We start from the raw sequence: 235,033 nt of genomic DNA, 5'->3' as shown, positions 1-235,033 counted from the left end.
TACTCTAGCTCATGATCACTAGTTCAGTTAGGACATACAAGCATCATAATTTGCCTTTTAATCAAACACATTCCCAAAAGCCAAATGCAAATGAACCTTACAAAGAAACTTTAAATTGGAGCAATTAACTTGCTAAGCATTTCCTGTAAGTGACAGATATAGCACCCTCAATTGACTGTACTTGTCACTTCCTAAGGTAGCCTGAGCCTCACATCCACTTTATAAATGAAAGAACTTATTGAAGTTTAATTTAACAAATACCAAGGAATTTGAAGCACAGCTTATGTCAGACAAGTATTCTGATATGCTCAATAGAGCAGAAATGTTGCTGTGACCAATAAAACATGGGTTTGATTTTTTCATTTAGCAAGTGACCCAGTTCATACTTGATTTGTATTAAGAGGCATGTAGCTGTGTCAGCCAGGATTACAAGAGACACATGCAAAAACATGCAGAGAAGCAAAACTCTATGCTGTAATTGCAGGTTACCAAAAAAACCTGCTTTCAAACATCCATCAGAGAAGTACAAGGAGACAGCATAACTAACCTGACAGAAAAATCTCTCCTTTACAGGGCCTGCTAAAATACTTACAGAATCACAGAATCATTTACATTGGAAAAGGCCTTTAAGATTGAGACCAATTGTTAACCCAGCACTGTCAAGTCCACCACTAAACAATGTGCCTAAATGCTGCATCTGCATTACCTTTCAATTACCTCCAGGGACGGTGATTCAACCTGAGTAGCCTGTTCCAATGCTTGACAACCCTTTTGGTGGAGAAATTTTTTCCCGATATCCAGTCTAACCTCCCTCTGCTCCTAGCACAACTTGAGGCCATTTCCTCTTGTGCTCTCTCTTGTTAGAACTAATGTTTCAGGTGGTCAGATCCAGCAATAGTGTCAGTCTGTACACACAGCTTACATTTTCTGGCTGTTTTCTCTTAGCAGGGGCAAAACTTGAATTTTAAAGCAAGACTGATGGACAGGATAATGACAAATTCTGCTGTTTGAATACACAAACTACATAATACATAAAAATATGATAAAAAAGAAGATGGAGATTCAACTAAAGTGAATTTATTTATACAAAAATGATACATATCCACAGGAGTATTTACAACAACTTTAAACTGTTTTAGTTTACAAAATAAAGATTCTATTTGTTCATTTAGACAGTACAATTTAGGACTGCTCCAAATAAAAGCCTATTTGGATGGTAAATACAGGGGACAGCAGTTATGGCAAACAAAGGCATCGAATATGTCTTTCCAAACATCTCTTTACATTATGATGTAATATACATAATTGAGTAATCAGTTTTTCCACACAAAAATATTTAAGTTCTATAGCTGCTCAACTATTCATTTGTTTTAAGTCCTTTGGGCACAAAAAATAGTTTTAAGTTAAAGAGAATTCAGGATCCTAGAACCTTTCATTTATCCAAGAATAAAGATGTTATAACTATTACTCCAATGTTTGTCTCATACTCTACTAGCCAATCTTAAATTAATTATTACCTATAGATTCTTATAAGAGGTAGCCAGGTGTTTAAAAACTTCTGGTCTTGTTTTAGTGTTCAGTCAAATCAAAAAGTGAATACTTTACTTTTGGTGGCAATGGATCAAAATGGGAGGCGAGCTGGAGAAATAGAGTAAGTCTGAAAAGCAATCATCTGAAAATGTTATGAAAATGCCTATGTTGTGGGCTCTTCATATGACACAAACCACTCATGCTGGAGAAAGGGGAAAAGAAATATTCAAACATGTTTACAAAGACAATTTATTTCACACAGAATTAGGCTGCAATATATATACTATTAAGGCTCCATTCAATCTATTTCTGTCACAGAAAGATTTTTTTGATTGATCAGCTGCTTCTGGAAGAAGTCCTCTGATTTTCATAGAACACTTGAAACTATTTTTTCACTCTGCACCAAATCCTTAGAGGTAGTTTAACACCACAGGAGGCAGAATTTGGGTGCCTTATTCAGTATGCATTTTGACTTTTATTGCTCTGTTCTGCAACAGGAAGATCAATATCACATGATGATTTGTAATTAAATTAGCTTGCTCCTGGCCAAATCTTATTCATTTGCTGGTTCATGGTTTTCCATCTTGGTTCTTGTGCAGACCCTATGAAAATATTAAAAAGCTCTTCCCTTGGATAATACCAACTGGAAGAGCCACATCTCATCTATGTTATATTTGGTATAGGTTTTGTTTTGGATACAGTAAAAACCATGTCAGAAATCACCCTGAAGAGACAGGCTACTAGCTTACATAGCTTCAGACAGCAGTTGGTTTTGAAAATTAAGTAAAAGCCCTTTATATACAACAAGAAAAGTATTAATTTATCATGTTTCTATCAAAATAATAAAATAATAAAGGCTTTGATCAGACTCACACTGAATTTGAAACACTATTTGGTCAAACCTCTAGCGTTCATGAGGGTCAGATCTCCACAGCCTTAAGTCCCTGACTCAGAAAGGTACTCTACTGAAATGCTTGAAGTCAATGAAATTATTTGTATACTTAACAATAAACATTGTCTTAACATTAACATAGGCTTCCAAACCCACTATTAACAACAGAAGCTCTGGAAAATCAAACTTCTTCAGACCTATGTTAGTATCTTAGACCTGATCTTGAGGTATTTGAGGGAATAGGAGAATTTTGGTTTGCATTTTCATTCTTGGCCTTCCTGTGATGACTACTAACTATCCTATTATGCATTCTCATTCCATCCCAACACACCCAGTCAGTTGCCAGCACCTATAATAAATACTCTGAGCCGCTCCAGCCACTGAGCTGGCTTCATTTGGAGCTCGGATCAGATGCCTCTATACAAATGCCTGTAGCATGGGGAATAAACAAGAGGAATTAGAGATGTGGGCACATCTATGGGGCTATGATATAATAGGCATCACCGAAACATGGTGGGATGACTCCTTTGACTGGAGTGTTGGAATGGAAGGTTACAGGCTTTTTAGAAAAGACAGGCCCGGTAGGAGGGGAGGGGGAGTTGCCCTTTATGTTAGGGATAGGCTGGAGAGTATGGAACTCTGTCTGGGGACAGGTGATCAGTTAACAGAAAGTTTGTGGGTCAGGGTTAAGGGGAAATCGGTGATGGGACACATTACTGTGGGGATATGTTACAGATCGCCTGATCAAGAGGAACCTGTGGATGAAGAACTCTACAGACAAATAGGAAAAGCCTCACACTCACAGGCCCTCGTTCTCATGGGGGACTTCAACCACCCTGACATCTGTTGGGGCGACGGTACAGACCGGCACAAGCAATCCAGGAGGTTTCTCGATTGTGTGGAAGACAACTTCCTTCTGCAAGCAATAAAGGAGCCGACGAGGAGAGGTGCCCTGCTTGACCTCGTGCTCATCAACAGGGAAGGGCTGGTTGGAAATGTGACTCTCCAGGGAAGTCTTGGATGCAGTGATCATGATATGGTTGAATTTGAGGTCCTCGAGACAGTGAGAAGAGCGTGCAGTAAGCTCACTGCCCTGGACTTCAAGAGAGCAGACTTTGGCCTCTTCAGGAACCTGCTTAGCAAGGTTCCATGGGATATAGCCCTAGAGGGTAAGGGGGCCCAAGACTCTTGGTTAACATTCAAGGATCACCTGCTACAAGCTCAGGAGTGTTGCATCCCGACCAGAAGGAAGTGCAGCAGGAGGGCCAGGAGACCTCCTTGGATGGATAAGGAGCTGCTGAGAAAAATTCACAGGAAAGAAGAGGCTTATAAAAGGTGGAAGCAAGGACAGGTGGCCTGGGATGAATACAGGGATGTTGTCCGGGTAGTTAGGGACCAAGTTAGGAAAGCTAAGGCCCAACTGGAGCTAAACTTGGCAAGGGATGTTAAAGATAATAGGAAGGGATTTTATAGGTATGTAGCGGGTAAAAAACAGACTAAGGACAATGTAGGCCTCCTCCGGAAACTTTCGGGAGAACTGGCTACACAGGACTTGGAGAAGGCTGAGGTTCTGAATGGCTTCTTTGCCTCGGTCTTCACTGACGAAGGCTCTCACCGCAGTACCCCAGTCTTGGAGGGCTGATGCAGGGACTGTGAAAACCTAGACCTTGGGCCCACTGTAGAAGAGGATCTGGTTCGAGACCACCTTAAGAACCTGAATGTACACAAGTCCATGGGACCTGATGAAATCCATCCGTGGGTCCTGAAGGAGCTGGCGAATGAAGTTGCAAAGCCACTGGCCATCATATTTGAAAAATTATGGCAGACAGGTGAAGTTCCTGATGACTGGAAAAAGGGAAATATAACCCCCATTTTCAAGAAGGGGAAAATGGATGACCTGGGGAATTACAGACCAGTCAGTCTCACCTCTCTGCCTGACAAGATCTGGGAGCAGATTCTCTTGGAAGGCATGCTAGGGCACATGAAAAAGAGCAAGGAACTTGGTGACAGCCAGCATGGCTTTACTAGGGGAAAATCCTGCCTGACCAATTTGGTGGCCTTCTATGATGGGGCTACAAAAGTGATGGACAGGGGGTGGAGCAGTTGACGTCATCTACCTGGACTTGTGCAAAGCTTTCGACACTGTCCCACATGACATCCTTGTCTCTAAATTGGAGTGTCATCAATTTGATAGATGGACCACTCGGTGGATAAGGAACTGGCTGGATGGTCGCACACAAAGAGTTGTGGTCAATGGTTCAGTGTCCAGCTGGAGACCAGTAACAAGTGGTGTCCCTCAGGGATCAGTGTTGGGAGCAGTCTTGTTTAATATCTTTGTCGCTGACATGGACAATGGAATTGAGTGTGCCCTCAGCAAGTTTGCTGATGACACCAAGCTGTGTGGTTCTGTTGATACGCTGGAGGGAAGGAATGCCATTCAGAGGGACCTTGACACACTTGTGAGGTGGGCTGATGCCAACCTCATGAAGTTTAACCATGCCAAGTGCAAGGTCCTACACCTGGGTGGGAGCAATCCCAGGCACAGCTGCAGGTTGGGCAAAAAGGAAATTCATGGTAGTCCTGCAGAGAAGGACTTGGGGGTGTTGGTCAATGAGAAAATGAACATGAGCCAGCAGTGTGCGCTTACAGCCCAGAAAGCCAACCGTATCCTGGGCTGCATCAAGAGGAGCGTGACCAGCAGGTCGAAGGAGGTGATCCTGCCCCTCTACTCTGCTCTTGTGAGACCTCACTTGGAGCACTGCGTGCAGTTCTGGTGTCCTCAACATAGAAAGGACATGGAACTGTTAGAACAAGTCCAGAGGAGGCCACGAGGATGATCAGGGGACTGGAGCACCTCCCATATGAAGACAGGCTGAGAAAGTTGGAGTTGTTCAGCCTGGAGAAGAGAAGGCTGCGTGGAGACCTCATAGCAGCCTTCCAGTATCTGAAGGGGACCTACAGGGATGCTGGGGAGGGACTATTCATTTGGGACTGTAGTGATAGGACAAGGGGTAAGGGTTGAAACTTAAACAGCAGAGGTTTAGACTGGATATAAGGAAGAAATTCTTTACTGTAAGGGTGGTGAGGCACTGGAATGGGTTGCCCAGGGAGGTAGTGAATGCTCCATTCCTGGCAGTGTTCAAGACCAGGGTGGATGAAGCCTTGGGTGATATGGTTTAGTGTGAGGTGTCCCTGCTCATGGCAGGGGGGTTGGAACTAGATGATCTTGAGGTTCTTTCCAATCCTGACTATTCTATGATTCTGTGATTCTCTTTCCTTTGTGAGGCCACAGAATAGCTATTAACAAGGATTCAACCTATTAATTAAGAGTTAATTGCTCTTGTGTTAACCACAACTAGCTTGATTCAGAGGAATATTGAGAAGTGTTTCATACAGTAAAATTAACTGGCTACATATGCATTTGACATAAAAATGGCTTCCTTTCATATATTTTTCATAGTTCTAGTTCCATTTATGCTATTACAGTGTTAAAAAACTTTCAAAAATTAAATAGAATAAATGCACCAGAATCATCAGTAACTATTTCCTAATGAGGTATACTGATGATTTTCTTAAAGAAAAAAAACTCTTAACACCTAAAACTGAATTGTATTTCAAAGTGTCAAACAGAAAAAATCATAGTGTAAACAAAAAGGTATTTCTAAGAATTGTATGCATTTTCAATGCCATCTGCACTAAAATAGCTGGGGTTTCTTGGTATGGCAATTCCAGTTTAAACATAATATTTAAATATAGTTTAAAATTTGGGGAAGGGCATGTGTGTGTGCATATATTGTTTAATATTCTTTGAACAATATACAGTGTTTCATGCTGCATACAGAACCCACTTGACACAAAGTTTTGAAGCAAATAATATATTTTGTCTTTTCCCTGTGTATCAAAAATGTATTTTTTGCTCTGCTTTAAATTACTATTGGAAACAAAAGAAAGTACATCCTGTGATTGTTTGAAGATAACTCATTTAGTCTCTTTGGCATCTGTAATACTGAAAAAGCTCTAGTGCCTTATCTCTGTAATTGCAAAATCGGTTTTACGCTTTTTTTCCCTTCTCTCTTTTTGTAGTAATTGAACTTTATTTTGCATTGTTTCTGTGTTACAGAATTCATTGTACTGTTTTAATGTACTGGTAAGCGAGATTTCAATTACCATTCAAGGAATGGAGCAGCAGTATCATACAACTTCTCATAAAGGAGAAAGCCAACAGGGATCCAGAATCTTTGCAATTCCTATTCTAATCTGTTCTTGCTAACTTGCAAAGTGAGCATCAGCAACTCAAGACCTATACACAAATCATAAGGAACTGTACAACTGCAACAGATTTGTTTTGTGGGTTTTTTTTTTTTTAAATACAAACTTTAGGAATATGACCGACCCCTCACCATTCTGAAGACATGGGCACTTTGGACCTCAACACAGACCTCACAAATAATTCTGACCATTTAAGTAAACACTGGAATTTAATAAATAACACATTTTGTATCAACACAGAAATACACACAGTTCTTTAAAAAAATATTACCTTACACTAAAAATGCAACAACTCCTAATCCTGACAAATATACAATTTTGTGGAAGCTGAGACGGCAGGATTTCGTTTCTTTGAACAGCTGCTGTACTGTTTTACCACCATTCCTGGACATTTTCCTTTTAAGCTTGCAGACACAATGCTGACACTGCTATAATATGGTGCCTTCTTGAAAAGCTTCTATCCACCTATTAGAAAATTAAACAGTGTTAGGCAGTTGATGGTAAAAGTGTAAATCACACTGCTTTGACTAGCTACAGATCTAGACAAGAAGTAACATCATACTTTCATTAGTAGTTGGTCTGTTTGTGCAAATGCCAGAAATACATTCAGTGAGTCCAAATATACAAAACTTGCTAGAGATGTATTAGCTATCGGTACAAGGTCAGATGATAGAAATATTGAAGGCAGTGCTGGATTAAGAAATTTATCAGCTCTAGCAGTAAACGTCTTGTTAAAATTTATTACTGTACTTACACAAATACATCAGAGATTTTCTTGGCCCTTATCAGAAAAAATAGTGTCCACTGATGTAAAGAGGCCAACAGCACATTCTTTGTTTTTTCTTTTAATGCTATTGAAGCAGCATTTATTCTAGAGGTTCAGCATAAGTCTCCTAAGGATATTAAATACTCAGAAAAGCTTGCATTTTAAGGTACTGAATGTTATTCCTAGCTACAGCAAAAGAGAGTATGTCCAATTTCAAGTTTTCCTACTGATGAAAAAAAACAATTGTCTGAATAGGAAAACAATGCGATTGAATGCCTTAGATCTTTTTTTAGTTGTGCTTTATACAGTACGAATAAGGACACAGTGGAAACAAGGGAAGGGTACTGTAATTAACAAGAAAACATTTGTATGCATCTCCAAGACAAAATACTCCCTGAAATCAAATAACTTACAGATTTTGTGTAAGCACGTTTGCAGCTGTTTAGAGTTTTCAGTTGTGCTGCCTGTTTTGTTTTCTTGACTATCCCTATTTGCATGAAGCTATACATGCAGCCCTTTGAATGCTTAAGTATTAATAATGGACTAGTTAGTACATGACATCTGTTGTATTAATGTAAGATTCATTTGGGAAAACTGCAGTGAAACCAGTCAGATAAGCTAAGCATACAAGCAAGTTCAATATACTGCCTTCCACGCTGATTTCTAGTGTACTCCATGATTCATATAGCAAATATTGTCTCCTGATTAATGCCCAAGCTTCTAGGTTATTTCATATAAATCACACATAATACATACATTGATAAATATGACTTCAAACTCAGACACATCAGCAGGACTTTAAATGAAACAGCTTGTGTAAGTATTCTTTGAATTCAAGCTTTGGGACTGAACATACTAAGCATGCCTAGGTGCTCACGCATATCTGCGCACACACTTCAAATGTCTGTCCCTTACTTTCTAGGGTTTGCTTTATTTTCACTGCCACATATTAATTAAAAATAATTAAAATTTACAGCTGGAAAAAAAGGAAGGGACACATCAGTTAATTCTTAAAACACATTTTCTGATTTCTCCAAAGGTAACATTCAATTTTCACTTCAGCAGACCAGGGATAGAGGAATAGGCTAAAAAAGAAAGGTTTCTTATTTTATCTAAAACTTTTTCATTCTCCTACATTTATTCTTCTGCAAAGGATAGTCTGCTTCTTCATTTAAAGCATTTCAGAAGTCCTAATGAAACCAGGACCTTATGTTTAAGTAATATAAACGTTTTATTTACACGTTATAATATGTATTTTCTGTACATATGCTTAATCTGTGAACATTAATATTCATGATTTCTGAACCATTTTCTAGAAAAAATTAACAAATCAAATAGTTTCTTACTTTTGAGCTGAATGGGGATCATCTGCTTTAAATATATAAAATAAAGTGTTTTTGTGCAGTAAATGGAACACTCTAGACTCTGAGTTTTCATCTTTTACTTCACTGACTGTGAATCCAAGTAAAGGCTGGCTCTCTAATGCTGCCACATCCTATTTTATGGGGGAAAAAAAAAGCAAACAAGACAAAATTGAGCATGTAAGACATACTAAGAAATGCATTAAGACTTACTCATGCACCATACCATTGCAACAGATCATACAACAAACAGGTTGTTACAAACAGTCACACACAAAATGCCGCTTTTTATAGTCTCCATGCACGAATCAAGCGACAGGAAATAACCTCATAGACTTCAACATTGCTGTTCCTCTTTTTATTTCCCATTTCCCTGGTAATATCTTCATATTCTTTTCTCAAGCACAGGAGTCACACTCCAAATACTTTTGATGGTTAAACTTACTTTGCTTCCTGTCGCTGAAAACTAAGAGCATAGGGAAAAAATGTTGCTAAGTGTTTTCCTAGCCAAGTGGTTGGCTAGTACAGAGTAGCAAGAGAAGCTGCACCTTTTTACCTCCTCTTCATTTAATTTCAAAACCTGGCTAATAAGGCAACCTTTTCCCTTCCTCAGTCAGCTCAATTGCTTCCTTTTTTTATTCCCAGTATTTATGGAAGGGGGGAAAGGAAAACGTATTTTCATCCTTCACATATTCCAAAACAGTGTTTTCTAACTAGGCAGGGACCTGCAATGCTTCCAAATAGCAAAACAATAAATAATGAATGCACATAAACACCAACACATCAGGTGAAGACTTTGGTAATTGCCTCTACATTGAAATAAGAGTATCCTGAGAAAGCAGCATTTCTTGATATTGGAAAACAGTCAAGTAAGGCTTAGCAATCTGGTTTAGTATCTTAGGTACCTTTTAGTATCTTAGGTAACTTTTAGTATCTCAGGTACCTTTTAGTATCTCAGGTACCTTTTAGTATCTTAAGGTTTTGTATCACTAATAAGTGGTCTTTTTAGCACTAAACTTGATACCACTTGGAACTAACAGAAGTAGTTTAACTGGAGCTTTCTGGCTAAGGCCACACTAGACTTCCCTTGAGCCTCTAAACAATGTCTCCTGCAATGGCTCATGAGGATGAAAAATAAAGACAGCTATTCCTTAGTTTAAAGAAAACAGGAAAGAGTTAATTTTATGATTTTGATATGCAAACTGAAGCTACTCTGGAAGGCTAATATCAGCAAAAGAAAAATTAAGGTGACTGTCACAGACAAATATGCCTTTCTTTACCCTTTGTTAAAGTTTCTTTTGCAACTACCGGGAAAGAGACATTGCTGGAAAATATTTGTCAAATCTTTACAAAAGTAATTGTTTTGTACATCCTAATCAAAAAGTTTTATAAATACTTGGGTTTTTACTATTGCCAATGTTGTGGAAATAACATCACAAAATAAAGATTGGCACTACAGGAGGAACAAATCTGAGCATAAACCAGGAAATAACTAGAGTGGGAGAGACATGTTGGTAAAGAAGGGTAATTCTTTACAAAATATAAGGCCCAGGATAGGCCAGGCCTTACGTTTTGGAAGAAAAGTAAGGGATGGCAATGCCTTTAAACAGATGCCTTGGATATTTTGCTCTTCAAAGCTATTAGCAAACTATAATATGTAATACAAAAAGGTGAAACCCAAGATCTTCCAGTGCTACAGTGCTTCCATATGTGTTGCAAAACATTACAAGATGCAATAAAACTACATCCTCAGCACCTGTTCAGATGTGCAAAGCTTATACATATTGATTAGATTATTCCACACTGCAATAGGACAACACATTCTAAATAAAAAAAAAGCAAATGCTATTAGATATGATGCATTTCTTTTTTCTGCTGCAATGCTGTGTATTAAATAGTAACTCCAGGCTGAGGATGACAGTTTGAGAGATTTAGTCTGCTAATTTTCCAGACATTCAAGATACCTTATGGAACTTCAGAACAAAATACTTCAAGATGCCTTTATAAGGTTGGCTTTGCCACTAGCCCAGCGTGATGCATCCAAATAGACCCCCATGTATTCAACTGACTCAGAACACACCTACAACTGTGCAATGGTGTGTAGTGCAGAAGTACTCAAAGCTAGGTCTGGAGTCAGAAACAGTGGAGCTGTATCAGTGTGTTATGGTACTAAGTCACTGGGCCTTTTCAAAATACTATACTGCAATCAGACCAGTTAGCGTTAAGGTGATCTAAGTATAGCTTGTTGCCAGATGATAAAAATAAACAGCTTTGTAACAAAGACAGTATTATCATTGGCTGTTTGATTTCTAATATATAACCTCTTACCTCACTAGCAGCATATGTATATAGCACCTTATTTTTTATAACAAACCATAGGTGTTTCCATGGTTTCTTACTGCCCTTAGATCTGTGTAGGTAGCCACTCATTGTAGAGTCTTCTGTATTTGCCGAAACCTGAAGAGACAAACAAACAAACCCCAAAAGTATGTATGCATCTGCCCAGGTTTTCACAGTACAGCTTTTTTTAAAACAGATCTCCAGTGCCCTGTCCTGTCAAAGACTCCAGTTCTTACCCGATCTCAAGTTAATGTTGCTAATTAGCTCAGATGGCTGAAAGAAAACTGATTTTGTCTGCCACCATCTATCTGGTCTGCAAGAGAGGTTTCTGCAGTCATTAGGGTAGGAACTTTAATTGGATGCAACAAGACAAAAGAGGTCTGAAACGCTGAGGACCACACACACGGATGGAGAGCACACATTTCTATGTAAGAAGAAAAATGACTTCCATTCCCAAGACCTCTAGCATAGGTAGGCAGAGTTTAGCTCTACGTTTCTTAATCATAAACTAAGAGCTGAGTTGGTGTAGGCATTGAGTGTTGGTGCAGTGGTAAATCACCATTCCTTGAAACACAGGGAAGCAGGAAAGAAATGAAAATTCCAACTATCTCCCTGAACCACAGTCTCACATGTGTTTATGCAGTTGATATTCTGCTTCAAAGTTCATCTACCAATGTAAAACTAAAGGCCAAGCCACTGTGTACAGGCAAATTTTGACTTTGTAGATTTCTAAAGAAATGCCTAAAATATGGAACTACTTTTTTCGTTGTTAATATTGATGATATAATACCAACAAGGCATGACTTTGGATCAGTAAAGCACTTACTTCTTTGAGGGCTGCAGGAATTTTTTTCTGCTTTCTTCCAGAGGGAATGCTGTGTAAAACTGTAGACAAGGCACTTGATGGAGATTTATGGTTGACTGGGGATCCGCTCTTAGGAGTGCACTGGTTATCTAAAATGCATAGGATAAATGTATGGCTTTCATGTCACAGGTGACTAAATACAGGAAGTGATTTTTGGACTTTTTTTCTGAAGAACAGCTGACATTTTTCTTCTGATTAGGTGTTTCAACAGTAACAATCACATTGAATTCAGTGTGGAATTAACTTTTCAGTATCATCATCAACAACATTAGAATCTCCCAAATCACACCCAGACTGAAAAAAAGCCCACAAGAAAATGAAAACCAAATGGATTGGTCTTGTTTGCTTACAGTCTGTGCTCTTGATGATGCAGGGTGAAAATTAAGTCTTAAAAACCACACCAAAGTTTTAGGACTGTCCTCTACAGTTCAGACTTTGCTTAACCTCTGTTCCCCAACTCTGTCCTTCAGTCCTCTACATCTGTTATCTTCTCAGCGTTTTTCAGTATGGGTGCTACACAGTTCCTCTTCCAGCATCATGCCATCATTCATGCACTTCCAGAGATTCCCATCTCCAAAGTCACATCCGTACTTCACTGCCACTGGCAGTTCCTTTATCTCTCTTGGAAGACTTCTGCAACACTTCACTCCTTTAAAACCCTCTTTTCTAGCAACACCCACCACAGTTTCACAGCCCATCCTGGAAGGAATAGCTTCATTAAGTCTACTTCTAGATTTGTCTGTGAACAGAGCCCCTGCTGAGGCTCTGAAATAGTGAGTAGAGCAGTAGAGCAATTGGATTGCGAGCCGTACCCACTTGCTGTGCAGCTCTCCTCCCAGCTAAAAGCACCTGCAATTGCCTGAAGCACAACAGCCTCTAGTGCCCAACCCACAGACCTGCAGGTGGTCCATGCAATCCACCTTCCCCATCATCGAAGGCTCCCACCAGCACTTCAAGAGTTGTCGATGCTGCTTTCCACATCCCCATGAGAAATGTCACTGCCAGCATGCTAGAAGCCACAGTCTGATTATTTCCCTGGGGAATTACAGATTTCTTGATACCCTATAGAGCTTGTGTTGAACTCTAGGCCCTGCCAGTGGGAAAGGCAGCAAACTGTTTCAGTCCCTGCTTACGGCTGCTTGCATATTTTATACTAGTCTTTGGGCAGAATTCAGAGCAATCTTGTGAGATGGGTCTGGATTCGCATTTCACTCAGAGATTCCTCCACTGACTTTGTGTTTGTTTCTGCATAAAGATATGATGAAAAGCAATGTAACACTAGTTATCCCAAAAAGAAAGAGGTATATGCTACATGTCATTACCATAGGGCAAATGCATGTTTCTGGAAGAGAGAGACAATGTACTGAAAATTCACTTCCTAGCTTACTCCACAGAAACTTGCTTGGCCTTTTATAAACTCAGATGCCTATGACTTGTCAGTGACTAGCAGAATTAGGCAGTTGAATCCAGCAGTAAAGATGAGGCACAAATACATCATGTTAATAAGGGCCACAAAACTAAGGCAGCTTGTAAAGAATTTCTTTACCTTGTTTCTGTAGCTCTCTGAAGCAATGATCACATACTCTTGCTGGCTGGTTTTTCATGTAGTCTAAACCATGTTTATTTGATGAACAAGCTTGACAAACAATCTGGAAACAGGTAAAAGCATTATTGTACATGATGTGCACTTGTAAATTACCAAATGCTCAAAGACGTTCATTTCAGCACTGTTAAGCCTGTAACAAAACCTGAAATAGGTACTATATTACATTGAAAATGTTGTAAGATTTTGTCTTTACCCTGTGTCCTTATGTTCAACATGCTGCTCCTTCCTCCTCTAAATTATAACAATTTAAATATAAAAAAATAAATCACTGAGTTACACAAATTAATAAAACAACATTAACAATCCATGAAGAGAAGAACAAGCTTACTGTGTTACTGAACTGTTTAAATAATAAGCTTTTAAAGAAATAACTAAAAACAGTAATTGCTCTCTCGACAATTTCTCTACAACACAGATGTCTCAACTGCATTGAATTCTCTATTCTCGCTTGATTAAAACAAGAAAGGTTTATTAAATATACCTGTCATAAGTGTTAAATATATATATATAGCTTGGTACCAACTTAAAAACAAAAATCATTATTTATCTTTTCAAAATTGGTGAGGAAGATATTTTTCCTCATTTCAGCTAACATTCTCTGTTTGTACTACATATTTACAGAAGCAGAAGATAATGATAAACAGTACTCCAAAACACAAAATAAGAAACGTAACAGAGATTAAAAGGTTGAACACTGCTCTATCATAACACCTTGCTCTAAAACAAAGAAGCAGGCAACTCCTACATTATGGTTTTTATCCATACAGTTGTGTGACAGTATAGCATTCCCTTAAAAGAGCTGTGGTGCAATCAGGCTCTATCTGCATTTGTCACACAAGGAACCTGAATGACTAACTGAAAAGGTGATGACAAAATTGCCCAACCTTTCCACATGCCCTGCAGTGATGCCTTCTCCAAGTCAAGGTGAATTCACTTGTACAGATCATACACATTGTGGCTCTAGTATCAGGGATCCAGATTGGAGCCTTTGATCCAAGCGGACTATCTTCTTCCTGTTTCTCTGGATCTGCCTGAGAGAACATAAGCAGAATATCATTGCATTCAGTGATGAGAAATAAGATTAATATTAATCAGTGATTATAGGGTAACTCTAATTAACATTGGAAAGCCTTCTCTGATAAATTGTCATGGTTTTAAATGTTATCTACTATTTCATCAGTGACCATTATAATGCAACCCTGAAGAGAGAGCTGTATTTAATTAGTTCAAAAAGGCTGTGTGATTTTCAAGCTTTACCAGCCTACTTATACCAATAGCTGCCATATTTTAAAATCTTTTCATGTTATCTTTTTTTTAGCAAGATCACTGAGAGAATTGAAAAAGCTGGTTCGCATTTTTTGGAAGAAAATAGATTTATGAAGCAGATAACATCATGAATGGTGTATTGTTCCGTTCACTCATCATTTACCATCCTGTTTTATTATTCATTATGTAATGCCTCTTGTTTCTCTAAACACCTACAGAGAAACTTTGTATTCAAAAAGGGAAAAACACAACAGTAATGGTGTGATATACCTCTTCAAGACTTTTGCTAGGATTAAATGTGATTTTCTTTTTTGTATATTCTTCAATTGACTTGGAGATAGCTTCTAACCACTCATCTCTTTCTGTAGCAGAACTGTTGGAGTAAAAAAAATATATAAATTTATTATTACTAACATTTAAAACTAAGAAGGAAGTGCTGATTTAGAATCCCACTAGCTTTGTTACACACTGACTTAACTCTCTTGCAATTTCAGTTTTATAGAGCATCTCCAGTTCCAACTGAAACTGGCATTACTGTTTTAGCTGCCTGCATGGTGTCAGTCATTTGTGTTGATTAATGCTAAAAAAGATTTCCATGTCTCTTGTTATAATGGATTCCCTTCCCCTCTTTCCAAAATACCTTGTGATTATTTCAGGGCTTCTTTGTCATTACCATTTATCAGTCTAAATGGTGCTCCAAGAACAAACACAGGGGCCCTCCTCTTTTGAGAGGGACCCTGAAATTTCAGCAAGCCTTTTTTTCCTCCCCCCCCCCCCCGCTTCCTTTTGCACTAAAGTGCAGTTTGTTATACTCAGCTCTATGAAACTTCGAACTTCTGTCAGGAAAAATACACTGTCTCTTCCCCAGCTTTGTGCTCCTACTGGGTCATGCTGCTTTGAAATAATGTTCTCTTTCAAATTTTTCCATTGGATTAGCTAACCTGAAGAGATAAACATATGAGCTTCCTGTACCTCTCCATCCCACAGCTGGTGGATCACTAACCAAGTGCAAGGAAAACATTAGGCTGAAGTGGCGTGGCATAGGGAGCAGGGAGAACAAGGAGTGCCTGGCACAGCCTGTAGCTACACTAAATTATGTGAAATGCCAAAGCACTTCCTCTGGCCATCGGCCCACCACCACTTTCATATAATATAAATCCATGCGGCTCCTGCTGCAAAGGCTGCCTCCTAGACTCCCTCTCAGCCACTATGTCTTATTTTCACTCTTATGCCACAACACACATGGTAACACAGAAGGCTATATAGGCGCAATGCACTGGACTGGGGGACAAATCCATATTAAAGCAACCATTTGACCTGGCTCTGGATCATTTTACTGACTGGGTTCACTATACTGAACAATTGCTTGTGTGAGCACTACAGAGGGTGCTCTGAGGAAGGAAGAAACAGTTTGGTGGGAAAGGAACAGCTTGACATGTTTAAAATGCCATGTCAGCTTAAAAAGGGCTTCTAGGATTTAATCAGTATCTACTACCAACATTATTCCTCACTTCTTAAACACGATCAAATAAATTAATTTGGAATAAATTAATTTGAACTGGATAAATATATAAAAAGGAAAGTTAGGGAAGAGGAAAGCAAATTGGATGTGCAATACCAATTACTTTTTAAAGACCTTTGTAGATGAATTTGGAAGCTTTGATCATCTTTGAACCTTTAGGGAAAATACTTTGAGCCAGGGTTTTGAACCTGATGAAACTGAGTACTATACAGAACCAGAGAGGACAAATCCGGTAAGGTTCCCCTCACAGGGGAAGCCTGTGAAGCACAAGGGAAAAAAAAATCCCAAACCATCTAGCACACACAGCAACAAAATCAAAACAAGAGGAGGGGAAATAAGATACAAGGAAGGGCAAAGCAATGTATTATTGTCTGTCCCAATACCTCACACTCTACATGGAAAATTTTGTTCAGTTTATTTACTTTTGCTGCCTCATTCGGAATGAACAACTGGCCTGCATTAGCTATGTAACATTCATAACTAATCAACTCCTTTGGCTTTTCCAAAATCTGGTTACATTTAATTAGGTTCATATAACTATATTAAATAATTAAATTTAAAGTTGGCCCAGTTTTGGGAGATCAAGCATTCCCCTCTCATGTAGGGACTGCTACACATAAGGCTGCTTGCACATGAGCTATGTAGCTTATGTCCCAGTGCTCAGCTGTGGAGCTTGCACTTGGTAGATTTGCTAGTGCTAGCCTTTAGGATTGCTTACAGTCCCTTCAGAATTTAATAGCAAAGGTAATGCCATCAGCAACTGGATTGATGTAATGGTATAGTACAGCAGAATAGGCAGTGTTCCTTCTACTGTCACTCCCAGCGCTCCTCCCAAGCTGCATGGCCCTACACAGTTTCTCTCGCTGCAGGTCCAGTATTTAGAATCATAGAATCACAGAACAGTTAGGGTTGGAAAGGACCTCAAGATCATCTAGTTCCAACCCCCCTGCCATGGGCAGGAACACCTCACACTAAACCATGTCACCCAAGGCTCTGTCCAGCCTGGCCTTGAACACTGCCAGGGATGGAGCATTCACTACCTCCCTGGGCAACCCATTCCAGTGCCTCACCACCCTCACAGTAAAGAATTTCTTCCTTATATCCAGTCTAAACCTCTGCTGTTTAAGTTTCAACCCGTTACCCCTTGTCCTATCACTACAGTCCCTAATGAATAGTCCCTCCCCAGCATCCCTGTAGGTCCCCTTCAGATACTGGAAGGCTGCTATGAGGTCTCCACGCAGCCTTCTCTTCTCCAGGCTGAACAGCTCCAACTTTCTCAGCCTGTCTTCATATGGGAGGTGCTCCAGTCCCCTGATCATCCTCGTGGCCCTCCTCTGAACTTGTTCTAACAGTACCATGTCCTTTTTATGTTGAGGACACCAGAACTGCATGCAGTATTCCAAGTGAGGTCTCACGAGAGCAGAGTAGAGGGGCAGGATCACCTCCTCCGACCTGCTGGTCACGCTCCTCTTGATGCAGCCCAGGATACGGTTGTCTTTCTGGGCTGTGAGTGCACACTGAAGCCAGCTCATGTTCATTTTCTCATTGACTAACACCCCCATGTCCTTCTCTGCAGGACTACCATGAATTTCCTTTTTGCCCAACCTGTAGCTGTGCCTGGGATTGCTCCCACCCAGGTGTAGGACCTTGCACTTGGCATGGTTAAACTTCATGAGGTTGGCATCAGTCCACCTCACAAGCGTGTCAAGGTCCCTCTGAATGGCATTCCTTCCCTCCAGCATATCAACAGAACCACACAGCTTGGTGTCATCTGCAAACTTGCTGAGGGCACACTCAATTCCATTGTCCATGTCAGCGACAAAGATATTAAACAAGACTGCTCCCAACACTGATCCCTGAGGGACACCACTTGTTACTGATCTCCAGCTGGACATTGAACCGTTGACCACAACTCTTTGAGTGCGGCCATCCAGCCAGTTCTTTATCCACCGAGTGGTCCATCTATCAAATTGATGACACTCCAATTTAGAGACAAGGATGTCATGTGGGACAGTGTCAAACGCTTTACACAAGTCCAGGTAGATGATGTCAACTGCTCCACCCCTGTCCATCACTTTTGTAGCCCCGTCCTGTCACTACAGTCCCTAATGAAGAGTCCCTCACCAGCATCCCTATAGGCCCCCTTCAGATACTTTCTTGCAGCCTCCCAAAAATAATTTTGTTTACTAAAATTGCAGGGATTCCTTCAGGTTTTTCAAAGTTATTATTATTTATTTCTTTATTTAACAGTCACCAGAAAACTCTGAATGGACTGCAGAGAGCCCCAGCAATTGTTATTACTGGGAAACATGTGCTAGGGGCACATGCCGCAGCTACCCAATGGAGCTAAGCAGCTCAGTGATCCCAGGAGGGCTCACAGAATTATACCCCTGTTGCTTTCAGGATCAGAGCCTTAGAGCACCTCTCCTAACTGAACTAGTATCCCATGAACTATCCTTATGTTAGGGGAAGCAAAGCAGGTAGGTCTGCCTGGGGTAGTTCTTCACTATCCTTATTGAGGGTATGCTAGCCTTGAGGGGGATGGGACCAGCTGGCCTCACACCACATCAGGCTGGCATGACTGTTGTTTTCAGGACTGAAGCTTTACTTCAGTACAGTGCCGCATCATGCAGATGTGCTAACTTGTTTCTCTGATTATGAGATTTCTAGTACAATACTACATTGTACCATGTAAAACAATACACATTCCTACAGCTATCCTGGGAAAACCGAAAACTCAACACAGACTAGACAAAGCAGAATAAACATATATATAAAGCAGGCAGTAAAACTAAACCTGAAATGATAAAAGACTCTTGTCTAAGTAGTAATTACACTTCTTTTGTTAACTGGCTTACTTTTTATGACTAGCAATTTTTCACCAGCTTAATTGCTACCCTCTCTGTCTCCATCCCCAGGATCATTTCAGAATCCCTTCTCTGGTGTACATTTCACATAATACTTACTATTTGAAATAACACAAAAGCAAAATTTGTTTCCAATGTCTGTAAGATTTGAACAGCTTTGCAACTGAGATTTTTACCACAAAGGAATCAAGAATCTGTTAGAATGAGGTGTCATCACAAAGAAGATGTAGGCTGTATTGACAGGCTACTGATTCTTTTCACATCCAGGATATTCATCAATAGGAAAAATACATTTAACTGTGAAAAAATACATGCAAGCACCTATTGCTGGTAGTTTTTCACTTGTTTCCCTCCTACCCCACAATGGGCCCAGGACTCACAGATGGGTAACAATCTGAAAACCACCATTTTACACCTGGGGTCCTCAGCACCTCCTTTATCCCCAGTGAATTCAACCTTCCCTGTCATTGTTGTGTAACTTAGGGCTCTGACATACACACAGCCTCCAGCAAGTATAAAAATAACAGAACTGAACGCTGCAAAGATGCAAGATCAACAACACTGAAAAAGAAAGAGCAAATCAGAGCAGCTTTAGTTGGTAATATGAGGTTAATTCCAGTAATTTCAAGGTCAAAACAACAACATGTTACAAACTCTGCCCAACTTCATGAGAATGTTATATATAAGGGGTTTTCCCATGGGACTAGCATGCATTTCACAGGAGCTGCTTTTAATCTACCACTCAATCAGCTCCTCAAAGGGACAAGTGCATCGTGTTTTGTGGAAGAAGGTAGGCTGTATTTCAAGATGACAATCTTTTTACAAGTTCCAGTGATTTCTTACAATTTTCTTAAATGACTGAATTCAAAGTGAAATGCTGTTTCAAGTCAAGCAGAGATAAATCCACATTGCCTACTGCAATCCCATAACTGTCTTCCTGGATTTGTGCAACACCCAGTCACCAAGGCACCTAAGCAGCAAGGACCTGCTTCATGTTAGACTGGAGCAGAATCACACTCTAAACTACGACATGCTTTTTTTTTTCCCCACTGTGCAAACAGACTATGAGAAACATTTCAATTTGTTGAACAAGTATTTTTGTATTTTTCAAGTCTATTGTTATAAATAACTGTTGCTCAGACAGTCGAGCTACGTCCTTTGGCTACTTTGACACAGTTAACCTTGGTCTACCCCTCAGCTAGAGATAATGCTATCTTTGTGCAGACATACTCATGCTGGTGCTTACAAGGTCACACAAAAAGAAGTGGTATGCCCTTGCTCAGCTTTGCTAAACAACAGAGAAAACATGTCTTCCTTCACTGGTATCAGCACTGTCACAAATAGCAGAACACATGAAACTTCAACTCAAATGTAGCAAAACCAACAAAACAACCAGCATTCCAATAATTGCTGCCATTTCCATAATTTCAGGTTCACTGAGATCCATTTCTTGTTTCAATTACACTGTTATTTTAGCTAGAAGACCAGGATGACTTCTCCCAATTTATATCAGTTACCAATGATGATACTGAAATTTATTGTCATGCTTCATATCCTGTCAATGCATGAACTTTATGCATAAGTAACTTTGGAAGAACAAAAAAATCCACTGAAAAGCAAAGCCTAAAATTAACTGAAACAAAAATATTTGAATTCTCCTTCCTCTCAAGGAAAGGCAGTGAAAGGATGGTGTTTCAGTTCAAGTTTCTGAAGGTGTATAAGCTGAACAGCAGAAGCCAAGCAAGAGTTTTACTCAGTCCGATTGTTAATGATTTTGAGAACAGCAGAACCCCTACCAGCTGTAGCCTTAAGCCCAAATTACTGAAGTATCAGCTACATTTACCACATCTTTTCTTCCATCATTTCACAACAGGCAGTCTTCTTTACAAGTTAGGGCGAACTGTATTAGAAACTAGAAATTCGTATGGTATCTGTGAAACTCATTACATAGGACCAGGCTTCCCTTCTGCTGGCCCATTTAAAAATAAACTTAAATTTTCAAAATTAGATTTTGAATGTGAACAGAAGTAGATTAGAAAAAAACCTACCTTATTTCCAGAAATCCATCTGGCATTCCCTCTGTTCTGTAACTACTCCAGCCAAGGGTAACTTTGCATTACATAAGTGCACAATGAGCTATAAAAAGTTTACATGGCGTATTCATTTGTAAGACTTACCTTGCTGAAAGAATGAAGGATCTCTCTACGCTTTCAATGTTCAGCTCATTCTGATATGCTTCCTGGGTTGGCTTTTTAACCTTCCATTGAGAGAGAAAACTTGACATTCAAACTGACATGGTACTTTTGCAGTCACTTTAGTTTTATTTAACGTAAAATCCCTTACACTTTAGTTTTACTTACTGTAAAATCCTTTACACTTTAGTTTTACTTACTATGAAATCCCTTACACTTTTACTGCATATGGGGTACATTGGAAAGAAAAGTCTCTGCTCATACACCTCAGAGGGCCCAGCTACAATAAAATTACATGCAACCCAAATTTTTATTTCACTGTGGCCTATACTAACATTGGTGACACACAGGGCAAGGAAGCTCCTGCTGTGCTTCAACACACACAGGACCATTGCTCTGTAATTACCTCCTGCAGCGGGGCACAAAAAGGCACTGCTGCGCTGCAGGAGAAGATGCAGTCTGCCTGTGTACCCCACAATGGGTACCTACCCTGTACCTTCAAGGCTGGACTGCCCTGCTAACCCTTCTGAGCTACCAAGTTTCAAATATAAGGAGGTTTAAAAGCCAAGAGTGGCTCTGAGCCACCATGATACATCTGCTGGCAGAAGAGATCTTGCAGCTATCCCTGAGAAAGCTCAGACCCAAGTGCCAGATCTGCATTGCAGCTGGACTTGGTGCTTTTATCTGACAGGAACAGAGACAAGTTACTTGATTCCCAAGGCAATGGTTTGTTGCTCCCACTGTCATGTCAGAGACCATGTCAATATATAGCATGTGTGTCCCTTATCACTACCCAGAGGGGCTCAGGGCTTAACTTTGGCAGTTTTCACAAAGGCTCAGAAACAAAAGCCCTGTCTGTCTCCCCTCACTATCAGATCTCTATAAACCATGGAGATTTGATCCACCAGAGATTTCACAGGCAGAGATAGCTAAGCTCTGCATGTGGGCAATAAAAAGCACTTACAAAGCAAAAGAGAGGCAATCTCAACAAGTAGGCAGACTATTTCAGAGTAAAAAAATACTGGATGAAATGCAGGTGAGATCATCCTGCAGCAATACAGGTTTTTTAGGGAAACCTAGATAGCAATCCCACAGGCCATATTATGCAAGAAACATTCAGCCTCTAGGACTCCTCTGGAACGTAAGCATCTTTAAATCTCTTTCTAACAATAAACATAGATGTGTTTTGAACATTTGAAGGCCTGAGTTTAAATAAATTTGGAGAAAGACTCTTTTTAACAAGTGACTCACCTTCATTCCAGCCAATGACAGCATGTTGTTAAGTTTATACATCCCTGACTGAACTGGAGTTGTATACAACAGGGCATCATTGAACTGTAATACAGAAGCAGTGTTTTTTAATGAGTGAAGACTGTTTAGAGACAGATAATTTCAGATGCATTTTACTGGAAGTACAGAACTCATATAGCACTGAGATCAACTGTCCAGAAGGACATCTTCTACTTCCTATTATTCCACTTAGAACTCAAGAAACATTTTCACGTATGCTTTAGATAACAATAGGTGTCTATTTATATCATCCTTGTGTAAATATACATTTGGCACATGAGTAAACAGTGCACGGATGTCAAAGAACAGACTGTCAAAAAGGACAAAGATGTTTGTCGTGCGTGTACACAGCTGTATTGTATAATAAACTACTTTAAAAGAATATTAGAATTAAGCATTCAAACAAAGCAAAACATTCCAGAAACTCAGAGACAGCAGAAGTAAGATTAGCAATTTATAAGGACAAACTTATCCCCCTGTATCATGTGAATTTTACCAGTTTAAATGTGCATCTACTGTTTATTTCCTGTTCCACCAGACTTGGCTTCATTCACTGCACTTACTGAACAGCTATTGAGATTTATTTGTTGTTCAACAAATGGATCCAAACTTCAGCTAGTGCACATAAACACAGACCAGAAAACTGAACTGCCTCATCTGTGGGGTTCTTTGCAAAATAACCATGTGTTTCACAATCCTTCACATCAGTAGAAAAATTGCTCGTTAAGTGTCTAAAGCCATAAACACTAGCCTGCACAGTGTTTATATTTATATATATTTATAGTCAAATCCCCCCCAAAATACCCCAAAATTCACCACCTCCAAAACCAAAACAAATAAAATCCAGGCTAGATCTACTCAAATTTATAAACATCTGATTTGGGGAGTCCAGCTCAACACAGCACCAGATTTTTGAGAGTAGTACCTTAAGTGATATAATTTGCAGTTATCTCAGTGCTTTATATGCTACAATCTCCAGAGCATAAGACAGTCACTTGCAAGCTTAGAATTCATACTCCATGACTGCCATGGAAAATTCTTATTTGTACTACTGTAACACAGATTTCAGCTAGGACTGTGGACCAACAATGCCACAAACTGCACACAGCAGCAGTTGCCTTACCATCTAAATAAAAGGGATAAACAAAAATTCAAGTGGAAACAGAAACTTCAGGTATGCACAGAAGTTTCAAAACAAAACAGCAGCAGAGACAGGAAAGGAACCCAGCACTTAACTTCCAGCCTAGTGCTCTACTCAGGATGCAAGCGGGCTTGTGCAGGGGAAGGAGAGGAGGAAGGAGGGAGACAGGGAGAGAAGGGTACAGTAGCAGCCACAGAGTTGTAATCTGGTACAGATAAGTGGGATGGAGTAACCGTGTTAGTTTTTGCACTACCACAATAACATCTTCCCATAAAAGCACTCAAATTTTAAGTGAGCGTTGTTCAAACAGTACATTTTAATAATCAACAGGGTTTTATTAAAATTAGGGTATATGCTAATATGTGATCTCTCCAAATTAAAACTGAGCAAGTAACACAGCAACAACTGGTCATTTTATCCATTACCTGAACTTATTAGTTACTTATGTTTGTGGTGTAATGTTTCAACCACTTAAAATTACATTAGCGTTAGGTACACAGCAACACATAGTGTCTTACCAGAAAAAACATTCGTGGCTGCATGACCTTCCGGGACAGCTTCATCAGTGTTCCTTCCTTTAGAAAGACCTAGCAAATTAAAACAAGACATTTAAAGCCTAGCTTCTCATGGCACAAGCTGTACAGATGAGCTAACTTCATCCTCATCATTGAATCATAGAACAGTTAGGGTTGGAAAGGATCTTAAGATCATATAGTTCCAACCCCCCTGCCATGGGCAGGGACACCTCACACTAAACCATGTCACCCAAGACTCTGTCCATCCTGGCCTTGAACATTGCCAGGGATGGAGCATTCACAACTTCCCTGGGCAACCCATTCCAGTGCCTCACCACCCTTACAGTAAAGAACTTCCTCCTTATATCCAATCTAAACTTCCCCTGTTTAAGTTTTAATCATTCTTATTATGATTATGGTTATTACTACTACACAAGAGGTGCTGCAAAAGTTTTGGGATTCAAGACCCCCTTTCTAAGAAAGGCTCTTCACTCTTAGGTTTCTCTAAAAGTGAGCGTGAATGGCTGCATGACAGTTTTCCACACTTGAAATCATGACTGAGGAAAAATAAACTCCCTGCAAGACCTAGCAAGGAATCACATTCTAAAAATTGTAAGTTTTCATCAGATAAATGTCTAAAAAAAACCACACATATGGAGAAGGAGTATTAATTTGACTTTTAGAACTGCGTAATTAAGTGATGGACCATTTTTCTTCTTGTTATATGCTAGCTTCAGTACTTTGCTTGCATATCATCTGTGCTGCACTTTTACTACAATCTGCTGAATGCCATCCGGAGGACCTACCCTTCCTGGCTGTACAATCTCGTGGTGTCCATTTAAACTGTACTGAATCTGCATAAGTTTCTGAAAGTTATCCTACAGGGAGAAAAAGCAAAAGGTAAGTAATTGCCCTTGCACCCGTGACTTGAATGAAAGAAGTTTTAGTCAACCAGCTTTGTAAGTCAAGATACTTACTCCCTGCTTCATGATGTCGTTGGCATGGTTTGCAACTTCTATGACAACAGCTAGAGCATCTGAAGGATGAAGAGATGGTGATTAGGTTACACAGACTAGTTAGCATTGGTATTTTTTAAAGCATGGGTACAATATTGCTCTTCCACAACATGCTGAGATTCAAAAACCAGTCACTGCATCCAGGAGCACTTTCCATAGGTCTCAGAATCTTTCGATCATGGTTTAATAAGTGCACTAGCAAGTCACTACTTCAACCATCAGTGCCAGTCATTTATTACAGCTAATCAAAACAGTATACAAGCAAAATTCTATATTATCACATAAAGAATTACTTTAATTTCACTGTCTCTGCTTACAGCAGAAAAGTTAGCATTTTAACAGACTATGCAGAGATTGAACTTTTTCCATTTTAAACAATTGTCTCCAGTGCCAGTCATAGACTACTTAGAAAAATTATCCAAATCTTCGTGATTTCTTTATTCTGCCTTTAGTTTTGTTGCACCTCAAGATAACAGTATAAAGTTCAAATTCCTAAATGTAAAACTTTTGATACCAGAAGAAAAACAAAAAAGAGAAGAATCTCTCAAAGGGAAGAATTGCCAAAGACAAGAGATTTTATTAAGTACTGATATTCAATAACAAGCAACTTGATTGTAATATGTGCTACAGTGTAACTTCAAAAAGAGGTTACATAAAATGATTATGTAAACAGTGAGTGTATATGAGACAGAACTCATACAAGGTTCTCATCCAAAACCTTGTAATTTACTTAAGTAGGAAAAGAAAAAAAGAAAAAGATTAATTTAATTGAAAGCTGGAACAACTGCTCTGATAAAATGTAGTCTCTAAAGTATTTAGCATCTGCTCAGTAATTGAAGTACTTCATCAAATAAAGGAACTACATTTGCTTAAAAGTGCACAGAGAAGTCTACGAAACTAGATAAAAGCAAGGCCTTGAGTTTTTTCCCTGATAATCATTACAGTATTAGTACTGTAGAATGTGTATACTTCCGTTATTGTTAAGTTCATATTCAGGAAGAAAGCATGTTCAAAGGTCCACCTTTCTGAACTGAAAGGTTCAGAGGGTCATGAAGCCATATAAAAAACTAAATTAAGATATGGACAAAAAGATCCTCCTCCTAAGTTACTCTAAGGAGAATTTTTGTTTCCATTAACCAAGGCAATGCAAGCACATGAGTCAAACAGTTAAAAGGCATAGCATATATCAAAAGCATTTTATCAAAATTAAAGTTTAGATATAGATGTCATGATGTCAGCTGAGCCTGCTGAAAAATGGTTGGTGGTCTCCTATTAGGAAATGTTGGAGCTGCTCCAGCCAAAACATTCCACCAGCTCCCATTCACTTGAAAGAAATGAAGGGAAATTTAGCTAAATTCACAAAGACAGGAATGAGTTCCTGATTTTTCTGTTATAATGTCCTTCATCTATCAAGCTATTATATCTATTAGAAACCTAAAATTTTACCGACTTACTTCAAGAAAGTGTGAAGAATGTTAGAGAAAAAATTCTGGTTATTGAAGGAAATGTTCCAGAATCTCAGGGCTACTTATACAGCCAAGACTAAACAAACCTACACAACAAGAGAAAATAATCTATAGGGCCAAAATCCATAAACAAAGTGGGTTTTGGCAGGGAAGTGCATTCCATTTCTTATACCACTTAGCTGGAGTAGTGTATTCAAGTGAAGGCCATCAGGAAGATGTGTTATTGGTGTTTTTTTCCAAGAATACTAACCATCCCTAAACCTACTCTTCCCCTTCCTGACCCTAACCCAATTAAGCAACTAAGCAAAGTCAGATTACATTAAGCTTAATTGTCACAGGAAAGATCTTGACGAGTAAGGATTCTTACTCAGTTTGAAAGCTAGACTATGAAACATGTCAAATGCATAGAGCTAACACTGTTATTGTTACAACTAAGCTGCTGCCTTTATCTTTGATGTAAGAAGGGAGAGAAAAATATCGAGGAAGGTACAACTACAAAAACCACAGAAGCTGGAGAAATTACAGGAAAATGTAAAATAAAATATGTTGCTCATTAATAAAGTTAATTTTTTAAATTATTATTTTATTAATGAAATTATAAAGTTGCTAATTTTTCAAGTGGTCAATTATTTAATGTGCAGTGCAAGCACTAGATTGTTAACAGCCATAAGAAGTGCAAGGCAAACTTTTCTATCTCTTAATCATTTAAAATATTTTTTATATTTTCAGTATACTAAAACAAATGTCTAAATGTCCTAAGGAAGACAGTTACTCAAAATTTATGGCACTGCGTCAGCATATAAAGCTATAAGAAAGCAAACTTCGCTCAGTGCACTGAAGACACTCCTTTATTGCAGTCCAATCAACTGCATCGGCACAACCTTCCTAAAGATAATGGGCTTGCACAAATGTCACAAAAGAGACTGAAATAAGTGACAGGAGCTCACACAAATGGAACGGAGACATTGCCTGGGGGCATTTTTTGGAACTAATGAGGCATGCATGTGGAAGAAGGAAACAGTCTGAACATGCACTGCACCACTACCCTCAAGTTAAACTAGCTTAATACCAAACTATCATGAAACACACAGTCCTGTCCTCTTCCATCACAACTGTTCCTTCCCATTTCCTCTTACATCTTTTCCCCTCACATGCAAGCAAAGTTGTGGAAGTCAATTGTGTTTGTGCAACTTGTGACAAGCCAAACTGGGGAACTCCTCAGGTTAAATATAACCCAGAGCAGCTCCTTGATCTTGTTTGCTCCCACCACACTAATGGTTGTCCTGGCACAAAGAGAGAGGCAGTCAGAAAGGCCCATAGCTGGGGGAGAGTAGCTGGTAGACCAGACAGCTTGTCGTGAAAGGTGTACCAATGCAAGGACTGCCTCTTTCAATAGAAGTGCTCAAAATACCTGCTAGAGCTGCCTGTTCAGTTTCACTTGTATCTCCTGGTTTCAACGCAAAGATGAGCTGATACGACTGTAACCTTGAAACATTTTTGAAACACAAGCAGTATTTCTGCTGAGAAACTTAGAACTAAATAGAAAACATTTCTATTACTGGCTTAGTGTCTTGCATGCATTTAAAATTTAGATACGTTATCATATATACATAAGCTATTGTTCCTTTAATCTAAAGAGACATTTACCTTGAGTATCCCTATAGTCTGCAGATTCTTCTAAAAGATTCTTTAAATAATCTGTATAAAGAAAAAAATAATATAGTTTTGTTAAAGAAATAAACAGCACCAGAAACTAGCAAAAAACACCTTTTTCCTGGAAGTCTGCTTTTCAGGCAGATCTATGCCACAGAGATTTACTGCTAAATCTTTTAAATCTGTCAAAGTAATTACAAATGGAAAATTAGCATTTCTATGATGAAAGTCTGTTGTGATATCTTGCTCAGGGCAGTGCAAGATTTCACAATTATGACCTCCCCTCACCCCCGATGTTCTAATAGGCATTTTTGATTATAAATTATGTTTAGTTCCGCAGCCACGAGATGGCACCCTCAATCTATTAAAGTGTTTGCAGTTTTAAAATCTATTTTACTTAGCTAAAATTAACTCCAAGTGTATGACTATACAAGAAAACATCCTCCTCGAGTTTCCCTTCCCTGGTATAGGGTATAGCTCACCAAAATTACAATATCTTGTTAAAGATTAACATATATATATCCTCAGTAAAAAGCCCATCTATTCTTTATATGCTACAGCTTTGAACTGCTTAATATTGACAGAAATCAAATCAGAAACTTTCAAAGAAATATACATGTCAGATTGATAATATCAACAAACACTGATTTATAATTAGCTTTTGAATGAGGTATTAAGATTTTGGCAGACTTAGAGAAAACTAATCATATGTGCCCTAGCAAGCGCTCAATTTTAGCTTTGCAGTTGTACAAGTTTCATGTAGGAGTGAAATAACTCCCATATGCTTGCCCTACCCAAATTCATTCTTTTACTCAAGAAGGATCAGGAGCCAATTGTTTCTGCCTTCATGAGATGTCTTGCTTCATGCATGCCCCTCAGAGACTGCTCAGTGTATTGTAAGCTTTCCTTATGTAAATAAAAAATTTAAAAAACAAAAGAAAAATAATTACGAGACATGTTTCTGCAGCAGAAATGCTGTGAAGAGTGTCACAGTTAATAAAACCTTGGAGAAAACCAGAACTACAGGAAGAGAAATAACCTGGCACTGAAATCTTATTTTTTGGCAAAGACCTAAGGGAGGATTCAAGAGAGAAGCATGCAGAGCAGGTTGGAGTGAGGGAAGAGGAACCAGCTGAGGTCTCCTGCAGGGAAGTGGGGAGGGAGTGCTGGGAGGTCTGGCTGGCTGGGACGTGAGAACACCCACAGCCTTCTGCTCTCCACAGAGTCTTGTCTGATCATAACTAGTCAACGTGTGATCTTTTTAAGACAAATCTGACATTGGCACCAAAACTTCTCCAGCTATACTCATAAATACTGCATCCTTCACATCCCTCAAGATCTCGTGCTGTAGGAGCTACCAGACATTGCAGTGCAATACTTAGGTGGACACACATTCCATTAAAAGCAAAGTTCATGTTACTTCACCTCAGATTATGCTGATAAAAAGCTGGTGTGAGAGAAACAAAGAAATAATAATTAAAAAAAAACAACAGGAGGTATTTTGAGAGGAACTGAGAAGTTTGCTTTTAACTTGGTTTAACATGGAGGACCCTATCACACACAAGACACGAGCTGCCTTCTTCTGCCGTGCCATTGGGTGCTCTCTCAGGCCAGAGTTGTGCCATGCTGCCCGGGCAGAGCACTCCTGGGACTCCACCATAAATCAAACAACTTAAAAATTCACAATTGCAGCTTGATCTTCATCGGGGCCAGCACAAAGGGCGCCAGTGGGAACCTTCCAGTATGAGTCCCTACAGCTTATACAGAGACACCAACTTGTTAAAGCTGCCAACCACACACCTCTTTGGACTGAGAACAAGAGGTGAGGTGGGTGTAATTTACACATCTGCAAATGTACTGCTGGCACTCTCAGAAACTGCCACTAGTACACAGAGACATCCAATTTAATATTCAAAGTAATTGCGCTAGAAACTTAAAACCAGAGACCCAACATGGGAACTGCGCCTTGGCATATTTGTGCTTTATGACATGGTCCCCAAAACAACATTTTACATCAGCAAATGGAAGAGGGAAAATCAGAGATTTTAACAAAAGAGTATTCATTTAAAACTTTCTATTTAAAAAAGGCAGCTTTTGCATTACAAGACTGAAGCAGTCAATAGAACTGTAAAATCCTTAAAGCAATAAATACATTAATTTTGATCTTGATACTCCCTGTGTATATCTGGTAAATGGACCTCGGTTCATAGCTAAAGCTCTGCTTTAGGGAAGCATCAGAACAGATATTTTTAGTCTCTTCTGCGAATACACACTGTAAATTCTGTGCTTGCAGCAGCCTTCTGGAGGTACTGGCTTAAACTATACAGACAAGTGGATTTCGCAGACAAGAATAACGTCACATTAAAAATTTAGCAAAAATATTCCTAGATAAAATAAACACAGAAGTCAAATACTGAGGTGGAATTGTATTGACTGTCTTTGCTAGAAAAAAAATCCCCTCTTAAATGTGCTTTAGTTGTTCAGACTAGGAAGACCTTAAGTATACCTTCGGAAAGGCAGACATAGAAATCAAAACTCGTAACTTTGCTAGATACCCCAAAACACAACAAAAATCAACATAAAAGCATACCACTCCTGTGACAAAATTTCCCTATGCCTCTACCTGACAGCAGCCAGCAATTCTCTTTGGTGTTGCTGAGGAGCAGTGACTATCACTTCTCCTGCTAGAAGTTCTCTTCTGCTTCATTAACTACATTTTGTTTCAGGTTGTCTAATTTAATTAAGTTAAATTCTAAGCAATCCTTCCCCAACACATTAACTGCCCTGAAGTCTGGCAGCTCTCTTTCTGACCTGTGAAGGAGCAGTGAGCTCAAAGGCTTGTTTTTCAACCCCTCAGCCTCCCCTCACTACACCCCAGTTAAGGATAATGCAAGACTCTCTGCAAACCTGATGTTGAGAAAAAGAGAGGCTTATCCTATGACAATTAAGAGCCTGTTCATACCATACAGTCTCAAGTCATCTACTCAAATCAGAGGTTTTTGGGAGGAGAGAATCACCTCTCTTTTATTTCAGTTACAAAACAGAGGCCTCTAATTAACCTTTCCCCAAACCCAGTATTTGCCAGTATGTGAAGAAGTGAAAGCTCACTTGCTGACTGGAGAAGCTGTATAATTAAGCAGAAACACAGCTGAGCTGCGCCTCTCCTTGGCTGATTTATATGAGTCCACCTGCTCCTGCTTTTGTTAGCACAAAAGTAACTCCACTTCAAAGCACACAGCGACAATCTTGTGATGTGACTATGTAGCAGCAGGTTACCAGTACAAAGCTGTCCCACTGACACAGAACATCTAAATAGGAAGAAATCCCTGCTGACTCAAGCCTAGCAGCTTCATTTCCTGGATTATTTTTGCTCCTCTGCACTCACCCACTGCCCCCTCCTCCCTTATCCACAGATCCCCCATTTTCAGCCTAGGCAGCTGCTGCATCACTGCATCTCACTCACTGCAACAATAGACCCAAGTGTTTTGTGTGCCCTCTGAATGTTTTACACCACAAGTTTATGTACAGATTGCCCAATATTACACAGAGGTGCTGCAAGGTAACAGAGCAGATGGGTCATACAGAGAGATATGTAAGAGGGAGAATCTCAAGGATGACAGAAATGCATGATAGATTGAACAGACTGAAAATGAAAGAGATCCAAAATAACACTTCCAGCCCCAGCACAATTAATTTTTTAGTGTGATCTCTTTTAATGCTCGCATTGAACAAAAGAAATTACTTAATCAGCAGCCAGCATTGCAGTCCCATTCCTGTCAATTGCATTTGCAGGTGCATTTAAATCTGGGCAGCCACAGTAAGATCTGAACACTGGGGACACTCACAGCAACCCCCACACAGTCATCTTTTTTCAGGTCTAAAACAGCTTGTTCTAGCCACAATGATAGTTAATGATCACGGGTAATTGCCCTTCAACACCTCAGTTCTGCTTCAGTGTCATTTACCCCAGACATCTCTTGCTTTGTTATGTGTATTGACAATGGTATTTACTACATCCTGATCCTCTGTTCAACCCTTTTAATATAAACTTTTGAACTTATCCAAAGCTCTGCTGATTTCGGACCTTTTAAGATAAAGCAACTCGCCAGATGCCGTTTTATGGCATCAATAAGAGTCGCTAAGTTTTTCCCCTACAAAGTAATCTATTTAATAAGGGGGTTTCACCCTTTTTTCAACACCTGTGACTTTAATGAGATGATTAAAATAAAAACAGTCAACATAAGTAACTTGGTAATGCTGTACAACACTTAAGTCTGTATCTCTCACAGCATCACTAGCCTAAGTACTTGCTGGGGAAATGCCAACAAGCTGCTACAGAGCCAAAAAAAAAGGTCACAGAGCATTTTATTTTGCAGTTACTACATAAACAGAGGCTATTTTTAAATTGTTCATCAAGAAGCAATGGCTTTCAAAAACAATGCCTTAAGTATTTCCAAATCCTTACAGGAGCCATCCCCCTCTTACAACAAACACATCTCAAAATACTTCACAAATAAGGCCTCTATCATTACCCTTCTTTTACAGAAAAGCACTGCATCGTGGAGATGACTTGCTCAAGGTCACTCAAACATGCCAGTGCCCAGATTTCCTAGTCCCAAACCAGCTCTTCAGCCTCCAGTGCCCCTGTAAGCAAGCCTTAGGCACTTTGTGGTAAATGTACACTAAAAACATGTGTTTTATCTCTAAAAGAGAATGGATTTTACAGGCAAAACAACTGGGTGGGGCAGAAATGGAGAAGCTACTTGCAGAAGTTCACAGTTCCATAGACTTCTTTCACTTCCTTCTCTGATCTCCAATTTTCCATATTATATTTCTCCTTCACCAAAAAACCCTGACCAACCTAACCAGTGCCTCCAGAATACCTGAAACCCACACAGAAAACAAAAAAACAAACCCCAAAGCAAAGCAGGAGCATTCCAACCCTCTAAGGAAATTACAGGCTTCTATTACCACAGAAACAACCAAAAACCCCCACAGGTTTCATGTTTTCCAAGTACTGCTGAACGTACCATCAGAGAACACACCACAGTGTTGAGAATATTAGCATCTATATTATTGCAACCAATATTAACAAAGAAAGCCTCTAAACCCATGCTACCTTTTTAAAAGCTCCACATACCTGAAGTCAGATAAACACACTTTACAGACAAACACATCTGCCTAAAAACAAGCTTCCTGGGACATGTGAAGACTGGCTTCTTCTTAAACCTGTTAAAGAGTTTGACAGTACCTGTCAACAAGAGCCTGTACTGTGGAATCCTCTGAACCGGCTTGAGCAGATAGTGCTTCAGAGCCAGACTGGCACAGCGGGGGCTCATCTGCAAGAAATGCCCAACATAAGTACCGATTTTGTGGCAGTCAAGAATTCCAGCACAAGAAAACATACCTACAGTCAACTACCGATTACACTGGATAAGCTTTATCTTGAGAAGGTGTGACTATCACAGAGTTAAACACTACACTACAGAGCAAGCACTTCTGTGGGGAAGACCTCATTAGCCATGTGTTGAAAGAGTACAGTAAGCACTTGTACTCTGTGGATCCAAAACAGATGCTTTTGCTTATAAGGAAGAGGTGAAGCTTCCTAGATAAAAAAAAGGGAACACCAGCGGCAAGGGCCACATGCCCCCTTAGAATTAGTCAGTGTCCATTAGGCAGAAAGGCAGAGGAGATAGTGCTCAATGCAAAGGTTTTGCTTAATTCACACCTCTAAAGACAACACAGAATTAAAAAATCCTTGCCTCCAAAATGTTAATTACCTTGAGTTTGTGTTCAAAATAATGTGCATCTGAAACATGGATTCTTTATAAAGGCCCCTTATCTTCTTCCTGGCTTTGGCTGACTCTGCCCCAAGCTCTTCCTTTGCCCACTGTAAACAGCCCTTCGCACTTGCAAGCAAACAGAGTAGGGATTACCCAAGGGGTAGGCACTGCCCGAGGGGAAGCCCATGTAACAAGAGGTAAATTCACAGTTTGTGTGGATCATGTGCTCAGGGAGCTTGCACCTCTTCTCTGCTTTGTTTTAAGGGAGTTATGTAAAAACCTGGCAAAGCTCTTAGGGAAATGAATCAGCTTTCATCCGATTCTGCATGTGCTGGGTTTGAAACCTCTAGAAATACGCTGATGAAAAATATAACTTTTTTATGTTTCCAACTAAAATGAAACACCACTCCCATGCATACAGTACTGCCCTGTGATGTGGTACAGAAATTATCCTGGTAAAACAGGACAGTTAATCGGAGTATAGTATGACTGGGAAGACAAAACTAAAATAACCCAGCTGAGTTAATGTGTCTTTGACATAATCTGTAGCAAGTGCTGCATTTTGTGAAAATCAAAGTCCTTTATCATATCTCACAGAGGTAACCAAAATCACTCTCTGCTTCACAAAACCTGAATTCACTTCTTTCCACTTCTACCCTTCTAAGTCTCAAGCCAAGACTGCTGGAAAACAAACCAGCCACAAAAATCCCACTAAAAACTCCCAAACAAATAAACAAGCAAATAAACTTCAGTATAGTCTAAAGCCTTATGGAGGATCACAATTCCTGAAAAGCCACAAAATAGGATATATCTTACAAAAGACTACAGTACCTCAAAGTCTTTGACTACTGAAGCAAAACCTGCATTCTTCTTACACTGTTCATCTAATAGTGCAACATTTTTATCAAATTCTTTGATGTAAGTTGAATACATCTTTAAGTAGGGACCCTTTTTAACAAATATATCAGCAATTCTTTGATGTTCAAGCCTAGAAACAAAAAATAGAGTAATTAGAGTGAAAAAGAACATACATCTTAAGCCTACAGCAAAACATTTTTTTTCACAGTAAGATGTGCTGGTGTATGCTCTGAACAAACAGCTCACAGTTCATCAGATAATCATCCATCCCACTACCTACTCTGAAAAGCCTTATCAGACACACTTTGACACACTGGTTTAGTGTTAGCTGAAAACCACTTAATACACAGTCTGTATAGAATGGTCTTGAACACTTTAGTACAAGCTGGATTTCTGAGGAGACAGATCTTCAAACTTCAAGAAGCAGTCTCCACCCCTTAACAGCAAGTATGGGATTACAGTCTTTATCCATCTCAGTACCTTTGTATAGCTCATTTAGATCCACCCACCAATATAACTGAGAATGACTTCAATGGGATTGGGGCTGTCAATCAGCATTGTGTCTGGTTACATCTCAACAACCTTTAAAGTGCAAACCAGTCTTCAGGAAGGCCTAATTTTTTTATAATTAAATCAGTCTACTTATTGTGCCCATGTAGGGACCAGAACTTTTGATTAAAAAAGAAATTTTAAAACAAAAAGTGTGATTGCTAAACACATGTACTGACCATTGCACCTTTCTGGATACATCTAAATGGCAAAAAGTACCTCTCAATGGAAAATTATCTCCTGTCTTCAAAGTCAATTCTGTTATTTAAGAGGCACATGAAGTACAAACAAGAGTCAAACCATGGCCACATGGAGTCACATCAGCCCCACAGATAAATTTCAACAACATCAAAGCTGTGGTATCTCTTTATTGATAGTCACCAGTGAGATAATCGCTCTTCCAGTTCCCTTAGGAGGTCCCGATTGAGCTCATACAGCTGAGGTAGGTAGTACAGGATCTGATTCAGGATTCTGTCCTCAATCACTGGCTTTCCAAGCTGCCTAGAGGCATGCGCCACAGCGTCCCGGAAATCCTGCCGGAATACAAAGAGGACAGAAACCCCCCTTCCCATGAGTGAACAGCTTTCAAAGCACCAACACAGACAACGAGTTCTCCCTGCAGACATTCCAGGCATTGCTCCCTATACCAAAGGCAAGGCAGGTACCATCCGCGACATGTTCCTCAGCAGCTTCAACTTACTCCCCTGGGACCACCTTAATCCCTTTGGTTTGAGGCTGCAGCTTTACATTTTTGTTCCTGTATGAATAATATAGAAGTTGTTCATTATTTTTACAGTATGCCCTTAAGAAAAGTGCTGGTACTATATAATGAGGAAACTAAGGGGGTAAATATCTTGTATCTGGCAAGGGTGTTAGCAGCCTTCAGTATCTTCTTGCTAATACTTGGGTCAAAAAGAAGAAATATTATATCAGCTAATACTATCATAATCTTACTTTAAAATCATACTAGTTTTCATAAGTCATCTATAAATGCTGTTTTAGAAGATGTGCCTTTTGGACAAAACTGTAGGGTCACCAAAAATTACTATATGCAGCTGCTTTTCTATATACAGAAAAAAATTACAGCTAACAAAAAGATATAGTGACAGCATATGGGAGCTGTGAGATTACAAATGTTAACAATGATCAGAAACAACATTGGTATATTCAAAACATTACAGGGAGGGGGGGAAAACCCTGCTTGCACTTGAAGGATCTTCTTATAGCATTTTTATGCTGTAAGAGCTCCCAATAGGACACAGACAAGGCTGACTGGTCCTCATCAAACTGTTTAGAATTAAAATCTTGGTCCCACACAAGTCAGTTTGGCCAGGATTGTATCACATTGAAACTCAATATCCATTACATGAGGTATTTTTCCTGATCATGTGCAAACAAAACTTCCAGAAAAGGTTAGCCATTAGCATTTCACATGAAAACCAACACTGTCTAAACTGACCAAAAAGAAAATCCAAATTAGGTGGTGTGCTGTATGATTGCATCTCACTTGAATTTGAGCAACAGTGGAAAAAAGACAATCTGTAATAGCCCTTTTTAAGTCTGTGGTCTGCTGAAACCTGATAGTGTGTGCACAATCTATAGGTACCCTGAGAAAAGTGACTAACAACATGTTCCTAAGTACAACGATATTTTAAGTGTGCATGAGGGCCACACCTGCCTTTCAAAATCTGTAGGGTCCTCAGGTTTCCCCCTCGCCAGGTCTACCACTACATGTCTTATTAGCTATCTCATCAGCCCAGCATCTGGCACTGTTTAGGGTCTCTCAAACTTAAGCTGCCTCAACTTTCCCCTGCCCTCTCTCCTCATTATGTCAGCTCCAGGCAGCATGAGGTCCAGCCACACTTTCTTGCTTTGTGACCCTCTGGGTCACAAAGGCTGTGACAGGGCAGAGTTATGACAAGAAACTGAAAGGAGATACAGGGTAATGTCTGTGATGGGGGAAGGCTGAGAACTAAATACAAGGGAGTTAAAAAACAGATGGCGTTATTCATATGGAAATGTTCTGGTTTACATCCTCTGTGCAGACTAGTGACACATAGGTTAACTACCAGCTGCATCTTATGGGTTTTCCTGACCCTAGGGCATCGCTTAACACTGAAATGATACATGGAATTACAATGGCAAAAGCTCAAATGAGGCATTCTGGAGAGCTTCATGCAAAATGCATCATCATATTATGATAATATTCTCTCTCTCCCCCTTCCCATCCTGTCCCTCCTCTTTCCCCCACCCTCAGCCCCCATTACAGGCACACACAACATACTGTATGTACTTTGCCCTGGGATAAAACAAGAATTTTGTCTGCATGTTATAAGGCTAATTACACGATGAAAAGAAAAGCAGTTTTGTCTGTAGTGTAATCAACAACCCAGGCTTTTCCCTGACCAAAAATAAAAGGAGAGCAGGGAGCCAGGTTTAAGCACCAGTAGATAAGACAGGAATGTCATTTGTAGTTAACAGCATTTATTTAACTTCTAGATACAGCATTCAAAGAGTCTGCAGGATGTTTTCCAGATCCAGATTTGATTTTTCAACTACCTTGATCCAAAGTCCATCAGCTTCATGAGGCTTTGAATCACACCATGAAAGACTTTACCATTAAAACAGCCAACCAAAACTGCTTCATTGCCCTCTCTGTCCCCCTCTACAACTGAATAAACGAAGGAAGCCCTGCAGGGAGGAAACGCAGGGAAGAAGTGAAGCTTTCAAATGATGCAAACCAGTCTACTAAACAACAAAAGAGCTAAACTTCAACACTTCTTCTAATCTATTTTTTATAATTATCAAGTCTTCACTACAGAAGCAGTACAATGTATTTGTCACTGTAACCATATTAAGCTTTATTTTTAACCTGGCAGTGGGTGTGAAGTAACTGTCATGCCAAGTTCATCTAGAGATAAGTTGGAGGCAGAGAGCACATGCCTGAGGAGTAGGGGTAGAAAAAGTCAAACAAACTGTAACTAGGCTGGAGTTAACAGTGTTTACACTTGAAGGTACACTGGCCTTCTGCAAAATCCCCTCTCCAAAAGGATAAAATACAGAATAGGTCTATTTTAATTACCAAACACAAAATATGTTACCTTAAAAGGTAAATCTTGACATTTCACTGTCAAGGGTAAAAAGCATTCAGATATGGACAACTTTTTATACAACTAGGTGAATGACTCAGAAATTAGAAATTACAGTAATAGTCATTTAATGCACCAGAACCTAAATCCATTCCCTGCTAAATAAAAAGAGAATAGCTGTTGCAAATAATATATACATTGCTTTTACCTACATATACTTGCAAGAAGTGATTTGTATTACAAATATTTAGCATATATATATGCAATATATCTGTATATGGCTATATTTAGCATATAGTACTACATAACACTGCTGAAAAGCACTACTTTCATCAGTCTGTTCAAAGACAGTCACCTAGGTTGTCCTAGAATTTATTCTGTTTGAAGCAGTGCAGTCATCCATTAAAGTGAATTGTAAAGAGAGATTTTTCTAATTTAAAATAAGCCTTTCAAACATTACAATCTTCCTCTTTTAAAAAAACTTGCCCAGCTTTGGAACTAATGTGGGTACTTCATAGCAAAACACCAGTCTTATGACTGCAGACAAAAGTTTCATATGCTGCATGACAGAAAACAAAAGATTATGCTAGGTATCCTGAATCATCCCAGCTTCTTACCAGGGCAATTTGTCCTTTCAGAAGGAGGAAGGCTATTGTACACTTTCTGAAATGCTGCTTTACAGTTTATAGTTTTACATTATATTCTGGTCCCATAATAATCCTTTATACAACTTTTTACTGCTTGGGCAAAGCCAACTGTCTTAAAGGCAACATCTTTAAGAGGACGGCACTTATTACCATCCCTGGAAAGCACATTGTTTCCAAACCAGAAACAGTCTTAGTTTATTCTAGACTAAGACAGCATGCTGCTAGGTACTTATTCATATGAAAATCTAGTCTAGGCAGTTTCAAAGGCTTCTAAGTACATACTGTTGCTGAATGACTGCCTGATAAAACATTCCCAACTGGAAAATGTTTAGGGAATTTTATTTATCCTATAAGTATACACTCCCCCCTAGAGCTGTGCAGTTTTTAAATGGCATTTGAGAAGGACACCACCTTATGTTTCCTCCTGCCCCTCCTTCACTGCAGTGTCTTTAAATAAGCAAAGGGCTGTGATATCTGAAATAATTCTGACCCTGTCATGAATCATGTGTGACCAGCCCACACACTTCCCCTCTGCAAATGCCCTGACTCAGTTCATCTCAGTTCTTTCCATTGGAGGATTCCCAGCACACAGTGAAGTGACCTGCCTGCATCGGTCTACGGGGCAAAGGAGTAAGTTTAGTTGTTAACAAAAATAGGTACCAACCAGACTAACTCCTCACTCACTGCTGAGTGGGTTAAGTACACCTTCAGGTGCTGAATGAAGATAACTTCAAATGGGTGAAATTAAAACTTCTCATAAATTTAACTGAAAGAGAGAGAACTATGTGATCTAAATGTGGTCACGTATTTTACTCCTAAGGCTTCAACCAATATTCATCTTGGATCCATTCTCCTAGAACATACCATCAGCAAAGCAAAACCAAGCCATAATCCCTTCTGCTGAGACACAACACCTGCAGATAGCTCAAATATCAGTTTAATTTAAAGGAAAAAAGTATGCCTGCGCCTGGACGCTTTTCAAGGAACACACATACACACATCCTACAGGAGGGAGGAGGGAAGGGGAGGAAGTTTCACACTCTGGAGCACAGCCAGGCTGCTATATGTGACAAACTGTAAACAAGACTGCTAGGAATATGGCTACGGAAGATTTCAGAAATAAATGATTTAAAATATAAATAGGCAGTCTTAACTGGAGTTAGACTATTAGCCATGAGCTGTTCAGCTAAACTATGGCAACAATAGTTAATGCAGACTATGAGTAACTGTGGATCACATTTTTCAAACATAGATTAGGAGATTGCTTCTGGAAAGCTGCCAAGTAGTTCCACACCTATTTTCTCAGGTAATAAGATAATTTACGAGTCTTAACAATCTAAGATGGTTAATTTCTCATAATAGTCAATGATCTGACTGTGGCATAATCTCAGAACGTTATTTCAAGGAATAGGCTTGGTAGTGGAACAGTGTTTCTTTCCAAACCAAAACTATTTCACTAATCATCTTAATGAGATTACTACAGCTGCAATTCATTGTCAAATGCTTCAATCAGCAATTCTAAAGGGCTTCATAGACTAAAATTTATCAACATATTCATGTAAAGACTGGTTAAATACTGAAGATTTGCAGGTGGAGGAAAAGGAGTTTGAGGTTGAGAGAATTTTATACAGCCAAACAGTAGGTCAGTTGTAAGCCAGGACGAGAGGTCAGGACTTCCTTTGCTCCAAAACCCATAGCTATTTTATTTCTCAAGATACACATTACATTCTTCTCCCAAAGCTACTATGAATTATTTTTCATAACATTTGGCTACAGTATATAAAAAGACTAAGTTTTTATAGATAAAACTGTATGTTTAGTGGTAGACTTGGCAGTCCTGGGGTAATGGTTGGACTCAATCTTCAAGGTATTTTCCCACCTAGTTGATTCTGTGATTCTATATATAGCTTATATTGTATACTTTTGCAATTGTCTTCTGAAAACTCAAACATATTAAACCAAAATTTCTCAGTCTTGTGTTTCCAGGACACACAACAGAAAAAAGAAAGAAGTGTGACCTCTTACCTGCTTTCTTCAATAAGAGACTGATCTTGTGGCTGCAGAAAAGTTAGAGGTACCTCCTGACAACATCCTACTTGCTCTCAGAGTCCTTGTAAGGACAGAACAGGTTTAAATTGTCTAAATCAGAAGCTCTAAAAGCTCAGGCAAAAGCCCACAGGCCTAAGCTTTTGTTTGCCCACACAGCACAAAGTTACACACTCAGCCTTGCAGTGGAAAGACCCCTATCAAAAAACCATGTTCTGCTGTTCAACCAGAAGCCATACCGCAGCAGCAGGAAGAAAAAGAAATCAAAAAGGATGGGAGAACAAAAAGAGCTGTGGGTTTTGGGAAAAAGAAAACAAGAACAAAACCCAAAAAACACCCGACAAAATTTGGGTCAAAAATAGACAAAAGAAATTAAAACAAATAAGCCAGGCAGCTTACCCCTAGAGCACCAGGATGCTGCTGAGGTCCTCTCACTTGTGCATAGCCAACCATTTCCAAAGAATCCCACAGCAAAAAAGTACAAATGGAACCAATCCTGCCTTACTCCTTTTCCAGGAACACTAGGTGTTTTTTTGGGTACCAAGCATCTCAGAAAAACTTGTTTCTCTTATGTCACTTATGTTTTACATTCAGTTCACTGTTCCTTTTTTTTCCGCAAGTGCCCTTAGGGAAGGAACAGCACTTTCACCCTTGCTTACCCACTTGTTTACCATGCATGAATTATCTCACAAAGAGGCATACTTATGAGCTGATCTGATTTAAGCCCCTTTGTTTTCAAGGAGTTTCTTAACAGCATTTTACCAGAATTTTTCCTCAAAAACAGCATTACGATAGTTACAGAAATACAGAGAATTCAAGATTACATCTGAAGTTTGATTACTCCCTCAAGCAACGCTATTCACCAAGTAATGTGAGAGAGCATTAGTGTGCAAAGCCAGTAAAGTCCCTTAACTCTGCTATGACCTACTTATTTCATATTACTGAGTGTCCCCAAGTGTTTATAATTTTCTAGAGACCTTTTCATTCTGTCTTTAACAGAAGCAGTCAGTTATACTTACAATGTGAGACAGAGTCCAAACAGGCTGGTACCCTTGTACCTTGGGAGTGGTGCTCCACCTACCTTGACTTACCAATTTAAAAGAAAAAAATGCTAAAAACAAATAATATCAGTGATACTCACAACCAGCTCACAATCACATTCCCACTTTATCAGCTGCTTCAGACTCCACTTCAACTGCTCTAAGCAGCAACAACTTAAAAACCTTTTTCCTGCATCAACAGCCCTGTCCCCTGACTGTACTAAGAGCCATGAGCTGCACCAACTGGCATTGGTAAAACAGATTGAGGAGGATACTATTCACTTCAGATCATTGCTAATGGAAATAGTAAATTTCAATAACCACTCTTTGGAAAACCACCAGTAGGTGTTTCAGAAGGTGTAACTGAGCCTCCCCTGACCAACCGAATCTCTACTATGGGTAAAACAGCCCAGCCTGGGAAGAATCTATGTTTTCATTCCACAAATCTGTCAGAGGTTGCTTGCCTGGCAGTTAGTAATCCTGACAGTGAGGCTAATAAGCCAAATGGTTCAGTGCATGTGAAATGAAAAGGATAGTTTCATCGATGTTCAAATATTAGCCACAAGAAATATATGATTAAATAGATTTAATAATGCCTGTGCTGAACATATACAAATCCTCAGGCACACCATTCTGTGGAAACTGGAAATAAAAAAAAAAAAAGTGTTTCTTCAACCTTTCTCAAGGGCAGCAATTCTTATTTAATGAAGAATGCACACACAGAGCCTCAAAACTGATGCCCACTCCGACAAGGACATCACCAAGGTTCCCGCTGCAGGTCAGAGGACAAGATGAGGACAAACTGTTTCCTTGATGCCTAGCATCCTCTGCTAGATCAGGCTGAATACATGTTGATATTGCCAGCCAACAAAAACATTTCTAATGGTTTTCATTTGGCAGCTAGAAAATAGCAGTGTCACAAAGGGAATTGAGAATTATCCATTAAGAAAAAAGCAAAGCACATTCTATAGTATTGCACATTTACACTGTGCAGACAGCCTGAAGTTTGTCCCAGAAACTTCCTAAACTCCCTATTATCTTCCCTCTCCCACATTCTTCCTCTGTTTGCCTGCATACTCAGCACCAACACTCTTTCCTTCCAGTACCATTCATGTTACCTGAAGAACTGATACAGTGAAAGCAAAGACACCTTTAAGATATAACTCATATACCTGAAAAATATGATAATTAAAATCATACAGCTTAGATTTGTCTATACTCATTAGAACAACTCTCTTCCTATACCCAGTACTTAAGCTTGAGTTCTGTACTAGAATCCACATTGAATATAAATTATATATTGGCCGCAACTGCCTGGCCCAGCTTTTAAAAACCAAGATTGATCAGAACAAGAAAATCAATTACTAAACTGGAAGGCAAAAGAGGAATCAGTAAGTGGTGAGGCAAGTTTTTGTTTCCTGAAAGATGTTTGTATAACAGGACTGTATACATCCATCCATAAAAGCCTTTGTTCCCCATTTCACAGAACATGATTCTCAAGAGACTGAGATAGACCAACGCATCTGTTTGCAATATAACCAATTCTACTGACTAAGGAAAAAAAAATAAATCACTATGCATGTGCTTCATAGAGTGACAAAATGGAACAAACTATTCCACAGATATCACAGAAGTTGGTAGAAAACACATAAAACAGAGCTAGAGAAAGCTAGATTCTTCATTAATTTACTATTATCACTTTCAAAACAACACAGCATGTTTAACAGATGACTGGTTTGCATAAACATGGATTAAATACTTAACCCTTGCTGTGGACAACACGTTGCCCATGCTACAATCGCAGCTGTTATCAGAAAGCAAGTATCTGTCAAAGAATTGTAGCCCCCAAAAATATACTGCCATGGTGATGGATGCACCATTAGAGCTAATAAATGTTTATTTTGATGTACCATTTCTAAAGGTTCCTGCCTCCCCTCACTACTTTATAAATTATTCTAATCAAAGATTTATTTTGGGTGCTATGGTACAAGCTGGCTTATAAATATGATGCTGATTAATGTAAATGGATATATATTCCATTTTCAATATTCAAGCAACATCCCTGCTTATCTGGAAGACTGAATAAATTAATTAAGGAGATGCAGAAGGAACCATCAAAATATTCATCCATTATATAAAATCTGAAACTTTAAAGTTATGCTTAATTAGATTAACTTTTATAGTTTTAGTATGTAGACACAGCAGAAAAAAAAAGTCACATTCAATGCAATAAAGCCTAAACATAGAACTTTAACAGATTCAATGAATGGAAGAGAAAACTTCATTTTTTTGGTACTTACAATGTGTAAGAGCTTTAGCACATCCACAAACCTAGCAGAAAAGCAAGAAAAAACAAATGGTTACATTTTAATTGCCCAATTAAAATAAATTGAGTAGCTGTTAAGTATAGCACTGGTACTTACACTTTCTCTGAGCTCATGATCTCCTTGGCAATATGGTAAACCTTTGTTTTCTTCCCAGATGCCTTACCCTGCAAATAAAATTTTATGTTATACTATGTACCTACTAAAACTGTAGCTAGTAATTCCTCAAACTCAATGTGTAATTATTCAATAGTTATTTCTAATAAAAACGTTTTACCCTGCTTTGATATCTCTCAGATTTGAAATCTTCTGCCCTTTCAGGATCTGTGAGAAAATCAATTTAGCTTGTAGTTAGAGACAACAATAGTAGCTAAGAGTAGTTTCTGTAACACTATCAGCCTTTCTGTTTAATTATTACAGGAAGCACTGAAGCCCATAATAACTGAACCCCTAGCAAGTGACAATTATTGTTTAGCAAAAGTAGTACAGATAGTATATTATTTGACACACCCCCCCATACCACATAGCCCCCAATTAATACAGCAACAGTAATATCTGCAGTAAACTCTAGTGGGTTTCAGTAACATCTTAAAAGAAATACACTTTATTTTTTTTTATTGGAAAAGAAGACAAAAGAAGAAAGCAGAGGAAAAAAAATGACATTGAAAAGTCAGCTTCTGATAATCTACGAAAGGAGCTGCTGGAATAACTAGCAGCCATACTGCAAAGATGTAGAAGTGTCAGCCTTGTAATCTACCTGAAACACTGTAGATGATTATGCTGGTTTTTACTGCATATGCATTTGGCTTTCAAAAATGGATGCTATTGTTCAACATCAGACAGAAGGAACAGGTATAACAAAAGGGGGTATCTGTCAGGATTCCGCTGTCTTTCCTATGCAGCCTAACTCCCATGTACCATTTCCCCCACATGAAACACCTTTCTCCATTACAGCTCTCATGGTTTGCCATATGCTTCTCTGCTCCCAGCTGTCACCACATCTATTAGACATTCAGGCTTTCATTTTAATTGGCTGCAAAGAAAGAATGCAGATAAGGAGCACCAAACAACACAGGATATGCACCATAAGTGCAGTGGAAGTCCCAGAGAGCCTGTATTGGATATGGTAGTATAATGTTGGCATTATTTTCATAGTTTATCTAGAAAATCGGGTATTGGTGGCATTATATATGTATACATATATATATATGAATTTTTGCTTCATAATCATTAATGTTGTCAGATTTGTCTGGAGTTTTAGCTCTTCTCCAAACCTATAAACAAGTCTCAAGTGCTGAAAATCAAACCATAGAACCAACTATATTCATAGATTGGTTTTAATGATATTGTTATACTCAAAATAAAAAATAAATGTAAATCACTTTCCATTTTATTCTGATGCCAAATTAATAAAATTAATTTCTAAATTTACTCATTTGGTGTTGCAACACATATATGCAAATTATATTCTTTATTTCATATATTACATAGACATGCTTACACAGAGCTGTGATTTTTCTCCTAAAATTAAATTTATTTCCAAAAACCAGGCAGATCTATGCAGTGAGGGTCAATCCGATTCAGGTGAGATTCTAATACCCATCCTCAGGCCTCCATACCTCTTTAGAAAGCACAGCTGACATGCTCCCTACAAGACTGAATTCACAAATAACTCAGTTATGCAGAGCAAGGTGTCTGCCATCACTGTAGAAGTGATGAAGTTGCAAATGAGATGAAAATTAGTATTTTCAGAACAAGATGCTACTGCTAAACAATTACAAAGTGAAATATCACAGTCTGTTTTCAACCTCTTTTGAAAGACTTTTCACATACCAGCTGGCACTGAAAAGGCCACTTTGCTCAGCCAAAGATTCTCTGGACCTTAGAGAGTCTCTAATGGCAAAACTGAAGGGATGTAAATTGGACTATCATGCATGGCACTGGGAAAGAATCTTGTAACTTCTCTTAACAGATCAAAACAGCATCAAAACAGCCAGATGCTCACAGTAACAGAAAATAAAAACAAGCCTAGCTAATGACTGATGCAGAGACTGCTTCTTTCCCCTCTGCAGCTGCTCTCCCAGTTAGGAAGTTGTTAATGCCCAGCTGCCAGCCACACATGCTGCAGGAGGCTGAAGCAAGCCTACGAGCAGATGCTTCACAGCAAACTCTGAATTACTCCATGAAACCTGCGCAAGAAGCCTCCTAATGGGGATGCTTTTCTCTAAAACTCTGTCATTAAAGGTTTAGGGCATTTCTATAGGCATTCAAGGTAAGTTAGCTTCTATTCTGATACAGTCCTGCTTAGTTTCACATGCACAAGCTTTTCCCTGGCTCTCTTTCCCTCCCCCAGTTTATTCCTCTCAGAAGATGTGGTTAAATGACAATTAGGTCTGACTTCATCATCAAATCTTCTCTTCCAGCACTAAAGCATCTCATTGCTCTTTCCTTTCCCCCCCCCCTTTTTTTTTTAACTTATTTGTTCATTTCTTAGCAAAGGAAGGAAATTTAACTACTATCAAAGGAAAGAGCTGCCAGGACTGATGCTGAGGACAGGCATTGATCTGTGAGCAGTCTGGTGCCAGGGAATCCAGGACTGAGAAATAAGAAAGTGGGTACCCCGAAGGACAGGGATAGGACCCCCAAAACTTAATTTCATTCTGAGCAGTTAGCATTGTCTTCCTGCTCCTCATTTGAGGAAGAAAGAAGATGAAAATAAAACAAAATATTAAAATGAAAATGAAGAAGAAATAAGATGAAGGTGGCCAGGTTGGATGGGGCTTTGAGCAACCTGGTCTAGTGAAAGGTGCTTCTGACCATCACAGGGGGTTTGGAACTAGATGATCCTTAAAGTCCCTTCCAACTCAAACCATTCTATGATTCTATGAAAACGGGAAATCATTCAAAGTTGGCACTCACAGAAGCTAGAAGAAGGTCAGACCTTAACCCCAACAGTCAAGGGTGACTTACATTCCTCAGAGGGCCATAGAAGTGGCTCTGCAACCCTACAACAACAGGTCTTGCATGCATACACTAACACTCTCTCCTCAGCACCTGAGCAGTGAATTAAGGAACCTGAATGCTGAAAGGCATGTTGAGCCCTTTGTTTTTCATATCACTGAAAAGGAAGAATTAAAAACTGCCCCCTGTATGTAGGACCTACAAACACAAGAAAGCTGTCTGCACAGAAATGGTTACTGGGACAGAGCCTTTGCTGCATGGCCAAAATCCCAGAAATAAGACCATCCAAGCAAAACTGCAGCTTCCAAGACATTTTTCAGAAGGACCTCCTCAGATGCTGCAACCTTCACCTAGCCCCTTTCCTTGGACTTCAGCAAAGCTGTCAAATCAAAAGTTGACACAAAATGCTCGGTGTAAGAGACACTGTGCACTTGAGGATCTGTGAGGCATAGACAGCTTCATTAATAGGTATTTGCAAGCCTCAAAACTGAAGATCTTTAAACACCCATCTGTGCATGTAGCTCTGTAAGATGGGCATGGTAGGCAGGTCTACAGCTCCACAAATCAGAAAAGATTAGGAACAAATATGCCAGGCAACACACACTTTTTAGTGGGTTATTTCTAAACCTGACCTCTTAATATCAGGCTAATGTGCACACATAAATTAAAATTTTAGAAATGTACTCCAACACTAAACAATAAAAATAAGAAAAAAAGAAATATATAAAGTTAATTCCATGCCTTTTATATTAAAATATCCCAACAGGTTACAACTTACAAAATAGAGCAAGAATGATGAATAACTTCAGAAGATAAAGATAGAGATACCTGTTTATCTTCTGGAGAATCAGGCTCCCCTTTGCTGGAATCAGAATTTGTGTCATCATCTTCATCAGAACTGTTCATGATATCGTCTTCATCTGACTGAAGATCTCCAATTACCATGTTTGGATGATCATGGTGCTCTTCCAAGGACCTAAAATTAAAATATGCTTAGTCAATAAATGTACTATATTTTATTTATGTAAAAAGCCTTCTGTTTTACCTCACAATCAATGGCTTAGTTGGTATCAAAACCATTGAAAACAGTAGCAGGTAGTCTGAAGATGACAACAGCAGTGGTGGGCTTTTCTATAGTGGATTCACAACTCTGCGGTGTTTTATCTATGTCAGTATTGACATAATGCTCACTGACAGTGAGCAAAAGCCACAGTACCATTGGAATATTTATGTTATTCTTATCCATCAGAGTCTGCCTGACAGCAAAGTTTGATAAATCTATTTCCTTAGTACTATGTGCATTTATAGTGCAACATTTGTACTGTGTGCCAAAAGGATAAAGAAGGATCATAGCTGTTTTGCTATCTTCTGTCTCATAGCATCAGGACTTGTTCCAGGCATGGTACTCAGGCTGAAACTTTCCATCTGAAATTTTAGATGCATTTATTATGCAGGGTTGGTTTCTCAATGCATACACTGAAAAACTGCATCAGGGATAGCAATACTAACCATTCTGTTCAATAATTCTTCTTTAAAACACAAAAGCAGAACCTTTTGTGATTCAAAACGACCACCCCTCTAAGACAGACACCTTCCAGGGAACTGTCAAAGCTATAAAATATAACCTTATTCTGCTGCTGTACAATAATTACAGAGGTCTCTCTTCATTAGGTTTACCCATATTTGCAATACAGAAATTGCATGAGACAAGCATACACCCTCCTTCCTCTAACTAGCCTCGACAACTTCTGTAGAGATTTAAGAAATGCAATTTTAGAAGAAAATAGAAAAAAAGGGTAAGGAAAGATAACGAAGAAAACACAGACTAGAGAAAACAGAGCCTGAAGTTTTGGTAAAGTTACATAGAAACACAGCAAATCCCTGAGCTCCTACTTTTAATCCCTAAAAATATCTGATAATTGCTAATTACACTGAAGCTGTGCCTCAATTCACATCACCTGTGTTCAAGGCCTGCAAAAATATGCTGGAATGCCACAAACTTACTGTGATAGGAGCCAGAAGTTACCCTAGAAAACAAAAAGCAAATCTCGAAACCCTTATTCCCAAACTGCCGCAGTCAGCAGAGATCTCATTGCGCTGATCAACAATTAATTTTGTGCAGCCAAAATCTGTCAGGGCTACACACTTCTTCATATAGCTGCCCTCTGCCTCCCTATGCAAGGGATGGTGATGTATGATCTTCTCTTTTTCCTAACTTTGAATCGCAAGAAAGCAGGGATGGAGGGCAGCTCTTCAGACCCACCACCTCCAGCTATGATAGTCACAGATAGGAAACCTGTCAGTGTGGATCCTATAGGAGGTGGCTGCCACTAATCTGAACAGCAGAAGTAAGGAATACCAGCTGTGCAAGGCTGCTCTGGCAGCCACAGCAAGTTGTTGATCATTCAACACTCAAGGGAGAGTTTGAAAAAAACAAAATAAAACAAAATCCACACCAAACAAAAAAAAAAACCCCACACAAATGCCATCACAAAGAAATATATTTAGAGATGGTGATATGTAGATAAGCTGGCTTGCAGACAGACCTTCGTCAGCCATGAAGACATAGAAGATTAAAATAGCTTGCTTCTATTAAGACAACACAGGAAGGACTCAGGAAACACCCAAGTAGTTACTGTCTCCCAAAACTGAAATGGGGTGGGGGGAGGAAAGAGACTGCAAAGCTCATCACTGATTTCAAACAAAATCTTGAGCCAAGACTGCAGCACCCAGGGTGCAGAGACATCCCCATTTATTGCAATTTGGAAATTATCAGCTTCACATGGGAAACTAATGGCCACCAGAGAGATGGGCACTGATGACAACAGTGCATGGAGTACACCAGGGATAGCTTCAGGAAGGCAAAAAAGTGGCTTTTCACTGGAGCTTTTCCTGGTATGGAACCACACTAGCAGGTCAATGAGACTTTTGCAGTTCCTTGTTAACTTCAGCAATTCAGAAAACTCCTTATCTATCTAATTCAAATGACCTGTTGGCCTGACAATGTTTATTTTAGCAGATGCCATTACATATCCTGTTATTTTATAGATTACTAATGTCTTTATTACATCTATAACATTACACGTGGTAGACATACACTCATGCTTCAGTCAAAAACTGCAACAGAAATAACTACTGCTACTCTTTACTATATTACTCACAGTTCTGCTATCCACATCTGCCATTGAATCTACGTCTGATCTGGGATATTTTTCCCCCATTGTAAAGTGTATTAAGCACTTTATCTCTAACCATGTTGGAATTCACTTTTTTGGTCCCTTATTTTACTTTTGTTATGGAAATTTTATTCACCTTTTTCCTACCCTTAGTATTTGTTTTTAATTGCTGCTTTATTTTCCTTTAATTAAGATTCCATCAAGAAAACATTATTTTCATAGTTGTGAAATCGCAGTTCTGTTTGCCTAAACATATTGTACAGGGCACCCAAATCCCAGATTCTGCTGTCAGTTCTTATTTAAATTTTTGAGGGCAACTGAAACATTTTAGAAAACCTGCCCTTTAGGAAGTCAGGAACAAGCATATTTCTAGATGAGGCTGTATTCTGCCGATGCAAACATAACCCCATCACCACTGAAGGATGAAGATCAAACTAAATGGACTGTGTTGGTGAAGAATTTTCTAAGTGAAAGATTAATCAGCTTATCAAATAAAAAGTTTCAATGAAAAAACCTGAACTATTAAAAATTTTTTATAATTAACAACTGATGCTATAGGATGCTTAGAAAATGTCCACAAGTGGCAGCCACTCACCATATACATTTTTTTCTTCCTGTGAATCACAACAATGTTAAAGCAGAAACCTCCTTTGCTTGCCTTTGTGGGGTGTATACACCTACTATTTGCGTAAAGGAAACTATGAGAGCTGAGAAAACCATCTACGAAATCTTGCCTATGACACCTGTCCCACCAATCAAAGCACCTCAAAGTCATCCCTGTATGTATTTATCCTATATTTGCTCAGTTTACAGCCTAACATAGCCCTCTGGTTCTTCCACTGGGTGCAGTTTGTTGATTTTTTTCTTTCTTTGCTTTTGAAAGAAAAAACACAGTGGATGATTAGATGATAAATGATCAAAAGTTTGTTCATATCCAACCATTTTCCAGAATCAAACAAGAAGCCACTTCAGGGATAGGGTGCAATGCTGTAGCCAGGGGTAGATGCACTCCTGGTGGTATCTGTGGTTGTGCCCTCTCTTTCAGAGAAGATGGTGGCAAAGTCACTTTGTTGATCTGCCTTTATCAGCCATGTGCTGGAGAACACGTGACTCTCCTTGGACTTACACCTTAACCTTTCATCATAAATACTGTGGCTTTACTGTTGAAACAGAAGGTGGTTTATTTACTGATTACTCGTTCTGTACTTTGACCCCTGAAGTCATCTAGAGCTAAGTTATCTTTAAGTTAACCCTGGATGCTTGTGGCCTTTAAATGAGTTTGGAAATAGCAGCCAATCTTTAAATAAACCTTTTCTACAACATATCAGTTCACCTTTTCCAAAATACGACATGAATGCAGTAATGGTTATTTTTAAGCAGCTCTTCTGAATGGCATTTTGGGGATACTGTGAACTCTCTATCTTGCTCCCTCTTCATCATGATTCTTTGTCCTACCCACAGCAGTACCAAGAGAAACTTCTGCATTATCTGTCATGTGAAACACCACCAGTGCCAACTCACTGTGCTGCCCACTGAGTAAGAATATCTTGCTGTATCTTGTGAGCAAGTTATCTAAATATAGATGTGGGGGGGGTTGACACATAAAATAAAGGGATCATCAGTTTGCCTCAGAATGAGCAGTTTATGAGGGATGAAGAACATACATTGTGCTCATTTTCCTAACGCAATAGTGAGATATTAATGAAACAAAACATGCCAGTCCTAGCAAGACATACTGCAAGATAAACTGTCAAAACTTAAGAAATGCCATCAAGCTATTACAGCCAGAAAAATATTTCTTAATTAGCACAAAACCCTCTTACTGTCTTCAAAAGATCATAGAATGGTTTGGGTTGGAAGGGACATTAAAGATCACCATTCCAACTCCCCTGCCATCGGCAAGGACACCTTCCACTAGGCCAGGCTGCCTCATCCAATCTGGCCTTGAACACTGCCAGGGATGGGGCAGCACAGCTTCTCTGGGCAACACTGGAGTGGCTCAGCAACCTCATAGTAAAGAGCTTCTTCCTAATATCTTCCTAATCTCCACTGTCTTTCTGTTTAAAGCCATTTCCCTTTGTCCTATCACTTCTTGCTTTTATAAAAAGATGACCAAGACTAGTTCAGACTAGCTTATTATAAAAGCTTCAAAATACACCTGAGGCTTCACTTCCAAGCAGTGTTGATTTACACACTGCATAGGACACTAGCCTCAAGTCACAATTAACATTTCAGACTCAGTTCCCTATTTAGAAGGCAAATAGTATTAAAGCTTGACTGAGATGATTCAGAGGGATTCTCTACCGTGGAATGCCCCAACATTATTTTATAATATGATGGAATTAATTCAAGTTTTAGCATCACCATATCTACTAAAAAAGCAGGTTTCCACAGCTCCAAAGTATTTGTTAAAATAGATTCAGTCATGATGCTGCTTTACACACATTTCCTTGTTCTTCATTATTTTTAGATGTTTCTCCTACTTTCATTAAGTAATCAAAATATTTAGGAATCCTGAATGAACCGAATCTTGTACAAAACACTGTTAAATTCTTTTCCCATCCTTCCGTTATTTTAAAAGGAATGTTCATTCTTCTCTGCTTTTTGTAGGAATGTCCCACCATCTTTATCCTTATTCTGTCTATTCCTGCAGTATCTCACTGCACTTCTTTATGGGTGTTTTTTGCCTGTTTATTTTTAAAGAAAGCTTTCAACATACAGTCAAAATCACACAAACTGGAGTTCCTGCTCAACTAAAAAACACGCACCAAATACCAGAGCTCCAAAAAGAACACCCTACTATAATATTTCATCTCAAATCCTTTTTGCATTGCTGCAGCATTTCACAATCCTTTCAATGCTGCTTGCATCTCACTTTCCTCCAGAGAAGCAACAATTGCTATTGCTGTTCATCATTTTCAGTTTTTAGTATCACCAGTCCCTGCAATCAATTTCAACAATTAAAGCATGCCCAGCTACCCTTTTTAAGACCTGAAAGGACACTGTCTCTCTGTGAAGGCAATAGCCATTAAGAGTATTTTTTCATAGTGCCTCATTACTTGTAATAGCTGTAGGTAAGGCAGCATGCCTCACTGACCGAGTCCCTCAATGGATCCTAGTTGTACACTTCTAGGAAACCCCAAAGATAAAAGACTTAAAGGGAGAAAAAAAAAAGAAGAAAAAAAATATGTGTTCTGTAGCTTATTTTCTCTTTTTCTATTTCCCATCTAAATTCAGAACCTCTCAAGGTAGAAAGAAGGGCTGTAAATATAGAAATAAAGTTAAGATCCTGCAACAGTTTAGGAAGCAATCACCTGATTTGAGTGCTGAAGGTAACAGAATATGCTCTTGGAAAGCCAAAGCAAAAGTGAAATTACTGCTTGATTGATAATTGCTTGATTGTATTTTGTGAACTTCCTTTTGCTTTAATTTAATACTTTTTATTTAAGACAGGTCAATGTCTTTATCTAATATTTATTTACTGCAGGCTTTTAGGAAAAAAAAAAGCCATGACAAATTCTAGAAAGCAAGCATACTTGGCAAAGGCACAAAGGTAATAATGAATACTAACCATGAGCCCTAGTGAGCTCTTATGGAAGTTTGAAGAAAACACATGACTGGATAAGTGATAAGCAACATTAATAAAAGCATCAATTAATGTATTTTTTGGATGAGTTACATTTTGCTGCAATACCACAGCTCCCGAACCATCCTTAAAGAAGCCAACATCGGCACCTGTTTCCTTTCTCAAACCAGTCTGGAAAGCAAAAAGCTGAACTCCGTATCACTCCAGATGCACCTGGACCCCAACCCATCTTATCTCATAGCTTAAAGTTCAGATTCTCTAAACAATTGTGACTGTCTGCCATTATAGCTAAAATATCCCCTCCTTCATCACAGAATAGTTTGGGTTGGAAGGGACCTTAAAGATCATCTAGTTCCAACCCCTCCACCATTGGTAGGGACACCTTCCATTATCATGTTCCCCTGCTTTTCATTTCTCCTTCAACCATACTGGACCATTAAGCAGCAAATAAGGATGAAACACAGTCTGGACCAAGTGAATTACTTATCTGAGTTATTCCCACAGCACCAGTCACCTCTGGTTTAATGACAGAAGCACAGATGGAAAGAGCTGAAGCTGAGATCACATCTCTTCTCTCTAGGTGTTCTGGACAGTGTGAGAAAAGGCGGTGGATGCTGCTACAACTCTCACAGTGCTGGCGGCCAGGCCAGAACTGGGGGACTGGTTGCCTTATTGCAGCCAAGCTGTTTGGGGGTTATTTCTCTGCCAAAAATGGTGCTTTTTCACAGTGCATGAGAGAGAGACAGCACGGTGTCCTCTCAAATAGGATTTTACATGCTAAAATTAAAGTTATGCCATTTGTTCTGCAGTGACAACTCAATGATTTTAATAAACTCTTTGTATTATTAGGACTAATAGCCACAAAAAAAGAAACAGGCTGGGAGTTATTAATGGTCTGATGCTAGGGAACATGACAGACAGTTAATTTTGATCTCCCTTTTATTTATATTTTAAAGACTGCTTAAACAGAGCCTGCCTGTGAGATTCATTAGTTCATTTTGCAAGCTATCCTTCAATAGCTGACATTGCTGAGGAATGAAAAACACCTCTATGACAGTCTTTAAACAAAAACAAGCACCACAATATGAGAGGCATACAAACTAGACCAATGAATCCATGATTATTTGCATCACTTATAACTGTTGTGCTATATTCCCTCTGGGATGGTTAGGGAACTTTAAGGATACAATTACAAACATAAACACTCCTCAAGAATCACAGCTAGAAAACAGAAACTTGCACCCAGCTGAGCAGCTACAATTGAAAATGTTCTGTGCACATCAGGTTGCTTTTTCAAATTGTAATTTAAAGATCGCAAGAACTGAAGTAGAATTATTTTAAGCAGTATCATATGTATTCTATGCATGCATCTACATTTTTTCATAGCACATCAGGACACTTGATGACAGGGATCCACTGTCAAAAGAGAAGCTTGAGACATCTTATTTGAAACAGCTTGTGGTTCAGAGCTGCTTGTGCTTCGAAAGCTGCCTGATGCCCTCAAGGCAAAGGGCTGGCCACAGCAAGAGGCCAGGTGGGAATGCTGGGAGTTTGCTCCTGCCAAGAGAAATGCCAAGAACTACCATCCTTGTCTCTGTCTTTACCTGCTCACACCTGGGTTTTCTGGGCAAGAAGGGTATCATAAACACTGCCAAGAGCTGCCACCATATTTAGCCTGTTAGATCACACCACTGGCAGCTCCTTCTATACTTGGCTAAGCATGCTGCAAACTGCAACACCTGACCTGCTGGAACCAAAGTTAGCCTAGTGTTTGCAGACAGCAGCATTTAGTTTAGCATTTGTTATCCTCAGGCCAAGTCAGCACTTATTTCTTTCCTCAACAACAAGAAAAAATTAATTTGACTTGCATTCTAAGCAAAAAATAAGCAAGACATTTGTCAGATGTGTCTCACGCTTAATAAATCTTGTTGTTTTTTTTTTAAATCATCGATTCTGTCGGTCACCCTACTTCAGGCACACTATGGTCAATACAGTCACCCACATACTCCAGTGCACAACCTAAAAAAGCACAGTGTAAGAAAGGTGCAAACAGCTCTCAGATTATCTCCATATTTAGCTGTGATTTGCAAACACGAGCTCCCGCGGCACACAAGGACCGCTCTTGCCACAGACAGCCTCCCATGCTCACAGGAGCTATCTTCAGCCAAAGCGATTGTTGACAATTCCCCAGTTCCTTGGAGAGTTCAACATAAACACACACACATGCTTCAGATGTTTCCACACTCACCACAGAAAAGCTGCATTTAAGAGAGGTCCAGTTCTAAAAGTCTTCCAAGAAAACTGGTGCCCATGGTGTGCCAGCTCAGATCCCAAGCCACATGGCACAGCTGCAGAGACAGTCATATCGCCCTGCCTCTGCCTGGGCGGCCCCAGCAAAACTGCCAAAAGGAGACTATGCCAATGGAACAGAATATAATCCAAGAGGATACAAGGGGACAATCTTGAGCACTAGTAAGTGAGAGTGAAACACTGCGGTAAAAAATGGGGATTTAAACCTCTGCCAGGAGACTTGTACAGGGGAATGAGTCACTGCATCAGTTCTTCCTGCCACCACCCAAAGCTGTCAAGGATTACCTGCCTCCCAAGGCAGGTAAAGAGGGAAGTCTGCAGAATTTACATCTTCCTGCCTTCCTTTATCATTAATTCTCATTTCACAGGGAGAGCTGCAAGGCTTATGGCCAAGACCTTTGGAAAAAACTCCTGGCATGGAAGTGATAAGAGATATAAAACAGAAGCACCAAACTATGGCACTTGTTTATAATCAGGACTTGCTATTCTAACTTCCCTCACTTCATAAAACAGACTCTAGGGGGAAAATGTTTATAGGGAAAGGACACCAGGATCCAACAAAAAATAATACTTCCCAGTCACACACACACACGCAAAAGAAAAAATACAATTTGGGCACACATTGAATAGACTTCTAGAAAACTATAACCAAAATGTGACAAAATCTCAAAACCAAATGCATCAAATAGGAAAGAAGAAACTTAGACCAAGTGAGAACAAAACCTCCTATCAATATCCATTTCAAGCAAAACTGATTTTACCTTCTCAAAGGTACCATGCCAGTCCAACATATAACTATTTCTGCTCCACTATAATCAGAGTTAATGGAAGGCCCTAAATACTTTCCATAATGACTCATCATTATTGTTACGATTTTGGGGTGACTTTATCCCTGAAATCAGGGCTGTAATATCTCTCTTCAAAGAGTTGCTAATTCAACTAGAAATAACATGCAACCATTTCACTCCATTTTTTTGCATGTTAGATACCTAGAAGATGACAAAAGAGAGATAAGTAGCAGAGTACTCAGAAGGTAGTGACTTGGATCTAAAATAAATATGGAGAGACCTAACTCTTAACTACACAACCATATGCGCAAGGGCTGATGCAGCTTCCTGAACAGTCTGCCAGAAAACATAGGATAAAATAGTTTGGTTGTGAACAACACAGCTGGCTGTAGGGAATAACTGAGCTGCTTGCAAGATTTGACTTGTACTCTCTCTTCCTCTAATCTTTTGCACAGATTAGAAAAAGAATAGGATTTAAACACTGCTTCTAAACTATTCGGCACAGAACAGCCAACCCCAGGAACAATACCACTGGGGAAAAATAAAACCAAAACCACTAAATCCTCCTGAAAAATCAGCTGAACTCTGCACAGTAGAAATCACTGAGCCATAGGCTCAGGTTGTAGCTATCAAAATGGCAGGTTTGGTAAAAACTCCTTTTAATTTATTTACATGCATCTCAAGAGATTATTTTAGTCCACTTCTGCTTGAGTAGAGCAACTTCATAAGCACAAAGATATATTAAGAAAAACTTAAAACTTGTGTAAACTTAATATTTTTATAAGAAACCTCTTGAATTCTAGCATCTAAAATAAAACCTACATTCCTTAACCTAAAATTTTTGTAGTGCATTGAAACAACACAGCTACGTAGTTTTGTCAAGCTATTCCTTAAAACATCTTTAACTGAATAAAATATAAATGTTGAGTAAATAAGGCATAAAAATATCATGGTTGGCATTTCAATTAAATCTGAAGTTAATATTTTTATTGCTTTCTTTCAACATTTATTCTATGCCACCCAAAATCTTATTGTTTTGCATATACAATTATATCAGACCTTGCTGCAGTTAAAATATCACCATACAAACCAGAGCACCATGCAGCTTCACAAGCACATTTCTTGATCCAAAACTGAAAATAACTCACAGGAAAAGGCGGTTGTTGAGCATATAAATGGATCTTTCATCAATTTTCATGTCACATTTGACTTCCCATTCTATATTTGAGATACTCTCTGGAGCTACACTTCATTAACCTGCAATTTATACCATAGTTGCCAACCAGAGACAGAGCATGCGTGTTGGAGGCCAGGGAGAAAGACCAAAATACAGTGACGCTACGTTAACTTGGCTTCCCCCCATCTTAAGGAAAAGGAAATGCATACAAAGAATGCCAAAATTAGTTAAAAAAAAAACAACAAAAAACCCAACAAAACCAAACTAACACACACACAAAAACCACACAAACCCACAGCATAAAAGAGGAAAGAGTGTTGAAGATTAATCCATAAAAGTACGCAACACCTGCATTCCTGTTACCCATACACAGCGGGGCGAGGAAGAAGGCTAAAGGACACAGGGGTTTATGTGTGACTTTGCTTACACCAGGCTCCTCCACATTGTTCTAAGTCACCCTTTGGCTGAAGGCAAGAGCCAACATGCTGAGCTAGGACGACGTCACTGGGAGGAAGGACAAGGACATCCTTGTATTGTACCAGGGGGATCAATGGGAACAGCAGAGTTAGGACATTTTTGCCATCTGTGGTGACCACTTCTTAGGTGGGAAACAAAGGATAGTGCAGTTTACCCTCAAAATGGCTCTTCTAATCATATGGACTGTACATGCGCCAAGGCTAATGTGATGTCATTTTCTAGATTGCACCAGACTGTGACAGAAGTAACCACCAAACCTTTTGGAGAACAGCAGAGGGATCTGCCTAGCAGCCAGGCAGCACACCCCTGCAGTGATGTACCTCATTGCCAGCACCACTGTCAGCTTGTTCCTTCCCATACTCACAAGCACACCCAGCCCCAACCACACTTGGTAAAAAGATAAAGTAAAAAACTCAAACCACATCTATTTTTATGCAGCACTTGTAATACATCCAATAAATCAGAAGTCTTTTATTACTGCACCTCCAACTCTACCAAAAGTTTCCATGTGCTGTGCCCTTGTCAATCTGCATCACCCACCTCTTTCCTTTACAAAAATCAACAGGGAGCCCTTGAAAAGAGGGATGAAAGAAATAGCAAAGACAAAAATTCTCTTTCGTAGCAATCTTGGAGATCTTCACAATTGGTTTTATTTCATATGACCTTTCAAACCTTTCCAGGACTGGATTGTATACTAGAATAATGGACTAGGCATTGGAAAAATGCAGTCCTTCAACTCCTTTCTCTCCCTCATTGGAGGGGGAGAGCATCAGAGCTCAGAATCTTTCCCAATGTCAAAACAGATTAAATCAGCACATCTCAAATGCATTTGGATGAGAATGTGTCAAGATTTTTTTAAAGCAAGAAAATTCCTATTTATTCTGATTTTTTTTAAGGGCAGGGGGCTAGCATACTTCTCCCAGATTACTTCAAAACATTGAAGTATTTTCTCAGAGTTCATATCTTCTTCTTCTAATATATGCATTTTATTTCAGGTTGTATAACAGAATAAACAGTAAAGCTGTATAACTGAAAGCCACCTCAATCCTAAAGAAAACTCATTTTACTGGAGAAGCAGACCATGGAAACACTGATTTGCATGAAGTTTCCTGCAAGGAAAAAAAGGAAGACCCAAAACACCCCATAGGCTTTCCTGAGCAAAAAAGTTCGCTGCGAGTCTTTCATGTAGTTTCACATGCCACCCCAGACGTATAAAATAACTAGCCTGACACTACAAAATAGAATCATTCCAAACCTATTGTCAGTGATTCAACTAACCTTTGACAAAAAAGGTCCTCTGAGAGCAGCTTACAGCCACAGGATTAGGGTCCCACCATCTGCATGCACCCAGCTCTGTCCCAAAGTCCTTGTGTCAGAACATCACTATTCCCAAGCAACAGTACTACCACTTCTCACCAATATTTCAATTTCACACTGATTTGGACTCTGATTAGACACCCTTAACTTCATACAGAATTTGGCTCTTCATAGTCTGTAAAAGCAAAATGTAAGAAGTCAGTAAAACAGCATGTCTGGTATCCAAGAATTGCTTTGTTCATTCCCTGCTCCAGAGCACCACATGTCTGGTATCCAAGAATTGCTTTGTTCATTCCCTACTCCAGAACACCACAGCTGGGACAGCCACTTAGGCTTTGCATTCAGCCTGGCAGGGGACAGGAAGCGGAGATCTGAGCCATCTGACTCACTCTTTACTGACAAGCCCTCAGATTTGGCACAAGCCCACCAGCTGTATAACATGTACAAGAGAAAGCAAGGTGGGGAGGGGAAGGAAAAAAGGCAGGCTGAAGGAGGCAGAATACAAAAAGGCCAGTGATAACACATTACAGAAAATAACGAGGACTGATAGCAAACCTGAAGAGCCTATTATCAAAGCTATTCTATTAAAACCTGAAGTACAATTGCAGAGAAAGAATTCAATGTGCAACTAAGGGTGGCAGAAACCAGCTAGAAACACGGAGAGATTGGAAGATAGGATGAGCCTTTAGAGGTGATGGAGGAAAAGAAACCTGCCTTCTTCAGATCAAAACCTAATCATTATCATTTTAAGAAGTAGACGAAATAATAATAATAAAAAATATACATACCTGGCCTCTACTTATTAGGAAATTAGATCCTCTAATAAAATTCAGTAAACAAAAAAAAAGTGGTTTTTAATGCATAAATGACACTTTCAACACCTAAAATGTATTTTGTGCATTCAAATCCCAGCATAAGTGTTTGAAAACTGTTTTTAAACGCTTTTTAGACCCTGCAGTATTTTATTAATTTGGTGTTTCTGAATGGGAATTTTGCAATTGCAAAAAAAAAAAAAACCCAAACCCTTCCCTGAACACCACATTTATTTGGTGCAATATTGCTCATCAGAAGCATGTCTCAACCCCAACAAAGTTCAGTACATCAAAGAGAAGCATGTATCAAAGCAAACCGCTTAACCACACAGATTTCAATACTAAATTCAATATTCCAGGAAGGCTTTCATGCACACTTAATTGGCCTCTGGGGACTCAGCCACCACAGCAGAATTTAGTCTAGAAAACTAAACTTATGTTTTGCATTGAGATGCTCGTTTCTGGAAAACCAATAGATTATTGTAAATCAGCAGGGGTGGGACAAATAGGGAGCAGTATTTAATTAAACCAACATTAAGATTTCAAGGGATTATTGTCACAATGACACAACACCCCTCCATCCCCAAGCCCTTTCCAAAGAAAGATCCTAGCTGGAAACACAACACAGCTACAGATTTTGTCATAATCAATTAGCAGTCATGTATGTTTACAACATCTGGAAGGAACACTGTCAAAAGTACCTAGTAAACTACAGTATGCTGTTCCCTGATGGGTGAAGAAGCAGACTTACTCCACCTGAAGTACAGTTGTCTTGCCTAGAACAACATTATAAATACCAAAGGGAAGCCCACAAGATCCAGAAAAGTTTAACTTTCCGTTTTCTGCAGCATGACAGAAGTTCCAAGGTACATTCACTGTTCCTTTGCATCTTTAGATTACCAGACAAATATACACTCAACTGTACTTTCAGTTTTACAGCTGACATGAAGTAACTCAAAAATCAAGCGGTGAGTGACAACTGATACCCACCATTAACTATCCAGGCCCATCTTTTGCATTTAAATCCCTGTGGGGAGGCCTAAGCAAATGAAACGTACCTGAATTTAATAAGACATATGAAGTTCAGGTAAGACTGTCAGAAACTATTACCATTCTCCACTAAAGCATACTGGTTTCACCAGAGGGGATCAGGAGGAAATTTCTCAGTAACCACTAAAGCAGTGTGTGTATTATGAAAACTTTATCTCTTTCTCCAGAAAGAGATATAATATGGGGTGGTAAAGACACCATCAAACTCTTCTGGTAATGGCAAGCCTAGCATTCAAACTTAATATACTGCCTATGTGCTATTATGATGAGAAGCATAGGCAATCCATCTACAAATTTCTCAGAAGGACAATCTCATTTGTACATTGGCTTTAATCATAAGATAATTTGCTTTGAGATCCCCATTAGCAGTGCATTACAGGAGTTCTATGTGCCAAGACCTACGGAAAAGTTAAGTGCGTGTTCTGACAGGCTGGGGAAAACAGGGGCAGTGATTATTTCAATTACATCAGCATTGTTTCTCTAACTGGTTTTATAATACCACCTGGTCCAGGAAATGATAAAAGCCTCTCAAAGAGCTATGCAGAAAAGGTAAGATGACATTGATAAAAAGGTTCAAAGGATTTGAGATAACAATGCATGGGAAAACTGGAGGAGCTGCCTGGCTGGCTCTGTCTGGGCAAGGACCCTTACACCTCCCAGGCCAGAACCAAAAGGAATACCTGGTACCTGCTCTTCCTGGTAGCATTTGATCCAGGTCAGGAGACCTCTGCTGTATTGTGTCCCCTTTTTTTCCTGGGGATTTCTTTGTACCCCGAGATCTACTGAAGTAACTGCAAACATTAATTTGGTTTCTAAGGGAATTTCTGACTATGTAATATAGGTTAAAACAACCACTTGTATAAGGGGCTTTGGTTATGGTTTTCTATGTGTGCTTTTTAAAGAAAAACACAACACAAACCCAGTTATGCCAAGAACAGTGAGCTTAGGGAGCAGCTACCGGTAGAGATGTGCCAGGACCCAAAAGATCACTAAAATCCCTTTAATCACCAGTGGTACTAAGGAAGGTTTGCATGAAAAGGGAAGAAGTATGTATCTCCCACACTCAGCCAGTTAAGAAAACTGTGAAATCTAACTCAAGGAGCAGCTGCAGTCTCATGTCTAACATGCTTCACACAGCAAAACTGTCCTTTACTTTTCCTAAAGTAGACACATTCACCTGGATCCTGAACCACAACACAAACCAAAACAGACTGCATAAACAAATAAAATATATCCTTGTTTAAATCTGGTCTCTTAGGTAATCCAAATTAAGGGAATACCAACAAGACCATAGTCAAAATGCCTGAAAGATACCCAAAGATTGGATTTAAACAAAAAGTATACACATAGTCAGGAACTTAGAGTATACCAAAGACAAAACCATGAAACACCCAACTGTAAACAAGAAGTACACTCAACAGCCACATGAATACACCAAGCCCATAAGCAGAAAACCTACTTCCCATGATAAGGCTTCATGCTTTCAATCAAACACTCCAATGCTGAGATTACCAACTCTCTAACAATCATTAACATGGGATACCACTTAAAATATTTGTCTCCACCTATATAAGATGACATGGTCCCCTAAAGAATTGTCAGCTCTCAGATTCTTTGGAACATATGTATACTACACACACATTCAAAATGAAATGAATCTCAGTAACTCTCACTGAAAAATTAAGTTAAATGTGACTATAAGCTATCTTGTTTATTATTTTCATTATCAATATATTATCAACAGTGTAAAGAAGTTTGCTGCGAACTATAACATATACGGGCTGCATATTTCATTCAAAACCTTATTGCTGGTTTCAGATACATCTTTAAGACCTGTAAAACCAACTGAATACCTGAAAAAGTTAAATGATACCATACTGGGTGAAAACAATGCTTTATCTACTAACACACTCTATCAGTCACAATAAGTGATGCTATTTAGGGAGAACATATGAGTTTGGCCATTCTCTAAGGCCTATTCCTCTTCCCAGCATACATAGTCACAGTATTATAGATATTAAAATATCTGTTCCTGCCTTTTCCATTTAGCATCTGTTTTGGACATATCTCTGAATTGGTCCAATCCCTTTTTGAATCTGCTGATGTTATCTGTGTCCACCACCTCCTGAGACAATGAAACACAGCAGCAACCTGCAGTCTCACCAGACTCCATCTTTCAGTAATACTCTGTGAGAGTCATGCAAAACTTGTGCACCACTATCACTTTTGCTGGGAGCACAGGGAGATACAGAAGACTCACTGTATTCAGGGAGAGGCAGTATCTTTCGTTGTATCTGAAAAGCTCTCAAGACCTGACAATGAATATGAATACCCAAAACCTTGTCTGTTTTCCCCAGCTCTATCAGCTGACCTAAAAACATATTAATCCCCCCTACAAACCTAGCAACCATGCACTCCATGGGCACTTATTCTAGTTTGTCCTCAGACAGTGGTAAGGTTCATTCTTCCCCATTTAAGTATTCTTAGATACAAGTACATGATCATTCCTGATCTGCTTTAATTAAATCTGGAAAAGAACATAATTAGTTTCCCAAATTCCAATCATACATGAGGGAGAACTAGCCTACTTTTCCTCTTGACTCTACTGAATGCAGTTTTCAAACCAGCAAAAGCATATAGAAAAATATACAGCAGTGGCTGTCCTGCTGACATTGCATCAACTCATGACCTAAACGCATTTATAACAGACAGAATTACAATGGAGCTCTTGAACTTCTCTTTTCTCTTTACCTGCCAAGTCTCAAGCTTGTAGCTTCACAAGGCTCCTCAACTTCACATAAGCCAGGATTCTGGTCTTCCACACTGCTTGAGTTCTGCCATTCAAAACAGAGATCTCTCCTAGCACGCATAGCAAAAGGCAAATTCTCATACTCAGGTATTTCCTCATAGTGACGCACGTTCTCATACTCTGGAGCACAAGTGCTGGTTACAGAATTCAAATCTATTTGTGACAAATTCTCTCCTGAAAGTACATGCCCATCTAAAGACTCCAGCCTTTGGTTATCTCGCATCTCAGGTTGACTTCTGTTTCTCTGCCTCTTCTTCTGTAACGCTGGACTACTTATTTCTATGGAAGGCAGCTTGGTAGATTTAGCTTTCCTTTCATGGCCTATAGATGCTATATTCCGGTTGTTACCACCTCCATACCCACCTCCAGTGGAAAGGTTGGCAATAGCACTATCCATTGACTGGCTGCCTTTAGACAGAAACTTTTGGAAGTCGCTTTTCATTAAGCAAACTGACAGCTTCATGTTGAGAAACTTTTTCAAGCTGTTCTTCTTCTGATGGTCTTTGCAAGGCTTGTCTGTCCTTTCCATGTCCACAGAAGAGAGAGATTTGGCCCTAGGCTTTGTCACAACAGTCAAGTGGTTGAAGCTGGTAGCAACATTAGCAGTTTTTAATGATTCAGAATTTCCTGAAAATGGAAGAATAGGATGAGGTAACTTCCAGACAGGTTTCTCAGAAAGACGCTTGGGTATGTCACAGGATGACAGTGCACTTTTCTCCTTGGCTGGTGGATGCATGAAATGAGATCCTTCCAGAACACCATTCGATTTGTCCTCACTGGAGCTGTAAGAACTTTTCTCCACAAGCTCTGCTGATGCAGCTTTTTTCAGCACACCAGCAGTTGGAAGGCTGTGCCTCTGTGGTTTCTTAGGAATGATTTTTGGAGAACTTTCATCCTTTAGTTTAACTTCTTTATCTTCCAATTTTTGTGGGGAAACATGGAGGCTATTGGAAGCAGACAAGTGCTGACTGCTAGTTAATTTGAGCTGCTTTGGCAAACTCATGGACAAAATATCACACCTGACAAAGTTAGTCCTTTTGTCCACAGTATCTAGCATACTGGCATCATCTGGCATCTCATTCATGGAGTTAGCTAAGTTATGGTCCGCATTTAAAGAACATTCAACACTTTCCACCAAATCAGAAGTTTTGTGTGATAACTGAGGCAAAAGATTCTGTGAAGTTGATTCTTCTGTAACAAGTGCCTTCACCTGATGCATTTTGTCTGCATTGTGCTGAGTTATCTCAGATTTTTCAGGATGAAGCACTTCTATGTTATTGTTATAACAAACACTCTGACCAAGGATATTAATTTTTGCTGGCTTTTTACAGCTTTGGTCCACAAGCCCAAAGGAATCTTTCTCTGAATTAGATGGTTCCTTTGTTCCTTCTCCTGTGGTGTCTATGCCATCCTGACGGACTAGACATGCAGCTCGTGGCTTTCTTGGCTTAGGGATAGGAAGCACTTTTGAGCTCAGGACTGAAGATGTTTCAGAGGAGGCTTTGCCAGCATCTGCTTTCCTACCTACTTCACCTGAAAGCATTCCATTGCTACTTATATTTTCATTTTCCAGGATTTCCTGGTCCAATGGGAAAGAGCAATTGTGGTTATTTACAGTCAAACTAGGACAAATTTCAGACATCTGAAACTCATCACCAGTGAGCTTACCATCAGTATTTTGTTGCTCCCCTTTAGCTACCTCAGAAGACAATGAAGACTGTACAAATTCCATAAACTCAATTTTAACATCATTCTTGGAACTGCTGCTATTGCCTTTGTCAAGTTTATCTGCATACCTGCGCCTCACAGGACTGCTGTTAGGAAACATACTGTGAGTTAGAACATCCTTAAGTTTCTCTTCCAAAATGCTGGCTTTCAAAACAACCTGATTTCTGTTTGCCAGTTTTTCATTGTGACTGTCCTCCAGAGCTAATGCGTTTTTTTCACCATCTTTGACATTCTCCAAGTTTCCAAAGTGCTCAAAAATGATCTGAGTTTTACAGGTGTTCTCCCTGTTTCCAAGCTTATGAAGGCATTCAAATTTGCAAGATGACATTGGCAGAATATATGCTGTGTTACCAGTACTCCCTTCTGAGGCTTCATTTTTACAGTTCAAGTGGTCTAGTGTTTGAGAAGAATCTCCCCTGTGCTCCTCAAAGCTTTTTGTGCTTTTTCTTGTAGATGATGGAGGTTTAACTTCTGGAACAGAAGAGCTCTTAAGAACCTTTGGTTTTGGTGCAATTGCTGGCTTGGTTTTCCTTGCTGCTTGTATAACACTAGAAAGTACAACATCGGGCTTCGGTGCAACAGGTGGAGGCACTGCCTTGTGTCCTACCACAAATTTGGGTTTGGGGGCCACTGGTGGCTTCTTAACCTCTAGAAAGGATGGAAAACAAAGATTTTAGTCACCATCAGCCCACAGAAAAACTTCACTTGCAGCACAGTATTATTAGTTATTTGTAATATTTAAATAATATGATCTGCAAATCTCAGCATGTGTGTGTATATATATATATATATTTCTCTTTAAAAACATGCCTCTCTTCCCTGCCACTGCTTTTTTAGTTGTTGACTTTGTTTTAACAGGCACAATCAAGGAGCAGTAGCAAAAGTCTTCAAGGATAACTTGTTTGCTAAAACCCACTTTAATTTTAGGAAAGTGCATTTCCTTGCTTAGATGCTAAAAATTATCTAACAAAACCAGCAGATTAGCCTGGTTTTGCAGTTTCAACTATTATAACACCATTTTCAAATGGCACAAATATGTTAAGTGCCTCTTGTATAATAAGCTATGAAGGTAAAAGAAATGCTAGAGCAGCAATCAGGACAGTTCAGTGCCTTCCCCTACCACCTTTCAAAATGCGTAACCTAAAGTTCCCCTTTCCCTTCCTTTTCTTTTCAAACAATATTGAGATGGATTACAAGAGCAGCTGTAAAACTGGTACATCACTACCCACAGTTCAGTGAAATGAGTCTGTGGTGTGAAGTTAATGTGCTAATTTGTAGCAAGTCAGCACTTTCCTACTGTAAAACAGTATTTCTGTGCATCCTATAAAATTACTCTTCCCAACATGCTACTGTCTGACTTAGAAACAGTCACCACTGCTATGACTTATGACCCACTTGACAGCACAAGATGACAAACCCTGGGAAGAGTGGACAGCCGGAAAAGGAGCACATGAGGAACTAGGAGATTACGGCGTTTTGATTGTGTTGTTGGTTTGGGGTTTTTGTTTGGTGAGGGATTTTTTTCTGTATGCCTTCAACATTTTTATATTGCAGGAGATCATTTATGACCAATTTATTTCCATATGCTGGAATAATTTCAGATTTCTAAGTGCTCTGAATGATTTTTGACATATGAAAATTGACGTATAAAGTAAACAAGTTCCTCGTTCTGGGGTTTGTTTTTTTGGGGAGGGAGGTTGGTTTGTTTTGTTGCTCTTTTTTACATACTACCTCTGGTTTTACCTTTGTTTTGAATAACATTTTGGCATACTTTCAGGAAGTCATATACATGTTAAGTAAACCTCTCAAGCGAACATGCTAATTGATGTTTCACATGCAAGGAGACTGCGTAAGCCATTGATTTATTATCCCCTTTGAACTGTGGGTTTGGTGTTTGGCTGTTTTATCATTATTATTGTTATAGATGTGCAACTGTATCCTAATCTCTAGCCTACAAGCCATACAAGAATGAAGTTTCAGGCTTGATTTTTCTCTGGTTTGGATTTTTTCTTGTTAGTTTATTTGAAAGAAACCTAGCTGGTATTAAAAAGAAAAAAAAAAGCCAGATGCCCTCAATCACAAGCATTTCCCAAACACTGAGCCACTGCTCTAAGCAGACAGCTAGAAACAATGTCCCTACTATAGAAACAGGAAAATCATGTTTTTCTAGGACATGAATCATTACAGGGTATCCAGACTGACCCCACTTACACTTAGAATAGCTGTCTTTGCTGAAGTTACAGTAGCAAAGAGATAAACCCAACCGCAGGGACAAATTCTGAGACATTTTGCAAGGGGAGAAGCAGAATTCCTTTCCAAAGCTCCCTATAGCCACCAACACAGCCCTACCAACTAGTGCGAAGGGTGTAGTACCACCTTCTGCTTCCTGTCCAAAGACAGGTTTCCCACAGAGTGAAGAGTGAATAGTCTGCTACGAAAAAATAAATAAATTAACCCTTTGAATGGGCAGCTATGAATTCTGAACAGCAGGAGTGTGTACACTCACTTCCAGACAAGGCAACTGCCCATTCAGTTGCAGAATGAAGAGATGGCAATAAAGGAGCCAGTTTTCTATAGTAAAAAAACCCCAAGTAATGGATGCCCAGTCTGTCACAGAACACAACACAGTAGTAGACCTGGGCCATGTTCAGTAACATCTATTAAGCGATTAAAGCTCCCTGAAAACAGCAGAAAGACAGTCTGTTTGGGAATCCTTCCTGATGCCCAAATGAATAAAACAGATTGCAGGAGACACAAGAGATTAAATACTGGCTAGGCAAGCGATATCCTGTGGATTATTTATCCCACTCCGCAAACTAAAACTCATAAACCTTGGAAGTTTCTCTCTCTATAGTGGGACTGTCTAACGTTTTGCACAGCAGTCAAACTAGGTTACACTGCAGGGCTTTCAACTAGTATTTATTAAGGAGGACACTAAGAACTTATTATATGATACCATTACCTGAATAGCCAATTCAAAACTAAAACATGAGAATGTAAGGGAATGCAAGGAAAACAAACCAGTCATTTATGTGCCAGTAGTGGAAACCTGGATAATGAACAGAGTGAGAAAAATTAGCTTCTGTTAGCGAGTGCTATTCAATATGATTTCTGAAGCTTACTAGAATTTTTCAAATTACTTCAATGTTAAAAAGCATTGGGACGGACAGAAGAGACCAGCAAGTTGTATGGTACAAGAAAGACACCACTGTCTGCTTTAATTTAATTGCTCATTTCATCTAGAGTTGATATGGGTCAATGTATTAACAGGCACATTACAGTCTTGGTATCAATACAGATATGCAGTCAACCGCTCAATCAGAAAGGAATGTGATGAAGAGCCCTTTCAAACATAAATATGACGTGAGAGGAAAGACTACAGGAAAGGAATGCATACCAGCAGTTTTCCTCAACAAAATATCCTTAAGTATCTGAAAAATACATGTGATGAACTTGTTAGAAAAAAGTCACAGCAGCTAGGCAAGGGTAAAAGTATATTAGTTTTCAATTAGAAATCAAGAATTAAAGTTCAGTTGATTATAAAATAATTTCATTCACCATGTGTGGTTAAAAAAACAGTTCTACATACACAGTGCTTTAAAAGGGATAATTTCCCATCCTGCACAGAAAGAAAACTAAGGAGGAGACAACTGTTATATATAAAGTTGTAAGGAATGACTGGAAGTCATATGAGAATGACTTTTTGTTAAATGACAAGGATAAGCAAGCCTCTTTGGTGAAAAACAATAAATATAATCAAAGAAATGTTATACAACCAATGCAAGGAGTTCTGAGTTGTTTGAACAATGGGCTCTTTCCTGGTGCCACACAGAACTGTTTACCTATGAATAGAGATGGTTTGCTATGCTTAGGAAAAGTAAAAACCTAAGAGAATTTGGAAATCATTGCAGATAGTTATTCTATGAGAGCTCCTTGCAAGTCTGCAGGTAAGTTGTAAATAATCATCTGAATTACAAGGAGATAAATATCAAAAGATGAAGGGAGCCAAAAATATTTCTGTACACAGCACCTGCCAGACTGTTAGTGACACGCTATGTCACCTTCTGCCATTCTTAGGTGAAAATTTGGGATGAATGAAAGGAATACAAAGTATTCAAGGTCTAAAAAAATCATGCCTTGAATCCCAAAGAAAGCTCATCCTGCCTAGTTTAGCCAAGAGGTTGAGAAGTGAGATGATAATAGTATGTACACTTATGCACATGTGAAAGATTTTTGGTAACAGATGGCTCTTTAACGAAAAAAAAAAAAAAAAGACAGGATAGGATCCCACAGCTGACCACTGAAGTCTGACAACTTCCAACTTGTAACAAAGCTTTAAAACTCTTATTAAATTCAAAGGATAATTAACTACAGGAACATCTCATCTAGGGTTGCGGTAGAGTCACCAGCACTTAGGGTCAACCTAAACTCACTTTTTGAGATGTGTAGAAGTTTCAGAGGACATTGTGCTCTGGATATTGAATTCTCTATCTTGTCATACTCAGGAGATTAGAACAGAGAATGATGACAATTTCCCCTGCTCCCCCCTCTAATCTTACCCCATTTCTCCAAAAGGATTTCTGCATCATGGGTTACTCGTAATGAACCCAAATACAAAAGGAGAAAGTCAAATTTTTATTTGCATAAACAGACTAAATGATTAGGAGACAGAGCAGCCAAGATATTCTCTGATTTGCTTGAGTAGACAAAGGAAGAAACCCATAAATAAAGTGACTAACAAAGCTGCCATCACCAACAGGAAATCTACTGCTCATCTGGAACAGCCAACACTGCGTTCAATGCTGAAGAAAAAAGAAAAGCTAAAAAATACCAACAAACCCGATAAATACCCTTTAGAAAAGTGGATTAAAAAAGGCATTATTTTTCTAACAATAAATAGCCATTACTACCACCTCTGCAGATGAATGCATATGCTGCTCTTTCCTGCTTCAGGTCACACCACAGACAATACATATTTGTCCCTCCGGTGAATTATCTCCTCCAGTGTGCTGAGGAAAAAGCAACACCCATTCTCATCCTGCTGAGCTCCTTTGCAGCAAACACTCATTATTGCTTGACTAGCACATGCTCCTGTCCTACCTTCAAGCTGGTTTAGAGGAGGATGAGAATACCCTGGGGCAATTTCTGCTCTCACTATTTTGGCCTCTAAGAACCCATTTCTTCAGATGGTAGGATTTGGCAGCTGAGGACCTCATTTAAGATTGCTTTTGTGTCTTTTCCTATGCAATATCATGAATGAGCAGGAGAGCCAATAAGACAGCACAGACTTAAACACTACTATTACACAGCTTTAAATCTTCTCAAATTTTTACCTTGTTATGTTGCTTGCCCAGCACAGGAACAGGGAGAAAAAAAAAGATATATTAAGTTGAACTGAGGTAAAAAAGAATCAAATAGCACTACCCTTTCTGCAAAAAAAAAAACCCAAAAAACAAACAAACAAACAAAAAAACTACTGTTGCTAAAGGAACATTTTCCCAGGTTATCTTTATGGGCACACTTTTGAAATTATGTTAACCTCTGTGCTTGGGAACTGCAAAAGAATAGGTTATGTTTACCTGCATCTATTCAAGAAATAGGGAGAAATGGTTCTGAATGCTGCAGTGCAAATATAACTTGATATTCATGTCCTTGCAATACTCTGCATGAACAGAGGTCTCTCTCCAAGTATTCAGGGTCCCCTATGGGACTGTGTCTAGCCATCCAAGAGGTATCCCCATGGCAGGATCCTGCAATCCAACCTAAAGCAATATCCTTTTTTAACCACAAAACAGAAGGAAGATAGGAAGCAATTAATTAGTGTGACATAAGACGTTGACAGCAGCTAGACCTAAACTTAAGGTATGGGTACACAATCAAGTTACTATGGAGTAAGCCAAGGTGTGAATTTAACAGATCAGCTACTTAGTAGAAGCTGGCCATATGTATACTCTTTCTTACTATACAGTATACAAGGTTTATTCCTTTTCACCTATGAGTGGAATTTACTTCACATGTACTAGGAAAGGAAAAGAGCTTGAAATAGTTACCACTTAATAACTGGCCTACTGCAAATGTACATACTGGCTTTCTCATGGCACCTTATTTACATATGCATACTGTATTCTCAGAGTCAGGAAATCACATCTGTAGGCTATATATAAAAATAACATGATGCCCAGAAGGTATCTACCAAGGGATTCATGTGCTGTTCCTTCTTAAGTGAAGGAAGAACTCACTCCAATAGCTAATTTACTGTTCCTGTAAATTTTCGGCTTAAAATACTACAACTCACCTGACACAAAACAAGAAAGCCAATTTGGCTTTTAAAGAGCATGTAGGAAGAGAAATACTTATTGCTACATGCTTGGGATAGGCTCAGTGATTATTATCACAGCAGTTAATATTCATACACTTCACAGAGAAACAGCTGAAGTATTTTAAAACCCCCATTCTCCAGCAACTTAAGTTTTAATGACTCACAAAAAGGCTTTTCAGTTACAGAAAGTAAGCTTCATTAGGTATAAACACCTCAAAAAAGTATTCTGACATCATTAATTTATTTCCTGACAATGTGTATTTATTTTCTCATGATGCAGAGGCTCTGATTTTCTCAGGTGCCACAATGCTCAAAAGAAAACAAAAAAAGGAATGAGTCATGACATCCTGGAACACATGTAGTTTTTAAACTGTAAGGGAAAACGATGGTTTCCAAGCCACAAAAGTTTTAGAAAACATCCTAAATAAACTGCAAAAGGAAAACATTAATTTCAAAATCTAGGGTTGGTCAATGAGTTGTTGAAATAAAACAAGAAAGTTGGGGATAACTTTAGAGTAAGGAAAGGAGATGAATAAACAACCTTGTAAGATCACACTCAGAGACAGAGCCAAGTAACTCTAACACGAGTTGACATGTTAGAGGGTTAAAGGGACATTAAATCCTGTAGGTCTCATTTTTTTGAATCCTTGAAAGCAATGAAGTTTGATTGGAAAAGTCATGTTGATTTTGTTTATTCTATTCCTGCTATGTTTCCCCCCCCCCTTTGAATTACACTTTTGACATTAAAATACACTACATGTTTCTCATTGCTGTCAAATCAGATTTCAAGCCTAAGCTATACATTCTGTCCACATTAAATAAGCTGTATAGATTCACATATAAGGACTGTTTCTTCAGCAAGAAATAGTAAATGTCAAACTCATAACTCTGAGCTTTTATTTTTCCCTTTTAAAGGCAAAACACATACTTGAAGACAGCACAATAGTTCCAGGCAGAAAATGAGTAAATGCACATTTATCAGCATTGTATATAAAGAATATGCATGAGAAAGCAGTGAGAGAAGAACAGCCATAAATGAAGGTTAAAACCATCACACAGGTTTATCACTACAATAAGAAATTTTTTTAAATTATTTAGAAGTACATAAAATAAGTGCTACGGTTCTTCAGTTGTAACAAAGCCAGATATACATACACATCTTCAAATCTGCAAGCAACAGTTATGGCAGAACTCTTTCACTTATCACTGAATTACATCCAACTCTGGACTGAGATGTAACTGAAACGATTTTGTAGAGGAACTAGAGAAAAGAATATGAGCTGTATTACTTAGAAAGGCAGAAGGCAAGCTGGAACAGAGTCACGGCCAAGTCATCAATGTTGGACCTTTCACATCAGCCCATGAACAGGATCCATGTTTTGTATTTCTCTCCATATCATAGTCCCTTCAAGCAGTACAGTATCTCTTACAGAGTCCCGCGTATCAAGCTGAAGTCACTCCTACTTCCTAATCCTACTTAAAAATATTAAATCAATTCAGATGATGCTGTACAAGGTTGGTTTGTTGGTTTGTTTTTTTTTTCAAAGGTACAGGAAATGTTTTAAAGGTACATTAAAAGAAGACACAAGAGACACTCAAGCCCTTCAAGTTAACCTGAAGGAATAGCAGAAGGATTTCTAGGCATTTCAAGTTCCATCTGAAGCCCTTACACATGATGATACAATTTTTACTGAAATGCTGTGTTGCAATCAGTTGTCAGAAAGCTAGCTTATGCAGCACAAACAAGAAGTAACTGAACTCACAATGAAATAATTTCAGTGTAGGAAATAGATCCTACATATCACAGGGCCAAAATTAAAATTTAGGAATTGGTAAGTTTCTGTGTGAGCAATAGCTTTATAAAGAATGTCTGTATATTTCATGAGCTAAATTCTGCAGCAATACAAAGAGATGGATATTAAACTTTCAGAACTGCCTTCTGGCAGTCCTCAATCATTCCATACCCTGCCTAGGAGCTCTTTAACCAGAATGTCAAAAACTGTCATGACACTGTCAGTGGGATCGTGAATCACTGAATCACAAAATGGTTCAGTTTAGAAGAGACTTTAAAGATCATCTAGTTCCAACCCCCCTTGCCACAGGCACACCTCCCACTAGACCAGGTTGCTCAGCCCCCATCCAACCTGGCCTTGAACACTGCCAGGGAAGGGGCAGCCACAGCTTCTCTGGGCAACCTGTGCCAGTGCCTCACCACTCTCCCAGTGAAGAACTTCTTCCTTGTATCTAATCTAAATCTACCTCTTTCAGTTTAAAACCATATGCCCTTAGTCTTGTCAATAAAATAAATGCTAAAATGAAAAACAAAATTAAAGAGATGCTAAAATACTGAAATAGCTTGGTGTTTTCTTGCAATTTGACTGTACTTGCGGTCACTTAGTCCTAAAACCTTCCCTGCTTTCACTGGGATTGAGTACCAGGGAGCAGACCCAGCAGGTGTTCTGCTTGTTTCACCTGTTCCACATACATTTTTTTTTATCTTCATATAATCCATCAGCCACAAAACACTCTTCATCCCTTCTTCAACAGCCTTGACATGTCCCTCAGCTTCCCTCTTCCTGCCCACCAGGACTCTGTCTTCCACATCAAACCCCTGACTAAATTTCACATTTTCCATGAAACTATCCCACTTCTTATTGATACCTCTCTGCATCCCTTTCTCTTTTGCTCCCTAAGTGACTTTGTTCACCAGAACCACTTTCCTCCTTACCATCATAAGATAAACTAAACAAAGAGACTCAGTCACGCAACCTTATCTCTGGAAGTGCCAAAATCACTGTTTAGTCCTAAAAATCTACCCAACTTTCTGCAACTTCGTACTGTAACAGATTTTAACAGCCCAGCTCTAAGCTCTCGAGCACCCCCTAACATTTATCTTTTATTTGCACAGCTGTTTAACTCTTAAAAGATCAGGGGTGGATTGCAGTATCAGCACATGATGCAAACATACACGGCAGCTATTAAGCGGAGATGATATCCCACTTTATTGCATGCTTTTCGAGATCTGAACAAAATCAGTTCCGTCATATATAAAAAAAATGGGAACATATTAAATTAAGCAGAAAGATGCATTAAATAGCTTTTTATTGTCCAGTGAATTCTTATTAGCTAAGAAAGATCAGATAACTTAATCACAATACAGTTTGGGTTGGAAGTGACCTTAAAGGTAATTTAGTGCCAATCCCCCCGCCATAGGCAGGGACACCTTCAGTGCTGGACTCAAATAACTATTTGACATATTTGAGAGTAAAACACTGAGAATAAGGTTGATGGTTTTGCTTGAGGTCAGTGTACTGCCTTTTTCTTTAGAACACCCCTCACCCCAATCCTTACAGGAAGCACTTCGCTGCTTCAGGTTTACACTGTAATTTGTTGTTTCCACATAATACATCATAACTTACACATGACACCTTTTCAACGTGGAAACGACTATTCCTATTTTTAAAAAGGCTGAGAAAGGTATCTACTCGTCTAACAGATGGGTGAACAAATGTACTAACAGCACACCACCCTGCTGCCAAATAAACAAAAACTATTATCAACTCCCTCAAACACGGGGAGCTCTTGTTTTAAACGAAGAATTTGCCTTGCAGCTCTTTTAGACGTAAAATCTGGCGGCGGACAGCAGATGGGGGAGGAAAGGTAAGGAAAGCACTGAAGTAGGTCACTTCAAACCAACAGCTGGCAAGCCCAAGAGGGAACGCTCTTCAGTACCCCTAGTCCCTGCGGGTGGGCTCCAGCCGGTACCACCCGACCGCGGCAGGTATAACTGGAAGCAAAGCCGGAGCTTTGACGCTGACAAGCTTTGGCAGAGCCGCGAAGTCAGACGGAGTGATAACCCCGAACCCCAGCGCCAGCCGGCGGACGCTCCGTCGCTGCCTCAGCCTCACGCGAAGCAACCCGTTCGCTCCGCCGCCAGACAGGCAAGACCGAAGGGAGCCGTCAGTGTGCACGGGGAGCCCGCACAACCCCGAAGCCGAATGTCCCCGGGAGAAGAGGGGAACGGAGCGCCCACAGTGGACCCCGGGGCAGTGCTGCCCGACGGGCCGGCAGCAGGGTGCACTCGGGCCGCCTTCCCGCGTTTCCTCCGGGGCGATGGGGAACGCAGTGCCCAACCCCGCCGCGGCGGTGTTGAGGAGGGGAGCCGGGCGCAACCGGTCGGCGCTGCCGGGACAAGGAGCGCAGCGACGGCACCTCCCTCATCCCGCTCCCTACCGCCGGGGCGCCGGACCCCGCTGGCCGCCACGGGGCGAGGTGAAGGTCCCGGCCAGCCGGGCGGAAGGGAACCGCCGCTCCCCAGACTTTCCCCGGACACTCACCGGCGGAGCTCATAGTGGTCCCCAAGCGCGGCGCCGACCTCCCCCTCGTCCCTTACGCCACGGCCCCTCTGAGGGCTGAAGAGAAGGAGCCCATTGTTCCCCCTCGCCGCCACCCAGCCACAGCAGCAGCACCCCCCGCCCGCCACCGCATACCGCCCCGCGGCTGCCGGCACAGTGAGCGCCCACAGCGCCCGCCGACAAACCCGCCGCCGCCACACAGCGGCGCCCCCCTGCCGGGCCCACTCCGCGAACCGCACCGCCCCCGGTCCCCCGCCCGCCCCCTGGTCCCCCGGAAGCGGGTCTCGCGGTGCCTCCTGGGGGCTGTAGTTCCCCCCGGCGCCAGGCAGGGCCGGGTTGGGCGGGGAGGGGCCGCCAGCGGCGCGGCGGACTCTGTTTCCCAGAGTGCCCACAGGGGGTGGCATGGCGGAGAAGGATGACACCGGAGTTTGACGAAGAAGTGGTGTTTGAGGTGGGCGCGGGGGCCACCCGGGGCGGGTTGGGCCCGTGTCTCTCCGCCCCTCACCGGGGCGTTGCGCCGCGGCCCCCGGGGGCGGTGTGTGCCGGGCGGGCCGAGGTGGCCGTTGGGCGTGAGGTGGGCGTGGGGCCCGGCCGGGGCAGAGCCTGCCGCGGGTGGGGAAGCGGGACCGGTAGGTCGGGGTGGTGCTCGCTGTGACAGGCGGGACGGCGCGGAGTGTCCCGCTCTCCAGAGCATCCCCGGGGCCGGAGGCGCGCCCCTCTGCCCAGGCCGCTGGAGGGAGAGGGAGCCGGGCCGGGGAGCTCTCAGCTGCGGAAGGGGCGATCCTTTGTGCGGCTGCCGGCGGGGTTGTCTGTCCCCGCGTTTGGGGTCGCCGACCTGGCGACCTCGGCGAGAGATCTCGGGAGACCAGTGTCAGCGGGTGCCACCCCCGAGCCGCTTGCGCCGGCCTTTGGGGACCGTTCGGGGACCTTTATGGGCTGAGGAGGGGCGCACGGCCGGCTGGGGTGCCGGCGAGGCGGGGCTTCCCACTCTGCCCTGACACTGAACTGCGGGGTCAGGGGTACTGAAACCACTTAATCTTAGAATCATAAATGGTTAGGGTTGGAAAGGACCTTAAGATCATCTAGTTCCAACCCCCCTGCCATGGGCAGGAACACCTTCTGAGCGTTTGTGTTATTTACAGTGTTTGCATAAAAGTTTTACTGTTACATTGCATGCCTTGTTAGATAATGGGGCTACAGCATCATCTTGGTCTTATTTAAAACAGTTGCTGAATACTTACGGTGTTGCAGTTGGGTAACAAAAGTAGACCAGTTTGCAGCAGGTAGATGTAATTCCATCTTCATGGAGAGCACACCTGATTTCACAGGTGTACAGAGAAAATGGCTATAGAGAAATACTGTTTTTAAAATGATTAATTATTATAGCAGTAATAAGCTTTCCATTTTTACCAGGAAGGAAAAGCTCCTTACATAGGGAATGATTTTTTATTAGCTGTGGTAAGTACTGGGCTATGGTCTGTACCACAAAGTTTTGTGTTTATGCACAAGCAGCCTTAAATCCTAACAATAAAATTTGTTCTTTATATTGCTGCTATGTTAAATCACTTCCTTTAATGGCATAAATCCATGGTGAGAATTTATCTCACGGTTATAATGCCTGCCCTTTGCACTTCCTTCTTCAGTAACAATTCATGCAGCAGTTTCTCTTTTGATGGAAAACATTCTGCTATATAGGGAGCAGGATCTCCCTGCATGTGCATATGAACTTCACTTTGTGTTTTTGGAATGGATTTCCATTACCAGTAAAGGCTCTCTGATACATTACTGTATCAAGTATGTGTGTGTGTATATACACGCACTTACATTGAGTGACACAGTAATGTATATTTCATACATTAGGGTACAACTATAACATCAGATAAGTAGCAGGAGGCAAAATACATGGTTGGGTTTTTTTTTGCTGGTTGATTGGTTGAGGTGAAGAGCTGGGTGAGATACGTGCTGATAAGAGTGGGTACCGTGGAATACTTGCAAAAATTATCTTCAGAAATGTTCAGCAGGGCTCATGCTATTGTAAAATGAAGGTTCCATAGAGAATTATGAATGTAGTCTACACAAGTGAGCCAGAGATGGGAATTAGCAAGGAGATGAAAAATACTTCGACAGTTAATGCTACCACATGTTTGTTTTTTAATACTGTTTTGTTTTGTTTGGTTTTTTTTTTCTTGGGCCCCAGATTCTCCCCCTTAATTATTTGTGGTTTCTGGTAAGCAACTACATTTTTTCTGCACCTTAGCAGGTCACTTCACATGTTTTTCTTCAGCAGTCACTGTTGAAAGGAAGCCATCAACATATAGACCTAGATAACTGTGCACAGCTGTCCTCTGTGCTTTTGAAGCTCTTGTGAAGAAGATAATCAGTCAATACTATAAGCAGTATTGTTGTGCTGACAAATGCATAATCAAGAAAGAAGCGGTCCTTTATGTTTTTCATACCCAACAGAGTGGGTAGGAGAGGGAAAAGATCAAATGGGGTAGGTTTCACCTGTTCCAAAGCACAGTTATCCCCAAATATATTTTCTGCACATTTTGCAGGTCAGAGCCCTGAATACATCAGTGACACCTGCCCACATTACAGATTTTGCATCATCAAAGTGATAGTGGCCCACTGACAGATACTTATGATCTTCTAAGGACTCATAATTTTTCTCACTATCAAAGTATCTTTCACATTAATGTATCTCTGAAGGTAGGGATGCACAAACATGGCATCGCTGCCCTGGGAAGGCAGTGTTTTCCATCCAGTTCAAGAGCTGTTGCAGATCATTGTGATTGAATAATGGGCAATTTATCCAATAGGTGCTGTCATGCTCTACCCAGTTTATAACTGAATTCTTACAGCAGCCAGACATTTTCATTCACCAACTGCATAGTCCTCAGTGCTTCAGTTCCTGCATTTGTTACAACCAGTTGTTCTTGCATTTAAAATACTACAAATGTTGGGGAGGAGACAGAACCCAAGTAGCGCAGAAGTGCCCCTGATGTGCTTTGGCTTGGGCTTGTCTGTCAGCATCATGTCAAATTAAACACTGTTGTGTAGATTGTACTAAAACATAAGGAGCAATGAATGACATTCTATATTAATATCTGTCTTAATTTATTAAGGGAGATCATGAGATAGGAAATTCGATGTGAAGTTACTTTAGATTTTAGTTTTTTACAAAATGAGCTAGAAGTCAAAATGCTGCAGTTACTGTGGGGTGCACTGCAGTTACAGTGTGCCCCAGAGTCCTCCAGAAGATTGCAGAGTTTTGTGTATTATGAAGCTGGAATTGTGTGAAGTTTTTTGTTGTTGTTTGGACAATGACATCTACTTATTTTAATTTTTTTAATGTATAAATTAAAGAAGATCATTGTTGAAACTGTCTAAATTTCTGCATTGTTATTCCACTGGGGGGACTGTGTCAGAACTTCATTGCTCTGATATTTAATAACTGCCATTTGACTTCTGACTTGAAATTTATTTATGGCCACTTCATACCATGTGCACTTATGATAACACTGTCCATTAGAATATATAGTTATATTCCTCTAGAATTTACATCTTCTAACGTATTAATAGAAAACAATCATCTTGGCTAAGGATTTTGCTAAGCTGAATAATCCAATATATTTTAGCTTCCTTTCACAAAACAGATTTTCCTGTTCTTCAGTTTTGTTTGGGTTTTTTTTTTGCTTGGTTGGTTTTTGGGGAGTTTTTGCATGTACTTCAGTTTGAGTTCATCTTTCTTTACCTGAACTTGGAGCATGGTACTCTGCATTCTTGCTGAGGTCTTGTACAACTATTTTCACATGCTTCTGCTGGGAATACTTTGTTTCTTGTATCCTAGGCCTACAACCAACTTTCTCAAGTCTTCGTATTTGTTTGACTTGGTTGTAATGCGATGGGGTAACCACTCATGTTTATCCTTATTTTTATCAAAGTTTCTACATTTTTTTTAATCCTTGGGATTTTTTAATATCCTTTTTTAATAGCCTTAATATTCATTTTTTCAATATTTAATATAGGGGAATATTAAATCATTTGTTTTTATTAGTCCCTCTGTAAAGTCTTGCTGTTGTTTGCTGTTAAATTACATGCCATTATCAGTAGCTACTCAAGGTCATCCACTTCTTTTTGTATGATGTTTCAATCCTTTTCTTTGTGTTACTTGGTGTTACTGGGAAATTTCATTAGTATGCTTTTTTTGGTAAAAGGCTAATTAAGGAAAATACAAAAGCTTTGACCAGACTCATTCTTCAGGAACTCAATTAGTAGCCTTCTGATCTGATAGCTTTCCGTTCAGCATAACCCACTATTATCTCTGCCATCTACATATTTGGTTCCTTTCCCATCTTTCTCACCTTAACTGATATGGCACCATATCAAAAGACCATACCCCATATGGCACAGTACTAAAAGTCCATATAAAACTTCCTGCATTTCCTCTTGTTAAAGAAAGGCCTTTAACAAGGCCTTGTTAAAGAAAGATGTCAAGTGAGTTTGGCACACTCTATCTCTGGTGAACCTGTGTGATATCTTCCATTATGATGATCATCTGTTTTCTCTTTTGTGTTTGAATTCTGCAAGAACAAATAATTATGCTCAGTAGCATGCTGCTCTTGATCAGATTCGTAGGCCTGACATATTCCTGATTGTATTGGGTTTTTTCTCCTTGTAAATATAGGTACTATTTTTGCCTTTTTCCACTTCTGAGTTAATAGATGTATTAAAAATCCTTTCTGCTGCATCTTTAATCTCCTGCCCGTGCCCATTCTTTCAGAACAGTGGGATGAAGGTGATCCAAACACTGCTCTTTGAGTGCATTTTCAGCTCCCTATTTCTGCTTCCAGCTAAGTCATTTGTCCTACATTTTAATGAGCTTGTGGAAATTTGTTTTTTACATCTGAATGAATATTAAAGCTATGCTCACAGAATCACAGAGTGGCTGAGTTTGAAAGGGAGCTCTGGAAGTCATCTGGTCCAACCTCCCTGCTGGAGCAAGGTCACCTAGAGCAGGTTGCCCAGAACTGTGTCCAGATGGCTTCATGACTGTGTCTCCTGAATGGTTCTGGTGAAAGGATTGGGGCTGACTGTTGTTGCTTTCCATTTTAAGGCTCTGTGTGCAGGAGAAAGTTAATCCATGCAAGATTTTTCACCAGATTGCACAAAAAAAAAAAGAGATTTTGACACTCAAAATCTCTAACTGCCACCACCTTAGATTTTTAAGAACTTTTTCATACACAATGTTTGAAATACAAAGCTTTCCCTGTAGAGCTGTAAAATATAGTACTGAACTAGGTTTGTTGGTTTTGGGGGGTTTTTTAATATTAATTAGGAAAGACAGCTTTCCTCACTTGAGACATTGTTTTAATTAACTCATGAGTCCTGTGCCATTCGTATGGCCAATTCTGTCTGTATTATTTATTTCCACAGCTTTTCTAGGCAGCCTGTTCTGGTGTCTCACCACTCTCACAGTAAAGGACTTCTTCCTCATACCTAGTCTAAATACACCCTTTTCGTTTTAAAGCCATTCCACCTTGTCCTGTAACTACATTCCCTTATAAAAGTCCCTCTCCGGATTTCTTGTACACCCCCATTAGGTACTGGAAGGCTGCTATAAGGTCTCCTTTAAGCCTTCTCCAGACTGAACAAGCCCAACTCTCTCAGCCTGTCTTCATAGGAAAGGTCATTGTCCAGCCGCCTGATCATCTTTGTGGCCTTCCTCTGGACTCACTCCCACAACCAAAAAGGACTGTCATGGTTTAAATCCAGCTGGTAACTCAGAACCATACAGCTGCTTACTCACCCTCCTCCTTCCCCCACTGCAGGCAGGATGGGGCGGAGAGTCACAAAATCAAAGAATGGTTTGGGTTGGAAAGGACCTTAAGATCATCTAGTTCCATACCCCCTGCCCTGGGCAGAGACATCTTCTACTAGACTATGTCAAAAGAATGTAAAACCCATGGGTTGAGATCTGAACAATTTAATAACTAAAGTACAAGATGTTACTATTACTGCTATTAATAATAATAATGATGATGATAAGGGGAGAGAATATAAAACTGAAAGGGGAGAGGAAAAATAATAATGACAACTGATGCACAATACAATTGCTTGCCACCCACTGACTGGTACCCAGCCCAAGCCAAGATTTTACGTTGGGGCCCCAGAGCTGAATGCAGTACTGCAGGTGAGGGTCTTGGGAGAGCAGAGTAGAGGAGAATTGCCCTGTCCCTGGCAGTGTTCAAGGCCAGGTTGAATGGAGCTTTGAACAACCTGGTCTAGTGGAAGGTATCCCTGCCCATGGCAGGGGGGTTGGAACTGAATGATCTTTAAGGTCTCTTCCAACCCAAACTATTCTATGATTCTATGAATCTATAATAGGTGTGCTTATTTCACATCCAGCTCTTGCTCAAGCAGCCATCCTCATCCATCCTTGGAAAAATATGCACAGAAATGGAATTACCCTTTCCAAAGTCTGGAGAGACACTGCCTGCATTCTTTGTCTCCTTGCTGTAGAGAAAGAGGCTAATGTGAAAATAAGTCCTGAAATAGTGGAGGAGTCCTTTACAAGCAGTGTGCCATCCTGAGAGAGAAAGGAAGTTCCAGGGCTCAGCAGAGCTGGCAGCTGCATGGCACTGGGTCTGGCCTGTGTGGGGAGGAGGTAGGAATGGTGGAGTCTGTTTAGGAGGGGCATGGGACAAAATTGCTTGGGAAATATTGGGCAACATCATAATGCATTCATGCGTCAGGTTCAGAAAGACAACGCTTATTTAGGCAACAACCCAAGATGCTGCTTGGTGCTGAGGGCCATGGAGGATGCCTACATATAACGGTCTGATATGCAGTTTTTTGTAAGATTTAAGGGAGATTCCAGTAAGGGGCACCTTCATTTTCCAGTATAATACAACTGTATTCAGAACAACCTTTAGCCGATGTGTTCTCTGCATGACCACAATAGTAAAACATGTCTAAAATATGGCATTTCTTTGCTTAGAATACTGGTACATCACTAAATTGAGAAGTTCATATCCTCATCTGAACTCTTTGAAGCCAAATATAGCTTTTATCAAAATAGTCACTGATGTTTGTTTTCACAAATGCTTTTTCCACCTAAATTGAGCTGTTCTAAAATTATTTTGTTTAGAAAATGAAACAAAACCAAATGAAAACCCCGGGAAACCTAACCACAGAAACTTTTTGTTGTGATGAAGATTTTCAGTCACATTCATTCAAAAAGCTGAAAACTTTAGGATTTGCCAAGTAAAGCGTCAGGCTTATAAATGTATTCTAAAAAAAAAAAAGAAAAAACAAAACACAGTGTCTTAAACAGTCTAAATTAGGAAAAAGAAGCTGGAAAGAACATTCACACAACTTCAATGGTAGTGTCAGTGATGATCCCTCAAACAGATTTTTCTCGCTGAATACTGAGGTGGACTAAAGATGTAGTAGTCTCTTTTTATACATATGTGTAAACTACAGCTGGTTTTAAATACACAGTGCTGTCAAAACCGCAGTTATCATTCTGGTGAGCTGGATCTGAGACTGCTTTGTCTGCCTGAAGTGTGGGCTGTTGCCAGAAGAGGTGTTTGGCCTTCACTCCTCGAGCTTATTGTCATACTCTTCCTTGTCCTGGCACCTGGATTTGTGGGTGATGCTATAAGCTGGCTCAGGAGGCTGATTAGGCTATAAAGTAACCTGGCTAGAAAGAAAAAAAAAGGATGGTTTTTGGTTTGTTTTTTTATAATCAGATCGCTTCCTCATTCCATCTCACCATTTGGCTGTATAAATATTACCATTAGTGTTCTGAAATGGTGCTGCAGCTTTCATGTGCACCCACTGGTAATGACAGAGTAAATTGACCATGTAAATGCGGCCTGGGGAGATATCACTGCTGCAAATTGCAGTGTACTATAGAGGCACCTGGACTAGTGATGGATGGACTATTTCAGATATTTTGCTTCTCAGCAGTTTGGTAAGAGGAAGGGGAAGACAAGCTGTGCTCCTTTTCAACACATGACTGGGAGGCGCGTGATATCACAGAGAAAGTAAAAGAAACTGCAAGCTTAAAACTGTAAGGAGCAGTCTGGTTGTTGCAGAGGCCAAGTAAACTCATCAGGCATTTTGGGATAACACTGTCTTCTCTGCATTGAGACAGGCAAGTATTGTATGTGCTGTATGGTGTGTAAACACATATTATCTTTATTATTTTTTAATGGCAAATATAAAGACAAAAGTACATGATGATCCATAGTAAATTTTGAGGTCTGTTGCTCCAAAAGCTTTTCATCCTCTTCTATATTAATTACTCTGGTGTCATGTTTTCAGGAGGGTTAACACTGCAGTGCTGCTTTCACAGCTTCAAGTCATGAATCAACTTCCGAGACACATGAATAGAAAAAATGACCCACTACTTTTTTTTTAGTCTTTATAATGGTGACATTATCCTTGTCAGAAAGGTCCTGTTCAGCTTTTCACCTGTGTCCGTAAGTCCACTTTTGAGCAGCTGAATAATACAGACAGTTTCAGGGCTTTGTCTAGTACATCATATTTCTTTCAACAACTTTTTCACAACAGCAGTAACATGCAACCACCTGCTGAAAATGTAAGGGAAGGACCTTTCCTTTGTCACAGATTCAGTGATACAGAATAAAACTGTCCAAGCTCTTCAGGGCTCATGGGTGCATGCAGAAATAGATACATATTGTACATCAGAAAACACCTGGGAATGGTACTAGATTAATGGCTTACAAGTAGTTCTCAGAGGAGGCTTCTAAATCCGATGATACAGAAGTACTAGAGAAACCAAGGCCTATGCTCCTGTGGCGGTGAAAGCAGAATAGGAAATTGAAATGACTCTTTCACTGCCTTGAAGTCATTGTCTAATATTAGCCCTGTCAGTGCCTGGCTCTTTGTCAGTTGGAGCACAGGAGGAGGTGGTTACCAGCCAGGAGAATATGACCAAGGCTTTTAAATACTGTTGCTTGGAAAGTCTTATTAATGGCTGCATATGAGATCGATATGCAATAATTCTTCCAAGCAGTATCTTTTAAAAGCCTTTAGCAATCTGTCATACTCATCTCCCTCCCCCCAGTTAGAAAGCCACATTAGTCAGGAGAAATCAGACGGATGTGGGAAGTTTCAAACTGCATCCACTGATGCCGTCAGGAAAATGCTACTGTGCAGGGGCACAGGTGCAATTACACTGACGGCTGCTTCTCATACTCGGCTTGGGTCATCCTGGAGGGACCAGCAGAAAGGAACGGGGAGGCAGGCGAGATTCTGTCAGGTGCATGGGAACAGTACCGAAGAGAAAAATGGAATACCCTGTTCCAGGAGACAAAGATTGCACTGTCTGTGAGTGTGTTCATTCATCTTCTTCAAATCTGTGTCTTGAGAGAGGGGGGAATTTCAATACTGTTTGTTTTGGTCTAAGTTTAGTAACCTGTTCATCCTATTTTAACCTTTGCTGTAGCTGTGATAGAAATGCTTAATTTTTATTTTTTTTTAAGTGATCATTCATAAATCGTAGTTATTTTGGAGGTGGTTTACAGTTCTGTGGTGCTTTTTGGCATTTTGGAACCCTCAGCTTTGGAAAAATATATCCATATTTTAAGAAGAGATCTTTAAACCTCTTCTTTTGTGCAGTGGCATTAAATACTACTTTTAAGGTTAATCTGCTCCACTAGCTATGGTTAGAAACTAGAGCAGGGGTTTACTAAGTAGTAAATGTTATCGTAGTAAAGAATATTGGGTATGGGAAGCCCCTGTCTGTGATGGATAAATCCTGAGTCATTTACTTCATGATGCATCAGCAAAATAATTTGGGTGTGGCTTTGATTTTCAGCTGCTATTGTAACAAGGCTATGAAAGCTAACAGTGGCTTAACCTGATTTGTGATTGCAAAGGTTTTTCTCAGAATACACACAAAATGCCTCACATATTAAAGTGCAACATCTGTGCATGCAATGCTGCAATAGATGTAAGTATTTGAGTAGGTATCTATCAAAAATATGCTGTTCTAACGCTAGTAAATTCTCTACTGTAACAACCTTTCTATCACATAGCAGTAAGCAATATTATATATGTTTTATTATCTTTTAATGTTTGGCGTGGATTTGATTTTTTAGGGTATTAGTTTTTTCTGTAGGTTTATTGTTGCAAACATGACATTTAGTCCTCAGTTCAGATGATGTCGTTTTCTAATGCAGTCAGCACTGCATGGCAGGTGGCACAAAAATCAGCACTAGGAAAGGGTTAAAGAACAAAACTAATTTAGTGGATTGTTTTTTAATCCCAAATAATGTACCTTGGGTTTAGAATGAGACTCAACCACTTTCAACAATGAGAAAAGGAGAGCTGTAATTAAACATATGTATGTAAGTGAAATTATTTTTAGTATTATGGATCTACAATAAATATGCTTAGGCAGTTACAGATGAGGAGGAAAGGATTCTCTTTCTTGATTCTGGAAACAAGAGCTTAGATAAACCTTTGCTATACTATAAATGTGTAATTACAGTTGAATGCCTTTGCAGTATGTCTGACTGTAGTGAACTAGAAAACTCATAGAAGGGCAACTGGGGGATTTTGTTGTCAGTCTCTGATGGGTACCTTATTCCTAACATTTTCAAAATTATATTCCTGCTCAGTACACTGACTGTTTCTGACTACCTTGCTTTGCTTGTTAGGTTTTTTAATGTATAATCTGTATGAAGTGCTCAAAAGAATAATGGCATTTTGTCTTCTGACTGTCCTGGAACTGTTTTCCATTTCCAGCAGACATTTTGGATAAGTAACAAAATAACAAAATGTTCTAGCTGTAGGTGGAATGCTTGTCTGTTGTATCTAGGTGGTCTCAGAAAGTGACTTAGAAAAAGAAGAAACCTTAGAAGAAACTTTAGAAATAAGTACAGCATATTTCTAAAAACCTCTGTCTGAGTATCCTCTCTTGCTTTAGATTAAATTTCTTGTCAGTAACTGGTCAGATGATGGTATCATAACAATAAGCTGAATTACTAATTTTTTTCTTCTCGACTTTGTACATTATTTATTACTATGTCATCCTACCAGAGACAACTAGAAATAAACAAACATGACTGTCAGACATGAGTAATACTAACTATTGCAGTTATTATCTGAGAGTGTTTGAAAGGAAAAATTCAAAAATAATGTGGAAATAGATTCCTCTAGAATAATATGATACTGTATTAATAGGAAGATGAGATTTTGTATTTCCTTTTCATGCTGTCCACTGAAACAAACTTGCTGTCCCTTTACCTCACAGTTTAGCATAAAAACCTTCTTGAGTCTAAATTATTTTTTTTTCATTGTAAATTGCAACCTGTTAATACTTGTAAGGATAAACTTAACCTGAATTTCTTAAACTCAAAGTGTAGTGTCAAGAATGCGTACTGAAATGTAAAATCAGTAGCTTTTTCTTTTTGTGTGTTGGAGTGTTAAAAGTAAAGCAATGCAGGAATTTAGGGGAAGAAAATTGGGAAGAAAAAAGGCAGATCCCTCCTATTTTCCCCAGCCAGAAAAATATAGTTTTTTTTTTTTTTTAAATATTACTATGGCATTTGCAGGTGGAAACAGCTGATGATGCTGATGAATGACAGCATGAATTGAAACCAAGAAACTTTACTCACAGAAGTACTGGTACAAGAATACATGCATATCTGTAATTTTTATGAGAAAGAAGACATTTAGGAGAGGTTTGGGTAAGGATGTAAACTAGAAATTCAGAGCTACAATTTGTGGGACATCAGAGACATTATCGGAATTAATTGTTTCTAATTTTGTGAAGATAAAAAATGCTTCATGAGCATTACGTATTATTGAAAAAAGCAGTAGGATATTTTAATGATATATTGCCATTCTGTAGTTGCGTAATTAGTAGTTTTTTGGTAATATTGGAACTTTAGTGTGAATGTGCACATGCATAAATTCTACCCTTAAACTTTTAAATTCCTTTACTGGATTTTCTAGCCATTACTTATATATTTCATGGGAGGAGTTTGCTATATGGTGACATTTGCTATATGCTATATAGTGAAGACATCCTCAGCAAGTTATGCAGACGGCACAGCTTTACAAATGACAAGCTTGTCAATGTCATTTAAAATTAGGCAGTATCTACGACATGAAAATAAACAAATAGCATGTGTTTTTATGTTAGCACAGGCTAATTTATGTATGCCACCAGTGATATTTCTAATAGAGGAGTTTGATCTACAGATTTTCTGAGCAAAATGTAAAGCTGTGTTTGCTGCATGAGCAACCTCAATCTTTATGGAAGAAGTTTATGATAGTTTCATTAAGGTTCTTAATCTAATGTCATAACGGCCTCAACCCACTTCTTACTGATTTGGGCAGGGAGAAACTTGATGAAATTCAACAAGGGCAAGTGTAGAGTCTTGCATCTGGGGAAGAACAACCCCATGTACCAGTACAGGTTGGGGGTTGACCTGCTGGAAAGTAGTGAAGGGGAAAGGGACCTGCGGGTCCTGATGTATAGGAGGATGACCATGAGCCAGCAATGTGCCCTTGTGGCCAAGAAGGCAAATGGCATCCTAGGATGCACTAGAAAGGGTGTGGTTAGTAGGGCAAGAGAGGTTCTCCTCCCCCTCTACTCTGCCTCGGTGAGGCCGCATCTGGAATATTGCATCCAGTTCTGGGCCCCTCATTTCAAGAAGGACAGGGAATTGCTTGAAAGAGTCCAGCACAGAGCCACAAAGATGATGAAGGGAGTGGAACACCTCCCTTATGAGGAGAGGCTGAGGGAGCTGGGTCTCTTTAGCTTGGAGGAGACTGAGGGGTGACCTCATCAGTGTTTACAAATATGTAAAGGGTGGGTGTCAGGATGATGGAGCTAGGCTTTTTTCAGTGATATCCAGTGGTAGGACAAGGGGCAATGGGTGTAAACTGGAGCATAGGAGGTTCCACGTTAACATCAGGAAGAACTTCTTTACTGTAAGAGTGACAGAGCACTGGAACAGGTTGCCCAGGGGGGTTGTGGAGTCTCCTATGTTGGAGATATTCAAGGCCCGCCTGGACAAGTTCCTGTGTGATGTACTCTAGGTTACCCTGCTCTTGCAGGGGGGTTGGACTAGATGATCTTTTGAGGTCCCTTCCAACCCTTGGGATTCTGTGATTTCTTTACCCACATCTTGCATGCTCCTCATGGATTCAGAAGGGGAAATAATGGTGGTTTTACTCTTACAGCATAAGGGATTTTAGACACAGCAAAATTCTTGATCATTTAAGCTAATAAAAGTGAGATTTGCCAGTGTGAACTTATCTTTCACTACTAATCTTTTAGGGAAAGAGAAAGCATGTGAAGCAAGAAAAATGTGTTAGAAGAGGATTATTGTAGCCTGAGTACTTTCTCATACACTGAAAGAGGAGAACATTATTCTACTTGAGGACAGTGTGATAAACATCCAAATTAAATTTTAGTTAGTTATCATTTTCTAACTCAGTAGTCAGAAAACTGATCTCTAGTTCCAAGCAGTGATTAGAAATTGCAAAGCTACCCATAATTAGACCCTGTAAAAACCTTCAAAAAAGTTAATCAGAAGGGATTTATGTAAAACCAGTCGGGAACCTGTATTCTACAGTGATTACAAGAACAAATAAAATTACTCTTCCTAGGCAGGGGCTAAAGTCTCATTAGCATTTGGAAAGATGGTGTACTTTTTACAATTTCTGTAGAGTAGAAAATGTACTAATTACAATTAGATGGAAGGTTTTGATGTTGCCACATACGCAGTAAGAGGGAAGAATTGGTCAAGATGATGGCCAAGATGACGGACTACCAAGAGCCTAGATACAATTTCCTGCCTGAAGTGAGCATCAATGCTGATTTTGATTAAAACGTTCTCTGGTCACCTACTGTTTTGTTTATGTGTCTTCATCTAAATGGGGAAACTTCTGGCTGGTTCTGACTGAAATCTCCATGCTACCCAACCTAAAGCACCTCGTTTTGGGGCATTCAGGTTGTTTCATGTGTGCCAACAGTGCACAACCTCTCTCCGTATGAAAACGGTTTTAAGAAGACAGGGTTATGTGCTTCCATTCATACTCTGAGTTTTGTCCTGAAGTTGTTACGCAAATTTAACTGTCTTAAATAAAAGAAGTATTCTAGTCTATTATGTTTTCTTTTCCATTATAATTAAGTAATACTGGTAAAGTGGCATGTTCTACACCTTCTTTCCAGCCAGTCCTAATAGCACATTGCTTAATTAGAGTTAGATACATTTGAAAAAGTACTTAAGCATGGAGAAGGGTACTTGGAAAAGGGTAGGATTGAGTTGTCACACTGAAAAAAATCCCACAAGGAAATGAGTCATTAGCCTATCCTAGTGTTTTGTACCATTGTCATCATGTAAGGTGACTTTTCTGTACCTGTGAGTTGGTACAAATGTTTCGGTTTCAGGTGATGACTGGACCCTGAATCTGTTGTAACTCAAGCAGAGCATGCAATAGTATGAATTTGCATGCTTTAAATAGGTAAGAGTGCTCAAAATAGCACTTCAGTGATGGAGTTAAAAAATCCCTAGAGGTAACAAGTTAATTTGTTCAGCTTGCATGAATGATTAGTCTGAGTTTTGCTGTATGGAAAGCAGTTATTTGAGATTTCGCTATATTGGTACATGGTCATAGTGAATCAGCCACCTTCACAACTTCCATCAGCAAGTTAATGACTGTTATTATAACATTTTGTTACCATAGTGGAACACCTTCCACTAACCCGGGTTGCTCAAAGCCCCATCCAACCAGGCTTTGAACATTGTCAGGGATGGGGCAGCCACAGCTTCTTTGGGCAACCTGTTCTAGTGTCTCACCACCCTCACAGTGAAGAATTTTTTCCTAATGTCTAATCTAAATATACCCTCTTCCAGTTTAAAGCCATTCCCCCTTTCCTCTCACTACAGGTCTTGGTAAAAAGTCTGTCCCCATCTTTCTTATAACCCCATCTTTAATTATTGTAAGGCTGCAATAATGTCTTTCTGGAGCCTTCTGTCCTCTGGGTTGAACAACCCCAGCTCTGTCAGCCTTTCTTCAAAAGAGATGTGTTTCAGCCCTGTTTCTGTGGCCCTCCTCTTGATCTGCTCTAACACATTTATGTCTTGTGCTGGGGACTCCACAGCTGAACGCAGTACTTCAGGTGGGGTCTCAAAAGATCAAAGTAGAAGCGGCAAATCACTTCTGTCAAGCTGCTGGCCATGTTTTCTATGCAGCCCAAAGTATGATTTCGGTTTCTGGGCTGCAAGCATACAGTGCCAATTTACATCCAGTTTTATAGCCACTGCTATCCCAAAGTCCTTCTCTGTAGGGCTGCTCTCAGTCCATTCTTTGCTGGTTGTGTGGTTGCTGTATTCACAATTGTGTTTTATGGGAAACAGAATTATTTTAACTTTGGGTTTTTATTATTTTTTACTTTTAATTCTCTTTCAGAATTCCCCACTCTACCAGTATCTGCAGGATTTGGGACACACAGATTTTGAAGTATGTTCATCTGTGTCACAGAAAGCAGAGCAATGTGCAGCAGCGGAAAGCCAAAGAGAGCGGACTCTGCATGCTGCCCAGAAAGTGAGCACTCTCCTGTTCCTATTTATCTTCTCAAAGGAGAACTATATTATTTCACAAATAGGCAAAATCAGAGGGGATAAAGATAAACCTCTTGCTGTATTAAAAGGGAAACAAAGCAAAATAAAACAAAACCAATTGTCATATCTTATTTGCAAATGTGTTTGGAAATATATGGTTTGCCAGTGTAGTTTGAAGTACTTCTTTGCCCTTGCATAAGCTAAGGAAGCAAGAAAGGTTGATAACAAATTTTTTGAGTGTTGTAAGTTATCTATCTTATTTACTGGATATTAGTATGTTACCTTAGCATGACACTCTGGGAATAAATGTACCGGAGCTCAGTTTTCCTTTTGTTCATTCCTATTTCATACCTCTTCAGCCATTTTCAAATCAGATGTTCACAACCCCTTTCCCTTTGTTTGTAATCTCTGCTGCTTTCCTGCTCCAGTGTTATACCCTCCCAATTAGGTGGCAGTGAGCTGGAGGAGCATCCTATTTTTCCCAAACACAGGTGGTATGATGAGTGGTCAGGAAACCCCTATAAGGACCCCTGCAGTTTTTGGTTGATGAGGGGATCATATGGCAGTTGAGGAGAGTTACTGCTTTTCTTGGGATCTTTTCTCAAATAATGCCATCTTGACATATATCTGCTACTCAGTTCTCAGATGCTTCATGGAATTAGCCAAGTAATAGTCACAAGGCTTTATTTCTACAATTTTTTTCCAGTTTTGTATGTGTCCCCTTTGTTCCTCATTTGGTTTAGGTCAGAAGCATTTATATTTTGTGGGATTTTTAATCTATTGTGCTGTGTGTAGGGTCTTAAAGGGTAGGATTAGGAAATGGATGAACTGACGTGGATAACATCAGTCAGGTTTTTTTCTGATCTGGGAGAAGAATGTGTGGTTTTTTAAACATTTACTATGGTATACTTGCAGGCACTGACATGCAGTCTTTGAAGTGGAAATTTAGAAATTGCAGTGGGAAGCTTATTCATCTAGCAGGATTCAGAGGAGTGTTGATGGGTCATATTTTCATAAAGCGATATTCATTTCAACCACTTTCTGTACAGACTATATGAGCTTCGTCACACTCATTAATCCATTTGAAAAGACATGATGGTAAAACGTGAAACATTTTGCTTTGGTCTTCAGTCCTGTTGGAATTAATCTTCAGGCATACTTTGGTTATAGTTTGGTTTTACCTGTATGCAGGTAAGACCAAGCTGTGCACTTTGCTTCACAGCCTCAAACCCCGGTTTCTGAGGCTTGTAGTCCTCACAAGTGTGCCATGTCTCCCTTCTCTCATGCCCCACTTTCTGATCAAAGATGGTAATGTAGATAAGATGCAGGGTGCATATGCACTGAACTGACCAGTAAGTACTGTGTGCCCACCACATGAATTAGACACCTGTAAAAAATAATCATACTATATTAAGAATCCCTAAGTTTAGTACAGTTCAGCCTTGTCCTTGTAGAGTTTACAGCTTTTCAAAGAGTTCAGTAATCATGTAGAAAAGAATCAGGAAGCAGCTTGATTACAGAACTCCGGTCTCGTGTGCTGAGGATTTGTGAGCTCATGAAACAGATTAATTGAGGGGAGGAGGAGAAGTGATTCTTGCAGTGTCTCCATGCTTCCTCAACTGATTTCTCTACCATAAAATTATTTCAAATTTAATGAATAAATTGATTTTTCGTTACTGTGGGTAACTGATGTGGGTAGCTGTTGGATTTGTAATACAGTTGCTTTTGTCAGTGGTCACAAGGCAAAGTTGAATTTAATTCAGGGTTTAATTCATAATTTTTTATACTTTAATTTAAACTACCTTTGGAAATATTCATGGAAATATTAGGCTCACTACCCTTACTTTTCAGAATTGTCAGTTATTGTCACCATAGCCCTTAAGAAACCACCTGAAATTTTATCTTCCCTTTAAAATCTATTGGCAGTTTTGAGGTACATTTACATTGAAGATACCTATTCTGGCTTAATGCAGGAAGATTTTAATCAAACCACTGTTAACTGAAAATTAGAGTGACATACTTTTTTGGCTGATTATCTGATTGTTACTATGAAGTAATGTATGCAGTGTCACTTGCTAGCTGTATTACTTTATTTTGCATAGTTTTGTGGAAGTCAGTAAAGCAGTATGATGCCATGTTCATGTGTATGATTTCCACCAAATTTAATACAAAAGTGCTGTGGGGTGAAGAACCTCAAAAAGATTAAGTGCACTGCTTTGAAAAGTCTCAAGTATTCTGTTTTTTCCCCTTCCTTCCCCTTAAGCATTTTACACTTAATTTTATTGTGTTGGGAGCAAGTACTCCAGTATTGTGTCAGATGTAGAAGTAATTTGCCACGGTTTGCCTTGCAACTTGAAGGGAGTGGGTGTGTGAAAATGTGCTGTCCATTGCTTACAAATACTAGGATGACATTCACATTGTCTCATCTCTGTCTAGACAAGGATATGTGGTGTAAGAACCCTGTGTGTAACTTCCAGTGATATAGGTTCTTTCTGCTGCTGTTCCAGTGCCACTTTGGGTATGTGAACACTTTTCTTTTGTAGTCTGAAGTCAGAAAGTCTGGTTTTGTCATTTGATTTCTGTGTCCCATTTTGGTAGGGTGTCTCAAAAAGGAAAGAGAATGAAGGAAAGGCAGCTGGCCACACATTTAAAGAAGTAGATTAGATTTAGAAGGATCTGAGGCTTTGCTGCAACGTTTGTATGACACGCAGGCAAATTATGAACATCCCTATCCAGTCATTTCCTCAATTTTTCATGAACAAGTTATCACTTTCCTTCTCTCAGCCTTCCCTGGCTTAATCTACTGAAGTTGTAAAATGTCTGGGAAACATGGTTTCTGAGTTCTGAGTATGTCCCTACCCATAGTCCGTATACAAAATGATCTAGGTGAGGCTTAGTGTAGTGCAAAATACAATCACAGGGCATGGATGATCTTCCATGCCAAGTGATGTCTAGTACATGTGTATAAATTTTCCTTTTCTTCTGAAAAGCAAGTTTACAAATGCCGTGAACACTTTATTTAAATAAAAATAGAAAAGGTGCAGTGTTGCTGTGTCTTTCCAGTTGAGATTGTTTACTTCTCATATATCCAGTCAAGTATGAACGCTGTGCAAATACATTCTGGTGACACGTAGCAAGATTTTGGCAAGGAAAGATGTAGTCTGGAATCTTCAGGGACTGAAAAAAAATCTGGGAAAGAAAGGGATTCCTAGTGACTGATATAAACGCTGCTGTGTCTTGTTGTCTTGCCAAGCAAAGCATGTGAGCATTGAGCTGAAAAGCTCAATAAAGGTAAAGATGCTTCAAGGTTGTGGTCATCAGCTGAGGGCTGATGAAATGCCAAGCTCCAATCTGAGGGAGTATAGAGATGTGATTTATCACGGTAATTATAGGTGCAGTGTTCTTGGCTGTACTAATCTCTGAAGGAAATTACAGTAAAATTATGGTCTCATGATCACTTGATACTCCAAAGCACTGCTTGCATGAGCTCCTAGACCTGTTTTCTGGAATTAAATCCTATTTGGATAATTCTGCTTGATCTTTTACAGAACAAATTTCTTCCCATTTACATTTTTTCTTTCACAGTCATTTTCTTAGGCTGCTGTGCATATCTGTATTGATTATACTGTCACACCTTATCCCATCTTAGATGTGATAATATTTCATCACTAGAACAGGGCTGGTCCTGGAGGCAGCTACTGAGGATTGTGTTTGGGCTAGCACTCAGTAGTAGTGCAGATGACCTGATGTGGAAAGTCAGAGGGACTAGACCTTTGCCTTTGTCTAGGTCTCCCACCCACTCAATGCGAGCTCTGGATAGCTGGAAAGTATTGAATATGTAGCATTATCTTCTTTCTGAAGTGCACAGAATTGAAAGGTGCCAATGTGAATGAATGATGATATTTTAGATACCTGCTAGCTTGCCATTTCAGATTTATCATGTGCGTAAGAGAAATAGTCCTTAGGATTTTATTTTAGATTCAAATTAATGTACCTAAAATAGTTTTCTATATTTTTATGGGTTTTAATGTTAACAGTTATACATCTTTGTTAGTTTACAGGGGGGTTGACTGAGTGGTGTTCTAAAGCTGTGAGAAGAACGCTCCAGAAGCATTGGCAACATGACCTGACTTGTGTGTTGATGAAAGTTGTTTTACTTGTCAGTAACACTCCCAATGGGAATGCAAACTGTGAGACACTAGTTCAAGGATCTGAATAATTTAATGTGTTACTGTACTGTATTGGGTCACAGCCTAAGACAGTGGGTTGTCTTGTTTTGTGTTTTCAAGCACTGACATGCCTGTTGAGTGGTTGTGCAAGCTCAGATTTTTATTTTTAAACTAAAACACAGAAAAGATTATTTACATAGCACATTAGTATGGTTTTGCTTTGCTGGTCTGTTGTTTGGGTTATTTTTTTCAGTAATTCCACAGTCTAGTTTAATCAGATGGTAGCAGTTTAAAATTATCCTGATGTAGGTTTACATGTTCCTGATAAAAACCCCAAAGACTTAGGAGTTGAAAATGGGAAACTCCAGAGACATCATTTGCAACAGTAAATGGACAATTTTTCTGTACCCTGCTTTCAAAGTATGGGGTGAAGTACTTCTGAATGAAGTATCCTGTCTGCAGCTCAAATACAGAGCAAAGACCTTTGTTTATTTTCTACAAATTGTAATTGGAAAATTTTGTTTTCTACCACTTCACAAGAAACTTGGAGGATAATCCAGTGCTGCAGTTTGTGACACTCTTCTCCCCTTCCAGCTTACGTCAGTGCCCTTCAGCAACATCAAAATGCAATCCCTTAGATTTATTCCATAGTCTAAGAAGTGTGGATTGTCGGGATAGCTCCTCCTAGCAAGCCAGAATGATGCCTGTGCATCAGGAAGAGCTATCATTAAGAAATCCCTTTTGGTTTGTCTCTCCACTGACCTAAAAACACTTCCTTTTGGTATAGGTCTGCAGTTGTAACTGTACACAGAAAGATGAGACATATGTAAAGAAAAACTCAACTTAGGTACATAAATTAATGCCAAAGTAAGTTATTACAAAAAATTGTTGAAGCATAAGGGCTTCAGGGTGACAGTTTCTGATGTTCACTCAAAGCTGTTTTGCCTTGGCTTGCTTCATCAAACTTGTGTCATGCTGTCTTAAAAAGGGCTGTCAGGTTTATCACAGCGCTAAAGGCAGAGCTCCAAGCTCTTCTTGCTTGGTTTTACTCTTCTATTTCGCACCTTATAGTCTGGGGGGGAGGAAAGGAAGAAAAACCCAAAACACCAGAACGAGCAGTGGGGGTACACAAGCAGGTGCTCCACAGTTAATTTTTGGGGGCATGCATTTTGTTTGATTGCATGTCAGCAATCTGAAGATTAAGAGGTAGGGCCTCAGAAATCATTAAATACATGTAAGTATTTTGAAAAACACTTCCTATCAACTCAGTCTGAGGGAAGTAGATACACAATGCATGTCAAAAACTCTTTCTTTTTCATTGAATGGCTACAGAGTGAAGCAATATGCATCTATTTAGCTATAATCTTTCATACAGAATCACAGAATCCTAAGGGTTGAAAGGGACCTCGAAAGATCATCTAGTCCAACCCCCCTGACATCCTATTTTAGGAAGATACATGAGTAAAATGTGTGATGACCAAGAAGGAGTCCCCTAATTAGTGTTACATCTACAGCTGAGATGAAAGTGTGGATTTAGTAGGCATGGGAAGCAGCATGGGAAGCAAGTACCTGATAGCACACACCAGTTGGTACAAGGAGGTTCTGGGACAGTTCCTATTCTTACAGTCACTCTTCCCTGTCTCTGTTCAGAACTTCTCCAAAGCCTTGCCCTCAGTCTGTGGTGGTCTGCTAAGGAGAGGTTGTTCCTCTCCTGGTCTTTTCTTCATTCCACATGAGCCATTTAACCTGCTTCTTTTATCCTCAAGGAGAGAGAAGGTTTTTCATAGCGATGCAGTGTTTGCCAGCTTAAGATCAAACTGATTCTAGCTGTAGTTATTTTTAACAGTACAACATAATCCATTATGCTCCAAATAGGTGGGGTTACTGAAAGCTTTATTTCACACTCTTGTGTGTACAAGCAAACTGACGGGAAGCAGATGTTCCTTAGCATACTCTGAAGTTAGGCCAGACACAGTAAGTGAAACTTCCTTACAGGTACTTGGGTCTGAATTAACAAGAAAAGCAATGCAGAAATAAAGGAATTGCCTGTTGTTACTTATTTTTGGCTTAGTTTTGTTGGCTTTTTTCTAACTCGAGTAATTTCTATTCCCTTCAGCAAAACATCCTATCAAAACTAGTTGAGTTCTTTAGAAGTTGGTTTCCTCTTCCACATTGTAAGAAAAATGATGATATACTTCACCGACTGGTAAGTGATTCCTTTTTTTTTTTCATTTACTTTCCCAATCCATACGTCTTCCTCTCCTCTGTACCTCATCCTCTGACCACCGTCTTTGGTCTGTATTATTGGTTTTGGCTCTAAGAGTTTTACTTCAGATAATACTAGTTCTGGTTTTCAGAGTTACTGTGCCAGGCAAATTGAGCACACAAGAACAGAAACAGTGTCAGTAGCCAGGTTGAAGGTTTTCAAAATCTGGAAGAGAAATTAAAATAAAACATATAAGAGAAATTAAAGAAATTCTTGAAAGCTGAAAGGTGTTAACCTACAGATAGCTACGCTCTTTGATGGAAGCCAGTGTGGAGACACTGGCTGAGAAAGTTCAAATATTGCAGCCTAGTGCTTTGCAGATACAGCTCAAGACAGAAGGCTCTAGAGCTTCACCTGAGTATTGCTTCACCCTCTGTTTCAGTGCATTAGCTCAGGCATAGCACCACCACAGTGCAGATCATAGAATCATAGAATCATAGAATAGTTACGGTTGGAAAGGACCTTAAGATCATCTAGTTCCAACCCCCCTGCCATGGGCAGGGACACCTCACACTAAACCATATCACCCAAGGCTTTATCCAGCCTGGCCTTGAACACTGCCAGGGATGGAGCATTCACTACCTCCCTGGGCAATCCATTCCAGTACCTCACCACCCTAACAGTAAAGAATTTCTTCCTTATATCCAGTCTAAACCTCTGCTGTTTAAGTTTCAACCCATTACCCCTTGTCCTGTCACTACAGTCCCTAATGAAGAGTCCCTCTCCAGCATCCCTGTAGGCCCCCTTCAGATACTGGAAGGCTGCTATGAGGTCTCCACGCAGCCTTCTCTTCTCCAGGATGAACAGCCCCAGCTTTCTCAGCCTGTCTCCATACAGGAGCTGCTCCAGTCCCCTGATCATCCTCGTGGCCCTCCTCTGGACTTGTTCCAACAGTTCCATGTCCTTTTATGTTGAGGACACCAGAACTGGACACAGTACTCCAAGTGAGGTCTCACAAGAGCAGAGGGGCAGGATCACCTCCTTCAACCTGCTGGTCACGCTCCTTTTGATGCAGCCCAGAATACGGTTGACTTTCTGGGTTGTAAGTGCACACACTGCTGGCTCATGTTCATTTTCTCATCTACCAACACCCCCAAGTCCTTCTCCTCAGGGCTGCTCTGAATCTCTTCTCTGCCCAACCTGTAGCTGTGCCTGGGATTGCTCCGACCCAGGTGTAGGACCTTGCACTTGGCATGGTTAAACTTCATGAGGTTGGCGTCAGCCCACCTCACAAGTGTGTCAAAGTCCCGCTGGATGGCATTCCTTCCCTCCAGCGTATCAACCAAACCACACAGCTTGGTGTCATTGGCAAACTTGCTGAGAGTGCACTCAATCCCACTGTCCATGTCACTGACAAAGATGTTAAACAAGACCAATCCCAACACCGATCCCTGAGGGACACCATTCCTTACACGTCTCCAGCCGGACATTGAACCGTTGACCACAACTCTGTGTGCAGCCATCCAGCCAGTTCTTTACCCACCGAGTGGTCCACCTATCAAATTGATGACTCTTCAATTTAGAGACAAGGATGTCATGTGGGACAGTGTCGAATGCTTTGCACAAGTCCAGATAGATGACGTCAACTACACCTGAACCCATCCTGGCCCATTTGTTCCTGCACTGCTGTCAGAGTGTTTCTGCATTTGGGAAAAGCTAAACTAACTAAGGCACCTTAGTTGTAATGCTTCAAAACAGTGTTACACATTAAGAGCGGATGACATCTGTATAGCGGTCTGTCTGCAGGGAGAGGCAAGAGCAGTCCTCTGTAGTACCTGTGTGCTCTCATGTCAGCAGTTCAGAATCGGTTGGGAGTCCATCTGCCCAACAGAAGTTGTATTCTCCTACTGGAGCCTGCAGGAATTTTTAGGGCCCAAGTCAGCCTGCATGAGCTAGACTGAAGAGTCATAGTTCTACCCCACATAGTTAAAAATAGTTTTATGTTGCCATTACGCCTATTCTCTGCAGTGCCACTTTCCAGCCAGGTCAGTCTCCAGCCTGGGCTTAACTGAGATCTGCTTTAACTTGCACCCAGTTGCTTCAGTTTCCTGGTCTGTCTTGCCAATGTCACATTAGTCAGACTGTCCCAGAATCTAAAAGTTAGCATTTTGATTTATTTTTTATTGCTGTGATGTAGGGATAATGTCTTCAGATGTAGCTTCAAAACAAAACAGTTGAGTTCTAAGTCCAATTTCTATCTTTTCTCCCTTATCTCAAGATAACAAAATTTCCTCCTATTAGTGATCATGGATTGTCTTTTTTTAATTCCTCCCTCTTCCCTTATGAATCAAAAGTATTATCATAACAGCTTTTTTTAGCTTTACTTTCTTGAGATGGAGACACAACCAAAGAGTACGGAAAACATGTTTCTCCTGCTGCTTGTTACAGTAGGGTACTGAAATGACACAGGATGCATCTAAGGAGGCAGAGTTTCCTCTTGCACACAGTCCTCAAACAAATATTTGCTATTAAAAGCAGAATGCAAAATATCTCAAGTGACATCAATGTATGGAATTAAACTTTCTACTAGCTATCTTCTAGTTTTATAAAGAATCTCAGTCTGTCAGTGACAGAACTAAACAGATTTTGTACTGTGAAATGTCATGCTTCTGTTGAAAGCTTCTAGTAGAGGGTTTTCAGACATACTCTCCCTTCTGTACTCTAGCTAGATGTAAAGATGCACATGTTCAGTGGTTGTTGGGTTTTGTTATGACATTCTTAACTTGTTTTGTAATTATAGTTTGGTGCAGTATGCAAATTAAAAATTTCAGGGGGCTTCTCTAATGGATAGATTTGTCTTAAAGAGCTTTGTATCTGTCTTGAAGAGCTGTACTTGTAAGGAAAAAAAAAAAAAGCAAATGCTTATCATGGCATCAAATCCATAAGTAACTCCCTAAAGTCTGCCTGGAGTTCAGCAATTATGTAGTCTTCAGAAGCCCATGCTGTTTCATGTTTGGATTGAGTTCTTTTGGAAAGACACTGCAGGAGGGGACTTCACTGTCTTGGCTCAGGGCTTGAGTCCAGTGCATTTACCCTAATGTTTTTAGGTATCCACAGATGATTTTTTGTTGACTAATCTCTAATATCCCTCTTTTTCTTACTAATTTTTGTTTTTAATGGTGTAAATTATGTCATGACATAAAAAAAAAAGTGTTTGCTGTTCTATTAGTGACCTTCTGATAGATACAGTACCTCTCTGATTCTTACGCAAATATATTGGCATAATCTGTGGCACATTTCCAGGTATTGTCCCTATCTAGGTCTGATCACAAAGTCAGTGCAATGCATCCTGCAAGTCTGAACTGCTAGGGAGTATGTGAGTTTTTAAAGTTAAACAGCTTTAATAAAAATGAAGTAGCTACTTGTGATATATCTGAAACATTTCTGTAGGCTTTGGGAACAGATTGTTGTCATCAAAGTATAGAGCATCTGGGTTATCTTGTTCAACTAACTTAAAGAGTTGGCATATTCTCTACTAATGCCTGTTTTTTTTCTCCTGCCCATTCGTGGCTAGGATGTTGGATTTCGATTTGACACGCTCCGTACCATCCTGCAACAGGAAGTTCTGCTGCAGGAGGATGTGGAACTGATTGAGTTCCTTGACCCCAGTATCCTGTCTGCGGGGCAGTGTAAGCAACAGGAAAACAGACAGCTTCCAACGCTACGCTCCCTAGCAACTCCTAATATTTGGTATTGTACAGAGAATATGTACCACCATATTTACTGAGAAACAAGCAATAAATATATTGTGTGTTCTTTATATAAAATGCAGCAACAAAGTAGCTACTTTTTTTTTTTCTCAGGTTGTTGAGTCTTTGGTCCACTAGTCCCCAGATTTTTGTATACGCATGTTTTTTTCCTCAAGTGTTTTACTGAAAGAGTCAGTTTTAATCTGAGATAGCTACCTGAACCCTAATATGTGCTCTAGGGAAGAACTAACATGGTTAATTCTTGAGTTTCTAAAGCTTTACAACGGTGATTTTGATAAATGAGACATGATTGTAAAGACTGAATTGAAAAGTGTCTTCTTGGCTGTGGCCTTCATAAATACATCGGGGAGGTGTGTGCAGTTAATTTTCAGATGCAGAATACCAGAACAGACTAAAGCATTTTTAAAGAAGATGCATGCAAGGCAGCAGAGGCTGGTGAAATTCATCCTGGAAAACTGAAGGAGCTAGCTGCTGCAGCAGTGTCAGAACGGCTACCACCTGCACTTGAAAAACAGCAAGGACAGCGGGTGTTCTGACAGAGGGGTCTTGCTCAGAAATGGACAGGAATCAGTAAATAAAAATACCTCATGACACAGCCCAGTGCTATGTTTTCATGCTATGTTAGGAAAATAGATAAAATTATTATAAAGCCACAGCATGTTAAAACCCCAACTGTTTAACTTGTAATATGTCATTACAGATGCTGTCTGTCAAACAAGAGAACTTCTGAAATAGATTTTTCCAGTGCTTTGTCTTGATCCTAGCACTATTCATTGTTTCTTTAACTGTTCAGATGATAAAGTACACTTACAAAATTGTGAATATTGCTCAGCTTACAAACAACACCAAGTTTGTAAATGTTTTGGCAGAATGGAATTCAAAAGTAGCTTTGAGAAATATCTTGAAATCAGTAGAAAAGTCAATAGATGAAAGCCTAATGCTTTTGGGAAGGAAAAATCAAACAAACAGGTGGTTAATAATTGGGTAGGCAGTACTATTTCAGAAAAGGACCTGCACGTGGTTGAGGAGTATATATAATTCAATGCTTCAGCAAATTTTGAAAAAATGGCAAATCTCATCCTGGTGTCCTTATTAAATGCAGCATGAAGGAGGTTACGTTTTCTGTCTGTTTCCCTAAGCCTTGTGTTAGACTACAGCATTTGGTTTTGGATGCCACGCTCAGAGAAGCATACGCAATTTAGAGACAGGCCAGAGCAGAACAAGAATAATGAGTTTAGAAAATACAGTCTTTTGGAAACATTAAAAGTGTGCTAGGATAGTTTGGCCAAAATGGACAAAATTGAGGTGGGGTGAAACAGTGTTACAATGTGTAGAAGTTAGCTAATAGGAAGGTGGTGGTCAGTCGTCATTTATTCTGTTCGGAAAAGGGAAGGATGTGAGGAAAAATAATGCAATTAATTTGCCAGTGATTCCGACTGGACTTTAGGGAAGTCTTTGGAACTCTAAGGATATTTATGAGTTGCAATAGCTTCCTGGGTGGGTTGTGGAGTCTGAATTTTCTTCTTCAGTCTGTCTGTGATGATCTGGATTAACCAGAAACCAAAAATGGACAAAGTGAGCTTTTAAATCTCTTTGAGTCTTTCATTGTTGTGATTCATTTTCTATGTGTATGATTTTATTTTTGATGTACCAAGCAAGTTGTAGACTATGTGTCTGTCCTTTTTAAAGTTAATTACGTATCTGGAATATTTTAACCCTGGACCTTTAATGAAAGCTATCAGTAGCCCTGAAGAATTAACACTTGTAAACTGTGTTGAAATATGACCACAAAACTGTCCAGAAAATAGAAATCCAGAGATCATGCATTATTTTAGAAATGGAAAAATAGTCCTTGTGAATACTTCCAAAACTAAATACAGGATATGCAGGTAAAGAAAGTGAATGTCTTTCTTTCAAAAAAATATGCAAAAATAAAGTTGTGCATCTTGAAGTCCATATCCCATCCATCTCTGGACTGTCATTTAAAAAATGCAACTATAATACTGTATGTGAAACACAGTGTATTTTCTAGCAGTTACTTCTTTTTGTGTAATTTTTCTAGGTGAGAATAACAGCTTTATGAAGTTTTTTTAATGTCCTTGAGAAGTAACTGATTACTGAGATACAGTAACTGTTCTCTAAGGATTTGGAAGAGCTTCTAAATTATTTAAAAAGATTATACAAGCCATCTTTATAAAAACGTGTTAAAAACTAGCACTGTGTTGGTGTCCAAGTCAAATGAGTCAGAATCTAGAAAAAATAAAGCTGGCATTACTTGAGGATTTTGTTACCAAAAGAAACATGCCCTTCCCTACTGTACTCTTGAACCTGGAATTACAGATATTCCAGTTCCTACCCACCCTGGATTATAATGCTGAGTAGTCAGGTTTTTCTTATTCTATTTTCTTTTCTATTTTTTTTTAAGTTGTATGTGTAAGAGAAACTGACCTTTCAAAGTGGTACATTATTCTTCTCTTTGTGCCATAAAAAAGCCAGAAAAATGTTTCCTTAGAGTATGCTGACCAAGTAGTATCATGTACATATACATGTAAATCTGCCACTAGGAATATTTTTCAGTGTTTACAGCTCCCTTCAGAACCTATATAAAAACCCCATAATAGGATGTCATAATGTCAAATGCAACCAGAATCTTCATGATTTTGCCATTCATTTGACCTCAGGAATCTGTAGTTGATGATACTTTTTCTGTTTGCAGGGATGTCTCGCTGCTTCTTGCCTTTGTAAGTGCACTGCTTATGCTTCCCTCATGGTGGAAGGAATCATCGTGGCTGCTATGGGGACCAGTTCTGCTTGTCTATGCAGTCTTTCGAGTGTGGGGCACATGGAGGACAGCCAAGCTGCAAATGTCCCTGCGAAAATACTGTATCCAGCTGGAAGAAACAGTGGCAAATAGCCGAGCTTTTACTAATCTCGTGAGGAAATCTCTACGACTCATTCAAGAGACTGAAGTAATTTCCAGAGGATTTACCCTGTGAGTCTATATTTCCCTTTATTTAATACACAGATCCATTCAAGCCAGATGCCTTCTAAAACTGTCTGGTTACACCATCTCACATAACAAGTGGAATTTCTGAAAAACGTGATACTTTAAGCTTTTTGTTCACATAAAATAGTATAATTTCCATTCATACTAAATGTATAAATTCTAACAATTCAGTGTTTAAAACCTAGCATCCTGAAGGAGAATTAAGTCTCACCAAACTTTTATGTCACTGAAATCTCCTACACTGCTATCAATGAAACATATGAAGAAATAGGTTTTGAATCAATTTAGTTAAGTATTTTGGGGAGTCATTTAGAGGGTTTGTATGGGGGGGTTATATCTTTTATTACCAAGTCTATGTAAATAAACTGACTGCAAGTAATCATTCATATTTTAAAAAGCAAGATGACATCTTGATTCTATTTTTATTTAACAAGCAACAGTCTGAAGTAATGAGAGCACAGCAATCAGCAAAGACCATTAAAGGTCATTTCCCACCTCAGCTAAAGGTTACGTTGCTCCTTGAGAGATGAGGTGTTTAAATTCTGAAATTATTTACTGCTGAATTTGCATCTCACTTAAGGGATATGAAAATATTCCTGGTTATTTAGCTCTTGTAGCTATTTGCCAATTTTCACCTATTAGCTGTGTGAAAGGACATGAGAACATGTTTAGTGTATGCAATGATCCCAAAGCCAACAGACCTGCTTCTATGCATTCTCATTGCCATGTATGCTTTTCACTTATAGCAGCCCATGGTTGGATAAGTACCTGTGCCAGCTAGACTTAAAATTAAGGAGGGTGGAAGTGCCAACAACTAAAATTCAGTCAACTAATTTCTAAAACCAGTAAAAAAATTCCCTTGTGTGCACAAAGGAATTGTTTGTTCATGCCAGACCAACTATTCTGTGCTCAGGCACATGTTTTTACATGCAAGTTTGAAATTGTAGACTTAACATTTTGAATTAATTTTCTAGCTTGAGATACCTTCAGTATGCTTCACTGAAGAAATCTTTCATTTTCCCTTTCGAATGCAAAAGCGTGTCTTCAGTCTGCCTAGCTATGTGTTTTGGTTTGTTTTGTTTTTTTTTTTTTGCTGAAGAAGCATATAGTTAAGCAATAGGAAGTCTTATCTTTGCAAATGGGTTCTTAAAAGAAGTTATTGTTAGGGCTTGTCCAAGCTACAGATGAGAAAAACATTTGGATTTTTTCCTGAGTTAAAGCAAACGAACTTGTGGTCAATGTCTATATTGCTGGTGTCTTGCTCTTTTACTACATATCTTAGATAACAGATTAGCAGAAAACAGACTGGTCTTTAAGTTGTTGCTTGATCTAATAGCCTCTTTACTTAAAACTTTGGCAAGTTCTTCCAAAGACTTCAGGGTATGGATGGAGTGGGAGAAGTCTGACCGTGCCAACATCCTCATTGGAGCAGTTATCCAGTATGAGGAAGACAGTGCTGTACAGGTTTTTGTTTGGTTTAGCCTGGAGGAAGGTCTAATTTCAGAGTGTTCTTTTCTGCAACCATATAAGCAAAAGATGCCACTGCACAGGGCACCTGAAATTCTCTCTTGAGATAGCACTTCACCCATGATCTGAAAAACTAGCTACCTTTTTTCTTCCAGAATTTGCTACAATAAATCATAGCAGAACAAAGTTTTGTATGTTTGCCTGTAGCAAATTTGTCAAAGTCTTAATGCTAGTTCAGAGGCACATGGTAATAGAAATGGTTGCATTTAAAAGTTAATGAGTATCTTCTTGTGTCATTTTACATCCTTGAGGGAGTGGGATTTCAACCAGGTAGAGCAGCAGCAGGTTCAATGATACGCATGTTGCTGTTCTAGTATACTTCTAGCTCAGCATTGTTTGGCATGTGCATTAACTGTGTTGTCAGTGGAAAAATGCTGAAGCTGACATTTAAACAGTACTGAATTCAGATTTTGGCTAGCTGTACTTAGCTAAATAGTGATATGGCAAGCCCAGGTCTGCAGCTTTGCCTTGAAGCTCCTTGTATTCCACTACTGTTTCTTCTCCTTATTGCACTGTCCATTGCAATGTTCTTGTAAGCTAATTCACATATGCTTTGGAATCTCTGTGGCTTTGCTTTATTCTACCCTGTTGCCCCTTGTTAATTGATATTTGACTGTCTCTGTAAAGGTTAAATTTTTCTTCATGAGTTTTTAGTCGGTTGTCCACTGGTTCCCTGTTTTACTACTGTGACAGTGACTGCTATATGATTAACCAATTCAAGCATCATTTTGCCTTAATTCCCAAAACCCCACAGCAGCCACTTAGAAAGGGAACTAGAAGGCCTCTTATATTAGCTGCTGTCAAAGGCAACTGGATATTCCAATTTCAGAATGGCCTTCAGAAGTGTTTAACACTATTTTTGGCATTTCAGGGATGTCTACATGGTACAAGCTCTGTGTTACAGAGATGGCTGAGACCTCACCAGGGTAGTTTGGATTACAGAAATTGTGTAGCCAATGTAGGGTAGTGCTATACTCAGGCAGAATGGCACTATTTCTGTCTAATGGTTTCATTTGCAATTAGACAAATGAAGCCTGATCATGGGTTGCAGCCTGGAATCTCCGCTGGGTAATGAAACTATGTGCATTGTCTCACACATTATGAAATGGAAGCTGTAGCAATACATAATGAAAGGCTGCAGCAGTAAGCACTGTGTAGTTATTTCCTTGTTTGTCACTGAAATAATTAGCTTTTCTCCAAAATGCTTCCTTTCTACTATATTTTAAACTAGAATCAAGGTCTATGAACACATACTGATGTATATAGCATCTTTGCAGAACTGCTTTCATGGTGGAGTACAATAATAGGCTTTTATTAATGTGTCTATACAAGCTTGTTGTAAGTTGAGAGCCTATTTAAAATTTGGCTTGTGAGATCAATGGATAAGTCACTGTTCTTTACTTCTAGAATGGTTTGGAGCAGTAGGAAAGAGGAAATTTGCCCTTAACTTTTTTTCTTCTTGCAATTTGTGTCTGGTGTGCAAAGTTAATAACATTTTTTAAGTCTAATTAAAGTATATAGAAGATAAATGGAACATTAGGAGTTTAACGATATGGCATGTCTGACGTAGACATTAATAGTAAGTTATACTAATTTAAGATTACTTGAGTAAAAAAAGAATTATTTTATAAGAACCACTGAAACAAGGCCTCCCAGAAGGAGAGAAAATTGTTTTGCTTAATACTGGCAGTACATGCTGTTAGTGAGTTCTGCTATATTTGTTCGGTATGGGAGCTGGAAATGCTTATATTGTTGTAGCAGAACATAGATCTCTTTCTCTCTTTTACAGTAGAGGAATTTTGTTCTTTGAGCCTGCTTCTGACAATTCACCCAGGGCTTGAGTCTACAAACTGGTGGGAGAGTTTATACATAAACACTTCCAGCTGTTACCTTCAAAAGCTAGGGGAATGTTAAAAATTGGCATGTATTTTACATGCTGTGTTCCCTAGTGAAATGTATGGCAAGACTAGCATTTTAGATTTACATTTAGAAATTGAAATTAACGCAGTTTGGGTTTATTTTATTCAGATTTTAAAGTACTTTATGAGATGTTATATAAACCATTTCAATATCACTCACATCATTTAATATGGTACACAGACATTTTAATGTGGTATTTTGGCTTGCGTATTCAATTTACTGTAGTTTTTGGATGAATCTCCTTGTGTTAATCATATTTAACATGCTGATATGGGTTCAGCCTTGCTCACTGGGTGGGCTGCATTGCTTTTCATATTTGACAGTGAGGCGATAAGCTGTTTCCCCTCCCGGTCAATGTGCAGCATGGTCCAGCTAAGCACATGCAGTAGGACTGACATTTTTCCAGCAGGGTCAGGTTTGCTGGCTTAGTCAGCTCTTCAGTCAGATAGGTTACAGAAATAGTTCCCAGTGAAGCAGCCCACCTCAGTCTTACCAGGTACCCCATATGCTTTTCACTTTTAACTGGCCTAAGACATGAAATCACCTCCTTACCATGCTCTGGGAAATGTGAAAGCAGAAGCAGGCTTCCAGTCTCCAAACAGTTAATCACAATTAACTGTGGCCCTGTTGCCCACTCTATGTCTGTTCCTGAGCTGACTCTAGTAAAAACAGTCCCAGCAACTATTTTCAGTATCTCAGTCATAGGTTTGGCATCAGACTGTATATGAACAGATAACTGGATATGAATAATTTTTTTTTCCTTTTCTACAGCTTAATGTTACACAGACATATTTAACATTCACTCAGTTGGCAAACCAGTTTATTTCCAGATGAGGCAATTTCTTACAGTTCTAAAGCCATTCTGAAGTATATTCTAACAGGCAAATGGCACAGTTTCTTTTATATGGTATATCTGCCTGAATATGTGAACACCAAAGTATATTTTCAAATATGCTTGTATAGTTGCATACATTTCATGTGTTTACCTATCAGAATCCCACAGACACGGCTGCCATTCATTGCATGATGATAAAACCTTTGTCACCGCTCAAATAATACCTCTGTTGACCTGGAAAAGAGAGCATGGAAAAAGTTGAAAGAATACAGTGGTTTGCATGAAAAACAATATGTAGTAGCACATTTTTTCCGCAAAAAAAAAATTGAACAAATTTAGCTATAAAGAGGTATATGTTAAATATTTGTTAAAATTTCCAAAGTTTACAGTGGGCTTGTGGTATTTTTTTATTAAAGGTAACATTATGGTCTGTCCACTCTTAGTGTATAATTTAGGAAATCTTTGGAGAAAACAGATGCTTCCTGTGTTCCTGTCATGTTTCCAAGTGAATCCTGGCTACTTACCTGAAATTCTGATTAAATGTGTCATTGATATGCTGGACAATAATATATATTACTATGCATATCATTGATATGCTTGATTAGGACTTTTTCTTTCTCTCATAGTTACTGAGTGGTTTGAAAAAGTTTTCTAAGTAATGGAATAAGAAAGCTGATGTACTGTCTTTTAAAAATACTTTAGGACATCTGTACAGTTGTATCACATTTTACTTTTCAAGTTTGCTTGACAGGGTCAGTGCCGCTTGCCCATTTAATAAAGCTGGACAGCATCCTAGTCAGCATCTTATTGGTCTCCGGAAAGCTGTTTATCGCTCTGTCAGAGCCAACTTCCGAGCTTCAAGACTGGCTACTCTGTACATGCTGAAAAAATATCCTTTTTGCAAAACCTGAGCAGTTCAGATATTCCAAGTTACCTACCTGTAATTGTGCCAGTGTTTAGAGTTAGTATATCTAGAAACTTACAGTATTTAATTACATACCTAAACAAGACAAAGAAAAGGTAGCATAGTAAACTGGATTTATGCTTGTACTGTGCAATGTGAGAGAAGATTCTGTGCACTGTAAATGTTCTCCCAGTTACTCACAACCATGCCCTTGGTGTAAGCACTGTTAATGTTTTTCAGAGTCCTTCAGGATTGTGTTTTGTAATTCATTTTAGCTGTCTTTTCCCCTTGTGCCAAAATAGCCTCTTCTCTGAATGATATGGCCTTTCACTTGGCAACCTCATGTTCAAAGGTAAGTTGATTTCCTGTTTCAGACAAGCTGGGTGAAATTCTGATTACATTAGTTAGCCAAAAGGCACATTTAAGAGCGAGGAGTTTCAACTCTGAATCAGAGCAGAACACTTGGTTCAGATTCCATTTTGTGAGTGTCATCTGTATTTCTTTAGTGAATTGTATACATTCTTTTTAATGTTAGCACGTCAAGTTTTTTTCTGTGTTTATTGTACTTCCAGTACTATATACAAAATAGCAATGTCTTCACCTTGAATTATAGCAAAAAAGTAAAACAGATATGTTGGTGATTTGGAAGAACACATGCGCAGGGAAACAAAAGCTGGTGGTAGTGAGAGTGTTGAAAATCTGACATGACAAATCACTTCTTTTGTCTTCCTGGAACATAATACTAGACTAATATATCTTGCCCGGCAAATGGATGAATGTACTGAGTGATGACGTGTAAATATGCAGGGGGAGCACACAAAGCTACTGGTATGTGCAGTTACTTTGAAGGAAAGTAGTATTTCTTCACAAAACAGTAACTTGTGTAGGGACAGGCATCCTCCTTCTGGGCTCAAGACTTCACTCTTAGCTCTCAGTAATAAGGTGTATTTGCTGTGTCTTAAGAAAGAAAAATTACTCTGACTGAGGCAGGTTAATAAGAGCAACTGATACCTAGCTTGGAAATAATAAAGAATCGCATGAACATGGGACAAGAGATCTGAAAACAGGGTCAGTTAACATGGCCTTCTCAAGTATCCTCCAGCATGAAGGGTAGCAATGGTTAGGACAGGTTTGTAGATTGTTGCTGTCGCTGGGGAAGTTACAAGTCAAGGAAAATTAGTGTGTATTAGACTGTCCACTCGTTTTCTAACTACTAACCTTAAGGAATGGCTTTTAAATTAAGGAATGGGAGAGAAGAAAGTTTTGCTTACTTTGGATAATTTGACTTTTAGATTTGTCTTTGAGAAAATTTTAAGATGAAAGTACCATTATGTCACGTTAGCACACAGATACCACAGTAGTCAGGGCCAGCAGAAATAAATGGCTGAAAAATTTATGGAAGTTGCATGTATATAGGTTCTTGACACAAGGAAAGAGAATTTGTATTTGTGCAGAACATCGTAGCAAAACTAGTGGTAGCATGTGAGCTGAGATGCAGGCTGGTCCAATTCTGCAGTGCTTGAAAACTGGAAGGAAAGACCTTAAGTGTAAGGAAGGTGAGTAAAGGATTCCTCCTCCCCACCAGGATAATTAAAAGAAGCTTTAAGGTAGTTCCAAGTTGCCTTAGTTTGAATATTTCCCTGTGTATCATGAACACCTGTAAATGTTATGTGTATTGCATGGGTATATACGGCAAGGGGCATCTTTCAAATAGATTCCAGTGCCTCATGAAATTGAATAGAACTTTTACACTGCAGGGGCCAAAGATTCCTTCATGTCAAAAGCATTCACAGCTGCCACTTGTGGCAACTTTAAAGCCCTTGTCTGTCATTAGATTGTTAGCAGAAATCTGGCCTAGAGCAAGGAGAAAAAGGAACTGGAGAAATTAAACAAAGGAGCGATGTGATAAATTGAAGGGAAGGAATGTTGATAAATCAAAGGAAAGGAACTTCCATCCAAAATCTGGAAATAAGATGCCAATTCTGACTTTTACGGTTCTTTTTAGTAAGTTCTGCTTTACAAAAAAGCTGAAGATATTCTCAACTTGATATCTTTACTTGCTTCAATAAAACTAGAAGCTTACCAGTATTTGCTTGTGGCTAGTGTGCCCCTTTTTAGCTAGACAGCTGCCTTCAGGGAGTAGAATAAATTACTATTGTCATAATTAAAATTTGTTCCTATAAAACAAAAAAAGATGGAATTATAATTTAGCTTTATACCAGACATTTCTATCAAACCTTGGTGGACCAGTAATCTAATGAGATGGAAAGACATATTCCTTACATTTTATGTGAAGGGACAGTTGGGTACTTGCAGAAACAATTCATCATTTTGTAATGGTGTTCTTATTCTATTTTGTTCATATTGGAAAGAGTACATTGCTCAAAATCATAGAACGAACAGAAGGGAGAAGAGTATTTCTCTTTTAATCTGGAAGATAAGGATATAGCAGGCTTAAACTCAAATTAGGTGCTTTGGATTAAGTACAGGATGTTGTGCAGACTGGTCACTACTAGTTCAACAGATCTCTGCACTCTCCATTGAATTGTGTAATAACTCAGGCAGTACTTCAGTTGGCATGCTAGTTGCTTAATATTTTTATACTTAAGAGTCTTGTGAGTTCCATGTCATGGGAATCTATGCGTTATTCACTGGTTTAATTATATGCAAACTGAACGGAGGAAATTTTATAGCTTATTTTACTGGGTTATGTTAATAGTCTCATCTTCAGCTGGTGCAAGATGGTGTGATAGTGCATTTCCATTGAATTATATTGATAGGTAGTACCTGGGCATTGGATTGTATAAGCTAAAAAAGCTTTAATTTTGTTATGTCATTCTCTGCATGCAAAGCATAGTGTTGCAAAACCAGACATTGGATAGCAGTGTTTTAAAATGAGTTGTATCTTAACCCATTAAGGTGGAACATATATGTTTTATGTCTTTGGGGTGCACTGAGCACAGGGAAATTTGCAAATTTCCTCTAGTAAATTTAGTGAAACATTTTTCCTTCTCCTCTGTAAAAATTTAGTTCTTGCATCATGAAATGTTAGAAAAACACATACCTTTTAACTTGGGAAAGAGAATGCTCACACAAGAAAACAGGAAGCTAAACAAAAAGTAATACCCTCTTTGGGTCATGAAAGCCTAAATCAGAAATCTGATGCTGGAAAGCCTGAGTAAAGAGACTTGGGCATTTTGCAGTGCAATGCTGCTTCCTTGACCCGCCAGTGTGTTCATGCTTAGCTCATCCATTCTTGCCTGGTGAGCAGGTGAGAAGTTCATAAAAAAGCATATTGGATTTCTCAAGGATATTGTGAGGCCCTCCTGTTAGATCTTTAGATGGGAACATGCTTCTGAAGAGCAAAGTCTGAATATTAAATTGCTACATACAGGGGTACATTATTGTTCTCGCTTTTCTGTAGACAAATAAGAATGGCCTCCTGGCAGAGCTTAGACAGTCACTGTACAGATATTTCTGGATTTGACAGTTTATTATTAAGTAGTTTTGCCTTTTCTTCTCCCAAGCTAATAACAGATGCAAGTTAAACAGATGAATGAAATATTTTCACAAAGACATAGAAAAAGTTTCACTAACCTAAGGTTAGTTACTGTGTTTTGGCTTTAATAGAAAACATTAGCACTTAAAATACTTGTGTTTTAGAGCAAAGTGTGTGAAGGAAGTGTGTTTGTGTATATGTTTGTGTGTATGTGCTCAAACTTTCTAGAGGTTTACTCCTTAGGAAGCTAATGGTGATATGGAATCAGTTCTCTGCTTTCATCTGTCCCATAGTAATAGGGGTGGGAGGTCTGCAGTGGTGGAAGGCAAGGCAGACAGGTGCTGGAGTATGCTGGGAACCCCTAGTTGAGACATAGTATTGATAAGGGGCTCCTTTGGTCAAACCACTCATTTAAAATGTTGCCTGGAATTTTTTTCTTAGTATGACTTAGAAATTCACGTGTCCACACTGCTTTTAATGGTGTTCATGTTGTTGGAAATGTCTTCTTGCAGGAAAAGATTAACAAGGAATGTAACTAGTCTCTGAGATAACTGGTCCTGAAGGGTTTTGACCTAACTTTTCAATCTCTGACAGAGTTACCATCCTCATCTCATGTGCTCCATCTGCTGGGCATGCTGTCAGGTTAATTGACAATAGATAGCTGTCATGTGAGGTAGCTATTAGTGGCAACAGTAATATTCGCTCCTAATTAATTTTCCTTGCAGGTTTTTTTTCTGAACACTTTAATAGGCTTCTTTCTTCCTGGATTTCTTCTGGGGATAAATTAGAGAGAAGTGTGTTTGGTTAGAACCTGGACACTTGGCATTGTTCTTTTCTAGGACACAGAATATGATTTTTTTTAATGCAATGTGCTCTTACTCAAGTGATAAAAATTTTCTTGAGCAAACTACTTGTACAAAATCAATCTTATGAGAATTTAGCACGTCGAAAATTTTGGGGGTGAAAGCGGGTGGGACTTGTAGCTTCCTCAGAAAAAATTAGTTAGACAAGTGCTTCTCATCGGCTTTATGTGTACCGAGAGATGAAAGCATTCAGTTTTCAAATTGAAATATAAATGATACAAATATTTTAAATTAAAGCCTTATTTTCATGCATGCTTTACAAATATATATATTGCTTTTTAAATATTTTATATAAAATATATGTAAAATTATATATTTTTTGCTTTATATATATATATGTATTTCTGTGGAGCAAATGTGCTTATGACTGTTAAGTTCCTATTTTAAAGCAAATTTTACTGTTTTGAGACAGGATAACTATCCAAAAGGCACAGAAATCTTGAACTGTTCCTTCTCCTCCTTCCCCAGCATGAGATTAGCCTAAAATTAGAGCTGTTTTAAAATAAATGCTGCCTAGTCAATGAGTTATTTTTATCTGTCTTCTGGTCTCAGTGATAACAGTGTTTGCTTCCTACTTATTAAGCAGTTCTGAGGACTGGAAATGTACATTTTCTCACTTAGAATTTAAATGTGCTGAATGGTGTTGATAACAGTTTACTGCTGTTCCTGACGAGATCATGGTGGCTTTACAGCAATATAATCAATAAAATTAATGGTATGACAATTGGGAGCTCCTGTTCTTCACAGTACTATGTGGCATGTCAAAGACCAGTTATTGTGAGCAGCCCCTCCACAGACAGAACTCTCAGGGAATTCCCATCATCTTGAGTTTGTTCTATAGCATAGGCTACCTTGTAGACTTAAAATTGCACAAGTGTTTTTCCTCTGTTATATATATGAGACTTAAAATTGCACAAGTGTTTTTCCTCTGATATATATATGATTTCTGGTTTAAGGTGGACATGAGCTACTTCTTGGAAACTTAATATTTCAAGATATTTTCCTTACTTGAAAGGGATGCAGGGATGTTTCATCAATCTGTTTTGGGGTCTTTTGTGTGTTTGTATTTACACATAGCTATTTTATCAGTGTCTTGTCATCCTCCTGAGAGCCTTTAAAACTTGTGCTCTGAATAAGGGTTGCAAAATGTTCAATTGAACGCGATTCAGGTGGATTTGGGTGGAATGTAAGTGCTTTCACACAAATTTCCAGAAATAAGAAACCTTATTAGGTGGTTTTTTCCTTTTCTGTGTGTTTAATGGGAAGTTGCTTTGTTAACCACCTTAACTCCAGCTAAACCTACCCTCTGAACTCGGAGAGTGACAACGTGACCAGCTACATCTGTGTAGTTCCCTTTAAGGAGCTGGGTCTGGGACTGAGCGAAGAGCAGGTCTCTGAAGAGGAGGCACACAATCTAACTGATGGCTTCAGCTTGCCTGCACTCAAGGTAACCTCTCTGAGAAGGACAACACACATCCACACAGGCTTCTGGTGAAAATCCCTTTCAGTTGTCATAAAGTTCTGTGGCTTCTGTGTATTAGCCTGTAGTAACATGGTCCAATGAGGAGAAGATGTAATCAGTCTCATGTATTTCTAAATTTATTGGCATATAGGCTATTTCTTTTTGCATGTGGTTGAAGAGAAGTTGCACAATCATAGAACGGTTTGTGTTGGAAGAGACCTTAAAGCTCCTATAGTTCCAACCCCACTGCCATGGGGAAGGACTCCTTCCACTAGACCAGGTTGCTTAAAGCCTCATCCAGCCTGGCCTTGAACACTGCCAGAGATGGGGCAGCCACAGCTTCTCTGGGCAACCTGTGCCAGTGTCTCACCACTCTCATAGTGAAGAACTTACTAATATGTAATCTAAATCTGCCCTCTTTCAGTTTAAAATCATTCCCCCTTGTCCAGTCCCTACATGCCCTTGTAGAAAGTCCCTTTCCAGATTTCCTGTGGGCCTCCCTCAAGTACTATAAGGCTGCTCAAAGGTCTCCCCAGAGCCTTTTTGCCTTCAGGCTGAACAACCCAAATACAACATTAGGATTTTTTTTCCTGCAAATCATGTAAATTCAAGTCAGTGTTTTATAGTCAGCTTGATCAATCTCATTCTTAAACATATATTTTTTCCTCTGTGATTGCACTTGATCCCAGCTGAATAAAATGATTTCCAAGTTTGTACTTACATCTTTTTTAGGTAATCTCCTGACTTCAGTAAAGAGATACATCAGAAAATACAAATTAATTGTAACTGCCACAGGGAATAGCTGCATTTAGTTACACCAAGGAGTAGAAATCACGAGCTTGAACCCCTGCTGCCATGAGCCAGTGTGGTTCTTTGATCTTTGAAAAACATTTAACTGAACAGAACAACAACCATATCGTGGCCTTTTAATCTATTTTGGTTTGAGTTCTTAGGTGTTTTTAATTTGCATGAGTCAATGTTTGCAACTGGAAAGAGGATCTAATTTGAATGCAAGCCTTCAAGACTCCAGTAATTCTCTGCTGAGACAGTCCCCTTTTAACATTATTTTTTTTATGGAAAATTCCATTATTATGTGACTTCTGTGATTCTGTGGGGTTGGCTTTTGTGTCGTTTTATTCACTTAATTCCTAGACCTTGACTTATTTTGTTCTGACAGTAAATGTTACCAGTAATAGCAATTGCCAAGCTTTGAGGCTTTGCCTAATTAGTTGTAAGCTAAGAGCTACATCAGATGTAAGCTTTTGAGATTTTTTTTTTCTTGCTGTTTCATGAGCTGAAATTCTAACTGCAACCATGAAAGCCCATTTATTATCCACTTCTTTTTAAGCACACGAAGCTGGTCAGAAGTGCCCAAGCTTATAAGCTAAGTCATTACCTGCAGTTTGCAGTAATTTAACTGTAATCGGTTTTAGATAAACTGGTTGGGATGCTAGTAAATCTCAGATTACATTAACTCAGACAGTGATGGCTGTGTGTGTTGTAGTTGAACTAAGCTAAATTAATATAAATCAGTCCTAAGCAGATTCATGCATAGATAATAAAGTTGATATACTTTGATAACATTGGGACATATTTATGTTGTGAGCCCTGTTTTTATGTGTAGTCCTCTTTAAGTTCTTTTCATTTGAGAGAACCTGTATTTATATTAAAATGCAGATAGAACACAGACGTGTATCCAGATTTAGTTAATGTTTTAATTTTCATTCAAGCCCATGTCTAGGCCATATGACAAATGTAGCCTGTGTCTTTTGGCTACTTTGTCTTTGGAAAAAAATCCATCTGAAGAGTACAAATGCTTAGCTTAAGGAAAATAAAAACGATTCAAGCTGAGGAGAGCCAGTTGGATATTTGGGGTGAAGTTTAAGTGTCAGTAAAAATCATCAGAAGTCATTGGCGGAGCTAGCTGTTTGCAACCCTAAACACGTCTGGAATTCCCTTTTCTCTCATCATTGTGCCTTTCTTCAGGTAGGTTTTGTATTATTATAAATTGCTGAAGTCAACTACTTTTTTGTGCTACTTTTCACTGCTTTTGCCTTATGTCTGGTGAAAGGGCTTGGTCATCTTTTGTGCTTATTATAGCATGAGCTCTTGACTCTCTATTCAGGGCACCACACCTTCAGGGACACATGGATGATTGCTGCCCACTTGTTTGCTTTCCAGTTTAGCAGCCAGCCAAATTACAGTCTTGCATGTGTGCCCCAATTAATTTTGTATCATTCTGTGTTCTTTCTTCTCGTAACCACCTTTTGTAAATTAAGAATTATCTTTTTTCTTTTGAAATTTCTGGTTTTGTTTTTTAGTTTGCGTCCAAGTATTTTTGATATACCCTTGTGGTATATCAAACCACATCTATCTGAAGGCATTTAATCTTTTATGTTACTGTTCTGAATGTTTTGCTCTTGATTTGTTTACACACTGGAAAAAACTACTACTTGTCCACAGTAGTATGAGTACAAAACTGCAAATATAGTGTTTCCAATCCTGTAGGTCCAAAACCTCAGAACAAGTTAATTCTTAGTCCTGTTCTGCAGCTGAGGGGGGTGGGGTGAAAAAAAGCATGATGAATAATTACTTTGTCTTCCTTGGTCTGGAATGTTTGAGAACAGATTTCATATTACACCTCATACCTACAGCGGATCCTTTTTAATAAGGGCTGTATTGCAGAGAAAAGTGTCATAACCTTTCCTTTTCATTTTGGAGATAAAAGATTCTACTGTTCTGTCATGGGGTACTGGGCCAACAGACTCCTTGAAACTAAGAAAACAGGCCTTTTCATTGCATTGGAAGTGAGAGTTCTCAAGAAGTTGAACTAGTGGGTTTCCTTGCTCCCAGAGGAACTTACCTCTTTTGTACCATATATAACATAGTGAATCAATTAATTTCTTACAAGCCTTTCCCTCCTTAGTGGAATTGCTGAAATTTTCACTTTGGTGGAATAAAAATTATCAGCTCACTTTTCTTCAGATGTAGAATGTTTTTTTATGAAGTTCAGTGCAATTAGACTTGTGTTTCAAGGTTGGGTGTGGGGCAGAGCAATACTCAGTAGGTTGTAGAAATGATAGCTTGGCATCATAAAGGAGAAAATGTTTTAGGCACCACTGGAATTTTGGCAGTCCTCTATGAGTTTTAGGGTATGTGGAGATTATAGCAAATAATGGAGCTGCCTGATGAGAAATATGGGGGTTTAGGCCTCTAAGTATAATTGCATATAATATCCTTCACTGAATAACTAGCAGTCACTGAAGGCTTATGAGGTCTGAGCCTCACATGGTCTAGGATACCCTACAGAAACATTCAGCAGATTTTCGCAATTTTTCAGAGGTCTTGTTTCTGGCTGAGGAATGTTTTCCCATGTGTATCTGTACATTTACTTTGGAGGCTAGCTGTGTTTCCAGGTGCACAGAGCTAACCCTCCCCTGTTTTGCAGGTCCTCTTTCAGCTCTGGGTAGGGCAGAGTTCAGAATTCTTCCGGAGGCTGGTGCTGCTCCTCTCCCCAGCCAACGCATCCCCCAAGCCCTTGGTCTCCCCTGAACGGCTGCCTCATCATATTTTGTCTGATGTGACTCAAGGCCTACCTCATACACATGCTGCCTGCCTGGAGGAGCTCAAGCGAAGCTATGAGTTTTATCGGTACTTTGAAACTCAGCATCAGTCGGGGTTCGAATGGCCAACCAGAACAAAGCAGAAGTCAAGAGAGCTGAACAGTCTTCAGACAGCAGTACGCAGCTTGCAGCTTCATCTCAAGGCACTGCTCAATGAGTAAGTTTACACATGAATCAAGAAAATACGCTGGTAGGAAGAAGGCAGATACATAGAGTCATTGCAATTACAGGCGTATCTTCACACAGCATGGAGTCAAAGATCCATGGTTCAGAATGGAATCTAATACTGTTTCCTGGCTATTCTTTATGTGTCTGATGGAAATTCAAAGCTGAGCAGTGCATTAAGATCTTGCCTCACTTTTGTCACTCCCTTGAAAAAAATCTGAAATTATATTTACCTTTCATTGATTTTGCAACATATCAAGTGCTTTATAAGAAAGTTCAGCTCATAGTAACCTAGTAAATATTTTTAAAGATTCATTACTGCTTTAGTGAAAGACTTGAAACTGCTGTACTCCTTAAATCTTACATATAAGAGTTACTAAAACAAGTGGAGGTGAGCAGTGTATCTTGATGAGGAGAAAAGGATCTTGGTTTTAAAATTTTGAGGCATCTTTGAGGAGTTGGCTGAGTTGGATTCTTAAAACTTGAAGAAAATAACAGTATATTAAGTGGAATTCTTGAAGGAATGGTGAAGTCTTATTTATTATCACTTCTGTTCATCTTCTCATCACCTAGGGTAATAATTCTTGAGGATGAACTTGAAAAACTTGTTAGCACTAAGGAGACACCTGAGTTGACAACAGAAGCCCATCAGGTCCTGGAACAGAAACTGAAGTTCATTCAGCCTCATATGCAGGCAAGCAACAGCTGCTGGGAAGAAGCCATTTCTCAGGTGGAAAAAATGAGCGGAAGAAACCCAAATAAAAAAGGTAAATGTGAGAGATTAATTTAGCAAGTAACAGGATACTTGCGGGATACTTTAGAGATGCAATGGTCAGATGGGTCAAAGGCAGCATTCAGCCTACGTATCAGAATTTTAGGTGAAAAAGGTCTTAAAATCATAGACTTTAAAAAATCATATACATAAGTCAGACTTACGTATATGTGTATTTACTGTGATGACCTTGAAACTTTTGTTTCAGAAAAAAATATGAACCTGTTATTCACTGTTAACATTAGTTAGACACAGGTCTAACTAATCCACAGTTAGACTTGTGGATTCAGTTTGTTAGATTTCCAGGTTTAGACAGGTAGTGGCTTTTTGCTTTTGACTGATGAATCACTTGTGAAGGTGTAGGATTGTGATGAATTGTCCCTGAGATTTTCATTTATTTACTGCACAAAAGTTACGTAGTTCATTGAAATGACAGTAGCATTGTCATGAAACTTTCTTGGCAGTGACATTTCCTGGAACATTTTAAATTTTAGAGTATGTATTGAGCATAAAATAGCCATTTACCTGCTCTCTCAGAGAGGGTGAACTAGTCTGTATGCTTGCTAGTCAAACCAAGAAGCATATCCCAATGTTTTTCCCTATGCCCCTCTCCTTAGATTCCATTCTCCTTGTGAATCCCAAGTAGCTTAAATAACATAATTGAACATAGGCTCTCCTGACATGGAGTTGAATCGTAATTTCTAATAATTCTTTTTTCCAGGAGTTTTTTTACTGTCCTAGGAAGGCATGGCCCAGCATTTGAAAAATTCTAGTAATGGAGACTGCATTAGGAAAATTGTGACTTGGGGTATCAGCAAGTTACCTACAGAAATCCAAAGTTGTAGTGAGCTAACTTCTTAATGATATATGGGTGAGCTATCCATTAGATGGACAAATATTCCTGTGAGCCATGCAAGCTGACCTTGTCCATGCTTACATCAGAACTGGAGCACTGGGAAGCCTAGTGCTGGCTCTGTGCAGGTTCAGACATAGTATAACCAAATTTGTGTATACTTTGCCTGATAGTCTAATCTTACAACTCCCCTCTCAGTGCTGTGTAAAACAGCCTTTGAGGATATTAGATGTAGTCTGATACATTTGCCTGTGCTAGCCTGTTGTGTTCTGTTGATACCCTCCGCAACTAGCAGTTCCACTGATCTTTCTTTTCCCTTTCCTTAAATGTTCTCTGTAGACTGCACGCCATGATATTTTCAGTTAGTTTAGTTTTTTTTTTACTTTGTGTATAAATTTCACAGCAGGCACTTCTATTATAATTTGCTTCCTTTTAAAGTTCAGTCCAAAAATAACCTGGTGTGTGATCTAGAAGAGAGGGATTGCGTGGGAAATAAAAAAAAAATCCTTCACTTTCACTTTTGGCCAGTGATTTTCCTGGAAATGTGCTGGGGTTGATTCTCTGTTTTGCACTAAGTTTACTGAATTACCATGCAGGAGCTACTTTTACATTATGTTAGTCATTGGAAACTGTATTTATCTGACTAGATTTGACTTTCCTGATATATTTCTAAGCAGCTTCTGTGAGTTGAACTCTTCAAGCTGTGCATGAAATCAAGACCAGCCACTAAGGAACTGTTGTGAACGTAAGCTCGCCTAGTTGTGGCATCCTGTGTAGCTGCCTGTCACTTATTTTCAGAGCAGTTTTGCATCCCTTTAATTGTCTTCTATCTAAACAGATGAGTCTCCTTCAGCAAGCACTACATGCTTCTTGCCCAAAATCATTCTGTGTCAAAGCAAGCTTCTTACAGCTATGTTAAATTGTTCATTGTGTCAAACTCCATCAAAGCAAAGCCTTGGAAGTCTAAATCATTGAACATTCATACACTCCCATCAATTTTCATGGGTGCTGATACTAGTATATATTATAGTATATGGTTTAATGAATGCTGTTTTACTTCTTTGTTTACAGGACTTGGTGTATTTCTAGAACCAGTGCTGTTAGTCACTGATCCTGTCACAGAGCATGTGGGGCTTTAGCACCTTTAGGGGAATTCACCTCTACTTAAATTCACTGGTCAATGATAGACTTACCTATCATTCATTTACATGTAGGTTTTTGCATATTTCCAACATGAGTTGGCTGTAGACTTTCAGCCATCTTCTCTTTATTCTATCACTTTTCCATCAAATATGAAAATCATTTACCACTTAAGGCCTTGGCAATTCAAGCATATAATAATCTGCTGCTAATTTTACAGAACAGAATATTCTTTTTGACTAGTTACAGTGCTGTCTTAATGATCTTGGAAATAATATCCCTCAAACTGTTTAAATTCCATCCTTTTTCCTTTTAAACTGTCTCTATCTTTGCAAAACTTCTTTAGAACTTTTTAAGATATTTGTAAGAGCAATATCTTAGTACTCTGCTGCAAGCTGATGGATCTTGCAGTCCTTTGATCCACTGGAGAGGAACTACAGCAGCGACAGTTCTAGTTAAACACTGCGAATTCATGATCTTGAAGCATATCATTAGCAATGGCAGCATCCCATGTAGGTGGCAAACACAGCAGTCTGTACATATTAGAGCAGCTGGTTTACTCCTCTGATTTGGGAAGGCAAACTTTTAATTACTAACTTACATGTACTCATCCAAATTTGTCTTCATATCTTCAGGAGCATATCTCTGTTGATGCTGTTATTATTATGAAAATGTTTTTATTACAAGGCAGAGTTATGCAATGGAGGAGGGAGCTCAATATTTATAAAATAAATATGTCATTTTCCACTTCAAATTTCACTACGTGCTTCATCTTTATTTTAAACTTTACATTTAGATACTTCTAGAATGTCAAATATTTTGCTCAGCCCAGGCAACTAGGGAATTACATACTTTCCTTGTTTGCAGAAGTGAGTAACTGAACACCACTAAAATTGTCATTGTTATGAACAGCCAGCTTTCAGAATATCATCCTTAAGTATTCACTTATTAGAAACTGAAAATAGGGATAGGTGGGGCTTGGCAAGGGCATCTAGCCTGTTTCCCTTCTGAAGGGTAAATTAGTGTTTGTGAGTAAATGTTTCTACCTCTTCCTAAAAACCTCTATTTAGAGACATTTTGCAGTATTTCCAGGCATCTGTTCCAGCACTTAATGCCGTTTCCAGTAGAAAGTTATTACTTTGGATCCACCCAGAATGGAAATCCATTTTTTCTTTATATCTCTTACGTTTTTTGAAGACAGTTAATATGTTTCTTTCTGTCTTCTCTACATGCCTCTCTATCCTTTAGCTCTTCCCTGAAGATTATACTTGGTCCTATGATCATTTCCTTAGTTCTCATCTGGACTCCCTCAAGTTGGTCCACAATATTATTGAATGAAGGAATCCCAGCCTGATCAGTGCCAGAATAAAAATGTAATTTCGTGTGTCTAATGGTCAGTGCTGTTGTTTATATGTATTAGTATATATTTTGGCTTTTTTGCTTGCAGCAGGGTACAGTTGACCACTAGGCTCCTTATATCTTCTTCTCAGTGGAGCTGCCCAGTCAGTTGTTATTGTGACAAATAATCATTTGATTATTTTAAAGCACAAGGATTTGCAGTCACTGACACCAAACGGCTGTATCTGAAACCCAGTTCTTCCTGGACTCTATCTCTGATTTTCCAGTATTATTTTTTATTCTAATTGTGCCCTTTAGTATCCTTGCAGGTTATCCCAATCTCAATCTCATCAGACTTAATGGGCTGAAATACTTTTTCACCTATTGGAAATATTGAAAAATACTGGACTTGAAACAAAAATCCTCACTCATTACATTGTTCCTGTCTGAAAATGGTAACTACACTCTGCTTAACCAAGAGACTGTTCTAAGCATCTTATAGCAGTTTCTCCTGGCCGTTTGCTTATGAGCATTTCATGACACTATATCAAAAGCCAAAACAAAATGCAGAATGTCTTTGCTTCTTTTTCATAAAACCTCTTACCGCATTGGAAAATGCAATTGGAGCAGTTTGGTATCTTCTGTTCTCAGCAAGTCCACACTGGCTGTCACTTACCACCTTGCTACCTTCCGGATAGCTTCTGGTAAACTTTGCTTGATGATTTCTTCCAGTATTTTCCAATTATTTGAGGCCCGTTTGCCTATAATTTTACTATTTTACTTTTTAAAAACTTTTTAAAACTTTAAAATTTTACTTTTTAAACTTTGGCCCTGACTCTGTTTCCTGCCTTTACCAGTTTTTCCTGCCATCTGCAGGTTTTTGCAGTATATGAAAGTTTTGTTAGTTGAAGTGCTTCAAGATAAGTTTCACCAGACCCAGCTTATACCAAGACAACCAAGTTATTCGACTACTCTCTAGCACAGGGTTTCAGTGTATTCTAACCAGTCTTCTCACCACCTTTTTCCTAATGAAAATGCCTGGGCCCTGCCTGGGTGAGTCAAAGCCATCTTTCAACACTCAGTCTTTTTCTTTTTTTTTTTTTTAATCCCTTTTCTTTTTTCCCCTTAAAGGCAAACCCGAAGTTTCCTGTGACAGCCTACAGCGTACTACAGTACCTTTAACACAGCCTGCCATATACATAGAAAACAAAGATCCAATCCCTGAAGAGCAGGTAAAAAAAAAAAACAGGATCATGTAAACAATAACTGGGGCTTGGTTGCTGTATCCATTCCTTTTTCAGTTGCTTGTGCAGTGATCTTCAAGACAGATAAGTAGGAATCCAGTGCCATTTCGTAATTGGACTTAGAAAAGAATCATGTGTATTCTTTTTGCCGTTCCATGGGGAGGTATTCCCCATCCTGGAAGAAAGAGCACCAGAATTCACTTCTCATATATATCATAAAAAATAAGTGACAAAGGAGAGCAGCAACACAAGTCAGAGTAATACAGGAAAAATGTAGAAAAAAATGTTAATTTCTAGAAGGTGGTATATAACAGAGCAGTAATGTTAACTTTCAATGAGTGGATTTGCTCCAAAATTATACAAATATGCCTGAGAGCAGTGTCAGACCCAGTGGCTCTGCTAAATTGGGCTCCATCCTATTACTGTGGTTGGCTAGTGTTGAGATCACTTGGTCATGATTGTAGGATAGGGTCTATGCTGACAGTGAAGATCAACATTTTGTTTCTTTCTTTCTTTTTTCTTTAGGAATTGGAAGCATATGTTGATTATTCAGATACAGAGAATGAATACAGAAGGGAAGATTTTTACTGCTTTTCCCAGGAAGAAAGAGAGAGACAAGAACGAGAGAGACAGGAATCTAAGAGGGTGTTACAAGAATTGAAATCTGTGTTGGGATTTAAAGCTTCAGAAATAGAAAGACAGAAATGGAAACAGCTGCTATTCAGTGACCATGGTAAGCATTGCTTTTGAGAATTAATTCCTTTCTAAGAAAGGGTAGGTGTCTGTTTGCCATCAGCTTCTGACTATGTTAGTGTTCGGACAGTGCTTAGCTATAGAAGTGTCTTTGATAGAGCTGTATGCATGAACTGTTTCATCTCTTTATATTACTTGCAGCAATCATTTTACTATATATTGAAAAGAACTCAGAGAAATTGGAATTTGGCTGTAAAGAGAACATTGAACTAAAATACTGAACACAAAAAGTATTTAGACATCATAAAGAGAAATGTTAGGCTATAAACTGTGCAAACTGAGCTTTCTATCATGGCTTTCTGGTAAATAAGAATTTTAATCAGGGCTTGTAAATAAATTAATTTTCGGAATTTAAAGGAACCACTAGAAATTACCCCAGACTTACAAAAATACATAGGTTAAAGTGAAGAGCTACACTTTGAAATACTAAAGGCTCCTGAAAGAGGAAGACTGGCTGTTGTTTTCATGAGACAGTAAGTGTACAGAATGTGTCTGCAAAAACAAAACATGCAGACAAACAAAATACCCCAAAAAAATCTCAGAAGAAGAGTTCTTCCAAACTGGCCTTTGCTAACTCTTGAGGACTGCTGGGTATCTCCATCTCCATAAAGGCAGGAATATGAATATTTCTCTTGCCTCGACAAGTCTGTCTCTGTTCCAGCACTAAGACTGGATACAACTTGATTCCTTCAACTGCTTGAGCTGTTTGATTTATTATCTTTAAAATTTGAAGTAATTTGTCTTTTCCTTTTTCTCTTCTTCTTTCTATTTTCATTCCTTCTTCTTAAAGACAGGTTAGGAAAAGCCCTTGAAAAAAATTTCATGTCCTGTGTTATGAAAGATAACCCTGAAGTCTGGCAACAGATTCCACCTCTGACAGTGCCTACCAGAAAAAGACCATGGATTGCATCTCTCAATAATTTAGTGGGAACACACAGTAATAGGCCATACTGATTTACAAAACATCAAACCCCCGGAAGTATCTGTTCTTCACAACTTTCTTCTTTATGTCAATTTAGCGACAATTGTGGTAAAGGAAATCACTTACCCATTGGTATTGACTTCTCTTCTAGTGGAGTTAAAAACCCTAAGACAATAGAGCATCAGAGTCTGCTCAAGGGTAGGATTCCTCCTGTGTGAGATGTGACATGCTTCACATAAATCTCCTCCAGTCTTCCCTTCCTCCCTGTTGAAGAGAGAAGGAAGGAATCCTACCTCCGGTTCAAGTCTTGACAGACCTAGTGACTGTTGCAGAGAGAGTTCTTGTCAGAAGAGATTCTGCAGGACATTTCCTTATCTAGCTTAGCAGCTGGCACCTGTCCACATCAGCATATCCTCAGGCCATTTGCAGCCACAGCTGGAAAGAGTCCTGTAGTCTTCAGTAACTCTTCCCCTGAAAGCCTTTGGAGCTCATGTTGGTTCCTTTCCTTTCCATGTATAGATATTCCATTGTTTTAGGATTAGAGATTCAGTGGTGGGGAGGGAGGAAAGTGTGATTTCCTCCAGCTGCCTAGGACTAAACACTGATTACTTCCATTCTGTACAAGACTGGAAAACATGAGGGCGGTTCATGAAAGTAGTTAATACTGTCTCCTTTTGGCTTGGAGACTCTGTGTGTCTAATCTGAAGGACTGATATGGACAGCTGACATAACATCTTCTACTGATTTTTAAGGAATTTCTTCATTATTTCTTCGAAAGAATCACAAATCAGTTAAATATGATATAATAGACCCTGGCATATTACTGCTGCAGACTTTAATTTATCCATATGCAAGAGTCATTCCTTAAAGAAACATTTTTGTGAGCTGTGCTTTCCACATTTGTGGCTTGCTTTATCTTCAAGCCTTAAACCCAGAAAAGTTCATCTTCCTGTCTTCACTGGCCCAAGCCAATAGATGGCTGTGATTTCCATAACTCTCTTAAGCCTTGCTTTTACATGATGACCACATTCCAGAAACCCTGTGTTCTCTTAACTTGTGATTATTGTGATAGATCCTGAAATACTCAAAAGCTTTAATCTGTTAGGCACATTAGCCAAGGGTCCCAGCAAGCCATTCTGGTTTGTTAGGTTATTTGGTTAGTTGAAGGAGGGGCTGGTGAGGGTTTCCACATGAAAGAGGTCAGCTCCAAACAAGTTGATAAGTCTAAAGAACACAGCATAAAGTCAACTAAAAATGATAGGTTGGCTTCTAGAAGAAAAACATCACCTTAGTAGATTACCAGACTAAAGCAAACTTGCCCAGGCCCAGCACCATGCTAATAATACTTACTGTCTAGGCAGTATGTGATTTAGAAGAGTGTAGGTCCTTTGGCATCCTATTGAGGCAGTAAAATGGAAGTGCTTTGGGAGAGGTATGTGAAGCTGTTAGTGGCTTCGTTTTCATTTGTCAGACATTGTAAACAACTTTCTTCTGGTGCAGAATCCCTTCAAGGCTTTCCCCTAACCTCTTTCCTCAAAGAAGTTCATTCTGTCCATGGTTGTGCTGCACCCAGCTGTTCTCCCTTCTCCAACCTTGTCCATACAACAGTTCTTGTACAGCTGTTTCTCGGATTTAGAAAGCCACACTCTGAGAACTGATTATTGCAGTGATTATTAACTAATCATTCAGCAAACTGACCAGCTGCCAATCTGAGGTATCTACTTTTCAAGAAATTTTGGCTTTGGAAGTATTCTTTGGAGCAAGCAGGCAATAGGTTTGCTTCCAAATGATAAGCAGATATTGCTATGCATATTCCTGCCTCTTTAAGCAGATGGGCAGAAATAAGCAGCAGCATGTTTTCTACAAGAGGGGGAAAGAACTACCCATTAACAACAGAGATGAGTCTGGTGCTGTGCTCCTTCTGTATAGAAGGTTTTAAAACAGACAATAAGATATGAATTGGAAGCCACAGCCTTTCAGTGTGCTAAATGTCACAATTATCTGTGTAACAACCATAATGATGTGCCTGCCTTCAGCTGGCTAAAGTAAAGACTGCTGAAATAAGATGTGTTGGAAAAATCCTAATACCGTAAATTTATGTTTCCCGTGAAAAGTTTGTGTATTTCCCAGAGTTATTTTCATCTCTGCTTACAGGGGTAAAGTCAGAATGGGATTAGAAAGGGAAATGCTACTTGGGAATCTGCTGTTGCCGCTCTCATTTGTGTTCATGCTGCTATTCTAATGGAGCTGCTGCAGTTTAGGGAATCTGTTACTTGGAAATGGACATTATATCGTTTCCTTAAAAAGAAAGACGTCTGTTCTTCAAGAAGTGATTGTACTGAGTTGTACTAACAATTAACACTGGGAGGAGAGACTTCCTGGCAAGCATCCCGTTGTTGGCAACGGGGCTCGCTGCTGCTACTAACTTCAAGAGAAGCTAAATTAAACCACACTTTATTTGTGAGGACACCTTACCTGACTGTATGAATAAGTGTTGTATTTACATGTTGTGGTGTATGAGATCAGATATTGCCTATAAAGGCTTTGTCATGTACCACCTGTCTTTATTGGACTAGGTAAACTGTTGTTTAAAACAAAGACAATTCAAATCTGTATACAGTGCAGTTGGTTTTCACTTTAACACTGAATGCATCATCTGTGTTTGATGGCGGTTTTAAGCATCATCAATTTTGTGCTGTCTCTTTACATCACTGATTTTAAGAGTAGTTACAACAAGTAGCAATCACATCTCACTTCAGCTTTGTGAAAGCTGAAAACACTCTTTTGGTTTACTTTTTTTTCTTTTTTTTCTTTTCTGTTGTTTTGGGGATTTTTTTTTAGGCCATTTTGTGTGGCCGCTCACTCCCAAACTGTTCTCCTTCACTCCCCACAATTTTGACCCTTACAACCTTGCACCTTTTGCAGACACAAATAAGTTATTTATATATGGCAGCTTGCTTTTAGTTGTCTTTTCATTTTTTTCCCCCTTTTTAAGCTGCAGTGAAACCCTTGTCTCCTGTAGAGCCGCTGAAGCTACTAAATAATTTGGAATCACATATGAATTCAGATACAGAAAAGCAGGACTGCAGCCAAAGTTGTGATAAATCTGAAGAAAAAGACTCTAATCCAAAAGAGAATGCTGCTGATAAAAGCAGGACAGAATATTTGTATGAAAATCCTGAGACGGAGAGAAAAAAAGACAGTACTGCTGATGAAGGTATTTCTACAGGAGCTGAAGAAAGAACGTGTTATCAGCATGAAGGGGAAGCTGAAGAACTCAAGCAGACCAGTGTGGATGGAGTAGAGGTTTCACAGTCTCCCTCTGAGGATGCATTACATTCAAAAATCAAGCATAGGCTGGCCCAGCTCCACATATCAACAGATTTAAACTTCACATCTGGTCTGGCTGCACAAGTTGCTGCCAGGTCTTTCACTTTTACTACAATGCAAGAAGAGACTTTTGGAGACGAGGAGGAAGAGAAGACACAGGAGTGTGAAGACCTGGTAGAGGACTGTAAGAATGAAGATAGAGGCTCTGAAAGTGAAGGCAAAGTGTAAGTCTGAGCTGAACTTTGTTAAACAACATCAGGCAATTTGACAGAAAAAACTAAGGTGGGAATTTGAAGATGAAAATACTGGATGGAAAGAAAGGAGACCTAAATATAATACATCTTGTTCCCTAAGTCTCATACACTACATAGGACACTTCTAAGTATATTGAAAATTTGCAGGTAAGAGAAGTTTAGGCTGCATCTGAAAAACAGTTGACTGTTCCCCTTTTTAAGATCCTAGTGGAGGTTTTGGAATTTACTTTTCTGTTTTCTGTTTTATTTATTTATTTTATAATGTATTGTGGGGTTTTGTTTCTTAAAAGAAAGAAAATCAAGGTCTTGAATTACATCAGACTCCAGGGTTTTTTTGCTCTCTGGTTCTGTTGTTGTGGTATCAATGTTTGCTCCAACAGAAAAGCCAGGACATTTCTATTGGAAGAACCTGAACTGTTCCCTGTGATCTCCCACCACCACTTTTGTTTCACTTCTTGTGTCTGCGGTGCATTGGCTAAGCTACTGTAGGCATTTGTGATTCTGTGGCTAGTGATGTGGCTCCCAACAAAAATGTAGAATTTTAAATAAAAACTTGAAAGAGGTAGTATTTGATGTGTCCTGGGGTATGGGGCTGAAATAGTGTAGTCATGCTTCATATTAAGGTTTACTTAGAATTTTATGAAGGGTTAATAAATAATTTTTACAAGTTGTAATTCATGTTAGAGAAATGTGTACTATGTACTAGGGAGGGCTGTAAGCACACCAGTAGAAAGTACTACAGACAGCTAGAAGCTATCTGTTGGATTGATAATAGATGACAAGTAAATACCTATTTATTAATACAGCTACTAATTATTTGTTAACCTTTTGTAAACTGAACCTTAATAGAATTGTTTCATTTGATGTAATGATTGATTGTACATTTTTGTTTATGTCCTGAAGTAATTTTCTTACAGCAAAATTAATCTGAGTGCTTTACAACACACAGTATTTTGTTTAAACAGCATACTTGGTTTTCCCTATTGTTCTGTCATTTTCCTTTAAATCACAACTGTAACCTATGTGATCAAGAATCCATGAGAGAATAAGAACTGTGTATTTTCTAAGGTGTATCTTTTAACTTAGTTGACACTGAATCTGGATGTTCAGTGTTACGTGGTTGGTTTCTTCCCTGTGGTGGTGTTACGAGGAGCAGTAAACCAGTGCTTACCCCACAGAGGAGCTGGTTAATGGTTTCACTGCCTTCTCCTCCTTTTCCCCCCTGACACAAGATGAAGCAAAGGTCTCATGTCTCAAATGGCAAGAGAGCAGCCTCTTTGTATGGAATACTCTGCTTGGATCTGGGTATGTTCCCAGTCACAAATCACCTCATCAGTTCCTTAGGAAATTTATTGTCTCTTGCTGATTCTATAGAATAAAGAGGGGTTTAGATGCAAGTGGTTTGGGGTAATATCTTTTCCTAGGGTGGGAAGTGGGGAAGCTAATGAAGGTCAGCAGGTTAGGGTGGAAATCTTGACTGTATGTCAGAAAACAAGTGCTTTCTTTCAACCTCCCTCTCTTTTAGTGATTTTGTATGAACACTGCTAAATACGTGGATTTTTTTCACAGACTAAAGTGGTAAATATCAAATGATAGAGAAGGGAATATGTGACTTACACTGTTCTTTCACAATATAATGCCTGTCTTCTCCCTCACACACAGATTTGGGGAAGAAAATGTTTTGCCATTCTTCATTAACCAGTAACACTGTGTTTGTGCCCTTAGTTTTGTGTGACTGGAAGCTGAATGGATGATGTCTTGGGGAACTTGTAAAAGAAACAAAAAGGGTATTTCTCATAGTGTATTCAGATGCTAAGCCTCCTCCTAGTAGTATATTCTTCTGTAACCTGAAAAGGTTAGGCTAAGATGATAAAACTCTGCTTTATTTTCTCTGTGGTAAGCAACTTTTTTTTCTCAAGTCTAGAACAACTGCTTTGGATAAATTGTGTTTGAAGCATTATCCATGCTTCTGAAAAAAGAAGTCTTCCTCCTCCTGGACTTGAGATTCTTGAGTTCACAAAGTGCCCAGATATTTTTTGTTCCTAGTTAATCGTTCTGACTGCCTAAATGTATGTTCCATTAATATTTTTCTGTGAACTCATCTACCAGCATCTCATGATCTGATGTTGTGTATCCCAGAAATAATACTCCTGAACTTTTCCCATGGGATCCAAATCTTAGTTTACAATGTGTATGACTATGATACCAACCTGGAAAAATGATCGGATCTAGGACACAAATTATCTGTCCCCACTGTTCTGGATTAAGTCAGTAGCAGCCTGAGTGATTTGCATTGCTGCTAAAATAGGTTCCAGATCTCACATTTATAAAGGTTGCCACCTCTTTACTCCTTTGCTGCAGTCCTTAGCAAAAGTTTGGTGGCTCACTTAGGACCTAGTTTTATGACACACAGGTCTTGGTAATGAAACTGGCCTAAGAAACCCCACCCATCATTAGCTGTTCATTTCCACTCATCGGCTGGATCAACACAGGTTTTTGTGGCCATGTTGTCAACCAGCTCATGAGAGTGCACTTGGGTCAAAACCCCACCTTTTTTAGGGACTGCTGCTTCTAGTTAGTATTGTGGTGCTGCAGTTCACAGTGTTCCAGCAGCTGTATCAGCCCAGAATGGGTATTGTGGGTGTGAGGCTTAGGATTGTTCATTATTGGCAAAGATGGTGTAGTGTGAAATTACAGCCTTGACATTAGAAATGGCCATGAGCAAAGGATGATTTTTTAAAGCAAGTTCTGATCCTAGTTTGAACAAATAGATTTTCTACAAGCAACTTAGCTGATTTCCTATGGTTTTACTTAATGCAGTCTTAGAAGCTCCACATATGAACACCTGGGCTCACTTGCTTTCTCTGTCTCTCATCACAACCATATATAACAGCCATCAGGTAATTTGTTTTGATTTATTTAATATTCTCCCTTCAGAAAAACATGGCTGACAGTGTACAGCACACAAAACACGGCCTCCCTTGATTTGACAGCCAGGTGCCATCTACATATAAATAGTCTTTTATAATCAGATTTCCTCATAATTATGTCATTTGAAAGGACTGTGTATGCACTGTAGATTCCTTCAAGAACCTGACACATTTCTTGGCAATCATAATTTATTGTTGCTCTTAAAATAATATATATGAACACACAGAAGCGTGTGTTTAGCACTAAAGAGTTGTGTTAATATATTGAGCATGTCGAGTTTGGAGTGCTGTCTCCTGTATTCTTTGGCTTGTTACGTTACAAAGGGATCTTTGTAAAAGCAGAACGTTTACTTCTTAGAGCTTTTAACTTCTTGAAACGTTAAGCAGGAAATCCATACTAAATAATGGTTATGCCAAAGGCAATCAGCAGCCAAAAGTCTTTGCGAAGAGCAGAGCTAACAATAAATGCATTTTCCCTATTCCATTCCAATTAGCAGCTCTGTGAAGTTGTAAAGAAGCAAGTAATTACAGAGGGTTAAATAATTTCTTCTCCTCCTGTGCTACCTGGAATGCACTTGCAATGATGGTGTTTGCTTCTTAGGTTGGGTTGCAGTCTAGCACTACATCTTTTACGTCACAACTTCACAGCTAAAGATCTAGTAAAGGCTTAAATGGGAGCAGAGATCTGTAAGAAGATTACTTGTCCCTTTTTTAACTGTATGTCTTTGTGACATAAATGAAACAGTAGTCCAAATTTTGAGAACTACAGATAATGGAACATCTTTCAAACTGAATCAAATGTGCCTTTGTCAGCTACAAGCAAGAAGGCTTCTGCTTTTGGTTGCAATAGAGTTTTACTCCTGACAGAGGAGTGAGCATAGGTTTTTTTCTTCCTTTTTTCAAATAGGGGGTCAAGTATACTAAACTGCCCTTGTTCTTTCAGGTGTCTAGTAAGGGCTGCTCTTGTTCTGCAACTGGCTTGTTACAGGGCTAATTGCTCTTCGGAATTAACGGGGTTTTGTACTGTCTCATCTGAAAAAGTGGGCAGTGTGAGAAAGGCACTTGGTCAGTAAAGGGTCAGGCTGCTCTGGGATCTTGTTTGTGACAGGAACTAATAGCAGATGCTGAGGGAAGAGTATGAGAAAAGGGAGATCCTGTAGTGATGTTTCCCCAGGCTACTCCCTAACAATTTGTGGCTCTGGGACTTGGTGAGCCAGTGCTGGTGGCTGTCAGCTGAACAGATCCTGGTGGAATTCTCTGTTTGGTTGATTATTACTAGTCCCAATGCCAAACGAGAGGATTTGTCAATAATAGTTTTTAACTTTCTATTTTAAACTGAGCAAGCCCACTTCTCACAGCCCTTCTGCAGAGTTTTGCACCTTTTGATTGTTTTCCTTAGAAATCTGTCCAGTTTTTGAAGTATAATGACCAAAGTGTGATGCAGTACTTCAGACATAACCTCAGCAGTGCTGAGTATGGAGTAATAATCACCTCCCATAAAACACTGAACCATTCAAATATACTTGAGTCCATACAGGGAAAAAATCTTTTCAGATCTTTTACCCCTAGCTAGCAAGATGACAAATGAAAATATTTGGTCTTATGGAGGAGAAATATTTATTCACTGTCAGCAGGATTTGGCTGGACAATGTTTTTCTTTGCTAACAAAACACAAAGTTGTTAAATCAAAATGATCTTCCAACAGCTGCCACCTGGTCTGACACAAACTAAAGATGCCAAACAGCGCTTGTTTAAATTTCAGCTTGACTTTTCAGAACTCTTCTGGTCTCTGATGAATAAGCATGTATGACAAAATATCACACAAGAAACCTGCTGGTGGATATATGGGTGTCAGGTCAAACTGGGGGCTTCTGTGGCTGATTTTTAAGATGCTTGGAGGTGTGCTTTATTCCTGTTCTCCTGACAGTTAATTCCTTCACATATGTGTTTTTAGCACCCTGAATTTTAAATGCCAAAACCTACGCTTTGATTTATTTGACTTGGAAATTTGTGCACTAATCACATAATTGGTAATGGTACTGTAGCTGTGATAATAAGACAAGGCCATAGGTAGGGGTGAAATCTGCCTACCATGAGTTGTGCTTTGTAGTCAGATATAACAGTATAGTTTGAGCTTTAGATTGGTTTGTAACTGTTACTCACCTTTCATATTGCCATCTCTTATGTTATTGGCAGATTTGTCAGAATAAAACTTGACTCAACAACTTGAATGCTCTATTAGCCCACATTACACTTTCTGAATTGAACACAGGATTTGGGGGACATCATTATAATTTAGTAGATGGGGAAAAGGAATTTGTTTCTCTGCTTCAAAGTGGCTTATTTTGAAAGGGTTGAATAGGACCAAACTTTAAATTCTTTCACATACTCAGCATACTTTGACTTTTATACCTTCTCAGCTTTTAATGTTAAAGGTCTCATGAACAATCTGCTTTAGGGATGGAGTTCTGTAGGAGCTTAAACCAGTCCAGGTCCACTCTGCCATGGCCTTGCCACAGCCGTGAGATTTCAGTCCCTCCTTTAGCCTGGCTTTTGGAACCACTCAGTGATTTAGGATATGGATCTGGCTGAAAATGCACCACTACTTTAAGCTGGCTCCCTCAACTAGTACCTCATGTGGTTGAGGAAGTACTATTCACGTGTCATGGGAGCAGGAGGCAATACATGCCTGGCTGATAAGGAGGAACGCCATAGTGCAAATTTAAAGCAGTCATTTAAATAATTTAAATTTCAATTTGAAATAATGTTTACATTAATTAATGTTACATCATTACTGTCTGTACTGAAGTGGGATAAACTCCATTTTCTTGCTTCCTTCATATTTTCTGTTGCTTGAGGATGACGCCACTCATTATTGTCCTCACTCATTTTGATTCCATTTTTTTGTTCTTCAAGCCTAGGCAGCCCAAGACCTGTTGTGTCTTATTCCACAGAGTCTCTACCAACTCTTTATTATACTGCCGGTAAAACTGGAATTATCAAGCATGTTTTTTTCTGCTGCCTGTTCTCATCCTTCTGGTCCCTCCAACACCCATAGTCCTCTACCAACACTCACAAGAGTTTCTGATTTTAAAATAACACACAAAGTCTTCGTGTGTATGTGTGTGTGTAACACAGCTGGATTCTTCTGGGTCTTCAGTATTGCAATGATCTTACAGTCCTTTCCAACCCTAACTATTCTATGATTCTATGACTAGATCTGGAAATGTATACTGGCTTCCCCACTTGACTTGAGAACTGAAACAGAAGGCAGGCACCACAAAATGAAATTAATAGTATATAGTGGCTCAAATTTATGCCACATTTCTGGTCTGTACTGGCTTTTGTAAGTCATTCTGACTTACTGAAAAACACCAGTTGTGTTTTCAAAAGAATGTAGTTCTAGTACAAAATCTCAAAATAAACGTCATTAGTTGTCTTGAATTGTGCTCAAATCTTAATATTTAAAGATTGCTTCCTGACCTTCTGCAGCTGCATGGAAGTGAACTGAAAATCATCTCAAATTTCCAAACAGAGTGACCAATGCTGTCATTACTTTGTGCTATTAGAAAAAGGTCCATTCCTAAATAAAGAAAAAACTCAGAGCTTAGGATCTTCTGGAGTCATTACTAACAGAGAATTGTGTGTTTGGTCTCAACAGAAGCACCATAAATTAGTTTTATTATAATACTACTAATAAAAAACCACTATAAATGTATTATGGGTAAAAGCCAGAAATCTCTGCATTGTCCTCCAGGTCTTTCATCCAAAGCCCCAGCTAGTCAGATTTAAACAAGTTCATGCTGTCTGTTCCTGCATTGCTCGCTATGACATGCTCACTTTGTACTCATTTTTAATGTCCTGTCATGAGTGTTCACAGACAGTCTGTATGCACCTGCATGCTCAAGGTCTGCAAAGCTTATAGAGATTATGGAACAATGCTGAGTGAAACCTGTACAGGAGTGGGATGGCTCACAAGCATTTTGGGTCTCTGTCTTGCTCTATCGCAGCATCCATGCCATACGCCATCCCACTCATAAATTTTTTCTTTCTCAGCCTTCCTGTTTGTGGGACACACAAAGCAGCTGTGGAGGGGTTTGGTTTATTTATCACCTAGGTACTAGGCTTTAATACACCAGATAATGTATCTCTAGTAGAGGCTTAAACATCAGTGGCCACAGTGCAAAAGACAGGGCCTGAGCACATGGACTGGAAAAGCCCTTCCAGTTTCAGCACTGTGGGGAGGGGTGTATTGAGGTGATGGACGATGGAGGTGCTAAGCCAGGCTTGATGACTACCTCTGGTGGTCTCCCTCGTCCCTCTTAGCAGTGTTCAGTTCTTCTCTGCATTCTACTGCCAGATCTTTAGGAACTTGGACACTTCTTCCCTTCATTTCTGAGTGAGTTGTCAAAACTTTATGAAATGGTGAAGATTAGAGAGAATCCGCACCAAGGCACTACTGCATGTTCCCAGTCACAAGCTCATGAACAGAAGGATTCTTAGGGCCGGTAACTTGTCTGTCCTGATTTTTCTTCCAGGGAGCTTTGACCTACATTTCAGCCTGGCCCTCCTGTACGCTCCTGGACTTCAGAACATTCACTTCCAGAATAATCATAGTATGGTAGTGTCTCCTCAAGGAGGCTGATCCTTGAACGCATGTTCTGTTCCTCATTACAGGAGCTTTACTTGTTCTTTCCCACAGGAAGGTGGCACAGTTACGACTGAGTCTGTGTTCCCCTAAACAGGCTTACTTCGTGCAGTACGGGGTGAAAACACGCTCTCCAGCTGCTGTGCCAATGTGTGTTGGCTCCACAGTGGCCTAGCTTGGAGCTCTGGGAGCTCTAGGATCCAGCAGTAGTGCTTGACCCTTTCCCACTGTCAGAAAGCGTGTCAGAACATGGTTACTACTAAATATCCCCTGACCTGAACCATTTTGAATTTTTATTTAGCGGCATTAATGCATTGTTTCTTAACTCAATTGGAGGGGTTTGTGTTTTCTTTATATACGTACACACACTTCATACTGTACATGTGCATTGCCAGGTATCACATTGAAAGACTTGTCTAGCAAAAAGGTTGTACTTTTTTCATATCAAACTTTCCAGTTACTTAGTAGGTAAACAAAATCCTAATTCTTGCTAGCTAATGGCAACAGAACTGAATTCTGTTCTACCAAGCAGGCTGGGTGGAAGTATTTAAAATGCACGCTGTTTTTACACCCTTTTCACATAAATTTCACACGGAAAAGCTATTTAACCTTCTTTTCTCTTACCAAGGCTTTACACCTGAGCTGCTGTAAGTGCCTGTGTGTCAGTCTGCCCTGTCTTAAACACGTAAACAATCACAGACTCACAGAACACTGGGTTAGAAAGGACCTCAAAGATAATCTGGTCCAGCCCTTCTAGGCAAGCATGACCTAGACTAGATGTCTCAGCACCCTGTCCAGCTGGATCTTAGAAGTGTCCAACACTGGGGAGTCCAACACTTCCCTGGGGAAATTATTCCAATGGCTGACTATTCTTATTGTCAGGAGTAAGCCCATTACCCCTTGTCTTTTCCGTGTGAGTGCTTGTATAAAGGGAGTCTCCTGCTTCTTTGTAGCCACCCTTTAAATGTTCCTCAACATTTCCTCCCGGTTAAGTCCTAGCATTTCCCAAAACAAGGGCTATAGGCAGCATAGATTGCCAAGGAAACCACAGGGAAGGGAAAGAAAAGAATCTTGATAAGTCGCTGTTTAATTGGTTAATAAATGAGAGATAAAGTATTAGAGGAGGTGTTCAAAAGAACAAACTGCAGCAAGAGACTTCTGGCAGGGCTACAGAAGGAAATCGCATGTGACACACTCTGAAGTTTGCAGACACTAGGAAGGATCCACAATTTCTCTTCAGTGCGAGGTGGAGACAGGAAACCTTCCCCAGAGCAGTAGTCTTCAGCAGCTCTTTTAAAAAGCCTCTATTTTATCTACATTTTGTTTCCACAGAAAGACTCAGTCGGTCCTGTGCTGGGGTGCAAGCTGTACATAAGCTGATCTCTGTATCTCTTCAGCTGCACTGAACACCCATGTAGTTTGGCTCTACTGGGAACCTCCACTGCACCTCCCTTGCCAACTGCTGATGCTGCTTTAAACACAGCTGTTGAGATCCACCTCAGCAGGTTTAGATCATCAGGTCTTTAAAGCAGGCATGAAGCCTGGTGGCTGGCTGTGCTAAGGCTCCAAGGACTCAGGTTCTGGGTTGCATGCAGGCAGTGGCAGGGAGACATTCTTGAGTTCTGCTCTTTCTCTGTGATAGGGTTTCTTGCCTGGGATATTTTCCCAAACCCTTTTGTTTCTCTTTTTCTTTCTTTCCCACTTCTTTCCCTTTTTCCCATGGTTATCAGTCAGGACCTAAGGACTTTTTTTTGACATATTTGGTGGTGTGCATAACCAGGATTATTTTTAAACCATTTAAGTGTTTGGCTGGTTTTCCCCCATTTTAGAAGTAGTTTTCTCAATTGTCATGTTAATCGCTTTCAATGTCCTTTTGGCTGCTATTATTTCTTCAGCATCTGTAGTAAAATTCTGCCTCACTACTGCATGTATCACTTTTTCTCCTTATCCTGTGTCCCTGACAGCCACCTAGGTGGCGTGGATGTGGCTTATCTATCCTTCAATTAGTAATGATTGAATGGAACAAGGAATGCTTTTACAGGGATACATACATGCTGTATCAGCACTTTGTTTGATCTTTTATAGAGAAGCTTATTTTAATTCCTCTTTCATCCCTTAGATGAAATTAATTTTAAGCAATCCTGGCAATAGTTAGTTTCTGCAGTGTATTTTGCTGGCTCCTTAGTACAAGCACTTTAGTAATGAACCCTGGTTACTTTGTCTAAATAAGCAATGACTGAAAAAGGAACATCTTTCTGTGTGTCAGATGCTTCCAGCTGCACCTTCCCATCATCTTTCAGAGACCCATATGCTGTGCAGCCATGTGGCAACTATTAGTGAAGTCCCATTTAGCATCACATAAATGGCTAGGAATTGGGGGCTTTAGGAAGGGGAGACTGGTAGTTAGGAACTGGGGTTAGGTGCTCTACAGGAGATGTCTTCTGCTTGTCTAGCTGTGTGACTCCTAACAAACAGCCTTTGTATGCTTTGGAAGTGCCAAAATAGTGACAGCAGTACAGACTGGCTCCTTTTATCTGAAGCTCTGTGGCTCCCTCATAATACTCCTTCATAATGCTTAAATGTTTTTATTAGAACAAAGGCTGTGTTCTGCTGATGTTAGGAGCCGTGGCTGTTGCGCACCTCTTCCTGTAAACTTTCCCTGTATTGGTTTTAAGGTTAACAGTTAGTTGACCACTCTTCTCAGTTATGGCTCACTCTCACCTATTCATATCCCCTGGAAGGAAAGCTTAGAGATGACTGGGAAAGAAGGGAAATAACAATCTTGAAAGGCAAGGGGAAGCTTGGTGAGGCAGGAGTATTTATTCTCATGTATTGAATCTTGCTGCCTAATCAGTGTATAAGTGGTTGTGCAGTACAAAAGGTCTTGCTTATTCTTTGCTGTTTCTAGGTTGGTTTATTTGGTTTCATATGGAATACTGAACAGTTCCAGTTGCTGCTGTTAAGAGAAGCCTGTCTACCAAGGGGGGTCTGTAATGTTTTCCTGTCCTTGGACATGTTTTGAATGCTAAATTGCCTGTGTGTATTCTTCATAATGTACCATATGAAAATACTCTTCAGGAATTCATACTACCACTTCAGACAGTCAATATTTTCTATGTAAGAACTGTACGTTTCCTATACTGCCAAGAATGTATATATATATCTATGAAGACTTAAGATTGTATCTTTTTGAGCAAGCCTGTTTCTTCAACCACCTAAAACTTTCTTCCTGTTTCTCGAGTTCTCTGCTAATTTATTAGACATTTGTGTTATATTGTGTACTTTTTTGTATCAGCTGTATTGCTGTATTTCTCCTTTCTCTCATTAAAACCTGTTCTTCTCATCCTTTTACTGTGCTTCTTCATATTGGAAATACACCATTATCAGGTAACCTGGTTTAGTGTAGTGGGTCTGGCTGAGATAGAGCCAGACCAGTCCTAAAAAGCCATTCAGACTTCCATTATATTGTCCCACTAACCCCAGCATGTAATCAGTTTTACTGTATTAAGCTTCCCTGGGGTTATTTTGCAGCATAGTCCATACTTCTTTAAGATAGTGAAGAAGAAACCAGAAAGAGATACCCATGGCATAAACAAATGGACAAGACACAAGAAATGTACTGAGAGGTGAAGTCTGTAAGTCTCATGGATGGTTACTTCTGCTGACATATGCTAAGTAACTGGTGGTCTTCCTGAGTAAAGCAAGTTTTGAGGAGAAATTTGGAAGAGGTATTAAAGGCACTTATTTCCTAGAAATGTGGCCTTCAAGTTCAGTCAGTTCTCTGTGCTGTCCCCATGCCTAACTCAGCTTTCAGTTAGATGAAGAGAAAAAATTAATGCAGGATAAGACCTGTTCACTTACTTCTATTAGAGAAACAGCTAGTGTAGAAACAAGAAAATGCCATCTCCCAGGAAATTACTCCATGAACAGATAGAGACATGATTGATAGTGCTTCTTCCTCCCACTGAAAAGCAAGATTGTTCACTGATGCTAATCCCTTTTTATCAGTGCAGGATCTTCATTGACCTAAAGCTGTGTTCTCAATAGTTTCTGCTTCACAATATGATATGCAAAAGGAAAGAGTTCAAAAGTCCACTACAATGGACCCAAGATACTAAAATAAAGCAAGTGAACAGAAAATGCACATGCACCTATGTGTTGCGTATTTGGCCGTTTTTGAGGTTGGAAGATCATTTGGCAAGAGGGAAAACACCAGAGCATCTGCTCTTGGAGAGCCTACTATTTCATCTGCAATTAGACACTTACTCAAAGATTAAATTAATCACATCTTTAGCACCACCTGTATAATTATAATAGTGTTTATGGAAATAGTTTTGTCACCTAGCCTTGGTTTTCTCTCAGACTCTTCATCTCCCTTTCTTCATTCAGACTAGACTTGTGCCCCCACTTGCACCCTCTCCTCTGCTTACAGTCTGTGCATGAAAAGAACCCTGTGGAATATCCTGGTGGTAGTATTTAAGGAAGAAAATACTACACCTGTGGTATGTGCTGTTTTCTGCTGTTGTTCAATGTAAATGAAATACAGTTTTGTTAAGCTAAAAAGAAATACAAGAAAGGAACAGACTTTCTATAAACTGTCAAAGCTAGCCAAAAGCAGCTCAGCAAAAGACTGCACACTTCATTGTGGGCTATAACCTGTGTTGCTCTTTGCTGTCACTGCTGTCAACTGCTTCTCAGCTATTAACAGTAGTTTAATAGATGATAATGATGATCATCATCACACCCTGGTTAAAATATTGGTTAAATAGGTAGCAACTTTTGCAACCATACCAGGCACCACTAAATTAAAAATAATGATATGGCTCCCAAAAGCTGTGCGGTAAGCAAATTGCCAAAATTGCAGTTACTACCCCTTTCTGCCTTTGTTTCTGCTTTGGAAGCTTCCACAAGAGAGCTAACTAGTGCATCACATGCTTTAGCTCCTGGGAATGTTCCCTCCATGAGCTGTATGCTCAGTATCCAGCTGTGAAGTATTTGACCATCTGCTGCTATTTCTCCAGGTTATGCTTCTAAAGCTTCCCTGCAACTGTTAATTAAATGAAGAAAGCTAGTTGCCAGAAGACACCTGGCTAAAGTAATTGGTCCTTTAATTGCAATTAATTTTTTATGGATAGTGCCAAAAAGCAAATATAACAGCTCATAAAACAAATAAGTCTTAGACACGCACAAAAGAAATGGGGGAAGTGCCCAGGACCTTCACCTCTGTTTTCTTATTTCCTCCTTGCCAGTAACTGCCAGTAAAGATTCTATAGCTCAGCAGTTTGGGTTAGACAGTCCTAACTGCTGAGTGGGACAGGAAGGAATATACAAGATGGAGAACTTGTAAACATACCAAAAAGGTGCAAATGCTTTGATACTGATATTGCTGTATTGCTGCTCTGAGTCACGGTGCTTTATGTTTAAGAAAATGAACAAAGAAGCCAAAGGTCTCAGAATGAAGTGATTAAAAACCATGATGATGGAAAGTATAATACCTGAATTTGAAATCACTTGGAAGACAGAACCTATGCAGTAATCACTCCTTGTCTTAGCTATTTGATTTTGAAGGTCTTTAGCTGACTTGCTGTACCCATTGAAAATGGGTAGTTGGCAGAGAGAAGCTTTCCTTGAATGTGCATCTGCCAAAGAAGAGAACAAAAAATTGCAGAATTGGCAAGAGCAACCTCTTATTCTAAATGAAGAGTTTAGGCTGAGAAACAGAGAAAGAAGGTTGTTAGGTAGCCTGACTAGCAACTTTGTTATGGATTACAGCTTTCACCATTCGGGACTTTGTCTTATGAAATACTTTATTTCATTGAAGAAATTAAAAAATAACACTGATATTTGTCTATCCCTCCCAAGATTTCAGAACACAGCACACTGGAGTGCATAAAACAGCACTTCGGTGCTGCTTCATGGACTGCCAAGACCCACCACCCTTCATCCCGGTGATGTTTCAGTTTAGATATGGCATAACGTGACATACTTAAAGATAAACACAAATACATTAGTATAGGAATGAACAGCTGTGGGTTTGGTTTTTTTTCCTTTGTATATATTAACTAAATATTTTTTATCCATTTTCTTTGTTTTACCAAGAAGGTAAAATAAGGAAAACAGAAGTAAGATTTCCTACTCCTAAGCTTTTATAAGTAGCAATAAACCTTCCTCTTTAAATGCTTTATCTCATTGGAAACAGTTTTCTGGAAAAGAAAGGTGACCAAGGTCATTTGGCAAGTGATTCTAAATGTACAGAATCAACTAGGCCTGAGGTCTGAAGTCATAACAATTTAAAACATGGTCAAAATCCGATGCTTCAGCAATATTCCCTTCCTGGAAGAGTAAATCAGGAGACTAAAGCTAATTCAGAGCTGTTCAGAAAGATCCCAAATCATTTTCCAGCTCTATTTGCATAATTTTAGACTTGCCTTTGATTCTGAAGTATGTTTCATGGTGTCTCAATCATTTGCATGTTACCCAAGGCTGGCATTTGCAGATAGTATCATGACATCCTCAACAAAACATGTGAGTTAAAAGCCAAATTCTGTTTTGTGCTAGCACTTAGAATTCTTAAACAAGTCAAATTAATGATGGGTTTTGTAGTAAGACCTCAACAAATGCAAGGAGGCAGCCTTACGGATTTTTAGAGAATTTCTACTGTGTTTGGGTCTGTTTGTTGGGCTGAGTCTTTTGGCTCTAATGTCCCCAGACTCAAAAATACCAGAACAAGTTCAAGAAGGGATAAACACTTTTCCAACAAGTTGCAAAGACGTTTCAAAACAGATATAACATATGGGTAATCTCAGAATTAAGGACTGAAGAAAAGCCTGTTGAAATATTAGATGTAAGAATGAAGGTGAGAGCATCAGCCTTTCCTTAGTCAATAAAGAAACACTGATATAGTTGGGCCAAATTCTCGCTGACGTGAAGGCTGGTGTCATTGTTCTAGCAGTGTAAAGGAGGCTTCATTTAAGGGAAAATTGGCTTCACTGAATTTAGAACTATAAGAATCATTTAAGCCCACATACTGTCCAAAGCTGCTTGTGTTGTGGGATGTTCCCAGTGCTATACAATTGGAAACATCTGGCTTGTTTCATGGAAGCTCTCAGCATGCAGGACTCCAAGTCAAGACATTTAGAATACCTCAGGGTAATGCTTATTCAAGTAACAATGAATGTGTTCACTAAAAGAAAATCCAGAGGACCACAGAATTGTCTTCATCTTATGCTCACATGTATTCATCTGTAATATAGCCAGTAAGGAACCATGACATAGAACACTGCTTTTATTTGTGGGGAACTGAAAGGGAAAAAGAACATTTTACATCATGCATTTTTCAGTTTTACAGGCAAAAATTATTATGATGGCACAGTTTTACTCAGCTCCAAAATATTTTTCTTTCAGTCAAGCAGCTTCTCTCATTACTATGAAGAGCTCTGTTTACCTGTGAGAGGAGCACTCACAGCACTGCAGGTTTGCAAGTGATGAACGGTTTAATACATGTGACACTATGACACAGATCCTCATATTTCCTCTCCCTTGCTGAAGTCTGGCATTGTGAACAGCATCAGCATCATAACAAAGAAAATTCTGCAAGTTCTCCTTAAGGTACAGTTTTGAGTGTACGTCAGCATGTGGAAATGCATCTGGCCTCAGTTACTGATTCTCTGGCTAGATGTACCCTTTATATCTGTGTCTTTTTCCCTTGAGACAAACTGTTACTCATTTGTTCTGACTTTCCTGACTCTTGATTTTCCTATTCTCATTTCAGCTTCTTCCTCATACTTGTACATATGTTTCCTTTCCTGTTTCTTACTTTTTTCATGATCAGCACCTCACCTTGCTTCCTATAGCTGGTCTTACTTCCCTATCGTATTTCTCATTATACAGATCCTCCCAGTCTGACATCCAGTCTCTCATACTTCTGTATGTCTCCATTATCATTCTCCCTCAGTTCTGCATGCTCTTTCCTTGCCTGTGGTGGGAGAACAGAGAAAGAGAAGAAACCTCCAGACACCTCCAGCCCAGCTTACTGCCTCTGCTCCATATGCTTTGTGCTTTGGTTTGGTCATCATTCCTTGATCTGCTCCAGCCTTTGGGTTCCCCATGCAGATCATTTGAATTAGCTTCCTCTTGCTGCTGCAAGCCCTTATGTGTGGTGTTATCCAGTGTAAGTGCCTTTCACTTCTACATGGATGAGGAAGCAGCACACACTTGTCTCATGTTGGCTTTGTTTAACCACTGGCATTAGCCTACCACCAAATGTGGTGGGGTGCATACTAGTTCTATTTCATTTACATCTCTGAATGTTTCAATGTGGCTAATGATGAAAACTACAACAAGCAATAGGGAAGGAACCTTTGGCTACCAAGGGATTGCCTTCAGAATGCTTTGAAAATAACACTGCTATTCTCTGATACATATGTTCTGTAATTGTACAAAACGAAGAGGCTGATAGAAGGGGTAGATAAATCTATTCCAAAGATGATCTGATGCATGAATACACAATGTATTGAAACTTTTCTAAGGGAATATAAATGAGACAGCTGCCTCTGGCAATCACTATTGCTGTCAGAAGCCTCTAGTCCTCTCTATTACAATTCACCTGGTTGACTCTGTGATGTTATGACATGCAGGAATTTCATTATTCCTTCCACCACAAGCAATGAATTTGTGCCTTCAAGCATAAAATTCGAGTACGTTTGAAGCTTTGCTTTGCCTGCATAACACATAAATGTTACCAGTGAAAGTTTTCCAGTGTTTTTCAAATTCCTGTCACTCCCATTATGGCATTCTGCAGCATGTGACTTTCACAGGCTGGAATTTTATGCCATGAATAAGAACTTTATCTTCTATGGGGTATCTTTCTGGCTTGGTTCACTTCTAAACCACCAAGAATTTACAGAATAAGAAGGTTCCTTAGTGAGCAGCTCTGGATGTCAGCTTTTCTCAGTAGGTGTAAACTGGCATAGCAAAGCTCTTCTACTGGAGTAAATTTAAACCGGAGGGGTTTAAAACCTGAGTCTTCACTGAAACCCAAGGGATAAATTTAGATGGACGCATTTCAGAGTGGGGGAAGGTTTTTTCCTCCTCTCGGAACTAAACATAGTTCTGGCAAATAGCCTCAGACTGAAATTCTTGAGGGAGTCATAATAAGCAAGCCAGGGCAAAGAGGGATGTTTTTTCTCCCTGACTAGCTCTTCCCCATAAAAAGGTGAAAGGTCAAAGACAAACTTTAATACTAATGAAATTCTGAACTTTAGAGCAGTCATTTGTCAGGTCAAAATAAAAAATGTTTTATTATTGGCAACAATAGGTTGGGTTTATAAGCATATATATCTCTGTCCTGATTCCTTTTAAGCTTTGAGAGAAAGGGAACTTTAAGTTATTAAACACAGACATTAAGCAATCCACAGTAGGGGTTTCGGGAGTTCAGCACACACTTTTCCCCTTATGTGCCCTTCTGCATCTTTCCAGCTGACTGAAGGAGCAAAATAGGGCTGTCTGCAAGTTATCACAAGTTCTTTTCCTCTGGCTTTTTTGACCAAGATGGTCATTCTCGAGGTTAATTTCCTTCTTCCTTCTGTCTAGGAATATTTCATGCAGATTAGCAAACTTCACATGTTCTTATTATAGAAACAATTCTGTTGATTCAAACTGCCCCTTAGAGAAGCAGCTTGACAGGTTCATGTGTGTATGTGCACGTACATTCAAACGCTCAAGTAAAAATGTTTGTTTATGCTGAAGTTCATTAAATTTAATCTCCAGAGTTGAAATACATTTAATGAAAACTTTATTATCTGTTTGGGTTTTGTAGTACCACCCTTCTTGGACTGGTAATGTACCAATAAGATGGTTGCATTGTCCTTCTCTTGTCATAGATATCTGTGCTGATGATGACATACAACTTGTAGTCATTGTGGAGTATGCTAATTGGAGTCTGACCTGTGAAATACAAAGTATAACTTGTAAGTTCAGCAATTCTGGAGTGGTCAAATGCATATCAATCAGCAAGAATCTGCAGGAAAGCAAGAGGAATGACCAGAGCTCCAGAAAATATGACCTATAAAGAAAGGTTGTGTAACCTGTGCTTGTTTGGTATACAGACATGATGTCTGCAGTGGGAGTAGAGTTATGGGAGACAGAAGGGACATAAAAATATGACCTGCTACAGAAAGAAAGAGAATGGTCTGTTTTCTATGTCTATGATGAACAGAGCAAGAAATATCGGGCTCTAACTACAGGAAGATAAATAGGAAAAGCTGTAAAGCAATATGAGTGTAAAGCATTCAGACATATTTTTGTAAGGATATTGTGGCTTCTTTATCACTAAGTCTTTATAAACAGGGTAAGCAGCAAGAGTGGAATTCACTGACAGCTGAATCCAATGGGAGAGAAACAGGTACTTCCAGTGTGTGATTCATTTGACTGACTTCCATTATACTTTGGAAGAAGACTAATTGCACTGTGGAAGTGCCTGTTTCTCTCTGAGGGCTGTGAAAAACTTTAGACAATCAATTCAAGTCTAAAGGTCTGCTTTGTAGATGCCTACAGCTCTGTTAGGACTGTACTGCCTTTTGTTCCTGTAACTGCACTGACATCTTTGATTTTGTACTGGTGAAAATGGTGAGGCTGATGACCTCGTGAGGTTTCCAGAATATAAAGGAAATGAAGAACAGTCATTGCAGAAGATCTGCCTAACTAAAGGCCTAGTTAAAAACAAAAGTTGCCAATTCAATAGGATGACAGTAACAAAAATCTGCTATTGTTTGATGGCTGCTTGACTAAATAATTTGGAATAAATTACTGAATAATTTAATGTTAATAAGCAAACAAGTGCATTATCACCTCTCAGTGAGCAAACCAACATCCTTATTTAGTTAAAGAAGTCAAGAATAAAGGAAGCATAAAGATCAATTATCCTGTAAATTCCGGACTATGGCCTTTCCAGCACAAAACTGTATGAACAGTTGCTGGGTGTATTGCTAGGTTCTATGTAAAAATAGAGGATTCCACATCCTGGGCTCATTTCATAAGCATTATTTTTATTGAAAAAAATGAGACTCCAGAGAAATCCAAACTCACGGAATGGCCTTAATGGCATGAATTCCTTCCATCTAATTGATAAGCTGCAGAATCAGCTCAAATCATTCAGCCTGTATTATAATGAGTGCACTTAAGAAACTGGCAGGGTTGCAAGGCAAATGCAATTATAGAACCCAGCCTTCCTTTAAATGTTTTGGATCCTGAGATCAGGTGGAACGAAATGCATTAGTGTAATTTTCTCTCACCTATTTCAGGACAATGCTCTAGTTTTTCAAGGGAGAAGAATCAGGGAAGCCTCATCTGTGAAGTTTCTCATACTGATAGTTTAGCTTGACTGGTACAACCAGTTATAAATGTGTACTGCCTCTTGTTGCTATGCTCTCTCAATATTTCCAACCTGCACTTCCCCTAGGAACTGCAACTAAGAAGTCACTAGTAGATTTAATGAAATCTTAATTACATTTCCCATCTCAAACCTATGTGCTGTGACACTGACTGGGGAAGGAGAAGTTAGGGATAGGTTAGAGTCAGACTGTGTTTCACCTGATCTTTTCTGGAAGTCTTGTGCATATTCACTTCTTGAGAGGAAAAAAATCACGTATTCTTTTGCTCTTCATCTTAGGCCTTTCATCTATGCTTGGATGGCTGATTTCTCCACAAGTGTCTGTTGATAGGTATGTATGACTTTCACCACTAATGGAAAATGCAGCAGGTGTTACTGAGGGCAAGCCTCCTCACCTTCCCACTTGGTTTCCTTCTTATTTTTCCTCTTCTAGTTTCTTCTTGCATTTGGGGGGACTTCTGTGTTTCATGCTTAACAGGTTAGCAGTGGCACAAGCCAGGCACGCTGCTGCTTGCTGGAGAGGCCAGTTACCTTTGCTGTTGTTTTGGATAAACAGAGAATCTGGACTGGAATCTAAACCTATTGCTTTCCATCTGTGACTACATGTCCAGGCTGCAAGTAAGCGCTAAGTAAACATCTCTTTCACAGCTCAGGTTGCATTCTTTAAGTGCAGGAACACATTTCCAGACCCATGGCTCTGGTTTTGACTTTAAATTGCCTTTTCCTCTCCATTGCACCCCAGTGTCAGTCTGACATTTAAAAATGCAGTCATTAAGAACTCTGCTGTTAGTGCTCAGTCACATCCAGAGATGATTATAGATCTAGAAATGTAATAATTTGACGGCAGTTGCTCTCAGCGAGCTCGCATGATACTTAACCATCATTCATAGATAAAAACAAGTATATTGGCTTCATTCTTAAACTGGAACAGCAGTGTGTGTTTGCGTGTGTATATATGTAAGCACACCATGCTTTGTTATTGTTAGGTTCATATGTTTGTTATCCTAGTAATTTCTTCACAAATAATGTATGATTATAAATTTGTAAACTGCGTAGAAAAGACATCCACATTGGAAGAAAAAGGAATGAAAATCCTATGGGAAAGAGAACAGCAAGAATGTTTGGTGTTTGGTGGTTTTATTCTTTTAACTCAGCACAAACAATGCTTTTGAAAAGCCACATCTTCCAAATAAAATAAAACCTTTGGTTCCCTTCAGCCTCTCAAACACACAGCTCCCTAACATTTTGAAGACACAGGAATTAAGTCCTGGCTGAAGATCTTTAGATAGGGGCAGGGGGAGAGAGTGGGATTGTCCATATGGCAGGAAGTACATGCCACAATCAGAGAGAAGCAACTGCCCTAGGAGCAATTAAGTTATTGTAATACTTCTGTAGAACCATCTCTTTGAGGCATCAAAAATACCATACAGAAAGCTGTCTAAAAGCAAATGTTTAACATCATACAACATTTTCTTCTTACCTAACATGTTCATTAAATCTTGAACTTTTTCTTTGAGGCCATGAATTCTTTCTCTTCATCTCACTTGTATTTGTTTAGCTGAACAATAGTTATTTTAGTAGGAAATTAAGGTTCTGAGGGTACTAAGGGTAGCATTTTGATTCACTAGACACAGAAGATAATTGTGCTTCATTCTGAAGTTTTTTTCCCTGATCATCTGAGGAAATTCCCACGGACCAGAGGAAATCATTTATCTGCCTCACAAAGAGAGCATGTAAAATTAAGTGAAGTTTTAATCCTACTATAACACAGTTTGAGGAGACCTTACCTTCTTGGGAATATTGATTTTGCTTTATTGAACCTTTACTAATTAAAATATATACAAAACTGTTTGATATATGCAGCTGAGGCAAAGAACCTTCTTCTCATGAACTCTGTGCATTTTCCCCCCCTAATCCTTCTACTAAAGTTTAACCCTGATAAAAGCAACAACCTTGCACATACTTGTGTCAAAGCAGCTGTGCAGGATTATTCCAAAGGCTCATCTAGTATCCTGTCCCTGTGAGCGGCTGGTGGCTGGGGGAGGAGTGCAAGAGCATTTATGAGAAAACCCTATTCTTTGTGACCTGTATTAGCCATAAGCAGTTAAAAATTCAGATATTTCCTCAACCAAAAGCTGTATCTGGGCCATCATGTTTGATAGCTGCCAATGGAGCTAGCGTTCAGGAATGTATCTAATGCCACTTTGAACACACTTATGCTTTTGGCCTCCACAACATCCTGTGGCAAAGAGTTCCACAATTTAATTATGTCCGTGAGAAAAAGAACTTCCTTTTGTTTTGAATCTGCTGCTTATCTCTTAATTGGTGTCCAATCAATTCCTGTGTTTTAATAAATAGTAACTATTTAATATTCCTTTGCAACACCATTTTTGCTTTATAAAGCTTTCTTATATCTCAGCTTAGTCTTTTTTATAAGTTACCCTATTTAGTCCTTCCTTATAGAAACAGCCATTCCATATGTATATCTTTTTTTGAGATGTGGTGAAGACAGTCATGTGCTGTGTCCCAGGAATGTTTTATGTACCCTTTAACTAACTTTGTGCTTGCATTATGATCATCGTAGAGCACTGATACGTAAGTTTTCAGGGATGTATCAATGAATGAGTCTTAGATCTTACTTCAGTGTTAGGAGTAATTGTGTCTGTCTTTGCATCTGTATAAATGATTCTTTTTCCCCATGTAAATTACTCTGCGCTTATTGACAGTGAATTTCATACACCACCTGATTGTGCTGAGCATTGGACAATCCTTTTGGAGCGATCTGTGACCAATCAGGTGTGACCTGGAATTTTGCCATCTCTGACACATGATCAGTTTTTCAGAACTACAAAAAAAAAGACAATTGTATCCCACCCTACATGTGTAGTTACTTCATTCTCACTGATTATTACTTCTGAATGGCAATCAGGCCAAACCCAGTTCTTCAGCAGAGGTCATGCTGTTGTCCAACATAAGAGAACCATAGCCTATTTTAGGTTCCAGAACTTCTGAATATTATTCAGTTTTTAAGCTGCTCTGGAAATTACTGTGGCCCTCTCCAATTTGTGACTTCTGGTGGAGATGCATTTGACAACTTCTTATCTTTCTCCTGGTCTTTGCAAGTCACTTGTGTAGGCAGATAACATAAGGAGAGCTGGAACTGCTGGCAGTTTTGAACTTTGAATTGTTTTGAATTGCTACTGCTTTAGGTAGATAAAGCTGTTCTGATTAAGCATGGTAACAGCTGCATTAGTCTGAGTGGGAATTGCCTGAGGATGGGGAAACAGCAAAGGAAAACAGGTCCTGAAAACAGCAAAGAAGGCTCCAGCTCCATCTTGTACAGGCTGTTAACTGTATCATTTGGAAGGTCATTAGGGATTGGAACCAGATGAAATAGTCTCATACCTTGGGGACTTTTTGTTTGCTTGGATTGATTATTTACCATCTGAGACACATAAGGAGTCTTGATAGAAAGGGCTATTAACACATTCATTTTAAAACCAAACTCCATTCTTCGTTAAACAATGGTTAGTTTCTTGTTCAAGCAAAAAAACTAGCCACCTTGCCTTTACCATTCAGTTTTTGAAAGCAGGAATTAAGACCACCCTGACAGGCTAATTAGGTTTCCGGTTTTACTCCTCATGAATCTTTTCTTTCTATCGCTCTGTACCTGGGTACTGACTGAAACTGAACTTGTACTGGTGGCTAATCTTTGTAGCAGTGAATTACAGGTGAAGAAAATCAACCCCAACAAACTAAACCAAAACACTGCACATAAACCACAGAATATCTTTAAATTATTTTTAAAACAGAAGTAGTTTGTGAGCTGGTCTAGGGGTTCATCACTTCACCAGCCACAACAATTGCTTGGTATCCTGAGTTTTCTTGCAAAAATAATAAATTATTTCCATATGGGAATGAAAAACATGTAACCTTGAACAGAATCAGACTGCACCTCTGTAACTGGTTACCTGAGTTCCTAACTGTGGTAACCACTGGGTTATTCATACTAAAGCATGTCAACTTCATCTTTTTCTACATGCCCTCAGTTTAGCATGTATTTTACAGAGCGTCTTCTCACTTTGTCTTCTTCAGCTTTGTAAACTACATGTAGTAGGTTTGGAAGAAGTTTTGGTTTTTCTGCATTTTGTTTTTCCTAATTTTTTTATACCACTTTGCCACCAGAGAAGAAAGTGTTATTAATATTACCAGGAAAAAAAAAAGAAGCTGTGTGATTAAGAATTAATCTTCTTCAGGCATGTATTCTGTGGTGCTATACACAGCTAAGTAATGTCAGATAGGCTGCTGGTGTCACCCAGTGGACAGATAAGTTGATCACAGATAGCTAAGTGTCATGTACAGAAATCTTCCTTTCTGCAGGCATAACTTACTCTTAACTGACAGAAATAGCCTTAATTTTACAGTAGCTAAAATGAGAGGATATTTGAAAGCTCCTCTGTGCTTATGCCATGTCCCGTGCTAAAAATGTACAGAGCAAACACAGGAAACAGTACTTGTTCCTTACAGTTATTAGGAAGTGAACAAAGAACAGTGAAACAACAATCAGTAGGTGCTGTCCCCTACTGAGAGAAAGTAACTAAAATAACCAAACCGAAGTGTTTGTGTCAGTGTTTACGGAAGGATGTGAGGATTATTAAAAACCAATCATAATGCAATTCTGTGCAATGGAAAAAAAGACTGCATTTTCTTGGCCTAATAGCAGCTTGTAACAGAAGGAGCAACTTGTCACAAGAGATGAACAAGACCTGGAAAATCCTCTCTTCACAGTGTTACAACAGAAATGTATTTCAAAACACAAAACATTCTTTGTATGCAAAACATCAATAGAATAAATCACCTCTGAACTAATCTCTTAAAATAAATTCTAATGTTCCCAGACCACAAATGAAAACTATACATGTACTTAAAACTAACCTCAGTGCATGTTTCACCTTAGACTTTTTCCTGGTTTGCAAAGAGTACTTCTTAGAATGTTGGAAAACACGCGACTTTTCTTTCTTTTTTTCTTTTATTCTCTTTCTCTTTTCTTTCACAGGTTTCTGCCCAAATGATGCAAAAAATTATGGTGGTTACTAATCCTTGGGTTTTATTAATTATTTATCCTTTAAATTATCCATTTATAATTCTATAATTACATCTAAATTATAAATTATTATAACATTAATTATTAATCCTTTCAGTGCCACAGTAGCCACACATGTATCCCACAGGGTTTCCTGGCACTGTGCCACAGAGGTAGAAAGCCCCCACAAAACTCAAATCTAGGGATTTTCAGTCAAGGTTTGAACTTTTTGTTCTAGCATTTCTAAACATTTTTTTCTACTTTGGAAATATTTCCTTAATCTTAAATTTCCCATAGAGCACATATTTAGAGTTAGTGCCAAATAGACACTTCTGATGAGACAACTTTTCAGATAGTTTAGAAACCAGATAAACAGAAAATTATACCAAAAAGACTCTTTAAAGTTTGAAACATGTACTGGAAAAACTTCTGTTTGATAAAACCCACCTGACCATAAGGCATACTTCTGTTCTTTTTGTTTCTTTCATACAGCTGTCTTCACTAGGATCCTTGTTTGTTTATGAAGATGAGACACAGACCACTATAATCTGATCCTTAAAGGACATCTGATTGTTAATAACGTGATCATACTCCAGGTCTGACACATGGAGAATCCGATGATTACTGCACCTGCATGTTTTTCCTTCCTCCCCTATCATAATTACTTGAAGCACAGCAGGACAAGCAGCCTGGGATGTGACCCACAGCTTGTCCCTGCCACAAGGAATAGAAAATATAGGGGAAAGTGTTGACAAGTTAGATTGTCAAATAAGTCAAGTACAGATTGAGAAATAATTTAAAATCATCTCTATAAATGACAGTCCTAGGGTCAGTCATCCCCTGTTATCTATGGCGTTCAGTCATCCGAATGTTTCAGGTGTTTCTTAAGATTTGATGTAACCATAAGTGCTGTGGAGCTCAGCCAAAAGACAGCCTCTGAAATCAAGACAACAGGAGAAAGAGAGTTGTGCTTTAACTAGATGAGCAAGCCAGGCAGGCTGTGGTAACAGCCAAGAGCAGACTTCAAAGTCTACTCCCTAATAATTTGAAGGTCTCATAGGCACCTCCTATCTCAGACAGCTGATGGTAGTATACTCAGTTTATATTCATGTGTACGTGCTATCTGTGTTGGTCTTTCAGGAGTGTGGTGAAGACTAATCTGTTTGAGAAGTCCTTTGACATTTTGGGGGGAATTCTGTAGGTTGGTTGATCCTGCAAAGCAAGTGGGAGTGCCAAGTTCCAGAGCCTTATGTTCACATCTCTAATGCAGACATCATGTCATCATTAAGAACCTGCCACACTGCTCTACATGATGGTATCTTTTGAATACAACTTCCTCACAGTGAGAGCAAATCCTACCAGGAAAAAAAAAAAACAAACAGGAGACTCTATAGCCCATAGACCTCTCTGGTGGCCTTCTGAAGTTAATGGGGAGTTTGCTGCTGTATTTGGGGATGTTGGATCAATTCCTAAATAGCTGTGCCAAGAGAAAAACATTAAAATAGAGAGATCTATGAGAAGCACTGGCCTGAATTAGATGTTTGCTGAGGGTATATTGTGCTGGTGGCAGCAGAAATCAAAAGGAAAGAATGGAAAAATAAATGGATCAGGGAAAAGAGACCGTAAGTGATTTCAGACTGCAAGAGAATGTGCAAAACTTTGGTTCTCATTTCAGATGTATGTAAAACAAGATTACAGTTTTAGCATTCTAGGAGCAGTAATAAAATACTTGAGATTTACAGTATATTTACTTAATTAGTTGAGCTACAGAGAGTCAAATGAAATTAAGAGTACTTTGTTCCTTTAATTTTGCTCATTTTTAGACATAAATCAGCCTGTAACAAAGCAGTGTTGCTATTAACCCATAGAAAATGTATCAATAAGAGCAAATGACTCAAAGTCACAAGGGAACCTTGCACCACCAAAGATACAGTGAGAAACGGTGTCAGCTTGTTTTCCTGTTATGAGAAACTGCAGGCACAGCATGAATGACAGCTATGGATTACGTAGGTTTGAAAAGTTACTACTGCTTTTGATCCACATGCAATGCATCCTGTGCAATGGTGTGATGGCTTGGAGGCATAGGTAAACTACTTCATCATATCCAGAAATTAACTGCTAGTAAACTACTGCCATCAATATTTACAATTGAGTCATCATTGTCCAATCTTAGCTTAGATTTCCCTTCTGTGAATTAATGGCATACAGTACATACCTTCTTTTATTTACATTGAAATGATTCGTATGCAGCTTCTCTGATTTGGTATTACTATCTAGTAAAAAAGAAGCCCTGTACAAGAAAATAACTGTAAATAAGTAAAAGTTTGACAAAACAAAACAGACAAGCATCTTACATTAACAAGATGTGCCATGGATGGTTGAAATCAAGTTTCAGAGAATTGCTAAGGATATTGCAAACCTCTTAGCTTTAATGGTTTACAACTGCTGTTTCATTATTGTTGCTGCTTTTAGAGTATCACACAGGGATATATGAAATATCTGAGGTACTGATAGTAACATAGAATCATAGAATCATAGAATAGTTAGGGTTGTTAAGGACCTTCAGATCATCTAGTTCCAACCCCCCTGCCATGGGCAGGGACACCTCACACTAAACCATATCACCCAAGGCTTCAGCCAACCTGATCTTGAACACTGCCAGGGATGGAGCATTCACAACCTCCCTGGGCAACCCATTCCAGTACCTCATCACCCTTACAGTAAAGAATTTCTTCCTTATATCCAGTCTAAACCTCTGCTGTTTAAGTTTCTTCTAATGGAAAAAGTTTGTATATTCTTACTGTGTGGCATAAGTAAGCAATCATAAAATGAACAGTCACCTGGGGGAAAAGTAGTCCTTTCATCAACTCCCCTTCTCCCCATCATTTACCAGAAAGGAGAAGAGCACAGTTACTGCTGCATGCTGTAAGGAGGAGCCTACTGTATTTGATCTAAAGGGAGAAGAGTTTCTGACTTTGGAACTTGGCTCTTCTCCTTCCTCTTCTTTTGTGATCTCTGCATACCTGAGGTAACTGGGAAAGCATCTGCAGACTGAATTATGGCCTTCTTTAAAGGTTACAGAGGAAGGCCAGACATTTTCTGGAGGCGTACGCAGTCCATTCATGAAATACACCACCACTGCAAAATAGGCACTGATTTGGTAACTGGTGCTGGTTTTGCACTTCTAACTCATCTGCTATGTGATCCAAACTGGAAAATTCATAGTGCAAATTAATCACACAGTCACAGACTGGCTGAGGTTGGAATGGACCTCTAGTCATCTAGAGGTCATCTAGTCCAACCCCTTTGCTTGGTCACCCTTACAGTGAAAAAGTATTTCCAGATGTTCAGAGGGAACCTCCTGTGTTTCAGTTTGTGCCCATTGTCTCTGATCCTGTCACTGCGCTCCACTGAAGAGAGCCTGGCTCCACCCTACATGTACCCTTCCTTCAGGTATTTACACACATTGATGAGATGTCCCTGAGCCTTCTCCTGGCTGAACAGACCCAGTTCTCTCAGCCTTTCCTCATAGAAGATATGCTCCAGTTCCATAATCATCTTTACGGCCCTTCACTGGACTGTCTCTAGTATGTCTATGTCTCTCTTGTGTTGGGCAGTCCAGAACTGGACACAGTATTCCAGGTATGGCCTCACTAGTCCTAAGTAGAGGGGAAGGATCACCTCCCTTGACCTGCTAAGGACAAAGTCTTAACTCAGGTGGTAGATCTTAAATCTGATCCCCACTCTTTTATACCTCCCTCTTCCTGCCCAGAACAAGTTCCCTGCTGTTGGGTTGAATATAACTAATTGGCAGGTTGGCAGGTTTTTCTGGCAGCTAGATTATCATCCAGACAAAAGCATTATCAGTGTTGACAAAGATGTTTACAAGTTAGAAGGTAAATTAATCTCACTAAAGGAACATGGCAATTCTCAAGCTGTCTTCCCCATAAGAGGACTTCAATATAGCCACAATGTATCTTATGCTAAATTAATCAGCAAAGATACAGAATTCAGGCAGTGCAAATTTTATCAAACCATGTTCAGTAAACCAGAGCATGTTCTTATAACTTTTGATAATATTATTAAGGAGGCTTTTATGTACTAAGCATTCAGAATGATTCCCATGGCATGTAATGCACCAGCATGAGCTCTCTAAATCAATTTAATTTCATTCAAGGCTGAAATCAAGTTTATATTTGGCTTCTGCCCAGACCTAGCTTTCACGCTGTCAGGTGTTATATGAACTCACAGTGGATTACCTTATCAGATAGTTAATTTAAATGTTATAGCTAATGCATATAAAGCAAGAGTCTTCAAAAAAGCTTTCATTTACTACAAACTTTTTTCTTCCTCTTTTCCAACTGTTTCTTCCTCCACAGTATCAGTTTATCAAAAGCTGCACTAAGAGGAGTAGGGAATTAGGCAGGTCATTACCTGTCTCACTGCCCCAGTAGTTTCCTCAGTATAGGACTGGAACCCACTGTCTCTTCAGCCCAAGTATGTCTCAAGCATTTACACAGGGCAAGTCTGTACTGGGCAGTGTACTTCACTGCAGGGATCCCTGATCAAGTCGATCTGCTTGGCTTGGTGCAGTACCATGCAGAGCTGTTAGCCTGGCCCTGGGAACAGTACAATGTTTTAACATGCTGCTGTGTCTGCACTAAATGACCCAGTCCCTGTAGGACTGGTCAGTCCAAGTGCAGTGACATTCTGATGCAGCTCTACTGCTACCAGTTGTGGAGTGCTCTTCTTTGGCACTTGCCTAGCAATTTTAAAACCATGCTGTATGGAAACACTCAGCACAGACATATTTGCTGACCTGAGAGGAACCATGCATCCCAAGTACCTGCTCACCAATTTGAGTAACACCTTGCCCATTGATCTCATGGCTGGTTCAGTGTTCAAGACAGCAGTGTCTGCGTTTTCTGATGGCTGTCTGGGGGCTGACTTTCAGAGACCTATTCAGTCTACTTTGGTACCTGCTGGCATAGAAACAAGTTCATAAACCACATCCCCAACTATTTTGTGACTATGCCTGACCTAAGGCTGTGTGATAATATCGCAGCCAGTCATCCACAGTGCTCCAGATCTTCCTCTGCAAATTCCTCAGTTCTCTGGCCCCAGTGATGTTATTTAGGTGGCTTTCATTTGCATCTGGAACTTCATTTTTCATCAACAGCTCTGTCAACTTTGGCTTTAAAAATTAACAATGGAAAAACAAATTAAAGAACTTAATGATCCCATCTGGTATTTAATGGTGCTGACACTCACATAACACTATCAAATGCCTCAGGGATATGAATACCATCCCAACACAAGTTACTGATAGAAAGACGTGTAATTTAAGAAGAAACTTTTTTATCCAGCTCAGCCACCACTGGGAGAATAGTTGCAATAGTGAATCCTGCTCTGTTGTAGCACTGGAAAAGGAGACTACAAATACAAAAAAGCAGAGCAAATACTCTTATTATTTGTCTGCTTGGCTGGGCTCATGAAAACACAAATGGCCAAAAAGACAGCACTTTGTGCTATGCAGTAAAAAAAGCATGCGGCAGATATAACTGCTAGATTTTTCACTGAATTTAGAACCATTTAAATCTTTGCTTTCCAAAGAAATGCTCTACAGTTAATTTGTGCTGAACATACACAGTAACAGTGTGATACATGTAATAACATTTTACAAACAATGAGATATTTCATATCAATATATGTTTGGAAAAGCCCTTGATAACTATGGAAAATGAAAACAACTAACAAAGGCTGTTTTGAAAACTATAAATGTAACTTCAAAATAATATATCTACTTCACACCTTAAATGAAATAATTTCAAATAAAAAATAAATATTTTAAATATTGTGCCCCTTGAGACACCTTTCTTTTTTTTTTGTTCCAGACAGAAAGTAGCTATGGCAGGACTGCTGTGGTGATATTTTTGTTTCCCTAATTCTTTAAATTGGAGTAGATACCACATAACCCACATTCCTGCTCACACGGGATTCTCTCCAGTTAAGATTGAAGTGTATTTTTCACTCTCTATGCAGATTTTGTTCTTGTTAATTTCTTGCATAAATCAAAATCAGCCTAGTGCTGCCTCTTTACTTGCAGTTTGTCAGTATACCCACTGAACTATTCTTACTTCTTAACAAAATCTTAGTTTGCATGCCAGCATTCTGTATTCTCTAAAAATGTTACAGATTCTACCACACCACTGTGTGACTATTAGTTTAAATCTACCTGAAAATACTCCTTTTGCAGATTTGCTCCTGTGAATTAGATCTCAGGTAATCCTTTCAGGAGATGTTAATACAAAGTCTCTGTGTTTAAACATATTTAAGGGCTAGAGAGACAAGACTCAGAAGAGTTTTCTCAGAATGAACTTTAATCTCTAAATTTCAGGTCTTTCCTATAGCTTGTCCAAATTATCTCTGCTTTGAAGAGAAGAATTTTCTGCTGGCAAGGGAACTACTAAATGACAGGTAGTGGCAATATGTCTGGGTTTAATGAGCTCTGATTATGTTATGCTTACTTAAGACAGAAAGAACTAAAAGGATTAACTGTCTTCTAAAGTTGTAGCTAGGAGCAGGATATGAATTTTCTACTATTCAGCTCCTTGTAATGAAGACCATGTCTAGTGCAAGAGTGTGCTTGGGGCAAAGAACCTTCATAGAGACCATAGACCTATGTGAAAGTGGACACTAATGGGACTCCAGAAAGAATGGTATTAAGTCTTGGAATCTACCACTTGAAGAAAGACCAATACCCTATATGCTTAACTGGCTGTAGACAGTATTCATCACGTCTGCTATGATGATTCATAGTTTTGTGTGGCATTTAAATATGTGTTGGTTTATGGGGTTTTACTGTGCACTGTAATTATTTAGATTGCTGACAACTGAAAAAAGAAAGAGCTATTTTAATTGCTATAAAAGGAGATTATTTGATTTTTGGAAGAGATAAAGATTAGTTGAGATAGATTCTTGCTGACTATAAGTAAGAAGCACTGTTTAAAATTCAGAGGACAGATAATTTTCATAAATAAGAAACTAAGGGCAAGGTTCAGACAAATGCTGATTTACTGTGAAGTTTTGACCATTTTTGGTGTTGTCAGGTAATCTATAATGAAATAACAAGTATTTCAAATGCCACTAACTACAGCTGATATTCTGATGTAAGCAAAGGCCACCTGCTCATGTCCATTTTCAAAAAAGTCTGACCTTTTGAAATAATTGGTTCCTTTGGACCAGAAGTGTTCAAAATTACATGACTCTACTTGGAAGAGGGAGGGCAATCAGATAGCAGAGTACCATATTCATCTGGTGTGTGCTGCTGGAGTATCCCTTAATGAGTCATTGTGGAGTCTTAGAGAGCAGATCTATAATCAAATTAAAATGACTCAATAAAAGCTTCTGGTGGTACCTTCTTCATAGGTTTTTACTGACACACCCTCTGCCTTCAGAGTAAGTGAAGACACAGGTTCTTTCAGACCTTAGCTGTCCACCATATATTTTCTATACTTTTCCCAGATGGAATTTGCTATGTCAGTTATTTAAAGTCAAATCCTCTTAAAGTCAAATTCCCCACCTCAGTGCCATGTCAAGCAAAATTTTGTGTGCAAAGAAGTGGGTCTAAACTGAGAACTGTATAAATTCTGAACACCTGCTCAAGGGTGTAAATGAGCCAAAAGACTTACTCCTGTTCCTTCATAGGCCCTCAGAACAGTGACCGTTCAAATTCCACCCAGGGAAGATAGCTAGTGAATGACATTTCATCTTCTCTAGTTCTATTTTGAAGGAGGCTCAAATTCTCCTTTCTTCTGTTCAGGAAGCCTTGTTCTGGTGACATTTCAGATGGCAGTCTTACAGGGACTCAGCACTAGCTCTGTTGTTATTATGGCCTAGTGATTTTCAGAATTAGAAGGAATAAGGTGTTGTTTCTCATCCCAGTGTTATAGAGCGATTACAGTTTATTCAGGAGGTATTAAGAGCTTCTCAATCTTTAATCAACAAACTACCAAACTGTTTAAAAAAACCTAAGGTTTATCTTATGAAACATAGATTATTTTTTTGTTTCCAAACAAGTAAAAAATAGGTTAGATTTTGAACACGTTAATTTACAAATAGTAAAACTATTATCTTTTCTCATTTAGAATGTTTCCTTGCCTGTGCAAGCAGAAATGTGGGGTTTTCTGCTAATGATGGTTGTGTTAGTTGTAGTAGTTTCACGGATCGTGTTCTAACATCTAATCCTACCAGCTACACATTGTGAAACTCTTACAAAATGTCACTTCATAACTCTGACAAATTTACTTTCTCAAGTCCAGGAGTTAATCTAAATTTCTCTTCAAATCAATCAGACATGTATACATGCCTTTTATAGACCTGCAGTGTGTGTTTAACATTTTGTAGGCTAAATGTTTTCATATATAACAGGAAGAAGGAAACAAACTCTGAACAAACAGAATTTTATTTTTGCTTTTACTTGGATCACAGATTTCTTCTGTTTTTCCAACAACTGTTTTGTAACTGTCACTTTCCTGACCCCCAAACCCATATCTACTATTCTATCTAGTAGAACAGAGAATTCTAGATAAATTACAGGTAATATTTAACTATCCTTTCTGAGCAAAAAATAAGATTCATCTACGTTCTAGCTGAACCTATAAAGAATAGGGCAATAGGGACTTACCCACCAAGAACTGCAAAGAGGGAATGCGTTAAATAACTAAGGAAATCAGCTGGGGGGGGGGGGGGGGGGGGGGGGAGGAGAAGTAGAAATAGGAATCTAAGTACTTAGAAACAATTGCCCTTTGGCCCAGACCTATAGTAGGTGGACATTTGCATAAATCCATTTACATCTCTATTTAGTCTCTAGAAGCTCTTACTTGATCACTCTGTGCCACTGCACTTAGCACAGCCAAAAGGAAATAAATTTGGTAAGTGTATTTTGTGGGAAAGCTCACCAATTCCGTAGCTCACAGGGCAAACAGGTTTTCTAAAGGGCTTTCATGAAATGCAATGATGTAGCAGTTACAACATACCGATTCTCCTAACTGTGGAAGAGCCACACCCTGCAGCAGTGACAAAGACAAGCACACACTTTCATGTTGCCACTTGTAGACCAAGCTAATTGCATGAGCACCCTGCAATGCTCACTGTGATGTATTCATTAACCTGAAAGAGTGAAAAAGGAGATTTACTAACGCCAACAAGTTTTCATACTTCTGTTTGGATGGAAGAGGCTGACTGAAGGCTCAGAGGGTTATCCAAGACAGTTAGTCATAGATGAGCAAATGATCAGTTACTCCAGGCTTAAGTTTTAGTGTTGTCACTCTCATTTGAATCCTGCAGTTAGCTTGTAACATAAGAACTGTGGGCAAAGGCAGCTTCCAGCCCTTTGTCTGGATGACTCCTGACCAAAGTAAACATACTGACCGTTCATGTTTTGGAAGGTGATGCTGTGTGGCAGGAAGACCTGAGAAACACTCCAACCTCTCAAACTGCTCAGGAAAGCATGTATACTTCTGAGGCAGAGGCTGTGGAGTCAGCCACAGACAGACTTGGGAAGCTCTAGTCCTTGCTTGCCCTTCAAATACTGTTGTTGGTGAGAACGAGACGGATTTGGGTATTTAGTTCTCAAATAAAGGATTAGCATTTTGACACATATAGAGCATTTCCTTAAGATCGGGGTCATTGAGAATTTTCTGTGCACAAAGACGATGAAGAATGTCCTGGTGACACCAAGCAGGGAACTTGGAACCACTTCCATCTAATCCAAAAGCCAGTTTACACCATCCTCTTCCAGCCTCTGACACTCCTACCCATTCAAATATTAACTGCAAAACCAAACAGCTTTACTAAACTCATCACTATTTTCATATGGCTCTTGAGGAACATCAAATTGATCTAATATAGCACATCATTCACATTCTATAATCTGTATTTGATAAACCAAACTGCTTCAATGATTATCTGCTTCAATTTTATAGACTTTGTAAAAAAACAGCACTGCAGATACAGCATGGGATTTGGAAATCTCAAACTCTTGGAGATTTTACAGAGCAAACCAAAGTCAGTTTACAGAAAAAAAATCCACCTGCAAGTAAGAATGTCAAACATGAATGTCATAGCAGGGAAAGTATTTTATTGCCAGTTGTTGGAAGTTATTCTTTCATGTCAGCTGCCAGCCTGTTAGTATGAGTCAAGTAAAGAAAACTTGGTAAGGTTTGGCTAGCTGACATTCTCTCAGGGCATTATGTATGCCTTGCATAAAATACTAAGCGTGATGCCAGTACCTCTATATTAGGTAGCAAGGAATAAAAACATCATCTGATCAAACCCCTGTAAATAATGGGTGTCTTTACAAACTCTGTGCCTGAAGGCACACTTACTGACTTGGGTCACAAGGGTTTTACCTTTGTTTCTGGTATATTTGCAGCATGCTAGGCCCAGCTGTGGTAAGTACAAAGCAGTGGGAGACTTCTCATGGACTCCATGGAAAAGCAACCAGGCTTGAAGTAAGGCAGACAACTGCTTGCCACTGAACATTCCCAAAAGAAAAATGAGGAATGGCTCGTTCATATTCCCAAACTCAGAAAAGATGCTTCCAAGATGTTTCCAGCAGGGAAGATGGAACTCTGTTTTACTGAAATTCTGACAGTTCCAGGCAATTTGCTTTTCCTTCTTCTCCCTAAAATACCACATGAGTAAAACGGAGTTAAAAGTGCCCATTCATGTAGAGGCTGTTGGAAGAGCCATACTTTGTAAGGAATGTGTTAAGGAAGAAATGTAAGCATCATCTTCCTTGCTATTAAGACACCTCACAGAGACCAGAATACATGAAATTAAAAAAAAACAGAGGTAAGAACAACAGTGAGAAAATTAATGCAATTAGTATTACCTGTGCTAAAACAGATTGGGCAAGCTTGCCATCCCTAGGCCATTTCCATTTTCTGACCATTTCTTCATCTGTATTAGTCACCAGACGTCCTTCCTGATTAAGCATCACTGTTATAATGTTGCTGTAAACAAGCAAAAATGTGAAACCTGTTTTTCCTGGTGCATCTCAGTAAAGCCTAAGCAATACAAGCAGATCTCTCTGAACTATGAGTCTTTAATTAAAAAGCCACTTTGCATATATGCTCCTTCATCAAGCTTTTTGCATGCTACAGGCCTTTGAGGCAGGTATAATTACCCTTGTGATAAAGAGTCAGGTTAAATTCTTGGCTTTATAATTCAAATTTAAAAGGAACTGGTATTAAATGGTGTGATTTTAATGCTATTTCCACTTACTAGTACATTCCTAGCAGCAATAAACCACTTCACTATAAATTTAAAGGAAGAAACAGATGCAGTGAAATGGCATGTAAAGGCCATTCACATATAAGCCTTCAGCAGACAGTTTCAGGAACATTTTAACATTCCTATCCTTAATATTTCTTAAGAATGTGTTCTGATGTTTATTTTATATCTACCCATAAGTAAATAACTCTTGGTGACCTGCAGAGAGACATCAATTTTGAAATGCAGAAAAGTCCTCAGATCATCAAAAAAGTGGGGTTTTTTAAGTGGATTCTGTGTGTTGATGGTCTTCCCTGAACACAGGGGATTGGAGAATGTGAGTATTTATTGTTTAAAGTACCAGGGATAGTACTAGGTTTGCTAGTTTCTTCTCACAACTTCACTGAATATAGCAACTGAGTTTTTAATAAAAGATACATTTTTTCTTGAGTTTCCACTGTGTTTTGAAAAGTAAATGCATACACATTAAAAAGGACAAAGCAAGAAGCACCAGGAATCCTGGGATTTAATGTTTGCACTTCATGTATTCATGTGGTTTACATGCATTTCCATCATGTAAAATTAGCCAGTGTAGGTAAATTTGCTTGGTTTGATTTTATATCCTAATTGGGAATTGTTTAAAACATTGGGGGGTATTTTGGACTCCTAGTTTATTTTTACTTTTTCAATAAAAAGGGATGACTCCTTCACTAGCTATGGAGGCACCGAACTCCATTTAAAGTCTTTTTAGACAAAAGCTGAACAATCCTTCTCTTCACAGCTCCAGTCAAACATATTCCTCCAATCCCAAGAGCTCATTCAGGATGGTAAACCAATCAACTTGACTTCTTTAAAAATGAAGGCAGATGCAAATTAATGTGTCCCTCATTTTTAGCTACTGTTCCTCTCTGCAGGGCATGACATTCTGATCCCAGATGTCTTGAGTACTCCAAAGTCACTGAAGGAGCATTAATGGGGAAAAATAAAAAGATGGTGCTGTAACTAGGAATCAATTATAATCTTTGTGTACATAATGTAAAGGTGCAGAGATATAAACTTATAGTAACATTACCCAGAAAAGAACTGTTGATGTTCACTTTACATGGTGCAGTGGGCCTGAAACTTCAGAGGACATCACATCACTTGTGTGCTTGCTTTTCCCCCACAAGTGGGGATCTGCTCTGTACAACTGCATTTGAGATACTGAGAAAATCAGTGTTCATCCTGCAGCTTTTGTTAGACAGGTTTTTAACAACAGATGTATGCCCCTTTAGATAGGGGACACACCCACAAAAGGAAGAAAGCTGTATAGAAGGATAAGCATACAAGCAAACACTTGCAATTGTTTTAACAAGATGGTGTAACTCAAACCTGGGAGAATAAATGAAACCCAGTGAAAGAAACAGAACCAAGATGAAAATGTAAAACCATGAGCAACACTTTCCTTACATTTTTTTCTTAAATTACTTTCCTCAAAACATGCATCTAACTATGATTAGTGAAGACAATTACTGTCTTCATTTCTATCCTTAAAAACAAATCATAGAAAATGGAGCTGGAAGGGACTTGCAGAAGTCACTCAGACACATTTAAATAGAGAGAGGGGCCAAACAACTCTGGAAATACTTGGTGATGGCCAGGCACAGTGATCTCAGGTCTCTGTTGTGTGTAAATTATTCTGGATTAGGTTGGTAGCTCCACTTTCTCCATAAAGTCACACCAAAATTATTTTTAATACAGAAAATCATAATGATGATTAGACAGTACATAGAACAAATGGTATCTAATCTTTTTTACAACCTGTATAATGCAGTACATTGTGAGGCACTAAGAAGTGGCAGGAGTGAAAGGAGGAAGAAGGTATCTGCATTTTGTCTGTGTGGAGTATCTATTTGGAGCTCATGTCACACATTCAAGGCAGCCAGAAGGCTGGCTCCCAGTTGCCTGCTGTCTCTTTTGCAAATTTTCTAGTAAGCCAAAGTGCATCCTGTCCTCACAGCATGGGTTTTACAAATGAGAAATTCAAATTTCAAAGTGATGTCTGTCTAGCTTAGCAATTTAGATAACAGTGCTTTGGGGTTGCTTGAAAAAATGGTGACATTTGACTCCTACAGGGGATTTGTAGAGGAGACAAGTTCCTTCACCTCCACCTGACCTGCAAACAAGATGGAAGTTGTGTTTTTCATCTTCCCACACATGTAGATGTCAATCTCCTCCATCTACCTACCTGTCAGGAAGACAAATGCTACCATGTCCAAAAGGGGTGAAAGTTCCAACAACAGAGTGATCTGGAGAAGGGCTAAATATGTTGGTATAAACCCCTCCACATGGGAGATTGCAGTGGCTTTGGCAAACAGAAAGATACTCAGAAGGATAGCTAAAATGAGAGTCAAGGAGTTAACTTATTATCATTCTCCAGTTATATAGCTTCTGTTAAATGCCCCTGCAGAGAACATGAGCACTAACACTCTATCAGCTCTATATCCTGGGTCTTAGGTCCAGGTGCATATGGGTAATTGTAGCTACTAACCCAGCTATCTCCTTCCTTGAACAAGTGGGTTGGGAGGAATGGAGGATGGGATGAGCCCTCAGGACCAAATCCACTCACCTGACTAAGCTAACATGGCTGGTACATGCCAAAAGTGACCTTTGCAGGAGCAACATATGAATCAGAAACAAGTTCATGAAGCACAGTATCTTTGGTGGTTTTCACTGTGCATCAGTCTGTGTATCAGTCTGATGACTGATAAAGTGATATTTGTTCAAGACAAGATTATACTTGAAATGGATTCCAGTGTGACACCATGAACTTATAACCGCATTTTTCATTCCAGAATATTTCTTTTTGAGGCATGTCCACCCACCTGACATATACTGGGCTTTGTTGTTATAACCTGACTCCCTGGCTATATTTCTGGTACTATAAAGTCTGATAAGAAATGAACATTTTCATATAGCCGAGTCTTGGAAGCTGTTCAGCTACACATTAAGTCTGAGTCTTCCCCCTGTAGAAGTCCTCCCACTACCTCTCACACTCCAGCCAGAATTCACACTCTTGCTAGAATTCACCTGTGTTCTGTAAACAAAAAGCATATTAAATGAAAGATGAGCCGTTGTTCAGCCCATAGTGCAGTTTTCCCCATACTGTGCCTGCTTTTGTGACCACTGGGATCTGAGGTTTGCCATACGTCAGCCCTGGTGCAACAGTCATGCTAGTCTGAAACTTCTGTGTCTTGCAGAAAGCTTCTTTGTGATTATCATAATGCCAGAGAATAACTGATTTGTCAAACTGCACTTCTTTCAGCATGGATGTTTGCCCTTCTCTGTTTACATGAAGAAGAAGAAATTTACACCTCTGATTAGTTCTTTATAAGCAGAATCCTCAGACACAACTTCCATTAATTCTGACTGAAGGTAGACCTCAGCAGAAAACATACTTTGATTTGTGAGCTTCTCAGCTGAGATATAAATGAACAAGGTTACTGATTTAGCTAGGAATTCAGGCGGCCTCACAAACGTCAGGGAACAGCCCCTCACTTCTTGAATTTGTTACAGACATTTCAGTGCTTTGTCACTGGACTCAGCCCATGAGTTGCAGCAGAGTGTGGAGGTTCACACCTCTTATGGACCAACATGGCCAATGTGAGTGATAGTGAAAATTTCTGGTTTAAAGTCTCAGCTATTGTACAGTTACAGTTACCTCAGGGAGTCACTAGGTTTGTGCCTTCAGCTACAATATGAGTAAGATGTGCCTAAATGTTTAAGAAAAGCTAATTATGTGAAACATCAGCTGATAGAAATAAATGGAATATTTTTGTCTTCAAGACAATATTTCTTGCTGTTGCAATTTTGCCATAAAATATTATACTTTATAAACTTTTTGCTCACTAGGCTAAGCATAGATATTCAAGAACACTAAGCCAATTCTCATGATACTGACACAGGAATCTGGTGACAGCATCAGGAGATTGCAATATATGCAGCAGCATTTCACTTCCAACTTGATGGGCCAAGAAGGACTGCAAATCCTGCAAACATGCTCAGGTTCTGTGAAAGGGAACACTTTGTTTGTAGGGAGACCCTATGACCCTATTTCTAGCATAAGGGTTATGCCAGAAATTAAATAAGCAAAGCTTTTGGGAACAGTAATACGGTAGATCTCAGAATATTTGCACCACAGACAACCACAGCTATCCCCACTGTTTGAAAGAACTCTGTCCAATTCTTAACAACTGCAGGCTGGGGTGTATCAAACCCCAGCATCCAGGAAGACAAACAACAGACACATTTCATAGTGTTCTCTAAAATAGGCCATTCTAAGACATGGTATGTCTCATGGATGGGGAGGCAACAGTGCTCATTCAAATAATCAGAAAATATTATTTTTTCCAGTATAAGACTCAAATATTAAGCTTTTTCATTGTTTTTCTTTTTCTTGACTTTGCAAATTATATAGCTAGTGGAGGGTGACATACAGAAGCTGGTCAAAATATGCAAACTCCAGTTTTAGCTGCAGCATCAATTATTTTAGATTTTGGGCTACTTAGCTCCCCAAGCAATAAAGCAGTGATAATAAACCATTCCACAATGAAGAATATGCTAGTATACTATATTGTACAATGTACAATACATCGTAGCATATACATTCTTACACACTAAAAACTGCTTGATTTTATACAGCCACTTGCTCCTAAGCCTTTTATTATGAATCACAATTCTTCGCCCTAGATACAATATTAAATCTGAGGATGTTTATATTTTTGCCAGTGTACAGGAACTGTTGGTTAAATAGCAGGATACTCAACAGGATGAAATTCAGAAACTGTGTTGTAGATACCAAATTATGCAGGTTAACTTTAATAACTGTCCTTGTAAGTAATTAATGCTTATAATTAGTTACCAGAGATGATTTTTTCATTTAAACCTAGTCTGCTTTATAAATTCCAGCACTTCTTCCTCAGAGAATTGACCAGGCGGAGTAAATCCTACCTATTTCTGACATCTCCTTCATCCCTTGAACTATTTTAGCACTATAGTTGGTATTCAGTGAATGGCGGATGTATTTGGAAGCTACCATACATTTTAAACACATGGCAAGTTCTCTATGAGAAGCCTCAGGGATGTTAAGGCTATCTTGTGCTATGTAAAAATAGAAGGCTTAAGTACAAGCAGCATAAAGAAGTATAAAAGCCTGACTCTTTCTGACTGCCAATATATCATGGCAATCTTCTTTCAGGCCCTGGCAGGCCAACAGGCTACAGATCACAGCAAATTATCAAAATGCAAAATAGTTTCCATGGACCATGGTTTCTTTTGCAAAAGATATTCAAACAGTTTTTTGCAACTAATGAAAGTTTATCTATCGGCAGATTAAACATTATCAGAAAATATGATCTCACCACTGGTCCCTGAAAAAGTCTCTGTAGAGATAATTCTTATCTTCCAGTGGCTAAAATAAAAGTGTATGTTTCTCTTTCATAAACAGTGAAACATCAAACAGAACTCTAGGAGTTTCCAAAGCAATAATGCACGGCAGACTAGCATATTGGTTTGGTTAAGTGGTCTCACATAATCTATCTGTATTCTACATCATGAAAACATTTATTTTAATTTTACTTATGGAAGTAGAAACCTCTGATTGTTAACTTTGCTTTGAATTTGTTCTAACCTCTCCAGTGTCTGCACAGAAAGCAGCTTCTGGTGAAGATCTTCAGAATTTGATTCAGAATGTTGGAGAATCCAACCTAGAGAAAAAAAATGAGAGATTAGAATTACCTGCATAAGTAAAGACTGATGTTAATGTCAGTCCTGGTTTATGGCATCTGCCAATAGAAAGTAAGGTTCGTTCATATGAATACAAAGTACTGAAGCTTCCGAAATACCCTTCTTAAATAAACAGATTATCTACCTTAAAAAATACAATGGAAGAAAGAGGGAATGTGCATTTTAGGTGTCTTCAACGGAAAAATATAAAATTATGTTTAGGAAGAAGATGGGCATGCAGAAAAATGGATTATTGGTTGGAACGAGATGATCTTAAGGTCCTTTCCAAGCCTAACTATTCTATGATAGACACTCATACGGACTACTTCCCACATCAGTTACAGGCACTGTTTGATTTGTGTAGAGCCCAGGATCACTGCTGAGAAAGGATGCAGATAACACAGTCTCTAACTATTCTCAGCAGTAATCTGGAGAAGTAATTGAAAAATTAAGCCATGCATCACTTTGAGAAGCAGGAGCACAGAACTCTTTTAGCGTGCATTTCTGTAAGACATCTGTGGTTGCAGCTGCACTACAGCAGGTAGATTTTACTTAGATTCACATTTGCAGCATTTGTGGATGATTTCAGAAGTCTTGGGGGAGCATGGAGGAAGGCTTTTCTTAACTTCTGGGGATCTTCAATTATTCTCACTCCATTTTCTAAAAAGGTGAGAAGGCCCAAGATGAATGGTCAGGATGTGAACTCTATACAGTTTGAACATTTTCTGGTTATTATCAAGAAATCAGATTACTTGATAAGAAAGTCGAAAAGAGGTGATAAAAAATGACTACAGATATAGACTGCTAGAGAATGGCCACACAGTTGTTAAAATTAACGCAGGGAAGCTCAGATTCCTTAGATTTATTGTTTCACTATGAACAAATTGAAGAGCGAATTAGTCAGAAACAAGAACTCAGTGGGTCAGAATTGCACTCAGAGAAATGCATAACCTGTTGCTTGGCATTCCCTTCACCAAATAAATAATAAACCTGTGATGACAGACTGAGCAAATAGAAGCTCTCAAGAGACAGGAAAGTGCAGGGACAGTTCCATGAAAGCTGGTTGTCTCAATCCTTTAGGTGTCCATCTGTGACTAAGGAAACTCCAACAGCAGCCTGACAATAGAGTGCACTAGCAGAGCCACTGGTGGAGTGATGAAGGGAAGTGTGCATGATCTTGAGATCACTGAGACTGCAGAACAAAAGGGCTGCCTGTGAGCACAAGAGCTAAAGGTGGAGTCAATACTCTTACAAACTTAATAGCTCAGAGACAACAAGAGCATGCAGCTCTACAGTAAAACATTTGAGAGATGCTATCGCTTTGTTACAAGCAGAATAAACGGAGTGGCACATTTTCAGAAGACAACAGAAGAGATTGGCCATTCAGTGCCTATATATTTGTTGTGGAGCTAAATCCTCCATGCTAGGATGCTGGCTGTCTCTGCAGCACTTTTAACCTTCACCAGCCAAGGAACTTGCAGTCCTTGTGGCACCTGACCAACTTCATAGCCAGGATTAGCAAAAAAAATGCACAAATGTGCTGCCTTTTTTTTTTTTTCCCACATGGCAATGTTCTTAAAGAAATCCAAAAGGAGGTGCAAAGTAAGCAGTTCTTCCCTTCAGATCATCAAATTTGTCCATGTTTTAGGCAGAATTAGTATAATGCCTTATGAAGAACTTTTTAGCTAGTGCATTAGTGTTCCCATTCAGAGCAAAATTTATTAAGTCAAATATATGTGATCAGACAGTTTCCAGCAGGGAAAGGCTTAAAATAATATCCCAAAGCAGTTATTCACCGTGTGCTGGCAGCAGACTAGAAGACCTGCAGTGGCTATGTACAAAACCTTGTTGGCAGATGATCAGAGATAATCAGAGAAAGACTGGGCATTTAAAAACAGATTGTATCCAAAATCAAGGGGGGTTATTGCTTGACAGTTACTTCCTCCTCATGCTAATGCATACTTTAGTTAATTCAGGCATTCAGAACAGCTGTCAAGGTACTGCATCATTCTAACCACCTCTGCTACAAGCCATCCAGCTCAGCTGCCTGCTACTCTTACCGCTTTCCTCACAAATGTTGGATGAGAGTGAGAAGCTAATTGTGATGGGTGACTGCCCAGCATCATTTTGCACAGTAAGAGCTAGACAGGAAGAAAGCAGAGTGCAATGCTCATGATCATACAGGCAAAGATAAGTCAGCTTTCAAACACATAAACCCAAAGATTATTCTTTTTTTTTAAAGAGGGAGACTGCAGTAGCACCTGAACACCTGGAAAAGGCTTGACTCAAACCTACAGTTCTGCACTGAGGATTAATGACACTTGCTTAATGAAATGCTCTGGATGCAAGTTTTTTTTACTGGCGCAATATGTTCTGACTATATCACTCACCTTGAAAGAGGAGACAAAAAATGCTTTGATAAGTGGTTTGAAACATTGCCCAGTTTCACCAGCTTTGTTCTTCTAAGTGTTTGTACCTCTTGCTTCAGCTGCAGTGCTATTTCATCATGTCTTAAAACAATGCTTTGCAGAGAGCTGCAGTATAACAAGCTATAAAGTGGAGCATGTTGGCCTACCCAGACAACAGAGAATAGTCTTAACAGAAAGTGCTTTTTCCCTTTTGTGGCCAAACATTACAACATAGCACATTTACCCAGCATGAAGTTACCTTTACTTCCTAAAGGTATGTTTGATGCTGTCTCAGCTGGTAGAGCAGAGGCTTGTTTTCTCCTGGATCTCATACCTTTTTACACTAGTGACTTCTGGTGCCACTTACAGTAATCAACCTCCTCAGCAAGTTCTTTCCAGCTACAGGTTAGCACATTCACAAGCCTCTGAGGGAAACCAGTCTCATACCTAGCAAGGAGCTACAACTTCTCTCCAAGTTCCTGTAACATTTTGTCAGCCACAGATTTACTCAACATGTTCAGCGGTGAGTCCTCATCTGCCTGTGGGATCAAAGATGTTTGGGAGATCTTTGGGTTTGTAGTGGTTCTGTAGTGTTCTGTAATGGTTTTACACATGGAATGACACTTGTCACAAAACTGGGTGGGGTTTTTTTCTTGTCATTTTATTGTTTAAGAAAATGTCTTCACGCCTTTTTATACTCACAGGTGCAGATGGCACTTCTGCCTTCAACTGGGCTGAGGAGAAAGAAAAGCTGTATCATTAAGTGAGAGCAGTGACAGTTAAAGAACACAGAAAAGAGACCTGTTATCTTTGCTGCCTGAAACATATATGGACAGGCTGGCAGTGCTCCCTTTCACAGTTGAGACTGAGCCACATTTCCTCTCAAGAAGACTCCCAGCTCAAGCTCAGAAATACCTGTGCAGAGCAGCACCGGGAGGTTTAGTGCAGCCACTGCCAAACCACTGAGCCTCTGCACTGGTGGCGTATGCTTTAGATATGCCTGCTGAAGTGCAATGTAATGTAATGTAACATGCTGATTGTTTTTTTCTCTCATAGTTTCAGTGGTAGCTTCTTACACTCTTGAAGTAATGTGCACACAAACATGTTCATAGATGGAAACAACCTGGAGTAAACTTCTGAAATTCAAAAGCAAGTTAGTCAAAACGAACAAACAAACAAAAAACCCAACAGAACCCAAACCTGTTTAAAGCAAATGGGATGAAACCTGAATTTAAAACCCAGTTATCCAGAGAAGTCACACCCCAGAGCAATGCTGTGTACACCAGTTCCAAATTCATTAGTCAGTAGACATGAACTTCATGAAATACACAGACCTCTGCACCTGCCAATGTTGCCGTTGTTCAGTTCACACCAAAACAGTGAACAAGGTTATTATATGGCATTCTTTAACTAACTGCTCGTGGTTTGTATATTAAATTTATTAAACTCATGAAATGCTGACAGCAGAAGTGAACATCAGGTTCTACACCTCAGAAAATTAGGTATAGGACACTATCACCTTCTCACTTGTCTCCCTCTGCTCTCACTGCATGGCAGGGTGCCAGTTCTGGTCATGTGCCTCTCCCATCTCTCCTGTTCTGACTTGGCCACATCTACCTCGGGACTCCTTTTCATACCTTCTCTGGAAAACTAGTTGACAAAACTCCCCTGCTCTCGCCACTACCGGTGTCACACTATTTATTACCTGGGAGTAATGCCAGCGGGAAGATCTGCAGTGAAATATGAAGACAATTCTGGTATCTTCTTGCCTTTCTCTTTAATTCTAGTTTCCATCTACAACAAAATGAATATTTCCAATATAAGATTGGAAGAGGTGTTCAGGGAAAGAGGAAAGTAAATTGTACTGTATATAAAGAAATATGTGGTCAAAGAAACACACACTTCCTGCCTCCAGTGCTGCAGCTGTAAGTATTGCTTCTATTACTCCCTAGAATGAAGAAGGGGTGGAAGACCCCACAGGAAAATAGTTATGTCAGCAGGCTCTGAGAAAGAAATAGTTTATGTTTTTTTACACTAACAGTGAAGCTGAGGAATTACTTTCTGTATGAGGCCTTGCAAATCTGCTTCAAATAATACAAGAACCAGCACTACGTGAATGGGAATACATTAATGCATCTGAGGATTAGATTATATGAAGTTGATTAAAAACCTGAAGACCAAAATACCAGGTTTTGATATTTTAGGTTCGTACTACTCTAAACTGGTGTTTTCATGAGATAAGGCCTACAATTATCTCTGAGGATAGGCAATGTCTCAGTTTGTTATCTGAAAAAGACCATTGCATTCATATGCAGTTATGACTCAGTGAGTACATCAATAAATGTGCTTTTCCAAAAAAAAAAAAAAAAGAGAGAGACTTTATAACTATGACAAATATAAAGAAATTGTTTGAAAGATACCAGTGTGGGGACCTTTGTGCAACCTTCCATCCCCTACCAAGACTGCACACAGGCACAGAGGTGTACTGTGAGAGAGACACTCACTGTAGCACATCCTCCTGCACATATCTGCATATATGCCTAATGCACTAGTTCCTAATCACAGACATATACAGTCTTTTTGAAGCACTGGTCCAGATAATGGTTTGTTTAGTTTATGTGAACCTTGTAACTTAAAAGCAATCTTAAAAATGAAGTTCAGAGGACTTACTTTTCTATTTCACAGCATGAATCTATTCATGTGAACTGAAAAGCACTTGCTTTGTCCCAGTCTGAATGCCCAAACAGCAGTCTGTGCTTCTCAAGGTGACTTTCAGCAGCAAGAGAGATGAAATTTGCTTCTTTCTGGAAGCACTCATTGCATCCTTTGAAAGCCTGTCCTCCAAAGGACACAGATGTTGTGACACTAGCTGATAAGAGCCAATATGTTTGGTTTATGGCTGACAGGCTGCAATCTCACTAGTGTTGGATAAAAAAAAAAATTGCGAAGGAGCGTGGAAAGTTCACAGGGAATAGGGTTAAACGTGGATTTTTGGCTGCTTTTGTCACCTCTAACTTCAATTTAGCTACTTCATCTAGATTTTAAATATCATCTTAAAGAAGGTTTCAGAATTAGGGAAGCCTATACCCTACTCATGTTAATGAAGATACTTTAAGGTTACAGCTATCATTCCCATAGCAAATGGTATGGGTGTTGACGGCTGAGGAAATACATATGTCCTCTGTTCTCAGCAACTGGTGAGGCAAAATATCTCTTCTTCTACAGTTCATAAGACATATTTGCTCTCACGCAAGAAACATTTTCTTTGTCTACATCCAGACTTTAGGCCTGATATTCTAGTCACAGAAATTGTCCTATTGACTTCAATGGATTTTTAGAGCTGAGTATGGGCTATGAAATTTAGCCCTAAGCTAGGAAAAGAGGAGTATTAAAGTGTCATAAACACACAAACAATAGCATCAGTCTGAGAAATAAAAACAGAAACAAATATAATATCCCTCTGATCAGCTTGGGACTGATACACCCCTTACTCCCTAGTCATCCTTCCTCCCCCTCTTTCCAGGATAAAACTGCAGCTGTCAGAAACAGCTCTTCCACTCTGTTCCATGCCATTTCTTGATACATACAGCTTGATAAGAAAACAGAAAACATAACATACCCTGAAAAAAGTCTTTTCCTGAAGATCATAACTTCTTATGCTAGGAACACAGTGCAATGGGAGCTGCCTCCTTGGAAAAAAAAAAAGAGGTGAGTCTTTGTGTTAAGAGTTTTAAGTCCTACTGCTTAGTTACCATGTTGTGGACTGCATTCAGCCCTTCCCTTAACTCCCCAGCCACTGCCTGCCTTTGTCCAGGAGGCTGCTTAGGAAATAGGAATAATCACTGTGAGAAAACAAAAAAACCCCAGTATTACTCTCCAGCTAAAAATGGTATTCACATGTATCTTCTGGCCTATGGCCTGTCTGATACTGTCTTCTTATCATGCTGCCTAGTATAGCATGAAATTGAAAAACCTAGCATTCATTAATATAATGTGTATTAAGTGCTAGGAACAGCTGACTGGCAGTAACAGAAGAAGGACAAAAAGATCTGAGCTGGTAAGGGCATGCTACAAGGTGTGACTCTCTCTCTGCTTCTAAAAGACCAGGTACTCTTAAAGGCAGGCAGGTAGGGAACATGGAATCCAGATGTCAGGCTGCTGCTGCTACTGTTCACTTTGTTAATACAGCCAGTCCAGGTTTTTACTCCCACTTTTTTTTTTTTTTTTTCACACAGCATTCCTATTTTTGCATCTTAGTTACCATGCTATTATCCTGTTAGCTATCTGTACTATCTTATATCGAGCATAAAGCTAATTCCAGGTCTAGAAGTAGTGTAACCTGGAAGGTGCTTAACTGCTCCATCCAATGTGCTGTCTTCTCTGCAAAACTAATGAACAGCTTACATAATGCTTCTGGGTTCAGCTAACAGCACCTCAAACTGCAGAAACACATTGTTAATCCTGCCTCTTCTACCTCACTGCCGTTTTTCTTTTCACTCTGCTAGGTTTCATACATATTCTTTGTTCAGTGAAGTGTGACCCCTGTCCACAATTTCTTTACAGCCTACTTTTTTAAGGAAAGGAGGCTTACACAAATGTTCAATTTCAGCCATATTTGGCAGAATAGCACACCCAAAGATAATTATGCCTGAACACACTTCGTGAAAATACACAGCTGGGTATACGACAGAGGCCCAAGGAAGTATCTCCACCTGAAGACAGGCAGGTCAAACTCTGCTGAACTGTGTGGCAGCAGTCAGCTGGCCAACTGCATACATATTAATACAGTGCAAGCCATCTCTCTGTCTCCATTGGGGTATCACAGTGATTACAAATGGTGCTGGAGTCATTCTGGGGAAGAAAGAAACAACCCTCTGAGAAAAATAGCTTCGTTAACTCAGCTGACTACAGAAATATTTGTTCTGCTTGTTGCCCTTTTTCCTCTGATGCCCTTATTTCTTATGTCTGCAGTCTCTGCACTACATGTATTCTTACCTGCCTTATTTTTCCTTTATCTATTTCTGGTCAGTATTTCTCCTCCCATATCCCCTTGAGGTTCTGTAGACTTTATGCCCTACTTTATCTATGACTTCAGTTCTAGAGTCAACAAAATCCATAGCCTGGCAACTTGTCTGTTTTGGCACACAGCAGAGTGAAAGCACCAGGATCACAAGCTTGTAACTCTCTTCTTCAATCTGTCGAAGGCATCAAATATAGTGAGGGGTAAGAACAGGCTGGAATATGAGAGACTAATGGATTAAAATCAAACACAGAAGTAGAAACACTGCTATAGAGTATCTCGAGACCATCACAGTGCCCAGCTACAATAAAAGTACAACAAAATGATTGAAGATGACTCAAAATGGAGAATTCAGGGAATATGCTACCTGACGTATTGTCGTCCCTGCCCCTGCCAACCTGTTATGGTTTAAACCAAATCCGCACAGTTCGCTCACTCACTCCCCCCCCTTGCTCCCCCAACTCCTGGAGAGTTAGGAAGGAGAATCCAAAGAATGTAGCCCCCACGGGTTGAGATAAGCACAGTTTAATAGCTAAGGCACAACACAAATCACTACTGCCATTACTACTACAAATAATAATGATAAAGCCAATAACAAGTGAAGAAAATACAACACCTCACCAGCCACTGACCCATAACTCACCCCACCCTGCCCAACCAAGCACCGACCGATACCTCCTCCATCCCCCCAGAGCTCCAGCCCTTCCGGGTCTCTCCCAGTTACCTCCTGGGCATGACGTGCTGTGGTATGGAATACCTCTTTGGCTAGCCTGTGTCAGGTGTCCTGTCTCTCCTTCCTCCCAGCCTCCCCTCCTCCCTGGCAGAGCACGAGGCTCAGAAAAAGGCCTTGAACAAAACAAACACCCGAGCAATAACTCAAAACATGCTCGCTATCAGCAGCCATTCTCAGCCCAGAAGTCAAAACACAGCACTGCACCAGCTGCCAAGGAGAAAAAATGACTGCTACTGCTCAAACCAGGACACAACCACAACAAAAATCCAAACCAAATAGATTTGTATATTCCTCTTCTACCTAATTAGAAAACTGGAATGGAAAGGAGTAAAGAAAAAGTGTCCCAGGCAACACTAATGCAAATGCCTTTGTGTCATTCATTCTCAGTATGAGAAGAGCTATTTCTCCATGGCTCTATTCAGCAGCTTCAGACAATACCAATTCTGACTGGAGTAAGGGCAACAGAACAGCAGAAAAACAGTTAAAAGAGTTAAATGGCTCACCTGTTCTATTTTGAAAAGCTTATTCTGCTTCACACATAGTAATAGGACCCTCCTACAGGTGGTCCAGTAGCATTAATTGATACTAGCATATAAAAATGTGGTTTAAAGGAGGAATAAGTGATAATACTGCAATTCCCAACTTCTGGGGTGTGTCTCATCGCTCTGAACATGCCTTAAGCCCAGAGGAGTCAATTTCCCAGCACCCACCCCACTACCATGAAAGGCACAGCTGATGTTTCCATGTCTGATTGTTCTTAGAAGCCAAAGCACTGGAGAACATACCCCTGTGACACCTGCACAAAGTAGGATGAGGTTTGTTTGATCAGTACTAGAGCATGAGCTTAGTCTCCTGAAGTCTTGTGCTTGCTGAGAACTGTCTGAGGGGGCAGAATTTGTACCCGTGAGGTATAAGGCATTGTACTCAAGGTACAAAGCATCTTTCCCAAGCAAAGACCTGACTGCAGAAGCATTTTAAAATGGGCTATGCAGGATAAGGCCCATTTATAACTGGTGTATATTACAAACTATCATGACATGATATTATACTATATACTATAAATACATCTCAGGCAAGAGTTGTTAAAATATGCCAGTAAGGAAGGGAAGGTAGGGAAAAAAAAAGTATTTTTAGCCAGCACGATTATACTAGTAGAAGGCCTGTGAAAAGTGTGAACTTGTTAAAGGAAATTTAAGAATTAAGCTGATTTAATGAACCATTAGTGGGTGCTGGTAATAGTGCCATTTCTCCTTGGTTTTCTGGGTAGTGGTGGAAATGGGACAAGATTTGATGGCTCCTTTTTTGCTCCATGGGGACTTGGAACAAATTCTTTTTTTCTGATATTATTTTCCTTCTGTACAAGTTTCCTCTCACAGAACCACTGAATGGTTTGGGTTGGAAGGGACGTCAAAGATCATGCAGTTCCAACCCCCCTGCCATGGGCATGTGACTGTTCATTTGTACAGTGTTCTCAAGCTGTAAAATCTGAAATGGTGTAAGAATTCCATGGCAGCTGTTCTTGCTGGAAGAATATACTTGCTGATGAAGAAAGAGCAAGTTTCTGCTTGCATTTCTGAAACCTCCCTTTGCAATGGCTACCAGCATGCCGTTTTACCCCACTGACTCTCCAAACTGAAACCCAGCCGTGTGGATGCGTTTTGGGTCACCCCTCCGATTCTAGCCAGCTGCAATATGCAGGAGACTGAAGAGGTCCTTGCACACTCAAGGTCGCACGCTAAAGCCCACACACCTCAAACGCCATGTGGTCACAGCTCTGGGTGTCGGTGGGGACTACAGACAGAAAGCACCGCACGACCGGTCTTAGCACAGAGGCTGACAACAACGATCGCGGGGGCAGGCTGCGGAGACAGCAGAGAGCACAGCCGGGAAGGAGGACGGGTCCGCGAGCAGCCGGTGTGGGGTCCGCGAGGAGGCGCTGACACCCCCTACCCCAACGCCCAGCACCCTCCACCGCCTACCGGGACTCGGCGCGCGTGCGCTCCTGAGGGGCGGTGCGCGAGGAGGCCTCCAGCCTTCCCGGCGTGCCCCGCGCCTACCACAGAGCAGAGGGCCGGCCCTGCCGCTCTCTTGCTCTCTCTTTTCCAGCGCACCGCACCGTGTGTGGGAGGCGGCGCGGCCGCGGCGACATGGCGGCCGTGGGGCAGGCGGGTAGTGCCGCCGCCGCGGCGGAGCAGCACCTCAACGGCGAGCTGCCGCCGGAGCCTGAGGACAAGGACGGAGCGGAGGGCGGCGCGGCGGGGCTCGGCGCGGAGGATGGTGCCAAGAAGAAGCGCAAGAAGAAGAAGAAGGGCAAAGCGGACCCCGCGGGTAGAGGCCGGGCCCCGCCGGGACCCTCCGCTGACAGGGCTGTTGGGCTGCCTGAGGGGCTTGCAAGCCGGCAGAACGGGCCTTGTACGCGGCAGCGGGTGGCTGTAGGTGGCCAAAAGGTCCTGCCGTGCAGGGCACGGGCGGCATGATGGGCGCCGCCGTCTCGGCCCGCGGCGGCTGTGTGGGCTGAGGGGGATCTCTGGGCAAGGAGGGGGCTGGAGGGGTCGGGAGGATGCTGCAACTGTTGCTGCTGCCCAGGGGAGCTGGGGTGAGGGAAGTCCTCCTGCTCCTGTGCACGCAGGAGACGCTGCCCCTCCTCACCTCCTATGCCCTGAGGGGGAGAAGGGCGTAAGGCGGCTGCTGTAAAAGTCATCGCGCATGGTGGAGTCTCGGTACTCCTCCCTGCTTCTCTTGAGAGGCCTGGAGCAAGTCTGGGCAACTAGTGTAGAGGAACTACGGTTTGGGTTTGCTCTAGCAGGCTAGCAGTTTGTGATGATCATGCTGTGCCTTTATAATTATCTACTGCACGCCCATATTATCTCACAAGAGCACGCGGCTGCGATGGCAGAAGGAGTTTGTTATCCAGGCAGAAAAAAAGTAATCAGAAGCGTCTGGGTAATGTCTGAGTAATGCACAAGTTTCAGTAACAGTACCTGTCACTGTAGTGCACTACAATCTTAGACATTGGATCTACTTTAAAAATTTTAAAAATCGTCATATGTTTAGGTCTCTCTAGGGTGACTGCAGCATAATAGTTTATAAGTTTGGGGGGCTGTTGTTTACTAATATGGAGCTATCCTTTTGCTGTAAGTCATACTTTAATTTTACAGGACAAGAAACAGATAAAGAAGTGGAAGGTTCTCTTGATGACTTAGCAAAACAATTGGATAAGCAAGCACTGGAGGAGAAAGATAAAGATGATGATGATGAAGGCAAGTGTAACATCTTTTCCCTTCACATTTCCAGTTTCAGTTTCTTCCTAGACTTCTACTTAAACCTTTCACAGATGCCTTTTTTGTTTTCTTCCCTCATGGGAGAGGCAAGATGAAACTATCTATACTTCTCACTGTTTCGGCAGCAGTTTTGCTGTCACACATGCATATGTGTGAAAAATAGTAGATATAAAAGCTTTGCTAAATCTTGTTTTCAAGGATCTTTCTGCTGAAGGGAAATGTTTAGTTTAAGGTAAAGTAAGCTATAAATCATCCTCACTCTGGTTACCATGTTCAGCATCAATTTAAGTTCCAAATTACATCTCTTATTCTTGGCTTTGAACAAAATATACAGAGAAAACTTTAAAGGAACATTTCAATTAATAGAAGGCCTTAGAATCTTAACCTGTGACTTGAAATCTGTTCATCAGTAGTCCTAATTTTTCATTAAAACTGAACTGAAGAGAGATTAATACATAAGCAAGGCATACACCTTGTGTGTTGGTTTCACTGTGCAGCTGGTGTTCTAAGCAGGTGCTTTGGAAGTGCCCAGTGTTGCAGTCCAGGCTGGATGCATCTTTTGTGTAGGAATATGAGATTAAGAGTCTGTATTTAGTTCTTTGATAGATAGTCCTCAATAGGAATGAACACTTAATACCTTTATTGTTAGTAATTTAGTTTCCTTCTTGTAAATTAGCATTTAAAGTTGGATGAGCACATTAAATGTTTCTTATTGTTCTGCTGAGAAGTCTTCTTAGTTGACTGTTGCTGGAACTAGTAATTCCAGAATTTAATAAATGAGATGTAGAATTAGAAAACAAAACAAAACCAAGAAAACCCCCAACCAACCAAATTGTGGTGGGATCGATTTATATACGGCTACAAGTTTTATGCAGTTACTTTCACTAGAAGTATATTCTGGTGCTTTATTTGTGTTGTGGTGTATTTAAGGTTATGGAGTTCAAATGTAATTATGTGGGCTTTGCCATCACTGGAGCTGGAGCAAGAGGCGTTGAGGAGGATAGTGAAAACTATATCATTAAAAAAATTCTGTGAAAGTTATTATAATAGTTATAGGTACATCTCGGAGAAATTACATTGTTAGTCACAGATCAAGTTGTGTGCTCTTTTAACCTTCTTACTGTATTAGCAATTACTATTACAGTATTAGAAAGTATAGGAAAAAAAAAATGGTCCTATCACTGAAATAATAATCTTCCTTTTTTTCCACACATTGGACTTGGATATGTTCTTAGAAAAACAGTGATATTTTTGCAGATAAGTAAAAATTGATGTAAGGTTTTTTGTTGTTTTTTTAATGCAACTGTCTGTTCTTGCCTGTATTGGTTCTTACCACTTGCCATCTTAATTGTGTAGTTTCAGAGGTGTTGCTTTGATATATGGTTCTGCATTAGATTAAAACAATAAAATGCCTCCACCTCCATACATACCCCCTTTTTTTTTAACTTGATAAGCCTATAACTGAGTGGTTTCAGAGATGAGACTGTATATACCTTCTCAAATTAGAGAGATTAGAAAGGACTCCTCAGATTTCCATTGCAGTGTTAAAGCATGCTGATAGGTAGCTTAATATCAGGTTAAAATGTTAAGTTATTAAACAGCTGTATCAAAATGGCTAAGGTTGAGCTTCAGTTTTGCAAAGATCTGAAATTGCTGTTCCGGTTCATATTTTTTTCATTAACAGCTAAATAACCTGAAGACAAACAGGGTAATGCTAAAATGCAGTAGTTATGTTTCTGGCAGCAGTTGGTCTGCAGCAGTCTTCAAGGACATGAAAGTGTAGGCCCAGCTAGTTTGGCTTGCAGTTGGCAGATTCATGTGCAGTGGTGTATGAAAAATCCATGATAAGCAGATAGTAACAGCAACAACGTTTAAGAAATGCTATACCTCTTCTTTTATTTTTTGTGTTTAGGCCTAGTGTTAAGAAGAAAAAAAAAAGGCAAAATATGACCTGGTGAATGAACTGGAGTCACTTGTAACTCATTTCTTGATGAATGGTTTGAGTACAGTTTAAGGTCAAGAGAAATGTGGCAAAGTTACCACATTTTAAAGAATTTTATCTGCATTGCCAAGGATTTTTGGTTGCCTGTGGAATATGGATTGATGGAGAGTCTGGTAGGCTGGACTATGTTGTTACAAAGTACTTGTGATTTTATTTATTTTTTTTTTTTTTTTTACTTTTTTTACAGTGATTTAAATAAAGATACTTAATGTCAAAATGAGCTGTGCTGGGGCAGCGGTGAGACATTACTGAAATTTGCCTCAGCTGCAGGATTACAGCATTCACCATGGCATAAAAATACTGATGACACTGACCATCATGAGAGGCTTGAAATCTAGTGACTGGAACAACTGGTCAGGGTTATGGTTAGGTTTTGGTTTTATATAAATGAGGATATACAAGTGTCTGTATAAATTCATTCAAAATGGTAATGCTTTGACTGGATTCGAAAAGTTCTTTCAGTATTACTTTTCACTTCAGATAAAAATTAATGTTGTATATGTAGGTGACTGGTATTTTATCCATTTTGAAATTAGCTTGTGTTTAGGTCCAGAAGGTTTAGTTAAATGGTATCACATTAGATAAATACTTCATTGTTTATAAAGCATTAGATGTAGCCAAATGTGAAATCCGCAGTGTTACTGTTAACTCTCAAATATGATGGTAACATGGTGTGGATGATTCTTGCTGTGTTCTGTGACCGCCTCTGCTGATGCCTCCCACCTGCAGTGTTTTTGCTCAGTGTTGGTTGTGACTTTCCCTGTTATCTCCAGCTAAAACTTATCCTGACCTAAGTGCTGTCATCTTTACTTGTTTGGGTTTTTTATCTTTCCAGATACATTATCTTTCCAGATAGCTAAAGCATCAGAAGATGAGTTTGAAGCAGTAGTTCCTAGCTTTTTGCTAGCTGTTGTCTTAACAGTTCTCACTCATACCCTCCTCCAACCTCAGACATCTTGTTGAACTGAGAAGAGAAGAATTTGAAGTAGGACTTTCTGAAAACTCTTCCCTGAGCTGCCTTTTTTTTTTCTGTTTGGTGATATGTTTAAGTTGTCAACTTTAGAAAGTATTTTCTTAGGTCTGTGTTTGGTATAGGGATTGAAAATGCTAATGGCTTGGTGGCAGCTGCTAACTGTTGTCTTTTATTCCATTAAATTCTACTGTGAAGGTGTTTCCAAATAGTCCAGATGGTTTTGTGTTTCATTCAGGATTCTTTGGTTCTTTAAAGTTATTTTATGTTTACATGAGCACTTTCTTTCCTGTAGATGGAGAGGGTGAAGGAGATGGAGCAACAGGGAAAAAGAAGAAAAAGAAGAAAAAGAAGAAAGGACGTAGGTATCACACACAAAAATAAAGACAGACTGCATGAATATTTGGTATAAGCATGTGTAAGTGCTGTTCTTGGCAGTTGAAACAAATTCTGGGGTGCAGTTTTGGTTTGTAAGCTATGTCTGGCTGAGTTCTCTCTCATATGCCTGAATGCCACCTTGAGCATTGGCCAAATAACAGTTAAACAAGGGCATCATGATACGATCATCATAGAAGCCCAAATTCTAGGACGGGGATCTTAAATAACTTGTGTGGTTTTAACTTTTATGGTTGAAAAAAGCTACTTAGTATTTTCAGTGTACCATATGTAAAACTTTCTTAAATTATACTCGACAGCTAAGGTGCAGACAGATCCACCTTCTATTCCAATATGTGATCTATTTCCCAGCAATGTATTCCCGAAGGGAGAAGAATGTGAATACCCATCAACACAAGATGGGTGAGTGTTTTAATCTTAAAAAATAAATGCTGTAATCTGAATGTGTTGAATTGTGAAACTGTTAATGTGCAACTAAACGGACAAAGTGAGTTATGTGCTTTTTTTCCTTTCTTTTTAAATAATTTTTAACTGGATTTTTTAAGAGCTTAATGAAGTCTTCAGGCCAGAAATGTCCCCCTTCTGTACCCTTTTAATTAAGGTATGGCCTGCATGAGCAGAATTGGTGTGAAGGGACCATGAGACCCAGGGGACCAACAGGATTTCAATACAGAGGTTGTAAGGAAAATATAGTCTGAATTAGAACTGAGAGGTTTAAAATTTAGGGTGATAAGACACTGTTATGCAGCAGTTTTAGGGGCATGTAGGTGTCAACTTCTTGTTATTTTTATCAGTATTTTGGTAGAGACATGTCAATTTCAGGCTGAGACAGTTAAATTTAAAAGCCTAAGTGGTATATTCTGCACACTTTCTTCCCTCTGTTTGTATGCATCTATAGTTACTATAACCTAAGTTGGTTTTTATAATTCATACTGATGTGTGAATAATGTGCAATTTTAGTAAACTAACAACAGCTTTTAGTGGTTTACTGGATCAGAGATCTGCATCCTTATGTTTTCATGGGGTACTGCTGTTTCCTTATGTCATGTTAGGAATTGGGATATATATACCAGCTTGACTGAGTTTCCTGATTTTTATTCAAACATGAAGTTTTGTGGAATGTCATGCTTGGCAGGGAGCAGACCAGGACATGGAATTAGCTTGAATTGCATGAAAATCTAAATGAAAAAAAACAAGTATTACTGAAAACTTCTCAGGAAATTCTGAATCTAAACTCTGAAAACATAGTATAAACCAAAAGGAGTAGTGGGACTAGATAAATATTTACATTTCTAAAAGCATTGTTTAGTTTTCAGTAATGTTTTTTTCCAGAATCAGATTACTTCAAAGCATTTATCGGTTGATAAAAGTCAATGCCTGTTTGTCATAGTGTAAGCAACATAGTTAACAGTCTAATATGTCCTATAAATCATATTCAGATATTCACAGATAGCACAGTTTCATCTTTATGAGATTAAAATTGGGGTTTGGGGCAGCATTTTTTTTTAATGACTTCAGTTTGATCACAAGGTGTGCTTGTATTTATTTATAAATGACTGCCTCATTTGTATGTGCAGTATTAGCATGCTAATGAAGGATTTTCACAGGGTAGTCCTCACAGGCTGATCAAGGCGTGATTCCTTTATTAAGGCTTAAGTGTTCATGTGTGTATATGCCGTGGTCACAGGGATGTGATTTAAGCAATCCAGGAAATAAGATTATACACATTTTAAGCATGTGCATAGTTTATTAACAAATAACACACTATTTTCACATCTATTGTGTATCCAGCTATTGAAGTTTAAATGTCTTGCTCTGGGTTTGCTACTACTCATTTGAAAAGAAAAAAAAAGAAAACAGACAAACAAACTGAAAGAGGAGGGGGGTTAGAAACAACCAACCAACCAATCCACCTTTTGTAGTAGGACTTAAGCGGGACATCTTTTCTGTGCAGAGAGTCTTCTGGCATGGAAGAATATACTTTAAGGAACCTGAAATAGTTTCTTTATATAATTTTCTTAAGCAAATATATGCCTGGTTTTCTTCCTAATTTAAATACTTAAATCTTATGATGCTACTTTAGCATTTCCTAGCATAAGTAGTTACTTAAATTAGTAGCTGATCTGAATGCCAGGATACTTCCTATTCTGAATAATAGTTTCATTTGATGTATCAGTGAAGTGTTTTTGTGCTGCTGCATATGTATGCTGAGGTCAGTAGGGTTTTGGTGGTTTTTTTTTTTAAAGAGTTGCACTTCTTTTCTTAATTCTTGATGTCACATGCTTTCTAACGTTGCCTGTTATCAATGTCAAATTGTGTATTTTGTGCAGGAAGTTGAATTAGAAGTGGGTATAATTACATTTTCAGGGAAAAGATAGCAGAGAATCAATTCTTCTGTAAAAACCAGACTAACAGGTTTGGTATTTCTGTATCTCAATAATTTGGTTTTGTTGGAAGGCTTGCACTTTTTGTTGAAGACACTTGAATTTGAGATGATGTGATGAGAAGGGTGGAGAAACTATAGGCAATATTTTATGATATGCCAATTTTGTTTAGTGGAATTAAGGAATTCTTGTCCCTGCCTGCTTGTTTCTGCCCATGTGCTGTTATCTGATTTATATCTGAAATAATCTGGGGAATTTTTTTCTAGAATTCTTGTGTTTAATCACTAAAATCTGGTTTACAGCACAATCCTAAAAAAGTTTGTTCTAGTGAAAACTGGGGGCTGTGAACTGTACTGAAAAGATGGGAATAAATGCCTTAGAGGAAGACATGAACTTCTTAAACTGGTATGTGGTAGACAGCATATTAGTTAAAATATATCCTTGGGAAGGCTTGTTAGCTCTTGCACCTGTGCAAGGACAGGATGTTTGGTGAGACGTTTATCTCATCTATTATCTTTCCTGTCCTGCGGTGCTTAGGCCCCAGCAGGAGTTCTTGTCACCTCCTTTCTGGAGTGCCAGGGTGGCAGTGGTGCTGCTTTGGCAGCAAAGCGCCTTGGGTCTGATGCAGTATTTTTAAGTGTAGAGGTTATTTTGTCCCCTAGTTGTCTTGCATGGAGAGACTATATGCTGAAATACAGAAGTACAGGGTGAGGACGGCTTCTTGCCAGTTTGCTGGAGTTCGCACTTACAACTGTGACTGATGGCAAAGCAGCTTCCCAGACTCTGTCAGCAGCTCTTGTTACCAGAGGGTGTTCCCTGCTGGAATCCAGAACAGTCTGAAAGGATCCTTGAGTCTCCTGCTGTTTTTCTGCAATACATCTTTTCCGTCTTCTTGTGCCATGACTGCTGTGCTGGCAGTAATCCAGTTTTCAAGTGCAGGAAAATGCTCAGGTATTGTAACCTGCTATTTTTAGTGGAATTTTCCAGTGTTAAGGAATATTCTAAGAGTAGCAAGTGTGATGCTTGCTATTGGAGCAAGAAAACTGCATAGGAAAGTAAGCGTGGGATTTCTCCTTTGCACTGGTGTTACTTTATCTGAAAAGAAGCAGGAAGTTCAAGGGAAACAAAAGGGTCTCGAGATATTTGTTTCCTCTGGTCATTCTGAGAAAAAATTTATAGAATAGACTGTTATCCTCCTTTGTCTTTTCAGCTCTGCTTTAGGGTTGCAAGCCTCTATTTAAATACTTCAAAATGCAGCAAAATTGTAGGGCATAGTCTGTTGGCTCACTCATACCTGGTTTTGGCTGTGAAGGAAACTCTTTGAGTTGAGCCAAATTACGTACCTATGAAACAGGTAAGTAGCTCACCTATGGATTTGGAAAAGTAATCCTTTAACTCTGCATTCTTGTGTGTTTGCTTAGAATCAGCTCACATAAAGGTGAAAATTTCTGAATGTGCAGACTGGCATAGTTGCATCTTTGGTCCATCTTGTCCATCATCCCTTTTCTTTTATGATCCGCCTGCCAGGATGTACAGCCATGTATTGTTCTTAGTAGTGTTTGTCCTGCAGAGCATGTGTGGTATTCTTAGAGATGCTGCTAAGTGTTGGGTTTTTTCCATTGTTACGGGACTTCAGCTTCACCATTTAAAGAGTATCTCTAAGAATAGTCTTTTAAGTTCTGACAGTTGCTGGAGTGCTTGCATTACTTTTTTGTTTGGTTTCTTGGAACCGTAGATGTATGGCTTCTTGCACAGTAATAAGAAAAAGAAAATACACTCAAAACTGGTGTTATATTCAGTATTGTATCTTCCAAGGAACCAAAATGAGTGAACCCGTCCTGGAACAGATGTTAATTCACCAGCCAGCAAACTTGGAAAGTAACTTCCTTGCATGTCATAGTTACTATCCACTGAGTTAGCTGTTACTACCTGAGTGCTCCAAGGACGAGTCAAAGTAATGCTAGAACTGCAAGCTCTTAAATTGTAAAGGAGCTTGTTGTGTCTCATGTCAGTGACAATTTCTGTGCCAAGCAGCTACTCCACGGTGCTGAGATTCTTCTCCATACAGGAGGAGCACTGTCTGTATGAGTAACATGTTTTTTGCATGAGCAGAGCATGTTGCAGTGATTTGCTGTGCTAAACTCAAGGTAGCATTGTAGGCACTGAAAAGTATTATGCACCCTTCAAGCACGCTGCTTCTCTGTGCTTTTGGGAGGGTTGGGAGGTAAGGCTTTTGAAAACATAAAGGGAATAATATAGTTCATGGTCTAATTGAGTTTAATTTCTATGTATACATGATTTATATTTCTGCAATGTTTTTCACAGGTCTCAGTCTGTGGTACATTTTTTTCCCTTCTTTTACAGGCTTCTCTTACTCTGAAAGTTTTATAAATAAGGATCTTTTCTGTTGCACAGGGGGATGTAGACCTGACTGGTTAATAAACACTGCAGGCTTTAGACAGAAGTTATAATGACTACTGTGATTATAGTAACTTTTCATGACACACTTTTATTTTGAAGGCGAACTGCTGCTTGGAGAATAACTAGTGAAGAAAAGAAAGCTCTAGACCAAGCCAGCGAGGAAATCTGGAATGATTTTCGGGAGGCTGCGGAGGCACACAGACAAGTGAGGAAATACGTTATGAGCTGGATAAAACCTGGAATGACAATGATAGAAATCTGGTGAGGATGCAGATTTTCTCAAAGACCTCTGCTGTAGATTTTTTCTTAATTTCCAGAGGGGGAGGGGTTTGGTGTCAATTTTGTGTGCTTTATTCATTGTGTCACAAGTGTTGGATATTTCTGTCTGAAACACCCAACCAGTATCACTGATAATTTCCCTAAAGTTTCCTCCCATAACATATTCTTAGCTTTACAGGGCCTGGGATGATACTGAATTTCAAACTCAGCTTTCAGTTATGCTCACTTATTTTGAGCATATGCTTGATCTGTAATGCTCAGTGCCTTGGTTACTCTTGCACACTCTGCAGTGCTTAGAGAAGTAGCAGTAGCACTAGTAAACATCCTGGCTCTTGCCAGAATTGTCAGGACAGTGCTCTGTGGATGAGTGCAGGTGTAGTCTGTCCCTGGGGGTGGGTAAAGAGGCATAAAAATGGTATGGCTGTGTGCTCCTTCTGGGACAGGAAGATTTTGTCTATATTTAGTCTTCACTAACTGATGTTTCTGGAGAAACACAATGTTTCTTTGTGTTATCCACAGTTGGTGAGAAATAGCTGAGCAAATGGGTGAAATAAACATGAGTTAAGGTAAAACTTAAAGAAATAATTAACCTGGGATGATTCTCTTTATTCTTCCAACTATTCTTCTACATCCTTTAGTTTGTCTAGAGTAAATGTCTACTGTCCAAGTACTGCACTGGTACCAGGACAGTTTAACTTCCAAAATCAGGTGCTTTCAGCCTGATATGACTGAGGCCTGTGCAGACTAGAGTTAGGATCATAAGAGAGCTGATTCCCAAGGTAACTGTGTGAGGATAATGGAAATAAGTAATATACCATCAGGGAAAGCAGAAGAAAGACAGCTGCCTTAATAATAACTAGTCTAGCTGAAACAAAACTGTCATACTGAATTATACAGTTTGACTGTTACACTTATAAGCAATAATTTTCTCAAAACATGACTTTTCTTCCTAAAGTACCTCAGGCTATGGAGACTTGCCTATTAAAATACACTCTTCTTTTCCCAGATTGCTCTGAGTGAACAGCTTTTTTAAATAAAACCAGAGTGTGGTGCACTGAGGTGAGCTGCAGTTTACAGCATTCACTGCCACTATGGGAGTGCCCACCAGTGGGCATGGATCTGTAGCTTGCCAGTAGCTAACAGCTTGAGAGTAGACAAAAATCACGAACAAAACCTAATCCCATAAGGTTTTATTTTATTATGTTATCACTTAAATTAAAAACAAACAGAAATTAAAACAAAAAAACCTGTCCTCCTTTAATTGTTTGTTGTTGTTTTTTTTTTTAATAGAGGCATATACTGTTGCCTTTCCCTCTCCCTTAAATCCAGTAATTGTAAAGAATCCATTTACTTTCCCTAAACTTCAGTTGTGTAACCACTGCTGCTCAGGAAGAGTGGGTTAAATGTAGTTTGTAGAGAATGGGTATTTTAAATTTAGAGTAAAAACACTGGTGAAGTACTCAGTTTTTCTCAAGAAGGGGTAGACGAAACAACACAAAGAGGTGAAGATTGTTGTGTTGTATTTATCTCTTAAAGTCTAGGTCTCCTCTTAGTTATCATACAAGTAGTTTAAGATTTCACATTAAAACATTCACTTGCATATTTTTCTGAGGTTTTGTTCTTGCACTGATTTATTTGACATCATCATAAGAAATACTAATGACAACCATTATGTTCTTTTTTTTTTTTTTCCTTCTCTCTCTCTGCTGCCTTTTAGTGAAAAACTAGAAGACTGCTCGCGTAAGCTGATAAAGGAAAATGGTTTAAATGCAGGTCTTGCATTTCCTACTGGGTGCTCTCTGAATAATTGCGCTGCCCACTACACTCCCAATGCTGGTGACCCAACAGTCCTGAAGTATGATGATATTTGCAAAATAGATTTTGGAACACATATTAGTGGTTAGTTTTCATTTATGAATTAAAACTAAGAGAATACTCTTCAGAGCAAAGGCTGTGACACTAACTTCTGCTCGTTTCAGGTCGTATTATTGACTGTGCCTTTACAGTCACATTCAATCCAAAATATGACAGACTATTAGAAGCTGTAAAGGATGCTACAAATACTGGAATAAAGGTATGAGCATTATGCAAGTCATTTACCAAGTCTTTCACAGTAAACTGCATTTATTTTCAATTTATATTTGCACTTCATTTTCAGTGTGCTGGAATAGATGTACGCCTCTGTGATGTGGGGGAGGCCATACAAGAAGTTATGGAGTCTTACGAAGTTGAAATTGATGGCAAAACATACCAAGGCAAGTTCTTGTCTGTATATAAGGATAGTTGTTCTTAGAGTATGTGTATATGTACAAATTGGGAAGACCTCTATAGAAGCAGAGTATGTGTTTTGCATAAATACATGTTTCTAGCTGGCTTTAAATATTCCTCTGGTGAAATATTCTTGGCATATCCTTCTAAGTATTTTATATTTAACAATAAGATGATGGCTAAACAACTGTTTTAAAATGTACAAATAATCTGATACCTGCTGTTTGGTTTTATTAATAAACTTTTTGCTACTGTTGGAGTTGCTAGTCCTAAATAAGGTTTTGATACAGCATACAAAATTAGCTTGTGTCTTGGCTGGAATTTGTACAAGATGCATGGATAGTTTTGTGTTTAGCTCCTCTGCAGTATAATGAATCACTAGTGTACATTCAGTATGGGCTAACAAACCAAATTGCCTTAAAAGTTTAAGCGTTTGTTAGGAAATTGCCAGTAATATTGATGTTTTCTTCAAAAGTTAAACCAATTCGGAATTTGAATGGACACTCGATTGGACCATATAGGGTACATGCTGGAAAAACGGTGCCCATTGTGAAAGGAGGGGAAGCCACAAGAATGGAGGTAAATTGAGTTCTTAAATCTTTAAACTTCCACAGATGTCACTGAATATTTCCTGTGTACTCCTAATGTGTAGTATTCGTGATCTGAGTGGGTAATAGCAGCAGAGGAAAAACTTTGCTGTACTTTGTGGTGTTCTTTTAGAGGAGCGATCACTCTTACTCTGAGTAGCTTTTCCATTTAGCCCTGTAGTATTTTGGTATCTAAAGCTTTCTATAATTGAAGCATTGGAAGTCTGCTATTTAAAAAACAAACCACCAAACAACAAGTAAACTGTTGAAATTAAAATGACCTTAGTGATGCTTAAATTCTTGCATATTTATTTCTCAATTTCTTAAATGCAGCATTGCAATGTTGCACTTTGGAACAGGGAAAAGGACAGGAACTCAGATTTTGGGGTAACCTTGAGGGACAGAGTTTTCCCAAAAGGTGTTTCAACTTGCCGGTCACTCACACTTTCCTTGTTTGATCACTCTGTAATTGAAATAACCCAACAGCCAAGCACCACCACCACCTGTCCCCCCAAACCAATCTTCTCTTGCTCAGGTAATTCTAGAGAAATATCTCTGTAGTGCAGTAGCTTTGGATGACTTTTTGCAATTAATGGTTAGATGTAATATCTATCTTGAAAAGCTTTCAGTGCAATTTTTCTTTGCAGATGCAAGATAATTAAGCATATTTGTAGTTAATGTGAGAGGCTAAGTGAAAGATGTTGTTTGGATAGCATTTTGGAGCAGGGGAAGAGAAGTCGCTGTACATGGTATGACAAACTGCCAATTGGAGAGATAGTGTTAAAATATAGAACATGAGATTTAACCACCATTTTGCTGTAAGCTTATGTTCTAACAAGAAGGCCAATTTAAAAGATTGGTAATGAAATAAGCTTTTAATTTTGTTCTAAGCCTGATCACTGATCAGCAGTGATCACTAGTAAGCCTATCTGAGTAATTTAGACTTGTAAGAGCTGAATAGGTACAGGTGTGGTCTGGAAGGGACTGTTTCTTGAGGTAGGCTCACTCTCATCACCCAAAACTCGTATCATAATTGTTGGTCACCTTAATGATGTGAGCAAAAAGACGAAGTTTTCATGATCCTCTTACCCATAGGAGTGTGCAGTGGGATTAAGGAGTATTGGAAAAGGAAGGTAGAAAAAGCTTGTGTGCCTGTCGTTGTTTCAGCTTAGTGAATGGTTAGGTCTTGTGTATTACTAGTACAAAATTTGTGTTCTCTAAGTAAATCATATTTAAAGCTTTCAGAGCTTTGATTTTGTGTTAATTGAATATCCAGACACTGGGGAGAAGAACTTTTTTAATTCCTTCAGCTTCTGTAGGTTACCTGGGACACAACTCTGCATCATTAAAGACATTGAGGTTTGCCAGTGAAGAACATGGAGCATAACCAAGCTCTTACTGTGCTGTGCTAATTATAGTATCAAACTGCAATCCAGTGAGTGTTTTGTGACTGAGAGAAACACAGTCTTTGATGATTCTTTTTCTGAAAAAGTGTGTGTAAAGTGCAATTTATTTTTTTTTGTGGCTTTGCATTTTGTCTTTTTTAAATTCAGTCGGTTGAATATGCAGGGGAATCTTTAGGAGTTTTTTCTTGAATTTGAAGCCAGCATTACTGCTTTTCACATGGCTTGTTCTTTTTGGGTTGTGACTTTCAAAGTAGCTTAATAAACTGAAAAATCCAGCTCCCACTGCCTCTTAATGTTTGATGCTCTAAGTCCTTCTCACAGTCTTGCTATCAAGGATATGTGAATGCACTTGGCAGAAATGAGTTTATATAATGGCTTTTGGCGTGATCTTGGCTAGAATTTTGATAATGCCCTTCTATAGATATACTCACCTTCATTTCTTGGAGAAATTAATCTTGTGGAGTGGAAGTGAGCAGGTTAAAGGTTTATGCTAGCAACTGTAACCCGAGAATTCTTGCAGAAATTGGGCAGAAAGTTCTTCAGTGCCATAAGTCTCTGTAATCAACATCTATTTGCTGTGACTAAACTATACATTTCCTAGAACTTCTACCGGAATAGCGAAGGAAAATTACTTCCAGTTAGCAGATATTTTGCAGCGGACTGTAGTTTCCTGGCTATGTTAGATGTATTGTGTTTTACAATGTTTTAACTGCAGTGCCTCTAAGAAACTGTGACTAGAAATGCGATTATATTTACGTCTTGAAATGGATAAAGCAGTACTAACATGAACAGCTGATGATTTGGAGATGTCTGCAACCTCACTGTGTAAATTGGTTTGGTGATTGAATCTGTTCATATTCAATGACTTGTATTCAGAAGCTGTTACACTGATATGGTTGTATCAGAATGGCCCAATGTTACCTATTTTTGTATTGCAACGTATTATGACCTGTTGGGTTTTCTTTTCTCTCCTAGGAAGGTGAAGTATATGCTATAGAAACCTTTGGTAGCACAGGAAAAGGCGTTGTTCATGACGATATGGAGTGTTCTCATTATATGAAGAACTTTGATGTTGGACATGTGCCAATAAGGTTGGATTCTTTTGCTATGTTTCACTAGAGTGACCACTCTCTTAGGGATCAAATTTGATACAGTGCAGGTTCTTCACTAATTAATAAGGCTGTCAGAGGACTCAAAGGGTGATGTTAGCAATGTTTTTGTTACGAAATACAGAATCATAGAATGGTTTGGGTTGGAAAGGACCTTAAGATCATCTAGTTCCAGCCCCCCTGCCATGGGCATGGATGCTTCACACTAGACCATGTTATCCAGGGCTCTCTTCAGCCTGGCCTTGAACACTGCCAGGGATGGAGGATTTACCACTTCTTTGGGCAGCCTCTTCCAGTGCCTCACCACCCTCACAGTAAAGAACTTCTTCCTTACATCTAACCTGAACTTCCCCTGTTTTAATTTGGACCCATTCCCCCTTGTCCTCTCACTATAGTCCCTGATGAAAAGCCCCTCTCTGACATCCTTATAGGCCCCTTTGTGCTCTAAATGGAATAATTCCATATTGTTACAGATTTACAAAGAATCTGGAAATTGAGAAAATATATTATGCCTTCAGAAATGTAGATTGTTTTTTAACAATCTTCCCATCATTGGTAAATTTTATGAATAATAATATATAGGTAATGTTTGTATATTAGTCTGTATATTAAATATATAGATTTACAATCTTTTGTCTTAGTGCTATTCCCAGAATATATCAGGCTATTCATGTCACCTGTTTTGTTTGTAAGGAATTTTTTTTTGGTGGGTTTTAAATTCTTGGTTTAGTGCATTGCTGCTTATGTTTGGAAATAAGTTTACTTCTTAGCAGGTGTCTAAATCACTAATCCTTATGATTATATATTGCAAGAAGCATAAATAAAAAGCTTAGTGAGTATTTGACTTCAGCAGTAAACCTTCAGTGTTTTCAATCACCAGGCTTATGAAATTAATAGTCCTTTTATTATTTAAGAGAATAATTCCTGTCACTACAGTTAGTTTTGCTTGTGTAGTTAGATGCAGATATGTTCACATATACCTTCCCCTGTTTGTAATGGATGGCCAAGGTGTTCAGCAGCATTCAGGTTTGTTTTGAAGGGTGTCTTTGCAGGAGGAAAATGCACTTTCTTTTGTGAACAGAACACCTGATAGGTGTATACAGATATCCCATGACTGGGCACTCTTAAAATACCTTGAAATCTAACCCTTTCTTAATTGGTGTGTTCTGTTTCTGCAGAAAATGCTTACTGGTGATAGCTCTTCCTTCTCAAACATGTTCTTCTCTTTTTTCTTCAGGCTTCCAAGAGCAAAACACTTGCTAAATGTTATCAATGAAAACTTTGGTACTCTTGCCTTCTGCCGCAGATGGCTTGACCGTCTGGGGGAGAGTAAATACCTAATGGCATTGAAGAACCTGTGCGACTTGGGAATAGTGGATCCATATCCTCCCTTATGCGACATCAAAGGCTCGTACACAGCACAGTTTGAGCATACTATACTGCTGCGCCCAACGTGCAAGGAGGTTGTCAGCAGAGGAGATGACTACTAACCTCAAAGCCACCTCAGCACCTTTATACTCTAGGCTTTGTTGGAACATACTATACCAGAATTAATTTGCAACATATTGTCTGTTTTCACAGTGGACTTGATGTAATACTTTCCATATTTGGAAAGGAAGGAATTTAATCAAAGGCAAATCTTCTAATGTAACTAACCGAGGAAAAAGCTTTCAGCCCTTTAGAAATATTTCAAAAGTTACTTATTTTTTCTGTTCAGGGAAACATGTGCTATAAGGTTCAGTTTTTAGTTTGGAATGAGTTATACATTTTGTTTTGAACATTTATGAGAAAAGATGCTTTTAAAATATTTATATTACCATATTCCTACTTGAATGCTTTGAATGACTACACCTGATTTCTGCGCCCAAGTCCTCTATGATATTGCCTTTTAAACTTCCTGGAATACATTTTGTAAAAAATAGACAAATTTTCAGATCTAAAAAAAATATATATACTTTTTAGAAGTCTGGTTGCGATTCTGGTCAGGAGTCTGCTGGGAAACTGCTCTATTAAATATTTTACAAACTTGATTTGCCATTTTTGTCTTGATACAGGACCTGTCTTACCCAAAGTATGAAACTTAGCCTTTCAGTGCTTGTTTAAACAGTTTGTCAGTGCTGGGATACAGGGCAAGAAGTTGTCAACTCTTTGCTGAGCAGAATATGGCAACATCAGTAGAGATGTGTGGTACATCTGGTTTTGAGTGTGCCAGTCTTTGATTTAGATGTCAGCTGTGTTAGAACATGTCAAATGTATTTGGTGGTCTCTGTTGCTGTTACCAGCAACATGCAACTTTGGGCTGGTCAATATTTGTCTTTATCTCTGCATATTCTTTGCTGTTGATATGCCCTCTTGCATGAAGTGAAATTTTCCTTCATGTGATTCCCAGCTCCTTAAAGTTCACATTCAATTGGACAAGTTATGGGGACAAGAAAAACATTAATTTATTTTGGAGTGTTAAAAGTTGTTCCATACAGGCAAACTAATCTGGAGTATCTGACCTTTTCTTGGTGTAAAAGGTCACTCATTATCTGCCTTCCTGCTGCAGTGAACCTGACTGTTGAATCTCAATTTGTTAAAGATAAATCGAATCCCATGGCTCTTTTGGGCCTGTTTGCAGTATGTCTTCCTTTGCCGTATATTTTCCTCATGACTTACCTGTTAACATTTTATACAGTTATTAGTAACAAAAATGACAGCTTCTTCCCTAGGACAGCAACAGTGCCTTAAATGTAACTGCTTAGGAAACAGAGACACTTGACCTGCTCCTCTATAGTGACAGCTTGTGTTTATTTATAGAGGAGTTTGTATTAATTTAGAAATATCAATTCTTTCCCTCGCTGTCTTTGCATAAAAGCTGCCTTTTTGTCATTTAAAACCCAAGTATGTGAGCTACAGTTCAGAGGGGAGCGGTGTCATCTACTGCTTGCAGTTTTAAAATAAGAGACACTGGTCGTTTTGTTCTTCTGATTGTAAGTATTGTTTAAACTAAGTAGTGCTTGAACTTGTAGAAATGACTGAAATGGGATATTGGAATGTGTATTTCTGTTGCTGTTTGGGAGTCTTGGCATCCCAGCAATGTATTTTCAGTAATGTATGCAGCTGTGTGGGCATGTGTGTCTTGGCTTCCAAACAAACAGTAGCTGGTGTATACACTTCAACATGGCAGTGAAAACTGGCACTTGAGGCGGCTGTATGGTGTAGACAGTTGCTGGGCACATCGGCTGCTGCTGTTTTTATTGATGCTAACAGGACTGTACTGCTGGGACACTTCTGGACTTGATAGGAGCAGGTTCTGGCAGAACCGATAGCTTCCCACTCATTGCTTGCCTTTGTAACAAGCCTGCTTGTGACAAGTTCCAGTAGAGACAGGACAAATTTTCTTCAGTTCTTAGCCCCTCATCTGCTAATTCAAGACTTCTCCCCTAAAAAGATGGTTATCTAGCAACTCAGTAGTGCTTGATGCTGTTCCTGCAGCTTAAGGCTTTTTAATCTTGACTGATAGGTTACTTCAAGAGCAATCAGTATTACAGATGAGTAGTTTGTTTTCCTTTGTCATTTACCTGAACATGGTGGGAAGATCCAGGCTGGCAGAGCTGCTTTGGACTATGCACTATTCTTTTAACTTCTTACTGGCTGTTTGTTAATTCCCAGTGGAAGCTGATAATCAAAGATAAGTTGCAGAGGAAATGCCTCAAAAAAATACTTGCAGAACATGATGTTTATTTGTTGTCATTAGATTCAATTGGATTTGTTTGGATACAGCTTCCTGTGCTGCTTGCTGACTGTCCTGCACCTACACCTGTCAATATAGAAGGCAAGCCGTATGTCTGCCTTTGCATTGAAAAAATAAAATCCAGCTTGTCAGAGACTTTTGATCCAGATGTTAAAATCTGTCATCTTCAAATACCCAGAGGTTGGGGATATCTTGTTTTCTTGACTATGTGCAGCAGCAGAAGTGGCAAGTTTTTGTAGAGTATGTTTATTAGAGGTGCCAGAGAGCTCGGAACTGACTTTCAGGGTTTTTTCTTCATGCACACCTTGAGAGACGTGTTATCATTTGAGAACCGAGAATGGACAGCTTGACCTTGTGTGATCTGTCCTTTAAATGAAGGTATGGCCGAAGATTTTCCTAACCAGGAGACTAATTTTAGATTTGACACACTGCTTGTGTTATTTGGGTTGGTTTTTTTGTGCTTTTTGATCACCTGAGTAAGTCTTCATTTCATGGAGCTTTGTATTTATGTCTGTAAATAGCAAAGTTAGGTTGTCCTATATTACACTGGTCAGCAGCCGTTCGTGCACACTGTGCAGGCAGCAGGCACTGCCAGCTTGCAGCAGTCTTCATCAGTGTTTGAAAAGTTTCAAGCCTGCCATCCTCCACCTGTATGAAATGAGCAGGTTGGGGCAGAAAGCAAGCAAAGTGAATGTGACTTTGTATTAGTGTTTAGGTGACAGCCTCGAGCTGTTGACAAAAAAGCAGCTGCCTGCTGCAAAGGGTGAGCACTGGAGCTGCCCTGGTGCTTTTTCTTGGCAGTGTGCCCCTTGGCTGAGCTGGGCCTGGGGTAGTTCCGTGGTGTGGCCTGTGTCAGATGGCTCTTACAGTATGGAACAGAGAAAAGGGGGCTAGTGGGTGCAAACAGCACTCACGAGGTGGGAGTCTTGCACAGAGGGACAGGTTTTGTTGTCTTTGTCTCTCAGCGCTTCTGCAGCTTGGGTACTTCATAGAAAACAAATCCGTTCAAACTGCAGGAGCCTGCCATCTAAAGGCCAGATTCTACCAATCTTACTTGAACCAAAGAGGTAGTATTATTCAGAATCATTAAAGTCTCATATATAAAAATTATTTTTCTGCTTGTGTGTTGATGGTAGATTTCCTTGGAGCTCCACACCTCACATTTTGGCTTAAAACTCAGTGTGTCAGAATGGTTTGCGTTAGAAAGGGCCTTAAAGATCATCTACTTCCAACTCACCTGCCATGGGCAGGGACACCTTCTGCTTAGACCAGGTTGGTCAAAACCCCATCCAACCTGGCCTTGAACACTGCCAGGGATGGAGCAGCCACAGCTTCTCTGGGCAACCTGTTCGGTGCCTCACCACCCTCATAGTGAATATCTAATATAAACCTACCCTCTTTCAGTTTAAAACCATTCTGCCTTGTCCTGTCACTAAATGCCCTTGCAAAAAGTCCCTCCCACCTTACAAGTAAGATCAGGATTCTCACTTTCTAGTGGCAGATGGTATTAAAAATTGAAACAAATTTGGTGTCAGGTATCAGCTGTAAGATGTATTCCATGTGTCACGCTCTTCTTCACACTGAAACATTTCAGACTCTTGAAATAATGACCCACTTCTGGCACTTGGCTACCTCAAAGCTGCTGTCAGCCACCTGGCTTGCAGGGGAGCAGGTATTTTAAAGGTAACTATGATTCCTCAAAGGTGGAAACGGGATCTAGTGAAGGAAGTAACGTTACTGTTACAGTGAGAACTGCCGTTTCCTCCAGCCTCCTTGTGTCATGTTGCCTTCAGTATATTAAAGGAATATCCATGTTATATGGCACCAGAGTAAAGAGGGGATCCTGGAAGCTTCATTATGTGATGTGTAAACATGACTGTAATTTGTTCATTTTTACAGGTGGTCTTTGGAGAAAAGGAACTTTGCCAGGTCACACTTACTTAAAATATATATATATATGTATATATATATTTTTCTACACGAAGGAAGACAGGCATTAGGCTTTTTATAGTTAATCATTTGCTGGGATTTCACACTTCCATGGGATGTCGAGTACCAAATTGGAACACCAACCAGCTGTCCATAAACAAAGGCAGGCAGTGTAGCAGTGTATTTTCTGAAGTCATTCACAAAAGAATGCGTTTGCCAAACGGTTTATGAAGGTGTGGAGATAAAGGCTATGTAAGTTGAAAAAAGCATAGCAGGCTTTAAAGCAGGATGTTATGAATTATATAGAGAATGGGGTTTTTTTCCTGCAAGGATTCAGAGGCAGTTCTGTTTTCATAATTTGGAATGTTCTGAGTAACTTTTAAAGTAAAAGAAAAACCAGTTAGGTATCTGTGTTATGATGGCCACCCAACTTTTGGAACTGTTGAAGGTCATCTAGATTTTAGCTTTGCTTTGCTTTTATACTGGTGCTGGCTTTTCTTTTACAAAGCTACAGTGTTCAAAAACCCCAAAAGCTGCAGAGACTGCTCAGCAGTTAAGAGTAAGCCTTTTGCCCAGTAATTTTTGAGCATTAGATGTATGCTGCTCCAGCTTTTGAAATTACTATTTTTCTTTTCTCAGTAAGGCCAAATCTCTGAATCCCTTAAACTGTGGAAAGAGCTGCATAGAAGCCTTATTTCCCATTAAAGTGAAGACACACAATCCCACTGCGTGCTGTCTGAATGCACTTACCTGTTACCACCTGGAACTAGAAAATAGTTATTTTTCGATTTAAGAAGATGCTGTGTGATGTGTCAGTGCCCTCTTAGGAAGTTTGCAGCTGCCACAAACCTAGGCAATGTCTAATTCACCAGTGCCTCTTGCTGCCACCCAAGGGAGCAGGACAAGCTGGGAAACGCAGCTCAACAGAGAGAACCTCCACAGCCTGGCCTGGGCAAGAGTAACCCCAGGCACCAGCACAGGCTGGGAAGCAGCTCTCCAGAGAAGGGCCTGGGGGACAGCCTTGCCATGAGCCAGCAGCACTGCACTGGGCAGAGTATCCCAGATCGAGGGAGGTGAGCCCTTCCCTCTCTTTAGCCCTAGTGAGACACAGACTTGCTGGGGTGAGGTAACCGAAGGGTTAGGAAGATGAAGAGGCCTCGAGCTGATCTGTGAGGAGAGGCTGAGCAAAGTGGTAGTGTTCAGCCTGGAGAGGGGAAGTGCGGGGTAGATTTTAACCTTGTATTTATACACCTGGTGGGAGGACTAAAGAAGACTGAGCCAGGTGCCCAGTATCAGGACAAGAGGAAACTGCTTAAAACAGGGTCAGCCAGACAGGTTGCTCAGGGATATGGGCAGTCAGGTCTCCAATAGCACCAAGGGTGGGGACGCCACAACCTCTGCTAACAGCCTGTCACTGCTACACCATCCTCACAGTAGAACCAGTTTCTGCTTCTGCCTGAATGGAACCTCCTGTGTTTCAGTTTTGCCAGAGTTGGACTCTGCAATTTCCAGAGGCCCCTTCCACTGTCAGCCACTGTGTGCACTCTTTCCAAATGTACTTGTTACTGACTGGTGACAGCACACTGCTGCTTCCCTTGTCTATCCAGGGAAACAACCCAACTGCTCCCCTGAAGAGCTGAGGAAGGGAGTCAGCAAGTGCCCTCATAAATGCATGTAAAACTAATTACTGGTAATGTTTCTATCATCTTGTGTGATAACTGTGTGCATGTGCACACTGTGCTTGGCTGCCAAATTACCAGTCATAGAGCATTGTCATGTGTGTGAGGTGGTCCTGAATCCATCATTAATTACTACAGAATTGCTTTACAACGTTCCTGCAAGCACTGATTGCTTGTGCAGTGAGAGGAAGTTCAGCAAGGATGGACTTCACTTAACCAGGCAGCAGGTATCTGAGCTGGAGCCAGCTCTTCACAAGGTGGCAATGGAGTTGCACCAGCAACCTTAACCTGGTTTTCTGAATGTAGATTAAAACAAATGGCGAGAGCGAATGCCTTCACAGGATTAGTCTTTCATGCAAGTAACTTTGCTACCCGACCAGCTTCCTTCTGATAAAGGAGGGAGCTCTGAATGATCAGGTTGGTTTGCCCACCTTATGTCCTACAATAAAACAGAGCACCAAGCTACACCCCTGTTGCTGATTACAGGTGCTGAGCTGCTGCACTCTTGTCTTTACTGCTCTGCTGAGTTCCTGCAAGTGAGTTGTGGAACCTTGACTCCAGAGCAGCTGCTGCTAAAACGGGAGGGTGGCCTTTGACCAAATAGCTGTCTGGTTTCCCAAGGCCTACAGCAGGGTACAGGCCTTCCGAAGATTCTGCCACTAGCCCTTTCCTTGGCTCCAGTAGAGCTCTATTTTAAATACTTGCTTGAGTGAAGCAGGATGGAACTTAAGCACATACACCGTGCTTATGCCTTACTCTAGATAAAGAGCACAGAGCTGGCTACATGAACCAGTGAATTTAAAGAACCAAAACAGCTGCAGACAAGCATACCTGAATTAGCTCACCCTTATGCTGGACTGCAGTAATTCTCTCTATACTCCCCCTGCTTGGACAGGGGCCAGAACTCTCAGTCTGAGGGTTCCTTTCTCTTCCCTCCTCTTTTCCTACCCAGGAGAGCACCAATAGGAAGAAGCAGAATGTGCTTTTGCTAAGCTGTTTTTTACAGAAAGCCTTGAGACTTGGCAATGCCTGCTGCAGCAAGAGCAGGTGCAGGGGAACAGCCCTCAGCACAGCCTAGGCAATCATTCCAGAAAAGATGGCAGGATAAGATTCCTTTTAAGTGGCTTGAGTATGTGCTTAAAAAATATGATTGAGGATAATGAACTCACGCAAGTCCCAAGACAGACTCTTCCATTAATGCTTGAGTCTCTTAGAATCTCTATGTATCTGGTTGAGATGCTCTTGGGGGAAAAAAATGCATCAGAAAGGCAATCAGCAACACTCTTTCCCCTTCCTTTCTCTTCCCCTCAACTACCTGTAAGTAGAAAGTGTTTAAACTATGGTATTTCCTCACCCGAGAGGACAGCAGAGAAGGAAAGTATCTGAGAGACTGCACAGCTGTAACCAAACTGTTTTGCGCACCTAATCAGGATGAACACAAGGTGAAAAGTGTGTGATCTGAGGCCACCACGTGCTCAATGTAATAGGGCATCCTTCAAAAGCATAGATAGAAATGTTATATCAAACCACTGCTGAATCAGTGACAGGTGACCCTGACCCACATTTAGACAAAACTGTAATGTTAATATAGGAATTAATTCCCATGCACACGTGGTTTTCTGTCCACATTGAGGCATTTTATTGAGGTATAAACTTTGCAGAAGATGAGGTAACAATTTGCATAGGACTTACACAAAGTAACTTCACACTTTTTACTTGGCATTAACTACTGTATCCGGAGGACTGATAATTCCTGCTTGTGAGAGTCTCCTTGATGCACAGCTGTGTTAATGCTAGTGGTAGGACCACGGAGAAGGCACAGCAGTTGTAGGTAATGAAACCAGTCAGATTGAAAATGCCTTTGTACAACGGTTACAGCTTCTTTTCATTGGTTTGAGTTAGAAATGACTGAGACAGACAAGGCCTGCTACAGTTTAAAGTAACCTTGTCCAATGCTGAATGTGCCTGTAGCAGTGCCAGTGGGGTGGGTGAGTGTGGTTTTGTGTGTGTGTGGTTTGGTTTTTTTTAAGAAAGCTTTATTGGAATAAAAATCCCCTGGTTGTCAAAGTAGTTTAAATTTGGCACTTGAGTTTTAAGCTGTCAGACTTCCAATGGCTAAAACATGGCAGTCTGGGTAAAGATACATTCCTGTGTTTTCAAACGTTTCTCTTAAATACCTACATAAGTTGATGTTCTACTTCCTCAATTTCAGATTTTAAGGAATTCTATACACGTATCTTTAGCATAGCTCCCCTGAAGCTTACCAAATAATTTCACTTTAATCATGAAGCATATACAGGAAGTTTCCTATGAGAAGTTCAGTTACTGTTTGATATGTAGAACATTCCTTCTTCGTGAATGTTAATATTCTAAGACCCAGCAGTAATTCCTGCAGACAGTAAGGACTGTGGTATCATTAGAGCTATACTAAAAAATGTACACAAGCATATATAGAAAATTAACCAGAGAAACACCAGTTGCCCATTGAAAATCCTTTTTCTAACCCAATTCAAACAGATTATCAAAATACAAAACCAGCTTTAAAAAACAGCCTGAGGTAAGAGTTATATGCAAATAGCAATCTTTTTCTTAAAAAAATAGCTGTATTGAAACTCTAGGTACTTAGAAAGTTACTTACTATCAATAAAAACTTTTACTAACAATTGTAAAGAGTACTTAAACTAATACAAAAGTATATAAACATTGTACACAGATCCAAAGTAAAAAAAGTACAATGCTGTACTTCCATTTCATTTAAAGATATATAGTTAGGACAATTCAACCTTTTACCATACAGTTAACTGGCTTTGGATTAGCTGATACTGTTGGCCATGGAACAGTCAGCTAATTCTGTGTGCTGCTGGCTTTCAGCTCTGCTAGGACACGGTGCTTTACCGTGTCCATTTGCCTGAGTACGTCGTTGGCTGTAAAACAAAATGTAGGCTTGAGCCTTGCATACTTCTTCCATAGTGCACCTGTTGAGTTTCGAATCGTTGCAATGTACCCAAAATCCTGCAGTGAAGAAATACACCAAAAAGTCATCAGGACACTGATTTGAAGTCACTGTATTTAATCATGAATTAGCGTTCAGTCCCATTTAACGAGTTGTGTACAAAGAGTACACTGTGTCAGCTGATCTAGTATATTTGCCTCTATGTTTTAAAAGTCCAGCTTAGCTTCCTCAGATTTACAAGAGAGTTTGTAGCTGGAACACATTTTAACAAGCCAACACAAAAATTGAACTGTTTTGGCCTACTGAACTGCAATTCTCATTCCAGGCACTTCAGCTACAGGTGGTTCCCTTTTGCTCTTGAGACAACAGTAAGCTTAGCAGTTGAGAATTAGGAACACTCCTTCTCCCATACTCATTTCACAGCTGGGTCCTACCTCCTTCTGAATTGTAGCAGTAGGCAGTGTAGTGCCCAGAGCCAAATCCTTTCCCGTGATGCATTACCACAGCAGACAAGTCATAGATAAAGCAGTCGGGTAGGAGGGACTTGAGGGATTCTCTGCAGCAGTAGGGCTTCATGTTCAGCATTTGATCAAAATTAACATGTACGCCAATCTTCTCACGATGATTGCGTCCTGACCACCTGCAAAGTTCAGTCAAATGAAAACTTACTTTTTTCTTAAAGAACACAGCATTCTGAATTATGCTTTAACAGAACAAGTGTCATCTTCACTGTTGTCTTTGTGTGTTAAATCAATGCTAATTTGCATGTGTTTTCCCTAGGCCTCTCCTTTATCTCTAGGCCTTTAAAAATGTGTCTATTGTACCTACTGTTCTCATCTTCTGAAACATATGTCTTAAGATCTTGGTAATGGTGAGTGGGATGTACTTCCCAGGTATCATATCTCACTGGTATTTCTCATTTCTTCTATCTCATTTTCAGTTTCCTTTGTATTCAGGACAGACTCTGTACTACTGTTTGAACTAAAGAGTTCACAGAGATACAGTCTCCACTTCCATACTCTCAGGCTAACGCATTAATGTATTTGGTTATATGAAGGTTATATGAGACTTCCACTGAATACAATCTCAGTTTGTACATTAGTGAATATGAGCATTTACACTACCTGAAGATAACAGAGTTCACAGCAAGGTTAGCACATTTTGACTAAAAAGAAGGATGAAGTAATTTTGGTATTAAAATAGCAAATAGTTGGAATCTAAAAAGTCCATTTTCTATTTACAGTGTATCCTACTGAAAATTAAATTAAACAAGATAAACAAGTTCCTAATAACTATTTCTCATCATACTAGTAAAGGGAACTGAAACTGATGCTGAAAAACATAAATCCCAAACAAGGGAAGAGCAGGACTACATTGGTCAGTTTGCAGTGCTGTTTGTTGTGATACTACTTACCTAAACCGTTTAAGGTGCAATCTCAGAACCCGAGGTAGTCGACACACCATAAGCTGCTTCTGAGCTTCTGTGAGTATAACTGGTTTAGAAGAAAACTTCCTTCGTTTTGCTGAGACCAAACACACAGATACACAACACAAATCTTGATAATAGCCTTGTATTTCAATCTGAGGTTTATCCACCAAATTTGCGTGGATCTAAATAGCTATGGTATGTGCCTCCTTAAAAAGGATACACTCAGAGCCATTTTGCAAGGATTATTTTATGATACAAGTATAAAATACTTGTGGTCACTTAGGTTAGTCACCTTAATGTTCTTTGACTGGGAGTATCAATCCCCATTAGTGTGTGATCAGACTAATCTAAGAGAAGCATCACACTTCAAAACATCCTTTGAGTAATTCCATCTTCTAGGTGATGAGTAATAGCTGTCAAGTGACCACACCATGAACATGAGAAGTTTGTTTGCAACATACTTTTAAGACTTTCAGTATTTTCCTTCTGTAATAATTGTCACTTTACTTTGTATTTTACACATAGAACATATGTATGAGTACATACTGCCTTTACTCACTGTTGCACTGATCACATGCATATATCTTTCCTTCCAAAGCTTCTGTTTCTGTAAACTTGGCCAGCATTTCTGTCAGCAGACACGGGTACTGAGATGACATCTCCTTGCCGTTGCAGTGATACCTCTCAGGAAACTCCAGGGACAGATCCCAGAAAGGTTCTATGGTATTTGATTTATTGTCACAGGTAAGGCATGTAACCTGTAAAATGATATTTCACCAGTTGCTCACTCAAAAACGTACTAAAAAGAACTATTTTTCCCTAGAGGTAACTGATGCAACCAAAGAAAAAACAGTAATTTAAGGAAGGAAATAATACACCTAGTTTCTTTCTCTGAAGATCATGTCCAACACTGTTATCACAAACAGGTAAGTGTTCTTATATTTGACTGAGAAACAAAAGCAAAGTCAAAATGGTCTGTCCAAGAGAAAGCAGCTGGTGGAGTCTTGCGAGTCTTTTCTCTTTTCCAAAAAGAAACACTCCAAAAGAAACATTTACATGAAAAACTCTAGTTTAGGTTAATTAAAAACAATAATAATAATTAATAATTAACAAAAGAACCCCAAACCAAAGCAAACAAAAAGAAACAGCTGGGGATTTTAAAGTCATATCCTTCTTACTTTGTCAGTCTTCCAGGGAAGCCTGGATTAGGAAGCACACTTCTTCAAATTAAAATTAACAGGTTAAAATAATTTATTTCTTCTTTCAGTAAGTGGATCCATCGTCACACTAGGGAAAGGACAAGCAGTAAGACAACATAAATAAGAAGTGAAATGAGTCAACCTGGAAAATGCAAGCAGGGGACAATTATTATAACATTCAATAGTCAGGAAAATAGAAGAGCTGCCGCTTTTAACTAAAGCTGTAACTACAACAAACTAGGTGTTGATCTGTGGTGCTGTCTTTTAAAAGCCAGCTCCAGCTGCTCCTAGAAGAGCATCCCATCATTTCAGTCTACCTCCAAAGGGCCTTCACCCTTCCATGATTCATGTGGAGGAGTAACTTCTGCTAACAGCTGAACCTGTGCGGCTGTGAATCTCCATTTAGACTACAACAACCATAGTTCATAAAGTCTATAAAGAATTACAAGTAAATAACAAGCTTGTGTGTTTGAGGCTAAAATAACATTCACCTTGGTATGTGCAATACAACAAAGTACAACACAAACCTGAAGAGCAATTACCTGAATTTTCTACTGTCAATGTATTTATTTAGCTTGTAAGCTGCAGTTAATCACTAACTCAAGCAGCTCTAACCTCACTGCTCCAGAGAAGACACATTCCTAATGTAAGCTGAAGTTTAATAGGGTTCAGATAGGAATCTTTGACAGAACTTCCATAAACATCCAGCATGCTGCCACCCTCTTCCCCAACAATTAAAACTTTCCCACCTTTGGGAAAGGAACACATACACCTGATATTTGCTAATGCACAGGCTTAGTAATAAGGGAATGGAAATCCACAAGATATCAAAATACTGTTATTTCACGGGCATGCCTTTATCTTGCTGTTCACCATAAATTCAGTGTATTCTCTTCAGTCGGGTTAGTTAGCTTACACAACTGTGAAAATACACTCAGTTTTGTTCAAGAACTCCTTCATTTTCCTCTGAAGGTTACCCTGTTTTGTTTGTTACGTTTGTCACAATTATTTATATAGGGACAAATCTGTCACTTTGTGACACCTTCCTCCTTGTGAGTCATTATTTAATGCATTCATTACTTATAACAGCTAATAGACGATCTATATATTAGCTACTTAATGCACAGGTGTATATTTGTGTACCAGTGCATGTGTTTAGCAGTGGAGTTAGGAAAACTGATAGCTGCTTTAAGTCCTTAGAAGAAAATGCCACCGTCTTGTTCTTAGAAAACCAAATTCAAACTTACATGGCAGAAAAGAGGAGAATCTTCTGTTTCAATTTACACTGACAGAAGCTTCTTTTGTAAAAGTGCTAACATCTGGCAGCATTTCAAAGCCACAAACTATTAGTACTAACTCAGGGCTGGAATCTGAACTTGGAGACAATGATATGTTTGGCTACAGTTCAAGCTAACTCCAGCATAAACACAGAAATGACTAATAGATTTCTGCTGTACAAATGGGTGATCTTGTAGAGCCTGAAGTTTACTTAATTGACGAGTTACTTAAGAATTTGCTGCATGTGAATGCACACTGAAGATTATCAGGATGAAGCACATACATGAACTCAGGACGGATAATTTTAACAAGTTCTTAGGTTTTAAATTTAGTGTGTAATTGTTAATAATCTAAGTTATTTTAAGATGCTTTCTCCCAATGGCTTACTAAGTACTATCCCAAAGGAAAAGGAAAAAAATAATAATCCAGCTTCTAAGTTTTGCCTTTCAATAAAACAGAAAAGATAAACTGATGCTTCTCATCTCATCATGCAATTGTGAGCAAAGCTGATTTATGTAACAAAATCCTGTCCTGATACAGAGTTGCATTTACTTCCTCAAATCAAAGACAGCCCTCTTCAAGACACTGCAGTGAAGTTACACTCTTCAGAGTCCTCAGATTTGTGTACTTGCCAACAGCCAAGTAAGCTGATGTATTTGGATAAGGATATATCCAACTCATATCAGCCCTCTGCATAAAGTGCTCCTATACACACACTCCATGGTAAATGAGGGCTGGAACAAAGATTGCAAATATTTTTCTTAGCCAGGCCTGAGCTTACAAACTGGATTACTCAACAAGTGGAAAGATCCCTACCCTTCTCTGGAATTCATCTGCACTGGCCTGTCCATCAAGACAAGCTTTACAATACTGCCATCACTTCTTTCTCTGTCCTAAACAAGATGAATTCCTTTATCCTGCACTCCACTACCATTCACACTGTGCAACCAAGATTTTCTTTTTTCATGAAAAGTACTGCAATGGTATAAACTGCTCAGAAATTGGTTGAACAAGATGCAGGATTTTAATGAAAAACAAAACAAAAATCACCAAACATGAACGTAAAGGATTGGCAAAAAACTTTCTGCATCTGTCCAGTGTAACTTCTTATGGTGTGAGTATGCATGACAGTAACAGGGAAGCAAGTTTGCTCTAGCAATCTGTTAGCGACATGTATCTTCTTATGACTGTATTTTACAAATTCAGAGTTTGATTTCACCTCCCCATTGTATTCCACAATTGCTATTTTAAAAAGCCTTAAGGCTGTAAGGCTAAATGAGAAGTTTACATTAGAGCAAAGTTAAGTAAATTACTGGTTTTAGCAAGTCTGAAATCTCTGCAGTATGTTCTGCCCTGACCACCCTCTCATGCCTTCAAACATGGGTACTATATACAATTGTTTGGTTAAAGCTCACTATTCAATCATGGGCCAAAGGCCAGACTGAAAAGAGCTGGATCAGATTGCTTGATTCAAGCTAAGCATGGAGGCCACTCAGACAAGCATCACTGCGCCCACAATAATTTGATGGACAGCCACTGCCCCAGATGGCATTCAGCTTAAATGCAGCAAAAGAAAATAGTTAACATATTGCTGCAGAAGAAGCCAGCTCCATTACTAACTGTTCTGCCTATGTTTCCTACACTTGCATGGAAGAAAAACAACTGTTACCACCTCTGCTCTAATTCCTGTTTGTTTCTCAAAAACAGTGAGGTGGTCAATCCTACTGTTGTGCTTTCACTACTGGTTAAGTTTTCACTATGACACATATACACAAAGAGTAGCAATTTTTCCACAGCAAAGTAATCAAAACAGAAGAGGATTTCTAGGATATTGCTATAACATGGAATTCCTCATGACAGTCCATACTGTACTTCTTCAGTTATTAAAAAAATTATTTTGTGGCAATGAGCATACAGCATCATCAAATGATCTCTATCTATGTAACAGAGTAACATAAGCATAACCACAGCAAACCATAGTCTGTGACTCAATGGCCTCCTATAGATTAACTTAAAATGTCACCTTATTTTAGTTGGAAAGCAACTTGACAACCATTTTGTGGTTCAGGCCACACATAAAAACAGAGATTAATATTGGAATATAGCAATCAGTATACAGGTTGTGGATCAGTTTAAGTGCAAATCCTCCTATTTCCTACCCAAAGTTCTCATAGTTTTTAATAGTCTATCCAGTGGGAGACTTAATACCCAGTGCTGCACAAGTCAGCCTCAGCATCCTCCCCCACACCGTAACTTAACAGCATACAACCTGCAACTGAAGGGCTTTATATAACCCAAAGATTGCCACATTTCCTCTTCTCTCTGCCCTGAAATACACCAGCTGAGCAAGTAAATAGAGAAGACTTTCAAGGACAGGAACTGGCTTTTAAAACTTTAAACTGTTTACATACTATGTACATTGGTTAGAACCTACTTTACTCTCTGGTCTTGGCATATTCATTTCTCTGAGCACTGCACACTGCTATTCTGCTGTGCTGAGTGAAACCAAGAGGAGGCATTTTGCAGATTCCATCTTAAACGTCATCAGGAAGTAAACAAACCATTTGTGTTTTGCTTTGGGTTTGTTTTTTTTTTCATTATGCCCAGGATATCAAAAGCTAGTTCTTACCTGGCATTGCTATAATAAATGGTGGACTACTAGCAAAAAAAATCTCACAGCCAAAGACAGAGGAGGAAATGGTAACTAATCACAACTTTGCTGTAGAGGAAACTGGCTAAATCAGCAAAGCCACTGCACTTTCACTGCTGTGTTTGGTGTTGTTGTAACAGAAATGTAGAAAAAGAGCTCTGCCTAAGGCACCACCTTCAAAAGCAGTGGAATCCTCACAGAGCCTTTAAAAAAAACACCCCAAACAGTTTCTAAAGGGTTCCTTCACCACTCCATAAAGATGTTAAAACACCATTATCTAGGTATTTCTTTGATCATTTACCTTAAATTTTAATTTACTCAACAGCACTCTATATAAAGAAATCAGCAAGTACTTACCACTTTGCAATATTCAACATTAACTCTTTTCCTTTAATTAGGTACCTAAGCAGCTTTCACATAAATCCAGACAAACTTTATTTTTTCCACCTCCCTTATGGGGTTCTTTTCTAGCCACAGAAAATACCAATTGCCGTTCTCCTGCTTGCCTTAAATTAGAAACTATCCCTGACTAAACCATAAGACAGAGGGAGCTGGCTGATGATGTTACAAGGCCGTTCATCTTTGAGTGGTCCTGGCAATGTCATGGCAATCAGGGAAGGACAGGAAGAAAGCAAGTGACACTTGTGTCTTCAAGGAGATGGATCTGGAGAGTTACAAGTCAATCAGCATCACCTTGATCTGTGAAAAGGCTGATGGAGCAAAACTTGGAAACCATTTCCATAGGTATCAAGAATAAGACAAAGACTGGGAGCAGCACCCTGGGTTTACAATGGGAAAATTCCTCTCGACCAACCTTATAGGCTTCTTCCTACAATGAGATGACTGGTACACATAACCAGTGCATGAATGGAAAACGGTGGATGTTTATCTTAACACTCAGTGAGGCTTTCAGCACTGTATTGCATAACAACCTCGCAGAAAAAAAAATAAGTTCAGGCTAGACAAATTGATGGCCAAGTAGACTGAAAACTAAGTAACCTGTCAGGTTCAATGGGCTGTGGTGAGCGGCATGAAATGCCCAGGAACTAGTGGTGTACCCCAGGGGTCAATGGAGACAATTCTTTTAAAACTCTCAACAAGATTATAGCTGACACAAACCTAGGCAGTGTCTGATTCACCAGTGCCTCTTGCTGCCACCCAGGGGAGTGGGACAGGCTGGGAAATGGGCCACCAGGAACCTCACGCAGCTCAATAAAGGGAAGCTCCACATCCTTCACCTGGGCAGGAATAACCCTGGGCACCCGCACAGGCTGGGAAAGGCTGAGGGAACAACTTCACCACGAGTCAGCAGCACTGCATTGGGCAGAGAATCCCAGCAGATAGAGGGAGGTGAGCTCTTCCCTCAGGGCTGGTGAGACACAGCTGAAGTGCTGGGTCCAGTGCTGCATTTCCCATTACAAGATATGGACTTAATGAAGTGAGTCAGAGGGCCAGGAAGATGGTGAAAGGGCCTGGAACATCTGACCTGTGAGGAGAGGCTGGCAGAGCTGGGGCTGCTCAGATTGGAGAAGGGAAGCTCAGGGTGGATTTTATCCTTGTGTATGAGCACCTGATGGAAGGACTAAAGAAGACTGAACTAAGTACCCAGTGACAGGACAAGAAACTGGCAAAACTGAAACACAGGAGTTTCCATTCAGGCAGAAGCAGAAACTGGTTTTACTGTGAGGATGGTGTAGCAGTGACAGGCTGTTAGCAGAGGTTGTGGCGTCCCCACCCTTGGTGCTATTGGAGACCTGACTGGCTGTTCTGGCTGTCCCTGTTGTCCAGCAAAGTTTGTCAGCAGAGCTGGACAAGATGATATCTTGAGGTCCTTTCCAACCTCAAGAAATCCATGTGTGCATGCATGTGTGTGTGTGTATGTGTATGTGTACAAGTGTATATGAACCTAACTGTCAGGAAGTCATCATTAAAATGGCAAATGAGAGCCAAGCAATTGAGGAAAGACAAACAGTGTCTGGCAACAAAAGTTTTCTAAAGTAGTAATTTGCTCTTCAGCAACTATTTTAACAATTTATTTTGTCATTATAAGGTTCATTATACCTTTACATCTCTTAACACACAAAATTAAGAATACTAAGATGTTCAATAATATCAGTTATTATTTTAGCATTATTTAAGAGTAGGTAAAAATATTCAGAATCATCCTGTCTGGCTTACAGAAAAGTAGTTTATTCCTACCATATATCATGGCAAGAGGCCTATCTTGATCTTTAGGAAGTTTTTAAGGTTTTACCAAAACAGTGGTAGAAATTTTACAAAGGTAGTGTCCAAAAAGCATGAGATAAATGAATCACCCACTGTCTCTTTTCTGTAATAATTACCACTTCTTAGTTCTAGAAAGCTTCATTCTATATGGGTTGAACTGGGGAACAGTTACATTAGGCAGTTCTTCAGGGACGTATATGTGCTATAAACTCCGATGCCATGAGTGTCTCCAAATCAGCCATATCAGAAATACATTTCTGTTCTTTCACCATTTTTTGACATCTTGATTGACTCTTTGTGAATACTAAAATCTTAAAAAATACCACCTAAAATGGCCCTCTTAACTTCCAAGCCACCAAAACCTGCACAGACAATGTTTTCCAAAGGGTAAACTAGTTAAAAAGCTGAAATTCAAGAGGCAAAAGCTGTGTCTACACATTTTTTTTTGTCTACAAGATTTTACCAGCATTCAGTATCTGCAGACTTCCTAGACCTGCTAGGATAGCTTCCAACATCAGCCAGATTGTCTAGATCACCTTTCACAAATACTTCATGCTAGTTTCCCTGTCTTTTTCCCTTCTCCCCTCCCACCCCCACCTACAGGCCATCCAGACATAAATTCTAATACTGGTGGAACTACACATGCCAAAGTTTTTGCTAGTATGATTTCTGTAGACATCAGGAACCCAGTTTTCCCAAAGCAGTGCTGAAAACATATATTTACTTTGGAAGCCAAAATCTGCTATTCCAATTTCTGCATTTTTAAAAATGTACCTGCCCAATTCCTTGCTTTATGTGGACAAACTTTGAAATAAATACTAAAAAAATTGTTACATACTGTGCTATTTAGTTGGGACCATTTAAAAATCACAAGCCAAAAACTTCTAGAGAAAAATGGTAGCTAACCCACTGGAGCTCTTGAAGTGTACTTCAAAGATCTGTTGTGGATCAGTATGGGTCAGTTTACCACTGGCACATAACTTCACAGTGCAGTGTTTTGTCCATTGAAGGACTGAGGACAGATGACAATGCATACCTTCCACAGGAGTACAGGCACTGAGAGATTGAAAATAACTGGGATTTTAACAGACATATTTGCACCTTCTTACAATTCCAGGGTGGTTGAGAGGAACAAGGTTTACAAGATACAGACTCCTTTGCCCAGGCAGTGCTATAGCACAACTTTCTCCAGGCAGTCACTGAAGGAAAACTACAGTGTGAAAAGGAAATACTAGAAGGGAAGGAGTTTGTAACTACATATCCTATTCTTTACCTGCCTTAGATGTACTGAGCATTTAAGTTTCACAGTTTGTACTGCGCAGTAAAAAGCTGTGAACATATAAATGATATTGGAGTACATAAATAATAATGAAATTTTTAGAAGTCAAGAGGCAATCCACTCATGGAGTGACTCATTACCTAGTCTAGTATTCCATAAAATAGTAAAAGGTTTCAAGTAGTAGATGAGGAAGGCTTACTTTAAATTAGCTGAGAACATAACAAAACAAAACCAACACATATGAAATAAACAAATGTTTTGATATCACCTAGCTATCTAAAAGTAATCTGCAGAAGATTCTCACACACCCAATTTTCACCTTTCTTAATCTTATATCCTAAATTCGGTTAATGCTGAACCAGCAGACATTTAAAAGGCAACAAACTGACGGCAACTTAAGGATTATGTCTTCCCTTCAAGTTAAATGCATAGCTAGAAACAAGCTAAATGTTTGATTGCACATGTGAAAGTAATGTGAAACCTAGGTAAACATACAGCTTATCTGCATTGTAAGCAATCCTCTGTGTGTACTCTGCCAAGAGGTTTGAAGGTAGAGGATTGACTTCACTGCACTTGTATCTTACTGAATCAAATATCTGCAACTGATATTTTCAGTACAAAGGCACAGTATCATCACTTTTTTTAGTGATTCCAAAACAAGACAACTGCTCACAGAAGCAATCTTCTCCATTCCCCTTCTTCACTGAATTAAGACATAGCTTATTAAACACTCCAGACTAAAATCCCATCCTGTTTCAATAAATGTTTTAAACAAATAGCTCCAACTATCTTCTACAGAGAAACTCTGTTACAACTTGTAGGTAGATAAATTAAGCCTACAAAGGAAAAGTGTACATCCCTTTATTTTAAGAGCCAATATTGTCAAAGCCGTGATGACACAGCGAGAAGTCTTTCATATTTTATTTCAATTCTGCCTGGACGTTTTCTTGCTTTTTTAAATTTCATTATCGCAGTTAGTGCCAGTTGTGACAAACACTTGGTGAAATCATGATGCAGGAGTCTTATGGAGGAAAGTGCCTAATAGAGTTTTTAAAGCTCATCCTTTCATGTGCGAATACCAGGCACTGTAATCATTAAGATAACCTGAATATATTTTATCAAGGAGGAAATTTACATCTTCAGGGGTTACCATTTGCTTATATTACTTATCATGTTCAAAAGTGCTAGTGAAGACTAAACTGAAACAAAAGTGGCAAAAGACAAAGGGAACATTAGGAGGTACTGTTGCACACTGTCTTTGGGAACTGCCTAATGAGCCAGGGAGAAATTACTACAGATAACCTCAATACTCTTTTCCTTGCTCCTTTCACTTGAGACGTTCTGAAGTTCAGTAAGGCTATATTTTGCACACAGACACTGACCAGCTGCAGAAGAGTTATGTGTGGTAGTCACAGAAATCACAAGACAGCTCAAAACTGCTCAATTCCCCTTCAGTCTTACTTGATGACATTTGAGTGAATTCTCACTACACCCCCTCTGTAGTTTCAAGAAGGTGGGAAGGTTTCTAGTCACATGCCTCTTCACATAACAAAGCTAAAAACATGTGAAAGAAGTGGTACTACTGAAATAATGCTTGTGTCTTCAAAGCCTTGAAAATTCTTCCAAAAACATAAATCCTGTAAGGCTTGAAATGCAACCAAAGTTTGTCAGTATATTTAAGCAATTATTTTGTTTTACTAACAAGGTTACTCTTTTGGAGAGGAATGTGATTTTCAAACAGAAAGCTTCAGTAATATACTAGACACTGCTACCAGATCAACCCTGACACAAGATATGTTAACTACCCTGAGGAAAGGAAGCATGCCAGCAGAAATGCTCTTACACTGGGCCAAATGCAAGTTAGAAGATGATCTCATTTTAGCAGCAGATACAACAGTTTTGACTAGTTACACAAAAGCCAGTATGACCTAAAGTTTACAGATATCTTGGCAATAAACAATCTTACCTTAGTCAAAAAATATTTGGATTTCTAGCCTCACATACTAAAACATGAAACCATCAAATAGAACAATGGGAACATCCACTTTTTTGTTAATTTGTGTTAAACCTCTTCTCCTTTACACAAGGTATCCATCGACTGCTTCTGCACTCCCTCTGTAACACATGGGGGCAAGACTTTCCCAACCTCCGTTTCTGCTGCATTGCAATTAGTTTTTAGATTAATTCAGCAGAAAGCAGCATTTGCTTCCTCAGACCGTTCTCAGACATTTGTACACGCACAGCTGGGACATGCATAATTGTAAGTGGACACACCAAAGTACCTAACAGGAAGCCAAGAAGAAAAAAAAAAAAGAGGAGCTGGGCAGTAAAATGGAAAGCAACCATTGCCTCCTCCCCACAAATTTGGTTCCTGTGTTGACAGAGCCTTCTGAATCTCTATGTTGTAACAGAAATAAGTTTTCCCATCATGACATGCAATTACTCTGTAATAATGAATCTCAAATTCATGAAGTAATACCCTGCTTGGCATCCATTACCTAATCTGTTTCCACTTAATCAAGATTAATAGTCTTCTTAATACCTTTTATCTAGTATTACTAGAGTGATAAGCTAGATACTTAAAACTGTAACTTCTTCATTCCTAGCAGTGAGTTGGTGCTTAATAGCAAAGACTGGTATTTCTCAGTAGTTGCAAAGGTGTGCTTTAAAATAGTAAATTTAACACTTTTATGTTTATCAGGTGATTCTTCTGCTGAAGTTGTAGGAGTACCCAGATGACCTTACTACTGAAATTCCGTGTATTATATCCTCCTCATCCTTCCTTGTACTTCCAAATGTATTAACCTTAGAAGAATGCCCATCGCTGACCAGTGTAAATCTGTAACTGCAAATCATTACACACCTTAAAAAATTAAATAACTCATAAAACATACCTGACTTAACAGCTGTCCATGAAAAACGTTGTTAACCACATTCAAAACCTGTTTTATAAGTTTTCTTTGAGAAGCAGGGATGAGAGCTGGGTATCTGGTCCCCGTAGTCTCCAGTTCCCGCTGCACTTTATCCAAAAGTTCACAGAGAAATTCCTGAGCATCTTGTTGAGCATATCCTCTGAAGGCTGGAATTAGTCTCCACACAGAATGAAGCATGGCAAAAGGAGACACCAGTGCCCACTTGCCAGACCACATAACTTGGAACAGAGTATGCAGCTCATGACAGAGAGAAATATGCTTTGAACTGGGCTCCCTGCGCTGAATAAGTTCCATATTTCTAGTTTTTGATGCTCCTCCACTTAATCCAGAGGATAAACTAGGCCTCCTCACAGAAGATGATGCCTTTATTTTCTCTTGTTTTTCATTCACATGTAATGCTGAGGCAGCTATTGACAGGTGTTTAGTTGAAGATCTGGTTTTGCCATTGGTTGCTGTTGCCAGCAGTTCCTGAGTTTGGTTGAGATCAAGCTTTAAAAAGCATTCTCGAAAAATAAGTAAGTGACTTAATACCTGCAGGATAGAATTCATATAGCAAGTATTGCCCAGGTTTCTCAGTCCTGTTACCCCTGGAGTCACCGTGGGCCTTCGTTTCATTGGAGAGTCACTTGTTTTATTCAATCTTACTTCATCTGAGGTATACGTTTCTTTCAACTTTGCCGCAGATTTTGCTTTCTGTGATATTTTTTGCAGGCAGGGTGCTGATTTTGAGGACATTCTAATCCGATTTTGTAAACGACTGCTCTTTCTTGGAGGCATCTTTTCCATCTCTGCTTTCAACTCACGCTTCCGTTCTTGTCTTCTCTTCCTAGCTTTCTCCCCTCTTTCCTCTTCTTCTTCCAGATGCCTTTCTTCTTCCAAAATCTTTTTTCCAGTAGGTGTCACCTCAAGCCAGGATCTGAATACTTTCCCCAGGAGTGCTCGCCGTCGGTGCCAAAGAGCTGTGAACATGCGATCTTCATTACGAAGCAAGGCTTGGGCACCACCATGTGAAAGGTAAGAATCATCACTTGTACCCATAGAACGCAAAGTCCTCCCACTTCGAGTAGTGCGCTCATAGTTCTGACTCTTGATTGCACTTAATGTACTTCGCAACAGTTTTAAATCACCAGTTGCATTATCATTAAGAACATAATCATCACAGAGATAACAGAAAACATACAGCTCATTGACTTCCAATGCCACCGGGTGACTGCTCTCCTGAAAGTGCTTTAGTGCATGTTCTTCAATGTATCTTCCACACGCCACATGTGAGCAGCTGAGGCACGCCCAGATAGATTCGGTAGTATTGCAGTCCACACAATGCCATTTTTGAGGATTGAGGATGGAGTGATCTTGGGCCAGTCGCAGACGTCCTATGTGCTTACACTTATCCATTGTTAAAACTGAAATTGCAGAGATACGCTGGCAAAACACATCAGCCAAATTATTTCTTGTCCATGGCATTTCAATCTGCAACTAAAATATATATATATAAATTGCAGTTCATAAATACACAACTGTATCACTTTTACATTGTTGGTATATCAAACTAAGACCTAAGGTTAAGATCATGATTGCCATCCAACTGAGTCCCACCAAATACATAGATAGTCAGTTCTGTATAGCCACAATCAACATCCATACTAAACTGTCTTCATATCACTGCTTATATTCCCAGCAACTCTGGCTTGAGACTGAGCATACTAGCTACATTTTAGATTAGGCCTGCTTTTTCAAAGGAGCGCTGATTCAGTTAGGACACTGTTACAGAGTCTGGATACAAACACAGCTGAAAATGGGACAGTTGGGCCAGAGAAGCTGTCTATGGCTCAGCCGCGGAAGTGTTAAGAGAATGGGTCTCTGAAAAGCAACCTGGTCTAGTGGAAGGTGTTCCAACCCCCCTCTGCGGAGAACTAGATGATCTTTTAACATCTTTTCAAGCCAAACCATTCTATGATTTTAAAATGTTCCTATTAATTCTATCACTAAGCATACAGGTGCAGAAGTGCAAAGTTCGGTTAAATTTATTATGTTTACACAGTGCCAACAGTTCAGACAAACGAGACTTTACTACAACGAAAACCCTTAATTAAACCACACCTTTAATTAAATCACTGCACCTTTGTGCTCAGACAAGCCCATTATACCAGTGCTTTCTACAATGCAATATCATCAGTAAGTACATTTTAATATGTCATCTTAACACCTCTGAGTGACCTGAAAAAGCAGAACTTTATTTCCTCATAAGACAGAAATTCCACTAGATATACCTCAGCTGCTGCAAACTTTCTAAAAACCTTCATTTTGAACAGATCTTTCTAATCCATGTCTCCAAAAAATCGTCTAAAAATTTGGCTAGTGCTGGCTTACATCCTTTAATAAGGTTATGTGGTAGCATCTGTTCGCTCAAAGCTGCAGTATTTGCTTTCTCCTATAAGATGCATTTACCTAAAACAAACAGGCAGGCTCTGACTAAAAAAAGAGACAGTGATTCATTCTCTCTTTACGTTTCACCATTTTTCTACTGCCTCTGGTTGAGAGATACTATCTAGAGAAAAACGATATGTCAGGAAGTGATTATGTTTGATGTGGGGTGTTTGCACCCAGGATGTCACTGACTAGAAGGGCCAAATAGCACACAGCAGCAGTATTGTTATGCGCAGGACTTGCCAGATGAAACAGTTAATCCGTCTGGAGAGTAGCAAGGGTTTGTCATGGAGAGTAGCAAGGGTTTGTCAAATATCTACGCTATGCCAAGAGACAAGTTACGCTGTTAAAAATGCATGCATACTGTAGACCTGGCCCAGGCTGTATAATATCAAGGTCCAGGATTCTATGTTTTACAGAGAAGTAAACAATGCTACAAAAATACTGAGTGACTTAGACAACTCTGGATAGAACCCAAAAAATTCTATTCCTGCTATTAACCTTAAATATGCTTGCTAATATTGCTCAATTTTTACAGTTCTGAAGTACACAATAGGTTACTCAATTTAGAACAGATGTCAATGTTAGAATAAGCATTAGCTTGACGAAACCCTAATATACAATGACAAAACACCACTAAGGAAGGAAAATGGGTAAAAAGTTGCAGCTGGATAGGAAAGGAGTTTTAATTTTCATCTGGTACTTGGATAAAAGCTGTAGTTAAAAGATTCAACCAATAAAATAGCTTTGCTTGGTTAAATGGCCCACAGCTACTGCCATTTTAACATGTTACAATACAGATACCAGCGTAAGAGCTGTAATAACTCTAAGCACATAATCAGCATCCAGCATTGCATGTGTTGTGTAGGTCTTATTCTATGATACAGAAAAGGTTGTGCCAGCTGTAATGAAACTAATAAAATATACACAGTTTTACATGCCTGTATTAATCATTCTCATTCAACTTAAGAGTTGTCTCTAGCCCATGCTCACTGCACTGAAGAATTTCAAGCACCATGATCTCTGGGTACCCATTCAGCGATTCCTAGACTAAGTACCAGCCATAGCGTATTATGGGAGATTGAGATCCCTTGTGTGCTATGGTCAACAGATGACAAAAATAATGGCTTGCTGAACTTTTTCAGCTTGCTAGCATCCATAACATTCACTCCTCCTGATAGGCAGTATTTCTACACATTGCTTTCTATTCTATCTTTATAAATAAGACCACCAGTGTTATCTCATGTCTTCTTAGTCTAACAACCTGTTTCCCCCCAAAACAAACCTCAAAGCTGAGCTTTTATAAAACTGATAAAATTCACATAAATTTCAAAAGGCGAGCTATGTATGTTAATTCCTCTTGGACTATTAAAGTACCTATGTAAAGTGTGCTGCAAGAATTAAATATGTTAGGATTTTAAGAGAGAAGACTCATCTTTCTGGGTTTGGGCTAACAGGAATAGATTCTCCTGCATAACATATTAGTAATGGTCCTTGCCAGCAGGCCAGAAAAGAACACCAAAACCTGCCTTCTCACAGGGTGGTCACACACAGCAATGCTGTCAGTCAGAGGGGTCTGTCAGGTTGACCCTTTCTGATTTTGTTAGAGCCACTGTGTAAACACTGTGCCTTATTTTTCCTTCCTTTTAATATTAAATGGTCAGAAAATCTCGCTTTCTCTATTTTAAAGATGTTATCAAGAGTGAAACTACTAACATGCCTCAATGTAAGTAGATACCGGACTTCTGAGGACAAAAGCAGTCTGCTGATTTCAGGACGACCACTGTGTAAAACAGGGTTGCATAATCAAGCTCTTCATGCAAAAGCAACACGATTCTACGAAAGCGCAAGATCAGCGCCTTGAAGAGAAAACCCTAAAACCCCAGCTCCCCCACCAGCAACCAAGCCAGCATGACATTTTCCCACCTACGTAGATGTGTGGAGAAAGGAGACAGGGTGGAAGGGGGAGGGGGAGGAAACATCTTGTCATGGGAGAAGGCTTTCTTTGAAGAAAACGTGAGGAAATCAAAATGCAGAGTTTGGTCAAAAAGATATATACCTGAAAAGACTGAGAAAAAAAGCTAAAAGTACAAAACTGAGACCAAGAAAACTTCAGCTGAATGTCAAGCAGCACACTGACAGCATGAATATTTTAAGAGGTGGAGCACCAAGACTACAGCAAGGCACAAAATTTAGAAACTTTACCTCTGAACTAAGACTTGGCATGCCAGTATAGCTTGGGGAAATAACGGGAGTGAAATGACAGACAATGGTGAAAGAAACATAAAAAATACTGCATACTCATTTTTATGCCTAGTAGAAAGTAGCAGCTGGAATAAAATAGCTCAAGCAAATACTCCAAAAATGATTAAATCCCATAAAGAAAGTTATTCAGCACTAGTTTCTGCATTCTTCTCTTCCAAGGTTCAGTTCTGTGCACACACACAAAGAAACCATGAATTAGTTGACCAGCACGTCAGAGATCAAGCCTCCCTGTGTTCTCAGCACAGACCTGAGCTGAAGTAGTAAGCAAAATAACAAGTACTACTTAAATAGCACTACAGAATAGCACTACTTAAAGCATTAAGTTGTCTGGGAAAACAGAGATATGCAAAAGTGGTTTTTTTGTGCCAAAGTTTCACAAGCTAGAAATAAAGACATAAGGAATAGGATTTTTTTTTCCCATTGAACCATATTTCAACCTTATTGATGTGCTTGTTTCATTAGTTTCACTAAAGAATGGCTGGCAAAATGTACATTTTGGGATAACTCATGAGCTGAAAAGGTACTCGATGCCAAACTCTAACAACTTAGAAGCCAAGAAAATAGATGGTTTTATTCCATTTGTGTTCCATGTAAACAAGAAATTAAGATTCATCGTCACAGCTAATAAATTTTAAAATTATAACTCTAAACATAAACAAAAGGAAATCTTTTCCCCTTAAGTCACTACTTCCGTAATTAATTACTTGGCACGTATGTGAAAAACCACTCTATCTCAAGCCTTAGACTAAAAATGCAGTGCACAGTTTTACTAATATGTATACACACCCACGTGTGTGCTTGTGTGTCCCATGAATGTTCTGGCTTTTACATCAGTTGACAGTTTACCAACTGATTTTCACCAGGTTCAGAGTACCTATTTAATATCTAAAAAAAACCAGATATCATGGCACTTGAACACCTACAAGTTTAAGACAACAAGTATGGTAACCAGAAGGCAGATGTACTGCTTTACTGCTTTCTTAAGCAGTATTTTCCTTTTGATTTTTTCCTAAAGAAAACAACCCAACAAAACACTGATGTGGAAACTCCAAGTCCTGCAGGCATAACAGCAAGACTTAAAAATCAAAGCAGCACTTCAAAAGGAAAGTTTGTAAATTATTTCCGATTTTAACAAAGCAGCCTCCCAGCCTCCCTTCTCTGGAGCCGCACTGAGCCTTATTTAACTTTTTTTCCTCCTTTTTTTTTTATGTCGGCTAAGGAACGTTTATGCAGTATGCTGCCTAGAAGTAGCACTTAACAGCACACACTGGTACGGCACTACACTCAATGTCTCTTACAGAGAATAACCGCGCATTTCCTTCAGTGGAGAATTCAAGGTAAACAAATAGTTGAGACTGAAGCACTTTCACAAAGGCATGAAAAACACAGCATTTCTTGTTGGTCTGGATTTACACTGGACGGTTCTTCCCATTTAGAAAAACAAGCACCTCTGACCGCTCTGACAGCTCATCGGACAACGCCTGGCTCCTGTGCCGAAAGCCCTGGCAAGCAAAGACGCTCCAGCCAAGTTGGCCCACGGCTGGATGCAGGACTACAGGCATGCCCACAACAGTTTCGGTAGGAAGGTCCAGCGATCCACACCACCCCGCGACATGGCGCGACTCTTCGCCTCGACAACAAGGGGCACTTAGGCGACCCGAGTGGCTCACCGCCATCCTCCCCTTCTTCCACTCCTCCGCACGATGTCCCTCATCTCGACGCCCTTCCGACCCCTCCGGGACGAGTGAGGGGCCCGAGCACCGCGCAGGAGCTCCCCATCCGCCACACAGCGAGCGGGACGGGACGCCTCCTCAACCGGAGTTCCCTCACCGGAGCCGCTGGAAGGGGCACAGCTCCCTCGCTGCCGCCCCGGCAGCTTCCCCGGCCCCACGCCGTTCCCGGCTCACCCCCGGGACAACAAGCGCCCACTCTCCAGGTGCCCCTCCGCGGGCACCGCTCACCCGCTCCCAGAGGCACGGTGCTGCTGCCGCCGAGCACCTGCCCCGCGGGGCTCCCGCCGGCGGCTCCGGGCGCTGGAGCGCTAGCAGAGCCGTCATCCCGCTCCCGCCGGCCGCCCCCGCACGCACCCGTCACCCGCCGCTGCCGCCATCTTGGGCGCCCCGAGCCGCAGCCTCCTCGGAGCGGCCCCTCGGCGACGTCAGCGCCGCGCGGAGGCCGCCACCCCACTGCGCACCCCCCCGGCCCGGCCAGGAGAGCCCCGCGCCCGCCTCCCCTCAGGCAGGCACCGCCGCCCGCGGCCGGGACCGCGGGGTACACGGACCCTCGCTGTGCACCCCCTTCACCCTCGGGCACCCCCCGCGGCAGCCCCGGGCCGTGCCGCCGCCCCGCACCCACCTGCCGAGCCCGGGGCGGGAAGCGCCGATCGCCATGTGCCGGCGGCGGGTCTGTCACCAGATTTGTAGTGGCAACCGAAGTCCTTCCCACGTCTCCTCCCACCTCCCCCGCCCGCCGCCGGGCAGAGCGGGCCGGTCCTGCGGGGCCGGGCGCAGGAAGGCGGGCAAGGGAGCTTTGGGGCAGCTGTCCCGGCTCTTGGGGTTTAGGCCGGCCGGCGTTGGGAACCGCTTCCCGAGGCACCGCGGGGCTGCCGCTGCCCCCGGCCTGTGCCCGTAGGACACCTGTTTTGTCTGAGGCGAGTCCGTACCCAGCAGGAAAGAAGAGGGGTCTCAGGCGTCCCCTCGGCGGGTTTTCTTACTTTCTTTCGTACATTTCACTCGTGTTCTGCTCTTGGTGGCATCGCCCTTGTTTGGCCGGGGAATGACCTTTGTTTGCATTTCCCCAGCAGGCTAAGCGCAGCTGGCACCTCTGGTCCCGGCCTCGCCGCAGCTTGGTGTCTGCCTGCCAAGGGGCACGGTCGAACACACTGCAGGGAGGCTCTCAGCGGTGAAACTCCTCCGCACTTCTGTGTGCACGTTGTTTGCAGAGACTTCTGCAAGGCAGCTCACGCGAAAATACAAGTTCTTATCAGGCCCTGTTACCCACGTATCGAGTGCTTTTTCAGTCTCCAGTTTCATTACAGAAACTTAAATAGGCAAAAATTTGTAAACTCACATCCTGCAGATGTCCTGTTTTGTGAATTTGGAGCATCTTTACAACACTGGCCCTTTTAAAACTCAACTTTCTACAATGCAGACAGCTCTTTTTAGCTGCTTTCCAGTTCTGCTTGTCCTGAATTGAGTTAGCTTAGGCTTGCACACATCCAGAAAGACTGCGTACTGTGCGGCTAGCGATTGCGGAAGGTGGTCATGGGGGGTGTGTGCCACGATAAACAAGTGGTGGTTTGATGCACAGTGTGAGCACTTAGAATCACATAATGGTTTGGGTTGAAAAAGACCTTACAGATCATCCAGTTCCAACCCCCTCCCTGCCTTGGTGAGGGACACCTTCCACCAGACCAAGTTGCTCAAAGCCCCATCCAACCTGGCCTTAAACAATGCCAGGGATGGGGCAGCTACAGCTTCTTTGGGCAACCTGTGCCAGTGCCTCACTACCCTCATAGTAAAGAACATCTTCCTTAATTCAGTTCAGATCTCTCTCTCATTTTGGATCCATTATACTTCAGGATGTTTTGATGATGGCATCAAAATCTCGCACATCTGTTTCTGTGTTTCTAATTGTGTCATCACAGAAAATGTGTTTCAGTTTAAAACTTGAAATCTATAGGCCCTGGTTGTCTCAGTTCTGCAGCAGTGCTTTTCAGTTCTTGCTGTTTCTAATGGGACTGCTGAGATGGCATTAGCAGGATGTGGCCAAGACACAATTCACTTTTTCTGCAGGGTCACTTTATCATTGTGCTTTCAGAAGCTTGTAAGAGTATATGAATAAAGTAAACTCACACTGCTTCTCTCATAATTCCAGTGTGTTTCTAACTTGTAACTAGAAAGAGAGGAATACTGCTGCCTAATCAAAATATTTATGAATACTGTTCATGCACAGTGATTCCATGCATTCGCACATCCTTCTTAGGGGTTTTAAAGACAACTTTTGCAATTTTCAAATAACTATATTATTTTTTTTTAAGTTACTGCCTCCATCATTAACAGTAGCCATTTCTTCTTTATTCGTAGTTGGCAAACTAACCCTCCCATAGTGATACGTTGCAGGAATCCACTGACAGTATTCTCACTCTCAGTATCCAAATTCAGTTCTGTTTGTATGTCTGTCTGTTGGTTAAGTGGATGTTGGATCTGCTGTCAAGACCAGCCTGACTCCATCCCTGCTGTAGCCTCTTCAGCGGCATTTGCAGACTGCCTTCACCTGAGCCCTTGATAGTCCCTAGAGGGGAAGAGCCCAAGCTCCTGATGCCTCCGCAGCACTAGAGGTCTTGTCCGTGTAGTCCAGAGTGGGTGAAGTCTAGGTGAGGCTCAGGGTATTACCATTCAGGGTACTGAGATCACAAATTCTGGTTTTCCTAAGCAACCAGGGAAGCCTTTGATCCTGGGCTGGTTACAGGAAGGCTAGGGACAGCAGTGTAAGTGGAAAATGGTGGCTTCCAGCCATGCATATGCTTAACCCACCTCCACAGCCTATCACTCACTCAGACACAACTTGAGGCTTTTTCACCAATCCCCTTTCTGCCCTAAATGGCCACTTTTAGCAACCATTCCCAAAGTGATGGTGATCCTCAAACATTCTGATCTATTCATGCTATTTTTATACCTTGGTAGCCTGTTATCTCTGTAACAGTGCTACCCTTTTCTCTTTCACCAAATAGCACCTGTCTTTCAAAACTGTGTGATAACAGAGATTTGCCATCTATCTGCTATCTCTGCAGTATCTGATTTAGAACAGAATCAATAGCATTCCTTTTTTTTTTTTTTTTTTTTTTTAGAGGTGGGAAAGAGGGGCATGGTGTTCCCTGTGTTAAAGAACAACATTTCAGCAGATTTTCACTAAGCAGACTTCATACCCTTATTGGGCTAGGACAGCCTTCAGTCTCTGTTCCTTCCATGTTGGATAATCCATTGCAAAGAACTGATTTGGAACTGGGATTTGGTTCCGGCCTAACAGGTAAATCACTGAATATGTGATATTATATATTACATATATGTTGCTTTGACCATATCTATCCTGCTTCATGTGTTCTCTTAGTGTCACCCTGCTTAAATTTTTTACCCTTCCTTTAACCTTTCTCACAGTCATATATTTATTCTCCTAAATAATTGCCACATTAAAAACATTGAAGGCTGGTTAGTGAATTCCTGAGCCTTAGGGACACATATAAGTTCCAGCTCCTTTCTACCATCCAGCCATTACAGCTAGAATGTTTGTGATTTATTCAGACAGCCAGAAATTGATTTCCCAAATGCAATTTAATTTTAAATCCATTGGGCATTTATGAAGATGGATGCCAGATGCAGAATATGTTGTCAAGAAGCAAGCAAATGTAATAAATCCCTGTAAGTAATGTAACCTCATATCTTCCTGTTATGTGTAAGAACATTTTTTGAAGGGGAAAACACCACTTCTGACTCAATGTTAAAACCTTTCCAATATGGCAAGTAGTTTTAATGTATTTTTTAAATGGCCCCCAGCATTATACACACTGTGTGCACTTACTGCATTAATAAAACTGAACAAATATTTACTTAGTCCTTTTGATGGATAGAATTATCATAAGCTGCTTCTAAGAGGTGCCTTCTCATAAGAGGCATCTAAACTTTTACAAATACCTGAAATTGTAAATTTCTGTCAAATATAGACATAATTATAAAAGAGTAATGGGTTTTGATACTGAAGAACAACAAAGGGGTAGGCTAACCAAACCTTGTGAGTCTATCTGAAAAGAGATGGTGTGATGCAGTGTGTTGATGAAGACCAAACGCATAGGCATCATTGCCTCTACTAGCTTTGGGTCTGGTTTTGTGGTTTGAGTGTTCAGAAATGGGGAAAACCAAGAAACAAAGAGAATGCTGTACATAAGCTAAAGAAATTAAAAGTGAGCTTTAAACAATTATGGACCCATGCTTTGCTCCTGCTAATGTTACTTTTTAGCAGCACCCATTAGGAGTAGTGCCCCTGCATGTCCATGACCCTTGCAGAATATGATGTCACACTGCCAGCAACACTGCTCGAATGTGAGGTCCTGTGTGTCACCAGTCTGGTCTCAAGCTGCCTGCATCCACACTGCTTGCACCAGGAACTTCTCTGGGTTAAAGCTGCTCCTACATGAAATTTCTCCTTCCAGAGAGGCAGCTGGCTTCCCTGAAGTGCAAAGCAGTGTCCGTGATCAGGCAATTTAGTTTTTTACTTTTATGACAGTACAGACATGTCCTGTAAGCAGATGGGGCTGACAGTATGGAGTTAATTGTACATCTGAGGCACAGAAAATGGCTGGAATAAAGGGAGCTATAATAAATCACAGCATATATTGATATGAGCAGCTTGATGGTTTCCGGTTCAGCCTTAGATGATAAATACAAACCTTTTTTTTTTTTTTTCTAAAACAGTGGGAGTGCTTTAAAACCACACATGAGGAGGGGATTCTTGGAAGGCTCATCTGAAAGTGCACATACACACCAGTATTTGCATATTTTGTGAATGTTTGCATGCTTACCTTTACGAAACATCTGCACTGGGCATTTTTTGTGTTGCCATGTTTTTTAATACAAACATAATACATTATAAACAGATTCAGGGCTCAAAAGATAAATTCTGTGTGTCTGTGTGACCCTGAAGATAACACCATATTTTCTTCCAGCACCTGTGAAACTTTTGGGCTGAGGTTCATTTCAAGATGAAGACATGTGCATATTGGTGTCTACATACAAGCTAGGTGTTTTATTTCCCAGCAGAGTTGGGGGCAGGGGCTTGCACCAGTTAATCTGAGATACTTATAGTGCGTGAGACATTCAGGCAGGGCTGGACAACTTGGCATACAACTTACAGGACTGTAGTGTCTTTCTGGAGCAGCAGCTGGAGACAAGATAGGTGTCAAAACAGCTGATCTGTTTACATCTTAGATCTCCTTAGGTTGACCCTAAGCAGAGAGCTGGTGGCTGATTAAATGAATCAGTCTCTGACTCCATTCCTTTGAATACACTGACCAAGAGCTCAATCAATTCTGTCAACAACTAATGTCACTTGAGAAGCTGTGTGATGTCCTACCTGGTCTCAGGCTACCCTTCTGGAAAGGCATCAGTTCCCGTATGTCCTGTGCAGATAGCTGCTGGCAGATAGCTGCTGGGGGTCTGCCTAGTGCATTGGATCCCCACCCTTAGTCACTTCAGTGAACTTTGGGTCCAAACACAGAAGATACATTTTGCAAACATGTATTTTTCACAAATGGGATGAAGTCTGGGAGGACTCCCGAATCTTCAAATGATCTGCAAGTTTAAAAACAAGGCCAAAAAAGAGTAAAGTGTACACAGGACATTTTGAATCACAAAGGCTTTTTTTTTTCCCAAGAATTACCCTACTTGTCTACATAAGGAAAAAGAAACCAGAAACCACTACTTTTAATGCTTGGGGGAAAATATCACTGTCTAGGTTAATATCATGCTTATTCCACTACTCTTCCTCCCCTTCCTCTTCCCTTCAGTTCTTCACATTGGCTTTGCCAGGAAAATGCAGATAAACCCATCCCCAAGGATAAAATGGTTTAACAGTAAGAAAGTTATTTGGGTCCAGGGCTTTAAAGGCCTATTGACAATGTTAAATACACCAGAATGCCTAATAACACTTTGGGAGGTTTTGCTTATTATTTCTGATTTCTAAATAGCTTGAAATAGAAATGAAATTTTAACACAGTTGTTTAGGCAGGTGCTATTGATTTGAACCGAAAGTTCTGAGGCTCCAGGGTTCCTTCTCATTATTAGGCATTTGGCTGACTGTCCTTGTGCTGCTGGGGAGCTTCTGAGTCCCAGTTCTAAAATACTGATACTGTAAGTGCTCAGACAGGTCTTCTAACTGCCAATTTTTCACAGAAACCAACTAAACCTGCATTGCTAATGTAAAGAGACAGAATTTAATGCAAAAAAAATTTATCAATCAAATCTTGCTACTGCTCCTATAAGGACAAATTAACAGTGAAAAACGTTTTTCATTTTCAAACTAAGCAGTCATCCCCTGTACTCTGAATCCAAATTACCTTGGTGAAAACAGACTTGTCAATATTTTGTTGATCTGCTTAATGGGACCTGCTCTACTACTACATGCAAGGAAGGAGCATGATGGCATCTGATTTTGTTATACTTACATTAGATCCAGCTTTGTGTCTAGACACCAGAAGGCAATTTCTTAGTGATGTTGGGGTTAACAAACGGAGGAATGTTGCTCTGATAAACTCCTTAATTCAAGGACAGTTTTGCACTCCTATCAACCAGAAGGAAAGGTAAGTGCACTCCTCTGCAGGCACTTACATATTCTAGATCCAGTTGCCAGATGAGAGAGTGCTCAGAATCTCTTGCATTTTCTCTTTTCCTAAAGCCTGCATTCATCTTCTCTTTCCCTAAGCCCTATACTCCTCTGCCTTTGCTCTGCATGAGCCTGGAAAGCCGTGGTCCCACGTCCTCCCCAGAATACAAAGCACCCGCAGTGCATGACCCCACTCCTTGGCCAAAAGCTGAGTCTTTTTCTTCTGCTCTGAGAGCTTGTTCTGCATGACAGTGCTTGTGTCTTTAACACGTCTTTTGTGTGGCAAGTTTTGCCCCCAGGTTTGCTATAGGTCTCCCATCGAAGTCAATGGATGTGGTAAGTACGTCTGCATAGCTCTACTGTAATTGCAAAGAAAGGGGAAATGCTCAGAT

The 235,033-nt window shown here is 39.7% G+C and overlaps 4 protein-coding genes across 9 annotated transcripts; 2 read left to right on the top strand and 2 right to left on the bottom strand.

Annotated features, from left to right (window-relative positions):
- Positions 1 to 5,659: 5,659 nt before the first annotated feature.
- FGD6 (FYVE, RhoGEF and PH domain containing 6) lies at positions 5,660 to 77,865 on the bottom strand. Its single transcript, XM_005143137.3, has 21 exons — positions 77,741 to 77,865; positions 65,299 to 67,732; positions 48,683 to 48,830; positions 44,993 to 45,060; positions 44,870 to 44,900; positions 36,129 to 36,280; positions 35,172 to 35,328; positions 33,809 to 33,896; positions 28,552 to 28,602; positions 25,400 to 25,458; positions 25,229 to 25,300; positions 24,426 to 24,494; positions 22,728 to 22,811; positions 21,462 to 21,541; positions 15,166 to 15,268; positions 14,514 to 14,660; positions 13,570 to 13,672; positions 11,985 to 12,112; positions 11,147 to 11,275; positions 8,804 to 8,952; positions 5,660 to 7,156 (listed from the first exon to the last, which is right to left on the bottom strand). The coding sequence occupies exons 1-21, from the start codon at positions 77,751 to 77,753 to the stop codon at positions 7,120 to 7,122; spliced, it is 4,302 nt and encodes a 1,433-aa protein (XP_005143194.3). The 5' UTR covers positions 77,754 to 77,865; the 3' UTR covers positions 5,660 to 7,119.
- Positions 77,866 to 78,153: 288 nt separating this feature from the next.
- On the top strand, positions 78,154 to 132,907 carry VEZT (vezatin, adherens junctions transmembrane protein). Of its 4 annotated transcripts, none has more exons than XM_034062785.1 (12): positions 78,154 to 78,209; positions 93,224 to 93,358; positions 99,661 to 99,750; positions 103,325 to 103,500; positions 106,237 to 106,512; positions 111,561 to 111,698; positions 117,375 to 117,522; positions 120,986 to 121,317; positions 121,899 to 122,092; positions 126,560 to 126,660; positions 127,198 to 127,405; positions 131,343 to 132,907. In XM_034062785.1, the coding sequence occupies exons 1-12, from the start codon at positions 78,174 to 78,176 to the stop codon at positions 131,903 to 131,905; spliced, it is 2,397 nt and encodes a 798-aa protein (XP_033918676.1). In that variant the 5' UTR covers positions 78,154 to 78,173; the 3' UTR covers positions 131,906 to 132,907. The 4 variants fall into 4 exon arrangements, with proteins under 4 accessions (XP_033918676.1, XP_033918675.1, XP_033918677.1 ...); XM_034062784.1 differs by having other exon boundaries at positions 111,549 to 111,698; XM_034062786.1 differs by lacking the exon at positions 93,224 to 93,358 and having other exon boundaries at positions 78,159 to 78,209; positions 111,549 to 111,698.
- Positions 132,908 to 183,209: 50,302 nt separating this feature from the next.
- On the top strand, positions 183,210 to 202,156 carry METAP2 (methionyl aminopeptidase 2). Its single transcript, XM_005143120.3, has 11 exons — positions 183,210 to 183,510; positions 184,341 to 184,442; positions 187,731 to 187,796; positions 188,131 to 188,233; positions 192,736 to 192,897; positions 194,633 to 194,814; positions 194,895 to 194,989; positions 195,074 to 195,170; positions 195,659 to 195,762; positions 198,152 to 198,267; positions 199,523 to 202,156. The coding sequence occupies exons 1-11, from the start codon at positions 183,330 to 183,332 to the stop codon at positions 199,773 to 199,775; spliced, it is 1,461 nt and encodes a 486-aa protein (XP_005143177.1). The 5' UTR covers positions 183,210 to 183,329; the 3' UTR covers positions 199,776 to 202,156.
- Positions 202,157 to 207,244: 5,088 nt separating this feature from the next.
- USP44 (ubiquitin specific peptidase 44) lies at positions 207,245 to 228,672 on the bottom strand. Of its 3 annotated transcripts, none has more exons than XM_034063165.1 (6): positions 228,624 to 228,672; positions 221,538 to 223,052; positions 210,571 to 210,769; positions 209,997 to 210,105; positions 209,017 to 209,222; positions 207,245 to 208,641 (listed from the first exon to the last, which is right to left on the bottom strand). In XM_034063165.1, exons 2-6 carry the CDS (start codon positions 223,038 to 223,040, stop codon positions 208,442 to 208,444), a joined length of 2,217 nt encoding a protein of 738 aa, XP_033919056.1. In that variant the 5' UTR covers positions 223,041 to 223,052; positions 228,624 to 228,672; the 3' UTR covers positions 207,245 to 208,441. The 3 variants fall into 3 exon arrangements, with proteins under 3 accessions (XP_033919056.1, XP_033919055.1, XP_030899590.1); XM_034063164.1 differs by lacking the exon at positions 228,624 to 228,672 and adding an exon at positions 228,356 to 228,415; XM_031043730.2 differs by lacking the exon at positions 228,624 to 228,672 and adding an exon at positions 227,939 to 227,980.
- Between the last annotated feature and the right edge of the window lie 6,361 nt (positions 228,673 to 235,033).

The sequence above is a fragment of the Melopsittacus undulatus genome, chromosome 5, assembly GCF_012275295.1.
Source record: "Melopsittacus undulatus isolate bMelUnd1 chromosome 5, bMelUnd1.mat.Z, whole genome shotgun sequence".
Classification (NCBI taxonomy): Eukaryota; Metazoa; Chordata; class Aves; order Psittaciformes; family Psittaculidae; genus Melopsittacus; species Melopsittacus undulatus.
This window is presented reverse-complemented; position numbering and strand designations above follow the sequence as displayed.

Excerpts from the sequence above, each read along its gene's own strand:
- METAP2 (XM_005143120.3), top strand. The coding sequence starts at position 183,330 with ATGGCGGCCGTGGGGCAGGCGGGTAGTGCCGCCGCCGCGGCGGAGCAG. Across the intron at positions 192,898-194,632 it reads ATGACAATGATAGAAATCTG|TGAAAAACTAGAAGACTGCT; the intron begins GTGAGGATGCAG and ends GCTGCCTTTTAG. Across the intron at positions 198,268-199,522 it reads GTTGGACATGTGCCAATAAG|GCTTCCAAGAGCAAAACACT; the intron begins GTTGGATTCTTT and ends TTTTTTCTTCAG.
- VEZT (XM_034062784.1), top strand. The coding sequence starts at position 78,174 with ATGACACCGGAGTTTGACGAAGAAGTGGTGTTTGAG. Across the intron at positions 117,523-120,985 it reads TCAGCTTGCCTGCACTCAAG|GTCCTCTTTCAGCTCTGGGT; the intron begins GTAACCTCTCTG and ends CCTGTTTTGCAG. Across the intron at positions 127,406-131,342 it reads GCTGCTATTCAGTGACCATG|CTGCAGTGAAACCCTTGTCT; the intron begins GTAAGCATTGCT and ends CCCCTTTTTAAG.
- FGD6 (XM_005143137.3), bottom strand. Across the intron at positions 45,061-48,682 it reads ATTCTCCAGAAGATAAACAG|GGTAAGGCATCTGGGAAGAA; the intron begins GTATCTCTATCT and ends TTTTATTTGCAG. Across the intron at positions 7,157-8,803 it reads GATCCCCATTCAGCTCAAAA|GTGGATAGAAGCTTTTCAAG; the intron begins GTAAGAAACTAT and ends ATTTTCTAATAG.
- USP44 (XM_031043730.2), bottom strand. Across the intron at positions 210,106-210,570 it reads TGCATGTGATCAGTGCAACA|CAAAACGAAGGAAGTTTTCT; the intron begins GTGAGTAAAGGC and ends GTTTGGTCTCAG. Across the intron at positions 209,223-209,996 it reads TTGCACCTTAAACGGTTTAG|GTGGTCAGGACGCAATCATC; the intron begins GTAAGTAGTATC and ends TGAACTTTGCAG.